The sequence below is a fragment of the Anopheles arabiensis genome, chromosome 2 (genome assembly GCF_016920715.1).
Source record: "Anopheles arabiensis isolate DONGOLA chromosome 2, AaraD3, whole genome shotgun sequence".
NCBI classification, from domain to species: Eukaryota; Metazoa; Arthropoda; class Insecta; order Diptera; family Culicidae; genus Anopheles; species Anopheles arabiensis.
In genome coordinates this window covers 37272647-37538044 of record NC_053517.1, presented here as the reverse complement: position 1 = coordinate 37538044, position 265398 = coordinate 37272647, and the positions used below count along the sequence as shown (strand labels likewise).

General features: G+C 43.3%; 4 protein-coding genes and 1 long non-coding RNA gene across 8 annotated transcripts in view; 3 read left to right on the top strand and 2 right to left on the bottom strand.

Moving 5' to 3' along the window:
- The first annotated feature begins 2923 nt into the window (after positions 1-2923).
- On the top strand, positions 2924-5232 carry LOC120896296 (luciferin 4-monooxygenase-like). Its single transcript, XM_040300300.1, has 3 exons — positions 2924-3364; positions 3458-3665; positions 3751-5232. The coding sequence occupies exons 1-3, from the start codon at positions 3236-3238 to the stop codon at positions 5046-5048; spliced, it is 1635 nt and encodes a 544-aa protein (XP_040156234.1). The 5' UTR covers positions 2924-3235; the 3' UTR covers positions 5049-5232.
- Positions 5233-60142: 54910 nt separating this feature from the next.
- Positions 60143-182151, bottom strand: LOC120898596. 4 transcript variants are annotated; one of them, XM_040304670.1, is made up of 17 exons: positions 173801-173863; positions 167885-168269; positions 160990-161322; positions 109199-109321; positions 93785-93955; positions 86971-87115; positions 86165-86292; positions 78942-79520; positions 69356-69596; positions 68892-69283; positions 68646-68812; positions 68204-68564; positions 68074-68138; positions 67766-67994; positions 67549-67676; positions 67369-67479; positions 60143-67232 (listed from the first exon to the last, which is right to left on the bottom strand). In XM_040304670.1, the coding sequence occupies exons 2-17, from the start codon at positions 168060-168062 to the stop codon at positions 66945-66947; spliced, it is 3639 nt and encodes a 1212-aa protein (XP_040160604.1). In that variant the 5' UTR covers positions 168063-168269; positions 173801-173863; the 3' UTR covers positions 60143-66944. The 4 variants fall into 4 exon arrangements, with proteins under 4 accessions (XP_040160604.1, XP_040160605.1, XP_040160607.1 ...); XM_040304671.1 differs by lacking the exon at positions 78942-79520 and adding an exon at positions 75953-76369; XM_040304673.1 differs by lacking the exon at positions 78942-79520.
- LOC120898597 lies at positions 161650-162030 on the top strand. Its single transcript, XR_005738677.1, has 2 exons — positions 161650-161856; positions 161914-162030. It is a non-coding gene; the product is annotated as an uncharacterized LOC120898597 (long non-coding RNA).
- Positions 182152-262056: 79905 nt separating the features above from the next.
- On the top strand, positions 262057-264212 carry LOC120894186 (CDP-diacylglycerol--inositol 3-phosphatidyltransferase). Its single transcript, XM_040296621.1, has 4 exons — positions 262057-262301; positions 262383-262517; positions 262778-262931; positions 263004-264212. Exons 1-4 carry the CDS (start codon positions 262244-262246, stop codon positions 263338-263340), a joined length of 684 nt encoding a protein of 227 aa, XP_040152555.1. The 5' UTR covers positions 262057-262243; the 3' UTR covers positions 263341-264212.
- Positions 264213-264268: 56 nt separating this feature from the next.
- LOC120894185 (T-complex protein 1 subunit zeta) overlaps positions 264269-265398 on the bottom strand; it is a 2252-nt gene continuing 1122 nt past the window's right edge. The window contains exon 2 of the mRNA XM_040296620.1: positions 264269-265398. This exon is cut by the window's right edge and continues 644 nt beyond it. Within this exon, the coding sequence (XP_040152554.1) occupies positions 264584-265398 (815 nt within the window). The 3' untranslated portion in view covers positions 264269-264583.

Sequence of the window (265398 nt, the reverse complement as noted above, 5' to 3'; positions counted from 1 at the left end):
ATTGAAATTATGGCATAGTCCTATCCTGACAGTCCAAATAAATCAGGTCCACCAAGATCAGTGGTGAATTTATTTAAGCTCATGCTAAGCTTCATACGTTTATTTCTGGGTTACGTGTTTGTTATGAAAATTGTTGTTATCATTTAGTTAGTTTCTTTTATCTTTTGTTGACAACGTTGATATCTCTTACTTTGTTTCTGCTTTGGATTGCATAATGTACAAACAGTTCCTGCTTTGAATCATACTGTACACATCTTGTAGCGTTTGTCGATGTTTAGTTTTCCTGCTGTGAAAGTGTTATTTCTTTTAAGATTGCGGTTTTGATGATTTGATTAAAGTACGTTTTTTTATTCATTCAGTTTTAAACATTTTTTATTCCACATTTTTGGCTGAGTCTAGGCTTGTCTGTACCATCAACGGCCTTGGCTATCAGTGACTCATTATCCATAGCATGTTATTAAGTCGTTCAATTTGACGACGGTACCATGCAACTAGCAAGCGTTGAGCATGATTCTTTAGCCAAAAAACACAAATTTCACAAATGAACACAAACAGTGCGGCTCCCCACTGTACAAGAAACAACTTAAAAATAGGCTCCATATTATCAATATTTAAAATTTGATGATCACGATCAATTGTTTGGTGGTAGAGCATATCTCGTTTGCGTTTGAAATACATTATTAGTTCATGTTTCCACTGTTGCTGCAAACCTGCCTCAAATGCCAACCGTCGGAATCTGGCAAACCGTTGTGCAAAGATCGATTTCTTTCGAAAATAGTAGAACGCTACACTTTGCCATAGAGTTTGCTTCAGAATGACGTGTCGAGGTCGTCCTGGATCAGTTATGTCAACGTTTGTAACGTCCATTGAAAGAAGCTCCAGTGAAAATAAGTTGCACAAGAAGGCTGTGTTTTCTTGATCGACATAATGAATTCCACTATTGAGTTCAATGCCTTCAAGATTCATATCGAAATGCTTTAAGTTCAGCATGTTCGCGTCGTAAAGTACCTTCATGTTTTGCTTTCGTACATCCTGGATTGTTTGCGGAATTGGTTTGGTTGGTCGGTTGATCATGCTGGAGATGACGATCGTTTCGTAAGCGCATTGGAGTTGAAAGAATAATACAATGATCGCTAAGGTGCATAGCTTTTCACAGCGTTCCGTCAATCGCAGGGTATGCTTTTCCCAACCGAAAACTGCAAGCAGAATAATATTATTCTGGAAAAGTGTTGGTGCGAAATGATGTACTACGTAATAAACCAGGTACAAAATGCCTATCAGTAGCCAGACGTTTGCATCAAAAGGTAGTATGAAGATTTCCACAATCGAAAGTGGGCGACCGTTGGGAATGAAGAGCCCGAACCGCTGCATTTCAATTGAATCGATCAGTTGATCGTTGAACTGGTGTGCGAAATATTGATTTATAAATATATCGGTGTTATTTTGTAAATCCAAACATTTGCTAAACGATACCGATGCATTACATGACGCTGGTTGGGTTTTAAAGCGAATTCCAAGCGCTTGAAAAAACAAGGCGAACAGCTTATTATCCACGCGAGCCATCATATCAGCCAATGGATAGGCGTAAGCATCTTGAAAATAAGTTCCAGATATTTCGTTAAGCTGTAGAAGACCCAATCGATCATACAAGACGATCTGGGGTGCAGGAAATCCCATCGTGCTATATGTTTGTAAGGGCATATAGTGAAAGGAATAGACGACATCTTCGTTTACCGCAATCATGATAAAGTTTACCACTGCGTAACCGGCAAAAGCCGCTGCTATTTGAGGCACTAATTTAACAGATGTTTGTTTAAATGTTAAAATCACAAAACATTCAACAGGTATGGCTTCCAACCAGTTTATAAGATGTTCATCATTCAGCTTCTGATTCAATGCGCCAGCGAAAATAGTCACCACGTTGGGCGATGGGTACGTTGCGTCGTAATTCTTGGTGTAATCGGCTTGTAAGGTTGTCACTTGCTCACCAACAGACAGCTCTTTGGATAGATCGCCGTAAAGCTGTTCGGATGAAGATTCTATGCTGAACAGAAGCAACCAGCAGATAAATGTCCCAGTGCGGCGTGCAGCGAGAGTGTGAGTAACATTTGCAACGAACTTTACCACTTCCCTGTCTCTGTAGTCAGCAAATACTTGATGGTACAGCAGGATACAAAACAGCGGTAGTAGTTTCATTTTGAAGTACTTATGCAGTATGAAAATATATTGTACGATATATGGGGTTAAATACGTACCTAATAACAATTGCTATTGATTTTTATGAGCAATAATAATGGAAACGGGACAAAATTGAGCAGCACGGATAAAAATCTTGAAATGTATCCATTACTAAAATGATCGGCCAGGGCATGAACTCCGTTCGTCGAAATCCGTTCGGCGCCCACTACACAATGAGCGTACAGCACATAAATTCGCGCCGCAAAACTTCGCGGATTTCGTCCCATACAAACGGGATCGAAAGGATTTCTCATTGAAAAATGAGTGACGTCACTCACTTATGATTGCAAATGAGTGGAGATTGGGCGGCGAACGGATTTCCGCGAACGGAGTCCATGCTCTGGCCGGATATGAGCATTATTGTGACGTGACCGTTAATAGTATCGTTTAGTTTTTAATTTATCTTTGAAGTATCTGAACTTTGATAAAAAGCTGATGGTTGCAAAATAGCAATTATTTTTCAGAGTTAATCATTATGTTGCATTTAACCAAAGCAATTTAGAATATTTGAAAATAATTTAAATTTTATTGTGTGTTTAACCATTATGTTTTATTATCAAGTGATTCCTTATTTTACTTAAATTTAATTCTAAATTTCAATTTACGAAAAATCCCATAGTGAAGAAGTTTCAACCCTCACCAATACTATTACATACTTGCTGGTCAGTTAGCTGACGCGTCTTAACCGCGGCGTGCGCAGGTGCTGCCGGCGTCATTCGTCACGCAACGTTCGCGCGTTCGAAACCGGTTCTCGACGCCACGCACCGCACATAGCAGCTGACGGTTGAGCGATTATTTGTTTTGCTCGTTTTTGCTGCCCTATCGCACCCCTCAGCTCACTCGTGGAACTTAACCGTGTGCCCCAGTCCAGTCCAAAGGGCGGCCAATCGATTTGGAGCTTTGGTGTATGTGTGTGTTTTGGTTTTTTTTTCGTGTGTTTTTGGTCACCTTCCGCATCGCGTGCACTGAGTGAAACGTTTGTGTTCCGATAGCGAAAATGCATACCAAAGAGGACGACCAGTTCGTGTTGTACGGTGGACCCGACCCAACTGACCTGGACCGCTATGGGTCGCTCGGAGAGGTGATAGTTGCAGAGTTGAAGCTGCGCCCGGCGAATATTGGTTTGGTATTGTCAACAACGTGTCAACACGTATACCATCGCGTGCTCTAATCTGGAATTTGCTTTTTTTTTTACTACCCCTTTGTGGCATCTACGTAGATAGATCCGGTTACGCTGGAAGAACTGAGCTACAGCCAAATCTTAGAGCGATCTGCGCGGCTTGCCATTGGACTTGCGAAGCTAGGCATCAAGCGGACGGACAATGTGGCCATCTTCAGCCAGAACAGCCTGGAGTATTGTATCACGATGTTTGGTAGCATATTCGTCGGTGCTCCGCTGGCACTGCTCAATCCGGCCTATGTCGAAGGTGAGAAGTCGCTAATATAAGGCACTGTTGCATTCGCTTATCGGCAGAGGGTTGAATCGATAAGAAAATTAACACTTTCTCGTAGGGGAGCTAAGACACGCGATAGGACTGGCGAACCCAAAGCTTATCTTCATATCGCCCGATGTGCTTCAAAAGCTGATGCACACGCTCCGTGGAATACAGGGCCCAAAGCCGCGCGTTGTGCTGTGTGGCGAACATCCGGACGCTAGACAATATCCGGAGCTGATCCCGTTCGCCAGTCTGCTCGACAATGGACCGTTGGATTTAAATGTCTACCGACCGGAGCCAGTCAACAAGGCCGGACAGGTGGCGCTAATCGTATTGTCGTCCGGAACAACAGGCCTACCTAAGGGAGTTGAACTGACGCATCAGAGCATCATTGCTACGATCGCACACTCGAAAGAGTCGGCTAAGCTGCTGGAGCTACCCGATCAGCTGGTGGCGCTAGCAGTGACTCCTCTGTTCCACGTCGTCGCCGGTGTCGGGCTGCTGAATATGGTTACCAACAATTGCCGGTGTGTGGTGATGCCACGGTTCGATCCACACCTGTTTCTTAGCTGTATTGAAAAGTATCGCGTAAATCTAATGACACTCGTACCTCCGCTGATGGTCTTTCTGGCCAAACATCCCATGGTGGACAACTACGATCTCTCCTCGCTGATGACGCTGTTCTGTGGGGCGGCTCCGTTGAGCAAAGAGATCGAGGATCAGGTGCGGGAGCGACTGGGTGTAGCTTTCATTCGGCAAGGGTACGGCATGAGCGAAACCACGCTCGGTGTGCTGATGCAGGACGGATTCGAGAACAAAGCGGGCAGCGTGGGAAAGGTGCGCATGGGCCAGTGGGTGAAGGTGATTGATCCGGAGACGGGCCGTGCGCTCGGACCGAACCAGCGGGGCGAGCTGTGCTTTAAGGGCTCATTGATCATGAAAGGATATGTGGGCAAGGAGCAGGCCATCGATGCTGACGGTTGGCTGCACACGGGCGACATTGCGTACTACGATGATGATCACGAGTTTTTCATCGTGGACCGGATCAAGGAGCTGATCAAGTACAAGGGCTTCCAGGTACCGCCGGCCGAGCTGGAAGCGATACTGCTCGAACATCCGAAGGTAAGTGATGCAGCTGTTATCGGCGTACCAGACGAGCGTGCTGGCGAGCTTCCACTAGCGTTCGTTGTGAAAGAGCATGGCGAGCAGCTGACGGAGCAGGAGGTGAAAGACTTTGTAGCGAGCAAGGTGTCGGAGCAGAAGCGCTTATACGGTGGCGTTCGGTTTATCGAGCAAATTCCAAAGACTGCGAGCGGTAAAATATTGCGCCGTGAGCTAAGGGACCTGGTTAAAAATACTAAATCAAAATTGTAAGCAGTGATTATTGACAGTCAGTCTAGTTGCGGTAGGAGAATTAACAAACAAACAAAGATTGGGTGGTGTATTAAGTTTTTGAAGAGTGTGAATACTTCATAACAATGTCAAGTATAACAATGAAGCTTTGAAAAATAAGAAATAAAGTAATAATCGGTGGTCTAATGGTGAATGGTAAATCCTGCACATGTTTCCGATAACGTGATAAAAACTTGTATTGTGCGGATCGACCCGTACCTACCGGATCAGAGCCATCCGCAAGTATGGCTGTAACTGTAACCTGTAAGGTGCAACTAGGTTCATTACGTGTAAGAAAACATAAGCGATTCCATCGCGTTAGTGCAGCATGTTCGAGTCGGACAAAAGTAGTTTCAAGACAACAATAACAAAAGTAATCTAAATATTCAGTTTATGTCTGTAAGGAACTACATTCGGAAAACACTTGGATATGTTGAAAAGCGATTTTATAGATTGCAAATGAAGCTTATTATGTTGAGTTGGTCAGTGAGACCCTGTAATGTTAAAGTGGCAATTTTAGAATATATGGAACGGATTGGCAGTCCCTTGGTACAGTCGTCAACTCTTACGACTAAATAATATGCCCGTCAAGGAATCAATCGTCAATTGTCATATACATTGTCCTCCCGTAGCAAGGATTAACTATCCTTATGAGTGGCACTGAATAAGTAGAAGAAGGAATGGATGAATTTTGAAAGTAGTTTGGTAATATAAAAAATGGGGAATTTTCTTTTGTGATGCATTTCAGTAATTTAAAAAAGTGGAAATTTTGTAGAACTCGTTTGTAATACGATCATATTTTTTTACAAACTTGTAGCTCCGCCCAACAAATCGTAACGCTTGAGGTCATTCTCTTCCATTGTGTCATTTTCGGAATTGATAGTTGAAGTCTCATGAGTAAATTGTGATGTATAGATGTGGGCCATTCAAGAGTCTACCAGTCCAAAACAAAACTTATTGACCTCGGTGAATAAAGCGCCGAGGCATTGGATCATATTTTATTGAGAAAAAGAGCAGACACACACTTGTTTGTTAAATTATGTCTGGTAGACATAAATACATTGGTAGAAAAGATGCCAAGGGACAAATGTTTAAAAGCTATTAGCTTGTGCAATTAATTCAGGACAAGGACTATCCTACAAACAGCCAAAACTACCCTTTCAGTGCAACAAATTGCATTTCCACGAATAATATCATCACGAACCATTCGTTTCGTTGCCGTACCCTTAGCAAATGATCAACATATTAAGCAAAATCGTGCTTAAATGGTACTTTTCCGTGCAGTATTTCTATCCTTTAAATCAAATAGCTCTGAGCTTGCGAAGATGTTTCAAAGTAAAAAAAAACCTTAGTGTCACTTCATTTGTTTCCCTTTCACCGTGGCATTCGGTGCATGTCACTGGACGGGTTCCGTGTGTTAAGATGTCCATTTTTACTCTTCCCACCCACCAAATGATGTTATCTTTAGGGTAAGTCTTGGCTCCCTGCAAAACATCACAGCCGGAAGCGCGAGAAATGCCGGAGATGGAAGCAATTAATATTTCTTCAACACTTTAATCTAACTCTGGCCGACCGAGGAACGATACGATCGCTCGCGCTTATTTACCGGACCGTAGTTGGGCGCGTATTCGCTGCAAATGTGCTCCATCCGTATCCGTTATGGGGGGATGGGGGGGGGAAGGGCTTTGCGGTGACTGCACTGAAGGGAGAGAAGGTAGCACGGCAAGGTTTGGCAATCGGCACGGCAAAATGCTAAACTGTCAGCTGCCAGCTGCTGGTCGAGTTTCGGTGAAAATGGTTTAGCGAAATAAACTTGCATTGCGCGCGCGGCACCGGAAAACGCACCGCGGGAAAGCGTACAACTTTTGGCCGAGCGTGGAAAGTTCCGACAATTTTCTGCGATTACTCTCCGCACAGGACACGACTCCCGGTGCGGTTAGCGGTGCGGGGATGGAGGCTTGAGGGGGGGGGGAGTGAACCAGAAAGCATTGACAAGTGCGGAACAGCTGGCCAAACGCGTACGGTTGGATGGAAAAACGGTTTTTGAAATTTGTTTAGTTGCGAGTTATGGAATGAATTTATTAATTACCAACCAACGCGACTGGGCAGCCTGGTTGAAAGCTCTCCTCACAACAACAACCACCTTCTACTACCACCTTCGGGTTTAGTTAGATGGGACGGAGTGTATAGCGTACACTTTATCTGGTATCTGATTTACAATTTCGGTTTTTCGAGCAAATCGTGCCGAAATTTCCTGCCCCACTGATCGCGATACCGATTTGTAGAGGGAAGCGGTACGTCTCTTGATGACTCGGTTTAGCTACAGTGTGCTGGCATGAGGGAGTAGAGTTGAGCATAACATTTCCGCAAACCGCGGTAAACTACGGGTGTGTGTGTGTGTTGTTGGCTACCAGAAGAGTTGGTGCAGGGAGCAAAGGTGTGGAATTGCCAAGTGGGCAACACGGATGCAGAGTATGATGAAAGTATAAGTTAGTTTTTGGTCCATCCGCAGACGGTTATCTAATGGTGCAAGAAATGTTGTGGACTCCGTAGAGCATCCGGACCACACTTAACTGTGTGCAAAGCCGTGTTGCACGGGTAGGGTACAAGACGGAGACAGCTAAAAAAGGAAACTCATTTGCACCACCTAACACCATTCTCTTCTGTTCCTACTGCCCGTGCAGATGGGAAGTGACGGAAACATCTGGTAAAATGACTTTTTAATTAAATGCCATTGGTCTTCAGGTTTTTACTTCGGCTCAAGCCATCCGTTGGAGGGAAGGAAGAGTAACTGAAGTAGCTGACAGATCAAAATGAAAAAATAACACAACTGATAGGGAATGAAAGTGATTTTTGTTTATATTTCTCTGTTAAGGTAATTGAAAGAACAGGTAATTTGCAAGAAACAAAACTAGATCCACGATGGTTAAAGTCACTCATATAAAGTTTCGAGTTTACTAAAGGCAAAACAAATTTAAGCATATACCCGTATGAAAATGTTTCACAAAATTATTATAAAACCAATATACAAATTCTGCTAAAATTCCTACGCTTTTTACTACGATATTCCTACGCTGCAAATTGACTCCTGGGTATGGTTTGGCGACCACCAGGTACTGGCACCCATAGTCTAACAGCCGCTCCACAGTATGCTTGCAAAACTCCACAACTCGGTTGCAACACTCCATTATATGATTGCAAACCTCTACAGAATGCTTGCACGATTCCATTACCTGTTTGAAACATTCTCTTAATCGATTGAACTGTTCTATTATATGACTCAAAACCCTGTATAGTTTGTGGACTTGAACTGGAACTGTATTGGTTCAGTCCCGGACTACCAAATCGGTATGAGTCCATTATTCATTACATGACAGGTATGGTTCAAGATCTGCTCCAAGTAGGTTCAGTTCCAATGTTTCAAGACCGATATGGGTTCATCGTCGGTTCCAGAATCCAGATATGGGATCATTATCAGTTCCAGAATAGGTATAGGTTTACTATCGGTTCCATTACCAGTATGAAATCATTATCAACTTCAGGACAGCAATGAGATTCCGTATCAGTTCCAGGACCGGTATGTATTCATGATAGGTTCTAGCACCGATATGGGTACATGATAGGTTTCAGGACTGATGTCTGATCATGCTCGATGACAGTACCGATATTAATTTATGATCGGTCCAAAGACTGCTGTGGGTTCATGAACGGTCCTAAGACCGATATAGGTTCATAATTCATTCATTCAGGGCCGGTATGTGATTGGTTTGGCATTTAGGTTGCGTAAGGTGTCGTTAACAGTTCCTGATATTAAATGGGTTTCGAGGCTAATCATATCGGCGTACTCTTGAGAAGAAAGAAGATCTTTGAAATTTCGTTGCACAGCCCTTTAACATGGTCTAATTAACTAAACTCTTTAAAAATCTTCGTTAAATTTGTTATTGTATACATAAAAATTAAAAAATATGGTTACAAAGTACTTGCATCGCTCTTGGTATAAGCTTGCTTCTACACCGTCTTACGGCAGTGACACTGTGTTTCAGTTGCTGTGCGCACGGGAACAAGAAACAAGCACATCGCGCTTTGATTGCCATTGCAAAAGATTGCGCGTAAAACGCAAATCGTTTGAAAACGAAAAGCTTTTAAATTTTATCACTTCGATCGGTTGTGTGCAGCATCGCGTTCGGTCACAAAACTTCCCAAAAACAAAGTTTGCGAACCGTGGATCAGTTTGTGTAACCACTGTTTTTAAAACTACCCAAGACAAGGTTCTGCTTGTGCCCCACCTCTCCACAAAATACATTGCAAGTGGAGTCTGGTTCGGGACAAGGCTCCCGTGTTTTAGCTACTCACACTGAAACCGTAGCAAAAATCATAAAAATGATAATAAAATAACGGCAATAACAGCCGAAGTGGCTTGGTTTGCCGTTAGCTTGCAGAATGCCTGTGACCCCACCATGCCAAAAGGTACTGTTTCGAGACACCGTCTTGTTTCCTTTACCTCCGCTGCTCAGCCGCTTTCCTCTGTTGCTCTGTTGAGACTATGAACAAAAGGATGTAGTGCATGTGCACCACCGGCAGCCCGAGCGTCAGTACCATTGTGTTGTCCATTTTATGGTTTCAGACGACAGAATGCGTTGGAGCGTCCAATATTACTGCCCCAATCCTGTCGCACGACAAAGTAGTAATCGTTTTCGGTTCTCAGGATGGAAATGAAATTTTCAAAATCATTCCAAACTTCGCAAGCCGTCCGGGGAGTGGGCCAACGGGATGAAAGGGCGTTTGAGAAAAATAAATATCTATCCATCTACCAAGCAATACACCATCAAATATCCATTCGCGTGGATGCCACTTACAGCGTGAGAGCAGGAGCAGCGGGTAAGGGGCATTTTATTTTTTTACAGACGGCATTAAACGCATTCCAACGATGCTGTTGTTGATTCTGTCTGTTTGCAGAACGGGACGGGGCTGTCATGCGACACAAACCGAAACGCGAGTGATGAGTTAAGAATGGTTTGTAAGATGGCAGCGAAAAAACAAAAACCATCGGCGACGCCTGTGCGACTGGTTTATGCTGCGAAATCATCCGGTTACGATGAGCACGATCAGTAAAATATGGCAGTTAAGATAAAGGCACTGAAAATGAGCACGATAAATGTGGCAACAATCGCACGCAGAAGTCGTGCGGGAAGGTTTGAGGGAAGGTGCGGGTTTTATAATAATAAAAAGCTTTTAACACATGAATGGTGATGAATTCAGAATGAAGTTTGTGTCGGTATTCTGTTTTTTTTTTGTTGGTAAACGTAATAAGTAATGCAAAATTAAGCAAACCATACCTTCAAAAAGATTGTCAGAAAAAGGTATCGGCTGGGAAAGCCAAACTTTTACAACAGCGACATATGGCATTACAACGGAATAAAATTTACATTCACTTGTTTACCTTCACGTTAGCCTTCCGGCAGAGCCTTATTCAATGCAGACTTCATCGGTATCAGCTGTTGCACCGTGCAAACCTGTTGGGAAACGGACATCCGGGAATATTTTTGCCATTTTTGTATTTTTACAGAATGATCTCCATGGATGAAGGTGTGTGTTGAACGTGATTTGGCAGTTATAAACTTAATTCAACATTTGTTGCAAATTTCTCATTGTATACATACATAAAAATGAACGAATTTCATATTAAACGAATTCCATTACTTTTAACTTTTAAACCATAATTTAAGTAATAATCAGGGAATTAGTTATAACGATTGCCAAGTAAAACGAGCCATAATGATTAATTGTAGTGTTTTATATATTTGAAAGAGAGTTGAATCACTATCTATTACCATAAAAAGCATGCATGCTAATCAACGGCAACTCAATTCGAATTTCTTGCCCTATTTCGTGAGTTTAACACAGTTTCCATAAACTTTTTCTGATTGTCCTTGTATGTTATGGTTTTTTCTCAGAAGAGTTTTACCTCCTATTTTGGATAATACCCAGAGTGCCTAATTTTGCAATCATTAATGGATATTAACAGCTTCAAATATCAATGACAACATGAACAGCAAAAACATGTTCTTGAAAAGAGTTGTTTTGGAAGCAAAGTTAAGTAAAATTATAAAATATGACCTATGTAAAATGATGAAACATAACTGATCTTTCAGAATGTTGATGCATTAAAAGTTAAAAAAGAGCTCCTTATTTAAATTAAATTGTTGCGATTTCTTAAACATAAGTACGAACAATAAGGTAAAACAATACGCTTTACAATACGCCTATAATGTATTCTTTTTTTAATCTTTTATGAGAGGTTTTCGATCCACCGTTAATTTTTAAACAAATAATTGTTTTATACAACAAATATTGTTTTAAGTGCTCCTTGAGAAACTTCTAAAATTATTTCAGGCAGGTATATGATAAAATCTATGAAGTCAGAACTAAAAGGATGTAAGTCAGTAACGTGACCTAAATATGATAATGAATATCTTTGGTTGCTAACTGGATGAGTTATAATGCTTTTTGAATTCATGGTTTATATTCACGAGGAATAGAATTTAACAACTTCAATCATATTTACAATTTCGATTTGTTTTTAAATAGTAGGAAGGCTGCAAATATTTGTAGCGATTTGTAATTTGCATGCTAGAGCAAATCAAAAGCACCAGCCGCACATCTCATTAAAAAAAAATATGCTCAGTCGTTATGAATACATATTTTATTCCACCCACGGGGAATAAATACTGCTGGAAACAGTAAAACGGTATGTGCTAGAGAAGGAAGTCAATCGATGATTATGTTTTGCCAGTAGTATTTTAATTGGATCGAGAAAGAATGTACTTCCGTACGCACTAGATAAAAGAATTTTTTGATTATGATTATGGTTCTTCCTCAAATGAAACGAACTTTTGAACAAGACCCGAGGGTGCATTGGGTGAATGATGGGAGAGAATATTGAGAAAGAATAAAGATAACATCAGTTATGCAATGGGCATATTTATATTAGATTGTTATCGGAGAGCAATACATTTAAACTATGACCTTTGAACTGGGTCAAGTAAATGCAACCAAAGGTAAACGGACTAAATGTCGTCTAATGACTGTTGAAAATTATTCAAGACATAACACCACGATCGGTGCTAATCAAGCAGCTTAATGTGCAGTAATATTTCAACAATCGGCTATCTGAAAGGTAAATGGAACGATGATACAACCCATGATATCCATCCGGCGGTTTTTTGCCATTAGTATGCGACTGGATTACAGGAATGTCTGTACCGGTTATGGGGCGAATGCATCGAATCGATTCATGCGACAAGTGGAAAGCGTTATGAAATATGCATGAGTCGTTTAGCATTACCCAAACCCAAAAAACGAGCATGAGGCTGCCCAGTTTTCTCTGTTTCGCTTGAAACGAGGAAGGCGCTTGATCTCCCTCAAATCATTGCCCGTTCCACGTGCTAAATCGTTCGCAAAAAGTTCATGAATCTCATCCAAGCGTACTGCCGACGTACGATTCAACAAGCTTTTAGCCCGTTGGCACTGTCGGCCGAGCATGGGCCGAAAGGCAAAGCCAAATAAATATAAATTTTCAATAAAACATATTGATTGTATTTCGGGAAAAAATCGTTCCAACCAAATGGCAAGATACAAAAGGTACAGGATGAAGAAAGCGATGGGAAAATGCTAACGCTGCGCTTCAGACTCAGGCGCACATGCAGCTCGGTGGCCAGTGTTGCGGAAGCACGTGGATGGAAAGATGGCTTGCCCACCTTCCCACCGCCTTGATACTCACTCACCGATGCGCCGCTTCCGGAGTGGATTGAGTTTGGAAATCAAATAGTAACCGATTTGCTGCGTTTACTTCATTTTATTCTCCATCTGGATCTATTTTCGATTTGGTTGCCAGTTTAATCATATATGTGTGTGTAAAAGAAAACACACATACACCTGCATGATCTGCGCTTTGAATCAAAGGCCGTGTTTTCTGAGACGACTGTCGACGATTGCAGGCTGGCCCAAAACATGGCGTACCAAACGAACAGGAAACCGGAAGTCCTGCAACGTTTTGATGGTGCCACTGGCCGCCCTCCTTTCCACACACCGGCATGTCGTAAGTTGGCTAAGCTCGGTTTTTATCTTCGCTTTGGCCCGGCAATGTCGAGTGTATTTATGTTTGAGCTACATTTTTACACAGATTTTATTTTATTTGTACGCCAGTTATTTTATGCTTCGCTTCCAGTCAATCGGCAAATTCCTGTAGCCCTCGGGGACAAACAAAATAAAAAAAATGCAAGCAAAAGCGATGAACGGTGGCGGGAGTTGTGTGACCTTAGCTTCATGATTCTTGTACACTTTTCTACGCTGTACAATCTCGTCGCAGTGTGGATCCGGTGTTCATTCAGCTGCTCGAAATATTGCAACGGTAAGCGATGCAACTCTTTCCGAGCACTCATGTGCTGGCTGTAGTAGATACGCCCGATGGCACCCGGCATAACGCGGCACGGGAGTACGGAACGCAGAAGGTTTACAGTTTATAGCGCTGTAAAGATCCGGTATCGGCACCGGTGGGCGCTTCCACCATCTCTCAGGTGGAGATATGACTCTATTTAAGCTTGCCTTTACGGTGCACTGTGCTGGTGGTGCTGGTTGTGGCAGTGTGTGGCAGTGGTATGGGTGAAGCCTTAGAAAATATCTGCACAGTTTGGTAGGAGAAATTAGTCCCGCGATGCCATTCCCGAGTGCCGGTTGGGTTTGGGAGTGGATAAATAAAAATATTTCCACCTGCCGCGGGATGGCATGTTCCCATACCAAGGTTGGGTTGTTTTTTAGCTGACGTCAGCAAAGAGAAACATGATTAAAGAACTCTGCAGGAAATGTGTTGGTGTGTGTGTGTGTGTGTTTGTTATGAGGATTTTTCGAGAACGACGTTTAAGAGCATTTTCCACATGTAGGTCAAGAAGCTTTGAGGTTGAATTAAGGGGTTAGGAATTTTTGAAAAAATACTTTTCTTCACATGTGCATTTTTGGGCCTTTGTTTTGATGTGTTTGGAGCACACGGTCTCTCTTCGATATGCGCATTGGAAGGAAAGGCCACGAAAGAATGAATAATAATCAAGGAATCAATGGGTTGTTCCCCAGAGTAGTCATTATACAAATTTGGATAATTTGTACGAAAATATCATGTTAGTTCAAAGAAAGTTGTCTATCTAATTATTTTTATTTTAAGGGAGGAAAATAAATCTGCCTAGTTTTGGGAAACATGGGAAGTAATTCAATGCTCTCCTATTCCGTTCAATTTTCATGACCATTATTATGGATCTCCTGCAAGATACTCGTGTAACTAATTGTTTGAAATTACTCATTTGAGCTCGTTGCTGTAACACGATACAGTTCTTAATTTTATACTAAAAATATCTCTTTTCTACAACAGTGCCTTTAATAAGATTAAGTGTTTCAAGCAGGATGTTGTTATTTACTTTATCCTTATATTACTTAAAACAACAAAACACACAAACTAAATTAGAGTTGTTATTTTGTTTTGAAAAAGGAACATATTAAATGTTTGAATTTACTTTTTGAATTGAAATACATATGAATACATTTTCCCTACATTTCCATATTGTGTTGGAGTGGTTTCAATTTTGAAACTCCCAATTACTGCACCGAAATTCATCCTCATGCACACTATCCAAGATTTCCAAAAATCAAGTCCTTACTCACAAATTGATCCCTTGCTAATTAGTAAGTGCTTGATCGCGCCACTTATCCTATTGCGGAGCGCAACCGAATCGACAAACACATCCACCGAACTCCATCGTACAAGCGGCGAAGATGGAGCCGGGTGGGCTTGTGAAACGAGCCAAAACATCTTCGTCCGGTCCCGGCTCCGATAGTCCGACCAGCCGCTCAATATTATTCATAACGCTTTTATTTAGTCGATGGTGGTAAAAAATTAATTGGATTATGGAAATTTCGCTCTCTATGATCGATTGAACGGTGCGCGGCTGTGGTGAATCGCCCAATGCCTCGTACGGCCCATCGACCGCATCGAAATGCGTGCGTGTTCTGCAGTACAACACTGCTGCTCCTGCTGGTGGTGGTAGTTTACCAGCGCGAAAAGCGAGGAAATTGTTTGTTTTGAAGTGTGAGAAAATTTTCAGAGAATGCGAACCGAGCTGTGGCCGCACAAAAAGCCGGGCGCTTAGCTTGGAACGGTATTGATGATGGCGATGATGTTGGCGTTCGATGCCGACGTTTCGATCGTTTCCATAGAAAGGCGTATCGATGGTGTCCGGTTTTGGGGCAATTTTTGCGCCTCTACCGGTATGAAGTGACCATTTATCATCGTTGAGCGTTTGTGCAACGTGGTCGGGACGTTGTGTGTTAGCGCTTTTGTTATTACTGTTTTGCAATCTTGCTCGACGAATCCGTTTGTTCTTGGTATCGCATCCTGGCCACACGCGGTTTGATTCTTCTGGCAAACGCGTGTTCGTTGATTTTTGTGTAATTATAATCCATTGCGGAACGCCAATAGCGTTACTAACGGCAACTGATTGCAGTTACTCTATCGCAGGCGCACGGTTTATTTACAAATGCGTCGTTAAATTGCAAACGATTGACGTGACGTTGGTGTAGTACCTAGCTCATATAACCGGCGGAAGGTAAGCAGGTCGTATTTTAAATCACACCGAAATGAAAAAAAGGGTAAATATGGGAAACGATTGTTGAGCTGGCAAGGGAAAAAATAAGCTTACATTTTGTGCGATGTATTAGTACAATAATATTGATAACTTTTTATGTTTCTGCAGTTTAAAAAAAAGTGTTTTGTACAAGTAAACCATGAATCGGATCTAGCCGCTGCTGTGCATATATTATTAATATGATCCTCTTGCACAGGGAACTGTAAAAATACAACCATAACTTGTACAATGTTTGCACGGGATACAAAATTCATCAGAATCGATCAATGTCCACGCTATCAGCCTACATCATTAATCAAAATTCTTTCAATTCATCTTTACTCAGTTTACCAACGCTTCAACGAGCGATCAAGTGTTATATTTGTAAAAAAAAACACTATCACATTGGCTATGTTGACGATGGTATGCAAAATTTGAAACTTTTGTGGCTAGTAGACTATCACAAAATGAAACAGCTATTTACTTTAACCTTTAAACACGTTTATTGGTATTCGGAATAGCAAACGTTTAAAAAAATATAATTTTCAGAACGTTTCACATATAACATTCACAAATATATTTTGTTTTAATTTGTAATCCCTTCGCTACTGCATTATTTCTGATTTTCAACTTGATTTACATAATCGCATATATGCCAAACATTGAGGATTGATTGCGCGAATACCTAATAGAGCCATCTTTTTTTGTCTTTACAACATTGTTTAGTTTCTACTTTTCGAAAAATATGTTCCCACTTATCTTAAGAAAAATATGAATAAAGCAAAAGCTTAGAGGCTGAACTAAATCAAGAACAATTAGCACCAATGTTCACCCAAACCGGATTATCGCAAGCTAATCCTTTCTCAACGTTAGACGACCAAATCGGATGTCCTTAAAGTGTCAAGCGTTCTTAGCGTTCCAGCAAACGATTAGAGTGAATCAGTAAACAAGAGGTACAATTGATGCCGGTGCCCTTTTAATGGCCTCCGGTAATTGACACAAAGCAGCGATCTCCGGATTCATTTCTTGCGGAGCTCACACCACACCACAGCACATTAGTGATGGCAGTAGAACGTATTTAATGAAACCAACAGAGTAGAACATTGGGTTCATTCCGCAAAATAGCGATGAAGACACACTGGACTGTACTGCTAGACGCAGGTAATGCTTGTCAAGGGATACAAAAGAGCAAGAGCCAGACGAAGTTGATGGTTTGACGCAACATCATGATCATCACCATCATCCCCCATCATAGAAGAGCAGACATAGAGGCAGCCGAACATGGAAGGAACGGTACAATCGGACCAATCGTTGGAAAATCTGCGATGTGTTAATCGGAATCGGGCCATCCGTAGTGGCAGTTCTTGATGTTGGTTGGCATGCGTTGTTACTGTTGTGATACTTGGAACAATTGTTGGTATCCTTTCGAGAGAGGTCAAAATCCTTTTTCCCTCCCCTCAAGGGTTTGAGATCCAATGACAAGACAGCTGTAGGTCGCTATTTGAGTGTCTACACTCTTGAAGCGCTGGTTTGTGGCATTCGAGAATGGTTTAATTGTCGTATAATTTGCCTTTTGCTCAGCACCACTTGCCATCATTGCCTTACGATCCAAACGGGCGCATGAAGCGTCTGCTCTGATTACACGAATAAAATGGCATACAATTATGACGGTTTATAGCTGGAAAATTGAGTGCGATCTCATGTGGAGCGTTCTCAGATAACGTAGCTGTTTTTGTGTGTGTATGCATATGTGTGTTTCCTTACCATGCATCTCATTCGCTGCAATGAAATGGAGAGGAAGGCAATTACTTCCGTCACCATTTGCACCATGATGCGTTCGTCGTGTGCGGTGTGACTTCCGGGCGCGTTGTCGCGACGGGTAATGCGTTTGCTGTAGCGTTTCCGGCTCAATTTCGCTACAGCCGCTACGGAAGGTGCAGCAGCATTTCGTGTATAATGCTTACGAATGGATGCATTCTACCGTGCGCAGGCTGGTGGATTTTCGTACTGCTCTGCTATGCAGCATTATACAGGCCAGTGTGGCACCGGTAGAGTAGCGAATGAATGGGAAGGATGGGGCAAAAAAGAAGAAAAAAAAAGGAATGACAACCCATGCAAAGGCAGAACAATTATTGCACCCGTTCATTGTCACCTACACGGTGTTGAGGTGTTTATTCGGTATGAATAATAATTTTCCTCACGGATCGCTTTCAAACGTTGAATTGCTGTGAGTATTCTGTTCCATCACCATCCTCTTTGCGTATGGTTGAATGCTGCATTTATGTATGGTTTATGCATGTGCAAATGATATGACCGTGAATCACCTCTGAAGATCGGTTGAATGGTGTTAGAGGTCAACCAGAAATAAGCTCGAATGAACGCGTTCATTTATGGTTGATGATGTTAGGTTTCATGAAAACAGTCACGTTTTATGGTCAATAAATTTGTTTTCATTTGACCTTTTCGCGGCTGAACATTTGCTATTTTATTTTGAATTTGAGCAATAAATAATTTGTTTGTACGTTTCTGTAGAATGTAGTATAATTAAATTGTACATTAGTAACAAAAAATGGGAATTATTTTTCAAGCAGTAAGAATTTTTTGAAATTGAAGGCAACTTGGAAAATAAGAAAATATGGTTTATTGTGATAACATAATTGTTTATCTAACAAATTGTACTCTATTTATAAAAATAATTACATAGACTGATTGTAATAGTGTACAATATTGACTATTTAGTTTGAGTAATGCAGCCAGGTCATTATTTCTGAATAAAAAAAATATCATCAAAATTAAGCATAGATGCAATTAAAACAATAATTAGTACAATTGTTTTTTTTAGCTAAAAGCGTAAATGATGTCTTACTATGTAATTATCAACATTGAAACATTATCTTATAGATTTAATTAATCCATTTACATATAAACGTTTTTCAAGGCTTCATCCATCAATTATGATAAATGATAAAGTTATAATATTTAGACTCACTTTCCTTCTTATGTAACAAAATGTAGTTTGTAATGTTGCGAGAAATTTTCCACAATAAATTACGTAAAAGAATCTTAGATTTAAATCAGCAACTTTCTAACTACATATTTTAAAAAAATCGGGTTAGTGCCGAGGCTATTCAAACTCATTAAAATTCATAAAAATAGTAACCTTGTATTAATTTGTATTACTAATTTGTAATACGTTAACGTAAGTTTTTACGTTTTATAAACATTGTATTTTGCGTTACGTTTCAAAAGATTCACTCCCCCGCCTTCCCTTCCCTAAGTAACAAATCGTAACGATTGTTGAAAATATCTCTCTCCACCTCCTCCCCTCCTCCGAGGTATGAACATTACGCAATTGGTGAATGATGCATACTTGTTATTAGTATTGTTACTCAAAACTATAAAGGAAACTCTACCCAAAAAGAAAAACACTCTAAACTGCTGTGAAGCTGCAACCACGATAAAATATGTGCAATGAATGTTAAACGATATCTTTTTACGTGAAAAAAGAAAACCAATACAGCATAAAGCACAAAAACCGTAAATCTATGATATATTTATGGACCGGTTTCGATACGTTTGCGATGTTATTGAAAAGCATCATCGTCATGAATCTTGATGGAATGTGAATTCTGTCACTACCACATGAACGTATCTCAAGGTAATAGAATAGGTGGATGGTGTCCAAAGATATGTGTTTGCTGCACCACTGTCATGCAAGAAGGCTGGAATAAGGACAAACTAAATTCAATTTATATTTCATATCTTCCGTTTTTAGCTTCATCCATTGCACGAATCCGTATAGAACTAAGCGCATAGTGTTGCTTATGTTTGAGGTAGTTTTACGGTGAAAAGATTTCCGTTTTTATATTTTCCGCTGCTTGTTGAGGGAAAGCGTGTGATTGCTGAACCATTCGGATTTGCAGAAGCAATGAACTGGTCAATCAAAATGGGATGCTTTCAAGTTAGTGCACTACCTACAAACTTTGATGTAATCGAATCGACAGAAAAAACTGATAAAGCCTTCTGTATCCGTTTTTGGGTTAAAATACGTGGATCAGCCGTCCCAAGCAGGAGAGAAGTAGAGAAAACATAGATTACAGCACCGCTCACTCCACCAGCGAAGAAAACGGCACACTCTGCCGTGAAGCGCATGGTGCGAGCGATTCATAATTTATTCATATTTCTTTAACGTTAAGAGCAATTTGGTGTGTGGCGAAGGTGTGGAGGTGCAAATGGAATAGCTTCCGACTCGTGGTATCGTACAGGGTTTTTTTTTGTTTTTGTGGTGTTTGTAAGTAAGTTTTTATCGTGTCTGTTCCTATTTTTTCCAATTTCAGCAAAAAAGTTTTGTGCTTTACTGCGGTCTGTCCGTGGTGCGGACGCAGCAGAAGTAGTTGGTGGAAAAATGTGATAAAACAACCACAAAATTGATGACGGTGTTTATGATGAAGCACTTTCTACTCGGGGTGGAACTTTTCACCTCTCGAGGTTTTCATTTTTTCCCACGTTCAGCCTAACGCGGCACACGGTCTGATGAAGTATTCAAATGCCAGGGAATAATATTCAAAGCGAATGTAGACGTTTGGAAACAATGTTCAAATGACGATGTAATGAATGAACAAGAAATGGGTAGTGAAGATGTGAGATATAGAGCTCAATGGAGTTTTGCTTGAAATATGGTAATGTCTTATAACACAAAATGTCTAAATTATTTCATATTGCAATATTGCAATTATGTTCTACGTTTTAGAGACTTAAAAAAAGAAAATTTTAAATGAATGTAAAAATGAATTCCTTTAAGATTCATGTTAAAAAAAATGACTGAAATCATTAGACCGTTCGTATCGCGAGGTTAATGGGCCTCCAACGAAGGCTCACCCGGGCTAAGTGTTGTAAAACGATACGGTAAAACCATCAGCACGCTTCTGTTCAAATCTGCAGCATCCTTCTCCGTTCGATGGCTTCATACAGCATTACCATTCGGGGCAAGGGGACGGTGAGCGGCGAACGTTTCGTATTTAATTACAATCTCGTCCAGACACTTGCGGACGTAACCGGTTTGGGGAGAATCTTCTCCGCTGACCTAAATCCTCGCAGGAACGCGATTAAGCGAGAGCAATCACTTTGACACGATTTTGTTATCGAATTATTTCGATTACAGCCAGCCAGATGGGCTACGGAAGGCAGATTGAATTGTGGCAGCGTATCGACTCGGCGATGGTACATCTGTGCGAGTCTTCTTAGCAAACGTTCCTGTCTCATTTTCACGTCCTCTCCAGCGAGGCAAGGAAAATGGATGGATTTAATTGGCAAACTTGGTAGTTTTATCGTGCGAGCGTGGTGTTAAATTGTGCAGCAGCCACTTTGTGCACGGGCTTCGGCTGCACATATTTAAGCTCGTGTCACTCTGGGGAGCAGTAATTGAAACGAGCTTGCAACCGAACGCAAATGTGCATTGTGCACGTGCGTCGTTGCACAACACAACGTACACTTACAGCCAATTGTTCCCTATGCGCCTCTGCAATACAGAACTGCGTTGGTAGAGAATCAATTCCGTTAATGAATAGTATTCGAGGAATAAACTCGAGCATGAACATGCATTAGGTTGGACTGTTGTGTGTTGCACGGTGTAAAATGATTTTGGGGGATTGTTTCACTCTGTTCAATACCATTAGGCACACTGCAGGATTTTATCACAGCTCTTCTGATGTTGGTACGGGAGGTTTTGAAAGACCAGCGGTGTAATAATGCGAATAATTGATGGGCTTTTGAAATGTAAGGACCAAATGGTTCGTTGAATTTTGGTTCAATGAGTGTAGGAAATGGTGGAGGAGTGAGATATAGAAATAGAGAAATTTTGAGAGGGAAGGAGAGAGAAAGAGAGAGATTGCTATAGTAATAATGAGCACGATTGTCATACGGCTCAAGCTGATTACTATCTGGTATATACTGAGAATGACATCCATGTTAAGAACTTATCAAACATTTGTGTAATCTGTAATGGCACGATCTTTTGTGTGATCTTTGACGATATTTTGTTCTGATAAAGTTATATAATTTTCTCCGTTGGGGCGTACCCGTGATACAGGCCTTAATTTGCACGACTGAATAACATGGCAGTTGTGGGTTCAAGTGTTGTATCGACCGTCTCCTCGCAACAAGGACTGACTATCCAGTTACGTGGTAAGCCTGTATTGCTCCTTAGAAAGTGTGCAACACACTGTAAGTTTGTTTTATATATTAAAGCATTATTACGTGTTTTATGAAGTTGTTGGTCGTTGCTTTTCCGGTCGTAAAAGCAACACAAAACTACATACCGTTTAATCCTGCCTTTCGTTCTCAACTCAATTCAAAGGTACAAATAAAGCAGCTGGTAGTTGCTAAAGAACACCAATCGAACTCAACCATCTTCATGGTCTCGTGTGTTCTTCGCCTAATTGTATAGGACACTGGATTTGTGCTTAGCACACAAATTGATCTGATGTTCCCGTTGTTACGAAGGATGTAGTTTCGAAAAGTTTCAACTGTGCTACGTACAAAGCACAAGCTTTGTAGTTTACCTTCCACCGAAATGGATCGTACGCTAGGTGATTGTTTTTAATTCAATAATCTCAGCTTCAGTTTCTGCCAGCAGCAGTCCTGTTTAGTTTGTAGGAAACCCGTAACTTTTATGGTGAGTAAATGTGACAAAGCTGGTGCGAGGAATAGTTTTAGAATATGGATGCGCTATGGAAACAGAAAGCACTTAACGAGGTTTCAAAAAGATTTAAACTTTTTTCTAAATTTGTAATATTGAAATCTTTCTTCTTCATATCTATTTCAAGGAAAGAAATGTGTGTTAAAGTAGTGGATAAATTAATCGTTACACGCATATTGTAGTACATTATTTAGATAACTTACGCAACTTACGAACCGATTATGATATTATGGTATATCAACCAGACATAAGGCTTGATACATACAGAAATTATCCGCAGTACCCGATACTCGATATACGCGAATTCGCAGTACGCAATTCCTCCTCATTAGTCGGCTTCATGTGTTTTTGCAAATATTTTAATATTTCGATATAATTAGTGCTCTTTTTGAAAAGCGTGCTTTTTAAAATAGTTGAATATCATGTTACATCGAATTTGTGCAAGAGATACCCGTTTTTCAACAAAAATATTTGATTAAAAAAAACGATTCGATATTATTCGACCCTTGAACGGTAATATATTCCTTTTTTCGATAGGATTCCGCTATACGCGTAAACTCGACATGTGCTATTGTGCTCTGTACCATACGATAGCGTACAACTGCAAATGCAAAATGCGAAATGTAAAATGCATTGAGAACAGGAATCTATCAATTGTGAATGATACAGAAGCCGTAATAACGTTTTAGTTATTTATTGGATATTCGTTACATGGTTTATAAAGATTTATTCAATCGTTCTATATAGAAACGTTCAGCTTTATGTATTGAATTTTCTTCTTTCCTTCCGTGAATGAAATAAACCTGCTAGAAGAAAATAAGAAGTGAATTATTAGCGACATCTGAACACTGATGTACAGCAATAGTCAACTTACCACTACGACATAAATCTATATTGTATAAAACAAAATAACATGAGAAGTTTATTTTTATTGCCTCACAAACAGCCGAAAGGATATCTGAAGGCTAACACGCATTAGACCAAAGAAATTTCAATGTGGGTTGCGGTTGAATAAAATCCACAGCAGTGGCTTATGTTTTATCTTTTCCTTGTAAGAAAAAAAAATCTCTTTTTTTCTTTTTTTAAAGCGATTCCTCATCCACGCTCAGTATCGCGTTATTGAAAGTGGGTTGCTCTTGTTTTTTTCTTACCGATCAGCATCACTATTGGACCAGCTCGATTTGGGGTTAGCTAGTCAGTAAGCCATCCAAGCATGATTGTTAAGAACGGGCGTGTTTCCTTTTTTTTTGGTCTTCACACTTTTATTTGCCACCTCACGCAGCTCCATGTGTATCAACGCATTTTATGAAACTGAAATTGATTTATGGGCTCAATAAAACCCACAATTCGCTGTGCAGGTCTAGTTTCGACCCAAAAAGGTTCTTTCAGGAAAATGGTACACACTACCATACAGCCACATGCACATACGCAAAGGGACAAACGATTCCTTTATCTAAAACAAAGATTCGAAGCAACGGTTTCTCGCAGGGGGTTTGTTTCACTATCCTGCCCTATGTTGCCCCCGATAAAGGTGCAGTACACGGGTTCGTTCAATTAGATAAAACAGAAATCATTATCATTCCGTCACTAAAGCCATCGCTTCGTTCTCGGGGCTACTCCGGATTCAGCCGGAAGCGATGGAAGATAATTAAATTCAGCTCGTTCGCAACGGACACTTCAAAGGACGTTCAGCGGACTGTTCAACGGAATGGTTCACAATAGTACGACTGCACTACACCGGTGCGTGGATGCGGAGTCAACCCGAAGTGTACGAGCGATTAGTGATCGTGAGTTATGAGTGTCAAGAGCAAAATGAAGCTGGGGTAAATTATGCTTAATCCACTTGTGAAAATAGTCTGCCCTAGGAGCGTTCCGTTTCAAGTGTCGTGGTTAGGATGGGGATGAGGGTTTTTTTTGTATTGCATCTTCGCTTTGCAAACGATAATTCCGGAATCATGAGCCGCTCACGAGCACATCCAACGTGCTAAACTGGGCGGTATGTGGAAAACCTTGCAACGGAAAGTACGCCCGATAAAGCGCACCACATCAAGCGCCTCAGATGACCAGCGACGCTTGGGGATGGACCACGTGTCCTTGCCTACTGATTGGCCGCGGAAGCTCAACAATGCAGGAGGGAAAAAAGGGAACACATAACACAGAACTCTTCAGAATGCGGCACTAGCAGTCGAGATGAAACATTATGATGAGGAATACGACCATCAACGCAACGAGAGAACGAAGCAAAAAAAAATATATGAAAGATATAAAAGGATCCGGATCCGGGATTAGAATAAATTCCATTCTAGGTATCACACACACACACACTCTCTCTTTCTCTCTCTATCTCTCTATTTCTCTCTCACACACACATACATACACACTTCACTCCCACCTCGGCGATTCCGTTTGGATGTGTATGATTCATGCTTTGCTTTTCCACTGTTTCCCGTTTGTTATACCCTTTTCCTGCATCGCAGACCCGGTTCCGCGTACCGTACCACGTAACGCCGCTAACGTACCAACGTTTGTGCTACACTTTGCTACATTGCCAGCAATGATTTCACACCCGTAAGGGGGCCAGTTCGCTGAGTGGCTCTAGTTTGGGAGGGGCACATGACGGGACGGGTAGTCCGTTATGAAGAGTGGAAAAATAATATCCTCAAGCGTTATTATTTAATCACGAAAAGCTTCGGAATGTTTCGAAAAGATATCTCATGTGGCATGCTTCGGATGTGTCGGAAAAAGCCCGTGCTTCACGGTAGTACACCCAAATCGTCCGGGAGGACCTGATTACCCGGGGCCAGACCACACTCGCACATACACACACACACACACACATGCATATACACAATAACAAGAGCGTGCTGGGTCTGAATGTCGGCCCGACTTTGCCTTCGTCTGCAGTGTGGTGAAGCATTTAATTTATATAAATATATATTCTCTGTCAGTGAATAATATCTTCCCTATCTCGCTGTACCGCTGTCCGGGGGCATACGGGAGCAGAGGAGTGTTGAGACAGAAGCGTTTGCGGCGCTTTGAAGTGCCCGGTAAAAATAGGTTAAACGTAGCTGCATCACATCGAAACGGGACATGCTGGTTTTTGCCGTGTTCTCTGCCCCTTTCGTACACCCGCAGACACCGTAAACGGCACAAACTTTACCCTCGCATCAAGCCATTAATCCAACGACGGCTGGTCACGTGCGGAACTAATGAAAGAAGAGATCATCGGTTGAACTTTTGGGCAAAGTTGTGACGCTCGGACGATGGTGCCAACAGTTTGGATCGCTGTGTATTTGCGCGATTTCCCGCAATGCCTTTGCCGTGAAGTTATGAAACCGGTGCGCAACGTCCGTTCCCTTTTCGTGGGAACATTTGGGTATACGCCGAGTGGGTAGGAATGCTAGTTTTCCGTGAGACTTTCCTGTTTCGCATCGTAACCGATGCACTCGTGCTTTAATATTGTGTGCTGGAAGTAGGAAACCCAAGAGAGTCCAAGTGTCCGATCGTATCCTCTAGACGCTTTTGTCAGAAGCAAGATAGCTACTCACAAAAAAAAACAATCTGAAAAAATGAAGCGAACTTTCGATAACAGTGTTAGCCGCTAGGGAAAAAAACGACCGATCGGACAATAAAACAAGCTAGGAAGTAAAAGGTAGCATTGGTGAGAGCCAAATCGTACGTGAAGGCAACTGCTTGCACCAAAGAAAATTGGTTTCCGTTCGTGGAAGAATCTTTGAATGCATTCGCGACAATCAAAGTCAATAGATAAAGGCGATGCGCGGTGTAGAAAACCTCTAACCACCGACCTGAAGTCACTGTAAGGAAAAGAAAAGCTATGGCACTAGAAAGATGTCAATGAGTTGGAAAAGTTTTGCTTGTAATGTGCCTTCACGACACCGACAAACGGGCCGGGTGGAGTTGTGGAGGTTGAAATTGAATTAATTCCATTTCGATGCGACGCGATTGGTGGAGGTGTTGGAAACAAAGTGATTAAGACAGTTGGTTGGTAAATGTAAAATCGTGAATGTATGGACCTAAGGCAACATGGAGCAATTTTATGAACCGTAAAGGGGAGATGTTGGGCATTTCGTGAGTGGAAAAGGAATGCAAATTACAATAGAATGCAAAGAGTGGTCTTGTGGAAGGTGCATAGAAAAAATAAAAACCTACTTTAAATACAACAACGTTACTGACCGTCTCTTGGTCAGGCCGGTTTGAACACTTTGGGTGATTTGAAGGCACAGTCGTCGAATCGTACGACTTAACAACATGCCCGTCATGGTTGCGTGCTCCGAATGGACCGATAAGATTAATACCAGTAAAACAACCAGTGTGAATGATTGGGTTCATTGCAAGATGTCGCTCCATAAAATAAAAGTCATAAAAGATATTAGTTGTTATTTAACGTATCTTTTTAATTTCTTTTATTTATTGAATTGTGTCATCCAGTTATCGATAAGGCCGGTGTACATTGTCCGTACTCGGTAGTGTAATTTCATTTTTCCCTAGCGCATCTGGCGATGGCTGATCGAAGCATTTTGCCTATTTGGAACCGTTTCAGAAAATATGTGATTTTTCCATGTTTTTTACTCAATTCGGACAAAATATACTTTATTTTGAGATCCAGTACGACCATTCCCTCGATGACCAAAAAAACGCTTCCACCAGCCGCCACCAGATGCACTAGGGAAACTCAAAATTACACTAGCGAGTACGGAAAATGTAATCCGACCTTAAGCCTACATAATATCTTTATGATTATAAAAATAAAATAAGTAGCGAGTTACAAAACCGACTGAAAACTGGCCGCAATTGCACTGTTCCAATAACAATATAATCATAGTTCACACACAATGAACGGTAATACGGTTTTTTTTTATAACTGGGTTGGTTATTTAGTATTTGAAAAGGTTATCGAGCCAAATAGGCTCAAAGTGTTCATAAAAAAACCAAAATAAAAAACTTTAAATTAAAGGTTGAATAATTTTGTTGTAATTTTCTACACTTTATTTTCCTATTTGAAAGTCATAACACCATATGTTTTAATTAATGAATTATTTATTTCCATGTGGAAAATAGAGTTCGTTTATTGTATTTAAGTTTAATGTGAAGAGTATTATACCACATATATTTGTTGTCATTTAAACCAAAAAAAAGTCATTTTTATTCAAATTAAATTTGTAGTAAACTACACGTACAACGATTTTGGTTGTTAATTGAAATCAATTATGTTTATTAAAACACACTGCTACTGATATCAATGCTACTTGAATAATTACTCAAATGCAGTTATGCAGGCAATATGCACGATCGTATCGTCATAATTGAAAAGTGCTTAATTATCTTTAAACAACGTCATTTGGCTTTACTTGAGCGTTGATTCACAAACGCTACCATACAAACTGCAATATTCAATGGTTCACTTCAGCATTCGTCTTCAGACTCTAGAAAGTATCACACTCACACAAAATAAACATAAATTTCCAAAGCATTCGGCAAGCTGGGGTTGACGGGACGTAGAATTGGCTTCTAAAGACTTCCGCAGAAAAAAAAGCGCAAACCCGCAAACAAAACACAGAAGAGAACTCCTTTGAGAAGGAGAACGGATTTTATTGGAACGATTTTCGTTTTTAATTAAATCGCATTATTTTATTGTTGCAAAACTGTGCTCGAACCGTTCGCGTGCTGGTGCTTCTACTTTTCCCCGGGTGATGAAACGCTGTGAGAAGGATGAATGGTGCGGTGCTCGGCGAAGTGGTGCAGAAGAAAGATGTCTGAACCGTAATCTTCTTTAATTAAATGAAATCTAATTTAACGATTCAAGCATCGCGAACGGCATCGGTTTGGTAAAATCAGGAAACGGAACAAGGGAACAAGACTCGCACCCGATAGAAACGATGGCTTCTAGCCGGAGAAGGTGACAAAGATGTTGTTCGTAAAATGTGCTACAGTACCGAACGCTTGTAGTATGTAGTGTGCCACCCAGCAGAGCCATTGGAATCGCTCTTCTGCTCTGTTGTGGTGGGCATTTTTATGTCCCGCCCGCGAGCATAATCGCATCGATTCGCCAAGGAAACACCTCAAGAGTGCGGAAACCTCACGAACATGGTGATAATTGAATGCTATAATTGTTTGGCACACTGTTTATCGCCTGCAGGAGGTGCCCGTATGATGGCGTGGCCCTCGCACAGCCTATTGAAGCTGCTTCATTGAAAGGCCATTTTCAGCGGTGCAGTAGAACGATACGGTAACGGAGGCGATTGTCTTCACCGTGCAGCGGGATGCCTTTCATTAGGTGAATCCGATAGATTAACTTATCGCACCAGGCGCATCGTTGGCGATGATCCGGGCGAACTGCCCTGGGTGGAGGTGCCTGATTGATGCACTACAGAACCACGGAGCCGCACCTGCGGGTGTTGTGTGACGGGAATACGCGTATCAGATGGTCACTCGCCGGGTGGGGTAGCGTTGGCGACGTTAGGCACCGCTCGGATTGCAAGGATAATGCTTATGGTTAGCCTTATCGACGGCAAACCCCGGCAACGGCAGTGTGGAAATGGCGGAAACAGTTTCAAATAAAATCGAGAAAGATAAATGATACCTCGTTTATCAACGGGGCCAGAGCGTGCGAGGATCGTGCTGACGATGGCTTCCCGTGGAATGTTGGCATCAACGAAATGTGCTCTGCTCGTTTCTCACTTCGTGCTGCAAGCATACTGAAACCGATTTTTTGTTTGCGATACCTCTCATTCTCGCTCTCTCTCCCCGTCTGAAGTTACTCTATTCGGAGAATAGTTTTTTTTCTGGCCGTGCCAGTGTTTCTGCTTGTATGTGTGCGAGTGTTTGACTGTTGGTATGGCTTATAGCAGCCAATTTTATGCTCACTTGTGCACAGCCAGTGCCGGCGGTATACTGGCAGAAGAAAACCAACTTCCGGAAGCAAGAATGTTGACCTGGGTACAAACCGCAGCACGGTGACGGAAACGACGACGAGGACGACGACTGGCCGCAGCCTGGACCGTCGTCCTCGCACGGCACTGGCAGTGCTGGCTGCCAACCGCAAGGAATAAGATTAATGAATGTTTAATGAATTGTTTTATTGCATGGTAATCGTGTGATAACGTCTTTCAATTGCCGGAAAGTATGAAAACGGAAACAAAAATAATAAAAAAAAACAACTACCATGTCGCTATTCGGTGTGTAGGTTTTAAAAGGAATGATTTGTATTTGCAATTATGTGTGTGTGAAAGTTAAACTGTAACATGGGGGGTTTCAGTAATTAGCTCTCCTGTTTATGTAGGAAAGACATCATTTCAATTGAGAGAAGCTTAATGAATAGTAGATTAAAAGAAAGATAATTGAAACAAAAATTGAGCATAACTAAAAATTATTCCTTACCCACCACAAGAGTAAGAGTGGTGAATGCGAGGAAAGCGATGCGTTTATCTATATTTTAATTTATGTTTTAACCAGTTTCAAAAACAGAGCCCGCTTCAACATGTAGGTACGATAAAAGCTCTCTAGAACAAACAACGGTAGTAAAAAAGTATAATATAAATGATCTGTCTTAATAACAATAGTTTATTAAAAAATGATATATTTTTACAAGCTATTATACTAAGATAGATTTGATTTCATGGCGTACAACTGTTTATTTTTAATGGATCATACCAACAGTTTAGAGTTTAGAAAGATTAATTAATATCTCACACATAATAGTTTTTTTTTAAATTAATAATTTTAAAATTTAAGTTAAGTTCATTTATTTTTATTTTTAATAATTCTTTCTTGCCGTAGAACATTATAGCTCAATAATCATTTTCTACATTAAGATACAAATTTATAAAAAAAATCTTTTAAATTGTATCTCAATTAGTTTTTTACATTATTTTAATTATTAAATTAAAACTAAATTTAAATAAAATTACATTATTGAAATTATTTCAGGTTTGAACATTTTTCTGAAACCCCCGCGGTGCTTCTGTATATGAAAATTAATAAATATACTCTTCGCATTCAGTTGGCACAACGAGAGATTTACTTCTTGTACCTTTGCTACCTTTGGAGTTCATATGCTCACGGTGCTTACACGCCGATAGATTTATCCATTGCAACCAACCAGAACGAACGATGACAGGCATATAAAACCCCGTAATAACTGCTCTTCGTTGAAGTATAGTGGTTTGCACTGAAGCTAGGATTACAATGACAACGTTTCGAAGCTGGATGAAGGGGCTCCATTATTTCGATGTATCGTCCGACCACACTGCTTTGGTATCCTGCTTTGCTGGGAAGCTACCTGAAGGTTATTTTCTACCGGGAACTTATTCGTTTCCATCACCACCATCATCATTGTCAGTGAGTCGTAGAATTTGTAGCTAGACAAAATAGCTAGAATGCCCGTTTATACGGTTCAATTGTTGCAAGTAGAATTATACAGCATGCGGTCAGAAACGATTAGATGAAATAGATAGTGAAGCGATTATAGTGAAGTGAACTGGTAGTAGAACGAAAGCTTTAATTATTCTGACCACAACAGGAAAGATAAGAAAGGCAGGTGCGTAGCCGATTGAATGATTTATCTGCTTTTATGGGATTACTATGGACGTAGGAGGAATGCTCTGTTGGTAGCAGTTCCACTTTGTGTTGAAATTTTGAGCTGAACAGTGTGACAATAAAGTATTTTTACAATGAAACTTTTGGTCACATCAAAACTACTTTTGTTTCTGATCATTATTTCTTCTGAAAAAACCTTTAGTGTAACAGGTACTTTAAGGAATTTCATCGAATGTGCTTCACATTGTTCGATTGCTACTGTGTATCTGGTTGGGCTAGAACATCGCACTGTATTGGGACCATTGCTTAGTTTATCAAACGTCCCAAGAGTTATCATTGATGCTGAACAAACCATTGGAGTCTTAGATGAATCGTGTTTGGTTGTATTCTATTTAGATATGCAAAATGAAGTAAATGCAAATACCAGAAAAAAAGGAAAAAATAAATAAATGCATTCAATCTCGCTTTTTTCTTTTCTAGAAAGCGGCAACAAACATTATTTCTTCGAAATTCAATGAGTTGGGCTCTAGACTACGCACGGCAAAAGTGTTAATTTTGGTGGGAAATCATTTTTTCGATCTATCTTCAACTATAAATAACCTAGATTTAACGTTTAGAAAAATAGGCATCTCTTATTGGGCAGTAACTACAGAACATAGAAGTCGTTCGCTTAAGTACACAATCCACCTAGCAGAGAAAACAACAATCGTCCAAAGTGTAATGGATTTTCAAACCGTTTACTCCCACCGCCGGTTAGAGGTTCTCGATCGTCTTAAAATCAACGCTCAGTGGATGGCCAATTTTCCTTACATCTACAAAGCAACCTTCAAAACATTGGATGGAATCGATAATCTGTTGTATTCGAGGCTTTTTGAGTATCTTCACGTTGATGCAACTATCATTGACGCTCGAAACCGCAGCCTGGACCCAAGTTATGCTGCTAAAGCGGTTGAAACAAATTTAGCATCAGGCAAGATGGATTTTACGATGACACGTAAACAAATTCGCAATGAAACACGTTTTCCTATGATCTTGCTACCGGAACTAGAGTATCTGAGTTTTGTAGTGCCGCGTGAAACTAGTGCCATTCATTTGGATAACTTATTTAGACCATTTTCACAAAGCCTTTGGGTAACAGTGGCATGCTCTGTGGTGTTGTTTCATACTATAAATGCTCTGAGCAGAAGTAATACAAGCCTAGGTAATCTGCTAAGACGCATGTTTAGACTCGAGCCTGCAGGGAGTTTTCTTCAAATGTCTTTTAATATAATAACATTCATTTTGGTAGAGAGCTATTTTGCGCAAATAACTTCGTATCTGTTAGTTAATCGCTTTCACAGAGACCCAGATACTGTAGACGAACTATTAGCTTCTAACATTTCAATTAGCATTACAGTGATTCAACGACGCTTTTTAAAATTGTTGGCAACCAAATTGGCTAACGCTGTCATACAACGTGCAACGATTGTTCCGTCTGTGATGAAATTATCCAAAGAGTATGCGTACATTGACACTCTGGCACGTGCATCGTACGTTATTAATTTACTGCATAAGCCTGATCCTGAATCGGGTCGTTTACCTTGCTTTGTTTTGCGCGAACCTCTGGGGACATTTCGTACATCGTACCTGTTTGCTCGCCATGCCATCGCTTTGAGGGACTATTTTGCGATTAATCTTGAATAGGTAAGAGCGTTTGGGTTTGCGAAGCTAGCTGATCGTAGGTACACGCAACTGGCCCAGAGTGTTGTTTTCCGTGCTGTAATTGTGGACGACCTGATAGGTTTTGAACATATGGTACCGTTTTGGATAGTTTTGTCCATGGGATGGGCTGTTGCCGGTGTAGTTTTCTTTCTTGAGTGTTTTGTGGTCTTTGTTTGGAACAGGATCGATACACTTGTATAAAAATGTATCTTTATGATACAATCGGCATTATAATGTTTTGCCTTTTAAAGTAAACAAATCAATATAGATCATATGACTGGAGTTAAATAATAGAGAGAGAGACAGATAGAGATAGAGACAAGGAGAGAGAGAGATAAAAAAAGAGAGAGATAGAGAGCAGAAAGCAAAAGAAAAGAATTAATTGAATAAAACGAAGCTGTGTGGTTCTGACACCTACTGAAAAACTATTATGGAAAGTGGTAAAGCACCTCCAATGGAGCAGACATCACTCAATCGGGTATTGAGTAACCTCTTTGGCAGGCAGAAATGAGCTCATTGTTTGCTTCAAGTAGCTTCATTTTTATCAGATTTATACTCCCTACTTGAAGGTGCACTCAACCAAAGAGGCAAATGCAGCCGGTCGGTCATAAAGTTGAGCTTTTATGCCTGCTTCCAGGCACTACTGGCATGACGCGGAGCGGCAGTATGGACCGCGTCTTTACGGAGCAAATGGATGGAACGGTTTCCAGTTTCGAGCTTGCACTTAGGTTGGTTGTTTTCGAAGAAAACATTAAATGTCATAACAGTTTTAATTTTAATTGCTTTTGGATGGCGATGATTCGAGCGCTACCTTAGTGCAGCGGCACGTTCGACACGCCACGATGCAGACGCTGTTGCAGGACCACAGCGACGTTACGGCAACGTACCACCACCAAACATACCGCATAAAAAGTGTGCGCTGATGAAAAGAAATAAGGGAAACTTTTCCACTTCGTTTCCAAACGGTTCGTTCGCTAAATCGACGTCATTAGTTGGTGGGTTTCTTGAAATTGCATCAAAACTGGAACGGGACAGAGAGAACACTCAGCTTGTTTCCACACACTGGAAGAACCTAACAGACTGGTTGACTTTGGCAGACCGTATTTGTCAATGCATACAATCCTGTTGCCTAAGATAATCACATCCAACATGGATCAATTGTTTGCACTCTGATAAGACATACTGAAAGCCTAGTTTTGTTGGCGTGTTAATGCGCAATCCATACGGGATTTAGATATAAGCCGTCGTAATGATTGCAGCGTAAACAGTCACGTGTGTTGGAAGGAAATGCTCATAAACACTGCTACTGCTGGTAGTAGAAGAGTCAGTTAGGTTTGGTAGCCAGATTGGACATAATCTTCTTATAGCCAATCGTCTAGACCTTTGTCGGAGGAATGGCTTTGGCTTTTCGTGCCCGCTATCACTAACACTGGGATCCGCGTGTAAACGATGGGATGAACTGTAGTTATAGCGACTTGTTGTGTGATTCAGTTTTTGTTGAAGAGTGTCGTAAGTCGTACAAGCAATTAGTTTACAGATTAACGTATGCAATGATGCTAGTTTATTATAATCTACTTACAAGACACAATCGTAAAAACAAGTCAGAAACAGCGTTTTTTGTTCATAGTGATGTTAATCAACAGTTAGGGGATCAGTTAATCAACAAAAAGGGAAAGTAATTTATTCTTAAGAAATAACCATTTTTTGTATCTGCAGAGATAACTTCAACTTCTGAGAGAGATTTTCGTGTCAATCATATTAAATAAACTATTTTTTTGTGAAACACTTAGTTGAAGAGTTCATTTTCCTGTAAATTATGTTTGGCTCTTTGATGCCTGAAATTTGTTTTGCTTGACATTTGAAGTTCAGTATAAATAGCATAGCTGGTAGCTCATTTACTGTCATGCCCCCAATCTATAATAATGCATACCTTACAAAGAACATTTCCTTACATCGACTAGACTTCGCTTCGTTTGGACTTCGAAAACTTCGCTTCTGTTATGGATTCGTTAGAAGAACGCAGGCACTTGAAAATGATTCCAATAGGGCAGTTAACGGGGTTGGATGCAAATTACCTAAAAAAACGCACTGCTGATAGACTCCTGCTCAACTCCGAACCATTCGATCACATACACACAAACTTCCAGTGAGTTAACCTATTTTTAGTCCTTCTTACGACAAGCGATTGTAGGCCCGTTGTTGGCGAAGGGGGAAGGTTTGCAACTACAACTCGCAGCTTCTTCGCTCACTCACTCACAAGAAGGAGAAGCGCGTTCAGCAGCATCATCACGCAAAGTCAATGATGACGTGCACATCAAAGGGAATAATTTAATGGGGTGGGAGAGTGAAAGGAATGCGCCTCGACTGCGGGTGGCCGACTGGCAGGAAACATTAGAGCGTACGTGGAGGAAATGTGGAAAAAGAAAGGCTACAACAAGAAAGGTATCTCGTTGGCGTAACGAATCCCATCAATGCATGAGGTTCATAAAACCGGTTTCGAGGGGAGGGGAAAGAAATAACAAAATCTCATAATGATGTTCAAATTAACTTTGCACGCGATTCACAGCACCGTTTGCGTTTGGATGGATGGTGGAGGCGCACGATCGAATGATGGAAGGAGAGGGAAATAACTGCAAGTGGCAATAAAAATTGTTACATTCGCTTCACTTAAAGCACCTTTAAGTGTCGCGTTTCGTGCAGGGTGGGATTTATGAAGTAAGTAAGTGAAATAGAATTGGCTGGAATGGAATTGCTGTGAGATAACAGCGATTCTACATTGACAAAAACAATTTTAGCTCACATTTCCTGTGAAAATATTGCTCTACCGACGTCTTTCTTCTTTCGGTATGAACAATTGTCTGTCTTTTTTTCGTATAAATTTACTCCTTACGTTGTCTCGTCGAGTGGTGGTCAGTTAAAGACAGATGGACAGGAAAGTATCGAAGCAGGGATTTATTTCTTACGTTGATAATCTTTTCGATTTTCCTCATGCTAGAGTGGTCAATTCATCCGTAACACCGTCGACCGACGTTCGCATCTATATTTTTGTTGAAAGGTTTCAAGAAGATCCTTCCGGTAAGATTAGGAAGAGATTTGGACAGGCACAGAATGTTGTATTTATGAAAGCTGTTCGTTTTCTCGCGCTCGGGCTTTTTGATCGATCAATGACGAAGAAAGACAGGAGAAAAAGTTAATAAACAAAACGATTGACGTGTTTTTTTGTGGAAGGCAACATAGGAACCCTTCTAGTAATCCTTTCCGATTGCCTTGGCGGTGAGGTAAAACTAGAACTCTCTCAGGATAGTCCAATCCCGAAAACAATCCACAACCATAATTTCCTGGAGGCTTTTAGTCGGCTTTGCAGCGAATGCTTTGGATGAAGTTAGATGCAATAATAAAATTGTTTGATTGTAAAATTGTTTACTGTTTTCTATTCTTTATTTCTGTTTTATTTTTAGTAGCTCATTGTTTTTCACACATAAAAACTCCAGAAAGGGTGCTTTAAAAGGCTTATTGGCATACAAACCTTCCGATGTTAAAAAATCATATCGGGCTTTGTACGGCGTTCGTGTGCCTTTCTTTTCCTTTCACTCTACATTCGACGAAGCACATAAGAGATTAATGATGTTGTGTGGCTTTGCTTGTTGTATGTTTTTCGCCTACCACAACCACAGTCGAACTGGTGTGTTGGCAGAACCTAGCAAGCATCGGTACCAGCGATCAGAAATAAAGGCAGCAAAATTTTACTTTTACCCTTTTGTAGGTGTGTGTGTGTGTTTTCATTTTTTGCTCTGCCAACCAGACCTCCCACCATATATAGATGCGTGGTTGGTAAACGAAAAACGGTACATAAATCTTGCATCCATCAAGCAAAAGGGGTAACAACAGCCACGGTACGGACCGAAGAGCAATAAGCTCAATCCCCTTTTTCCGTGTGCGATTAGGGATGTTTATCTTTTATATCCGCACGGTGGTCGCTGCGCTGTCGAAGGTTAGAAATTTTTGGATGCTGTACCGCACACGCTTTTAGCTCTTCTTCTTCCCTCCCCCTTCCCCAAAAAATGCCAAAAATGTGAGTTCACACCCATTGTCGTTTGCTTACAGAGCGCAGCAAGAAATCGCCATTGAAACGGCTGGATGCGTATGGCAAAGGCAATCCTTTTTTGTGCCGACAATCCACACAATCGGGACTGCCTCTCTTTTTTCCCCTATCGGTTTGGATAGTGTTTGAAGACAGTCGACAGACAGACCGGAAAAGTCAAGCATCGGTACAAAATATCGTTTAAAAATCCATTTATCTTTTTCGAAATTGATTTTATTTCAAAGCACTGTTTGTGGCGGAAGGGAACGTGCCAACGGCACTGATATGGTTCTGATTGGGAATAGCATGAAGAACGTTAGAAGTGAGCAAGAGAGGCAGAGAGAGAAAGCTAAATTTTTATGTGACAGTTTTCCCTGCGTAACATAAGGTACACTAACACGGTCATTGTGAATGCTGGAATGTTAATAAGGAGAAGAGACGGAAAAACCTGCTATATCCCAATATGAGAACCTTCTTTTGTCATTTATTATTTCACCATACTTATCATGCTCGTGCTGAAGGATGGAGTGGACGGTAGGAGTAGGAAGTTGCCCGCCTTTTGTCGCTTGTCAACGCACAAACATTGTGTTATGTTCGTTGGTTCGTCCGAATTTACGTCGGACGTCAACATATTGAGTGACATGAAATGTTGTTGCTAGGTTTGTTGAAGGACCTTCCTAAAGCGGCCGACGAAAGGAACAAGACTGGGAGAATATGAGAGCAGGGGAAAGGGCCGTAGGAAGCTTAGCGTGGCCTTCAAGTGGTGATGTTTCACTGTACGATCTTCGTTTGTCGTTTGATGCTGGCAAGATGAAATTACCCTCTGTTACGTGTATCACGGTATCATGTCTATCACGGTTGAGCGGATATACAGTGTTGATCAAAATTAATTATCCTGCAAGGGATCATCCGCCCGTGAGAACGCAGGCGACGATTTAGGTGAGAAATGGTGAATGATTTTTGTATCACAATTATAAAATACAATAAGTTATGTTTGCCTGGCGATTGTTAGACTCCGCTGCCGTTCAACATTTGACCCATTGAGCAACAATCCAAAACCACTTCACTGGATGACCATTCATTCGTTCTTTGCATCGGCTTCTTCAACCATCAGTCAAAACCTTGCGCGACTGAGCCGTAAACGATGATTCCTACTGGTTCTCGGGCGACACTGATCGGACCACGAGCACAACGCAACGGCGGGAAAGCTTGTCGAAAAGAAAAAAGGAATATATCAAAAAAGCTCACTTACCAGCTCCATGCTGCTCCGTGCGCAAACAGAACACGTGAGGCGGGGGAGCGTTTCTGCCCGTTCTTTGGCCTGTGAATCTGAATTTTAAATCACTCAACGAATGTCACCGAATCCCAAGCCCAGGACGATGCATTGTACACCCGAGGAGGGAAAAAGGTGCCGGTGGTTGAAAAAAAAAAATCGAATGAGATTGAGCAAAGAAAATGAGCGCAACATTTACATAAAATATATTATCCTTCCCTTTTGTTGTACTACTGCGTTGCCTGGTGCTTCTGCGGAGCGGTAACGGTACCCTATATGCGATGGTAGCTTGCTGTTTGGGAGGTGGACTTTTTTGTGCATGTTATTTTACGTTCGCTTTTTAGGTTGAAAAATGTTGATGACAGATTTTTGCTCTTTGGACTTCTTGCAGTGTCTAGGTTTTGTGAATGGTGAGCTAGTGGAGGTTAAGCGGAAAGGTGGCATGGCTAGAGAGGTTCAATCAGCGAGATAATGTTGGATAGGTGATATGAGTGAAGTAAGTTCAATATATTTTCCTGAACCAAGCACGTGTTGTTTTGTTAACAAAATGTATGATAGCCGATAAAAATTAAGTAATAATTTAGATTTGAAATATATTCATCATACCACTTGTCACTTTATTTGACCCAAATAAGTCGAAACATTGATGGAAAAATGCCGCCTTTGTGAGCGATGTTGAAACTTACACTCATGACAGATTAATGTATTGAGATGAAGTGTTGATATACTTTTGAATATATTGCGATACTTAAACCAATTTATTAGACACGCTTTGTTGTGTATCTGTATGAATTTTTATTTCAGCGATCGAAGCGGGGACGATCGAGGCGATTGTCGTAAATGACATAAAATAGTGGTTTCCTTGAATGTCATCATGTTGTCATGTTGTCATTACTGAGCAGGATACTCATGAAATAAATTAAAGCATTCGTTGTATCTAGGCAACTGCAAGATGCAAGATCCCTCTTTCGATCGAGGAAAGTGACTGATAATAATTTGTATTTGTAATTTGTATACACTGGTCATACCACTACCCGACAATAATGGGTCAAACTTGGGTCAAATTTGTTGATTATGGTTTTTGATCTTTTGTTTCAATCTGTTACAAGTTCTTTTACAAAACATTGAACGAGAACTGTCCTTTTTCCAAGATAACATTAATCTTCTAGTTAATAGATAAGCGTAACTATGCAAATAAAATGCGTTTGAGCAGGAATCACATTGTTTACAATGATATCCAATGATAGTTTGCTCTGTCTACTCGAACGAGTATTCCTTTAAACTATTCATTACCCCACACAACTAAGCTACCGTTTGGTTGTAAAACCACGCTGACGGGCAGTTCCAACCGAATTTCCTTTCGCTGACCGTCTAAGGTTTCATAGAATGATTCAATTGATCTTCCAAATTTTACAACTAAACCCACGTGACGTCCATGAAGCCGGTGAAATGCGGGCTTTGATGTGGTTTTACTTTATGTGCAACGGGCCGCTCCTTTGTTCTCCGGTGGTCGTCCCATTGTTTCAGCATCATGCTGAGTTGGCCGAAAGTGCAACTGGCACTTGTTTTGATGTATTCAGCTTATGCTCTTTGTCACTCGGTGCTCGGTTTGTGTACTTTGCCAGTCGGCCTCTGACTGCCGTAGGTAGAAAATCAATAATCAGCTTTTTGAAACCAATGCAAATGATTGGAACGATCGTCGCGCTTGATGAAATAAAGGCGAAATCATTGAATTTTATTGATCACATTTCGTTAACGTTCATCTCATTTTTCATGTATTCTCATGAAAAAGCTAGTGCGAAATTATTTATTTTTATTGTTCAAACACTACTTAGCAATCGTTTATTTTTTATATACTACTTTTACAAATCAATCGAAGTACATATAATTTTCTGAGTGCATTATAAAGCACAGAAAGAATGTTCGACAGCATGCTCAAATAGAAGAGCACTCCGTAAAACTGTATCGTAATAGTTGCCATACGCTCCATGTGTGTTAGAAAACATAGTAACAATTTCATTCAATAAAGCGAACCAACGATACCCTCAGCATCATCATTTGCTACGGCTTTAGAAATACAAATAAAACCAAACATTGAACCAAAGCATAGCAATTTGAATAACAAAAGGTAGCAAACATCAGGTCGTAAGTGAATAGAGCGGTCATTCTCCACTCCCACTTCCCCACCCGGTGGCATGCGCAAATGATTTTTGCCCTTTTTGTTTTTGTTCTGCTTTCGCGGCGGGTCGTACGGGCACAGGCCAAGATGTCCAAGGGAAAACATGAAAAATGACTACAAATTCGTCGTAATGGTATGCGATCTGATATGGCTGTTATGAGCCCGTGCCCAACATTGGCGAATACGTATGTGAGATGTTTTCCTTCGGTGACAATATCAGGCGTTACTGGCGAAAGCGTCTGTCGCCAGGGGCTGAGCTAGGGCACACAAAAACACCGAACCATGCAGACGGAAACGGAGCACAGTGTGTTTGTGCTGTTTGTCCCGCATTTCGTCCATATCTCGGGGCAATGCTGGAGGCAAATTTTTTGTTCTGCCAAAAGGGAAGAAAATTGAGCCATCATGTGTTAAATGGGCGCTTGGGTGTATACGGTGTGTGGGGATTTTACTGGCAGGGAAGCCAAAGCGTATGCTTTCGTCGTTTGCTCACGTTGCGTGTAGTTTGATGGGCGTAATGTGTACCACCAGAACAGGGTGGCTTCGCGATGGGAACTATCTTTTCATTAACATCAGTGCCACATGACGCTGATGATACACTCATCGTGGGTAAGGTGGAAGACATCTGCCAGGTCGGCGCTCATATCTGTTGCAAATTGCTCCCTGATTGCCGTGGCATATTTCCATTGGAAAGAAGTAAGAGCAAAACAAAGCGTTTCCCAGCTATGATGGGTTCCGGCGGGACGGGATGATGACGTACAGCGGTGTTTGCTTTTGCATTTGTAGGGAAATGGAATGATTGGAACAGTACAAAAAAACAGTTCGATATCAGTTGAGGTTCGTTTTCAAAACGAAGCGACACATATCGGTCGTGTATTGAGGACAAATAAATTGATTAAAGCTGCTGAGCAAACACTTGAGCAGGTAAGTTGAGGTCACATGAGTTGACTTGTTTATATTTTGGTAGTTTGTGTTTATCATGCTAACAGATTTCATTTGATTCTTTTTATAAAATGCCATTGATATTGTGAACGACAATAATGAAATGAAGATCGACACATCTCCATGGTTCTTAAAAAGCACTCTTAGCATTTAGGTGACTCATTTATGTGTTTCTGTTCATTTATTGGCGCATGTAAATTAATCTAAAAAAATATCTTGCTTCTAGAGCTTAGGTTAATCATGACTACACTGGCCAACAAGAGAACCCTTTACAAACCCTTATTGCGCAGGAGTTATCATTTTCTTTTTAACAACATGCTGTTTGTCTCTATAAAACGTTAATAAATCACTCAATTCATCAATCAAAGGAAGCAATAGAACTGGTCAAAATTATTGTTTTTTTTTTATTTGTTAAAACTTACCCATAAAGTTGCCCTTTAGGTCATTTAGATGGAGGTTTAGAGATTTACGGGATTATTCGAAGTCAATTTTAAAGTCAATTTTATGGATATTTTGGGATGATTGACCTCACTCATTTTTTGTTGCACCATTGGCAAAAGGCCGTATTTAATTACATCAGTAATTAAAAAATTTCCACCACATGGTCAGCAGCTTCATCAGTGTATTGGAGGAGTTTAAGATGTCGAACAAGTTGCGTCGAACAGGTTCACTCCATAGCGACAGCATCTTTGCTTGTCCCTTATTTTTTGTTTGCCTGTGAAAATGATAAGCGATAGTCACTTGAGCTTTATTTTGCAGTGATTTTTTTTTTGTTGAGTCCACACAAATAAGGCAGACATTGAACAAAATGCCAAAGTAATGGATGAAACTTAAGGAATTCACAAGGATATGGGAAGGATAAAAGGGCATCGTCTTGTTGGATTCAATTAAGTGGTTCGTCCGGCTCAAGAATGGATCGGACTAAGCTGTAGCAATTGTTCTAACCTTTAGCTGCCTGTTCTTTTTTATTTTTATTTTTGGTTTTGCCTCACATCCTTCAGATTTTGTGGAATTGGAAACCCTCGACAGGGAAAAGGAAGCAGCAGGAGTGAGTTTCCGGTTGCGCGTCAGTTTACGTTGTCCGAAAGGCGGAAAAGGCTAACGTTGGGATCTGTTTTCGATGCTGTTGTTGTTGCTGCTGCCGCAGCCAAGTAAAAGCCTTCGAGCGATTCCGTGGAAACCAAATCCCGTACACGACTTTTTGCGTGAGGAGTACGATAACAACACACACCGGAAGGCTCTGTGGACGGCAGGAAATGAAAACAAAAAATCGTACCAAACACTCGACAACAAATAGCGAAGAAAAGCTGGAAAAGCACCCGTACGGGAAGCCATGTAACCTAGAGGGGAACGGGAACGAAAATATACAATCAGCTAAAACGCCACGCCAAATTCCAATCTCGGCTCCGAGTGCTTTAATTTGGTGTTATTTTTGCTTGAATTTGGGTGCCATTGGGAAGTTGGGTGCCCAGCGAATGAGAAAGGGTGAGGGTGACCGGTGTGCGGCTGGTCATTCCCTCAATGCTAATGTCTTTCGATGGAACGAAGTATAAAGCACAAAAAAATTGAAAAACAAAACAAATTTGCTAACAAGGAAGTGCGATGCTAGGGAAACGAGGACGAGGGAGGATTGCAAATTTTCTAATGGTCTTTGGCATCAATTTAATTAAGTAAAAATGAAAACAATGGCATTTTGATTGAGTTCTAATGGAGAAGAGATGTGTTCGGGCAAAACTGTTTGCAATAGAGAATTTCATGCCCTAGATGAAGGAATGGATTTTCAAAGTGCTTTCTATGCATTGAACCATTTTGGAGTCACGCCTTATCGTTTAGAAAAAAATGTCGTTGTTCAAAAAATCAACCATAAGTATTTTCTTTTTTTTTTCATTGTATTGTTCAGCAGCGATGGCGCGATCGTCTTTTTAATTTATTTAAAGCACTTGATTTTTTATTCTAACAACACCGGTTAAGACGTGCTTTTTTATTTTATTGTTAGTTTTGTAGATTGTAAAATGAATGATCAAATGAAATTGTGAGTGATTTATTCACTATGATTTAGCTTAAAATGAGTATAATTTATGTTTTTTGTGTGTAACGGATGGAAATAATGCAAAACTAATTTAACCGAGGAAACGGCAAGTATAGGCTGTTTTTAATAGCACTGCCTGTCAGCGGAACAGTATTCATCATCCGGGTTATATTCATGTGACAGTTACGGTCCGCCATTATGGACATACAAAGTTGCATTTTAAATTGGTTTTTTTATTTTTTCTGTTTGAAATTGGTTATAATACTTTTATTACTTTGAAAAAAATAGGCCAATTAATTTTTAACTTTTCTGACCCCCAAAAAAACCATACTTCACGAACTAACCTGATCGCGCCTGCATCGATTCGGCGTTTGTTTGTTTGTGTATTCAGTATCATATCATAGTGAAATGGCTCTATCGACTCATCGCCTTTGTTGCATCGAGTCGATATCTATGGACCATCCCGAACACATAGGTATAGAGAGACTCTACGGGTCGCTCAACCTCGCTCTAGCGCTGGTCGGTCTGACCCTATGTTCCGCATGTTGGCTGTATTCAACACAGTTTAGGATTGCTTCGACTTCAACATCTCAACTCAGTGCTTCAAGGAACGTCTCCGGCTTCTACCGTGGCCACAGTGATATGCGATACAAATCTTGATTTTGCTATGTATTTTTTTGTGTACCCTACTCGCCTACTTTCGAACAATGCTATATCTCGTTGAAATAGCCTTTTTTATGCCAGAACAAAACTACAGCTCGCTGAACATGCCTATATAATCCTCGAACACCCTGTAAACTTTGAGGCATTCCTTTTCCAAATTTCTTTTTCTAACAAAAACATAGCACTGCAATTAAAAATTACAATTATTCCTATAAAGATTTAAATTGAAACAGAGAGAAGGAAAAAAGTGAACTTCAAAGCCAATTCCAAGTGTATGTCGAAAATTGTCGTTAAAAAATCAAACACATTCAAAACTGCATGGAACGCACTCGGATCGTTACTTTCGAATAGATACAGAAGTGTTGGACATATAAATGATAAAAATGTTCTTGAAAATGTGTCTACTTAATTTGAGAAACCCCTTATTATGACAAAACAAATCCATCATATTTCCATTAACCATTCTTAAATTGCCATTCATAGTCTCGTACAATCGCGCAAAAGCGATACATAAATCACAGACAAATTACATGCACCACTGATGGCACTGGTGCACATTATACTGATTGTAATTTTCTTCGCCGTCGGTCGCCAAAACGCTGGCAGTAGCTCACCTTCAGTGCGCTGATGTTTTAACGCATCAGAACACCATCAGTCGCGTACTCATCAGTTTCAATGGTTGTGAACACGTGTGCCTCTAAAAAAAGCTCTAGAAACAGTGAATGCACACGTGCCTCCTGCAATGCCGCATCAGCGAATGGATGCCAGCTCTTCGTAGCCGGTCAGCATGTCGTCAACGCAAGCATATGTCTTACCCGTCTAGGCGACATCAAGGAGACTCGAACAAAAAGTAGCGCAGAAAAACTGTGACACCGGTTCGCCAGTTCATTATTGGGCTTGTGGTTTTCATCAGACGCTTCGCATACCATCGCCATCTTCAGTGGGCGGACCACGGCACCTGCACAGCATCCTCTGCGGACGAGCCACACGCAAGAAAAAAAAAAATAAATAAATGCGTCCACCAACACCCAGACACAAACACACATGGGCTGCGTTGGCACATGCTTCAAAAAGCAAAGCTCATTCGTTTTCCCACATTACCCGCCATTATTCGCTTTCATCTTTCGCCTTCACACACTACGCGCTCTCGCGCGCTCGTTCTGCATTCGGTGCGGGATGATGGAGCCCATCGTCGTCGTCGTCGTCGTCGTCGACGGTACGGTGTCGTTCTGCGGAAAATAAATGGCATTATAAGTATGTAATTTAAAATGAAATAAAGTTTCATTCCCGACCCAGATCGCCAAGGAATGATTTTGAAGGGAAAGCAAGGGAAGGGAGAATGAGCGTCGGTAGAAGCTTTCTTTTACATTTTCCAAGAACGCACAGCCTCCGCTGAAAAAGAAAAAAAAACAGTCATATGCCAGTGTCGTGCCCTGGAAAAACTTGCCCCTAGAAGGCTCGGCTGGGCAAAAAAAGGCAAAGCCGAAACCAAAACTGTAGCTAAGTATGGTACGAGCACTGCAAAGGGCTGGGAATGTTTGGTGTAGCGTTGTACCCTTCTTCTTGTGCCTAATTTTCATCGGACTGATGAAGTTATTTCTCAACGCACGAACCACCCGGTTGTGGAGGTTACTGTTCCCGACTGCTTCTTGCCGGTGGCCGTAGGGACGGAATGGCTCGTACAACTACTGCCACTAACCATTATGCTCAAAATCGGAGCAAAGTTGTTGAAACATTCCAACTCGTTTCGTACAAGCAGGCAAATGAGGAAGTATGTAGCAGTACGAGCATCGTTACAGTTATTGTTTTGTACGGGTGCCAGTTGAACAGTACAGCACAAATCATTTGCACACTGTAGCGGGATCTGCCGTCCTGTTCGGGCAATTACTTGCCATCGAAGACATAACGCTTTTGCCAAAATGGCATACACAATGGAGTGGATTGCCTTGTAAAGAGGGTAAAAGATCATACATCATAGCGTTTTTTCCTTGTTAGTCGGTGTTGGTTTCATTTTCAAAGCAAATCTCCATCTTCGTTTAAAAATTTGCTTGCCTGATGAAATCGAAATCTTGTTATCATGCTGAACGTACACACCTTTGGCGCGTCTAATCCTCTCATGACACGCCTCCTTCTGTCCAGCATGGCCCGGTGTATTAATCAGCGTACAAGGCAAGATTTGGGCTTAATCCAGGGGACGACACAGAACACCACAAACCGACACCGGTGTAAGCGAGGTTGAAGCAACACCACGTAACTGAATCTCCATGTCATTAAGCCCAACCTGGGTCCCTAAAACAAACCCACAAGCGACTGTCTCACGGCGTCTTACGGTTTGCTGGGTGAAATGTGTAACACTGCATTAGCGGGAGGACGAATCCAAGAAGGCATAGGTAAAGTGACCCGAACGAGCAGCGTTTTGATGTGTGATGGAATGACGAGAGACAGATAGATAGAGAGAAAGAGAGAGACAGAGAGATATGGAGAGGAGAGCGAGAGCACCAAATTTAAATGCATTGAGACGTGGGAAGGATACGAGTTCAAATCGAGCATAATTTATGTAAATAGCACGAGATTAGTTGAAGACTTTTGATGGAGAGTAAGGATCCTTTGCAAGGACGTGCGTCTCGCCAGTCCACCAACGCCAAGGCGGGTATCTGGTGCTCAGGTATACTTATCCGACGTTCGGTGCTGGCGGTACGTTTAGAGGATATTACGCACCTTTGATATATCCGCCACCCGTACTGCCGTCACCACGATGTATCCTACCCGTCCTTGCCGTCCACAGGAAGCAGCTATCGTAATTTTTCACCTTACCGACTTTAAATCCACTTCGGGTGAAATGGTGCCGAAGGATCAAATCCCGCACACGTACGTTTTCGTGCCTTTGAGCGGATGGACACCGTTCGTGATGGCACGGGATCCGTGGGGGCAGGGCGAAGTACGTGGATTGCCACCCGCTCGGCATACCTGGCGAAGGATACGATGGTTGGGATTTAAATTTAAATTTTTCGCCTGATTTACGACACTTGCGAGTGGCTCAAGTTGCGCGGAATTCCGAGCGTTTGGAAACTTTTCCTATTTTCCACGGGCATCGGTGAAGACACAAGCTCGTTCACACACACACACACACAGTCACACATACGCATTAGCATTCGACTGGTTGGCAAATGGGAATGGATATTGATTCTGGAGAAATCGAACTCGTCGGATGGCGTCAAGCAGCCCTTCCGTGTCCGATGGATGAGCCCGGATGCACCCACTAGCCGATGCATTATTACTAGCTTTTACGGGTATTATTGACATTCGGGGCGTTTGATGGATGAATGGCACAGACGGTTCGGTGCAGCTCGGTTCTGGATGTTGCAGCTCGCAGAATTTGAAATCGAAACGAATGGGAACGAATGAGCGGGATCTTAGGCGTAATCTCCATCCATTTTCGAGCGGGTTGTCTTCCATTTTATCGGGAAAAGGCTATCCTGCTAACGATTCTTCACAGCTTCACTACCATTCCCCCCCCCCCCCCTCGTCATGCAGCCTCTAGCTCCGGTTCTTAGGGGCTGATTTACGGTCTGTAGGTAATGCTTTTTCACCCTATTCCTGTTCCAGATTGGTGTGAAAATGCTTCCCGCCCTGTGTTGAAGCCATGCCGGTTTGCGCTTTGCTCACTATCGGCCTGTTAAATTGCTCGTTACGAATTCTGTGGATGTGCAATGTGTGAATTTCAATTTAATCGAAAAATGGGAAGATTTATTTCGACACCAAAAGGCGATCCGGGGATGTCAATCCGTTTGATGTTGTCGGCGCTTCTTTCTACTGTCGTTTGTATAACCGTTGCTGGTGCATGCCAGCACCGGTCACGATTCTTTTCGTACAAACTCGCTCTTATCCCTGCGTACCGTTGCATAACATGAAGAAGAGGGTTTTTTGTATTAACGACATTCGGTGCAATGTTTTCATTCTTTCGCCATTATTTTCGACAATGAAAATGACGAAACGGGTTGGCTAACTATGGACGATGGGTTGATAAGCAGTCCAACTGCAGTTTATAATTAATTATTCAAGAGTTGCTCTTGGTATCAATGCATTACTATAATGAATATTTAAATAATTTTGGTTGTGCTTAAAAATAATTAAACAATTTTTACAGTTTTATAGCTTTGCATTTTTGCATCCCTTTTTGCGTTGGATTTTTCATAATAGCTTAACTCGGTATTTTTTCACCTCTTTTTACTTTTCCGTAGATAGTTGTGAATGGATGTCTGCTAGTTGTCCATTAACCAAGTGATGGATGTTTAAAGAAAACGACTTGATTTCTTTTCTAATCTGAGCCATACCTTTTACGGACCAATTGTTTCCCTCGCCTTTAGTGTGCCCTTTACACATCACCACGAACACTGATTAGTGACAGCTACGGCGAGGAGGCTGCAGTGAAAGTTACTCACTGCTCTCACGGTTCGACGCTTGCGACAAACAAAAAACTGCGACACCAAGGACCGATGTTCTTTAATTACTTGTGAAAAGTAATTAAGATAAATACAGCTGCACCTGAAGCGTCCTCCGAAGGCGCCATCTTCACTTCATCGCGAAAGTTTTGCGTCAGCGGCTGCTGCGGCAGGGGCACGACAACCGGTGGCAAGGCACTATAAAGTGCCACACCGTGTCATACTTACAAAAGTGACAGTATGTGTGTGTGTGTGTGTGTATGCGCGCCTTCTCCATTAGCGAGCAGCGAACGCACGTGCGGATGGTATGACGGAGCGGTGGCGGACCCGCTTCACCTTAAAGGGTACTTAGTGTTGTCAAACAGTTTTAAAAACTTTCTCCACTAACCGTTCAGCTCCGGCGTGCTTGCATTGGTCGCGTGTTGACTTTAGTTCGCTGCTGCCAGCCAATTAATATGAGTGCCACTCGTCCACTGGCGGTGGCGATGGTGTGGTGTGCATTACATTGTGCGTGGTGTGGTAGCAATTAGCATGCCCGATCCGGTGCGGGGCTCCCGTTCGGCCCGGGGGTTTGGGGCACGTGGCAAGATGCCTTCATTAGTTTCGATTCGTGTTTGTTTTCGATGCATTCTGATTTCTAAACCGCTCCGATCCGATGGTAGCTGATAAAGCATGCCAGGTTTCATGTGTATCCTCGCCGATCTGTTCATCAGCTAGGGCGGAATTGTTTGCACTGCATCAGCTTCCGCGCGGCGCAGTTTTCTGTATGTAATTGTATCCACTTATTAGCGAGCGCTACTGATCGATCGCGCACATTGATTAGCTGCACCGTTGTTGTTCCCGTGCGATTTCATTTAGTGATTTAGTACGGCGGTGCTACACGCGAAGCAGCCACCTCATGAAGTCTCCGTATGGGTGTGTTTACCCGAGCGGTAGTTAAAACAGATAATTTATGCTGTTCATTAAATCAAACTTTTGTACTCCTGCGGCCCAAATCTCCCAGCCGACCCGCGTTCAGAGGCTCGCTATCATTTTACGAACATCCAAATTTGTGCAAAAATTGGTGAAGCGAAACCATACAGCAAACGGTTCGGCCACCTCGTTTGTCTAAAGGAGTGAGTGTGCCGTGTGTTGCCGGCGCATTTGACACCGGCTTCCGGCTTTGCGAAATGTGTGTGTGTGTGCGTATGTGTGGGGTGATTTGAATGGTCTGTTTTTCTTTCGTTACGTCCGTGCCGCCGAACCAAAATCCTGATTCGGCAGTCCATTTCCGATGCAGGCCCGCGGCACGGCAAACAATGCCAACATGTGGCACCCAAAAACAATAGCGCGAGCATATTCGGCACGGCTCAGTTGGTCGGCTGGTCGGCAAATGAAATAGTACCGTTTAGTGGGGCCGATTTGCGGAAGTTGATTGTAGGTTTTAGAACGCTGCATCTAGGAGAGGGATACGGTGTTGGTGGGGTAGTGCTCTCGAAGGGATACTTTCATAAATTAATGCAACTCGCTGTGGGTCAAGCGGACTGGGAACTGGGTAGTCATCAGGCTTCATTTAGGGGAAGATAGGTAAAGACGGACACGTTAAGGGAAATGGTAAAAATCTTGGGATATATAAGTTCAACGACCATGAAAATGTGCATACATTATCTTACACTCATGTTTTATCAGAAAATGTGTTGAGACTTTTAAGTTTCCATCGATTTTTGCGTTTTTTCATGAATGAAAAACATGATTTTTTTCGTGCGGTTTTTAAATGTTCGGGTAAGACGGACACCTGATATGGGAAAGATGGACACCATCAAGGGTAAGATGGACACCTGTAGAAAAGGTTAGAAAATGAAGAGTTTTACAGCATTTTAACAAATTCTATCGCTTTCCACGTCCTGGTACGTTTATAAACCAATTCTTGGTCTATTGCAACGGCGATTCATTCAGCCATGAATTTAGGAATTGTAAACGGCGCTTGTAATATATCGTAGAATGCAGGATCTAAAGCATTATTGAAATATCGCGCACTTACAGCTGACGTTGCTCCAGCTTACAGAACAACTGCCTAGAACTTCCTTTAAGGAAATTACTCCGCGAAAAGACCATGACCCCAGTAATTTTTGAGGGACTTGTTAATAGTTTAATCAATTTTCCATGTCCATAATCCATGTCGCAATTCAACATTTGATATTTGTAATCCCACAGAATTTCTCATTTATTCCTGAACGATGTCGTATCGATGCCTCATCTTTTTATTGCTTAAAGTTGTCCAAGTCGTGACAAGATATTGGATTTCTTGAAGCGCCTCTTCAGCGTCAAGCGAGTAATAGCATAATGAATGGCTACTATTTTGACCGTTGTTTCATTTCTCGTTAATTTCAATACTTTATCTAGTTGCTGATTGGTGTATAGCTTTGGAATACCTTTATTTAAGGTATTTGAAGAAATCTATTCATCACCAATTGATATAAGAAGTAAAATAAATCAATAAATTCGGTGTCCATCTTTCCCTACAACAAAGTGTCCGTCTTTCCCGCTTTGGTGCCAGGATGTTTAAACCACCAGAAAACCATATTTTGCATTGGTTTCATTCTCGTTCTTTCGCCAGTTTTTTCATTAATGATCACGACAACTCATTCATGAAATAAAACTTCCGGAAATATAAACGATACAAGTTGTAGAGCTTAAGATCCGTAGTAGTCATATTAGATCCACAAGGGTGCACACGATTGAAAATTTATTTTGTTCGTGGATTTAACCAATTTTGCATATATTATGTAAAAAATGTTCTCAAACATGTTGTTAAACTTTAAGTTAGGATACTGCATTGTTGATTTTTGCAAAAATTACCTTTTTCATGCATTTATGAAAAGTGTCCATCTTACCCGCAGTGTCCGTCTTTACCTACCTTCCCCTACTGTTTGCTATAGAAATTTGCGGCTATCATTCTTTTCGGTATGCATTTTAACGCGGAAAATTAAGATAATTGTTTGGAAAAGCGTATTCGAAACCGCGAGTGAGGGATTGTTTTACAAAATTCATTGCCTAAATAGAGCTCATTGTATTTCGAAATTGAACAACCTTTTGGTATTATTACTAGGGTATGTACTGTTCAGTATAAAGCTTACAAAATTGTACTTCACCACAAGTGTATATTTAATTATTTTTTTATTTATTTATTCACCATACAAAAGTAACAAGCAATAGTAAAAGTAACATTAACGCATAAATGTAGCATTTATATCTATAAAGCTGGTGCCGTGGTACCGTCGTCAACTCTAACGACTTAATAATGCCCACCATGGGTTCAAGTCCCATATCCCATATCCCTATATGCAGGACTAACTGTTTGCTATGGGTAATCAATAAGTCATTGAAAGTCAAGCTCTTTTGTGGTATAGCAAGGGCTTGACCCATAACGGATGTTCTTATTTTCAGTGAAATGTATGTACTACAACGATTGACAAGTATGGAAGGTAATGAGAGCATTTGTTGGTTAACTAGATTATATAGTTAAAAATAGTTTTTGCAAAATTAGTTTTTGCTAAAATTAGTTGCTCGTTTTTTATGACACAAATATCGCCACACCAATTTGTTACATCTAAAACAACATCTGCTATGTTAAATTATAGAATTATAGATGTTTGACTAAACTTACGATCAATGATACGATATAAATGATGGAAAACCGTTCATTCGGTGCGTCATTAGTGAGGTGGTCCACCATTTCCAACACATGCCCCACAACGGTAGACCCTTTCCCTCAGTGCCTTGCAACCACAGTGACTGACAGTTGTGCGACGAGCCAGTATGGTTACGGTTTTGGAATAATTTAATTGATCGTAATCAGAACAGTACAAGCCACCTGATTCCCATGTGCCCTGGCGTCTACCCGCTGCACGCCTGGCCGAAACCGTCTCCTGTCAAGCCATGCACCATCAATCTCATGCTTCGTGCGTCATGTTTACGAGCTGCAAGTACGCCCGGCCGATGTACTTTTATCAACCCATTTCATGTCCCGCGCAGGAGTTCATTGCGGTTCCATTGACGCGATGGTAGCGATGGTGCACTTTTGAGCCGGGATCCGGAAGCCTCATTGGAACCAGCGCCGAGCACCGGGAGCTTACGGTCTGCTGGCATCCCCGGGCAGCGCTCGATTTGTATACGGGGCGGTGTGATTTAGCGTGAATTTAATTAAATTATTCAAAACTGTTTACAAAAGGCACTTCCCAGTGCCAGTACCTCCTTACCCCTTGTTGGCATGCACTCACGCTGGAACTGTTTTGCAAGTTGTGCCAAGTGTCTATTGTGAAGAGTTTTGAACGGGCGGCAGCAAAATGGTGCCTTCGTTGGGCGCTAACGCTGCCACCCTGTACTGGCTCAATATTTCATTTAATTTTGCTACTGTTCTCTTTGAATTTCTCCGCCACTCTTGTTCTTCTTTGCTCGCTATTCCCTTCCTTTTTACCCTTGCTTTTCCTTTTCCGGTGCTGCTGTGGTGCCCCGACCGAATGCTCCGGAGCCATATTCTGCGGTTTGACATCCGATTTTGATGGGGCATGTGTGTGACATTTTATTATATCGATGATTGTAATGAAGTTTCTAATTAAGTTTTATTGATTTACGACGCACAAGCGGGGAAAGGTTTGTTGTTTGTGTGTGTGGGTGTGTGCACACTGTTATCGGGCTGGTACAATGTGCGGGATGCTCTTGATTGCAGCTACTTCACGGCACAACATGCTTTAATACGAAATTAGGCAATGGGTAGGTATGACACGGCAATAACCTCTGTGCAGATTTACAACAGGTAAACATTAATGCGAGAAGTGGGTATGGGTGGATGGGAGTTTAATTTAATAGTGTCATAGATTAAAATAATTCATTACAAAACAGATACCTCACCTTCCGGCCATCGGTGTAACCGTACCGCTTTATGGTGGTTTGGTTTGTACGGCTGATTGTCATTTGTTTGTTGAAAACTGTTGATTGCGGGTTGACATTCGTGCTTCGGTAGGCTAGTGGGTGCAATCGAGCATGCAACTAGAAAAAAAGACTCTGTCCTGTAAAACAAAATTGCTCGTATATGTGAGGTAACGGCTGTTCAGCATCTAAAAAAATACATGTGATAAAGAATGTTGATGCATTGTGCATTACAATTGTGTTTAATTGCTTTGAGTTTGTTTAAATATCAAGTTTTATCCAGTAATACTTGGAGAATCTAAAATAATTGATTCCCATTCCGAAAGGTACATATCCGATAAAAGATATTATCAATTTTTGAGGGATTTTTAGTAAACCAATAAGTAAAGCTACAACGGAGCTGGTTTCAAAATTTGGGGGATTTAAATGTCACCCGTATGCATGCATGGTTAGAAAGAACTGTAAAGTTTTCAGCAAAGAGATTTTTTTTTCTTTGGCACAACAACCGCTGTCGGTCAAAGCCTGCCTGTACCCACTTAGTGAAGTGAGCTTGGCTTTCAGTGACTTATTGTTACCATAACAGGATAGTCAGTCCTACGTATTGGGGCACGGTTTATTCGGGACTTGAACCCATGACGGGCGTACGAGTTGACGACTGTACCACCAGACCGGCCCAAAGAGCAAAGAGGTATTTTATTAAAAATTCTATGCTTATCAAGACGATATTTAGCAACCAACATTGTTGGCAACAGCAATCTTGCATGTTATTTCCTCTATTTGTCTATGTCTTATATGTTGTACATCGCTTGTATGTTTGTGATGGATGAATGTATGCATGAATGTAAGAATGAATGAGTGCAATGTGTATGGCTGAGTAATCGGCATTGACGGCAGGCAGAAGATCTTTGCTTGAACGATGTTCTTGCAAGGATTTACTAGATAACTGGAACAATACAGACCCCCGCCATGTCACTCGGACCACTGAAGGAAAGGACTGCAACGACACATACCCTCGCAATGTCATTTAGGCCACTAAACGGGAATATACTCGGACCGGTTCTGATGGAAGGATCTGACAAAATGCCTGGAATCCAAACGATACAGACCCCCGCAATGGTATTTGGAACACTGAACTGGAATAGAGAACCTCGAAACCCGAATGATGTAGATTGCTTCGCCACGCTCATAGGACCGCAAAATCATAGACTGGATTGATTTGTTATTTGTTATTTGTTATTTATTAATTAAAATTCAACGGACCGCAAATGGCCCACTTGAAGCGAATTCATTTACATTCATTAATTATAACGTAGTCACATTTCGGACATTCATTTGTCACGCTTAGTCTTAAGTAACATAATTAACATGTAAAAGGTCGCACGACACGAATACTATTTAACAATGCGGTGCGCGACATGTCAGGTTGATGACGCTCACAAATGACATTAAACTCACGGCACATACGAATAAACGGATCAGAGGAGCCAAAGCGGCGTTCCTCCACGTCAAGTAGCGATCTAGCTCGGAGCGATCTCGGCAGGACATACATGTTGAGCCTCGAAAGAAGCGCGGGCGAGTCGATCCGATTGTCAAGAAGTCCCGCGACAAACAGCCTCTTTTGATTAAAACCAAATTGTCCGAATACACCCGGGATAAGGTGCCCTTCCATGGCTCAGAGAAGGAAATGTCTCCCAGCCAGTATGGATTGAAGCGACATGAAATATATTTGTATACTCTACTTTTAAGCAATACGGCCTTTTTGGGCCGTTACTCCTGAATAAGAAAAAGACGATATTTATTTTGGTTCCCAATACTCTTCATTAAATTGATGTTAGTAAACTGAACTATCTTAAAAGCACAATATGCTTTATTATAACACCTTTGATACTATATAATATTTCGTGAAAGAAGTTTAACTACATTTTAATACTGTTTTTGAAAACATTTTTCCTTTTTATAATCGTCTTTTTTGTGTTTTTTTTAATGTATACAATCCTCCTCTTTTCCTCCTTGTATATATCCTCCTGGGAAACGAACTTATTGAATTTATACATTTACAATTGCATTAACAATGCATTTATAGATTTATAAGAGTCTGTATTGGCACTGACATAATAAGAACCCATTGGCGCTGACATACTCAGAATGCATTTATGGAAAAAAATATTAATGGCATCCTCATTCTTGACGCAATGGATGTTAAAAAATAGATAAAGTGTAATGCTTATATCATTCATTGACCGGTAGAGTGCAAAATAGTATTTACATTTCTATCGGATAGTTACGTACGCTTTTTGCTAAAAAAATCCAACGAAATATACAATTTCATATACGACTATCAATATGGTACATAATTTGTTATGAATGATGAACCATGTATTAAACAACAAACATGTCTGTTTACCCCATAGAATGACGTTTTATCTCGCCGTTTGTAATGTTGAGTGCTTTAATAATATTGTATCAAAATGAAAGTGCATTCAGTTCTGCAAAAAAAGGGTTACGTAAAGGGTCAAGGGTAAAACATAACAAAAACATAACAAGCCTTGTGGTTAGTCACTAGTGCCTACATTTCTCAGATTACCTTTTCACTTGTACGAGCGTGTGCAACTCCCTAGTAGACGAAAATTCCATTAACGGTGACAGCGTTAACGCTGAGCAAGGCAGTTATCATCCGTTGGGTTGTTTCCACCGCTCCTGCATGCTTTTCCTTGGATGTTTGCCGACAGCTCGAAAAGGGACGATAAAGGATAAACTTTGCACCTTTCCAGCGCTGCGAGTGGATGAAGCAAAGGGTGTTGGCAGGGAAAAACTTTGATGTGAAAATTAATTACATCATATCACGTATTTTTGAGGTATCAGGCCAGTAAGACGGTTCGGTGGCTGCCGAGTCATGTACCGTTTTTTACCTTCTTCTTCCACGCGCCAGAAGGCATCTTAATCATGTACCTTGCAAGGTAGATCTGCCGCCAGCTCATGCCGTACCGAACGGGTCCGCACGTCTGCATCCTAGAACCAGAGCAGAAGTGGCAGACACAATTAAGAACCGGCACCAGAGGTCCGTTCTCTCGGTGAAGGTTTCTTGGTTTATGTTATTCTTGTGTGTTTGCTGAGGGGCTCCAGCTCTGCGCGCCTTAGCTGGACTTTGCGGATAAGGTTTAATTAGATTTTGAAGCTCATATCGTCATCATCACCATCGCAGTCCGGACGCATCCAGTATGGCACTGTGAAACCGGTGGTGTAAATGTGACATGGGTGGAGTGCGGTGCAGTTAGTAACGGTTCAAGGCGCACTTTCGACGATAAAACAACATCTTTCAATCGACGGTAACACAAGATGCACATAATCATGCCGTTCTTTCGTGTCTTACCCTGAGCTGCAGTCGAAGCAGTAGCGGCAGCATCAGCAGCAGCAGCAGCAACACCAGCAGCTCAATCAATTTAGTTAGCACTCGCTAATAAACTGAGAACGCCAAACGAAGCGTTAGATTAATGTTTTTAATTACAAAGCAATTAGACGGAGAAAGCTTGGTCGCAGCACACCTTGCGCCTCTGGAAAGGTAACGAGCAGGTTATTTATAATTGGTTAATACTGTTTGTCAACCATCAAGCTCTGTCACCTAGGGGAGATCGCTTTAAGAACTTTCTAGGAATGATTCAGTGTATCTTTACTAAAATGAAAGAAATTAGAAACATCTTTCATGGCTTAAGCTGTACATAACACAGAATGGAAAACAAAATACTAAATACTCTTTGCACACATAATGAGCTTAATTAAAATAATGATAATCAATTCATTAAAATATTTTCAATTCATATTCCTAATTGTGTCAATAACATTCTTATTTGAGTCAGAACAGTTGTTCATTCAACATACAATGTAAATAATGTATCTTAGGAGATAAAGTAAAATGTCTGGATTATTGACGGTGTTTGAATACAGCCAAGAACTAATGTATGGAATCTTTCAGAATTTCCTATCCTTAAAACACGGATTTTAAAGTTTAAAAGTGACGCCGGGGGCTGTAAATGTTGTCTAAACAATCTCTTCCGTCCTATGTAAATAAGTCCATCTTTCTTATTCGTTTCGATGTCCGTTATGATGTGCGTCATCCAAAACTTTGGCTTCATTTACATGATAAATTGCGCCAAATATCTCATAATGGCAATGTGCTTAACTTCAAATCAATAACAATGCCAAAACGGTAGGTTTTTGTAGCAAGCCACGCCAGCACCGTCGTTACCGGCTGCTGGCTTGCATCATCACCGTCTTAGTGGAGAGAGCATCGCAAAAGTTTGCTGGTTGGACCCACCCACGTGCCTCAATTAATCATTGATAAGCAAAATAAATCTGTTCGGACACACGGCCGTCTTGTGCGCCTGCGGTTGGCAGGGCTGGCGGTAGTGGCTACGGACCTGCCGCCCAAACCTTCCGGGAAAATCCGGGACAATCCGATTGGGTAGCGGCTGGTTCCCGCAATCCCCGCGCTCTCACACGCACGGGGATGAAGTGTAACATGATTAATTTGCACCATCTTCGAGACGAAACAAACCGACCGTTTACCGACCAAGTGGCGACGAAAGTTTCCACCGCAAGATTATCAGCGGTAACCGAAGCGAACGGAAATGATCCAATCAGATCATTGCTGTCCGGGTATGGGGAATACGGGCTGGGGGAGGGAGGCAGATTGGCTCGATGAAATGGTTCGATAGTGAATAGCTGCGGTACTGCTGGTACCGAACAACCGTAACAAAAGCTGCTGCATCTGGGGTTTGTTTGAACGGTTTTCGGACAACAAAAAACAATAACTAATTCCGTGTCTGGAACACAGAGCGCTGTGTCGCTGCGTAGTGATGCAGTTCTTGCGTCGTCCGTTCGAGGAAAGCTCATTAGTATTCCTTCGTTTGACAGTCCTGAGAAATTACTTCCAAGATTTACAGCTCCCGATTGGTGGTGGAAAGAGAATCTACTATTCGCCTGTCAGCCGTGTGACTTTTCACTCTCCACACCACCCTGAAGCCGTTCGCAGGAAAAGTCAACCGAAGATCAAACGGGGTAAGGCAAACAATCATCACCGCACAGTCGGGCCAGACCGTGTCGACGGATAGTTGAAGGGTTTTCTGTAGAAAATGCTTCATCCCGTTTTTCGACTGCGTGAATGTGTGGGACAGGAAATTTCATCGAAGCGCTTTCGTCACTGTCGCACGGTGAATGTAGATGTTTGAATTCACGGAGAATGCACTTTTTTTCCCTTTCCACCTTGTTTGCCAGTCAATCCCATTCGTTCAACCGGCAACCGACGACGCTGTGGTTCGTTTGTATTTTTATGCAAATTATTTGATTTATGAGCTTTTCATTAATCACAAAATATCTACCATAACCCTTTTCGCTTCAAACATCACCGCCCTAAAGGAAGCATATCTTTGGCCGAAGGGAATTGATGATGATGATTTCCATGGGATGTGTTCTTCAGTTGCTCGGTTTAGTGCACAGAACTGACAACTAGGATGGAGCAGCGGTATAAAGGATAAAGGAGGATCGATTTTGCCATTGTTCAATTGGAGAAAAATGAATCCATTTCTCTTCTTTCTGTACCGTATCGCTTTGCGCACATGCCGTCGATAGCACAGTAAATGAATTGTTTTCAACCGCACGGGCGTTTCAGAGTATTCAAATGTATTTAAAGCTTTAAATGCTTTGAAACAGGTAAGATGAAACGCTTAGCATTTGAGTTGTTTGGTAATCATTTACTTTTGAATCAATATCTCCTTGTTTATAAGCATGTTGAATGGATTGATGAAGCAAACGTGTTCCGCTAAATATGGCCTGTGAAACCTAATTTTTATCGCTTATTATACATACAACAAAACCTAGATAACAGAGATTTTATTAATTTCAAAATACGTAACATCCAAGGGTACCTAGTTAAAAAAAATCATGTAATATAGAAAACATGCAAAAGGAGAATATGATAATAGGAAAAGGAGAATATGACAATGATAGTCATGGTTTCGAGTTTTGTATATATATAAAGCATTTCATACTTTTACTAAATTCATTCATTTTGGGCAGTCAGCACGTATTAAAAATGCCGTTTTAATATCTAAATCAATATGTATTTTAACAAAAAAAAACCCAGAAAATATCTTGCCAGCTCAACCTCCAAAGCAAGTGAATGTATCAAATGAGATGGGATGAGCTTTTTGAAAACAAATTTACCTCTAAATGATAAAAAAAGGAAGAAACACTGGTTGTGATAACATCAATTAGTTTATAACGAGGTTGTATTTTCGATAGACTCGCTTGGCTTGTAACCCTCTAACATTTAACGGTCGTGTCATTTAACTATTTGTTTGTATATTAATAATGGTTTAGTCATCCACAATTCATGAAAAGCTTCATGAAATTTGAAACAGATTTTGGGAGTTTTAACCATTTGCTTAGCACTTTTCGTTAGCACTAGCTAACACAGTATATTACTGTGTAATGTCGATTCGTTAGTGTTCTTCATACACTTCAAAAATAAAAAGGTCTTAAAATTTCATACAATTTTAAATAATATCTGGTAATTTTCTCCACAGTAATGAAGCAGCAGTATCGACCGTAGTTTCCAAGTGTAAAAACACAGGTAAAGGTAAAATAATCATTCTTATTGTCCACTGATATTGGTTTACAACAATCATAAGCGGAAGGATTTAGCAGCATTGCCACGTTGAGCGAACAGCGATCCGTATACGGGCGAACGTCTGTAAACCAAACAAACTTACCATCGGTTTGAACGATCGGATGATAGCGTAACGAGCTTACCTTTCGAAAAGCAAGTTGAGGTGAGATTATGTTGCCACCCGTCTCACTTCCGCTGCAAACAAGAAACACCTTTATTCTTTCCACGCGCTACACATTTCGAAGCTTATACGCTTATAGGGACCTGAATCCTGCAATTAATCCGGTACAGTTTTGTCTTTAGATTGTTTTATTCTCCACACACCACGCTTTCCAGTCCTTACAGGGAGCTTACATTGAACTAGTTTCTTTTGTTAGCTTTTTTTAAGTATCCGTTTTCCCCCCACTGTTTTTCGTTGCCTCGCACGCCATATCTCGAGCCTATGAACTGATGTTTGGTGAAATATTGGTTTGTTAGGGGCTTTCTTCATTTTCTTTTCAACTGCTATCTTTACACGCTTTGCTTCTATTGTTTTCTTTTCGGATCAGTAATGTTTTTGTTTTCCAGTATGTTGGACATTGCTCTTGAATTTGTTTCAATCCTTTGAACCTATTATAACCCACGGATGATTTTAACAATTTGAACATAAAAGCGTGTTTTTCTTATGAAAAGGATGCAGAAGGGCGTTGATGCTGATAAAGTTGTTTGGAGGAAACCTTGTAAAACAGTATTGTATTGTTACTGTTCTTTCCTAGTGGTAAAGGAGTTATCATTGGTTTGGTGCCACTATTCGTACTTGCGATTCGTTCGCGAAGAAACACAACATGTTCATGTGATGATATTCGTGTAATTGTTCAACTTTTGCGGTTTTCGATTCTCTCGGCAAATTGGCTGGGCGGGTTTCGTAAAGTCGTTTAAAGATTACTGTATGCATTCAACGTACATAAACAATGGTCATTCAATTCAGTTTTTGTTTTTCTTATTTGGTTTTTCTCGGGCCTTGCACGTCTTTCCTATCCTGTGAATGAGCATTGGTCTAGAATGTGACGGATTTTCTATTTAAAATTTGCTAAAATTTAACCTAAACAAGCGCCCATAAAGCGTGCATGATAAAAATAGGACTGAAAACAGCAACAATCATTCACCCCAACAATAACCGGTCCGTAACAAATAAAGCACTGCCATTAGGAAGGGAGCTGCTTCTTTTGATAAAAACTGTTCTTGTTATAGAAACTGTTTTCTAGATTTGCTTTTATGAATCTCCAGTGCAACTGGCTCAGTGTATTTTCGTATGATCTGTGTGTGTGTATGTGTGGTTCAACGACTGGTAAGGATGATTGGTGTGTCATATTCGATTACAGTGCTCCCCGTTCTAGTTGTTTTATTTGTGAAGGTATGAACGTGGTATGTTTGTGTGGGTGATTTGTTGCGAATGTTTTGTAAGTGAAAATGTGAACTGTATGATATGTGAGTTTGTTTTTCTTAGTGGTATGCATTAATTTTCTCTTTGCGTATTCTTCTATTCAAACAAAACACTCATCGTTTTCAGTTGTTTTCCTTTACGCTTACGCGGTTCGAACCTTCAGCCATGCCTTCATAACCGGATCGTCCAGGAATCATAACCAACGGCTCTTAAACCTAAAATGTTCACTCAAAACGCAAGCTTCCAAAGTGTCTAAAATGTTAAAAGAACATGCACATATATTTACCTTCGTACATTCGCGCGACGCTCGCTCGCTGCCAAGAGCGTGGCGTATGGCTCTCAGAGCTTTCCCGCACCGTTGGTTGATTATGTGTTTATGTGTATAATGTATATTTATAATTTTTAATATGTATATCTTCATGTATAATATGTATATATGTACACACAACATTATACGCGATCACGAGGGCAAACCTCGGAGGCCTATTCCTCCACTTCCGTTGTTTGGATGGTACTACATTTTGGGTTGTTTTAGTTTAGCGCATAGATACCGCGGCATGACTGTTTGTTTGTTTTTGTGTGTCTTTTATTGCTAACATCGTCACCTAGGGTAAGTGATATTGTTCAGAAATATTTGTTTGTTTGTTTGTTTTTTTGTTTGTATGTTTTCGCCATCTCGCGACACTCTCTCGCTGCGTATGTTCTAGGTTTTGTTAATGATTTTCTGGTTTACTTCACTAGTTTGGATTTTCCGCTTTCAGGGTTCCACTTGCCTAACAGACAGATAGCTCACAGCTTCTTCGAGTACTGATACAGATACTATTTATCTCTACTGTGCAATCCTTCGCTACAGCTGAAGGTGCTCTGCGATTGGAGGGACCCTAAGATCCCTGCTGTAATCTTGTGCACGTACCTCACGCTGGCCACACCACGTGACCATGACCATGCTTTGCACCTACCATCGCACATGTTTATTTTTAAACATTTGGTTTTGTCTATAGTTTAACGTCACATTGTTTTACAAAGTTGCATTTTACAGTAAAGCGGCAAACATTGGTTTTATTAATCTTATACTTTCTTATTTAGTCAATTCATATTGTTCTAGTGTTTCGCTTTTTGTGTGTGTATGAGTGTGTTTCAATGTGATGAGTAGTGTTTGAAAGTGGATTTTTTAAATTTACTTTTTGAGTGCACTTTTCTCAAAATAACCGATGTGTGTTTTGTGTGTGAGTGAGTGTGAGAGTATTTTGATTTCTTCACAGTGTGTACGATGTTGCAGTGTGTACCAAATTCGAATGTGTGTGTCTGTGTGTATGCTCGTGTTCAGAGTGTTACTGAGTGTTTGTGTGTTCGAATTGTTATTTTGTTTTGTTAAGGAAGACATTTTTACAAACATACGACTGTAAGATCATACATTTGTTTCATTTCACGCACTGCCGATATCATTAGTGCAAGAGTTGAATAGTTTTAATTTCTCAATTTCATACCAACGCGCTTCACGCTCGTTCGCTACCATTATTATACCAGCTAAATTACGTTGCCCTTACCTACCCCAACACACGCAACCACTAACTTCCTCGCACGCATTCGAGCACACTTTTCCACACACATTTGTTCGCTTTCATACACTTTCCTCACACATACACACACACGCAGTCAAAGCACATGAATGGGTCCTGATAAGCGTTTTGTTGCAGTGTCGCAGAGAAAGTAAGGATTAAGCTTCCGTACACAAAGGATCGACAAAAGCAAAAACTAGAGCGCACGGGTGGAAAATGAAATGGCCAGTCGCCTGTTGCTCTACCTTATCCGCTACCTACGAAACACTGGTTGGACATGGCTTTATTTTTTGTCACTACTGCTACAAAACGGGAGCTAATGTGTACACCTTATGCTATACATATTTCTGCTGGATTCTATAAATCCTTCTGGCTTTTGCTAACGATATGTGTAAACATTGCATTTGGTTCATTCTTTTTAGCATTTTTGTTTTGTTATTTTTCGATAAATTACCTCGTTTTTCCTATAAACGAAAAGATAACAAGCAATATGAAGGAAGATATCTTGCTTTTGTAAGTGAACCATAGAAAAAAAACAAACATTTTGTGAAAAAAGAATGTGAAATTAAAGCGAACCTGAGAAAAAAAGACGAAACCAGATCGTTAGAGGACAAATGGGCAGATTTCAATGTGGTGCATACAGTGGACGACGCCTTCTGCGTAAGCCTATCATATGAATTAATTCTTGCTTAAAACAAACTAAAGAAAAACAGTGTATACTAAACAAAACACAGTAACAATCTTACGCTCTGCATTATTAATGACCCTACAGGGGATCGTTAAAAATTCACGTGGACCGAAAACGATGTCAAAAATACCGCCCTACCATTTGCTGGTAGCGTTCGCAGCATACGTTACAGTTCAACTCGTCCTCTGTGAACCCAAATCTTCGACAGAGAGTAAGAAAAAAGGTCATCGACGAACGGTGTTGATCTTGTTACCGTGTCTTTAAAACCCGATCCACGGCAAGGGTCGAGCTAAGAACAACAAAGCACGCAAGTTAAATGTCAGAGCATCGCTTGCTATAATACTACCGCTGCTGTCAGTGTACATACACACACATTCAACAAGCTTTCCCGGGAGATCGGTACCTTACACAGACGTGTAACAGTGATACCCCACTCGAATCCAATTCGGTGTCAGTACGGGACTGGAGCGGAGAAAGCATCCAATCCAATCACCCACCAAGCCGCCCAGACAGCGTGTCGAACAAGGGACTATAAAATCCGTTTTTGAAGCACATATGTGAGTGTGTGTGTGTGTGTTTGTCGATTTTTTTCGATCCCTCTCATGTAAAGATCATGGTTGGTCGAGCATTGGAAGTGGCAGACTAAGCACGGTGTCGAAGTGCAAATCGAACGAAATGCTCCATATTCATCGGTTGGATGGAAACGACGAGCACTCCAGAACACTCTGCTCGGCAAGTTTACACATTTTTTGTTGGATCAGTTTTTAAATGTGGCAAACCTAGCTCACGGTGCATGGTCCTATGAGCTCCACAAAGGGGTAGAGTAGGCTAGAACAGAACCACACTCGCACAAGCCAGCGTTGGTACGCCCCCATCGAAAATCCTTCCTCAAACCCATTCGCGTTGGTGCACGTTGTTACATTCCCAACAACGGTTGGGTGTGCCGAACCGCTCCAGCAGCCGCGTATGAATAATGGCCATTATCAACGGATGTCCAATTCTCAAATTATCGATTCTTTTCGGTGAGTTTGGGTGATTTATTTTCTGCCCCGTCCGCACCGTGTGCTGCGGAGTGGCCACTGTTTACTGCGGCCAGTGGTAAAAGGTTAGAGAGCCTGATAGGATTGAAGCAAAGCTGTTCTTGTTTCTTTTTTGTAGTTCCCTTCCGCTGTTTCTGACCGTGCTTGTAACCACAGAAGCACACACAAACACACACACACACATTGTACAACCTGGCACTGATAGTGTGTTCTTTGGGAGGATGAGCTGTTGTTTTAGTTTGTACCGTGCGCTTCTTTTCATCTTTACATTAGACTGACGCAGACTGAACCATAGAAGCGTGGCGATGATATGGACCATTTCGCCATCCCGCCTCGTTCACCCTCTGTGTGTTGGCCCACATTTTCGACTGATGAATTCCTTTTTTTTGCTACCCCGTTGTTCTGAAATAAAACGCAACATTCGAGGAAATGGTTTAGGCAGAGCTGAATGGGATCGAAAAAAAGGCTTTCCCTGCTGAAACAGGATGACAATAAATGGCGTAGCGCCACTGATGAATCCCACCGGGCCCGACACGCTCGCTTGCTCGCTCGCTAGCGTGCGGGCGCATTGGACAGAGCGCAATGTGCTTGCCATTGCTACACTATCGCTCATTCCGGTGGCGTGAGTTTGGATGCAGGGAGGTCTCACGGGTAAATGATTCGATGAATGCAGAGCGATTTGCTTCCCGGTTTTGTGTGCTGCCGGTTTCGCGTGTTCGCCCAGTAGCACAGGACAATTCTATGCCCGCTTAGTTTTGGGCAGGTTTGTGCATCGGGGTTGAGGGATAGATATGTTTGTTGAGAATGCACCGGCCGACGGTGCCAGATTTAATGCTGAGGTTGAAATGTATTTTGCGAAGAGTAATTTTAGCAAGCAATGGCAATGCAAGGATGGTAAAAAAGCGTCACAAGTATTAAAGTACCAGAATATGCAGCTTCTAATAAAACCGTACAAAAAAATTCGCGAAATTCATTTTACCTTTGGTTGGATTACGACGCGTTTGGGTGAAATGAAAGTGCTGTAAAGTATTTGTAGGGTGCGTTAATAGATTAAAGGCTTCCATGTAAATCAAATTATACAAAAATGGTTGACTGTTCAATGTTTGTATATTATAGAATGATGAAACAAGGAGTGTTTATTAAGTGAAAAAAACCATAAAATATGTAAAAAAGTATCCACACATATCTTTTCAACAAAGCAAACGGATCGTAGTTTGAATCATCATGTTTTGAAAAATTGGAAGTATTTCTTTGTTTCGCATAATTAAATAAAGAAAACTCCAACATAAAACCGATCATTTCCTACCTTCAAATCACTGGTCTTCCCACACAACTTATATTTCTTCAATAAAGCACAAATATACAAGCACACACACACACTTACATACACACATGAGCTAACGACGATCGAAATGTACTAATCAGCTTCCAGTGCTAGTTTGTGCTTCAGTTTCACTGGTGAAAGGAATTTTCCAACCAAAATTAAAGCACTTTAAGCTCGTCCATTCAGCCACCCGATAGTAGTGCACCCGTTCACGCTCACCAAACAACGTACCAATGCACACAGCGGATCACTCTCGATCGCACCAGCTACTGGGCTGGTTGCTTATTTTTTTCATGCTCACACACACACACACATACACACACTAACCCGAGTTTGTATGACTAGTAGATTGAAAGGTTTCAATCTCACGCCATTTTGCTTTCACACTCTGCACAGTAGAACTCGGTCGGTACGAAAGAACTGAGCAAGGAATCATCTACAACAATAGCACGATCACGTCAGTCGGTGTCAGTATGGTGACACTGGTGTGTGGTAGAGCGAAGTAGTAGGTAGTACTTCTTTGGGGGTTTCTTCTTTATTTCTTCTAGAAGATAATGATAACCATAAAAACGAGATAGCAACGTGGGATGAGGGTGATAAGAGTATGTGTAGTTTGTTAACAGTAGTAGCAGTATAGTATTAGTGGTAGTAGTAATAGTGGTAATAGTAATCGAAGCCATAGTGAAAGCATGAGTATTAGCACCTTCGGGAGCGTGTGTTGGTGAGGGTGTGTGGGTGTGTGTTGAATGGCATTGATAATGAGGTTGAGTAAAACGATGTCCGTTCAATCACGCATCATCCGATCGGATGGGCGCTGTAACTTAAAATCGTACACTAAATAACCGTCATGGGGCGAAAGTATCCTACTATATTACAACTAACACAGTCCTACTAGCTTTTCGCGTACTTGCGCACGGTTGTCGTACTCGGACCCCATTGCGTTTCACACCGTCAATATGAGGACAGTGGACAAAGGGATGGGAGGTTTTGTGCATGTGCCCTACGCTTCCTTCCTTCCTACACTTTAGATCGGTATTGTCGATCGTCACGTAACTGATGGAGATGCTGCTATCCTTCGTTGATGGTTCCGCTGATTCCACCGGACGAAGGGTGGCAGTAGCGTACCGCAGACGGTAAACAGCACCGTCACTAGGGCCGCGATCAAGCTAACCACCGGCGGGGGTGTGGTGTTTCGCCGGGCGTAACTGACCTCGGGCCACACGATCTGTACCTCCGCCATCTTGAAGATGCTGAGCAAACGATGGGCGGACAGCTCGACGTACTGTGTGTTGATCTGGTGGCTGATCGTTTCCAGTATCCTGGTGCACTGGTCCTGGGTAAGGTGGTGGCAGAATGCGAGAGAGAGAGAGAGAGAGAAAGAGAGAGAGAGAGAGAGAGAGAACGAGCAAACAAACACTCAGTTAGCAACTGTGAGCGATTGAATGTGTACGTGTGGTGCATCCGTTTACCTTCTCCATCTTCAACAACTGCATCGGTGTGAGCTTGGGATCGAGCGGTAGCCTGATCGAAAGAATGATGTTCTCTTCGGTGATGTTGAACAGTGTTAATGTACAGTGGGTCTGGAAAGGTCGGACAGAAAAGTCGATCATCAGTAGATGAATTATATGCCGTTTCGCGTAATTGCTTACCGAATTATCGATATGCTGCAGGACGTATTGCTGTAGGGCACGTACGGCGTCCTGTACTCCTAAGTTAGTGTGCGGTCTTAACAGTGCTTCGTCGGTTGAACTATAACCTAGTAAGAGAAATATGCCACCTGAAATGTGAGGAAGGAAATTTAGTTATACTCCAAAACTACTGCTTTCGACGCTACTACTGCGATCACGCTTGTAAATAGAGACTCACCCGGAAGCTGGTACTCTCCCGGAGGTGGCCTCATGCAGATGAACCGTCCCGAATAGCAGAGGCATCGGCCACGGAACGCTTGGTATGCTGGAGCGGCATGGCTGTAGTACGCAAGGGCCGTCCGACAGGGAGCTAGTGGAACGCACAGCGCATGACAGGTTAGGGCGAGCGAGTCACCGCCGCCGCACGTACAAAGCTCGCTACATTCGGCATCATCGAGAATGTAGAGCTGTTGAAGGTGGAAAGAAAGTTGGGTAAGATCATGCACATAGCCTTTCACCCAAAACCGTGTATCGACGTTTACTTACCCGACGACTTTTCCCTTCCGCGATCAGTTGATCGGGCTGATGAGATCTTTGCACCACGCAGTATCCTGCAAATGAACGGGATAAAAGAGGTTAGTATCGATAGCGATGCTACTGGACTGCGGGAACGTACTGATTGGAACCGGCGTTGTTGTCGGTTCGGTTGTGGTTGTTGTAACGGTAGTGGGTGGAAAGGTTTCCAGCTCCTGCACCTCCGTACTGGCCACGTGAAGCACCTGTTCGTCGGGCCGCTGATAGATGCCCTTGTCGTAGCGTCCCACCATATCATCATCCTCACTGTCGCTATCCACCGGCTGGTGTCGTGTGCCTGTTGATCGATCGTACTCGTCCGGCTGTGGCGGTGAATGTCCCCGATCGAGATCCGTTCGCTCGATTAGCCCATTTTGGTTATGTACCAACGTTTCCGGACGCGTGTCAGGTGTTTCGACGTAGTTCGTCTCGATCGTGTGCATTTCCGTAGGCTTTGGTCGATACTGTGCGCAAAATTTTACATCAAATGCAGGTGTCAGAGAAAAGGTTGTATAAAGGACAGATGGGCAGAGATTTCTGCTTACCACTGGCTTTGGTTTGGTTGGAGGGAGCGTTGGTGGATGGGTGATACGGGTGCTTCGCATGGTGGTAGTTGTAGTCATGGTTGTGGTGGTAGTTGCCATTGTCGTCGTAGTGGTCAGCAACCCAAGCTCGGCCAGCCGCTTCAGGTGAAAATCTTTCTGCGACTCGACTGTAAGCAGTCAAAGACAGCCGTGTTGGGACGAGGTTTTAAGGACCATCTCTCCCACCCAACTCTCGCCAGTACTCACCGACACAGGGGTTGAGCCAGAGCAGTCGCTGCCAGCCTAGACAGTCGTACAGCTGCTGCATGTCCGAGCCCTGGCAGGCGCAGGTCGTCCTGAGCGGTGTGCCCAGAATGCCAAGCATAGCCTGCCTGCAAGCGCTTGTCTTTCCGGCACACTTCTTGGTCACACTGTCCACCGCACAGGACTGCTCGAACACCTCCAGCCGGGCGCGGCAGTCTTCATCCTCGCGGCATAGCTCCGCGACCGCGTGGCACGCTGGCGGCGCATTGTACGCGATGCCGTTACCGGTCGATGAAGACTGCTGCTGGCTGAGGCTTTCCGGTGGTCGCTGGGCGCACACGGGATGCAGCTTTTCCTGCGCGATCATGCAGCTGTCGTGCCGGTTGGGCGTTTTTCTGCCGACGGACGGTAAAGGGGCGTAAGTTTTTGCAATGAGTGCAGTGAGCGTGACCGATGCGAAGGCTTACCTGCACAGGCAGAAGGCAATGTCGAGGCTGAGATCGTCGTGGATGCTTTTGTAGAAGCTTTGCAGCGACTCCATGCAGGCATTCCGATTGCACCGATGCTGATCGCAGTGCATCAGCACCGTCTTCAGGGCGGACGAGCAGACCTGATCGTCGCGACACGAGTCGAGCGCCAGATGGCAGGTACTTTGGAAGTGAATAAAACTCATTTCCGCCTCCTTTTCCTCTATGTCGTCCGATCCGACTATTTTGTGATGGGGGGAGGGAAAGCAGGCAATAGCGTGAGTCGCATGGATCATGTTTACATTCGAAATCAGAGCGAAACAGAGAGAGAGAGAGAGATAGAAAGTGCCGTTGCTAAAACGTAATCATCTGCACCGGAAGTATGCGGTAGTAAAACAGTCGTCGCCCGAGCTGAAGGTCCTCGGGAATGTGTATTATTTCGTCTTTACGTGAGTCGGTTGTGTATGTTTCGTTTTCATAAATGTTACACCACCAGCGAACACAGTAGTAGTGTAGTAGAAATCACAAACATATACATATTGATTTATATGCATGTAGAAGTTATAGAAAGAATATAATACGAAATATTTGAAGAAAAAATGTAATTAATCAAAAAACAGACAAAAGAACAAGGTGTCGGTGGTACCTGTTTTGTATCGACAATTCAGGAACAGTAGCTTGAGAGAAGTGGTCAGAAAATGGCAACGAACATGAAGGAAAAGTACGAGATATTGATAGTCCAAAATGTGAAAATGGAAAAGAGATAGAGAGGCAAATAATTGTAAAGAAGGGTAACGATACAATTTGCAAACGTATGAAGAGAAGATTCGAGCTGCTGGTTCTGACCGATGGACGATTGTGATGAGTGTATTGGTACGGAAACGTACGAAGATGAAGAGCTAGTGAAGGCAACGAGAACGAGATCGAGGATATGTGTGGAAGGTGAGTGGAACATTTCTTTACAACACCGTTGAAAGCTTTCGCAATGCCATCGTCGGTTGAATCGATGAACCGGGAACCGTTTGTCGGAAGATAAGCGTTGCTAATGACGCCGTTGCTAGTGTAATCTAAACAAACAAATCAACTAACAACAGTAAAGAACTATATAGTGACAAACGAGAAGTAGTAAAACGTAAAGTAAGGCAAGGCAAAATGCAGTAATACTATTCTAGCGTAGAAGCATATGCTAATGTGCAGAAAATTTGTAAATGATGAAGCGCATGAATGATCTTGATTGGTGATGGCACGATTGATCGTTTAAATGGTACGATTGTTAACTGGTTGAATGTTTTGTTTTAAATTTCAGATTGTTACACGGGATTAGATTTGATCAAATGTGTAAAACATCACTTTTATGATCGAAATAGATTTGTTGTTTTGCTATTGACGACGACTTACAATAATCTTTATCCAGTAACATAAAACAGAGTGTTACCCTCCTCCAAACCGTAAAGAGCCAAAGTCGGCCAACATTGTCGCCGATTAATCTCAGCACAAATCGCTTTAATTAACAATGTCGTTCGAGCTTTAACATTCAAAGCGCGTCGCTAGTCTGGGTCGCTTGAAAGAAGTCGAAGCAACATTATACAGCGACAAATCCCACCCGACCGTCTTTCCCTTTGTTTTTTTTGTTGCTCTCCTTTCAAATGCCTGTCCGCCTCCCGCACGGTACAAGTGCGGTGTTAGAGTGGAAAAATATTAATAAATAAAACATAAATTTGAAATTTAGCATCAAATCGTTTGACGAGGAATGCTGGGATGCCGTCTCAAGGCGCAGCTGGAGCGAGGCTATTAAAGCTACTAATAGGGAAGGTCGGCAAGCTGTGAGCAGTGCGGACGGTGCCGGTCGTACGCTAGCGGGCTTGTAGCGATAATGGCCCTCTGCTGGAAGCGAGCTGCGTGAGGGTGTGGAGCGAACGAGCTTCAACGAACAGCCGGAACAGCGCAGCTGACGTTTCCGTGAACGACGACGGATGACGATAATTTTGCAGTCGTCTATGAGCGCAGCCACTCGATGAAAATGATTTCCTTCACCCCCACTTCCCTACAGGTCCCTGGCAGGAACCATCCACTAAGTTTATCCTCCCTCCCCCCCCTTCCATAGTTGTTTCCATCCATCTCTCTTTCTTCCTTGAAACTCAATGATGTTTCGGCAAGATTCGTAGGATTTGAATTTGGGAAGGAAGATTATGAGCAAGTTGGCGTTTAGCGTGTGTATTCGGGATGCCTTCTTCGTGTTGTGGTGGGAACAGGAAGTTAACAAGGGTCAGGAATATGTGTTAGTGCGTGTGTGTGTGTTGTTGTTGGTGTTGTTGTTGCAAGTGTACGGGGAAGAGAGAAAGTGAAACGGCAAGAGAGAAAGCAAAGAGCAGGACAGCATTGATAAAAAAAAAATGTGACGAGTGCTTGGACGTACGATCATTTTTGTATGGTAGGTGGCTAGAAACGGACGAACAAGAAATCATAAAAAATGTAAAGACATCATCCTCGTTTGCTGCAACGGTCAGGCGAAACGCAAACTAAAGTAAGAAAAAAGAAAAAAACACTCGGTCGACAAATTTAATGAGGAGAAAATTAAAAACTCAATAAATAAATTTGCATTTAAATCTGCGACCGCAGCACCATCCACCGTACATTACCGTGGACTAGGGGCCAGCTGTTGGCAGTAGAAGTTAGAAGCACTTGAAATGCATAGGATGTGAGAGTGATTTTAGCTTGCGATGCTTTGGGGCGGGTATTTTCTTTTCATTCTCGCTAATGCCTTTTCAAAGGTAATTAAATTAAGAGGCAAAAAACAAGCAATTATGAGTCGTTTCAAGTGATTCTTCTGGTGCTTGGTGTTGAACCATTGAATAGATTTAAATTTGGTTTGCAAATGTATGCAAGCTGGAGGGTGAAAATCGAATCCACTCGCTAAGTGATGTCAATGCGTGGGTGTATTCACACTTGATTTTAATTGGAAAGGTGTTTTTTTGTATTATCTGAGTTGAAGGTTTTTCCCATTTAACTTTTAAGTGCTGTTTTGTTCAAATTTTCTTGCTGCACACATCGTACGATTATTCCTGGTAAAAATTGTACCCAATGAATACGCTAGATTTTCCTCATGCTTTTAACATATTTTATATAATGGTTGTGGCTCATCACAAAATCATAAACCATGTGGTAAAGGACAAAAAATTAACGGAAACACGGTTCGTTGTAGCCCTACTTTTTGGCTTTGGAATCGTCCAGCTAGCTTGCCCAGTGCTGGAAATCAATAAAAACGAAAGAAATAAAATTATCGTAAATCATGGGCTGAGCCAACTGGGCCGCTGAGCGTCGTTGGGCATACAGTACCGCGATTGCAATAAAAACATTACCGGAAGGCAAATTTTCTTTACCTAAACCGCAAAAAAAAAACAAAAAAAAAATACAAAAGGAAGGAAAGTATACCACATCCTGGAGTTAGATTTACAGCACACGACTCCGTGTAGCTTTGCTGCGACGCAAGCGTTATGTCAGCGGCGGCCTCTCGCTGGAGTCTGGGTAGGGTAAAAACATCAACCGGAAACTAAAGCCAAACTATGGTTGGTGAAGGTTGTTTTCTGTTTGTGTGTGAGTGTGTGTAAGCGAGTCGGTGTTTGAAGGAAGCTAAACGGTTGTTTTTATGAGCATATTTTAAGAATGATGTCTTCTGTGGTCGGTCCGGTATCAAGCAGTAGTTTTTTGCGAGTGTGTTCACTTACAAAAAAACACACACACACACACAGTTGCACACATATTATGTAAACTGTACAAAAATACATCGTAGAAAGGAAAAAAAGTTTCTTTGTGTAAACTGTGTGATTTTACGAAAGGTGGGGTGGAAGAATTTTACCGACAGTACATTGTTTCTGTATCCATAAACAACTCATTTAAATGCAAAACGTTCGTCAAACCATATGTTACATCTAAAACCAGTTTCCTTCCAAATATTGTATGAAGTGAACGGCAGAATCTTGTATATGTTACAGTTATTATTGGTTTCTTTCCTTAAGCTATCACGAATCAACCATCCTGTTCCTCACTGTATGGTGTTGTTCTAATTACAATCATTACTTTTCAGAGAATCAAAATGTTATGACAAATTGACAAAGTGTTTGGGCTGCTGAATATATACAGTGCCTTACACGGAGCTCTTTTTTCAAAAGACAGTTGATTCGAAATGTGACTTTAACTTATGGGTAAATAATAATAATCATAAGAATTAACCAGATAAAGTCACCATACATTTGAAAATACATTTTCACAATAACACAATGGTTTTGGTAGAATATCCTCCTATGTATTTACGTTGAATCAATGTATGTCTGGAATGTGCTGTAGCTTTATATTCAATTCTTATTTAATCCATTTGATCTTCCGCCATTAAACGTATATTAGTCAAAGCGCTTTAGCTCTGTCAATTGATCATATTACATACTGACGTTTCATCATTTGCATGTGCACAGGCTTAAGGCTTCTATGTAGCTTCTAGAATTACGCAAAATAATATGCTTGCTGTGGTTTTTAACGTGGAAATCACAAAAAAAAACAAAAATCAAATGCAACCCACGTGACTGTAGAAATCAAACGTTACAAACGCAAAAATACGGAAAATTTTAACAAAATAGATATCAATCTCATCATTTTGCGGTTTTCAAAAACAAGATCAACGTAAAACGACATATACAACTAAATCACACAAACCAGATACCAAAAGTACAGAAACTGAAAAGCACATACTGAAATTGTAATTGTTGCTGTGTTATTTTACTGCGGGGATGCACAAGTACAAGAGGGTGTGTTGTGTGGGTTTTTATTTTGGGAAAATGAAACCATGACTTCAAAACTGTAAATCAAAAGAAAAACAGTCAGGGGAAATGAAAAGGCAAACCATAAACTACCCGACAGAACTTACCTTCCCGACACCGACAAAATTATGATTCGAGTGTGTTGTAATGAGAAATGGACACAATGTCTGAAGTTGTGTGCGAAGAAGGGAGGGTCGAATGATGGTGACGGTTGGAGGTGTGCTCAAGAAAGCGTGTGGCCAACGAAGGTCGCTCGCTGATAGACGCTGCCCTGGTGGTATGCCGCTGAATTTCGACTACAAGTTCGCCCACGGACGACGACGCTAACGATCACTTCGGGTTGCTTCTGGTCGGCTTCGTGTGGTACGTATGTGCGCGTATCGGTGTTTATGTGAAATGGTTTACTTCTCCACACTGGTGTGACGCTTTTTCACTGTATTATTTACGCAGCCACGGCAGACACACTCACGGGTACATAGTACAACGGTTGATGGCTCTCGGTTGAAAAATGAAACACTTCCCACGGCAAGGATCTTCGCATGCTGTGATTGGTTAACGCCATAATACCATGCACGGGAACGCTGAATCAACAGATCATCGTCGGATTAATGGTGCTGATAGCTGAAAACACTTGCACAACGCAGCAAAACTTCACACCCAGCGCATCCAGCAACGTAACGCTTCGGGTAAATTCTGTCATTTGCTTTACGCGCCTATCGCAGATAAAAGGGGAGAAGGCAGAGAACACATGAACAAACAATAACAACATCAGCAACTGGTGAGGCGTAAATCGAACGATGGATCATTCCAATGGCACACGGGGGCCGTTTCGGGGTGTACGAAGATGGTGGTGGATCCAATAAAAACATCAACACGGTACGTTATTGCAACGAAGCCTGTACAAGCAATGGGAGATGATGAATAAAACAAAGTACGGCCGCAACGGATCGAAGATTGTGGCGATTGATGCAATTAGAAATTAATTCACTTCATTTTGCAAAGGTGTATCAAAACGTTGCCTGTGAAAGCAATCTTTAACGCTTATTCAAATCCATGAAACATAAGTTTTAAAGACATTAATCATAATAGATGGAGTTGAGTTTATGCTCGAAGAAATTTTCATGTAATTATAACTCCATACAGAGAGCAATGCTGGTTCGATGAAGAAAATAATTTCCGCAAATATTGATATTTTTGCTTCTTTTTTCTACGTATAATTAGATCTTATTTTAACAATTGTTATATGCTGCTGGCTGCATGATTGTAATCAAATCTTTTAAATCGTTTTATTGTGAGAATATGCAAAAAACACCAACTAAATCCAGGGATGAAGACACACATATTTATATTATTTGATATCGAAAGAAGTGTTCACTTTCAGATAAAAAAAACCCATTAACCATTTTTTCTCCATGGAGGATATCACATCAACAAAGACGTTGGAAAACATGAAATGAAAAGGAAGAAGGATAACGTAAAGTGGTAGTTTCAACAATACACTCATCAAAAATCGTCAGAATCGTACAACCATCATCGAAGAAACACAGAAAGGTATGTGACAACAAACAACACAACAGGAAGACAAAACGTTGAAGACACTCAGGAATCGTGCGCCGAAATCGAACACTGCTGCACAGCTGGCGGCGAACTTCTCAGATGCAGGCTCACGCGCTTGGTAGAATAGGTGCAAGATAGGAGAGAAAGGGGAAGAAGGCTGGGAAACAAATAGAGACGCAGCCGGACATCCTGTGCCGCTGCAGGGCGCTGTCCGCTGTTGGGTACCTACATTGTTTGTCGATCGTATGCTCGTAGCTCGAGCCGTCGAGCTCGATGGCCGCATCTCCATTGCCACCGTTCAAACTGATCAGAATATTGTCGACCGGAGCGGACCCAGCCGACGCTGCCAGGTAGCCCCCGGATCCGAGGCCCCCGATGCTGCCACCGACACCACCACCACCAGTTGCGTACTCGTACTCGAACCCACCGTACGAGTGCTGGTGCTGGTGTTGGTGGCTGCCAAAGTGGCCACCGGCTCCGCCGTGCTGGTGCAGATGGTGGTAGCCGCTGATGTTGTACGGATAGAGTGCCGTCTTGTAGTGCTGCGGGTAGTAGGAATGCGATGGCGCAACCAGCGGCGTCTCGATCAGGGCCATATTCTGGTCCAGCAGACGGTGATAATTATCGTCCACACCCATTGCCCGCACTGCAACGACGGAGAATGAGGGTGGAGGAATATCGATGTAGCAGTGAAAGAGAGAAAGAGAGAGAGATAGAGAAAGAGAGATAGATAGATAGAGAGAAAGAGATATATAGAGTGATGTGAGATGTGTGTGTGTGTGGGGGGGTCACACCAAGGGAGCGTGTGTGAAGTATCTTCAATGGTTTTTTTTTAATTTGTTGCGTGAGTGGATGAGTGGTTGCAATCATCCGTGTGTGTGTGTGTGTGAGTGCCTGTTAATATATTTGTTTCGAGTGTGTGTGAGAGTGTATGCAAAGGACAAACAATACGAGCTGGTGGTTGGTTTTGTGGGTGTGTGTTGGTGAGTATTTGTGTAATGAGCAGGGTCGGGATGCTGCTGGAGTTGGGAAATACTTGGAAGAGGCGGTACATAACCAATGCTTCATTTGGTATAGCGCTTAATTCATGAGTTCGGTTTAAGTAACCGACTGCGGTCGATGAACATCAACAAACTGTGCCAGTTGTCGAACCTCGAGCCAGTGTGGAACATGAGGTTCGCTTTTTTTGCTTAGTTAATAAACATTATACGATCGGTCATCCGCTGTAGGCGAACCGGTGCAGTTGAAGGGTTTCAACTCATACAGAGTGAATCTGAAACAACAACAAAAAATCCACGCTGTACGGTTGCTGCAATTTGCTCCCTTCGTTTTAATTGTTTCTGATGCACTTTTCCGTTCGACAGAGATAGCGCGTTCCATTTCGTTCGTACGCTCACCAGCGACAAGCCATAAAACCTACGTCTGACGTGTGGCTTTTTGGGTTTAATATGTGGGCCTGTTCGTTTGCTTTTCTGTTTTGTCAATGAACCCCAGCAGGGTGGTTTGATTTACGAACCAAAAGTCAACTTTCAGCCTTTGACCAGCACCGACTGCACGAGTGAACTACGAAGCAATTTATTTGGAAATGATGTTGCATTTAATTGCTCTACCGTATACAGTGACAAAATTTTCTCGTTTTTTTTTTGCTATTCTGTTAAACCAATCATTGGCGAGTGTTTGGGAATTTGTTCCCCAATTGAATGGATGAGATAAAAAATAAATTAATGCAATGCTACATTACGCCGAAACCTCTTTGTTGAATTTGTTGTTTGTATTTCAATTTATTAATTAAATTTGCCTTCGAGCCTACCATTGGTTTTCCATCCACTTAACATTCGCGTTTCAATACGGATCCATTAAATAGTTGCACTTTAAGATCCAATCAGTGCAACGATAGCGTTGCATGGAAACCCATCCCACAGTCAGCCAGTAACCCATCTAAGCAATTTAATGACGATAGCTAAACCTGTTGCACATTGGAGCATGTTTGATGTACAACTTGTAATCATATCATTAACTGATGAAAGCCCCTTTGCGATAACAAGCGTCGAAATGGGTGTCAGCAAGCGATAATAGCTCAGAAATTTATTCGGGACACAAATAATGAAATTAAATTGATAACATCTTGACTGACGAGTGCTAAATTGATTTATTCACACACGTTAGTTTGTAATTCGTCTGTATTATCTTCCAACGTAAAAATAATGGAGACGCCCAGTAGTTTACAATGAGCATAGATTTTTTATTTTTATGTTTTGATTATCGATCACATCATTGCGTCACTCGATTCAAATAGATTTGTTGTTGTTTTGCAGCCTACACCACAACCTACATATAATTTATTTATATTTGAGCTTTTGGTGTGTTCAGATAATATGACCTCGTCCGATCTGTTGGACTGTAGAGTACACACAGTACAAAGATCTACAATGTCCCTTTATGTTCATTAGAACTGAACAAACGGAATTGATTGAAATTTTTTCTTTATGTTTCGATTTTTGTTACTACCCTGTGAAAAGAATGATGAAGTATTAAGATGAGATAATTGGATGGGTTTATCATTATGGGTGGCAGAATGATATCGTGAATGTGTTTACCATAGACCAATACCGTGCGCGTGGAGTGCTTGCGTGCGTTTCTTCGTCACAGTGCAGGTGCGTAAGTTTTGGCGTACGATTGTGTGGTAGTGCGTCATAGGAGTGCTTGCAAAATAGTCATAACAGTGAGTACATTTCGAAGTGCGTCAAACAGTTTAGCTTCGGTGCAGGTGATTACAGAAGTGCTGTTGTTGGCAAGAGGATAATTTTCGGACTTTTGGCACAAGTGTTCGATATTGCACGGTGTCTAAGAGTATTGGCTGAACCGAAATCATTTCATGTTTTGACAAACGCACAAGAAGGAATAGAATAATACAAGTGATAGAAAGTGAAGAACTATACTTGAGCCTTTCTTGTGTTGAAGCAAACGAAAGTGATTGGCTTGATTGCAAACGAAAGAGTACGGGTCACAATATCGACTTGAGCTGTAAGTATTTTTAAAGCACTCTTTTAAGCACACCTCTCAGCGTCAATCGAACACTTGTCCAAACATTTTACCCCCCCGCGCAAGGCAACGTCGCATTTTCTTTCGCGCTCCCTCCTAAGCTGTTTGGTGGAAGAAATGCAACAGTGAGATAGAGATATGGATGAAAACAGAGACAATGATAACGAGTTTCTCACCAGTCTCCGGCTGCTGCTGGAGGTCAGATGGGACCGACATGCTGTCCCATCGTCCCGTACCAACGTGACCGGCAGTGTCGGCGGTACCGTTCTCGCCACCGTGCCAGTACGGGTGCTGATGCGGCTGCTGCTGGTGCTGGTGCTGATCGGGCCAGGGCGGTGCGATCGGTGCATTATTACCGCTACTGTGAGTGGGACTTTGGTGCTTGGTGTGGTGCATGCTGGTGTCAAAATTGTGCTCGTATCTAGTGCGATAGCTGTGCTCGGTTCCCGAGTGCTGCCGTGGGTGGCCAGGGGAGGAGGATGAGGAGGAGGAGGAGGAGGAGGATTGATCTGTGTCCGGGCTGGAGCCGTTGGTCGTGCCCGTGCCCGGCCCATCGGGAAGGTTAATGTAGTCGACGGTGGCGTGGTAAATGGCGGACCCGAATGCCGACGGTGGATACTTCTTGGAGGGAAACAGAAAGTACGGATACGTGCTGGTGGGTGGCGGATCTTCAATGATATCGGAGGGAAAGAAGTTCGGATAGATGGAGTTGGTGGCAGTGCCGGAAGATATGTCTAGTGCGGAGGGAAGCACATCTGCAAGAGAATTGAACGGGTGCGGGAAAAGAATACAGTACACAAAACGGATGATTTATGGTAGCTCGTTTCGCTGGGAAGAGTCACTGTTTGGTCGGGGACTGGATTTCTTTTTTCCATTAAAGAGTAAACTAGATTTGTGAAACAGTGGCAAAGTTCTTGGTTGGAGATGTAATGTAGTTAGTGTGGCTTGAATTGAAGAAATCAAAAACAAATGTTGGAGCACAACCTTTTACAAACATTTCAATTTTACTTAAAGTTCCGTAAGTCAAACACTTGCAATTTTTTTATCTAGACTTTCGTGATAAAACGTTAAAGAATGTACAAGTTATATCAGGTAGAGAAAAAGCTCTTGTTATTTATCTAGCACATTTAATTTCCGGATTTTTGCACATCGTCACACCTCGGTCTTTGTACATCACATGGATGCATTGGGATGTTTATCAGCTGTTCTCATAACTCCTTACACATCCTGCTCTTCACCCGTGCAATCTCGCAGGGGAAGGAAGCGAACTTCCTTTCCCGGTGCAAGTGTGCAGCTGTTTAAGCATTAAATATCAAAACTCCGATCGTTCCACTCGTACGCTTCTCTTGCAGCTTGATGCACTTGCTTGAGTGTTGTGGTAGTTTGTGCAAGCGATATGCGCGCGGGAAGAATGAAAAAGAATCCTCCACTTTACACTTCGCGCGCTCGGTCCCGTGAGCTCGTTTCACAAAGGAAACTCAACACTGCATTCAACATACACCACAATAAAGTGAAAAAAAAGCAGAACAACCCCTCGTCAACGTTGCAGGAGCCAGCCGCAGAAACTGCGGGAACTACAAATTGCTTTAATAGATCACGTCATTTTGTATGTGCTTTGCCTGCAAGGTAGCGCCACAGACAGCATCAAACACACTGCAGACACTGTCCTTCCGCTTTGCTTACCTCGTTTGGAAGGTTTGCTTTAGCTGACGCTGAGCTACGTTCGGCGTGTTTTGCAACTGGCATAACTTTCTGCTTTTTCTGCGCGTTTACTTGATCTTGCTTGCTTCACGTCCGAAAGTTGCTGTAAATTTCTCGGACTCCCGGCAAAAACAACCCCCGAACGTAATGTGAGATTCTTCTTTATTTGTTCATTTCCGGACCGGGCGTGCACCCCTCAGGCCGTCATCAAATTCATTGCGCTTCATTCACGGATGGGTAAATGGTAACAAACGGCGCAGCAAAGGATTACGGATCGGGCATTCGGCGCTACGCCAGCGCCTACCTTTCCCTTCTCCACTCACCCTTTTTTGTTGGCGTGGGAGTGATTTCTTGCCCTTCCCAGCGGCAACTAGGGGTTCTTTTTTTCTGGGCTGGTGGGGTAGAAAAGTTTTCCTTCCATTTAGTACGAGGTTTTTCTTGCACCATGCTTTGGGGTGCAGAAGTTTGTTACCGCTCCGAACGGAATGATGGCACGAAGAGTAAGCTTTTTACATCAAATTATGTTGCTGCGCGGGACGTACGTTTGCCCTTCCTACCTTGCAATGTGTATCAGTTAAGTTTGCCCAGTTACAGCTCTTTTGAGGGAGATTGGTTTTAATTGGAATGTAAGCGGCAAAAGTTAGTGTCTGCCGTTCGATGAACGTGTCGTTGGAAGAGGGTTGGTTGGGATGGTGGTATACTAAGCTTCGATGGATACGTTGGTGGTGGTTTTTCATGTTAGATTGTTTGCGCTAAGATATTATCATGATATTCTTGAAAATAAAGGGCTGACTTAATATTCGAAACCATACCTCGTTATTTTGAACAAATATTTTTGAACCAAACCTCTTTTTTTTCTTGAATCAAATATGAATCAAATTAAGCCATATTTTTGAGCATTCCATACTCTTTTTGGGTTTTTTTTTCGAAAGCTGAACAGAAGAGCTGTTGCAAACTAGATTTTTCATTGTATTTGGCTCGTTCAACCCTCCCAATTGTTCGACTACTTTTCGTCGTGGTACATCGTTCTAGTTGCATTTGATGTTACGCTTTGATCTTGAATCGCATTGTCACGATGGTTCTCGTTAGCTGGTGTGCATTGGAGTGCATTCAAGATTCAACTGGTTGTTAAATGTTTGCCGAACCGTGGCAAAGGAAACAAATAATTGTACCTTCTTTTTATTTGGTGAAATTCATTAATAGAAAGAAGGATTTTAAATTTGTATTAAACAAACAATATTACGCCTTCAACAGTGATTTATCATAAAATGCATCATAAAATTCATTCAAAGGTTGACTCAATGTATCTTCAATGCGTTGCAATTATGTTGAACAAGTAAGGTTCTTTCAGGTGCTGATTTTGTTTTGTGCCATCTCACATTCTATGATGACACTGTTCAACACCTTCCCATTGAACATTCATTGAGTTGTCAGTTTCGTGCTGGGCACATAACATGACTGTACTGGACTGTATTCCCATCTCCACAGACTCGCACTGCAGATGAATGGTGTTTCACGCTGTGCCACGGTGATTAGTCATGTTCCCTGCAAGAGTTTCGCTTCGAACGCCAGCTTGTGCGCACACCTTCTCGACCACTTTCGTGTCGCCCTGTGTGCACTGGCTGTGGCTGTGCGCGCTGACGTGCATTCAGTCGTCCTGAGCGAGTGTGAAGTGTACGCGTTGCAACGATGTCACGACTCACAGACAGACCACAAAGAAGTACACCACTTTGTCTCCTGTCTAATAAGTCTCGGAGCTGCCGGTGGGCCTCCGAAGGGGGGACAGCACTTGACGCGATCGTATCTTGTTTACTTTGCGCCTTTGTAGCCATTATTGTCGACTCCTGGCTTGACGTTCCCTTCGTTAGGTCGGCGTAACAACCCGCGGCACGTTCTGGGACGCTTCATTGCATCGATGCGAATCGAGGACAGGGTCTGAAGTTTTCCCAACACTCACCGTCACCTGAAGATGGGGAACAATCAGATGGCGTGTGGAGGCCATCCCTAGAGTAATGGCACGTTCCGGACATTTTGGGGACCGAGTGTCGCACCAGGGCAGGGGCAGTAGTGCCGCTTATTTCGTGCGTGTCCGCCTCCACTTTGCAGTGTTTTAAGAGGATTTGTCACATACACACATACCCTAGCAGTATACAACTCTTCTGCCGGCCATTTGTAAACGCCTCCAACCCATGCGTCTCCATCCATGCGTGACTTATTGCCGCATCTTTGCCGTGTTACGGTCGAGTGGAATTTTGCGCTGAATGTGAGGGAAAGCCCAGGAAGCAGCGGACAAGCTGAAATCACACACCGTTGCACGTGCGGCGACCGCGCGGGGTTTAAAATTTTCATTACTTTACCAGGGACCTGCGATCGTCTCGTGTATGAGAGGGACAGAGAGAGCAAAAATAAGGTATACAAAGGGGAAAAAAATACGAAACCACGCATGGAGGGGAATGTTACCCTTTTACGGGTGAGCCTCCCGTGACCCGTTAAATCTTGTTTTTATGTACTACACCCGTACTACCAGGAACTCAATTATCCTTCCCACGCGGGTTTCTCTGCGTGTGCAGCGAAACAGCACCGGAAGCGCAAATGGAAGGAAGCTTGATGGTTTACACCATCGGTAGGGTTTTAGGCAGCCGGTGCTGCTGCTGTTGGTGCCACGATTTGCTACCCGTAAGGACAAAAGGTGCGTTCGCTTATTTGGTGGAGTATTTTCCTCTTTGTGCCGTACTTGAAATCGGGCACAAGCGCGTTTGCACGCATTACACGTCCCGGGGCATTCCATTGTAATTGATTCACCCGGTTCCTCGGACGGTGGGTGAACGGGTGTGCCGTGGGATGGAGTATACGCTTGCAGTATACAAGAATGTAGACAAAAAAACAACAGCCATGCCCACACGCTCACTATATTTGCAGCGGACAACAGCAGTCAGTCGGGGCAGGAACATCTTTTGATGGTGGTACGTGTGGTTTGTAATCGGAAGGCCTTCCACAGGATAGGATCCCGCGGGGAATTTTCTTTTTGTTGTTGTGGCGATGGAATCCTTCATGCGCAGCTCACCTTTGGTGGGCGTTTGGTAGCGTCGTTCGCAGCGTAAAATTGGAACTGCCTATATCTTCCAGAGCGATGGATGGTGAGAAGTCGCTTGGCAACAGAGGGAACGCTCAGTATAATCTAAGCAAGAATCCGTTGCTGAGGGATTATGCAGGGATTTTCACCCCTCATAATGTTTGCTAGACTTGTTTCAATGTTTTTTTTTATGGTTAAATTCTTGTTCAAAATAACGTTAGTTTAAGATAGAAGTTGTTATTTCATTTCTCATGACATCTCTTGTACAAAGGTAAATGAGGCAGACCCCACGAACTGCTCAGAAAGAAACGCGTTGAAATCAAAAGCCCATAGAGATGGTTTCATACCGGAAAAAAGTTGCTGCACTCTATTGAATGCAACTAATCAAAGAAGAAGGTACAGCGGTAAGTCCATTCGCCGCTGGTCGCATGCATGAGTACTGCTGCTTGGAAGATTTTTAATTAGATCGCGTGTACAAGTGCTCATATTCCGTGCAAAACCCCGGACGTAAATGGAGATGTGGACGACATCGCTGCGAGCAGTAGCGGGGGGGATTGCAATTCATTCCTAAATCTTGAGCTTCCTCACTTGCTCCCGTTTGCTCGCTTCTTCTAGGCGCGCGATAAAAAGTTCCGGTGTTGATGATGTTGATAAGGGTGTGCTTCACATCGTTACTCCTTTTTTGTATGTTTTCTTTCTTGCTGGTTTCTGTTTTTGCGAATTCCCCGCTAACCTTCGTTTCGTCAGGCTTGTTAATGTACTTGCTGTTTACAAAAAAAAAGGAACAATGTCGGATTCACAGTCATAAGCGAATGTTTCTGAATGAATATAATAAAGCTTTAAAGATTTTTCCTTTAAACAAGGATGCATGAACGCACAGCTGATGTTAATGGTATTTGCCGGAGTGTATGACTTATGGTACTTTGGTTAAACTGTATCCCAACATTTGTTTGGTTTATTTACTTCTTATGCCACACTATCAGAAATCGGCTGATTGAGTTGTTTGTTTTTTAGTTTTAAGCTAGTTTTGTTTGTTATTTGTTATAATTGAAGAAAAGGGAAGAAGCTGCAATCACTTTTTTTTATCCTTCATGTCGAGTAGACTGTTTAAGATTTTGGATTTTTTGGAACTGCATATTTGAAGGTTGAGCATAATTAATTATGATTCAAATGAAAATTGCATTGTTAAGACATGACGCAAATAGCGGAAAGAAGGGGACAGATGATGATTTATGGTTGATTTTCTGTGATTTAAAATAATGGTAAAATATTGGGAAAGATTTTGTTTGGACGTGCACACTATTTCTTAAATTTTAAACCAAAATAGTGCCAAGCATAATTGACTCCTGTGCATCACTATCACGTTATACAGATATTAGTTAAAAGGATGGCTTAAAGGTATGGTGCATTGGTTTGGTGCTGGAACGTAAAATTTGTCGTGAAAGATTAAGTAATAAAAGTATTAAACACACTACTCAAACAAACAATACGCGCGAATAGCACACACCAGATGTCGAAGAATGGCTAACTCTTTCGCAAATATGGATTTAACAAAATGGTTCCGTACGAGATAAACGGAAGGTCGTTGGGAAGTTTAAAGCCAGCTTTGCAGAATGTTACGGCATGGCTAAGCTATTTCTCATCTTTTTCAAATGTTTTATAGCGGGAAAGGAAGCAGTCAAAAAGGAAAAAAACAAACATGAACAAACGAGGCCAAAGAGTTCGAGACCGTACCCGTAACAGGGATCGATGTTTGTGCCAAGAAGTGTTAAAGAAATCTCGTAAATATTGGCACAGAAAGTTGGCATGAACAGAAAAAAAAGACAGGAAACAGGAAACAAACAAAAAATATATCAGAACAATAAAACAAACCAGCTTGGCAGGCGGTACGGAACGCATGTACTACACGTTCGGATCAGCGAAAGCGCGCTGAAAATGGTGCAGCCGAACGGGATAGAGAAAGAAAGGAAAGTTTGTTCTACGGGTTGTACAGATGAAGAATTTCTTCCGAACGGATGCGTTTCTTTTTCACACGTCTAGCGGAAAGATGTGTGAAAAGATGGTAATGGTGAGAGTGAAGGAAGGACCAAAAAAACACACACACACAAACAATTGGAAACAAAAACAAAACTGTAAACTGTGAAGTGAGCAAAGCCCGGAAAAGCCCGGAGAGCAATAAACGGTAGAACAAAAACCAATAGTAAACGGTAAAACGGAGAGACAAATCATCTCGAACGGTTCGAAGTCGCAAAGTTAAGAGTAAAGTTTTCCATCAAAGCTGACGGCTGCTAGTGAGCGTGGCGCGTGTGTGGCGAAAGGGGAGTCCAGACGAAAGGAAAGGAGGGAGGGATTTTCAAAAGGACGCTTGAAAGGAACAAATGCAACTGCTTGAACAGCGAGGGGCATCAATGACGGGAAGAGGAGAACTTTATTGAGGTGTGCGTCTGCTTGTAATCGCCAACGTTCCACTCTCTTTACCACACGCGCGTCGCAACCGTACAGCTTGGATGGTGGGCCATGGCAGCAATGCGCGAACCGATCGAAACGAGCAGGTAGCAGTAGCAGTGGTAGTAGAGGTAGTTGAAGAAGAAGACGACTGTGGCGTAGTGATGGGGAGCAACTTACCGACGCAAGGATTATGGTTAACAACGCTAAATATTTTATCACATCTGCGCTTCATGTGATTATTCGGGCAGATGCAGCCGAACATCGGCGATAATCGCAGATTAGTCCACGCCTCGTAGCACAAATCCCTGTTGAATATAGTACACACGGGGTATAATTAAGAAACACGGTTCAGTGGAGCGCCTGCACGGGTGCGTATATGTAATCCATCTGCGGTTCCTGCCCACGGCATCGGAAGCTTCGTGTTGCTTTGTTTGTGATTTTTTGTTGTTGTTTCGCGGTGGCATCGTACTGCGCCACATTATGTTTTGGCAAGATTTCGGTTAGATTGCTTCTAGTCGCAACACCCAGTGTCGGTGTCGAGGGAAGCATCTTTAACCCCGCCGAGGGCTGGTACATTTTGAAAATGGCGTTTGGAGAAACATTGTGATAATGTATTTAATGGTTGTGGTTGCGGCCATGGGAAAAGGACGAATAATATTGAATCATTTTAACAGCAATTATGTCAGCCAAAGAACATTTTTCAGCATAAATGTTTGTTCAAGAAAACAATCTATTTCAATTCTCAAATTGTATATCAAATCTTGTACGTACAACAAAAATGCAATTGATTGAAAATTCACAAAGAAGTACACAAATGAAGAAACACGAAAGAAGCAATTAAATTAGACTATAGCTTTGCTGCTGCCAATGTTTCTCCAACGCCAGACCAATATTGAACCAACCCCAATCACATAAAGCATGAAGCTGGCACGGACGCGTGTGGGTATGTGTTCGTCTTCCTGCATCCACATCAATTCCCATACCTATCTTCCATGCGGCACTTGTTTTCCCGCACTTTACAGTGTAGCTTAAAATCTTCGAATAATTTTATACACTTTCGCTCCTGCTGACAGACGGATAGTGCATGATTGCACGTTGGTAATGCATCCACCGGGTAAGGATCTTTTTCTGCAATGGAGTGAAGAAGAGAAAAAAGAAAAGAGAGAGAGAGAGAGAGAGAGAGAGAGAAAGAGAGAGACCGAAGATGAAAGAATGTTAAATTAACAGCAAATACATTTTATTAGTATTGTTTTAATGCCACGTACAAATATTTAGTACAAAATTTATTAAACAAATTTCAATACTTTTTCAGAGAAGCTTGTTAAATAATTTTGTTTTCATAAAAAAACATTTTGAAATCAAAATATTTCAAGATTTTCACGGAAACTATCAGCTTTATACGGTATAGAAAATGGTGTACTGTTTATTTATCCTCGAGATAGCACACATGACTCCATCACAAAACCAAAACCAGCCAGCACCACCGATCACGATCGCTACGACCTATCTAGTTTGTTCGCTACTGAGAGCCACTGGTTTCCACAATGGAGAGAACACACAGCAAGAAACTAGAAGAACCCCTTCCCGTACGAACTGATGCTATTGAATGCTGATTTGCATAATGTTTGCCACCCGAGGGGTTGCTCAAGCGGTGCGCTTCAAAGCGTACGACTAACACATGTTTTCGGTTTACCATGCAGCTCCGTGCCGCCATAGTAGGAGCACACGAGTATGTGCATTTTACGACCCCGCACAATCGATCTACCTCGGGGAGCTGGTAGCACTCCGGGGTGAGTGAACCTGGAGCCGGGTGCAACTGTCCCGTCTGCTTGAAGTGCACCGGACGAGAGGTCGGAGATGTGGAGACGCTCGTTTGAGAACTTGTATAGATGGATATTAAAGATGTTTAGCAAGTATGGAGACGGTGCTGGTTCAAGGCACAAGTGCCAATCTCTTTTGGCAAAGCGTGCTGCCAGTCCTCGGATCCCACGTTCGGGCTCGGGGCCCTCAATAGCTATCTATTTGAGGTAAGCTTGTGAGGCCAAGGGGTGTTCGGCATGTGCTGTTCCGATGCTCCAGATGCATGACACGGTTTTACGATGAATCGAATCACTTGAAGCAACAAACAGTTTCCAGTTTTTCTTCGTACTCTTAGCTTGGCCCAACAATGCAGTGAAGTGTGGTCAGATAAGGGTTAAATAAATATGACCTCCACTGCTGCAGTGAGCCATCGAGAATCGATCCAAACATGGTAAAAATACAATGTGCTTGACTTATTTTATTGGACAAGATATTGCGTTATGGTTGGGAACAATTTGAATCTTATTTTGCAAATGCATCGCACTGAATTCTTCGAAGAGTTTATAAATGCAATAAAATGCAAGAAATTCTTGGAGAAATTGAAAAATTTGTTCGCACAAATTCCGTCCCCCGCCTGACAAAACCATCCTTTCCTCTGTATTGCAATGCAACCGTGCAAGCAAAAGCCACAACAAAATTGCAAAACATGATCAAAAACCGACAACCGGATGGTATATGTTTCACTCACTTTTGCCCCAGTTCACCCCTCTGTTTCTCTCTCTTCCAAACCACATTGCTCGATTATTTTCAAACAATAAAATCTTTCCCGATATCGCGCCATCCTTCAATTGCAAACGGAAAGTACTGTGCGGTGGCATTGTCGTGTGGAGACTTGCGTCGTTTTTTTTTTTTGTTAACTCCCTTCCGCATTTTCGCCAACGGAAATAGGTGCCCAGGTTTCCCAGGAAGGAATCGAATGCTGCACTTCCGCGACACTTGAGGCACAGCACATTTTCCCTACCTTCCTAGTAGTGCCGGCAGGGTTGTGCGAACACAAAAGAACCACTGCACCGCTTACCATTGCAGCAGCGTTTGAGCCGCTTACCTGGGCAAATGCAATGGTGCATGGTGTGTTTCTTCGTGTGTATATGTGTGTGTGTGTGTTTGCATTCTTCTATATAGCTTTCATTGTTCTCTCTTTCGAGCAAGCGCCACCAAACAGGCGAGGCAGCTGTTATTTGCAATAAATTTCTGCTTGAAGTAATTTACTATGCAATCTGTTCACTAGTCGCCGTCATCCGGTACGGTTGTGATGTGTTCTAGTGGTAGGTTATGTTTTTTTTGTATGTGTGTTTGTTCTCTATTTCCACCCTTCTTGCATACTCAAAATAAGAAGCGGCTATGGTTTTTTTACGCCGAATGGGTGGTGCATTCTTCGTAGGCATCTCCAGGCAAGTCAAGCGGGTTTTGGTTGCTATTGTTGTTTCTCGTTGCCTTCTTTACGAGCGTCTCATGTGGTCAGGCACGAGGCACAGGAAACACAAGACAAACCGCTCAGCACAAAACGGTCATCAAACGGAAGATTGCATTGCAACACCGGGAAACATCGGAAGCTATGAGCTTGGCTAGTTCTGAACGGGATGCAGGGACCTAGAACAAAGCCCGATCGCTCAAAGAGGCTCGATTTCGCTTGATAATAGCAATCGCTTCGAGACACTTCCAGCGGATGGATAGGCCACCGATAAGGCAGTTTGTGTGCCCGCTTCACCAGGGATGAACGATAATACAGAAACATAAAAGTAATCACATAACGAAAGGAAAATCTTCTTAAGCTCGATTAAACAAGCGCACTGTAGCCGTTGCTTGAAGTACGGGGGTGAACGGGTCTTTCCCTTTGAAAGAGCCAGCACAGAAAGGCAGTAAAATAACAATAAGTGCCCCATAATCAGGCGGCAAAGGCGAACAATACGGACAGGGCTCGGCTCGCCTTTATATGTGTGCCGACTTCCGCATGCACCGATTTGAAACAAAAGCTTCACGCAATTCAGTCACGGATCGTCTTTCGGATGACGGGTTTTGTCATTCAGTCCCAGTGCACGGAGTGGAAGGATGTTTTTAGATGACATCGTGCTCAAAGGTACCATGGATGTAGCGGCACAATGATTCTCCCGTTCGGATACGTGCATTCTTGTTTGTATCGATTGGAGGTATCAGGTTGAAAAGGATTTTTTAAAAATAAATATAAGTTACCCAAACAAAATTTGTCCCATTTAAATAAGTTGTAAAACACAACCCATCGGAATTAAATGTCGCAATTAAATATTCTTCACAAGTTGAACGAAAATGGTTCTTTAAAAATAAACGAGTTTGATCTGTCCCACATTCTCCCTACAGCAGTGCACTGCTGTAATGATCCACCATAAAAATTGCACTCTCCCGTTGGGGGTTTTAACCAACCCCGCCGAGCTGGGAGTGCCATCACTGCACCGCCGAAGCACGATTGAAGCGCAAGCAATAAAAGCTTTTGCGCTTCTTCGCCTTAACAAACGCCGCGTACGTGCCAACGAAACTGTCCTGCTCGGCGCTTCGGTACGTTCCACTAGTGGCCCGGCCCGGAGAGTGTGTGCTTGTGTGAATGTGCCGGAATGGAAAAGTTAAACGCGTGACCAGCGCAAATGCGGAAGTGTATCGAATCTCGACACGTAGCCGGGTGACACTAATGTAGCCGTGCGCACACATGCGAACCGGCGAACCGTTTGTTAATAAACCGTACCCATTGACACACATTGTAGAGAAAGTGGGGGGGTTTTCTTTAAAGTGCTTGCGAACATTTTTTCCTTTGATTTTTTTTTCTACTCCCATGCCCATTGGATGACATGTTTCATTAATTATTTCCTACGAACATAAAGAACATAGAACGTAACTGATTTTTTTTTCGTTGCACTTAAAGAAAAAAAAGAGAGGAGCTTTTTTTCCTCTTCTCATAAGCCCGAGGTCGCAAAGGAACGTGATTTGAATTTCCTCTGCCAGTCAATAGAAGATTGTGCTCGAAGACTCACGCCATGCAGTGTAGGCGAGTTGAGCGGTGCACGGGAGTGCAATAAATTGAGGGGAAAACATTATGCTTCGGGTAAAGTTGGGGCTTGCGGTACACAACACACATGCGCTACTAGAGGAAGCTTTCGGTTTTCTTAAAATTGAACAGGCCTCCGCTCCAATGGAGGACGCAACACAATAACATTAAACGGTGGTTAGGACAGGAGGTTTGGTTAAGCAAGAAGCATGGAGTAGAAAAGGTTCGTCTGCAAAACTGTTTGCGCTAATGGGGCATCAATACACAATCAATAGGATTTGGGAACGCTATCTTAGTTCATTGCTATAGAATGTCCTTATATTAAAGGACGAGTCAGAGTGTGCTGCTTTCTAATTTATTCAATTGGTTGTTGATCCAAATTCTCCTAAGTTGCATTAAAACCATCTAACTTAATTGATTATTATGTCTGTTAAGTTTGTTCTTCAAAGAGGCTATTTCGAAACCAACGTGTCACGGTCAAATCTCAAAGCAGCTTCCTGTGTTCACATCACCCTATAATCCCCTAAGTTTACGTCAAACCCTTGCCCCAGCAATAGTGATGCAAGGGCGGACGGATTTTTCATCAAATGAAGTTGTCATGCGAGAATGCCATTGCACCGAATGGTTGTCTTCACGGAAGTTGCATTTTCTTACCACTTTTCCCTTCCATCTTGAGCAAAATGCAGAACGACAGCCAGCGAAAGTTATGAAATTTTGAACCTTTCTTCGTGGCACTTTTTAAGACTTTCCCCCGCTGTCCAGGTCATCGTTGGTTCAGTGTTCGTTTTTGGATAAAAATTGCACCAACCATCCAACCACCCTGTTGATCTCTGAGCTACGGTACGCTTGTAACTGTTGTGTGTGTGTAACTTTGGTAGAGCGATGGGTATCGTTGTAGATGATTTGAACGACCTTCAGTCCCAAGGTGATGCAGCAGAGGAGCTGAACATTTTGGAACACCGTACACCGGTAAATGGATTCGAATTGGGAGATGAATGTAAGACTGTTTCGCGTACCTGCCCGGCCCTTCCCGCTCACATTCTAACCCGTCTTGAGCTACTTCGGCGGTTCCTTTGCCACCCGGTTTTGTTTCGTTACGTACAAACTTCCTTTCGGCACAACGACCACTCTTTTCTGCTTTATGTGTGTGTAGTAGACCACCGTCAAAGCCATAATACGCTGTCATGTTCAGTCAGCTCGTCAGTCACCCTCGAGGACGGAAAACCGAAAGCGTACGAAAGAGTTTCCTGTCCCTCCGTGAGAAAACGAGAGGGAGAGAGAGAGAGAGAGAGAGAGAGAGAGAGAGAGATAAAAAAAGGATAAGAGCTTGAGCCAACGGCAGCGGTGTGGTGAACTTTTGTGTGCTCATAAATAAATTTTGCTGCTGGAGATCCATATTTCGTGCTCGCTGCTACTGCTGCTGCGGCAAACTGGGTGAACGGAAGAGGGAATGATTGGGAAGACAACCTCCGGAGGGTGAGGAAATTATATGTTACCTGAACATCCGGAGCTTGGGATTCGGTTGTTTCTTTCTTGCTTGCTGAACCAGGCGGCGAGCAATGGCAGCGTTGGAAAAGCTTTCCGTACCGGTGGTTCCCGCACTGGAAGGATTATTTTTTGCTCGGATAAATATTTTTAAAGCTCATTCGCCCCATCCTGCCCATCCTGCTCTTGCTCATCCAGCGGCATCGTAATTACATCGTTCTTGTGAAGCAATTCTATCCAGCCAAAGCTAAGTGAATATTTGTAGACAAAATATTTACCGGAGCCGGTGAGAAGAGACTTGGCTGGCAATCGAGGCACTACGGGGCGGCCGGGTGGTTTCACCACCCACGCCCTTCTCATCCTCACTCTTTTCTCTTGCTTTCTCTCTCTCTCCCTCTGAAAACATACCAACACTAACTGACGTAGCAGGGTTTGTTTTATTTTGTACGGTATTATGCAACAAATCAGAGAAAATAATGCACGAAAAGGAAAACATACCTCACATTCCATGTCTGCACACGCAGCTTGAACGAGTATTGTGGTCTGGGACATGCAAGCGGCACATAATTGTTAAAAAAACTCCAGAGCATCATCAAAAGGTTCCTGTCAATTCAACTTTCGGGCACAAATTTGGTGTATTTCGTTAATTATAATTTAAACAAAATATGTTTTATCTTATCCAAGAATCCAACAAACATCAACATTTGGATACATTGCACCGGAATATGATCTGCACTTAGAAACATCGAGTAAGTGCCAAGCATCAGACAGCTAATTAGGAGCTTTGAAAGTAAGCGACAACTGTCGGCAAACTATTCCATTGCCATTCCATGGACTCTGTTCGTAGCCGCCAGCGCACTACGGAGTGGCTCTCTTTGAAGATTGCGCTGAACGGCGGGCCACGGGTCGTTGATTTTCTTGCTATATTTTGAATGCAACCACGCGTACCCGACTACCGAGCTTGATGCTTCGAGCAACATTTCATTCCCGTAATGAGCTAGTTGTTTGTAGCGCCCGATAAGTAAGTAAGTAAGTAATGGGCTAGTTGTTCCAGTTCCTGTCACATCGGCGTAATGAATTTTATAGTTGAAATAACAACAAAGAAGTTATCGTGAGCATAAGTACGTTGACTCTATTGACATGCTTCCCAGCAGCAATGCTGTACAAAAGGGCTGTGCGTATTGCTGGTGTTTGTCACGGTTAATTTTTTTGATTTAGATTTTGTTATCATCTCTTCGATTAAATTAAGAGAATTTGTTGTCATTAACAACACAGCTACAATGCATCAGATTTAAATACAATCTGCCTTAAGCTTACAGACTAACAGACAAAAACCAAAGTTACCTTACAACAACACAACCTGGCAAAACCTGATGCTGAAAAATGAAAAGAACAAACGGAGGGAAGCACAGTTTTCCATGCGAAGCCGCTTAGCTTACCTTTCTTCGAGACGAAACCGCAGGGATGATCGAACAGGAAGTCCCGAAAATAATTACAGTCCGGATCGATGCCCGGCTCCTTGCACAGGCAGGTGGGCCGGAAAAAGGGAAACGCCTGCAGCGTCCGGAGGGCGGCCTGACATTTCGTTACGGTAACGGTGCTGCAGGCAACTGTAAAGAGAAAGGAAAGTGAAAACCTGGGGGTTAAATAAAAGCGAACGCGGCGCGTAAAGGAAACGCGCGGTAAAAGGTGAAGAATTTCTTGGTTGTTTAATGATTTTCCCACGTCTTAAGCAGTCGTTAGTAAATTTTTGAGCCCTTTATTTTGTTTGCTCCCTTTTTGTTTTTGGGAGGCGTTGTTTGGGCGAATGAAAACAAAAAACCGAAAAATGGTTCGCCGAAAAGGTGTGCTGGCTGGGGAGGCAACATTTAGGTCGGGATGGATTAAATGAATCCTTGCGTGATCATGTGAACGTTTTAGATGGATTTTTTTGTTGTTGCTGCTGCCCTTCTTTTTCAAAACACATCAAAATCACTCCCTTTCGCTGCCCGCTCAGGTCGGTGCTCGAAATTCTCTTTTCTGAACATATTTTCCAAGACAGTCCTTTTCATTGACCCGTGGCTAGTTTTGCAAGGGAGTTTTTTTTTCTCGGGATTGCGGTTATTGTGTGTGTTTTTTTCCTGCATCCATTTTCAATTTTTCTTATTTTTCCGGTTACCAGTTTTTCCCCCCTCTCAAACCGAAACCCAAAAGTGTCAATGAATTTTTATGAGAGAACCTTTAGCAAAAATCGAGAAAACCGGTACCGTACGGTCGGTTTCGGGATCGGATTGCTGTGGTTTACCGGAACCATGACGCAGGTGGTAGAAAATGAAAATTTAATTCCTATTAAAAGCACTGTTCCTATCCACTGTTAACCAGCTGCTAGATATTTCGGAAAATGGGGTTTAGGGATGGTTGTGGGAGGAATGCAGGAAGAAGGCGCTGAGTAGCATGCCTTACTTTTGCTATGCGGCTCAAAAGTGGTTAGTAAATTGTGCGATATTGTAGCTCATTCCGGTAGCTTTAATATGCTTTACAAAACAAAACACTCAATGCATTTGGTATTCAATCTCCTTACTTTACCAACCCTGGCGGGGTTCGCTACTGAAGGCAATGGTGCGCAAGCTTTAATACCGTCGGAGCATCGCTCAACTCTCGATGGTTCAATAAAATATTTTGAATAATTTATAAACCTCCGCCAGCATGCACTAGTGCTCAGCATCTCAGCGTCTCCGTTTCCTCGAATAAAACACATTCGCAGCGTCCATAGACCATCTATCTTTCATAGTTTTTTTTTTTGCTCCACCTTACCCGGCACCCTCATCTCGTCGCACCAATTTATGTCGCACTGCTACGAGTTGAAGCATAAAATTGGGCATGGTTCCGGTCGCGAATCGTGCCGGATGGCTCCGCCGCTTTTATGCTCCTTGGGTGCTTCACGGTCACGCGAAAGCGAAACCTGCGAGTAGCCTGCGAGCTTCGTAAGTTTTTGCATCCTTTCCGGTTTGGGAACAAAAACGCGGGCACAGGAAGGAACATAGTTACTTATCATTGCCGTGGGAACCGTCCGTTTCGATTGGCTGATGTCTTTGAGGGAGAATCAAAATTCGTTCGGTGGAAACGGTGAAAAAATATCAATCACATAATGGGTTGAAGGGAATGTTAAGCCAACAACACAACAAAAAAGCAGCAGTCTTGTTGCAGCTTGTTGGAAATGATGCATATTCAAACAGAAAATGTCGATTAAATTGCAGTTCCATGCCTTTTAGGTGCAATAATTTGAATTGAATTTGGGTTTTCGGGCTCAATGTATATGAATTTTAATGCTTCCATGATTCATAATTCATTCTTTCCCTTCAATGGATTTATTTCGCCACCAATGAACAACTCTACCTCTCATGCTCGGCCATAGAACACACAAAAACTATCTCCAAGTTATTTAGACCATTCTGTACCAAGATTCTGTACCTTAGTAAACTCAACAGGCGCATCATTTGCAATTTAAAATGCAGCACAGTATTTTTCGTAGAAATAAATACTAAGGCTGACGCCAAACGTACCCATTTCATTTGTCACACTCATAGGGTAAAAAAGAATTCAGCGAAACAAAACACACCGAGTCACTTAATCAAATCCGTTCCCTTTCTTTACCCCCTCTACCCCACAACCCGATGGCAGAATGAAAAATGATATTTGTATCCTTTTTTCGAGCTGAAGAAGAAACAAAATCATATTGCTCCCCATAAGTTTGACTCGTGCCCCATCAACGTAAAATTACGGGCGTGCAAAATTAAGGATCACAATCACCGGTGACCGAATGGGAACGGCCACCCCGGACGGCCACCCAAAATCGGAGGCCAGTGTTGTGCTCAATGTGTTTCAGCACCATTCAGTTCATACCAGTGCTACACTGCTGAGGAGGGTGGGGTCGAAACGGGCAACTAGCACCGGCTTCATGACCCCGCGGAGTGGTGGAGCTATCTACATAACAAAATAAAAACGAAATAAAATAAAATAAAATAACCGAGCGCTGACCTTCAACTGGTGCTAAATCGACGCGCAAGAGGTACGGTTCGAAACAGTTCGGGGCCCCAAACATACCCGGGACCCCAAAGACCACATGATGGAACCATTTTTTACATCGAATATACTGCGCGTGCTTAGGAGTTTGTCAGTGTATGTGTATGTGTGTGTGATTGCCATGTCTTGATTTTCCCACCGCAGGCGGGAAGGCAATTATCGGCCGATAATAAATTATTTACAAGCCATATTTATGAGCTGCGAGGGTGGGTGCCGGTGGCCATCGTGCTGAGGTACTTCTAGATAGCGGTTAAGAACTCCAACAACCTAGTATGTGTGTGTGTTTGTGTGTATGAAGTGAGTAAGGTTCACAGTGTTTCCTCAGCAGTGTTGTAAAAGGAGCATTTCAACACAGCGTTCTTTAATTTTGTTTAATTGGTGTGTTTTTCAAGTATTATACAAGCTTACATAAAACAACTAGTTAACCTCTTAACATTGAAAGGAAGAGAACTTGCACCTTCCTGTCAGCTTGTTTTGATGATCGACATAATGCACAGTACGTAACGTAATGTGAGTTAAAGTTTGCTTGACTCCAGCTCTACTGTAATTTGCTTTTTCCCCCTCAACAACTCAACAAAACATTTCATATCCCACGGATTCGTTTCCACCACAAATGACGAGGTGTAGCATATCTTATTACGACGTTTTACTTAAGTTACCACCGCCTACCACCTCCGATTCACTGGATGAAAAGAATGAAGAATGGAACGCACACAGAAAGTATGCTCCACCTGTATGAGAAAAAAACTACCAATACTACTACTACTACTTCTCATGTTGTTGCCACCACTACTACTACTGCTACACAGTCCTTCACCCGCGATGGTGGATTCATAAAAGAACATTAACTTTGTCAAAGAAGCAACAACGAAGAGTAAGGGTGAGTGAAAACGAAGTAAGCCAACAGCGAAAAAAAAGGAGCTGTAATTATACTTTCACGATTTCGTCGATTTTCTTTCCATTCCGTGACGTTTCAAGGTAAGAATCGACCGTCGCAGCCGGCCTCAAATCCAGCTTACAACGAACCGTCTTGGTAGCGCCATCCGTGGATTCTTTACGTTTTCTTTTTTTTGTTTTGTTTTTTGCAGTGTGCCACCGCACGCCGCTTTTGGGCTATCGGATTGCGAAATCTACAACTGGAACCTGTACTACTAGCTCCCCGCTGTTGCCGGTGTGGTCGTGCTGATTCTTCGGTCCATGTTTCCGTGAAGCAATGTTTGGCACCGATGCGAGACTTTGCTGCCAAATCCCCTGCCGTACTACGCAGCGAGCCATTGATTCTCTTTTGATTTAGCTTCGTGTTTTGTTTTTTTTGCTCACGGTTTTTGCCATTTGTTGTGCTGGTGGAAACCTCGCCCATGGTGTTGGAGGTGTGCTGGCGGAGGTCGGACGATCAACCATAACGATAGCTGTGGTAATTTGCATGGATTTTGGATGGATCACCGTGGTTCACCATCACAAACGCGTGTAGCACGGGTACATTCCATTCCACACCAACACCAGCATTGGCGGTATCGATTGCCTAGAACCTAGGAAGCGGCTGAAAGGGTGGTACTGAGGAGGTTACGAATAGCCCGTAAAGCTAACATCCACCTTAAGCAAAACGTGGAAAATTCAAGTACAGTTTTGTGTTCAATTGAGACAATCAATTGTTATTTTCGTAAAATTGAGAGATTTTTTCTACCAAATGAGGATAATGCCAGTTTTGATTTAGTTTATTAGGTAACACTTGACCACTAGATAAATCGATTCTTTTACAGGTATTCTTACCTTGAACCAAATAATACAATGTTCCTACAAATAGCTTACATGTTAACGTGATGTTTGTAACCAAATGTAAGATGGTTCGTTCCCATAATTTATTGGTATTTTCCGATTGGATATCAATACAATTGCACCAACAAATTCATGAACCCTAAATTAATAGGATTGCCTTACACAAAGGCGAACAACTGAGCGTAAAGCTTCCCCTTAATCCGTACGGCATAATCACTGACCAGCCTAATCGCTATCATTAATTTCAACCTAGGTGCTTGTGAATTAACCCTTTTCAAATCCAAACACCCGGCCCCACGCTGAATTGAAGGGGAAAGGTTAAAGAGGCAATTTCTACCTTGAGTAATCCGATTGCCGTTATTGACTCACATTAAGTACTTCCACCGAAAAATTACCCCCTTAAAAACACGCTCCCTAAACTTGCCTCTTTCTCCTTGGAGTATATATGCGTGTGTGTGTGTGTGCTTGTTTTCAGTGGATATAACGGTGGCTGATGGCGAAGATTCATTTGTCGAGATTTACGTCAAACGCGTTTAATGGATAAGGATAATGACAGACTGGGTATAGTAAATTTGAGAGAGTTGAAGATTTTTGATATATGAGTATTGAGATTAATGAATTCTGCTCGTTGACACAGGGTTTGATAAAGAAATTTTCTTTTAGATTCATGTCGAATATCAGTTAAAAAATTTTTCTCCGAAATAGATTCGATTGAATCAATGAACATTACAGTCTACGAACGATGCAAACTCGAAATAAGTTAAAACAGAAAAAAATGTTTGATGATTTGCCGTCGTCCAAGTAACTTAATAATAATAATAAATTTAAACTCTGTTCGTTGTTCCTATCGGGTCCTGTGGAATAGGAATAGGAACGTTATTAGGGCCAGATCCAAAAGCTTTAATGTTAATGATTGCTTACGGGGCCTTAGTATAATGAGACGCAGCACTGGCATAGCTTTGAGGTTAGTACCATGATAACAAAACGTTATATTGAAACCCGCAGAATTGAGTAACGTTACCGTGTAGTTGGTATTAATTTACTTGTTACGAAGGATGCAGATTGTTAATGTTGGTAATCTATTTTTAATTAGGGCGTTTTTTATTATGTTTGACTTTCAGATACATAGATAGTAATCATCACATTATTAAACCATTAGATTTATTTACAATTACGATTAATGAATACTATCAGGGTTAGATAAGTGGTACAAATGTCAATATAGAATTGTGAAGCCTTTAAAAATTAATAATCCACAGATCGGTTTTAATAATTGATTTCTACAAAGTCTTGATTCCTACAAGAATTATGCACAACTCGTTAAGCCCACAAAGTGTGTTATTGTTTAGTATTTTAATATTTCAACATTATCATATCAAAACAATTTTAAAAAAATGGAATAAAGTGAAAGCATTTTGTCTGCATCTGCATTTTCAGCCTTTTGCGTAATGTGTCTCATGCTTTTAATGCTTTTTATTGTTACTTCTATGTAAACTATATTTTTTTCCTTTTCTACAAACCTACGCCATCGCCTGGAACACGGAAAATGAATGCAAATAAAGATGTTTAAAACAGAGCACGCACCGGGTAGAACGAAAACAGATATCACCCAGACAGTTGGGACAGCTGCTGAGACATCAAAAAACAGGTGCGTCTTGTTCGTGCTGGCCCATCGTTGTCTTGTTACCTTAGCGATCACGCCCAAAGTGCCCGTGTCTAGCGTTTAAGCGCGAGTTCTGTCCATCCGTTTGTGAGACATCTTGCTTTTTACCTTCCGTCCAATTTACTCGCTAAAACGCTTTAAGAACAATGACTTTCAGCGAGCATAAAAAAAATCCAGCCTCCGTACGACAGATGCGTTTAAAACAGGGACGCTGCTCGGAAAGAGATCGTGCCAATGACAAATTGCTATTTACTACCTTTTGCCAGCGCCCTTCTGCTGTGTGCCTCCGGGTTCCGACCACCTCCCAGCAGTCCAACCACCAAATGGGACACTTTTCTTGGAAGGAAACAGGACACGCGGACGATTATGCGCTCGTGCCTCGCTTACCCCCTGCGAATGCATTAGTCGCTGCCAGTTGCTTCAGAGCGTTAAATCGGACGTCTTCACCGTCTTCCCGCCCTGTCCAGCGAACGCGCGCGAAGATGGACGCCCAGATGGACGATAATGAATTACGGGAACCAAACGGGGCTCGACGGGAAACAATAATGAATTTATTTTTGCTCAATTTCGTCCACAGCTAAATGAGTTCTTCCACTTAATTTTCTCGCTTCGCTGATGTGTTTCGGTTTTTAACACCACGCTTATTGCGCATTGAGCTTTTCACTTTCCGCCGTAGCCTGTGTGTGTGTGTGTGCGTTGTTTTTTTTTACTGTTTTTGTTTTATACAGTTGCCAATTACCCACGACCGTTCAACGGGCGCGGGCAGTGCGATGAAAGGTAGCTTTGCGGAGGGTGAAAAATAATGGCGCATTTGAGGGTGGTGAGTAGTAAGAAAGGAAACAAAAAGCATGCCCGAAACAAAGAATTACACCGACAGGACCATCACCAATTTCGATCGCTTCCGAGATTCCCAAGATGGTAAAAGGTGGATCGAAATCGTGCGCAGGACGGATGGCTGAATGGCGTGATTTGATGGTCTCGGTAGAAGATATTTCTTCTCGCAGTGTGGGGTTTTTTTTTTCGCTGACTCATTTAACACCCCTGCATCCCGTTCGCCCGCGCATCTCTGCAAAAGTCTAATGATGTGTAATTCATTGCTCGGAAACCATGGCACTTAAAATGAAATCGTCGACGTTCGTTAGGACGCTTCGTGGGATGGTACCGGTGGAGACAAAACCGCAATGAACGAAAACCGTACGACCAACGACCGAAACCCATCGGGCAGCCGCTCCGAACAAAGCGAGGCCGGCGAATCGAAGAGATAAATGAAGCGCGGTGGAAAAGTGAAAATTTTCACCATCGCTCTCCATCGGTCGGTGTCCGTCTGTGGCCGCCGGGGGAACGGATCTTAATTTCCCTAATTGAGAAAGTCAATTTGGTAAGCATGGTTGGTGAGTGTTTCTGGGGTTGCACTGCGGTTACGGTACAGTGCGATATAGACAGGGCAAAAAGAAGAACATTTTCTCTCCTATTTGTTTGGCGTTCTATTTCAACAATGTACTTCTGTTTGCTTTTCGTGATTATTGAAAGCGACTTCCATCGAGATGAGAAAATTGTTTTAAAAAAATGCATTCCTTTTAGTATAGCCATATAGCCAGTATAGCTTGTTGGAATTTCAAACATAGAAAAGGCAAATAAAAACCGCACCGTTCCAAACCTGAAACGCACGTACACACAAGCGTTCGACATTGAAATGCGTAAAATGAACTTCCTTCCTATTGCTTAGGAACATAAACTTTGCATTGCGCTTTGTGATTATAAATTATCTTTCATTGTCGTTGAAAAAGAACCGAAATTGCTAGCTTTCGTGTGAGTGGGTTAAATATTTGCTCATTGAATTAACGTTACAACACGATACCACTACGGGAACGCAACACACACGGGACACGTGCCATCACGATCTCTTGTTTTGAGCCGTATTTGCTGCTCTGCTTCTCCTGCTTTCCCCAGCATGGCGACGGCTCATCAATCACTCGGGACAGAAATTCGGTCGGTATTTCGGGCGAACGAAACGTTTAGCCCCGGCTCAATCTTGCCCGTGACATGACAGGACACCAAAAGTGTCAAGTGTCAGGTTTATCAGCTCCTGCGGGAGCTCATTTCCTCCTCGAAATGGGGAATAAATGGGCGAACGAGGGAAAGAAAAAAAACACACACACACACTATTCCTCAAGAAAGTCACATGCCGAGAGTGGCCTGGATAATGATGGTACAATATGGCAGCTCAAGAGGTGAGAATAGAAGGGGGAAACAATCCTCCCTTCCGAAACTCACCCTAATGAGCCAAAGCATTCGCTTCTAATGATCGCTTGCCCGAAACGGCAGCCCTCTGGAGCGTGGAAGCTGAGTCTTCGCCCAGGAATGCAAAGGACGCTAACGCGCGAACAAACCGAACGCGAAAAAGCTAAGCGAATCTGATTTATCGACCATTTTCGGGGGAGGGGGAAAGCAAAAAAAAACAAGCATAATGTAGCCTGCTATCGATACATGCCGAACCAATCAACCTCCTCGACTCGTGGCGTAAACTACCGGAAAAGCGAAGAGATTATGAGCTTTGAGACGGTCGAGCCGATGTACGAAGAAGACCTAATTCCGACGGCACTTACCGATAAAGCTGGCAATGGTGATGACCTTCCGCTTCGATTCGTAACAGCTTGCAGTACAACTTTGGTACAGTCAATCAAGAGCCGAGACTGACAATTACTGAACTTATCGATCTGTTTATCAGCCCTGTGCAATCAATGTGAAGTGATGCTTTCTTCCATGACATATTGCCCATGGTGCAGGGAGTTTTTTTTTCCATTTGAATCAGGGGTATTACCGAAACATCAAAGACTTTTACCTCACTCATATAATTGCGGAACGCTTTGGGGAAGTCCATCAGGCGTATGACAATCACCATAGCACCAGTCACAGACTACATGCTGAAAGAGAATGTCATCGCGGATGTTTTTCTCAGGTGCGATGACATGCTGATTCGTTCTGGATGCTTTTTAGGTACAGTTTTATTACGTTTGATCGTCAACCATCTTATTGTTCGTATGTAAAAGACCTCTTGCGTTTATAAGATTTAAAAAAAAGGAATCTTTGCCACCTATCGAGCCCTGAGCACGGATTGACTCCATCAAAAGGCTTAGGCCCTTTACTGGAATATATATACCCATTCTGAACGGAATGGTCCTTCATAGGCGTTGTTACCACAATTTCTGACACCCAACCGGGTTTCACTGACTGACTGCTGCCGAGGAGAAGCGATGAAAATAACCGGCTCAAAACGTTTATTGACATTTTAGCGTGGAGACGTTAACAACAGTAAGAAAAAGGGATTGTCATCGGCCATTGCACTTACCCTGATCCATGTCCCTGTCTGTCGTTGAGACGGGTGAACGTGTATTAATAAAATTGTCACTGTCACGACTGTCGCAATCAATTTTATCTTACCTAGTTTCGGGGCTTGAGCGCGCGTGTGTGTGTCTGTGAGTATGTGTGGGTTTAGTATGATTACAGTCACTGGCAGTGAGAAGAAGTTGACGTCGGTTGCTGAAACGTACAGGCAGTTTGATGCTTCCCCAAATTAGGACGATGTGCAGTCGATTAGTTTTGTTCGTCTCATCTTCCGCATAGTTGAGGGAATGGTCAAGGTTGCGCCTGCTGATGCGCTGGAGCACATCGCTAGACAGCAAGCTTTTGTACTTGAGATACGGATTGTTTAATGGAAAATAATTCCGAAGCTGAAGTAACGCTAAATTTTATAACTAAAACCACTAAATGGGTCCAAAAGTTAAGAAAACTGGTAAATGTTAAAGACGCTTTTTCTAGTTTCAAACAGATTCGATGAATAATGCTCTCAAATATAAACTATAATTTACTTCCCGTACCACTCGTCCTGCGGGAAGACCTGCTGATCGGAACGATTCACTCAAGAAAAATGTATTGGAAATGATTCCTGCGCTGCAGTGGTCCAATTTGGGGCCAAACACATTCCCATTTCTCCAGCAAGCCGCCTTCACATCCCGCTCGGAACGTATTCATTTCGAGTCGGTTGATATGCAAATTTATGCTCGTAAAAGTTTTGCGATTGTAGCAAATAAATGTCCGCCCGTTGGGCCAGTGCTAGGGAAGATGAGCTAGATGTGTTCCGAACGCGCTCGTTTGCATTTTCGTTGTATTTTACTTCCGATATCAAAATCGAACAGCCAAAAGGCACACCGAGCATACTAACACAACTGTAGCTGCACGAGCCGGAAGAAAACGGGAAGCGATGGGGCGGGAACTAAACCCGAAAGCAAACATGCTAGCGATGCAGTTTTCGGCGGCGAAATACATTGATACACTGCCGGCTGGATGTCAATTCGGGGTGGATCGGCACACACATAGAGACCAATCAAACACTGGTCCGCATTTCCAATTCCCACATCCATTGGCTTCCCTGGGTGCTTGGTAAGACGAAGAATCACTTCCCCATCCTCGCTACGATTGGCAGCAGTTACAAGTGTGCACAAGGTGCCCCGGAACAAACGGACTTAATACTGCAGTCCGACGACGGCCAGTGCTTACGTAAGCGGCCCCGTAAGGAAAAGTGGAAAAGTTCATCACTGCCACACGTTTTGGGAGTAACGGTCGAAACGGTTTCTGGGCAGAAGTTGGTTGGCGTTCAATGCGAAAGGAACAACGCGGCAGTGGCAGTGTGTACTGTTGCGCCGAGTAACACTACAAGAAGGGTCTTGGCTGCCGGGAAGCAAATAGAGCGCATAGTTTATGGCGATCGATTGAGTTGAAGTAAAATCGATACCGGCGCCAGGTAGCTCTACTTGAAGGTGTCTCTTTTGCTGCATTTCTTTGCTTCCGGTGCAGTGCTCTGACCGTGATGAGCAGTACAACGGCAGTACCGGGCGAGTTGGTAAGGAGAAAAGAAAGTTAGACAGTTGAAGACAGTTTGATTTGCAAATGTAAAGAGCTCACCTTTGCTGTGCTGTAGACTACGGGAGGTAAGAGTGCGATGGAATGGATGATTTACGAACTGTAGCTTTAAAATCAGATTGCATTCAAACGTTAATATTCTGATTCTGAGGATGCATTGAGGTTCAGTTACTTTGTTTCACATTGTTCAAGATATTCTCCTGAATTCAATATACAATTCAGTTGCTCTGAATAAAAGTAAACGCACACACCGAGAATACAAGGCGTACCGAGAATAAAATGAATCTTATTGAATTAACAATATCCAATTCCAACTCCTAAAAGGCCTTGCAAAACAACTTCTATGCAACTAATCTCCACTAAATGATGTTCCTAAGCTCTAGGTTTAGCAAATCTAAAGTAATGTTTGCATTTTGCATAATGGCTTTCAAAAACAACAAAATATGCTGATACGGTAAATAAGGTCCCGACTATAATGCAAACTTTAACGAAAGTAATAGGGTAGAACAGTAAACATCTCTATTACAAGAACGGAATACATGCATTGAAAAATAAAACTACATCCGATTCACAAGCCATGAAAAGAGCTTTTGGCAAACCCTTCACAAAGAACGATACATACACACACTAACATGGGAAAAACCTAAACATATTTCAACAGGTTGCATTATAAAAGAGCATGTCGTCATCATCCAACTCATCTGCCAATCTGCCATCGAGATTGGGCAGCGTCCCACACAAAAGAACCGGCTTACATGGAATTTTGGATGCATTCTAAACAGTCAAGCTTGTCTAACCCTGTACAGTCGGCCCCTTTCCCTACAGCACTCCTACGATTCTACCGGAAAATGTCGAAATTTCATCATCCGAAGATTACATCCCAAAATCTGTTCCATCAGCTTCGCCCTTTCCTTTTACTCCCTGAGAGTAGGAGCACTGGGAGTGGGTTTCGTTTTGTTGCCTTTATTTGATAGCATTTTTCTTCACAATATGACGATGATGATGATGATCATGATTCATTTGCATACTATTCGGAAAATCTACTTGGAGGGATAAGAGTGGAAAGGGGAAATGACAAAACAGCACAAGATCGATGTTGGCATACATTGTACATTTTTGAGATCCTGAGTCAGATAATCGAAATGCAGTGAGCAGATCAGTGAAGGCCATCTCAATATCCAACACACACGAACACACAATGGACTAGTAGTGGTACCTCATTAAAATAAAATATACAATAAGGTATTCACTTGCTAAGGCTGACTTACCAAGCAATCGATTCTTGGTATTACTCTCATCTATCTGCTCAAAGTACACGAGAGTACTTAGGGAGTAACTTACCGTAACCCGTCATCTTCATTCATGACTCTATTGAACGTGGAATTCGTCCACGTCATCCACAAGCTCGTGTTTGCATTTCGGATCGCATTTCCAATCAGGACACAGGCACATACGACGTTTCTAACACCATTCTGCTCCCATTTGCTTTTACGAAAGTCAGATTTGACCGCTCGGCCCACTACATTCTCGCTCTAAAGCAGTGCTGATGTTGGTATTTCCGGTCTTTATCGAAAAAGTTGTCCCATCGCAGACGCAGGGGAAGCGTCTGGCGTGGTGTCGCAACACAACCGAAATACGGCAGAAATTTGGACACACCGTGAAAGCAGATACATGCGTCCGGAGAAGGACCCCCGCACGAAAAATGTGACCACCCGAACATGGTGGAAGAGGTTGCGAAGGCGTTGCATAAATTTGCATACACTTACCACACTCGGGCACCACCGTGCGAGCTGGTACGAGTCAAGCCTGCAGCTGCCTTTGCACCACCAGTGGGACAGAAACCGTGGGAAAGCTCTTTTTTGTGTATACTGCCGGGGAGGAATGAGTTGATCAGAATCTTGTGCCATCGGTAGGGCCATGGGAAGGAAGCGTCAGCCAAGCTCTCGACGCTGGTGGGAGCACTTGAACTTGATACAGGTTTGCTCTTTATGGGACACGGGAAGCAACATCATGAGCAAAAGCGGTACCACTTCCCAGCCAATGACGGGTGAGCGGTCTGCCTGAACGTCGACATGCAAAAGGCTTATCTCTGTGTCCCTGTCGTTCCAGATACACCCGGTGCTGTTGTTACGCGCGCCCGAACGAGATTCTTAAGCATTGAATAGCTCGGTTTAACCACCATGCAAGATTGTTCCACCGAAGTCACACAGACACACAGCTGCGTTCACGTGTGAGCACAAAAGAAATCGACACGGCGGAAGGGATGGAGGACGTCTTTAGATGGGGGAAAGAATATTAATGACTTTTAAGAACGCAACCGGCTGACGCTAGTCTACAAAGCCTTCCCTTAAATGGATAAACATTAAAGCTGGCAGAAATAGGAGCGAAGGGAGAGTGTGGCCACTTGAGCGATCGTTTTGACTTTAGCTGCAGCCGTTCAGTTGCAACATCCGGTGCAGCAGAGGGCTCGCTCAAAACGTGTGCCGATAAAGAGAGGGGTTGTTTAAAACGAAAGCCCTTCAGTTTTCAGCTCTAATTAGTGTCATCCTATTCTAGAGGCTTTACAGGACGGATTGTTGCATTTAAAAATCACATTTTTGTTCAAATAATGATTTCCCGCTGGCGAGGCCTCAAATCGTGCTTTAGCTTACCTTTAAAAATTGCGTTAAAAAGAATAAATAGGTACAGATTTTGCAACGGCACACATTACTTCTTGCGAGAATCACACAACCTAGGACGCTTTCTTTTCCATTCGTGCCGCCTTCACAAGTCAACCCAGTGCAGTTGCGTTGTGCAGCATGCGCGTGGTTCGTGAAAACCTACACCACATCACCATGTAGCAGGAATTTCCACGAATTTGCATCGTTAACATTGGCGTGTGCAGGAGCAGAAGCAGTATCAAACCCTGGCATCCCTTGCGCTATTGTGTTTCGCAAGGTGCTAGCGCGTACACACGCAAACTCAACTTCACCGCCACGCGCGCAACCGTGCAGACTTTGTGGCGGCTCCTTTAATTAAACTCCCGTTCAGGCTCGGGTGCATCTGGCAGGTGCAGCAGCAGCAGCAGCAGTGGTAACGGCAAACAAAAAATGTATTCCTTTTACCCAACAGCAACGACGACTCGCTCTCCGCAGCTACTCTTTAGTGAAATCGCACAACTGCACACAAAAACACACATACCAACATGGAAGGAGCGAGAAAGAGAGCCAGTATATCAACGACCTTCCGACCGCGATAAGAACTGTGGAGACGTGCATTCAAGTGGTTAGAAAATAAGGGCTGCCACGACTCGTTAGGCAGCCTTTCAGCGTTTCCCCGTGTGTGTGTGTGTGTGTTGGGTGTGTGTATGTGTACTATTTCTTCTTCCCCTTTCGCCATTGACACAACTGGTAGCAGAGCACAGCTTGCACCCTATCATTACGTACGACAAATAGACAGAAGCGTGCAATGACAACTGCCAAGCAGCACAATCTTCGACATGAAGCTTTCGTTGCACCGGAACCGAGTTGCGTGTTCACCTGTTTGGTAGCAGCGAAAAACGTGTGAACGTTTCATTTTGGCACAGACTTTGACGCACTCCCGCTGTGAGAAAGCCTATTTGCTGAGGTTCTTTAAAAAAATGCACGAGCGTATGCAATAAAATAATGAAATAATTGTGGCGATTCTTTACCGATAATGATCCAGCATTCACTGTATGAATATTTCTAGGCATTGACTGCCAGAAAAAAAAAACAAGAAACAAAAGGCGAATGAAATATGCAAGAGATGACATGTTCCAGCAATCAGCACAATGTTCAGATGGAGTATCGCAGGTAACATTGTGATAGTCGTATACGATCACTCCACCTATCTTGTAATATCCTTTCGATTTTTAAAACAGACATAGGCATCGAATTAATCATTGGTTTTTGGATTCGAACAGTTCGGTAAGTGCTAAGCACATGATGAAGCAACAATTAAGGAAGCTCAAGAGAAAGATGACCGTGTTTTGATATCGTGGTATTAAAACAACTGACTGCATGGTGAAAGCGTTAGTTTGATAAGATGATTTTGGTTTTCCAAAAGCATCAATAGCAGCTACTTAAGTCTGCCTATAAAAGTCGCGAAAGAACGTGAAATATGCCATGTAAGAAAAGAAGGGGGTTTGAATTGGGTTAGCAATCACTATTGGTTGATTCATGTTAATAGCTGCTTACACAGAACTATGTGATTTTTTCTTATTGAACTTATTTCTAAACATAATAACAATAGGTGAACAAATTTTCATAGCACAGTTGTTTTTTTAATCCAAAGATTATTGCGTTCCGTAAACGTTACAATGTAGATTATTTGAAAAAGGTTTATTAAATACTTATCTGCTCACTTCAAACATGATTCACAAGCATTTGCCAACGCTTGAAGCACCTACGTTAACGTGCAACTCGTTACTTACCCGGTACTGGGCCACAGACGCGCGGTATAATCTCGAGAATCGCTGAACATGACGGGTCCTCGAAGCACAGCTGTCGTGCTAATATACAATTTAAAATAGCTATTGCAGTCTTAATATTCGATCCTGTGGGAGAGAAAAAGAAAAGACAAACATATTAAAAGGAGTTAGTGAGAAAGTTTTGTTGCGCGAAACGAATTTTTGAACACTCTCCGTCAGCCATATTGCAAATGCTTGTTTTTTTTTTGCACCGTGTCGGTTGTTAAACAAATTAATAGCTCTATGAGCGGTAATTACGAGCGAAAAAAGAAAATCCTTCCCTAAATCCTCTGCCCTTTTGCTTTGGGAGTTTGTTCATGAATGTAACTCAGCTACACCGATGTCCGTTGCATTAGACGCTGGTTACGTTGCTGGCAAGGATCGTGAAGTTTCAAAACGCCGTAACGGGCCAGGATTAGCATCTAGCGTGGAGAGGCTTTAGGCGCGAATTCTCTACACTATTTTCTACGCTTCTAGAGCATTTTGCACTGAGTGAAGCCCATCAACGGTAACTTAAACACACACACACACACGGTCATCATGTTTGCCCATGTTCCACCGGCGACTAACCGTTATTGCGTGCGATATACTATGTGTACAAGCGCCCCGGTGGAACGCGGGGTAGTGCGTGGACGAAGCACATTACCCTTCAGCTGCCCGCCGGTGTCGTGCCATTCGGGTCCACCAGCTCTCCACAACTCCGGACGAAAGTGCTTGAGTCTGAGCTGAGCTCTGGCAGTAATCAATTCACGCCTTCGTGCAAACGCGGTCACCACCGGAAAGACCGTGGTTGGCTGTTGATTGGCGGTGCTAAAATTAATACACCCATCGGCGAGGGGGTTGTAATTCTTTTAGGTAAGGCGCCGGAGGGTGTGATGGTCCACCGGCAGCAACGTGCACGTTTCGAGCGTTTGTTATTTTTTAGCGTGATATTTTGCGTTATCGGACTTCGAGAGGGCGCACGGGGCGAAGTCTTTCATTTCGGGGCGCTACTACACGCTTGTGCTGTACCGTATTTACATGTCACTGAAGCCGAGTGGTTCTCTGTTGGAGGAGATTAAATAATAATCCGGCTGGACGGAGTGCCCAACCGTAATAAGGTGTAAGTTGGGTAGCGATTTTTTTTATGTTAAAAGGCTTATTCTAAATCTTGTCCAATTTTATATGGAAGATGTTAGTTGTCAACATTGTGCTTGAAAAATGTTTATTTTGTTATACTTAAACTGTCACTTATAAGATTATATAAATAAAGTTTCATTATAATAATCTAATTCAAAGGATTATCAATTTGATGGGCTAGTCGGTTGTTATATTTAGAGCCATTTAACAAGTAAAGTTAGTACCTGGAGCCATTTATTGAACTTTTTACAATCTTTTTGTGTTGTACTTTTTCCAAACCGAAGGCACATCGTTGTTGCCTGTATTTTATTTTTTTTCAATCTTTGTTGTTGATATGGAGTAGTATATAGGGTCTAAATTCACTGATGTTGCCCTTGACATAACAGCAATTGGAAGCACAAGTGAAGGAGTAATGAAAGGTTATATTACATCAAACTTAACTCAAACTCAAACTTATGTTGAAACTTAACAACCCCATTAGTACTTTTTCTTGCTTTTCGGATTGCATAATGATTTATACAACAACAAAAAAACCTCCTTTGAAATTATTGAAAACAACAAATTTACCCGTAGAAATGAAATTTCTTTCAGGTTACATTCGCGCCAACCTAAACGGGAGCGAGTTACACTTTGGCTCGCTTCATCAAGTCAATAATAAATTTAACGATCATAACAATGCCACTTTATGACTGTGTGACCCCGACCTAACCCCCTCCCTACGTCAGCAAAAAAGGCTACATTTTACGACTGTTACGAAAGCGACGGATCGATTGCCTTCCTTACAAAGCACACCACCACCAGCGCCACAAAGTAACCGCAAAGGTGAACGTAAAGTTTAAGGCGAACAAAAACCCCTCCATTCCCAGAACATGACGAAATAGAAGGCAAAGAACGGAAACATACGGTCTGTGTGTATGTGTGTGCGTCTCAGGGCGAATGTGGTGCGTTTGGTCGTGAAGGTAAAGATGAAATCACCGCGATAAGACGTAATCAAAGCAGCGCGTAGAAACCAATTGGTACCCTTTTTTCCCGCCATTTTCATTGCGTTGCGTAAATTGGCACATGGTCCCAATCTCTCCAGGGCAGTCGTAGGCATAGCAGCAAAGCAAAGGTGTTTCATATCGGTGTACCTATTTGTTGCGGGTGCGTGACTAGGCCGTGCGTGTGCTACTACTTCTTCTCACCTCATCACCTTCGATTATGCAAGCCATTCAGGGTAGGAAGGGAAGGTTTTTTCCCCTCGATTTTGTTATTGTCCTTCCCATCCCTGTTTTAATGACTTCCTTTACGCGTGGTACATGCGAATCGTTCACCTTCCGGCACCGTTGGCATCAGCGTGCATAGTAGTTTTGCGAGTTGACTAATTGATTCGGGACCTGCCCGACCCGGCATGGAGCCGAGCACATTCTACACATTCCCACCACATTTAGTACCACATTTCGTGTTTCTTCTACGTTTCAGCCCACCCGACCCACCCATTCAGTCCCGGGAGAGACTTTACAGTCATCTCGGTTGGCTAAAAAGCGCTTGCTAAATGACTTCCCAGGGCGTGGGGAGCGACTGGATTATCGACCGTACCGAATTACAACCAAAACAACAAGGACGAGCTGCAAACTTGCCGAGCACGCTTCCTTTTTGCAAACCAATGCTCCGGGAGGTTTTACATCAGTAGTCTGCGCCGGTGTCGTCCCAAAGGCTTACTTGCACTGTGAGGCTACATTGTTATCCCATTTGAACTGCTTCATTACATTCGCTCCGCCCTCGTCCTCCCCCGACCACGAACACCAAGCCAGACGGGGCGACCGCGAACGAACACAGGCAACCTTACATCCGGTCGTGCTGGGTATGTGTGTGTCTATACGTACATTCGTTTGGGAGTGTGTGTGTGGTTGGTGGAAGTATGTCAGCATTTCTGACAACAGTTCACGAGCTTTCGGAGCATCCCAGCTTGGCTCCAACCAGGAGAATCATGTTTTCCCCGTAGAGCACACCGTAGAGGGCAAAACTTTTCCTTACTTCCTACATGCAAAACGTCGCAACCGGAGCTGAGCGAGCGGGCTTCCCCGATGCTCCCGTCTCACCTCGTCGGCATTTCCCTACTATTCCAACCGGGGTTTTCGTTGGTTGCCGGGGAGATAAGGGAGGGAGGGTAGGAGTACGAGTAAAACGGCATAAAATACACAACCTTCGACGCACGGGGAAAGAGGTAGCTCAAGAGCCGGCGAGGAACGGCAGGGCTCATTCAAGCGTGTAATAAACATTTTATCACCTCATTAGAAATTGGTGTGCAATGGTTTTGCTGTTTCCGGGACTGGCTCCGTAAGACTGTGTTGTGAAACTTTGGTCCCAGGCTCCCTACACTCGACCACTCATGCAGTGGGCGATGCTCGACTCGAACAGTGCCAAGTAGTGACCGGTAGTAGATGCTTTTGCTAAAAAATATGTCCACCTCTGTGGTTCTATGTCTTACTTCTAGCGCAGTCGTTTGGTGAATTTCAGAAGCATCCGAACAGACTGTCCAATACAGAACCGACAGTGGGTGGCCTGTCTAGCTGTCTAGCAGGAAGCGAAACAATCCGTTTGTTTGTAACAATGAATAGCGAAGCGGGGTTTTGTTGGGACACCTTGAACACCACGTACTGGCAACAAGGCAACAAGCAGTTAAACTAGCAGTAAGTGTGTGTGTGTGTGTGTATGTGAGTTAGAGAGAAAGAGAAAGGGCCTAAGAGATCACCTACTACCAATGCTGTAGCCGGAGCGTTTTTGGGTTGGCCTCTGGGTTCAATCGTGAAAATCGTGACCGGAAAGAGAGCAAACGTAACACAAATCCACCACCATGGATGCGTAGTAAGCGGATCTTGCGGGGATGAGCTCGCTCTAATCTTTACGATTATGGAATTTGCTGTTTGTTATGGACAGGTGCGTCGCCTACAACCTGTACCAGGTTTATGATTGTGTGTTTATGTTGCAGTGAAATAATTAATGCTTGTCATAAAGTCGTATTAAAGAGAAAGAGACAGAATTTGAACGATTGAGCAATTTCGCTTCCACTTGTTTTCGTTCTTTAATTTAGTTGTAGAAAAAAGAGTGTACAATTTTTAAAAACAAATCATTCTATTGGAGCAAATCAGGATCTATTCCCTTTTCTTTTACATGTTGGTTTTAAAAAGATACTATTGGTGCATCCTACAGCTTCATCTCTATGCTTCTCCAACGCACCGTAGACACGGCACTAACGAAAGAAGGGCATCGTAGCCCTATGCCCTATCATTCGAATCACAGCTATCAATGGTGTACTATACAAACGCCATTCACAACAACTGTGGCGATGATTTCTTTCGACCATTTTACAGAAATCCCTGCTATTGCACGCAAAATATCGTTCTAATTGTAACGTTTGTGGCCATTTCGTTGGCATAAAATCAAATAATTTCATCAAATTATGTCAGCCTTATGCGTATCATACCACGCCAGACAACACACTTAACATCGTATCCAGTAGTTAACAACGCCCAAAACGCCGGTAAATCAAATTACATGCTTTAACACTTTTGCTCTTTGGGATTGCAAATAGTATGAATTGCATTTTCGTCCATCCGTGCATGAATTGTACGACAACGCATACAGCGCAGGTGGTATGTTTTTAGCAACGCATCAACACGTTCAAATAACACAGCACTGTTGTTTAAACGGCATGCTGCATTATACGCTGTTGGTCGTATTATACGCTAAAAGTATCGGCACTCCTTCACCAACACACAGGCACACAGAAACTGCAATAAAATTCAACTATCTGAAAAGAGCGGAAGCATGGGGAGACTTGCGACTAACAAAACACTGTACCGGAAAGCCAAGAAGCGTGTTGTGTTTCATCCCGTGCACCAACACAATCCACTATCTATCTCTACAAAGAAGCTTAAAACCAACACCCCAGGTGTCGTGAGTGTCGTGCTGAATAGCAAAAAAAAGGGATGTCACCAAATAGCTAAAAACATCATAAAGTGAAAAGGTTAAGTATGTTTTCGCTTTCTTTTGTTTTCTACGAACTAACCTCCCCCTTTTTGGTACTCATTATGTGCTGCTTTCAAAAACACCTAGCATTGACGTCGTTGCACATTCTACGCTTTTGTTGTTGTTGTTGTTGTTACTGCTGTTTCTTTCTAGCGACCCTTCGACACTTGCATTCAGGCCGTTGTCTTTTGTAGAATATGATGCACTGCTCTGGTGAATCCTTTCATGAAGCATTCATGACATGAGTAAATAATCCGTGCTGGTTTTTACTTTTCATTTTTTCATCCATGTTTGAACTTGCAAGTAGTTTTATGAGCTGCTTTCAGCTAGTTCAAGTAGTTTTATGAGCGTAGCTTGGAGAAGCTACGTGAATGTTGCCTCATTATACGTTTATCCGAGCCTTGATTTCATTAGCTGGTTATATTTGTTTCCTGTTCATTTCCGGAGAATTAAGCCTTTAATTGTGAGCAACAACATCCTTGGTCAAATTTAATTGTTCTAGTAAAATGTTTGAAAAAATAATGCTCAAAATTTAAACAAAAAAAAAACGGGTGCTTATACTCTGATCAGCTGGCGTTTAACTCAAATCTTGTCTCGATCTATCGTTATGAAGGATCACTCGTTAATGAGCTCACTGATTTTCAAGTCTTTAATTGCTGATTGCTTTCCGAACTACTTAAAACCTTTGCTCATGGGCTGCTTACCTGATATTCATGTTTTTTTTCTGTTTGCTTACCCATGATTTGCACCGACCCCTACCGGTAAGTATTGACCACAAAAGTCAATTAGGTGAAAGCAATCCGTAGCCGAGTAACACCCGCCGTGGCCGTTGTTTGTTGTTCTTCTAAGCCGTTCCTTACTTTTCACTGCTAAACCCAAACAACAAAATCAACATGCTTGCTCGCTCTGCCAGGTTTGGTGGTCTGTTGGGAAAGAGCGTGAAAGCATGTTGATTTTGCTGCTTGGGAAGCGCCGAACCAATCGCACTCCCTGCGGAACTGTGGTAGCGGTATGAGGCATACGGTAAATTAAACAAACGAGCCCATTCTATCCCCCCCCCCTCTCCATCGAAAAGCCTGAGCCGGAGTAACCAACCCGTGCAACCCGTGTTTCGATTTCATCTTCGAGACCCAATACAAAAGAAACCTTTTTGATTTCCTTAAAATGCGCAATAGCGGTTCCGACTCAATTGGCCGCCTAGACGGTGGGTCGCTTTAACTCGTACCTTCACTCGCAACCCTTTTACCGGCAACTGCCAGCCCAGGCACACCAGCGACAGAAAGGGCAAGGGTACAGGGGTCAGTCTGTGACGATCGTTAAATAAGAATTTAAATAAAGCTTGCCCGAATGAGTGTGCCCCTCCGCTTCCTTCCCACCTAGCCATTTCTTTTGGGGTTTTGTTTGCTCGTGCCATCCCGTCGAGGGTTGGATGTTTTGTGTGTGTTTCGCCTTTTATTTTACAATTCCTGCCACTTTCTACCGCAGCGCTGGGTTGAGGTTTCGAGGGAGAGAGGGGAAATTTAAGAGGCACGAAACGGACGCCTCATCCCGTCTGCGTTCCAGCGCTCGCAGTTTATGTTGGTTTAATTTGATGGGATGGTATTTTCTTAAGTGGAAGAACGCTTCCATCTTCTGAACTCTGAAGCGATGCTGCGCCGAGGGTGAAAGCGCTGTCCTCTGCGGAATTGCACAAACGGTAGGAGGAGCGTAGAGCAAATACGGTGAAAAAACATCGTACTTTATGCACACGCACACACACACACACTTTCACTCAACAACCAAGAAGCGTGTACACGGATTTGCCTGGAGACGCGATGGTAACAAATACGGTAAGCAACGGATTGAGCTGATGAAGACGATGAGGACGACCAGGACAACAATGGTAGTTTGCAGGGACGCACCGTGTATCACACGGGTACATTCCGGCTCAGTGCTCACCCAAGGTCAGGAAATTCTCCCCTCCCCCTTCCCTCTCACCCCCTTATTTCATCACCACTCCATGTGAAGTCGCTGTCGAAGGGAGCGCAGCGAAGAAAACGCTCCACGGGTGTGCAGTGACGGTGGCTTTCAGTTAATCAAAGAAATTGAGGTCGACTTTTTCCAGAAGTTGGAGTGTTTGATGGTCTTGTGAATTTTAAATGCCAGCACACGCGTTTCATTGTTTCCCCTTTGCGGAGTCGTCGATGGCAACGATGCCAGCCAGCAAAAGAGCAGCAGTGTGTGCAGGTAGTGGGAGTGTAGAGTGTGCGTGTGAGGGTGGTGAGAAAAATGTAACCCGGAACATGGATGCTTGCTCCCAAGGTTTGGCAAAGCGGGGCGGGAAAAGAGTGTATAAAGTTTATTTGCCTGTTGGGAGCTGAAGAAAGGCAGGGCAGGTACGGAAACTTTACGAGAGTAAGTTAGAAAAGGTTGCTGCGCAACCAGTCTCTGGCTTGATTCGCCAGTTAAAAATACGAAGCGTTTCCGATGCAAAAAGGAGAACAACGTAGAGGTGAAGAGTTTGAGCGACAACAAACCGCACCGAAAGTTGAACACGCCGAATTTGATTACGAAATCATAGCCATACCGAACGGCCAAACGAAAGCAGTAACGAAGTGCCGGGCTTTGCATTGATTTTTGACTGTAACGCAAATATACAACTTCAAGTAAAGTTGCCTTCAGACCGTCATTGACCGGTTGGTAAATTGATTTTTTCTTCAAAATTTAAAACGAAAGCTTTGGGAAAAAGAGAAAACTAACCGGAACGTGTGGGAAATGGGAGGAAATGGTCGGTGCCCTTGTTCTCAGCCCAATTCCTACGGTGCTGTGGTGTGCGGCAGAAGAGCAGCAGCAGCAAACATGATTTATCCATTTGAGCGCAATAAAATATGGAATAAAACGTTCCCTCGGTCCATCGTGTGTTAGCATGGTTGCAGAAAAGTGCCCATTTGTAGTGTGGTATGGAGCGAATGAAATGGCCGTTGAAAAGTGACCTTGACAGATAAAATGAGTGTCGGTGAAGCGAGGCATTTTCATTTGTAAATTTCATATGGATAGTTTGCTTAAACCTAAAAATGCAAAATAAAAAAATCATTTACAGCGAGCTCTTTTTTTACAGAAAAAAAGAATTTGGTATAGTGTTTTTTATAACAAAAAGTTTCTTTTGACTTAACAAACTACTCAAATCTCGGCGGGTAATACATCTGAATCGTTCTCTTGTGAATAAATACCGAATCTGATCATTAGCTATGCTATACTGCTGAGAGGACGAGCAACGGCTTTCTTAGAATGATTGGTTGTTTTTTTGCGTGGGACCTGTTCAAAATTTGAAGTAGAATCACAAAATCTGCTCTACTACGATTGTATGCTTGCCTTTCTACGAAATGCACTTAAATCATATCCACGGATTCTATAACTAGCCTCATTAGACATCGTTTCGTAGGTTACGGTCTTATTGAACAGAAGGCAATGGGAATCAATAGGCACTAATTAGGCTAATTAAAGCTACTTCTTGGAACTTTTATTCGGTTTGCAAACGTCTTATGGGTCTTATAATTTTATTTCAAGTTTACCGAAAGCTTAAGACATCTTGCCTTGAAGCTTACTGTTCTTATCTCACAGAATAATTTAAATAGTTGTGCTTACTCTTGTAGTTTACATTGAAATATTTATTAAAACACTTTTAAAGAACTAATATTGTCGAGCTGGAGTTTTTAACTACTTCAAATTTTGGATTTTTCAATCAACCAGGTGTAGCATATCTGCTATACAGAACTTATTATAATACACACTATCAGCTATAGACACATTGTAACACACTTCGGAAAGCCAAATCACACCATTGCAACACATTCATTATAACACATCAGCAAATCAATCCACACCATAGCAACACATCCAGATCATACCGTTCATAGAAAAAACAATTGAGACACATTTATCGAAAACAACCGAAACGCGCAACATAAGCAATTCAAGCGTTACTGCGGCAAAGTGGACAAACAGAGAACGCATAGCAACTTATTGCTAAAAAGCGCAGTGTAGGCAAAGATCGACCAACGCACCCGTTCCTTGGCTAGAACAGTTGAAACTTTCCAGTACCTTTGTAAAAACACTAAAAGCGCAACATAGGCACAAATTGATAGACACCTCACTCCAATACAATGTATGAATTGTACTTCATATCAATAACCTTTAATTAGGACAAAAACACATTCCAAAACCAAATGCACGAAGCCCATTGAGTATAAATAAAACCAATTCCGACCATGGCAAGTCAGATTCGTTCGGACTGTCAGGATAGGACTATGCCCATCCAACATCTATCGACTTCTCATTTAAAGAGTTTAGTTATGTCCCCCTACCCAAGGTAAGGCCTCTAAACTCCAACGTTTCCAGTAAGGGAAACCTCTTAAAGGTTTCTATGATCGCCTGGACGATCAAGTGTCGAAAAGTCCGCTTCGAACAAAGTGTTATTCAACCTCGATACTTGTCAGCGAAACACTGACCTACCACGATGGTACGCGTTGATCAGTTGTACCGTTGTACGCTCATCAGATTACATGGCGACCGCATCAAAAACCGAACATACTATATGGCGATCATAGCTATCTCCAAACCTACTACATGGCGACCGTGACCATAATCTACAATCGACGGGCAGAAGTTTAAGTGAAATCAAGTAAAATGTGATGCACACAACTATAACATATAGCAGTGTCATGTTAACGCACCTGAAAGTATTTCGACCATGTGCGGCATTCGACGGAAAGTGAAAAAGTGTCAAATGTGCAAATTTATATAGAACATTCTACACCGCAGCTGGCACAAGTGACCCATATATTAAAAAAAAACAATAACGATGAATGAGCGACGAGAAGCAAGCACAGTATGGTGTATAAAATGACAATTCATCGAAAATATAAGTGATGAACCGTTTGAAAAAATAATGTATGCGGTAAACAACAATTATGCGTTATGATGCAAAAAAAAGGTTGGTGACAACCTACCTCAACGTGCAGAAATGCAACAAGTTATAAATAAACACTTCAGTGATCGGTTTGCAAAGTAGAGCAAACTTGAAGTGAGACAGAACGCATAAATCCCAACGTAAGCGGAAATAACAAATAACGATGGCACCATCATACAAACACAGTGCAGTGAAACCATTAGCGATACGTATGTAAAAGTGATGTTCATCTGAAATGTGATAGAATGAACGGCGAGACTACGGTCCACGAGATGTAACCAGCGTAAATGAATTGAACAACCGTTCCCAACGTGGAAGACGAAAAGACAAGGCGAGCTCACTGCCCAATATGGATTGGCAGGCGCGAATGGACAAAGGGTCCCAACCCCGACAAGACATCGAGTGACGACTGAAACACCAAGCACCGATTAAACACCAAGCACCAGTAACGAGCATCATCATGAGCAGCAACAACAAAAATACATATTATGTATATAAACAAGGTACCGTAAATTAAAATTTTACTGATGAGATTGTAGAAATGTGCAAAATAGCAACAAAAAAAACAGGCTAGGAATTTATTAAAATTGTCTACAAACTATGGCAATATTAACAGTAACGAAACTGAACGATGCAAAACTATTAGAGAAAACAGAAAATTATGATAATAATTTATGATCAGGTGAAACAGCTAAAATGTAGGCTCTGCGCATTTACAGCATTAAGGGATAATACTAAGGAAATTTACGACATTATCAGAGAACCAATTTGAAATAACAATGGAAACGAATCCTGACAAAATGGCAGAAATTATAGAATTGATTAAAATCACCACTTCTCTCATATCAAAGTATGACGGTAATGATACAGATTTGAAAAGTGTGGTATCAAATTTAAACGTACTAAAGAAAATAGTAAATCCGGGAAAAAAAGAAACAATAATAGAACTGATATTAGGACGTCTTACAGGAAAAGCGCGAATTGTCGTAGGGAAACCCCATCCTCAATCGAAGAAATAGTTAGCAAATTACAAGACAGGTGCAGCATAAAGGTAACACCAGAGATCATAGTATCGAAAATGGACAATACTAAACAGACGGGAACGATAGAAGATTTTGGAACTATTATTGAAAAACTAACGTATCAACTTGAAGAAGCATACATTGCAGAAGAGATAGCACCTGAAGTAGCCAGAAAAAAAGCAACTAAATCAGGAATCAGTGCATTGAGTTATGGACTCAAAGATTTCGAGACCAGAATTATAATGAGATCGAGTAAATTCGAAACCTTGCATGAAGCGATAGAGCGAGCAGTAGAGTTGGAGCTAGAAGACATAATGAAAAAGGGAAAGAATGATCATATAAAGATCCTATATTCAAACGCTACCAGGAACAATAGAGGGCATGGAACAAACTACCAAGAAAGGAACAATTTCAGCGAATTCCCAAATAATAATAGATTTCAGACACAAAACCCACCCAGGTTCCCACCCGTAAGATATGGACAGAACAACCATAGAAGCAACAATAGGGATTTTCAAAATAAAGATACCCTAATTAATTATCAAATTTACCCAAATTTTAATCAATCGATAACAACTCAAACACCATCCGACAACTACAGTTATAGTAATAATAGCAATTACAGTTTCTATAAACGCCACTATCAGTTAAACAATTGTATTAGTAACAATCAAGTTAACCAAGGTTATAATAATCGCGAGAACAACTATAACAACAGTAGGCAGAACAAAATCCAATGCTTTTATATAAGAACAGAACAAAACAATCATACACAATTCAATAATAATATTAAACAACATAAAAGTCGTACTTGCAATCAAAATACAAATACTAATCAAATGAACGATCGAACTCAAAAGATTTTAAAAATATGCAAAGCAAAACGAACTATAATAACAGAAAACTTAAAGATAAATCAGAAAGAAGAAATGCATTAAATAATGAAGCAATTAATGATATGAAAGGGTCAAGAGACTCTGAAAGAATATTTAAGGAGAATAATAACTCAACAAAAGAATGTGAAAATGATACTAAACATGATTATAAACATGAAAACAAACAACATATACAAATGATTACAACAAGTAATGACAATGAGAAAAATATTGTTGAGGAACAAGTAACAGATAGTTTATTATTGCTAGACAACATGGAAATAAATGAGGAGATTCCTTGTAATGAAAATCATGCAACCGAGCTACAACATATAAAGAGAAGAAAAAGTAGCATCAAATCAAAGAAGAAGTATATAAATGAATCTAATAATGAATTATATTGCCAGGATAAAAAGGCTAGAAAAATGAATTATTCCACATTATGTGAAGAAAATGTAAAAGAACCAAGAAGAACTATTGCTTACGAAAAGTATCTAAAAGAGCTCCTTGTAAAATTTCATAATGTTATCTCCATGCTAAAAGTCATAATATCTATAAAAGCAGAAAACTCTAGATGTGAACCTAACAAAGGAATCATAGGAAAATCTAAATATTTTAGAAGAAAATTAAATATTCCCAATTCTTTACCTCTAGATAATAGATCTATTTACATAAAATATTACCCACCTTAAGCGATAAGAAATGATTTTATTAGTTAACCAAGAAAAAAGCATAGCAAATACTCAGCTAAATTAAATGAAAAGAATAACTTCAATCATTTTAATTCATTACGTTATTCTATTAAAGGGGGGAGGTGTAGCATATCTGCTATACAGAACTTATTATAATACACACTATCAGCTATAGACACATTGTAACACACTTCGGAAAGCCAAATCACACCATTGCAACACATTCATTATAACACATCAGCAAATCAATCCACACCATAGCAACACATCCAGATCATACCGTTCATAGAAAAAACAATTGAGACACATTTATCGAAAACAACCGAAACGCGCAACATAAGCAATTCAAGCGTTACTGCGGCAAAGTGGACAAACAGAGAACGCATAGCAACTTATTGCTAAAAAAGCGCAGTGTAGGCAAAGATCGACCAACGCACCCGTTCCTTGGCTAGAACAGTTGAAACTTTCCAGTACCTTTGTAAAAACACTAAAAAGCGCAACATAGGCACAAATTGATAGACACCTCACTCCAATACAATGTATGAATTGTACTTCATATCAATAACCTTTAATTAGGACAAAAACACATTCCAAAACCAAATGCACGAAGCCCATTGAGTATAAATAAAACCAATTCCGACCATGGCAAGTCAGATTCGTTCGGACTGTCAGGATAGGACTATGCCCATCCAACATCTATCGACTTCTCATTTAAAGAGTTTAGTTATGTCCCCCTACCCAAGGTAAGGCCTCTAAACTCCAACGTTTCCAGTAAGGGAAACCTCTTAAAGGTTTCTATGAACGCCTGGACGATCAAGTGTCGAAAAGTCCGCTTCGAACAAAGTGTTATTCAACCTCGATACTTGTCAGCGAAACACTGACCTACCACGATGGTACGCGTTGATCAGTTGTACCGTTGTACGCTCATCAGATTACATGGCGACCGCATCAAAAACCGAACATACTATATGGCGATCATAGCTATCTCCAAACCTACTACACAGGGACTATTTGCCGTAATAATATAGTACATCTCCAAGGCTGTGTGCCGATTTTGGTTTGAAAACCGTCATGATTCCTAATATTAAATTCAATGAAGCTTAGCACAACAGCTTACTGACAGGTAACGTATTATCATGTCAGTTCAATTTCAAAAATGTATGCTAGACTAACTAGAAGGATGCTTTTATCTTGTCCCACTTTAAAGCTTCTACTGTTTGATATCCTTGTTCTGTTCGATTAAATGGCATGACCCAAAACACTTTCACTTTAATCTAATCATCATCCTTTCTACAATTCTCACACCTGTCCCTAACAAGAATCAAAGGTAGGAAATGAACCATGCTCGATGAAGATTGCAAACAATTTCTCTAATTGCACATCCAAATGAATGCGTCGTAACCTTCGCTGTGCTGTGGAGCTCGAGTCACCTTCTCGGACACACAGGACATATTTGTACGTTTGATCGGATGTGAGCAAACTAATCATCAACCCAAAACAAGATGAAACCATCCAGCACCATCCCGTAACCTCAAGCCAACATCAAAAGGCCAACTTGAGTGGTAGGGTGTAGAAGGCACTGTAACGCCAAAGAATCAACTCCCGGCACAAGTTTTCCTCACTTTTTCTATGACACCATCCAACCAGCTCTTCCGTTCGAAACAGTCTCTTTTGCGCAAAAACCACCCCTGTGAGGGGTAGGAGGAAAATGTGCACAACATTTATAACTGGTAAAGATCGAAAAGTGAATGAGAAGTTTCCAGCACCCCGTGCACATCCATTTCCCCCGATGGTCTGCCCCATCGATCTGGATCGACCATTCTTGGCGCCCAAGGTTCGAAGTGAAATTGAGCAGAGAAAAACAAAACCCGGTAAGGCCTGGGCTGGGAGGTAGGACCGTAGACCGTAGCAGCTGGCGGCAAAAAGAAGCACCAACCCCTCCCTTCCCATTTTCACTTTTTGTCCCTTTTGCCATGAAGCGGCCCAGTCACCAGTTTCGTTTCTCGTTTTCCCCAAAGATATGAGCAATTATTAACTTTTGTTTTTGCCTCCATCCCCGTCGGTCCTTTGTGCGGGTGGAATGAGACAAATGCAAACGGATGGAAAGGGTGGCCCTGTATCGGGAAATGCCATCATGGGGCTTCGGTTGAGTGGCACGCTCTGGGACTGGGGCTGGTGTGAGCATGAGATGAGTTTTGGGAAAAGATTCCCCACGCGCCTTCCGTCTGCCCGTCTGCCGTAGCATTCCTTTGCCACAATTCGCACAGCGGTCGACCAGCGATGATGACGATGATGGTGAACACGATGATGACGATGATGATGATGATGATGACGATGTTGTCCTTTCCCGCCCGACCAATGTTGTGACCCCTTCGTACCATCCCAGTAGAAGTACTTTCTGGTTTTTGAGAGCGTCGAAACTTCTTCGCACTACGGCCGGGGTTGGGCCCGGCATGCTGACGATTTTGTTAGAGTTTCTACTAAAAACCCTACCCAAACCCGCGTCCCGCGTCAGCCATTCAGTCCAACGCAGTGCTATACTCTCCACTCTTTCCCCACCTTTAGGTTAACTAGGCCTTCAACTGCTTCCGATGTCGATGCCTAGGAGAAAGCGGGAGAGCCCGATTTGGTTTTGGGTGAACGAATTTCGCCTTCCGATGAGACACGTTGCCCCAGGAAGCTCATCTTGGATAATAGAAAAGTTTTCAAATGTTCTCTAGACGTGGGTACGCTGCACGCGGCTGGCGAGAGGGTGGCGGATGAAACACCCCTGAGGGACTTTCCGGGGCCCAGCTTCTGCTAGGTGCCAAAGTGTGTTTGTGTATGTGCTTGGGGAGCAGCAGGAAGTTTGCTGTGGCTTTTTGTTATTGTAAGCACTAAATGATAATTGCTGATGTGTTTTCGCTGCCAGTCGGAAGTTATCTGTTGGAGAAAGGCTTCCGCTACCTTTCTGTTTCTATGCGTACCAGTGGCTCGGGGAAGAAACGGTACCGGAAGTTGAAACGGGGTCGGAAAACACTGGTTGTGGGTGTCATGATTTTTGCTACGTGCCTCTTATACGGTGCGACTCGCTGGCTGGAACACGAGCCGTCCTGGTGGTGATGCGGTGTAAAATGTGACCACAGCGGGAGTCCGTGTAATAGTGGCGAACGGGAGCACAGGATCATAAAACCAATTATGTCACAGTGATGGCTTGCAAACCCCTTTTTTCCTTTGCTATCATTGTTGCTCTTAGCTTTGCACTTTAGCTGCAAAACGGAAGGACTCGTTTTTAACGTAGTTAAAATTTCTCATTTTCTCCATTGTGGCCTTGTGGAGCGTAAAAACTGGCCATTCGGAGTCCATCTTGGAGGCGTAAACAGCGTGGACAAATTAACGACAACATCTACGGCACAATTAAGTGCCAGTGGGCAAACCGGGGATTATGTTTCTGAGCAGCTCCCACTCCTTATGGTCTTGATTGGATGTCCGAAAATATTCGTCCGAAGGGTCTGCTATGCCCACGCCTGCGACATCCACCAGAAATGTTCTTATTCCAACCGTTTTCGCAAAGGTACATCCAGAAGCTGCGAATCGGTCTCTAATTAATGATTTAATGAGTCGAATGGCTGTTGAGCAAAGTAAACCCGGAACTGATTTCGAATGTTGCCAGTTTTATTTAGCAATTGTTTTTTCAGGTGAAAGGAAACGGTGCAAAATAAACACAGAATATGAAACTGAAATGGTACAGTGAACCGTACGTTTCATGGCAAACGTTGGCTGCTGGTATGAAGCCAGTGGAGAGCAAATACGATACAAAAAGAAACAAATTCAATGGATACTGTAACTGGAAGGTATACAATCTTCACTTTACTTACACAAAACGAAAAGGGAAATAATAATACAAAGCGACCATTGCGGGCGCATGTAAACAAATGGATTGCAGTGTAATATTTCGCGAAAAATTCATAAAAGGAACAAAATGAAGGTTAAATTTACCGCGGTTCTAAACACAAAGGGGAGTAAAATTTTAATCAGTTCATGAGTAATCTGTAGCCAAGTGAGCGGTGAACAAAAGCTATTGTATTTTTCCAGGTGATACGTTTGGTAACCGAAAGATATATTTTATACCACGCAGTTCATGTAACAAAGGTAACCAAATTGCCTCGTGAAAATATACCAAAAATCAGTTCACATCTAACGCATTTGACGAGAAAATTATCCTGCAGATTTACCTGCCCGACGATAGTGTACTGTATTTATTGTGACTCGTTAAATTAAATAAATATATCGCATCCACTGATCAACTTGAAAACATTGTGCCAGATCGCTTAAACCCTGAATTAACACTGTGATACTTCAAGCCTCTTTCAGGTGCGATTGAATCGTCACCTTTTGATAGCCGGGCCCAAATTGCTCCCATGACCGGCGCATCTTTCCATCAACCACGGTCAATGCATTTTGATTGCAATTCACAGATCCAAATTGCCGATTGCAGGTTTGCAATTTCGTGCACGTGTATAATTTCCACAAAAGTATCATCCACTGGCGCACGGCAGTGCGTTTTCTGGGCGTTTTCGGTTTGCGGTATGGTTGCAGCACAGCAGATGAATCGGACGAGTAAAGTGCATCGCTACGATTGTGGCTTGTTGGCATCAATGGATGCTCCCAGGTTTTTCCCGGTACTGTCCACCAGCTGAACAGTTTGCTGCAGTGAATTGCCCTTCCCGTGAAATCGGCCCTGCCCTCGTGGTGTGTACATTTATTGCGTTTCGGTCGTGGAAAAGCTCAGCCATAGACGGCAATTCAAACGGCGTTCGTTGGAACCACTGTCGCACGGAAATTCACAACCAAGCTGCACGCATTTGTTCTTCACAGTTCAAGCTGAGCAGCTATTATTACTTTTACATCGGGTAGGTATGCGCGCAGTACAGCACATAGTCACGTTTGCGGCCACTGTGCCGCCCTCCTGCATCGAGCTGAACTTTTGTGTTGTTATCGATGCAGTTTCTGACGAAAATTCCCCAAACACACGCTTGCTTCTTCTGTGCGGGTAAAACCTCTTCTGTAATCTGCACAAAACTCTCCTGCAATCTGTCACCACCGTAACCGCACGGTTGGTCTCTCTCGCACGCTTTCACCGGCACCCAGTGCATACGATTTTTATCAGCACCATCATCAACATCATCAGTGGGCAGCGTTGGGTACGGTGCATTGTGCAGCCATGGTTTTGCTTTCCATCACAAAGCAATCCACCTGTGCACGGATTAGGCGTGCAGGGAAAGTCGTTGCGTCGAACGAGGCAGCAGCATCATTCTCGTCAACAACCACCGGGCGGCTCCATTTATCTTTCCACCCAGCGCAGTCACTCGTTCTAGCGCACGCTATTACAGCTTCCATGCCGGTGAAACAATCGAAAATCTCCCCATACACACATGCACACACACGAACTCTCCACAATGGTTGGATGAGTGCAAAAAACCACATCCTCGAAAGGGCTACGATCGACAGGATTTCGATCGTTCAGAAGCGCATGGCAGGACGAGCATGGCGTTTTCGGTGAATAAAAGGAGTAAGGAGCGCCGTGGAATATCCCGTACCGAAAACCACGAAAATATGCGGCTTAGTTTCACTTCTTCCGGTGTATTTTGATCGGGTTGAGTTTAACCCTGCTTTTGTTGTTTTTTTTTCGCCATCCCGTTCACTTTGTAACGGTCGTGCATCGTACACAGGTTGCCGGAATCGACATGTGACCATCGCATACCTTCGCCACCACTGGAAGTGCAATCTGGACGGCTGTGCGAGTGACCCGCAGTCCCGGATACCACGCCAAAGTGCTGTTTATGTTTCGGGTTCAATCTGTGACACGTACGGCCCGACCACTAGCCTTGCTTTGCAGCACACTGGATTGAAAGGCTGGACCACCGTGGGACGGCTACGTTCGAAAGCGTTTTATCACTCTACAACTGGTGGTTTTACATCGCCATTGATATGCAAATGCAGTGAAGCTCAGCTACACGGTTGCTAACAGGGTAGAGAATTGCTTCTTACCTTCTGACACGGGATGGTCTGCAAATGTGCTGATAAGGCTCGAGGGCGCCAGAGGCTTTTGTTTATTTGCAGACTGCATCCATCAAAATGAACCATAGCCGTGAAGTGTTGGCTTGGAAATGGTTGTGTTGTTGAAAAATCAAGCGAAATGATGCATGTTTTTCAGTGAATGCATATATGCTTTTGTTTGCAATATAGACGTGAAGTGAAAAATAATTTGAATTAAATGCGTTAAAGCCCATCGATCCACTCCATCCTAAAACATCATAACATTCAGTTAACGTCACGAAACTTTTCTGCCCCTCGAAAATGGATTGATTTCAACGCGTCCATCCTCTTTTCAGTCTTGGTGAATTGTTACGACATACAGTTATGTTTGAATGTTGAACTTTACAGGCATATTTTCCATTCTGACGGGTGCATTTACCATCACCCGTCCTTCATCAAAAGTGCTCGAGCAACAGCTTCAACAGCACTGCCAAAAGACCACTAAAGTTCAAGCACATAAACTTCGGCAACGAGCCATTTGAAAACTTTTCCACAGATCAAAAACTTCTTTTGCATGAAACTCTGCTAGCAAATATCGAAAGAAAGAGTGAGAAGGAGAAATAATCATATAAGCAGAGACAGAGTGAGAGAGAGAGAGAGAGAGAGAGAGAGAGTGAGAGGAAGAATGAGTGAGAAAAGAGCGCCAACATTTAGTGTCGTGTGCTGTGCCGTGCTCAATGTTAACTGATTGATCACATCCATACTTTGAAGGTTGTGATTCAGATGTTGGGGCTCCTTTATCTGGCAAAACTTTGTGCCCTCGTCATGTGTAGAGCATCCATTACGGGATGCATATGTAAAACACCACATACACAGCTTGAATTGATGATAAATTTCTTGCACTGAAAGATATCTCAGCACATTACTGCCTGTCACAGCGCGCATGAACGAGGAATTACTCTTCGCAGCCATTTGTACGAAGTAGCGAAAAGATGCGCTTAAATTGCTCTCTTCACCGACCCAATCAGGATTTTCTTAAACCTTTTCACTTTCTTTTTTGGGCTTTTATCAACTCAAAAATCCTTCCATTGCTTAAAAAAAACATTCCACCCAGTTGTCATTGCAAAAACCATCTCTACTGGAACCGGTTATCGAATTTAGCTCCGGTGACGGATTTTGGTTGCGAAATCATCGAAAACTGGGTCACAGACGTGCTCATCAAACATACTCGGCTCGTACCCGTTCCCGCAACGGTGCCGATCTGTGGTCGAAGAAATTAAGTTTCATTTCTGCCCAAGTTGTCGTGCTCGTCTGGTCATATTTCGTCTGGGCGCACTCGCTTTGCATTCGGTGCACAGCTTGCAGCGGCGAATCGAAATGCACTATAAATAGAGCGGCATCACAGCAAGTTGAATAGTGAATGATGTATAAGAAAAAGAGCATGAAGAAGAAGAAAAACAGTTTCGCTCAATTGATTTAGGTCAGCTTAGATGCAGCGAAGACACTATTGATCATGCTCTGATGAGGGAAGATTTTAATGAGATGGAATGTGAAGATTCTAAACCAGGGGTCTCAAACTACGGCCCGCGGGCCGCATGCATGCGGCCCTCAAGAGCTTATAATGCGGCCCACGATAACTTTGCCAGAGTTAATATAAATATTACGTTATTATGACTGTTTCAAATAAAAATGTATTTTTTACTTTTCGTAGACAAAAATCAAGCTTTATTAACACGAAACTGTACAAGTATCGTTAGTATTTTTTTGTAAAAACGAGATTTAAACGTTCACTCATCAGTTAAAGCTAGCGTCAAATGGCCCTCAACATAGTTATTTTTGAAGCAATGCGGCCCGCGAGCTGAAAAGTTTGGAGGCCCCTGATCTAAACGGAGGGCAAATAATGGAAGTAATTAATTGAAAATGAAAGCTTTACGTAAATTTCACCATTGCGCAAAATGGTGTACATAGTTACGAAAGTGATAAAAATAGACTGAAACCTTTACAAAACTCGAATCTTCTGCACACTGCACACTGCTCCGCTCTCTATGCACAAGTGTGTTGTGATAAAATGTCTAATTTATGATGCTGTTTCGAACGGTTGAAAATTGAATTATTGCAAACATGTTTATGAACATTGCAAACGACCCCAAAATCCCAAAGTAAGAAAAAAGAAACACATTATTGCTCAGCAGCAGTTAATCGTTTGTCGTTTGCTGAAAACACAGGGAGAGAAAAGAAGAAAAAAAAAACTATGTTTGTCAGCACCGAATGGTAACGGTAAGTTGCAATGTTTTTTCACCAAACTCCAAAACATCAAAAGTCGATTCGGACGGTTGAACGAATTGAGGTACCATAAGTTGTATGCATGCGGCAAAGTGAATTGACCGGCAAATAAACCAAAACAAGACACTTCATCCTCTCCAGCACGCCCACCACCATCGTACGACAAAGGGAAACGAACCATCGATCGCGAAAGCAACAAACGGTGCGATTTTCGGTCGGTCGGACGGTCGCTCGGTCGATTTTCGCTTCCATTTTTCGCTCGCTTTATGATTCATTAAAATTCGATGAAAAACTGTTCTATTTGATTGGGTCGTAAACATTTGTTGGCAAAAGTTGATGTGATGGCAGCGGGCGTGTAGCGGGAGGATGATGGGAATTTGTTTGGGGTTTCTTTTATTTTCCAGCCGCACATGGCGACAATGGAGAAAAAAGTTGACATTGTCTCACCGCGTCTCAAGTGCGATCGTTGTACCCACTTAAGTGTTATTGCATTCTGTTGTTTAAGTTGAGCGTTTCACAATCACTTAACTTTTAATAAATCGACTTGTAAGTGTGTGTGTGTTCTTATCTTTTTGTTTTTTATTCACTCCTGCTCATAGCGCGTGACGCGCAAATCATACCGAAATGGATGTTTAACGCTGTCTATCTAGTTTGCTCCAATGACAAATGGGGGCAGCGATTTAACGAGAAAATTGATGGAACCCTTTCCAATTTGTGTCCTTGATACGAACTGTGTGCAAAGCACGTTAGCTTGCACCTTTGTCGACGGAACACTAGAGCGCCTCGATCGAAAGCATAAATTGGATCACTATCGATACCAATCACGTTCGGTAATTTCTCGATTTATCACGTAACCACTTTTATGACACTTTTCCCCCGTTTTACCAGTCCGCTCCCTCGGAATTCTATTCCATCGGTACCAATGCCAGCCGCGGGGCGAGAAGTTCATTAATTTCGGCTTGGAACGCACTTTTGCAATTCCCCGGGTTAAACCCCCGACGGTCTAACCTCGTTAGTTCACTCATCTGCAAACGCAGGAGCGCTTCATTATCACGGGACAAGCGGGGAAGCGGATGCGGGCTGCACGCTGGACGAATGTGGCAGCGAACCGGTACCGAAGCAAATGTAGCGCCCTCGTTTGGAGCAATAAAATCTCAACCCGGCATCTCACGGCATCACGGTGGGGCGGGACGGTTCCCGGCCTCAACTAACTCCCGTCCCTCACGGAAGCGTTTTTCCAACCTTCACACAAATACACCGTTGGCTGACCAAAAACGCGGGGAGGTGTTAAAATTTATTGCCAGCTTCCCATCTACCATTGACCGCCATTAGTTGGTTTTTGCCCGGCACCGGTGGACTACCGGCTGGCAAAGTTCAAGCGTGAGGTGTGTTCGTTTGGTAGAATGTCGATACAGTCGGCCATTATTTCTTGCTACCTTAAATCCACGAACCACAGCAACTATGCCATGGACCTATGTGAATTCGGTAGAGGAAGGAGGATACAGTTGAAATCAAAGACGAACGGGATGGTATCGAGAAGCAGTCGGGATGATATAGTGATCATGCTTATCGTTATCGGGCGTTTCTTGTACTCTTCCGTCTTCAGTCGTTTAGTAGCACGCGCATCTTGCCATCCATCGCCAAACGTGGTATTTTAGTTACGTAGTAGCTTACGATGGTGGGCAAGCGCCGTTTGCTAGTGGTCGCTAGTCGTCAAGACGATTAGTACCCGCTCATCCTCATCCGCAGCGCACACCGCTGGCCCGAAAACCGTAAAGATGGTCAATATTAGCCTTTCCGTTGCATAGTGTCTCCCTACTGCATATTGCCCCAGCGATGGCAAAAGGGCTGGCAAAGGTTAATAGTCGGGTCGTCGGGACTGACTGATTTGTGTCTGACTCATCAGGAATAAACTTCTTGTAGGCACGTAGGTGTGGTTTCGGATGGGAGAGAGTGAGGATGGTAGAGAAGCTGTACAGAAAGTGTTCAGCACACGGGTGATGTTTGCGCGACTAATATGGTTCATGTTTGCCAACGGTCAACCGCCGTCGTCGGTGCTGTACACGCTTACAGGCGGTGTTTGTCTTTCGCAAACTGTGCGAGTTACGGACCGCGAATGTTATTTCTGCGCGTGGTACACAATGGAGTGTCGCCGCAGCAGGACGTGCTGCAGCAGGATGGTTGCGACATGTCTTCATAGAGCTTGTCGATATTGGATTGGGGATTGTAACAGAAGATGTTTCGATTTTAGTGAGATAGTTAAAAGCAGAAATGTGACTAAATGGTATAACATGAATATATGAATATCTTAAAGAATAACAAATGGAATTAAGGTCTTAAAAATTAAATCAATAAACAGAAGAAATCAGTTCACCATTCTTTCGATTCAGATCAGATTCAAAACCATGCTCCTTACGAAACAATTCCACTCTCATCCGTTGAATAAAATAACAAAAGTACACAACATCAATACACGGCTCGCTCCATCGGCAATGAAGATATTATATGCTTATCCTATCAATATAAATGTATCCACTTAACAAAAGTGTATCGATCACCGGCACACTGGCAATGCAATAAATACTCAACAAACCGTGCAAGTTCAGCCGCTTGGTCGGAAAGAAACGCACGGAGCAATAAAAATCATAAAACAAGAAACAACTACGCTTCCGAATGCGATTTGCTAAAGGAACCGGAAGCAGCCGGTTACGCTATCGGTTCCGTGAACTTTGTTTTTTTTTTTTGGCAACGTGCCTTCCGGTGACAATAATTTGCTGAATTATTGGACCACAAAACCCATTTAGGGCAGTGTCGTGTACCGCAGTGCACGAATCGCTTCCCGTGCGATGTGCCAGAACTGGGGCCAGAAGGTTTAAGGCCGACCGGCTGGGCGGATGTATAAGGCAGCCGAACTTGGTGCTACTCGGTATTTGCACCAAGATGAAAGATAACTCTTCCACCGCTTTCGCCATGGGAAATCTCGATAAAAGTGGCGCAGAGAAAGAGGAAGCTAATTAACTACCAGCGAGATGTTTTTCGCTGAGCATAAAGTGAGTAATCAGGGAGCATTATCATTAAGGTTACCACTTTTTACACTTCCTAGGTGATGGCACACACACACTCCGCTTACGTGGTATGTGTATCACGTAAGTAAAAAAAACACACACACAGCGAAGGGTGCAGTTACCAACACAAACGAACCGTTTTCCAGTGTAAACCCACCGCAGTAGCTTTCCGAGGAAAAAGCGGCAACGCTTTGTGGCTCGGTACGAGGAAGAGGGAAAATTGAATCAAATTAATTAATTTTGAAATTTATGTGCTCGTGTAGCTTCACCAAAACGGGACAAGGAAAAATACACCCGCACTCACACACTTCCATGCACGGATCCGTAACATCCGCACAAGGGCATTCGGATCGTTCTTGATGTCTGTACAGCGCACGCTGTAGCCCACCCGGCACTTCTCACCCACCGTGGATTATGCTCACTTCAGCCGGTTGACTCACAAACCTGACACGGGAAAAGGCAGCGGTTTGCATCAGCTGAGTACTGCGTTCTCGGGGTTTGCCATGGATATCCCCAGTTCTTGGCGAGGTAGGTGACATCCGGGAGGTGTCTTCAAAAGGATTCTCGGCCCATCTTATTGCATACACATGTGCGCGATCCGTTCATCTCCGTGTTGCTACGGGGTCCTTCCATTGACCTTCTTTCCCTGTCTCTCTTACTCTCTCTATTTACCTCTCCCTCTCTCTTTATCTCTCTTTGGCACTCTACATGAAGCTGCACCCGATCCTTGGAACACTTGCTCTGGATTAACTTTTATCGCACATACAACACACCCCTCATGTAGAAAGCATTTCCCTGCCCTCCCATCCATACCGCGCGTTGAATCAATTACGATAAATTACGTTACACTCATTTTCGTTCCGTGTCGTTTGTTCTTTCCCCGGCATCTATCTCTCTCCATTCCATACTTGTTTTTCGGGCAAGCTTCAACATTTGCAGCCGTTAAAACCCTCGCGCCTCGCGCTCTGGCTCGTTATAAGTCGCAGCGGATAGGGATTCTAGCGAATAACAGCTTAAAACTGTGCACAAATATCCCTAGTGAGAATATCAGACACATAACCATTTGTAGGCGTAGATGAAGGAACAGTAGTACGTGTGAGGAAGAGAAGGTGCCATCATTTTTATGGAAGTGAGCTCAAACAGAATCAGCTAAATTATGCCTTTATGTCGTACCGATGTAAACATACATTATTTTAGTATTGAGAGTAAAATTTACAGTGCAAAAATTGAGAGAGAGAGAGATAGAGAGAGAGAGAGAGAGAAAGAAAGAGAGAGTACCATAATACTCATTACCGCGGTCCAAATAAAGTTTTTTCTCTAATTTTATAGTTTTTAAGCACAATCACTTATTGTTTTATTCTAATCGAACCAAGCTGCAACAAAACAATCGTTTATATCTGAATTTTAATAAAAATGATTGATTTTTCCTGTTCAACTTTACTGTTCCTTATACATTTAGCAACGCAATATTTTTATTAATATGCTTTATTTTTTTTAAACTACTGGGCGTCTCCATTTGTCAAACAAAAAGCTAACAACCAAAAGTTCATCAAACATTTCTATTCTAAAAAGCATCAATGTGCAAAAAAAATTAGCAATTCGCATTCAAAACTTTTGCTCCATCGATCAATAAACGCAATAGTATTCGTAAGTCGCTTTACTTCCACAGCAGCGATGGAACATTTGCTTTGTTTCTTCCTTAAACTATACCTCCTACACTTTATTCAACCCGCACCATTGTCGTTGGAGGACGATCCAATGGGCGTTTGTGTTAGTGCCGGACAACACCATGTTTCGTTTCCCCTTGCGACATAAAACATTTATTGCACCAGACATTCTGTCTGTCAGTTGTTCAATTTTTAATCAGCTTACGTACTTCTGCCGGCACTAGAAAAGTTCTCGTGTCGCCAAAGTGTTTCCCGTTCTGTTTATGAAAACGAGGAACGAATGTGTACCAGTATTATGGACATGAAATGAAGTATTATGGACTGAGCTGTGCGATATAGGCGACCATTCGAGTCAGTCCATTGCATTGGAAATCAATTCTTACCACATTATACCTTATACTATGGCTGGACGCATCACTTCCACGTCAATCAGGTCGCTCGATCGCCAGCCCGGCAGCGATAAGGGCAATGGAAAGCGTGAATCATCAGCAGCAGTAGGATTATGTTTGGAAACTTCAAAATTCCCCTTTTCGGCTACTTCGTTGCTATGTACGAAAATAAATCAATGTTCAATTTAAAAGCGGACACTAATTCGTCACCCCTTTTTTTCCCCCCTACGGTTGTGCCCCTTGGTTCGTTACAAAATAAATGCAAAACGTTTAATTTCTGATCGGTTGAACCTGACCATTTAAAAAAGTTTTGCTTTTCGCTCACAAAACAACATTTGCGCCACATTGCGTGCAATCACAATAATAGGTGTTTGATTGTTGTGATATTGTGAAATATTTCAGCCTTGACATTCGGCTGATAGGATTTCCCTGATCAGAGGATCACAAAGAACACGTTTGATTGGCAGCTTGAATTACTCGAGCAACGTGGCCGACCGTGTGCCCCCCATCCAACAGCACCAGTATCGTGCACAACTGGCAAAGGCTGATGTAGTTTAATTATTTATAATAGCGCTGCTAGTACGGTGCGGAGATACATCAGCCATGAATGGGCTGGAGCATTTTCTAACAAACATCGAGCCCCTTAGAAACAAAAGTGCCGGTGATTGTGGTGTGCAAAGTTCTGGGAAGTGGGGACCATTAGCAGTGGGCCAATATAGCGCTGGTCAGGGGCGGTCGTAAAGGTGCTCGTAATGGTAAGATAAACAGCACTCGGAAGAGAAATAAATTTTCATCCACCGCGCGAAGGGTGCGAAGGGAGTGAAAAGCACGACTAAGGGAAGATTTCGCGCCGAATTGGGTAGATTTCGTGTCGCACCGGTAGAAGAGCATTCTCGAGTCCAGCCCTCCAAAAATGACGTATTTGTAAGTGTTTGTTTATTTTTATTTTTTCGATTTTGCAAGCACAGTTGTATTTTCTCAAACTCCATCAACCAACTAAGAAAGGTTAGCATTGTTTTATTTTTGACTTTTGTTAAGTTACCACTTTGATTCACGTTCGATCTACAAAACGAACCACTCTTCTGGGTCTAGCTCATTCGAGCACGATTGCTGCAGGCAACTGAAGCGTGCCAACGCAAAACCAATCCATTCCCAGGCGTGGTTTGATGCGCCAACAAACCCTAAGCAAAGAATCGCCGAACCCCGGCGGCTAAACTCGTGTTTGCAACATTCTTATCACAACATCAGAACCATCCAGATCGAAAAAAGGGTTCTTAGCAGTAGTACCAGTAGTGTCAGTAGCAGTGGCAGCATCAGCCCCGAACATATTACAGCCTACGGTGGGAACCCTTTCGCAGCCCGGAGGGCTTAGCCTTTTGAGCGTTGGCAAAACGAAACGAATCTCTTGGCAGGATCAAATCTCGTAACATTCGCTTACCTTCGAGCCTGAGGCATCGAGGCAACGATCTGTGTAAGCTTCCCAACGGTAAGCCACGGTTTTACTGGGAAAAATCCCAATCCACTGTCGGTCGTTCACTTCAGATACTTATTTTGGGGATCAATATGCTTACCAGTTCCACACCTACCCACCCGCCCAACCAGACCTTTCGGGCGGCACAGCGCTCTTAAGACCGGAAGCCTGAATATGCATCTGAAGCTTAGGAGCGGAAGGGTGAAAAAAGCGTTTCCACCTGACGGCGAGTGGCAATCGAATTTCGAAACAAGCCATCGGGAATCAATCCAACCCAACCGATCACTCAGAGCGGCGGTAAGCTTACGAGTGTTTGCAGCGTAATCTTTTCGCTTTGATCTGTTTCTGCCCGTCTGCACACACAACACAGCAACCGCTCTTTTCTTTCTCAGGAACAATACGGCAACGATTTCTCGATTTATCCTTTTTCCCGTTTATTTCGTTGCGTCCCTGAAGCACGATCCTCAAGTGTGCGATGCCCAAGAGCGGTTCTGCTGTAGTGGTTCTGTGAAGCGTTTGAAGCTTACTGAAGAACAAATTCCCAGCAGGAGCTCTCTCGTTCGAGTGTCCTGACCGTTATCTTGACATTCCGAAACGATTATCACAAAACATTGGCATTATTTGCCTGTTGCATGGGGACTACAGTTGGTACGGTACAGAAGCACGAACTTAAAGTAGACGTTTCGCAAGGATTTATGGTAAAATTGGTTTCCGTTTAAAGTTTCCTTCTGGCAAAGGTTGATGAGCCTTGGTGGAAGTTCTTTGGAAAATTCCACCACTGCTTAAGAAGCGTTGCCGCCCTGCCCCATCATTTTGCCAACTCATTCATCCATAATGCCGTAGTGTAGTCGACGTATTAAATACATTAATTGAGTTATGAGTAAATTAACGGATTCCATTCCAGCTAAGTCATTACGACGCCCCTCCAGCGTCCCCCACCAACTATGGGCAGGGAAAGCTGTGTAATGCACCCGGTCGGAGTGGAGAGAGAGAGATAGAGATAGTCGTGATTCATTACCACTCACCTGCCAACCCAGTCGCCCGTTGTCAAGGTAAGAAGAAGGAGTAGGTAATCAGCATTCGCTCATGTTAAATTTACCATGAAATGCTGTACCGTATTGGCCTTTCGCTGGCATGTGCCGGTGTGGGTTGGCATTGCGATGGTGATGTTTCCCTGATAAAGGGTTTTTGGGTAGACGTTGACCTTCTGAAAATCACTTTCATCATTTTGAAACAAAGTCTTGTTCGTGTGCCTGCGCGGTGAGCGGGTAAATTATGATAAGAATAAAATGAAACGGCGGCAGGCTGATATGCTCGGCCAGCGACATAACAACGAACTAACATATCAAAATGCACGTTTAATAGAGTTCTTAACGGTCAAAGAGAATGTGTTTCTAAAGTGTAGCTTTTTTATTGTAACATAAGCTATGATTTTCAACGAGTTTACTACGGAAATCAGTTACTCGGCCATTTGTTGCACGCCATTACGGAAATTACACAGTAATTAATGAGTGCAGATACAATGGCTATCTAGGAACAAAGTTTAATACTGCATACAGTTTGGTTTATGGTTCGTGAAACTTTTCCATAACGATAAGCTTTTAGCTACAGTTCGAGGCAGACTCATAATGAACTGCAAATCCATCGCAGGTTCGTCAGTGAAAAACAAGGATTAAAATATTTATTCTAGTGAGCAAGGAAATCGAAAAGTAAGTTCAAATTAGAGCCACGCGAAACTATTTTTAAGTCCATCATTGTTTGGTTGGAATGTAATTGGAATGCAATTTATGTATGTGATTTATGTATAATCAAACAGTAAGTAAATAATAAGCTATTAGCACAAGTGCTCATGTTATTTTGCTGAAGAAGACATACGATCAAACAAACAATACCTTTATCGAGTCCAATTTTACATTACTACTTTTCCAATACTATTTTCATTTCCGACAACTGTGAGCAAAATTACAGCAAATCACATTTGATCCGATTAACGGAACTTTGCCGTGAGCTGATGGTTTCGTAATACGAATGGAACACGATGCAACACGGTGCATTCTGTGCAATATTGTTTTCGCACTACTAGGGCCGGAACGCAAAGCGCCGCGCGTAATCATAGCAGAGGATAAAAAAGAAGCATTCATAAAAGCATCTGCAGCGTCAGAACTGGCGAACATTGGGCCAACCCCGATAGCGGTAATGAGTTCCGGCGAGGCCGTTTTGGTGTGCGATGGCACACAATGCGCTCTCACGGTGCGAACAATAATAAATTCCATTCTAAAGTTTATCTCCTGTTTTTGTTCGGCGTGTGCACAGACTGTGTTGCACTTAGGGGGGATGTTATTTCTTCTCATTCTCAAAAGCTTGACTGTTTGCTTGCTGCTGCTGCTGCTGCTGCTCGCATTCGCACAAGAGCTGCCGGATCGGAACTTTTCCACTTTGCGCGTTCTACCGGCTTGCCACTCCGGTCCGGGTCGTAAGTCACGGCTCTACCCGGAAACAACAAACACCTCTGACTTTTCCAAACGGCACTTTTTCGTTGTGCAATGGCTTCCATAAAGCGACTTCCTTGCCAATCCTAAGCTACCCCAAGTGACCCGAGCAATCGGGGTAGGTGGCTTTTGCTGTGCGACACACCGTTCCCTTAAGGGTCTTGTACGGGCTTGCTTTTCCCCCTTTCGGTCATCTCTGCTCCGGTTCACGCAGCCCGACAATGGCTGAGCGTTCGAAGAAAGTGCGCTCAAGTGGGGAAAGATTGCAGCCATTATTATCCTCCCATTCAATTTCCCCGGCGAAGCGCAACCCAAGAACACCCGAAGCTAGGCGCTTCTCCTGCACCTAGCAAACAAGAAGGCTGGAAGAAAGTAAAAGGAGTAGCCTTTTTATTTTCCTTCCATTGCTGCTTTGCAGCTACCTTTAAGAAGATGCACCGGAGGCTTGCGTACGGAAAAAAGCGGAACCGAAAAACAAGACCACTCACAGATCTCCCCAAAGGGTAGACCAGAACACTGCAAAATATTTTTCCAACGTTCGGTCGGTTTTCTTTGCTCCAGTATGGATACAAATCATGCTCTACTGCTGTTGCAGTTACTAATACTACTACTACTACTACTACTGTTACTAGTACTACTGCTATTACTCTTAGGCAAACAATGGTGTAAAGACGCTAAGATGGCGGGAGAAAAGTAGCTAAAACGGAAAGGAAAACATCCTTATCCTCTTTTGCGACCAGCACATTAATGTCACAAAGAAGCTTGACCGAGAGAAATGGTCTCGATTGGATTGGGGTTACGTTCTGCGCAATCGATTCTTGCGTTAGGCGAACGAGAAGAGAGAGGACGCTCCATCTCCAGCGATACCGTGCTGAGGGGAAATATTCCAACGAGCTTTCTGTTTGGCTCAAGAAGTACAACCATTTCCTCCGAAACGATTGTCTCCACATGGACACAGCTGCACGGAATGGTAGGAAAACGATGATCTATATTGGTAGCAGTAAAATGTTGGAAGAATTCTGCACACACATAAACACCGGGAACTACATACATTTTATTTGAGAACTGGTGATCAATTTAATTTCAGTTTTCTTAAAATGAAAACAATATATTTTGATAATTGATTTTAGCTTTCGTTAAATGCATTTTTTAAATACTTTTCATTGTTTTAACCGATACCTTTGGATTGTTTTATTTTTTAGAAAAGCCGTATCTGAACATTAAACAGGATTCATCGAAAAAAATACCAGTTGTATGAAAGTTATTAGCTTAGAATTGAAAATAATCACAAATTCTACCACCGAAATAATTAGAGGAAACGAGAAATACGATCAGTTAAAATCTTCATTCTTATTTATTTTTGATATTTTACAAAATAAAAATATTGTTTTAAATCAATAAAATTGCTAATAACATTTATAATTTATGAATTACTTTAACACTATTGTGCAAGTACCTCAAACGTATTTCTGTTGAATTTTCGAACAGTTAATCAATTCCTCGAAGCACAGCAATTCAAACCGTGAACATGGCTGTCACACTTACCTACAAAGAAAATGAAAAGAACAAAATTAATCAAATGTGTTTAAAGCATAATCGTACATTTTTCGTGTTAACCTCAATATTTTCCCAATTTCCCGTGATTATATTGCGAACCGTTCTCCATCCCCCCGGCGCTGACAGTGTATCAATGCTAATAACGGAAAGGGTCAGATTTTTCAGTCACAATCCCGAACAAGTGTACCTTTAATTGCATGAAAAAAAAATCCCCCTCGCAAGCACTTTACCATCATCAGGAAATGCGTGTGAAACGAATAAATAAAAATAAAGAGGAACAAATATTGCACCCCACCACTGTCCACATTGCACCTTCGGAATGCGGCCGGACAAAAATAATTCACAGCATTGCATTGGCGGAGCGCAACTATTTCCTTTGCTGTGCAACGCGATGTCATCGATCCATGGATGTGTAGCAGAAGGGAAGGGAAGGACTTGGAACAGACCGCCCGTTCTCGGTGTACGGTGGTGCACATTAATCACCGATACCTTGGTACAATTTATGCACACGGTCGAAGCATTGATTCGAACCTTGAAAGCAAACCATAAAGCATGGAACGGGGGGGCGCACCGGGACGAAAGCGGACCACCGGGAGGCGGATGGTACAGAATTTATGTTGATAGAGTTACAGTTATCAATTGATTCAATTAATACTGTATCGATACAGCCCGCCCCACACCTGTCCAGCCTGTCGCCGATCGTTGCTGGATTATGTTTGCTTACCGGCGGTATGTCGTTCGGTCGAAGCAGAATGTGCCGCGGGCAGCGGGCAGGCAGTGCACATCGTCATACCATTTAACAACTTTTCCCGCAACCAGCCCATCTGGCCACCTTCCCGCGCGCCCAGGTTTGCGGCAGGTCCAAATGTGAAGCATTTTTATTGCCCTATCGACACCACCGTGGTCGTGGCACCGTGGTGCAGTTAGTCGATACAACTGTGATACATAACGTATGACCACGATAAGTCCTTCCGCAAGCAGGATTTGTAGCCGTAATCGAATCGGGAATGATATAATCAGCCGATTATGAGCTGCAATTCAAACACTTGCATTCATGACCATTTGCACACCGCACGTTGCTTTCCCTCCAGCGCCCAGGTCTGTACATTTCTCGCTCTCTATCTCTCTCTCTCTTTGTAAGCTTACCCATCGAGCGATCGATCGAATTGATTGATTGATGGACTGATTGATGGTCCGATGGCTTGATGTCTGATGCCGATGGTACGGCGTCCTGCAACACAGACGCCCGACCAGATCATCTGAATTTTACGATTTTACGGCCGGTGATTTGATTTCCAAATCAGCCACCTGAGGCCGTGCCGTTCCGATGCGTCTATGAGGCACGCTTTGCTTTCTCTTCCTCGCACCTTCTCGCTCACAGTTTCTATATATATACACACACATATATCATCCAAGAATAGGCTTGGAATGGAAATAAGCATGCGGTAGTTGTCTGTGGCCTCACAATTGATTTCCCCCGAGGGAGGAAAGCAGTCTTACATTATTGACGAAAATTCCGTTTCACCTAGCGGACGCACACGTTGAAAGCATCATATTTGTAGGCACCTGTATGTTTCACCCATCCGCAACGGCTGTTAATAAATAATAGCCGATGATTGAAAAGGAAAACATTCGCACCAGTCTGCAGCCGGGTAAAGCCGGGCAACACGGCACGCGCACAACGGTTAATACCTTCTAAAATTCTAACCAAACAGAAGCGTCCCGGTGCGCACCCTTCGTCCCGCAGTCATCGTCTCTCCCGCAACAAACGCTTCCATCCGACAATAAGGGGTAATAAATTTTCGATCCAGTCGGCTTTGGCAATCGGCGTGTACTGGTGGCATGTTTTAAGCCACCGATTGGAAACGCGCGGGACAAAGGGAGCAACGCTCGTCCGGATTCACCTGTTTGTAGAATCGGATTGATCTTTAGCGAGAAAAGGAAGCCAACGAAGAACCTCATTGTGACATAAAAGGAAGCAGGTGGTGAATAAAAATCCTCGCCCGTGCTCCCGAGCGATTCCCGAGGCGTGAAATGGATGCTTCCGATCGACGTGGAAGGGAAGAGAAGGGAGGACTCTCCAGCCTGCTCAATTCATTCCACGAACCTTTTTCGGGCAGCGTGTGCCGTGTGCCGGATCGTCCTGGACGTAGACGGGGGTAGATTCCTGGAAGTCGGCGTATCACCATTGCTGTAAAGCCTATCCGATGCCTTGCCGCTGTTTCGATCGAAGGGCGAATTGGCAGGCAGCATCACATCGTTTGAATTTTGCACTCCAAAGCCTTAACATCCGACCGTTTTGTGGATCTGGGTGTGTGTGCTTGTTTAGCCAGGAACGTCTTCGTAACACCTAGCACGCTCGAACGAGATGCCAGCCGGAAACAATGACAGCCGTAGTCTGTGAAGCTTGTCAGATACGGCAAGCAAGGGGCGACCTCAGCTTCCCGGACGAGGGCGATGCGGAGATGCCACGGCGGAGTACCGCCGGAAGTGAGTTAACAAATTTGTGTCAAACTTGATTCGGAGCGATGGTTCGCTTCCATGGCACCGCGATTGACGACCGCGTCGATTGGCCCTTTTGTGTGTGTCTGTGTTGTATGTGGTGCGAGGAAAGGCTGGCAGCCGTCTGGAAATTCAAAACCACCTGGGTTGGGAGGGATGGAAAGCGTGAAAGATTTCTTTTATGGTGTGCTTTTGTGTGCTTAAGCATTGTCCCGGGGTAGGGCGTGAGTATCTAGCATTCCTTCGCCACGTATCAGGCCTGTTATTTTGCAGCTTCCTGTTCAATGGCTTAACAGCTTGAAGCACAGAAAAGCTGCAAAAAGGTAAACAATCTTTGCAGAGGTGACGGGGGCAGACTTTGGCAAGCGTGCGATGGCGGTTCTTGGGAAAACCTCCCACTCCGCACGGCTGGCAATCGGAAGTATGCCATCGTAACACACCGATTGGAGCATGAAAATAAGCGCTTTTCGGCAGAAAACGCAAACGATTTCTCTAATCTGATCGAGGAAGCTTCCTACAGACAGAAAATATAGACACCAAACACGCTAAGATGGGGGGGAAGACCGCGAGTGTAGACGAAGACGAAAGAGAGAGAGAGAGAGAGAGAGAGAGAGAGAGAGAAGAAAGAAATGCACTAGAAACGAATTCTTCTGAAGGCAAATTAACGAATCAAAACCATGAATAGAATTCTAAAGACGTTTCGAAGGCCAATATCGTAGATATCAGAAGCGTCGGGACCTTGGATCGAGAAAAGAGAAGGATGGCGAGGAAAAGATGTTATCTTTTCGATGTAAACGAGTGGAAATTGAGTTTTCCACGCGGTCCGATCCACCCAATGCTTTGGCTGACATTTGGCTTGCGGTTTTTCGGTGTTCGATCCACTTCTTTCACTGTTTGCTTGTATTTGATCTCCTTTGCTCGCTCGCGCGCGCTCTCTGCTTTGACGATTGACATCACCTCGTTGAAGTTTCTGTTCGCAGTTCACCGATTGCCTTCTGCTGATTAGGTATTCATGACGGCGACCAGCCGCCACTCGTCGAAACGTATCCATTTCATCTGGTAACGCGTTGAAGCAGCCTCCTCAGCGCACAATCGCACCAAGGCGTCTTGGCGAATTCACGGAAACCATCAACGTGACCATCCTTTTCGCTGCCTCCCATCCTTCACTCGTTCGTCTCAGGCTTCGCGCTCGCGAGGGGATGTACAAATGATTGATCTGTCTCTCGGTTGGTAGGCCCGTGGCCCGTGGGAACCGAGCGACATGGTGCTGTTAGCCGTTCCGCTTGACCGATAGCGTGCTTTCAACGTGCAACACGTGCTGATCGCGAGCTTTTAATAACCATCGCTAAGATGGCTAAATCGTTAAGCTTAAAAGGGGGCTAACGGTAGGCGGGGATGAGAGTTTTAGATGGGCATTTATTAAATGATCGTTAATCTGATGGTGACTATTCATCATTTGTACCTTCATGAAAAGGTACGGGTAGATGAAATCTGTTGAGTAATGACATCCGATTGCTTTTTACATTTTTCACTTTGCATGATAGATAATAATTCCAATGATTGCGCTGCTCAGAGGTCACAAATATCGTTGAATTTAAATATTTATTACATTATTCAAATTCAAAACTCAAATTCCAGTGGGTTTTCAAAATTGTGTACTTCACATGTAATCAAAAAAGCTCACAATAGATGTTCAACATAAAAATCAGTTCACTTCACAATCACACCATTGGACTAGAATGTTCTTTTAAAAATAAAAAAGTCTTGAGAATTGCAATACATGCTCGTCTTGCGCCCTCCTGCTATTTAGTAATTAAACAATTCCATCGCGCGCTAACACATTTCCCGGTGGTGCTTTGATCAATTTCATTAGCTTTCTAAGGGCGACACTACGCTGGCAGCGAATTGTTTCTTATTCATGAACAAACTGGATGTTAATTATGTTACCGGCGCGGTCTTTTGTGATTCTAATTCACGCTCACGCTCGGAGTGTCCGTTCATCCGCTACTGCTCCTCCAATCCGCCCAACCAATTTGCCGCGCCCGGACAAAACGTGTTGCATCGTTCCCGTCGAACTGTGTGCTGTTGTGCGCGATTGAATTGTCAGAAAAGGAAAACAAGTTCGGCACACGCCGCCCGAATTGTAACGATCTTCATCGAAAGCCGCAAAAGCGCTGACATGTGCCAATCCGCTCGCCCCGAAAGCGGATTGCAATTCTGCTCCTAAACCTGTAACACCGCCTCGTGTACAGTCCGCCGAACCGTGGTCGAATGTATGGCTATTTCCGCACATAACTTACACCGTGCGTCCTTCACACGGTTTGGACGGGACGGGTTGCTCAGCCCACTCTCCAGAATCCCAGAGTTCATTTTCCGAAGCCCGAACCGGATCCTAGACGAACGGTTCTCCTTCCTTTGCCCATTCATCTCAAGCACCGTTTCGCTCATTAAAGCGTAATGAAGGAAGAGTTGGCCCTGGTCTCACCCCTTCCCTGGAATCTGGGACCCAAAATGAAGCAGAAGAAGAAGAAGAAGAAGAAAAAACACGAAAGACTACCAACTGGGTCGGCCCGGTAGCGCCGTAATTCTCGGAAATTGATTTTCTTCGTTTGCCCCGGCTCGGAACTGATGACAATCCTTTGGGGGAATGCGGGCAGGCTGGGAACTATGGCCAAAGCAGTGGGAAAGCCGGAGCCATGATGGTGGTTCGAGCCTCGGTAATGATTTTTTCTTCTTCCTCTCCGGCACTCCAGGTCGGCACCGCGTCCACGGTCCCTTCCCGGAAACTCAAGGATTGAATGTGTACAGCACAGCATTATGAATAATTGAATACGGAACGTTTCCAACCGTCGTTCAAGCCGGAGGGTGGGTGGTTGAAGAGAAAGCCGAAGCAAAAGAACGATAGAGCAGGACGCACACTGGACGCGGTTGGTTCTGGTTGATGTGTCCTCGTTTGTGGGTAAGGCTCCCACACCAACAACAACAACAACAACAAAAATGAATCCTCCCCACTGCGTGCGTAGGAAGCGTGCTGAAGATCGTACGCCCTACACCCATCCCGGTCCGTTGGCGTAGTATCAGGGCGCTCGGTTTTATTGCACCCGGCAACGGGCTGGGCAGGGTTTCGGCCCACAATCGCATGACCTTGTTCATTCGAAGCACAGTGTGTTTATTTTTATTAGGTTAGGCTCTTAGGAAAAGGTTAGGAAAGATACTTTCAAATAAACTTCCCTCGTCCGCAACGCACACCGGCCGCGCAACTGAGCCCCGGTCCCGGTGCGCTGCGATGAGAAGAAATGGCCACCGGGCTTGGACTCGGGGTTTGCTTTACAGCCCCCCTCGTGTTTGTTTGGTCGAAAGGGCTCGAGCGCCGGGCGAACCGGAAAACTACGAGCCCAAGAACAACACACCAACACGGTTATGAGCAAATTTGATTAAAGATCTACCGCTGTCGTACCTGTTGCCCTGGATGGGAAGGAAAATATTTACTCAAACTCATGCTTCGGTAATAAATTCAGATCGAATGCATCGCATCTGGTTGAGTATGGGTCATATGGAATGTTTACGAACAGTGAAGATTGTGAAAAGCACGGTTTGATATGTGATGTTTAAAGTTAGTCATAAAACAACAACATAAAAGCCATATTTAATACACGGGTGCCCAGTAATATAGCCATATGGGCCTAAGGGGTGCAGAATGAACATCTTGTTATTCTCCTTATAAGTGTACGAACAAATTAGTCCTTAACTGACAAAGTCCTTAACTGTTCCAAACCAACTGTGGCGTCCACTTTGTCATGTAAAGTTGCAAACACTAACGATTTAAACAATTAAAAGGATACATTTGGAGACTAGACAGATGAACAATTATTTGTGGTTTACAAAAAATTTGTTTGAATATCATAATTATTACTGATGATAATACCATTATCAAAAATTTACTTCAGCAAAGTGTATTGCATTTTTGCACGAAATAATAACGACTCATCTGATTTACCCTTTAATTTTCTTCTTTCAAAACGTTAAGCAACCATCTATCATATTATTTACCTTATTCTACCCTTTTATATGTGTTATTTTATACTTTTTTCGCTTGTTTATTAATATAAGCAATTTTTTCCATTGCAAACAATGTGTATACATAATTATCAAAACAATAATTGGAAACAATATCGAGTTTTTGTTTCTTTTAGCTGTTCTTTTAATGACTTTAAAGTGACACTAAATTAATTGCTTGAATTAAAAACATTTTCTTCAGCAGCTTGCATCTACTTTTTAGAACCAAAATAGAAACGTTTAATCTCGTTTCGGCTTTAATAAACCAGCACCAGTGGGGTCCATTTTTCCTTTAAGAAATCAAAACAATTCTCTCGCCCGTCCAAGTGGCATCTTGACCCGGTTCTTCCAACACTGCTGCTTCATTAGGCAATTAATGCGAAAAACTTGTGCTGCTAATCACTTCCCGAACGCAACGGCCGACCTAACCCATGCCCTCCGGACCTTTTACGCCGTCATCGTAATTTTGACAAACGCTCGCCAAAAGGGATGGCCATCCGGCTTTCACGCGACGCCCCAGCTGACCACTAATGAAGGGAAAAGGGCAGTTTCCAGCAGCCGGGACGAAAGGGTTTCCGACGAATGGCGACCCAAACATTGCGTTCCGCGCTCTTTCCACGCCAGTAATTAGGTGCGTTTCTCTGCGAAACGCACCGGCAACGCACCAAAACGCACGTTGCCACCATTCGCACTACATTAGCCGCACGAGGTGGTAAGTTCTGATGGTCGCCGTTGAGGTTGGAAGGTCCAACGGATGTACGCTCTGCTCGCTTCAAAGTTCCCGAGCCCGACGAGTTGAAACGGCTAAACATTGTTTCCCATTTTGCTCTGAAAAGGAAGACCCAGAACGGCTCACCACACGGCAGCAGATGAGGCCACGTAAGTATATTGTAGAAGAGGGAGGCACAGTCCTGTCCGTGCCTCAGCTGTCGCGGTAAAGATGAAAGAGAAAGTTTTCCATCACAGTTGCTCAACCTAGGAGATTGTGTTTTTTTTCCGTTGCTCTTCTCCACCCGGAGACGTCCTTTGAACGCCCAGCTAGTAAGGAGATGGTCCCCGAGCCTGTATCAGCGCCAACGCGCTTTAAGGTCGGTTGCAGAGGAGGCTTCCTTTTCGGAATGGGAAGCAATACCGTGCATATTTTCGCAAAATATCTCTCCAATCGGTGAAGATGCTTCCGCGGTTTTCGGCTTTCAAGCGCTGCGGACAGAGCTGGAACGTTGCGCGTTCCGAGGATGTGCTAAACCTTGCCCCATCGGCAGCCAGGTGGCGAAAGACAACGCCTGACAGTGGAGCCTACATACCGTTAGCGGGATTTTGGAAAGGAAAATCATGTTCACACTACTACAGGAATGTGTGCGTGTGACTGTGTGTGTTTGTGAGAACGAAATTGTTTGCCCGGTGGTGGCGCTGGTACTATAGCAGCGTGGAAACAGCGGTTATGTACACCGAAGACAACAAAACACCGGACGTTGGCAAAGAAACGGAAAAGTTGTGCTTCTCGGTACTTTGGCTGCGTGAAATTGGCCCACGGTTGCGTGCATGCTAACGAACGTAACTAATTCACTCTCATACATACCGGAACTCCGGTCACACTAACACGAGGATACATCGGTGCCACGGTGCTCAGGTTGCGCGTACGAGCCCGGGTCCGGTTTCGGACGGAAAATAAACACAAAACTTTAGCTGAAAGGCACACGGCCAACGCAACACGGTACCGAAACAGGGCGTAGAATGAAATGGAAGAAACTGGAAGTGCAGCAATGCGAAGAACTTCCAGCAGTTTCTAACGTTTGAATTTTTGTTGGTGGGGTGTTGGGGTTCTTATTAAAGGGCAAGTCTAAGTGTTTTTTTTTTACTAGACTCAGTGTAGACTCTACTTTGCGTCATTGTATTAGTGACAAGATAAGCTTTATAAACTGCTGCTAAAGTTTGCAAGAGCAAATAGCATTATGAACAGGTTTTGATAATCTTTCCATCGAATAGAATTGAATACAATAATAAATCGAAGAATTAATGATGCGTGGACGAAATAATTCATGATAACAATGAGAATAACAGAAATGTGAAGCATGCAAGAACAGTTTGAACACAGCTTGAACACACAAAAGAAAAAAGTAAACAAACTCAAGAAACAGGAATGTCACCATGTATTACTTTCAGCAGCATTTTGCTTAGACAAACTTATAACTAAACATATTTTTCTTCTTTTTTCATGAATATTCTTGCCATTTCAATTTTCTTGATAAGAAAATTGAATAATTGATGATAATAAAAGTAAGAAAATACAACGAACTAATCACAACATATATTATCCCTTGGCCTACATTTCCAGCTTAAGCACATGAAATGAACAGAAACTCCAGTGGTTTATGAAACACTATCTACAAAGCTTTCCCCACATATTCTACCCATTAACAATCGATGAGCTAAATAGCAACCCCCATCGAAATCGAAAGTTTTATCCCTGTCCATTAGCACTTAATTATTGCATAATCAGACGCCCCCTTTCCCAGCGCTGCTGTAATTAAATTGTCTCATGCGGTGTGGCAGCGCCGTTTACACGAAGGCAACACCTTTTACTCCCATCAAATCCTCGACGGTAGCAGGTGCGTAGATGTCGACACGCATTTACGTCTAACGATCTTGCTTGTCCCTCGCAACCGGGTTCGAGCGGTTGCGTTGCCCCCGAAAAACGAGCCACCAACGTGAAAGACAGAGCAGCCGCAAAGCCGACCTGAGCCGAGAGAGTGTCAGTCAGACAGTGCATACGATATACAGGCAGGAGGCAAGAAATTACCTTCGACACGCAATCGAACTTCACCGTCCCTCGCACGTGTCCCTGGTGGAGGATCCCGAGGTTCCGGCGGCTATCCAAAACCATGCGACCACCTTTCCCTCTCGCACCAAAGCAGCTGTTTGTTAAAGCGGATGTAACCTAGCATTCCGTCGCAAGCACGAATGTCACCCGACATCGACATCGAGTTCGAGGGTACGGCAGCTAAATGGCAGCTTCAAACTCCACTTCCGAAACCCCACACAATCGAAGCTAGTGTCAAGTTTGCCGGGACGAGAAAAGTGAATAGCTCATATACGGGCGGCACCCGAAATGATACGGACAGCTCGGTCGATTATTACTGCTGGCAGCCGGCTAATGTTCAACAAAGTGCTGAAAATTATTGTTTCGTCAAGTGGCCTCAAGCATTCGAGACCGGTAGCGTTCGATAACAGACATTCGAAGCCGGAAGCCCGGAAGGATGGTGGTAATTACAAGCGCATTAGCGTTCGCCTCGTGTGTTGGTACACCGTGGTGGGTTTCGTGTTGCACTCCGTGGTCGTTTCCCGAGGCACGGCATGCATGTTTTATGTTTTGTTTGTTTGTTTTTTTCTGCTGCTTTTCTACACTTCTCATTTCCAATCCCTTTCGGTCGGTGTGATGGCGCTTTCCCGGGACAATTGCCCGACAAGTGATTAATAGGATAATGCTACGCCATGTACTAGTAGCACTTGTTTCTTTTTGTAGTGCATGAAGATGTTCTCTTTGCATTTAAACATCGAATAATACAACCGATTACACTCGAAACAAGCGTGAATTATGATAAGTGATTTCTGCGGGCACTAGGTGTGCCCTGCGGCCTTGTAATGGTAATGAGCAACGGCTAAATATAGACTACACTATTAATCTTTTCACAACAACAACGCAAAACTCGCATATCAGCAATCGCTGCTGACGAACACTTTACACCACTCAGGCCTTGGCAGTTAAAGACCCACGGCCAAATGCCGATACCGTGCGGAAATAATCGCGCGAAAAGCATTCCCGCCGGCATGACAACACACAAACGCATGCCCAATCGACACCAGTTTGGCGTCGGTCGCACCAAACTTTCCATCTAATCAGTTCCATCCGCGGGCGAGTAACATCCGCAAAGGGACGATGACAAAACAAAGTTGCCGTCAGGCCATTCTCCCTCCCTCCTCGCTCCTTGGTCAAATAATGGGCGAAAAAGGGAAGGAAAAAGGCAAAACGCCAATACCGGCTCTGTCCGGGGAAGGCCTGGAAAGCTTCCGGATTGGTATATTTTTCCTACGGCCATGCCCTTTCCCAACGATGGCCCCGGACCCGACAGCACCAGCAGCAGCAGCAGCATTTTTTCAAACCCCAAAACTCGCTATCTGCATCACGCGGAGACAAATGGCGAACAGGAAAACATAAATCGTGGCACTCTGCCATGCCCTTCCCTCGCGTTGTCCCTGCGGGATGGGTTTCCGCTACGTGCCACAGGCCGGAAACGGTGCGACCCGTTCGCAATCGTCATCTCGCCCCGGCTCGGGTAGGCAGGTTCAGGTGTATGTTTTGCGGGAGAGCGACAGTGAAATGCAAAAGCTTCGAGACCTTTGCTCGGCGTTTCTCAGTGTGTGGCTTGTGAGTATGCGTTTTATTTTTGTGTTCGTTTTTTTCTTTGGTCCATTCTCGGTCTTTCTGTTTTCTTCTTCTATCTGGTTGATTTAACTTTACCAGCAGGAGCTCTTTCTGTGGGGTGCAAACTTTACGTACGTCGATGTTGCCGCCCTCCCAATACCTACTTCTACACCTGCGGGGTTTATTTTTGTTCCACCGTAGCAGCGTGAAACGGTTTGTATACCGTTTCCCAGAACACTTTTGCCATCAGTGAGATGGCGCAGGCACGCTCTCCAGCGTTAACATCGATTCGACTGATCAAGAATATTTGCGAAAGGTTTAGCCTGTCTCGTTCTATTTCCTTACGCTCCACTATCGGTTGAAACGTTTATCTGCACGCACTCATACACGTCTCCACAGACGAAACTACGAAGAGACGACAAGAATAAAACCATGTCCTCCTGTTTTATTTGCTCACGATAAAACTGGCCCTCGTCCTCATTCTTATCCTTCTTTGCCGCCCGGCAGTTCTCTGCTCCTACCGCTCGTGGCGGCCCGGTTTCCAAGTAGGCTTATAACCAATGGACGTGTTTATCCGCTTTGCCAAGGTACTACAGCGTTTCCGGCTCGACTCAAGAGCTCCTGCGGGAGCGGAAGTTAAGTGATATTCCGGTATTGATTTTACTCCTACCCCTTTCTCGGGGAAGGAAAGAACGGGAGCGGATGTGTGAGTGTGTGTTTGTGTTCTTGGAGGCGAAAGTTAAGAAACGGACCGAAAAGGTAAGATGAAACCGCAAGATCGAACCCCGATGGCTTACCGGTTAATGGTGGCATGCATTAAGATACGCGTGGCAGGTCACATTTGTCGTCGGGATGCTTGAAGGCTGCTTCAATCGTAGGGTGGGATGGACGAGCAGCCTTTTATCTTGTTGCTTTGAATTGTTGTCAAAGGCTTTAACCAGAATAACACAGAACAGCAATCGATTATGTTAAACATTGAAAGATGTTGGTTTTCGTTTGCGAAATGTTTGCCTTGTGTTTTTCCTTTGAGTCGAGCGTTACTCTTTATTTTTTTAAATTGGAAACGTTTTTAACTTCTTTTGAAACAGCATCTTTCACGACTTTAGATATGGAAATTTCATAAATCTCTATACGGGCTGACGAACCAACCCAACCATCGTTCGCTAGATTTCGTGTCCTGCTCCAAGGTTTCGTTAATTTTCTATTGGTTACTCGCCTTCTCTCACAACCTTTGTGTACTGTCCCGTCCCGTCCAAAATCTCTCATCTATCAGGAAGAGCATTATCAAATAATTCATAAAGCATGTCGAGCGGAACAGTACTCCACCTGCTGAGGCTTGCGCAAAGTCCCACGTCCCGTCACGGGTAACGTTTCTCAGAACAGGGGGAAAACCGGGCAAAACCATCATTCACGAGACCGGCGGAAATGGAAACCTTTTTCCATCAAACCGAAACCAAATTCGGCAAAACCGCAGCGCACCGTGTTCGTTTCTCTTCTGCACCACCGTGAAGTGGTGAAGGCGGCCAAAGCCAAGACACGACCCGGGCCCAACGTAGTCGCTCGCTTTTGGAAGGGAAAGGCACTCGCAAATCGGTCGTACCGTCCCGTTGGCCTACTTTGCTTCGTTTGACGACCCCCGTGCTTCAGCTGTTCGAGCGGAGTTGGCTTACCTTGAGCTTATTAGTTAATTTAGGCCACCAGGTGGAAGAGAAAATAGCCCCCGAAGCTAAAAGGGATGAGTGGAATTGGCTTTGGGCCGTGGCCACGTTGGGGTGGTTTCGATTGATTAAAGTAAATTCAGTTTTCGCTTTGCATGTGACCGTTTGTATTGAACGGGAAGGGGAGCTGTCCCCTTTCCAGCGGCAATCCTGTCCTAATCATGGTAATTTTCTGTTCAGGTTTTCGGTCGGTTGATAGCATCGGCATCATAATTAAATCATCCATTAGCAATGCACTAGTTTTGTGTTTTAGAGATTGTACAATCTTTTGAAGGCTAAAGGAGCAACGCGGGGTAAGAATATGGTGAAAATATAATCCTTAAATGGTTTAAATAAATCTTACATTAAGTATGTTTCTCATTATGATACACAATTTCTTCAATATTTTTAAATTAGCGAAACAATTATCATCCTTAATTATTTTCTGATAGTAATATCCCTCAACGACACACTTAGCTTGTACCGGGTCATGTGTGTGATTGAATCATGCTATGACTCTGCTAACATAGGAGTAAACACAATCGGTTGTATGCAATCCAATTTGCATCCATCATCCTCTTTCAGCCTCCGCAACACTACTCTCGATTAGTCAGAAACTCGAACAAAATCCTTCTTCCCCTGAGTGCTCGTACCACCCGCAAACGTAATGAAAATATAAAGAGAGATTTAATACACCCCTCAAACAGCCTGTTGATGGACAACGATGCGCTTCATGAGCTCGGTACAAACGGAACGTTGCAGAACGATCATCATCAACATCATCATCATCACCACCACTCCAGGAGTGCGAGCGAGAGAGAGACAAGAGAAAGATTTGGTCCTGCGTCTGCCAAATGTCCAAACTGGCCATGCTCAAGAGTGCGCTATTGCTGACGCCCCGGTCAGCCCCACAAAAGCATACAACCAAAATATTTCAAAGCCCCGACCATGCAGCTATGTGGGAACGAAATGCGAAATAGAATCACTTGCACCGAAGGCGTGTGGCGTGGCAATGGAACATAACTGTCGCGCTGGATGGTGGTGGTGCTGGTGGGAAGCATGGTGGAAGAATTATGTGTATTCAATTAAGTCTCGACCGCGGGTCATTTCGGTCAACGGCTCAAAGGAATGTCATCGTACACACACACACACACGGCACACGGACACGGCACTGGGCAACGTTCGTTTCGTTCGTGCCTCATGCTTTGGTGATGATTGAAGCTGACGAATTGGACGGGGACCTCGGGTGGTTACTCGTTTTGCTCGTGCAACCAACATTGCAGAGCAAACGGTTGAGGTTCGGTGGTGCGTGTTGCTACGATGACCGAGGTAACCGAGATGTTCATTTGTCGTGTATGACGGCGGTATAATTGCTTGGTCACTAGGAAAATGTGCCATTGTGTATTACTGTGCACTGTGTCGCAGTCGAGCACCGGCTGGAAGCACTGTATGAAGTTGTTCATTTAGGCACCACTTGAACCTTGTTTGACGAATCGATGGTACGGAACGAACGAAGGAAGGGAAGACGGGACGAATGAGTGTTTCGTACAATTGGTGTCCTTATTTTATTCGATTTTTCGTTGCTGGTGGATATTGCTGATGAATCACGATCTAACAAGAACATAAAAATTAGATTATACTAGTATTTCTCTTTTCAAACTCTACAATTTACTACACAATTTGTAGACAAAGCATTTAATGTATCATAGCTTTCAATAACAGTTTCAGTAACTTATAGAATCTAATATTTAACAGAAATCTCACGGTAAAAGTTCCCAGAAAGGACACAATCACTCCGTCTACGCGAAAGTTTGTTCAAAATTCCGAGATTATTCACCCTTCCACACACACACACGCGCAGGATAAGTTCATCCTGGCCGGCAGGCCGTACCCGATGCTGGTGTCACTTTGCATCGAGCAATTTCAACTTTATCGAGCTCTTTAGTTGATTAAACATTTGCCTCCACCAAACCCGGGTAACCCGTTCGCCTCATACCGTGCCGAGCGTGCGGAGAGTTTCCGAGTTTCCCCGTGGGAAGGAAGTAAAAAGCCCCTCAAATGCAATCACCCGTCACCGTAGTGCTTTAATTGATTCTTTAATCTGCAAAGTTGATAATTGAAAACGAAATCCCGCTTCCAAAGGCACCCGTGGTGGTGACGCGCGTCGCGATCGCTGCACAAACTTGTATTGTTTCTCTTTTTTTGGTTTTGTTTCGTACTCTCTTCTACGCTCTGTCAGTGTCACCCTTTTCTGCCCTCACTGGGGAACACACACTTCCGAGCGAAAACGATCAACTTTTTATTCGTTCCACCGGCATCGCTTCGATTTTTCCATCCAAAAAGTGTCCGTTTCAGAAGTATATTTTTTCAATGCTTAAGTTTCATTCACCGTATCACAAACTTTGCCGTAGCGAGTGCTATTGTTCCAGCCGGACGGGATCTCTTCAGTAGCGACGAAAGTGGCATCGATGCGGATGCGAATCTTAGCATTGCAGACAAACCAAAACCTCCACAACAATTGCGCGGTCGATTCGGCGGCCCTTTCGTAACCACACAAAAAGGGTCCGATTGCGTTACGAAGCGATCGGGTGGTCAATATACATAATTAGTCCATTTCCGCCTGTATCCAACAATGGTACGAAGGAGAGGTCTGCATCCTCCAACCGCACGGCATAGAAGGGAGCTCCGAGTAATGGAAACTAATTTCGCCATTTTTCCCATTTTTATCACCTTCCACTCGTGCGCTCGCGTTAAAGTTAGTCCGAGGGAGAAAAATCCCACCAAACGCCAAAATCAAAGTGCGTTCAAAGTGTTTCCAGCAATTTTGGAGCAATATTTTCCGGTTTCCCTTCCTGCTTTGCTGCTCACAAACCTGCCCTCACTGCCCCCTCCCCGCACGGAGTGTGTTTTTCACACATCGCACCGAACGGCGGGGCGCGTATTTTTCCATCCCATTGATGCCTCAATCTGCCATTAAAATTATCATAAATTCTGGCAGGATTTTCCAAATGCTTTTACCGCGTCCGGACGTTGTCTCCTTCTTCCTCGCCTTGCGTCGCACGATTACTGTCCACTTCACCTGGTAAAATGCCAGACACGCGCACGCTTGTAGGAGGTAAGCCTGGTGGTGGAATGCGAAAACAGTATCCACACTCCCAGGGCACACATTCCCGCCTGGCACGCTTTCCGTGGGAAGGTGAAACGAGAGGGGTGTATGGATAAGTACTCGACGACAAACGGTTGACACTGAGTTTTTACCCATCTGCGGGAGGCTTTTGTGCAGGACCGCGCTACGAAAACCCAAACGACAATGATGATGATGATGATGATGATTTTGAGGACACGCTTTTCCCCCGGGGGCCCTCACTGATTGCCCTAATGACATTACGCTTTTTCCTTTTGTTTCGATATTTCCTACCCACCCAAAAGTTCGATTTCCGGCCGGTCGGTTCAATGGTCACGCAGTAGTCGTTTTTGTTTGCACGCCCTCCCACCGCACACCGCATCCGCCGCATGGTTTGTGGCTTGCGGTTCCGGAGTGCTCCTATTTTGGCGTTCTTTTCCTGGGAGACTTTGCACTTCTTTGTGCGTGGTGAACTATAAGTTTGTCCTCTTGCCGGTCTTACCACAAAACGGCAGATAAGTTCTCCGTTCCCTGGGCAACGATCGTAACGGTACGATTGAAGCTTGAATTCGCTTCAAGATTGGGTGGAAAGGAGGCAGCTGCTTCTGTTTTTGTATCAGCGTTGTTGTTGTTTTTTATGACAACAGGCACAAGAGGGGAAGCAAAGTAAAGCGAATTGTCGTAAATATTTGACATTTTTCCTCACCCGACGGCTTTGTTTGAGCTGGAGACGCTGGTCTGGTGAAAGTTAACTGTGTGGAATATGTAAGTGTTCGAGCCCCTGCGAAGAAATGGAAAAGTGAAAGTTGCATCTGTCTGCTTCGTTCGTTTGACCAAGCGTAAGGAAATCAATTGTAGCTCGTTTGATAGCTTAGTAGGGAAGAGACGAGTGTGGATTGGAGAGTGGGTCGATTTATGTTGTCGTGGGAAGAGCTTTTATCAGAAGCTTTCTGTTTGCTCACATAAGTCACGCAGTGCTATAGAGCTGTTAAAGATATCGGTTGCAAGCAAGCAAAAATTCCTTTTTATTTGATCTGTATGTAAAAACTTTCTCCACTCACAATTATGCATCTAAATAATGGAAAAGCAATAATCTGACAAAAATTAGAATGAGTGACTAAAACCAATAAATTTTTTTTTATTTAATGTAACTGATAAATTAGCTTAATGATTATATGAAACAAATTCAAAAAGCCTATGAAGTTTTTATCGTTAAAAGTTTTATTAAAATAAAAAACCAAATAAAACTGCATTTTTTCTCTCCTTAGTGAAGCAAGGTTTAGATATTATTTAGAGAAACATGACAACATGCAACGTATTGGCATTATTTGGTCCAATACAACGAGAACAATAAGAAGAAACATGCTTCCAGCTGGATCTTAACCCTTCGCCCATTCCCTCCTTTTGCTTGAATCAGCGCAGCCGTATGTTGTACTCTTTCGTCAAAAGCATAATGCATGCATCGATGCGTTCCTATTTAAAGAGCTCGCAATCAATCTAACCATTGTCCTTTGGTAAGCGTGTTGTGTAACGTATGAAGCAATTTCACACTTCAGCTAGTATGATTTGCGTGTCAACAATTGTACCAAATGTGCAGCAGACCGATAAATTTACTCAGCAGGAGAAATAAATAAATCATGCAGCGCATATGTTTCGATACTTTTGCCGCAACCGAGAACGACTTTTGTGCAGGTTTAATGGGTTTCACGTAATAGATACGGCTATTCACTCTTACCAAATAAGTTTACACCATATTTCGTACTTTTGCGATTTCTTGTTGGCATTTGGTGACTTACTTTTGTTAAGACATGTATTAACAATCTAGTTCAAACAAAAAGGTCTACAATTACACTCTACAAAGACATTAAATTAAATCAGTTTTAAACAATATCATTAAGTCTGCTCTTCATTTCTAGTTAAGAAGAGACTCATTAATTTGACTATAAACGAGCTCAATGTTTTTTTTTTTTTTGCAATACAAAATCATTGAAAACAACTAAACTTTGGGAATAATAGAAAAACCTAGTTCTATCATTTTCATTCCGTTATCCATTTTAAGATGTAATAATCTTGTGACCCTCCTCTGCTTAAGACATATTTTCCCGATTTGCAACAACCTAAAACAACTGTTCTGTAACGGTTCATTGTGGTTCTAATGGAGTAATCTTTTTGCTTTGTAACTGACCATGGTTTGTCTGCAAAAATTCAAAGCATACACCTTTCCACTGCCGCTTCACACTCGTTCTCGGCCTGGCAAACAGATACCAGACCAGCCTGACCGACCTCATCGCCGTGAGTGAGAGGAAAACTTTGATCTCAGCTCCATTTTCCGTTGTTCCATGCTGGACCTTACATAAAATAAACCCGTCCAGAACAGAAACCGCCACCAGCACCGGGCGAGAACATCAGGTGTAGTAAGAGCGAGGGCAAAAAAAAAGGTTAGCCATTCGAACGCAACCTTTCCAGGAGCATAACCCGACCTTTTTATATGACGAAGCATCGTAAGGCTACACTTTTGCCGGCTGGTGGTCGCTCTTTGCACATATATTCACACTCGATAAAGCCGACTAAAAATGTGGGGTTTTCCAAGGCCGTCCTTTTACCACCTGTAAATGGATCCCGGGTCTGATATCCCGCTTCTCATTGGAGGCTTTCCCGTGCTAGCCCACAAACTTGCAAACTTTTCCACGGGCGACAGAGGAGGGCAGGGAGCGACAAAAGACAAAACAACACCGCATAAACCTTCGCCGCTACCCGAGAAGCATCATCCGAAGGTGTCCAACTATGAGAAACCCGTGTGAGGGGTGAAAAGTGAGCAAATAACCGAAACGAATGACCCATAAACATTCGAACGGTATAATTCATAAAAATAATCGTTCGCAACACCCTATTTTGCTCGGCGTCCTCTCTTTGGCTTTTTCAAAGGTGGCAAGGTGAGAAAATGCACGTATTAAAAATAGATGAAATATGATACCCAGTTCCGGGTCCTTTTTGCCCCGACGCTCCTGCCAGCATAACAAATGTGCGTGCGTGGTGGGATACGGGCTGGTCAAGTTTACAAGGTGGGTAACAAATGTTGGCGAGGGTCTCGTGAAAAAAACATAGTTCCGAATTGGTTTATTATTTGATTTAGCTTAAATTTCATTTCCCCGCTGAAAACCATCAATTGAAGTAGAATGTAATTTAACAATTGAAAAGCACGGAACTGGTAACCGGTAACTGTTGTAGATTGTATATTAAATTAAGTAATAAAAGTGTGTAGCGAACCTTACTAAGTAATTTGTTTAGTTGTTTAGTATTGAATTTTTCTAAATTTACACCACGTTTTCATGAATGATCATAAGCTGTTAAGACAGGAGGAATGGTGTCGGCGATGATGATAAAAATTACAAGAATATTAGGGAGCGTTAAGTACACATTTAAGCACTTAACTTGATTACGCATCCCCTTTATTCGATTTAACAATCAAATAATATTGTATAATATCAAACTGAAGTTTCAATATTTTGACATGAAAGATTAAACTGTTTTTTCTTCAATAAAAAAATCAACATTGAAACACTACTTTAAAGTTTGTTAAATAAGTAAACTAGCTTTCTATTGTAATTAAATTATTAGGAAAGTAAAAGCTACAATTAAAATAGTTTTTAACGATTGATTGCATCAAATATATGAATCAAATCGTTTGTACAGAAAATATCGACAACTTTGAACAATAACTCATGCTGCTAACGGGAATAATTGTAAATGTGATAAGCCAAATATTATTAAAATGTTCAACATCAGATGTTTGCCACGACAAACTTAAGACGTTTTTGTCGTATTGTTACCATAGCTATTCTTTTTAAGTCAGTTAAATGATAAGGATTCCATGACAATACTTTTTAGTATAATATTATTGTTTGGTATCAAGCACTCTTCTAGAAAATATAAATCTCCTAAGAAAGCTGACCCCTGTTTTTTCCATTCCTTCAATCTGCATCTTTTTTTAAATTTTAACGACTCTTGAAAAGGGTTCAGAAGACTATTATATGTTTTATTAAGAAAGGATATAATAGACTTTTCAATAGACATTCAAACCATACAATAAATATGTATTGATAATTTTAATGTTAACCGTTTTAATGTGAAACGTTATACATGCTCTTCAATGACATCAAGAGTAAATTTAATCTCAACAATGAAATGTTCACAGTCAACATTCATCGTTTTGTTATTGGTCTTCATTTTAGAAAGTTTTGCTTTAAACCTTATGTGTATATAGCACCAACAATTTGCTCAAATTTTCTACAAACTCCCCTTTGGAAAGTCGCGCTGCGTTTGCTTCTCTTTCCCATTTAAACTCACCCGAATAGCCGATATGCATCGGCCGAGAGGATGACAGTTGACTACCGGATCCCGTGCCGATCAGGCCACCTCCCAGCTCGTTCCCGACCGCCGTCGAGCCGCCGGCCCCGGTGCCACCACCGATCAAGCCGCCGCCCCCGATCCCGCTCTGGCCGGTCTGGAACGAGGAGGAGGTGGAAATGGTCGTCGTCGGGTAGGCCGGCCCTGGTACCGGGTCTGGGTCGGGCATCGGTGGATACACTGGATCGCAGCATTCTCGCTCCGGGAACTCGCTCCCACTAACACCGGTCGTACTCGGCCCGTGGCGCACCTCGAGCGCCGGTCCCAGCAGTGTGAAACGACTAACTACTTTCTTTTTAAAATTAAACCAATTATTAAATTACTTTTATTTGGTATTACGCCAAACCAACTAAAACTTTATTGCACAAGCCAAAACCACCACCAAACCACCTGATAACCGTTACCAAAGTGCCGCGTCTTTTTTCGCCATCGCGCCGCAAAACCGCTCGATCATCGTACCGCTTCGTCCGATCGCTCGCTCTCTCGGTTTTTGGTTCGCTCGTTCTCCTCTCGCAACTATCCGCAATATTTATTCTCACGGCCGCCCCTTTAGCCGCAGCTACACGTAGCTTTATCGAAAACGGATCGTAGCGGGCAAGGTCGCTACATGTCATTACACTTTTTTTTTCGAAAGCAAGAAAATTTGCATATGTGCCTTCTATTTCAAGCCTGCTGCCTGCATATTATCAATTCGTTCAATTATCCTACCACTTCCGTCGCATAAACGTGTACCGTGCACCAGCAATCGCTTTGTCTCTTATAAAGGATCTCTTGCTTCTTGGCTTATTAGCATCTCTCGCAACCTAAGTATACGGATCGAACAACCTGCTTCGCTGTGCTTATTGTTTCGTCTTATTGTTTTAGGTGCTGTCTAATAATTTGCCGTGTGCTCGTTCAATCCTCTGCTAAGAGCAACCTCTGGGGGAGCATTTGATCAACTCTGTCCTATCAACTTCATCCGCTCAACCGCACCAGATCAACCTTTTAATTGAACATCGAATATTATGCCGCTATGCCATCAATTCGCTTGCTTGCTTTTCGCTTCCATCCGTGCGTGTAGCGTTCTACCCGTGCGTGTAAAGTGTATGTGTGTGTGTACAGTGGTGACGTGTGATGTGTGCCTCAAAGTGTTAGCCTGCTTAACGTTTTTTTTTTTTTTTTTTTTTTTTTTTTTTTTTTTTTTTTTTTTTTTTTTTTTTTTTTTTTTTTGAAATCCTTATTCACTAATTTTACAAATTTTTCTTATGGATATGCATAAAAATTAATATAATAAGCTTATAAATCGATAACATCCTAATTTTAAACCCGTTCAGCTAAATTTGCATTATTATAAAAATGTTGATGCATATCCATTTACATTATTTTTCTTACCCTAATTTTTACTTTTGCTTAAAGAAGCCCTAGCTATGCCCTATTCTCAATCTGCTCCGTTTCCCTAATCTGCCTAATCTAAACTTAACCCTAGTGCAGGGCATTTCCTCCTTTTGCACGTGCCTTATCCCGGGCAGACTCGGTATTTTTTCATCTATTCTATTTTTTATATTTTTTTTTATTCATTAAACCTCTTCAACCTGTTGTTGTGGACCTTCTCTAGCCTTTTCCCATTTCTTATTACACATGTCTGATCGCTTGGTATTTCCACCACCTCATACGGTCCTCTCCAAATACCTTGCAACTTTTGCCCTACACCCGTTTGATTGTTCCGGACCAGCACCATTTCCCCCCACATGGGTTGCCACTCATTAGCGTTCTGGTCGTACTTTTCTTTTCTTTTGTGTTTCGATTGTATAAGATTTTCCCTAGCAATCAAGTGCATCTCTTTTAGTTTTGTTTGCATTTCTTCACAAAAATCAGAGTACAATCTTTTCCTCTCGTTTTGATTATAAATTGATGTGGGCAATCTAGCTTTCCTCCCGAAAACCAACTCATACGGAGTGTACCCTGTCGAAGTGTTTATACACGTATTGTATTCCATAGCGAAATATGGTAATACTTTATCCCAAGATTTATAATTTTTCCCGACAAATTGTCTTAAATATATTTTTAATTCTCTATTGGCTCTTTCAACTATATTTCCTTGAGGGTGGTATGCAGAAGTATTGATTTTTTTAATTTTTAGTAGTTTACATACATCTTTCATGACCTGGCTCATAAAATTTGTGCCCTGGTCTGTTACTAATTCTATAGGAACCCCTACAAGGCAAATAACCTCCTCTACAAAGGCTTTGGCTACTGTTGTTGCCTCTTGATTTCCCATGGGTGTTACAATAAGATATCTGGAGAGATCATCTTGGATAACCAATCCATATTTGTTTCCTTTCTCCGATTCTGGTAAAATCACAATATCCATGTATACTTTTTCAAAAGGATATTTTGAGGTGGTTGTGATTTGCATAGGAATTTTGTTGCATCTTCCTATCTTATTGAGCTGGCACGATTTACAACTTCTTACGTACCCTTCGATATCCTTGTCCATCCCCTTCCAAAAGAATAAGTCCTTAATCCTTCTTTTCATTCTTCTGGTTCCTAAGTGGCCTCCTAATGGAGCATCGTGAAACTCCTGAAGAACGGTGTTAATTTCAGATCTTTCTATTTCCACTTTATCAGCACCTGGTGTGTAATTTTGAAATTTTAATTTTGCTTTTTCTTTTAAATTGTTCAATTTGTCCCTCCTCTGTTTTTCTTGTTCGCTTGTTTCCCTTTCTAAATCCATTTTCATTAAATCTTCCCAGTGATTTGCCTGTTTAGTATCCATCATAGTTTGCCCACTGTTACTTTCCTCTACTTCGTTATTTGAAATAAGGGTTTTCTTGATTTGTTGGCGTGTGATGACTGCTACCGTTTTAATTTGTCCATCTTCTTGTATTTCCCTCAGTTTAATTTGAGGAAGCCTTGATAAAAAAATCGGCAACCACATTCTCCTTCCCTTTTCTATACCTTATTTCACATTCTAATCCCTGGAGCCTTAATCGCAATCGTGATAAAATTGGAGAATTTTCTTTGAGTCTCCATATTGACACTAGTGGTCTATGATCAGTGTATATGATAAACTTCTGTCCATAGACATAATGTTTAAAGTGCTCTACGGCCCACACGATCGCCAAGAGCTCCTTCTCGATTGGGTGGTATCGTTTCTCTGCTCCCACAAGAGTTTTGCTAGCATAAGAAATTGGCCTTTCAATGGTTTTCTCATTTGAAAGGACTGCTCCGAGAGCGTAATCACTAGCATCAGTGGTGATTACAAAAACATCATTATAGTTAGGACGTAATAATAAAGGCTCAGAAGTAAGAAGTTGTTTTAATTTTTCAAATGCTTGCTGACAGCCTTCATTCCAAACAAAATTTGTATTTTTCTTTAATAATTCATGCAATGGTTTGCGAATATTGGAAACGTTTGGAAGAAATTTCCCATAAAAATTAATGGTTCCCAAAAACGAACGTAGCTCCTTGAGAGTTTTTGGTATTGGCATATTTAAGATAGATTTAACATTAGCTAATGTAGGTTTAATCCCTTCCTCATTTATAGTGTGGCCCAAATAGTTTATTTGTTTATGAAGAATTTTACATTTTGATGGTTCAATCTTGAGGTTGTGCTGTTTTAATCCGTTTAGAACTTTCTCCAAATTGAGATTATGTTCCTCTTCTGATTCCCCAAACACTACAATATCGTCCAAGTACACGAATGCCTTAACGGGTTGTATAGCGTAAAGAACAGTGTTCATAAGTTTCTGAAAAGTTGAAGGACTATTTTTCAAACCCATTGGCATTCTTAAAAACTCATAATGTCCTTTGGACGTTGAAAATGCTGTTTTCGCAGCGTCTTTACGTGCTATCGGTATTTGGAAAAACCCGGATTTTAGATCAATTGTGGAAAAATATTTACTTTGGCCAATGTTATCCATTATATCATCTATCCGAGGAATTGGATAAATGAAAGGCTTTGTAATTAAATTAAGAGCTCGAAAATCAACAACAATCCGGTATTTTCGTTCCCCATCAACATCAGATTTTTTCGGTATGCACATCACGGGAGCATTCCAAGGGCTCTTACTAGGTCTTATAATTTGTTGCTTTAACATTTCCTCTATATGTAACTCCATAATCGTATTTAATGCTGCCGGAAATCTATATTGGCGTTTGTAAATGGGAATATTAGAGTTTGTTTCTATTTCATGTGAAGCTGCATCTGTATATGTTAAATTATCCCCTGGCAAATAAAATATATTTTTAAAATCATTAATGATATTTTTATATCTTTCGCTGTAGTCTGTTCTAAATGATCAAGACTAATTTTTCTCAACAATTCCACATATCTTTCAGAACCTATCAGTTGTATTTCCTTACTTGTTTCAACTACATCACAATCTATTTCTTGTTTCTCAATATGTGGAAGTAGTTCGAAATCTTCTGGTGGGGAAGCTAAATCGCATTCAATGCTATCAATAGGTAATTTTTCAATATTACTTTCATTGACCTCTCCGTTAACTGGACTTTTTAAGGATATGCTTTGAAAGTATTTATCGACTTTTAATGTGTATTGCTTTAGAAATTCTGCCCCCAAAATTCCTGGGACATTAAGTGTTTTAATTATATAAAATTTTATTGGGTATGTTGACCTACCAATATGTAAGTTAATTAGAATTGAACCTACTGTGTCGGATACTATTCCATCAAAACTAGCAAATTTTATATTATCATTATAATCTATTGAAGATGCCCCAAGCTCTTTTGCCAATTCCAAACTTAGAAAGTTAAAACAGGCTCCAGTATCAATTAAATAATAAATTTCTTTTGCTCCCATACATTTCGATAAAATTTTGGCCATTAATTTACCGTCTTTAATATAATCGATATTAAGCAATTCACTCTCTTCTACAAAATCGCTACATAAACCGTTATCAGATTTATTCTGATGTTCTTGACATGAACCGAAGAAGAATATATTATTTTGGCTTGTAGGAACACTAGTGTTTTTATTAAGATTGACTAGTGTTCCTTGTTTTAGTTTTTTTATTCACAGTCGGATTATCGGATTGTTGGTGATTGTGTGAGCTGTTAGAGTTATTATAGAGGTTGTTTTGAGAAGGCCCTTGTGTAAAATTATTTTGAGGTATTGTGTTTTGTGTGTTATTGTTTCTATATGGTGTAAAGTATCTTCTCGGGCGTGAATAATTGTTATTAAAATTAGGAGGATTAGTATTATATGTTGTACTGTTGTGTTGGGGTATCCCAAAATTATTAAAATGTGAATGGTTTAAGCTACTGTTACCATTATCGCAGCGTTTTCTACTATCAGTGCTACAATCTACATTAGGAGCAGTTTGGTTATTTGGATAGGTGTAATTATAGCTGTTTTGGCACGGGTTCATGGAACTCTCATTGCTGTAAGTTTCGAAAAATTGCGTGCGGTTTAATCTTTCCTCGATCTTTCGGATATGTTCGATTTGCACTACCTCTTCCTGGAGATATTCCAAAAGTTCATCAAAACTGAGATGCTTATTGGTTCTCGCAAGAGTTTTTAATTCCGGGTTCTTTAAACCAGCCAAGAAATGTATTTTTAAGTTTTTAAGTGCGTATGAATCTTCCGTATTTGCTCTATCGTTATTAATAATATGTTCTTTAAGTTTCATCACTCTTTCTTTGTATTTGGAAAAAGGTTCATTGACCTCTTGTTGCAGCGTCTCGACTTGTTGGAAAATGGCTTCCAAGCTAAACTTTTCTCCAAACACTTTTATCAGATTCATTTTAACACTGTTCCACGAATCATCCAAAATTCGATTAAAAGAACCCGCAGCCTCTCCCTTCAATTTGAACATTACCGTTCGTATAAGGTCTTCTTCTGATTCCCCTTCAGGAATTTGTTTCGCAAAATACTCTATTTGATATAGAAAACCGTCCAGATCTTTTGCTGTTCCGTGATATTCCGGAATGTAAAGCATTGCTTTCTCTATCGGAAATTCGTACGCCATACTTGAAATTGTACCGTTTAACGCTCTCTCGATTTCGACACTTTGGTTAAGAAGCTCTGCTTTGAGGATCTGGAGGCGTTTTTTATAACTATATTCCTGATTCATACAGGATTCGCTAACAGTTGTGGAGTTTAAGTTGTGTGTAGGTTGGAATGCACAAATATTAGTTAAGCTACCTGTATTAATTTGAATTGCTCTATTTCTAAGTGCTAACACCCTATTGTTCATCACCTTACGCCCGAAAATAAAATGAAGGATTTGGGAATAAATTACAAAGAGAAAGATCGTACAAACTATCTTAACTATTTATGTATTTTTTTTCTAATTATATTTAAAACGAATTAATAAAAGATTCAAAAGAACTTATGTGTAGTATTATTCACTATAATTTAATATCACTCACTATAACGCTGCTATTTTCCGCCACCACTTACCCAAAAAAATTTCACCAGCTACTCCCGTTTTTGCACACCAGTCAGAAATGTTACCTGCGCTAAAAATTTTGCGCTTTTCCGCTGTCACCACATGAAACGACTAACTACTTTCTTTTAAAATTAAACCAATTATTAAATTACTTTTATTTGGTATTACGCCAAACCAACTAAAACTTTATTGCACAAGCCAAAACCACCACCAAACCACCTGATAACCGTTACCAAAGTGCCGCGTCTTTTTTTCGCCATCGCGCCGCAAAACCGCTCGATCATCGTACCGCTTCGTCCGATCGCTCGCTCTCTCGGTTTTTTGGTTCGCTCGTTCTCCTCTCGCAACTATCCGCAATATTTATTCTCACGGCCGCCCCTTTAGCCGCAGCTACACGTAGCTTTATCGAAAACGGATCGTAGCGGGCAAGGTCGCTACAAGTGCAACGAGCAGCACTGCTGCCCCTAGCGACATCCGTGGCCCGTGACCAGCTCTTGTCCTTGCGGGACGCCGCCCTGTGCTGTGCTCATACTCCGCCTCGACCGTACCGTCACGCTTCTGGTCCGTTGCCGCGGATGCCGCTGGCCGCTGCTGCCGGTTGACGTTACATTTGGATCTCATTTTCCGCGCAGCTTCTTCACTCGACGCTTGCACATTCTACCACAGCAAACTGAAATGAGCTTTGCACACACACACACACATACACTTCTTGAGCTAGGCGTTGGGATTTATCTTTCCTCTTTCACAAACACTACCCACTGTTGCTCTTCACACGGCTACGCTCTATACAACCACAAACGAAACGCTCACACTTTGCTATCGCGTACACTGTAAAACGCAGACAAACGGTGACGATTGGGCCTTCCCCGCTAATGGTGGGGGCACAACGGCGTGGAAATCTAGCCAACCGGACCCACACTCCGGTGCTTCGGGGCGAGGTCAGAGGCTCGCAGGTCGATAGGATAAAAATAAAAGCTCGGCTCGGCCAGCCCATTACCATTACGGGAGGGGTGAAAGTTAATTAATAGAACGGGCGGACCGAAGAACGCGTATGTTCGGCCATTCGTCCACGCGCCGAAACCTTCGAAAACCTTCCTTCGGAAGAAACTCAGCGGGAAAGCAATAACCTTTCTTTGGAACGGTTCCAACCACTGGTGCAAGGCGGGGGTTTGCTGCTGAACAGAACGACCGCCTCAAGGTTAACCCAAAAGCTCCCGAAACGTGAAGCAGCATAACGTTGGGAGCAGTATGGCAGCGCATTAAAAATAATATTCCACCGCCCGTGCTGACAGTTTTGCTGCTCTTACTTCCTCCCTTTCCTCCCTTTCCATCAATTCCAAATTTGTACGCTGCTACGTCATTCGCAGGACCCCGGGTGTTTGGGGATCAACCCTTGTGCTCATTACACTTAACAAACACATGCACCCCAGATCGTGCGCTGGTGTGATCGGAGCCGAGCACAGCCGTGTGGCCGGCGGGTGGTAACACTAATGGTAGCGCGAACGGAAGAACCGACCGTATAACTTTTACGTTGATTGCAGCTGGACTTCCTCCCACACCTTTCGTTGGAAGGTCACCGCACGGCCCAGCCCCGCCACGGACCAACTGCCGCTGGTTGCTGAAACCGAAGAGAATGGCACCAAATTGCCCCATGACTGGCAGGATGGGGTCAGATCTGCAGAAATGATAGTTTGTATTTTTGTTTCATTTTTTAACTGTTGTGTTTGGTTCCCCCAACCAACTGGCCGGAGGCAGCATACACACACACAGCAGTAGCAGCTTCTGTGCCATTTCTAAACGCTTCAAGCACACTTCAATAAACCGCCGACTAAATTGGTTTGCGAATATGAAAAACAGCTCGTCAGAAGTTGACACACACCGAGGAAGAAAAGGGAGGGTGCGAAAGAAGGAAAGCAACAACCAAAAAAAACACACCTCTCTGACAGCTCCAGGTCAGTCGGCCAGATGGGCGGTAGGTGGGCTGAAAAGCTACCTAATTTCCCAACACAACCGGCACCACCGCGCGCTCACTATCTCTCTCTCTCTTCCTCTTTCTCTCTGTCGCTCGTCTGCAGTAGGCTGTTTTTATTTCGTCACTATGGCCAACCGCCCCCGGCTTGCCGTTGAATGATAAACGCATTTAATGGAGTGAAACTTTAATGAAGCACGGACAATCTTTCCAGCCGGCAAGAGGGGAAAGGCAGTGAGCTTGCGGACGAAAAAAAACCCAAACAAACAAAAATCACACATCCAAACGCTACCTATCGCACATCACCCGACCGAAAAACCCCCCTCGACTTGGGCGCCTGTGCACATTGGCTGACAATACCGCAGACACTACCGAAACCGACACCGGGTGGAGGGCTGTGCAACGATGTACGTGAGGCACATTGTGCGTCAATGCAATATGCTTTGGGTTGGGCCCGTCCACCCATCCGTCCACCCGGTGGCCCGGGCTGACCTGCATTTCGGTACGGGCGAGGGGAACTCACCTAGGCACCTAGGGGGGGTTTTCTGAGGCCGGCAAATTGGCCACATTTTGTGGAAGCACACCACACTGCGGGGAATATCAAAATCAACCTCAACCCAGCCTAGGCAGCCAGCGCGCACAATGAGCACGGCAACTGGCGCGGGGCTGGATGGCCAGAGTGGTTCGCAATTTTGTGGGTAGTTTGTTTTTATGTGCTGATGGGAAAGCCTCGATAGGTAATGGCAGCGCACTGGGTGCTTGCAACTATACCGCCGGTATCACACGCACATAAAAAGAGATACAAAGAGGGATATAGAAAGAGAGCGAGAGAGAAGGGGGAGGGGGAGGACAGTGTGTGAATGTATGCGTGTGTCTTTTTATAGTTCAGGTCCCGAACATAACATAAATCTACAAAAGCGTTGGAAAATGTGTGTGAAAATCGTTGCACATCCTCTCGGTGGACAAATGGAAATGAAATATGGTCACACATTGCCATCGATAAGCTTGCCAGGAAATGCACTTAAGCGCACACACATACACACACACTCCGGCACCATACGCTTAAAACACTGGAGACCGTAGCTTTTACTTGCTTTTGGGGCAAATGCACGAATTTGCTTATAGAAAGCTTCATTAGAATGACCTTCATTTTGTCCTTCCATTTAAAAAGCTCTCTTCTAAAAACCACTCCAAAAATATTTCGCAACTTTTTGTTTCTACAGGAAAATACACTCTAAAACGTTTCGTTTCAGCGCACTGTGTCGATTAGCTGTGTTTTTCTTCTGTTCGCCACGGAATTGTTTATTAGATTTTCTTCCTGAAAAATCTGAACCTCTCGCCGTTTTTCTACTCCACTAACACTACGCTACATTAGCGCGCTAGACTTTATTATTCCCCGTGGACGGTGATGGCTCTAGTCTAGCACAAAACCAAAAAAAAAAACGATTGATGCATTCGTATTCGTTCTGCTAGCTACTTGCACTGATCTCACCAGCATTGGCAGCAGATTGTTCCGCTGACGGACTGGTAGACAGTGTTGCACTGCACGCCTCGGACTGTCATTAGAAATCCCTTCAGATCTTTTGCTCCGTGTGCTCCGTGGCCGTATACACAGCTCGATTAAAACGATAGTTGCGCTCCGTTGCACACACTGCCCCAGTCGCACTTGCTCGCTGCTGACAAAAACGCCTCTTCCGATGGCACTGCATTACCCGGGGTGATGTTTTTTTTGTTGCTTCCCTTGCTTCTTCACTAAAATACCGATACAAACACTACGCCTGGGCCAACGTTGCAAAGGACGAACTTTCGCGTTCGCCGATCCGGTACCGGTTTAATCGACTCTGCCATCAGCAGCAACCCAACCGGGGAACCGGGACTGAATGACAAGGGGCTGGTGAGCGAATGTAATTTTCACGCCATGCCACGAGACTAGCGCCCGAAGGAAAATGTCGCTCCGGGGCAATGCAGCTATGCTGCGTGCAGAAGAAGCAGCGCCACTAATTCGACGATTGACTCGATTGATCTTCGATTCGCGCCGAGCTCGTGTGCGGACCGATACCGTGCGCTGGGACGTAAATCAAAAATGAGTTAACCATCAATCCGCCAGGCGATACATCGTCCGCGAGCTTTGTGGGATGAAGTGTGCACACACACACACACACAAAAAAGCCGTACAACACGTTGTTTGATCGTTGATGCCATCGGTCCAGTCCCGTTGACACTCAATTAGTTTCCCGTTGAACGTTGGAACGAGCAAAAGCAGCAAACACACAAAACACCGCCCCACCCAAAAAAAAAAAAAAAAAAAGCACAAACTCTGGCGACGCTGATTTAATGGCGCGCTTTCGAAGTTTTTCTTTCCGTAAAACAAAATGCGATTTGGCGTGTCGCTTGGCCTCAACATTGCTACACGGCAGTGGGGCAGAAGTTTTGCCCTCTCAAAAACTTTGCTCTATTTTTTAACTTAATTTTCATGATTTTACCGCTTGTTGCAAATCCAACGGCAAACCCGAAGGGAGGGCAAAAACAGCTACCAGACCAGAAATCGAGAAAACTAGCGAGCTGCTTTAAATACGCCGCCAGCAGCATAGCAACGCAGCCCTGCTGTGTTTACTGTGGCTTCAATGCCGCACGAGCGTCAACGGTCCGCGGAGGGCTGGATCGTGGTTCGGCAGGCCCCGAAAAGTTCAAATTAGAATAATAAACTAATTATCTTCGACGAGCACGAAACGGCCGCCTTCGGTGCCGTAGGGCACGGCCGACACGCCAACCGCCTGGCGGTAGTACGTACACGTTGGAAAAAGGTGACGGTTCGTCCTTGGCGGAAGCACCCGTGCACGGAGCGCGCCAAGTGTCAAAGCAACGACGCGCGCCAAGAGGTGTTACGGAGCCAAAGCAGCGTCGGGTGGCATTTCGCACTTCCTCTCGCTCCCTCTTCCTTGCTCCCTTTCTCTATTTCCACGTGGATCTTCGCCCGTAATGTCATTCGCGCCGATCGCCCTCCATCGATCTAATCTCGTTCCGATGCAATCCTTCAAGAATGCAATTAAAATTCCTCCCCACTGCTGCACGACCATCCAAAGGGCGAAAGTGCGTGGAGTAATTTATTCTTCACACTCTGGCATTTTCTCACTAACACACGCACACACACACACACATAGATACCCGCACATTGCGCCCACACACACACACGCATACCATTCAGGTGCATGAAATTGCATTTACTGCAAAGGCGAAGGAAGGACAACTCAATCATCATGGCGTCCCCACTGGGAAGGGAAAGCGGTTGCATCAAACGATTCGACGAAGGTGTCACTCAGAAGGTGCGAATCGAAGATGGTTTTCGATCGTGAAATACCTTGTCGTGTGTGTGTGTGCGTGCGTGTTCGTTGCCCACTCTGCCGACCCGACTCGTGTTGGTCGTTGGACTGTAGGGAAGGGTGAGTTTTGCGTGCGAAAAGGCACATCCACAGGGTGCCACGCAGAGGGTCTCCCACTCGGCACGCTAAAATGTTCTCGAACACACACCAAATTGAGCGAAGCATAGTCGTGCATGTGTGTGTGTGTCATTGTGTGAGTCATACGTGTTTCTTTTTTTTGTGTTTTGTAAGCCGAGGGCTTGGCTTCAGACCTTCGTGAGTCCTACTTATTTGCCAGCTACGGGAGCAGTAAAGGGAGCAGACTGAGCGTGTTCTGGTGGAAAGAGAAATATTTCGACACTGAGGGTAGTAAAATCGTTGCTACTACTGACAAGTAAACTGCTTTACATTGAACTATTTTGTCGCAAAATCCATGTTTTTGGGTGTGCAGCGAAGCCTTTAGATGTCAACAAACGGTGTTTGCGTTACCTTCTGTTGCTTATTATATTGTATTTTGGGGGAAAAACATATTTGGAAAAATAAGAATCCTCCCAATGTCCATTTCCCAATTCACTGCACTGTCTTTCGTTCCTGCATAACGATGTCGAAAATCACAACAACCCATTAAGCGAGCCTCTCGATTTGTGTGTGCATCACCAGCAATAACCACCCAGGCAACCTCAACCGTTCCACATTTTGCTTCATTGCGGTTCGGATTAATAGTAATTATCTCGCTGCCCGCACGTACGAAACATCACTTGGCAACGAAACGCAATTCCACCAAATGCGAGATTGCCCTTGCCACAAACACACTGCACTTGCACTTTGACCCATGCCCGCGTCACCCTTTCTTCTCTATTTCTTCTCCGAAACGAATTGTGTGGACTGCACCACTCGACCCAATGCACCGCCTGACGGGGGGTGCAGCCAATTGCAGGTGGATGCACCAGGGCAAAGGAGCACACACTGAAAGTGGACCAGGGCACCGTTGACCGTAGGCCGAAGCAATGATTGCAAAACTGGCCACTCACACGCTACAGCGCCAGTACGGACGGGCGACTTTTTTGGCTCACGTCCTTTGGAACGGTCCTTTCGCAACTGACTGCAAACCGACGGCCGCTCGTTCGCGTGGTACGTGGACCCTTTTTCCTTCGGGTTGATACTCGTCAGCAACCCTCCTTCTTCCTCTTCCCACCCTACGCACACAACCACACATACACACACACACACACCCGTACTGTCGGCACCTGATCGCACCAAAACAAACGTTCGGCTATTCGGGTGCTGTGGTTTTGCCTTGGCTGTGCTTCGGCTGTGGTTCCGCACAGTAGGGGAAAAATAAGCCGTCCCAGCAAGGCTGTAGAAGGTTGCAGCGCGAAACCAAAACAAGTCCCGAACGAAGCCGAAGCGGTTGCCACGAAGTCGGAGAGCTTTTCCATACGCTTTCAACACAGCAGCAGCGGCGGCTGGCAGCTGGAGCTTGCATTTCCCCGCTTTTCGCTTGGGGGAGGCGATGAAAGCTTTGCACCGTGAAAGTGCAAGCGAGACGGACGGATTTTTCATCAGGCAAAACGGGACAAACCGAGCATGGTGCGAGCTCGTGCTGTACTAAAACGGTCACGACAATTACACTGCTAAATATTGTTGAATGGAATTGCTGGCGTCCCGACGTGATGGTGAAGGTTAGCGGGCAGGAACGAGGCAGGAAAATTTGATAAAGATTCGAGGTCTGCGTGGCCCAGGCATCGAGCCCGCTGTGACACGGCATGGTATGGAAATGGTGGAGGTGCGATAAGACAAAACTTGACCCCATCCATCATACCTGAAAGGTTGACTGGCTAAGTGTGGAGTGTTTTGGTTCGAATAGAACGCCTAATTGAGATGAAGAATGAAAGTTTAACCGCTATTAATATCTTCCCAGTTCGAGAACGGTACATTTACGGAAAGTGCATTTGGAATGGATTTCTTGACCAACGTGCTTGTAGATAGCATCTTTTGCTTCCCTTTATTGAGTTCTTCCAATGGTGTTCTGTCTAAGTTCTTCTTGTCTGGAACATTCTGTGAGTGTTGGTCAAGATTTTTACTGTGGACATGCCTCCGAACAATGTCTTAATACAGGGTGATTGATGGAAATGTTATGAAAACAGCCTACTTTATAATTATTTTGTAAAACACTGAATCATACATAAGATAGAGTGCAACAGCTCATACAAAGCAGATTAGCAGAAGATACAGATAAAGAAGTTCTCTCCCTCGAGTTACAACTAATGAGAATTCGTACTGAAAGATTATTTTCCAATTTGTTCGGTCGGTTTATCCGGCATCATTTATATGTCTGGCAAGTAGTTCAGTAGTAATAATTAATCGATAATAAATTGTTAAGAAATGTTAGTCACTCACAATGTTGCTACAGTACAACGATGCTCTCAAACATGTACGAATTAGTTACTTTTGCACATTCACCGAATCATAAAGCTTCATTAGACAAGTTAGACAGAGCTAATTCGGGCGTGGACAAGAATTCCTTGGCCAGTGGTTTCTTCAATCACTGCTCCCAAGAGCCCTTGAAGCACGGCAAGTCGCAACCGTCGCGACCAATATCTCACCACTTCCCCGGCTACCCGCAAGCTATTCATATCACTCTCCATTAGCTCCTGCCCCGTACCAAGGCAAAGCAACCTCGAGACGGTATCGCGGTGCCATTACACACTGCACCGCGAGTTGCAGGTTGCGTGTGGAGTGAAAATTTATGCATTCGCGTTGCTCTTCCACCGCCATTCCGCACCGTCGCTCCAGCAAGAAAGAATGGCATTAGCTCAGCAGCAAGAGAAAGACAGAAGCGGACGCACGGAGTGATCGGCAGCGAAGAATGGAATGCACGGTGGTACGGGCGTACGCCTGACGGATGGTTGATGGTGCCCAAATGTTTCATGCCCTTTTGCTCGGTCTGTTTACTTGCTTTCAGCGGTTCTTTTTCTTACCTCGCACTCCGCCTTTTTGTGTGTTTGTGGGTGTGCTTCCTAACCTGCCCCAAACCATGGTCATTCGGCGAGAGTGATGTAACTGTACGGCGTTAGAAGAGCGAAGGCCAATGTTTGGCTCGTGATGGTAAACAAGACTCTTGTCTAAGAAATTCTTTTCTACTCGCTTAGCACACACACACATACACTACTGCAGCGAGTGCGCGTGGATTATTTGAAACAGAGGGCAAGATGTTAGATGTCGCGTGCATTTTTTTGCTGTCGTTCCCTTAGGACAAGCTAAGAAAAAATAAGCCATGTCCAAGACATGCAGAACTTTGGCGTACGGTACAGCTAGCCGGTACAGCAACTAGAGCAATGCAAGCGATCTCGGGAGGAGAAGTAACACGGTGCAGCGTAAAAATACATAAACACATGAACGCTGGTGTAAGTTTCAGCGTGCTCGCTGGCGCACCAAAACAAACCGGGACCGAAAAGTAGGGTGACACTGAAACTTACCATAAATCTTACCCCAGTTGGCCAACACACTTTGCGGGCGAGCGGGAGATGGCCGAAGCTATTTGTGGCACATACAGCCAGCGCTCTTATCGCGCGACACGAGGAATTGTGTCGTTCGCGTTTCAACGGCTTTGACCCAATCCAAACAAACGCAAACTATTGCCATCGCGGCTGGGGGCTTTGTTGCGAGTGGGACGCAACAGTGAGGAGGCACAAAGTTTGTAAGCTGAAGACTTTTAAACCCCATCTTGATGGGATTTTTATGCATGTTGGAGGCGATCGTGCAAAGGAACGAGCCAACACATTGAAAAATGTTGCTCGAGAAATGCTTCCTGTGAGAAATGCTTAAAAACTTCCTCTATGTACGCGATGGTGCCAACGAGCATTGATGATTAAGCAACGAGATGATACTGCAATTTCAACGAAGGAAAGGAATGCTTCAGCTCAAATCTTTTCACCTGATTAAATGGCATATCACGCCAGCCAGGCCAGCCGCTAAGCCGCGATTAGCAGCATGAGGACGAGCTTGAGTCTCGCCCTTTCCACAGAATATTGCTACTCGAGCGAAACGGTCGCCACTGTTTCCATTTCTAATCTAGTGATTGCAGCTAAACCTTTTCACTTGAACCAACCATTGCTTAGCGGGCGGGTATGTCTGTTTGGCTACCAGATAAAGCGTACCTTTGCCACAATGCGCGGTTCTGGTTCGTCAAACGTCCCGACACAAGGATAATGATAATTCCCAGCTTAGCCCAGCTACCTGTTCGTGGCACGGAAAGAAAAGCAGCGAGTCGTGAGCAGATCATGTTGCGAAAAAATAAAGTGCCCTGTCATGTCCACGGCGGCAACGGTTTACAACTGTGGCCAATTAACGCGGCCGCTTTTAAAGCGTACGAAAAGTAAAAGGTACAATACAACAAAAGCGCCGAAAAAACAACAAACAAACTCATACGCAAACACACGAATGTTTTGCGTTGCGAACCGCATAAAGACTGCTTGACCAGCGACCCGACCAGCGCACTGATGAAGTGCCCGTAATCCGTTGTGCTAGTACGGGAGTGACAGGTCGGTTCCAGGAATTTTCAGCTGCCGCTTTGCTACAAATCCCGCGGGGCAATCGTAAAGTTGACTTTATCCACGCTAAGCTCGCCGAGATCGTGAAGTCTATGGCTAAGAGCATTTCCCCGTCCGGGCGGTGTCTGTGTCACACGATTGTCAGTGGAGCTTTGGTGTCCATCAGCAGGTTTGGATGACGGATTATGATTATATCGTTGCCGGGGCAGTTTTGTAATTTTCTTGGAAGCAAGTCTACTTTTCGGCATTCAAACTCTATAGCAATGCTGTGAAATTGAAATTGTCATTTTGAGTATTTGAGATATTGAAATATTTGGAATTAACATTTGCAAATGATTGGTTTTATTGCAAACTTGCACACCATAATTTGCCTGACACGATCGCTCTTGGATTTCACAGTATTTGAATAAATTATCAGACTGTTTTTCCACGTCTTGCGTGCACTATTTTGCTCGGCCAGCAAGCTCTTCCCAAACAATGACTACTTCCGGCCAGGACAATCGTTTGAGCTATTTCTGGAGCGTCTTTAAATAATGGATCATCTATCGATTGGATGGCCCACGCCGATGAGTACTAGACCATGGTCCTGCCAGCGTTGCCACGCGACTACGCGCAAGGACATCGAACCATACGACGGAAACCCGGCGGGCCGGTGCCATCCGCAACCGATCGATGCTCATTTCGCTGCACTAATTCGAGCTAATCCTGATCCCGATGCCATTCTAGCTCTTCTGGATGCTTTTGTAAAAGCAGCACAAAGGTCGAACGGTGCAGTATAGAAGCAAACACACAAACACAAAAAGATACCCTTTATTTTGAATGGCATCGCTGCTCAGATGAGATCATACTCCCTCACTAGTTGAAGTGAAAGAGAGACGCAACAAATGCACACAATCGAGGCTAGCTTGCACTACGTAAAGAGGCCAGGGAAGGGCACGGAGCTCGACTCAAATCTCGCTCCAGAAGGACACTCGCCACACACATTATATGCTGATTATCAATCAATTGAGACGAAAATAATGAAATCGTTCCACATTGATGAACGCTAATGGTTTCAAACATGGACAGCGAGAGCGATAGAGATACAGAGAGAAAAAGGGAAGTGATATAGAAAGGGAGTATAAAAGTATCCTTAATGTCTCTTTTAACAATATCATACAGCATTAAATCTCCAATACATGCTGTGGTAGAAAATCAGCAAATGTAAAAAAGAAACATGACAAAGAAACACTTAAACAGGCCCACTAAATACAAGTACAAGTGCTTGGCGATACTTTCATGGGGGGTTTCTGTTACAGTAAAACTATCGGTCACTTGCAATCGTGTGCAGTACGGCAAAGAAAACACGACAAAAGTAGCACAGTGCCAGCTCCCGTGGAAACTTTGCAACAAAAGCCATGTTTGACCCATTCAAATACATGATTTAGCTGAGGCCGCTTGGTCGTCCTGTCGTGTTGTAGCCGTAAAATGTAGCCCAACCCGAAAAAAGGATGCAGAAATATGGAACCCCTTTTCCGGTAGGTAGCACTGCTCGGGCTGTGGTGACTGTGACTGTGCATGCAAATATGCAGCACCATTAAAAATCGTTGATCAGGGGTAAGTAAATCATTGTCCGGCGTTTTTCGTCCCAGCTCGCCAGCGTGCCTCCCAGCGCGGCCCGAGGTAAAAAGAAAAATAAATGTATGTGTGTTTGTGGGGCCGTGTGTGCACACGGTGCACAAAAGGCTAATTATAATTTAATCGCACACATTTACATTTGCAACCACTCGACCGTTGTGGGGTTGCTTTTTCGTGCCGTCTCGTGGCCTTTGGCACCGAACGTTCTAAGGATTTGTTTCCTCGAATGAAGGAACAGTCGTGGTGGCAGTGAACCACCGGAAACAACCTGTAATGTCACCATTGTACATCCAGGAGACTGGGATAGTGGACACGATGCGTTAAAGGTGAACAATTATTCATACTTTTCACACAGTGCCCGACAGCCGTTGGTTGGTGAAAAGCTGTAGACAAACAATAAGTAATAGACGGGGCAGTTGTGCTTTCGTAGCTTAACTGCATTTGTGCACCATCACATACGTTTACCAACTTAAGGGGGGAGGAATAGAAATGGGAAACCAGGTTGCTTTGTTTGTGAATTAAGGGCAGTAAATCTTTTACCTGATTTCGATTTAATTTCACTTTGTAAACTCTGACGCCAAATACAAGAGATAAATAGCAATATTTATTCATTTTCTTTTGAAACTGATGAAAAGAGGGTTCATTTATTTTAGGGTAGTCTTAAAAGGTTCACATATAACTTGAAAAACCAACACGTCGTACAAAACACCATGCGTCTCCATCACAATGCTAAATGTCAAACATTTACAACAAATGAATGCACACTAAATGAGGCTTTATATACAACCCTCAACTGCCTTGTTTTTTAAGTATGCGCTATGATAAATATAAAAAATCGGTACAAACAATGATAACAATAAGAACAGCTAAAAATAATAGATTACCATAGGAAGCGGCCCATGTCCTGAGCAAAATCTAGTACACACCCAGCCACAGCGTAATGTTAGTTAATGCTTGAATAAGAATTCTTTGGATATCTGCTTCTCAAGGTAGCCTCATATAACACGAAACGTACTATTTAATTGTTTCTACAACCTCATATTATAACAGTTTGAACAAAACGCTTGGAATCATCAAAAACCCAATTCTTCGCACAACGCACATGCAAACACTCTCAAAGCTTCTCCGTTGCATTCCAAGCTGCCACCGTTGCTGAAAGCATACATTTCTATTTCAATATTTGAATAAATGTATGAATGGTGAAATCTTCACCTCAGAAAGCTTCTCAGAGTGTGCTACTGTTTTTCATGAATCGAAACGTCGACCAAGCTCGGACATATTGTTCGCAATATAACATATTTTTCGCATGCGCAGTACAGATGGAACTTCTACGAACAGTGAGCTTTTCTTGTATGAAAAAACTTGCACACAAAGACAATACGTAGCATGAAACATAAATTGTTTTAAATAACCTCTGAAAGCTTTTCACAAACAAAAGCATTCAATTTAGCTTTATAGTAAAGCTTTACGCTCAAGAGTGTGAGCTTTGCTTTATGGAGATTTCATGTTTGCAGGATTGCTACAGCTAGTAAATAAAAACCTGCAGACGAAAGCTGACGCTCAAGGTCACGTAAACACTTTCTCACTAGAACCAAACAGAAATGGGCTTCCTTGCGTTTGTTTTGCCGCGCTTAAGCTGTCACCCTACTTTAACATTTACAACTGTTGATGGGAACGCTTCCGTCAAGTCGACCGTTACATGCTTGAATCACATTCTCTTTCAACTACCCCTTCAGTTAAAAATCGTGTAGAAAATGTTACGCATCCTTTAAAAACATGGGACTCTAGGGGAGAAACACAAAGTTAAAGTTTAGATTGTTTACTTACCGAGAATGGAAACGATGAGGAAAATTCTCAGCAGTGTCACTAACATGATGATATGTTTTCGTTACTGTTTGTGCGCCGTGCTGGTGTGCCGGCGTCGTGAAAGGCGTTATCCTTGGAGATGGAGTGTTTTTGTTGTTGTTGTTTTTGTTTTTGTATCTGGTTATCGTCCTCCGTCCGTGTTTATATGGCGCGTATATTGTGGCTCTTCGTCTGCAGTAACCGTCTGGCTGTCGGCCGTGTCGGTGAAGCGTAAATGAGAGAGGGCCGACTGAATGTGAAATTAATTTCTCCCACCCCGTCTCCACTACCGTCCGCCGTCACTCGCACTGGAAACCCCCTGTAATGAAAATAAAGCGAAACGGCTGGGCGAATGAATAAAATGGCTATAAAAATATATCATCATTTAGCACGGTGAGTATATTGCACCCGTAAGCACGCATGACACACATACACACTCAAGCGTCGCGGTAAGGCTCATCATGAGCTTTAGGACGGTGGTAGATTAAAAGAGTACCTTACCTCAAGGGTCGTTAAGTGGGACCGGTTAGGAACGGTAAACGAGACCACTACCACTTGAATGCGATTGACTCAAAATGTCACCCTAAGCTCGAAGCATGTGATTCTCTTTGGCCTGGGCTCAGACGGGCGAAGGGGAACTTTGTTCACGTCCGAGACTCTGTTATGATCGACCTGAGAGTTGAGGTACTACATTTCCTCCAGCTTTGCCCGGTGCTGTCAGATAAACTGCCGAGACAAATAGACACCTAATGCAATCCGGCTCATACGGTTCCCCAGTGCACTGTACTGTGAGTATGATGGGCTTAAGCCTGGGGTTCAGCAAAGCTTCCTTGACCCCGTCATTGGCTGGCAAACACCCTAACCCGAACGAGGTTGCTACAGAATCTGCATCATGAAATTTACGTTACGCTAACGATACCGCTACTAATGGGATCAAATTAATTAGTAAAACTTTTCGTGTGAAATAGCACACTTGCTGCTCGTAATGCGAGTTCTAAAGATAAGAGTAGATTATTCAAGCATAGGAAACTCGCAACAGGTTATTCTGTTTTGTTATTTGTGCTTTGACGTATCTGTATTTTGAAACTTTGCATAATTTTTGTTAAACGATAGATAAAAGAGATTAAAAAGCTTACAAAATGCTTGATGTTCAACGGTACATAATTCATATTACGATTGTCAGCATGAATTCACAAATTGTCATTAAATGATCGTTGTGTTTTGTCGAATGATGCGGCAAATAGTTTAGTATGTGTTCTATATTTGCTACGTTAATTCTTTTTCACATCATTTTTTCTTTAAAAAAACATTCGATTGAATACATTAGTAATTGATTGAAACAAATGCAGAGACAAACATTGAAGAATTTAATTAACTTAATGTATAAATAGCTCAAATAGGAAAAATCAAAACTCTGGGCTGCCTTATTTTCAAAGCGATAATTATGTCTATAAGCATTGCTATATGGTCATTGCAATTGTAAAAGTGAACTGTCATACGTATGCATTCCACATTTATGTTTTAGAACAACTACTTGTTCCAAATGGTGAATTTGTTTTCTTTCTCCTAATGAAGCCCCATTTTCCTTATCTGTATAGTGTTGAGTAAGTGCATCAACAACTGCTACTTTCATGACAAAACATACGAAAGTATCGATTCGTTCTCATTCACATGCGATACTTATGCTTGTAGCAACCTTACAAACAGGTTGAAGCAGATTCACACGCGCATGAAGCGAACATTCGTATCAAACCACAGTTCGATTATTCGAGCTATTCCATGTTCTATCCAACTGTTTACGATACGTTGAACATTTTCGGGTTAGGGTTTGTGGTTTTTATTTCCACTTGCTCATGCCCTTGCCATGGTTGCTCGATTTGCAAATCATGCTCAAGCACGAATGTTACCGGTTCCCGGTACGTGCTTCAGCTGCACGGAAATTGGCTAATCATCGAGGGTATTCAAACAAATTCACCTCAGCGCATGGTTCCTAATGAGGGTGAATTAGTAGCATATGTGAATTGTTCTGGTGAAGAATTTTGTAGATAAGGGCGGGAGCTTAAATTCTATTAGAAGTGTTCTTTGCAATACTTTTCATCACTTGCGTTGTTGGAATTTGTTTTTCATTTGCTCAATACACTACGATAAGTTCCAACAACGACTATTGTTGTTTGGATGTCCGGTTCTATTCTATGTGATATGTGAAATGGTGCGTTAAGATGGAAACGTCAAATTACGATGGAAACCTTTTTGTTGGAAACAAATTCCTGTAAGCTAATTGCTCCAAAAGCCCAACAAAAAAGAGCTCTTCAGTATTATCCTCTTTTCCAAAATCATGTTTTTGTTTACAACAGCATATCTTAACATTTGTCCTATGAAATCACTCCTCTATCCTCTCCGCAGCTCGATTTTAAAAGGCTTCATTATCGGCTCAGCCAGCTAGGCTGGAAGTTAATCAAGAATTCGCAATCAACTCGTACTAACTCCAAAACTCCCCTGTTCCCATTGCACTAACGAACAGCACCTGCATGCATTTCGGAACGAAACATTCTCATCATAGGTGTGTTCGAGTTGACATACAAACAACCCTTTCCGACGACCTCGGTACGTCTCATTAAGTTTATTTCTACGGCGGCCCTTTACATCTGGAAGCAAAGTGCGGAGGGAAGGTTTTTGCTGTAGGTTTGCTCTACTCATCAATTATTTATCAAAATGGCTTTGCTGTGTGAATGTATGGGATGCGTAAACATGCTTTTTGTTACAGTATAGTTCTTCCGGAAGAAGACGTACAGAAGGTCTGTGGATGGTGTTGACCATTAATTACACACCTGCACTGTGTGATTTTGTTTGAGAAGGAAATTGAGCAGAATGATTTTGTTGTTGTTTCCGCCGTTTTTTTGTAATGAAAATATAAAATTAATAAAGTAACACACATTTTCTAGCTTTAATAACTGGAATGTAATGGAAAAGTACACAGTAGTACATTTATTACTTGTCTCACATAAGGACAAATGTAGGATTAGTATTCTAATAATTGTAATTGAGATTTTCAAGCTTAATCTCCAATACTTCTGAATAAAATTTACAATATTTTTGTTACAACATTTTACATTTATTGTGGATGTTGAAACGTAGTGCTTTCTTCATTTTATCTATTAAGCTTTTCTCAAAGATTTTTTTATAGCTGTTAGTAAAAATATTTAATTATACTGAAGTAAAAATACACAAGCATTTTGTTGTAAAAATCAAGTTTTGAAAATACGTTTTTTTTAATTTAACTGTTGATTTAGCTTTAATCTTACCACGTTCACCCGATAACCTGCATAAAACCAGAAAGATTAGAACCATGTTGAGTTAAATAATTCTCTCGAAATATACCAAAATCAAAACCCATCATTTGCTAAGTTTCTACTGTGAATGTTCCAATGTTTTCCCTTGGAGTGTCTCCTCTTGGCCCATTGTCCAACCCGTCCGGCACGTACGATATTGTCGATAAATTTTCACGTCTCGTACGCAACAAACACGAGCACACCCGTAAACGGTAGTTAATCTGCTTAAGAGGTATAAAATTTTATTTTTCCCTCCAAAAACCAGCTTAACCACAATCCTTGCCAGACAGCCTCTGCGCTGGCACTGGGGTGGCACAAACGTCACGCGGTTGCACGGCGTGAGTGTCGCCTGCAAGTGCGTGTGACAACATTTTGTGGACCCTTCGTTCTTCATTCCACCTTCGACCCGTTGTGGTTTGTGTGTTACGAAACGGCACTTCATCATCTTTGTAGCCCATTCGTCGAGGTCGAGGTGTGCAGGTTATGATAATACATATTTAATCATGTAATTAATTTTTGTATTCATAGCCCCTTTGCAAATAGAAGCGGCTTCCAGGTGTGGAAGTAGCACGGGTGCTTGTGAATGTACCAAAACACACAAGCTATACACATTTTTTTGGGGTGTGAATGTGCTCGGTGTGAGCGGTGCCGTTGCTTCCTCCGTACCAATGTGATCCTTCCGTCGAAGGTTATCAACCATTGTTTCAACACGTAGTGGCCTCGCTTTCGATGAAGCGCTCCTAGCACAGGTATGATGAGTACACCTAACCACTTTTACCGATGGGGGTTTTACCGGTCATTTATACAATGCAACGTGTGGCTAAAACAAAGCGAACTTTGCTACCTTTGCTTGTACAAATCGTCCTAGTTCAACAGTGCGTTGACGTCTTCGGGACCGTCCGATGTGGCGTAAATCCTGCTGAAATATTCAAAACAGTTTTATAACAAATAAATCCCCCCTTTTTATAACCGCGGTGCTCATAAATCTAAATAATTGATGTTCTCGCTGGCTCGCACTCTCTTGCTCTGGCTTCACCGCCGCGGTGCTCTGTTTGTTGCCACCTCGCGCACCTGTACCAACGCATTGTCCACGCTTGACTTGGTCAAGGAATGATAAAAGTAGCACCACCAGTAACCTGGAACCGTCTAGCGGATGGGGGTTTGGCCCCGTTGTTGACACTCATTTTTCGCAAAAGACCCCGTTTTGCTCATTGTCACTATAACGCACCGGACGGAAATCAGGAAAGGATGATGTTGGCGACGGTTCCGGTCCTGGTCCCGGTCCGATGGTTTACTATATTTTTTTTTTTTTTTGGTACAGCGTCCTTACATCCTTTCGGAGGTCGCTATTTTACTTTTCACCCGTCCAGCGCTCTTGAATGGGAGTCCCTTTTTGCGATTCCATTTAACGATCCGAACACCACCGAGTGAACTCTATTGTTTGGGTTGCTGACCGCAAAGAAACAACCAAATGGACAACCGCCCCGATGCTTCCGTGCGCTCAGCGCGATCCCGGCCAGGCGAATGGTGGGGGTTTCCCTTTTATGCGCCCTACGTCAGGAATTCGCAAAACAAAAAAACACACGGTACCAGGGTCAGGTGCACGTACACGATTGGAAAAGGTTACCGGTGCCCATTGCGACACCGGAATGGAGCAGGGCTTAATGTTTCCACATTCCGTGGGTTTGAAGTTGTGCAGTGCTGCGTGTTTTGTGCAGAATGCCCATTTAAGCTCGGCACTCCAGGACACGCTGATGATGTTGTGTGTATGAGTGTATTTTTTTGTTTGTTTGGTTATTGTTTATTTTGCTCAGCACGCAACAGTTAGCAGCAATAATGAACATTGCTTCCATTTCACTTAATGAACCCATTGTTATTGATAAGTTTTAATTGGAGAAACATAAATCCAAAACAGCCATCAAATGGGCGGCATAACTGAAGGGACACTACTGTTACAATATGATAAAAGTGAAAAGTGGATATGGAAAAGAGAAAAATCATTATCATTGATATACATTGATATACAAATCAGGCTGATCAAAAAAGGCAACGCATAAACAAACTGGATTTTACATTGTTTTCAAGGATTGTGTATTGATCTAAGAATATTTTTTTTTTAAAATAAGCATTATATCTGGTCGTGGGAAGAAGCTATATAATTCCAAATCAAATTATTTTCATAGAGCTTAAAATGATATGTGTGTAATTTTAATGTTTCTTTTTAGAACTGTGTACTGTGGGTCATGAGGGCACGAAGCGTAATTTAAGGTATATAATGAAGATTAAATAGAATAGTATCCCCTTATTTGTTTCAAAAGAACAGCACCATCAACAACGATACACGAGAAAATAAAAATCTTTCCGCATCAACGCATAAAATCGTTGCATGTGTACACGATTGAATTTCGAAGCGATACGCCTCATTAAACGTTCGCCCATTTGCTGGTTGTTGGACAAACTTTTTAACTGCCGTCGGTCGTTAAGTTTTTATGGCCCGCGGACTCGCAGGCTCTACTTCATTACATTTCATTAAGCGTTCCTCAACAGACCGTTTCCGGTGGTCGGTTTGCATTTTTGTTCCTTCACGTGTTTTCCCGCACGTTGGTAGTGGTTGCTCTCGTTTAGAACGCGTCCTATTCGTTGCCCTTGCAGTAGGGGCTGGAAATGATTAGTTTAAACGACATTTCCGGCATCAGTTTTTGTTCTGCTGTAACGTCACCATTGTCAGACGCTGCAAAGCAGCACTCAATCGACTAGCGATCGTGCATTGAAATCGGTCTCGAATGACGCAACATGACCCCCATCCGGGGATTGTTTGCACTGAAACGTTTACTTTACCCCGTCTCGTGGGGATGCGAACTCCAATCAGCAAAAGCAAACAAATATAGAAGTAATCGATAAATATGGTTATTTTTTTACTTCGCTCTTGTTTGACACTGGCTTGTGTTTGTGTTTTCCCGTACCAGGCACGAGAAGTTTACCAAACGATCTTGTTTCTTTTTTTCATGATTCGACGCTCAAGACGACGGCCATAACTCGTTCCTTCCGGTTTCTGGCGCAGTGCAAGGTGAATCGTAACAATTTTAATGAAACGTAAATAAGCCACTCAATACAGGCAAGCAAAAGGGCATCGAAAGAGCAGCAAAATGAGAAAAAAGAGCCACACTAGGACAACGACAACGTCGATTGCTTGTTAATGTGCTCTGGCACGGATCGGCAGGCATGGGTCAGTCCATCAATATTGCTTCCACAGTTCGTGTGCACAGGTGCGCGTTCTTGATACGACATCGACAAAGCAAACAACCAACGACGAATAGAGACGTCAAATTGAATATAAAAATGTTAATTCGTCTCGACGGGGCCAACCCTTGGGCCACGATGTACGCGGTGCCGTGCGGTGAGTGTGCTTGCAGGAAGGTCGTTTGCTTTTCTACCATCCTTTCCCAACCAGCCAGCCGGGTCCTTGCGGAGGGCACTAAATCAACGGGTGGCGACGACGATCAATCAAATAATAAATTTTCTTCCCACCTTGCTGTAACCATGGTCCTGTGGCCGCTGTTTTGTTGCCGGAAGTGCTGGACGACCTGCTGCAAGCACTGGCCATGCCCCGCATCAATTTAACGTTATCAGCAGCATTAAAATCCAGCAGGTAGTGGAGGACCGCCAAGAACGAAAGGAACGTTTACTACGCTTGGAGAAGTGTGAAGTGACTTAAATTTAGATCATCATATTGACATGACGTTGCGCTGGTTTCTATTGAATGTAAGAAGTACGAGGGTAAGTGTGATTTATACAAGTAATGCCTTGTGGGTTTGTTAGACGTACACAACGGTAGAAGGTTTTATAAACAAAATTTACTAATTAAATCAACTTTAATTTGATCAACTGGGAGATTATGTTTATTTCGATTGTTTAACTTCCAATCCAAAGCCATAATTATACTGAAATTTATATGATTATGTTATAAAAGCTGTTACCAGAGCAGTAAAAGCGTATATCAACTAGTTATTTGAGATGCATCAGGACAAAAGGGTTATAAGAAATATAGAATACAGCATTACCTCATGAATGATTCTAATGACAAATAACAACTATGATTTATCAATTGCCTACCACAACACATGGCAAAATAAAAACCGAAAGGTTTAGAAAACGTAACACGTACCTACACGTAACACGTTTTAACGTACGTAACAAAATTGCATATTAAAATCTAGATCCTAGCTAGACATGGATTCAAAACACAATTGAGGCTCAATTTGGTTCGGTCTATTCAACCAACTGACTTTTCGTTGAGGTAATCTGGTAAAGATTGATCTATACTCAGACTATGAAACAATTCAGCAGTCTTTTCTATGTACTTACCGACGTCTATAAGTCCTTCGGCGATCGCCGTTACACCAAAAATAATAATAATAACAAGATGCTAAGCTCATCAATGTGAATATTCTGATCAATTCCAGAACGAAGCGCCTATCTTCATTATCAGCAACAATATCATATTTTAACTCTACTTGTAAGAAAATGACGCTCTAATAATCCCATAAATTTATTTATTTTGTTAAAATTTTGCAATGTATTTTCAATTGTTCAGTTACTGCAATTTTTGCCATTTATTGCCAATGTTTGCTATAAACATTCAACTTTGTAATCTGAGCGTCAAAAATGAGTTCGTCAATAAAAAATCATTTTCCGATATCAATTCATTCGAATTGTTTGCACGATTTTAATTATGGTGTCCACAGTTTCATTACAAGAAAAATTATTGAAGTTCCAATAAATCTATAAAGGTGGCAATAAAGTGAATTTCGTAAAAATCAGCAGCGGTTGTAAAATAAAGTAAATCTGACACCAATTTACAAACATCTCAATCAAATTGAGAACATTTCAATGAAACAGCATCCTGCTTCACCAAGCCACGGGGAAAAGGTTGGTTGTGGAAAGGTTCAGGGATTAATATCATTATTTTGCCACCCAATTTTTTAACCACCTCTCGTTGAATCAGAACCACTCTACCGATGGTCATACCTTTCCCACGAAGTAAATGAAGTGACGAACGCAAAGCTTGCACATTTATTTTGCAAGACCATTCTTGCCGAAAAGGAAACCAACCGACGAACTGGTGTTGCCATTAATCAAGAGGAAAAATATGACCCTAAACAGAAACGACACTCAGAAGGATTTGTTTACCTGAATGTTGAAGTCAGCACACAGCTTTTGTTTTAAAAACAAAACCCGCTTGTGGATGATTTTTCCACCATTTTGTTTTATGTTTTATGCCAAGCATCTGCCCTTGCAACAAATGTTCGTACTTTTCACCTTCGCCAAATTGTTCCCACAGTTACACCGTGAACAACAACGCTCGTCATGGTTTGCCGGGCGCCATTACTGGGTTTTTTTTCTTTGGATTCTTTTACTCTGTCAGTCTTCATTTTCAAACACATTAACTTGCACCAGCCCTAGCCAGGAACGTGACTCTGAATGGAAGACAAAAAGAAAGTAAGCACAAATAGGGAGACGAAATCGAAAGTAAGGTAAAACCTTACCATTACCGGGTTTGGGTGTAGTTTGGCAGTGGAGACACTTTTGAGGTGACTTTTGGATTAGCTGGTCTTTCGTTTTGGATATCTGCCTTCCCACGATATCCCCCGAAGGAGAGAACACCAAACAAAAAAAAAATAATGAACCGAAGACAAACAAAACAGCCTTGTCACTGGCAGGACGAAGTTTGCACATTTTTGTTGTTGTGCATGCTTTCGGGTTTTTTTTTTGTTCTATGTTCCAAGAATTCTTTAATATCTCAGTTGAGAAAAGGAGATGCAAAAATAACGCAGGGAAGTCTCACACGCTCCCCTCTGAAAACTTGTGTCCTCGGGCTCCGGCCTTCCGAAAAGACACCGGTAATGAGATTAAGGTAGTTTTGCTCCTCCGAAATTGTCTGCGTGGCTTCCATTTCGCACCCCAGCTTTCGGGCGTCATTAGCTTATTTACAAACCTCGGTCATGGCTTTCCCCACGCTTTTTCGGCCCGTGGTGCGGGTTTTATTAGATTTTTCGGTTCCCTCCAACCCCTGCTCTGCTCGTTGGTTCATACCTGCCTCGACACGGTCCAAATTATGCCTAGGAAGTGAAGAAATTTAAGTTAATTTATAACTTCACTCCTGTGGTACCACAAAACCGGCCACAACTTTCGGAAGGACGGTACATGGTAACCCATATAGTCCCGGGCCCCAAAACGGAACAAACGGCCATTTTATTAACTCACTTATGGGTAACCACAAAATATGCTTTTCTTTATTTTTTTTTCTTCTCTTGAACAAAGGTGCAAAGGCTCGTGTAATTGATTTTAAAGCCAGCGCCATGATGTGGGTTACCTCACAAAACAATGCATATTATTTTTGGCGCTCCAACTCAAAAAGGGAAAATGTTGCTCAATGTCATGACCTTTCAACCGCACTCGTCCATCTCGGTAGCAAAGTTTTGTGCTTGCTTCGTTCTCCACTCTGTGATTGATGACCGTATCTTCCCCGCTCGGGCGTGAATCCACACCATGGCTTGGGTCCTTTACAGTGGCGTGGCAAGGTCACTTAGACAATACAGCCGGCGCCGGGATTCACTTAACAAATTTATAAGATCAAAAGTGAATCGCATTAAGTACCGCTCCAGTGAAGCGAATCGTACCTCAAACTGCCAGGCCTCAAACTGGACTCCGCTTACCTCGTCGCGGGGAGCTTGAGCATCAAATCTTTTATCTGCTAACCCTCAGCGCACCGCACATACACACACCGCAAATCCCACAATACCGGTGCGACCGCAGAAAGAGCGATGAATTTAATCAGGAAATGGGAAATTAGCTGCTAGGTTTTATTTACCCCAGGTTACGGCTGCCGAGCTTTCGATTTCCTTCGGCCTAGGTGGCTGAGATTCATTTAGAGATGTGCCCGCTTCCTCCGTCCCTTGCCTGCTTGCTCGTTCTACATTTGCTCAGTTTGCATGCCGTGCTGCCAAACCATGCGTTTATGAGGGCCTGTTTTGTTGCCAGATTTTTGCCTTACAATCGACATCAGTCGTGCCGGTCGGGCATCAGTGCCGGGGACGGTTGATGTCTGAGAAGCTGAACGCTTTTAATTAGCAAACACAGCAGAACGCAAAAGCAGGGCGAAAGGTTGGCCAGCTTGCCACACTGTTTGATCAAATTGATTGGGCTCGCAAAGAAATGGAATATCTCGTTTAATTGCCAGCCACCAGTATCAGTCGCTGTATCAGATTTTACTGACAGCAGGAGCGGAGACGGAGCAGCCCCGGTATCTCGGAGCCGTTTAATTAGTTCACGCAATTGGATACGCAAATCTGACAGGAAATGAGCCAATAAACTTCCTGTATTAAGTGCCCAAGCACATCATCAGCTAATCCAGTGGCCAATTGTTGGTGACTCTGGGGAGGAGGAGGTGTAATTCGCCCCATTAACAGCTCTGTTTGTGGTCCCTGTCATGAAATCGAGAGTTTTTCTTTCGTTTTCCACCCATTTATCTTTCTTTTAATAGATTTTCTAGCAAAACTCTAATCACTTACAACTTCATTGTGTATTGGACATATATTGTTCAGTTTCAATTTCGGTACACTGCTATGATTTTATAGCTGTCAGGTTTTTCCCCCTGCTTCTGACTGACATTTTCTAAACCCGAACCCGAAAACATATCTTACTAGCGTGAAATTGCGAAACAAAAATAGCAGGATAAAACAGCGAACACTTCACGCCCCATCCGTGGTTGTTAAAGCTCCCAAGGGAGCACGATCAATTTGAAGTACCGTGCGCCTACATCCGAACAGCTTCACCACGACCTTAACTTCGAGACCGAATCGATAGCAAGCGCCTGAAGCGGCCAGCTACTAGCGCTCGTAACCCATATGCTGTCGGGGGCCAATTTTTCAAGCGTTCTCAAACCCATCAGCACCCGTTACGCTTCCATCAATCCATCCCGGGAACGGGGGAAACGGTACCGGCGCCGGTCGTATGACCTCCGTGTCCGACTAGGAACGAAGGAAATGTTCCACACTGTGCTAACCTTCCACCACATACGGAGAGAGAGAGATACATGGGGCATTATATCTTTTACCTTTCTTTACACGCGTTTTTACACGCGCTCGCTTCGCCCCGGAAATGTAATCATCACGTTCGATCGATACGCTACTCGAGCATGGGAATGGGAGCCTCACTCTCAGCTTTTTCGGCGCTTCCCAGCTTCATTAATGTTTAAAGCGGTGAACAACTATTTGACAGTCATCAATTGGCCGGATCGATGCAGGCACGGGCGATGGACGACGGAAAAACGGTGTCAAGCTATGGCAGGGCAGGAAATTCGATAGTGGAAGGTTCGTTAGAGATGAAAGCACATTACTTACGCTTTGGTAGGTTTATATTCCCTGCCTGTCTGCCTGCACGGTTGCGGGCTCCCTACTCCCAGGGAAAAAGCAAAACAATGGCACAGGGACGGAGATTTCAAACCAGAACAGACGGAAAGCGGCTTGCGTTGTATGCGGTTGGCTCGTGGAAGCACCAATAAGGGCACGACCCGTTTCAAAGCAAATGCCCGAGATCGATCGATTATTAATCGATCGCAAACTGAAGCGAAATAGGTTGAGCGCTATTGAGCTGGATCCCTTTTTAACCGTGTACCGAATCGAATGTGCCCTCGTGCTTCGTTGGGCTTTGCTTTGGGCGTATGTGTTTTAATGGTACATTCGCTACACGCCGTCTGATGAGTGTGTACCCATCGTTTGCGCTCCCGCTGCAGATGCTTGAAGCAATTTTAATTAGCCGTTCCGTTAAGAGGCTTTCCGCTCAAATAAGTAAAGTAACCGCTTCACCAAACCTACTACAGTTCAGATCAGATAGTGGGAGCGATAAATGAGGGCTTTCGTTTTTCATCTTTTTCAATGGGTAGTTAAAACTATAGTGCTTACCTTTGCCGAAAGAACTTTTTGAAGTACCGTTCTTCAGCAGAGGCAGGCATCATCGACGTGCCTTTTGATACTGTTTGCATCAATCAGCGTAAATGTTGGCAATTAGATGAAAATGATATGCTAATGCAATGTAAAGAATTTGCTTCATAGCTGGAGGGCGTGTCAAAACAAAACGCTTCCTACTTCATCAAATTGCTCATGGGAGGCGCAATGAAAAGTTGGCTCTTGATGACTATCAAACTATTGAAGTACTTTGTTAAGTGAAACTACCAATCTAACGAGAACAATATTGCATTACAAGCGATATCATGAGTATTTCTGATACTTTTTTTTTAACATTGGCCGGTGTGAAATCAAGACATTACAGGGTTTCGAATCATATAAGGGAATTGTTGACGGCGGAACTCGGCCTTCAGTGTCCTGAATTCCAACCGAAAACAAATGTATATAAAAGATGGGTTTCTGCCCGAAAGGAGTTACCATAATAAATTGTACATTAAAATTTCGGCTAGTGTTCGCGGTTCGTGGGAACCTATGCTTCGAAAGTGGCACAATTCATTCAATAACTTTTCGGATGAGGTAGGTACCCGGAAGAGGGACCCGGATGAGACCTAAAGCAAAAACCTAGGAAAGGCCAAGACGTTTAAAAAAATCGAGACGTTTTCCGTTCAGTTTCTAAATTAGATCTAACATTTATTTGACAAAATTGGTTCTTATATACTAACATTTTTGATGGTGTTGAACGTGTCCGTACACGTTGTTTAATTGTATTGGTGCCAGTGTGCTTTATGTTTTCGTATGGTGTTTTGTTTATACTTCAGTTCCACGCATTCTAGATTGATCCTAAACTAACTTGAAACTTTATGACCTCCTCGTTTTGAGTTGATAACTGAAACAATTCGTTACATGCACATATGCATGTTTTCGTCCTTCATGCATTTTTCTCCTAATTTCTGTCTGCATACACCAGCTCTAAAATATTTTTATTTTCAACGTGTAGGGGTTGTTCGAGTGGCTTATGCTTACCAATGAGCTCAAGAAACGGGCCGTTCCCAAATTGTATGTTTATTTAGGCCAGCGATCTCGTTCTCATACGATAAGTTACAATAGCTTCGAATTTTTACCCATGCTTAGCCGTTGCAAATGAAATATTGCGTTGCAATTTAAATCTCCTCAACTCAGCCGTTGCAATTTAAAAATCGCCTCAAACCTACCCGTTGCTACCGCAACAGGAATAGTTCAACCACTTAGGGAATGTTGCAAATCGGTAGGGGAATGTTGCAAGCAAGCTGTGGATGTTTGCAATCACTTAGGGGAATTTTGCAATCGATTAGGGGAATGTTGCAAGCGTACTGTGGAGCTGTCATCAGACTGTGGGTGCCGCTGTAAATACCTTAAAATATTTTCGTCAATCTTACTAAGTTATCATGTTTAATTATGACTCCGCAGCAGGATTTATTTAGCTTATCATGCGTACAACAGAATCCCACACGAAAACAACTCCAAACGATGTTTAAAAAAAAAACATCATCGGTATCAATTCGTAGCTTTTTACACCGGCACCCACAGTCTGATGACAGCTCCACTGTACGCTTGCAACATTCCCCTAATCGATTACAAAACTCCCCTAAGTGATTGCAAACATCCACAGCTTGCTTGCAACATTCCCCCACCGATTTGCAACATTCCCCTAAGTGGTTGAACTGTTCCCTTATATGATTCGAAACCCTGTAATGAGTTAACATTGAGCATTCCCTTTATTTTGATTTGAGCAACTGAAAGTTGGGAAACTTCTTATTCTAGAGCACAACAACTGTGGTCGGTCAAGGCCTACCTGTACCCACTAGTGGGCTTGGATTTCAGTTACTTATTGCTCTACCCTTACCAGGATTGTCAGTCCAACGTATGAGGACACGGTCCATTTATGGGCTTGAACCCATGACGGGCATGTTGTTAAGTGCATATGAACGCGCTACTTGCATATGAACGCGAGCAGTTTTACTGCCAATTGCTGCCAAGAGGAGTTTGTGACCAACTATTATGCGACCATGCATTCTATGATCCTAGAGCAAAACCAAATTGTTCATCGGTGTAATTTATGATTCAACCTAGTTTCGTAAGCAAAGTTTTCTTAAAGTACAGTCATTGGTATCCAATATGTTGGAATGCATCTATAAATTTGCTCTTGAAACCTGAATTGGCCAAAGAATATTTCTTTGCGACAACTTGTCATTTAAAACATCAAAGAATGTATTTTCACAAATGAGAGAAAACATCTTTCATATGTGATTTAACATACGATAATTCTCCTCTCTTCGTAGTACAGTCGTCAACTCGTACGACTTAACAACATGCCCATCATGGGTTCAATCCCCAAATAGACCGTGCCGCCATACGTAGGATTTGACTATCCTGCTATGGGGGGAAATAAAGTAGTCACTGAAAGCCAAGCCCACAAGTGGTACAGGCAGGCCTTGACCGACAACGGTTGTTGAGCCAAAGAAGAAGAAGCATTCTCCTCTAAGATACAACAAGCAGACCATTTATATTACAGATTATTCAAGGCATATTCTTACAATATCACAACGTGGAACGATTTGAGTCCAACCGTGCTTTTAATAATGTACTCAATTTTGTAACAAAAGTGCACTTTAAGCAAATCTGACCTCCCACGCTATCAAAAACGTCCCACAAGCATTTTCGCTTACTCCTCCACCAGCCTAATGGAACCTCCCGTTCAGCGAATGAACGACCCGGACACGCATTTGTCCCCTTAATTTCCACCCACAGACAGCAGCGTCAAATTGACAGGTCGTGAGCGAGCGCGCTACATGGCACGTTGCACCGTGAGCAAAATAATGTCGTAATTATCCTTAATTTTTAATCACCATATTACCGTGTCGGACTACGAAAACATGTCGGCTACCGTACGAAATGTCGGTACACATGCTGGCATTGCATTGCCGTTCCTGCCGCCGACGCAGTCTGTTTGCATCACGCCGCTTGCCACTGATCGACGAACTGGGAATAATTGATCCTTGCTAAAATATTCATCTGTTTTCCAGCTCCAATGAGGGACCTGCGGCTGACGGGCGGCTGACGGCCATTAGCCTAACCACTCGGCACTCAATTTTCTTCACGCCGTCGAATGATTTCCACCCACCGCGCGCGCGTGACCGCTCCGACACGTGCGACTGTCGATGTTTTTCACCTGTCATAGCCAAGTATGAATTAACGAACTCGCTGGCCGCGAAGAGCGCAAAAGCTGTGTGGTGCACGGCCTGGTGCCTGACTATATGGGCCGGCATGCAGGTTAATGGGCACATGAGTCAGCACCCAACGGCAATGGCGAGTCGTACGTCGTGCCGATTTCCAAGCTCCAGCTGGCATCGAGACAAAACGAATGCTTTTTCCATAAATTATGTAAATTAAATAAATGTGACACACATTTGCTTCCCGTCGCAGTTGCGTAACAATACCTGCGGGTGGGTGGGAGGCAGAGAAGAATTTTCACGGAAAACTCCAAAAGGCGTTGCTAATGAACGTCATTCGTTCTGCTCGTAGTTTTATGTCGTTGGAAATTATTGATGAATTAGAATGTTTTTCTTGCCAGAATTCTGCTCGTAGATGGTCGTAGCAGAGGAATGCAATCAACTCAATTTATTTTCCACGTTAACAAATGTTTGTAAATTGGACTTCAAAATTTTTATCCAAGAAATCAAATCCAAGAATCAGAGTTTAAGCTTTACAGAAAAACTAGTAATGTTTAATAACATTTTTAATATCATAAGCTTTCATTATACACATTTATAAACATTTTATAAGTATTTGCCTTATACACTGTCAAACGCCTGATGAACGTTATTATTTAAACTGTTATTTTTGTACTTTTATAACATCTTCACTTAAGTTTTCCACACAGCTGTATGTCATTTATCAATATCATGTAACAATTACCCGACTATTATGATCGTCCTGACATCTGCCATTTTTTGCAAACATTCGATTCGTGCAACGACTCCTAACGTCCTTACATCATGGGTCAGAGCGGTCTGAGAAATTGCTACTCTTTCCACAATTGTCATCATCAATCTGATCAGTGCTTTCAGTGCTGGAGTCGTACCATCACCGGACACTCACTACATCATCATCATCATCATCACCACCATCTGCTGGACAATGATTGATTGTATTCAGCTAGACAGGGCTTACGTGAGCGGTCGTAATGTGTCAGAACGGATGTAAAGCACACTACTCGCCACACAACGTCAGTTTGATTTTTGACGCGTCGATGTCGAGTGATACACTGGCATTGCGAGCAAACGTAAAACGGAATCGCTTTCCTTGGACACGGGCCAATAAACAAGTAAACAGCCTCACAGTATCTGCTCATCTCGTGCAAAAGCTCATTTATAACCAGAAGAGATCACTATTAATTTTATGATACTCGTTCGCAAAACACGAGCATGCCGGAGCACTGTGGTGAAACAAATGCTCAACCATGCCGTTCCATTCCCGCCTTGAACACGTTCTGTTTACGGTACGATTCCACTACGCACCAGTGGAATAAACAACATCGAACCAACATCTTCGGCACGGTACGGTTGCTATACTGCACCAGCCATGTCTACTGTGCCATCTTGTCATCTTTCTCACCAAACGGTAAACAACATTTGTCATTTCCATTCCGATACGATGGAACCATTCGACAAACCGGCCAGTTCTAACTCCAGTGACAATTTCCTTTCGTCCACCACCAGTCTAGCACACGATGATGATCAACTTTTGCGCGCTGCTCATGTTGCTCATCCTGCATTTGCCGTTCCTATAACTTTGACATTAATAAACAATTAATGAATGCTCGACAGGCGACGCTGCCGTCGTAGAAAATTTCAAACGAAACCCGCACACCCACCGTTTCTGTTTAATTGGGCCTACTCGTCATTCCCTGCGCGTAATTAATTGTTAGCTGTTTTTCAAATCCGAAAAATTTTAACCGTTCTTGTGCCTGCGGAAAACTAGAGAATGGATTGAGTTGAAGGAGAGAGAGAGAGAGAGAGAGAGAGAGAGAGAGAGAGAGAGAGAGAGAGAGAGAGATAGAAAGAAACAGAGAGGTCCACCGAGCACATCGAATTGTACTTTTTGTTAGAAAGCACCGTCTCTACAGACCGCTCAATGTTTGCGTTGATTCTAACGGTAGAGATTGAACGAGCATTTTACACCGGCCCTGCCAATTGGTAAGCAAACATCAGTCCTTTGCGAACTTTTCAAGCTTTTGGTGGGTTTGATTTTTGTTATTCTGTTAAAACTCTCAAGGGACACGCCTGGGCAAATGGATTGCACAAACAGCTTGGCAAGAGTTGATGGGGCCCGTTTTCATTAGCAGTGGTCCGGATTGGATTTGCTTGGTCCGTATCTTTAGGCAACCAGTTTGGCAACTAGACCGAAAACAAGAACAACGACCAAATAGCGTAATTGATGTTGATTTGGCGCGGGAAACGGAATGGTGAGTAATTTAATAATTCCATAATGAAGGTGAAGGTCATCGAAACGAACTGCCCAATTTGGTGATCTTCAGGTTTAAAATTGGCATCGGTACATCTGCTATGTTTGGAAGTTATTTACATATTTCATTGCAACAGATTTAAATATTTTTAGTTCGCTTTTTAATTCTTGTAATTCTTGTTTTTTACTTCGTTAGAAATAACAAATAAATAAATTGCAAATCAAGCAATTATTTATAACAAATAATTACGAAATACAAATCAATTGTACGTTTAATTTGTAATTATTAATTATTGGTTTTGCATAATTGCTCCAACGAGTATTGAATAGTTACTGATAAACTACCCGCTGGAGTTTCCTTACATATCATTAGTTAAAGTTAAAAATAATCAACAAATAATATCATTTAAGTTCGAACAAAATGCGCCAGGAATGCGGTAGGATTTTCATACGGTAAATCCGACCAGCGCCTCTAAATACCCAGCTAATAAATAAAATTTGATAGGGAAAGTTCTCTCGATGATGATGACGTTTGGCTCAGTAACGTGAAGTAGGGCGATAATATGCAACTGGTATAAACAACACTAGTTAAACCTTCTTTGAGCTTCTGTCAATGCGAGTCATGTACATGTACAAAAGAAACCCAAGGACGGCCCAAGCAGGTGTGGACAAGCTTGTTTCATTCGCAGATTTTGTAAAGTGTATGTGGATGTAAATACTGTGTAATTAAATTTATCCAACAATCAAATTAAGATTCATTTGCTAACTATGTCGCTGCTTCCAATAATTTCAGCATTAACATATTTTTTGTGTTTCGTAACTGTAAATCACGCGTTTGAAAAAAACTGCACCTTGCTCCACATATTGCACAACGTAGATCTTAATGATGCCAGTTTTGAGTTGCTCGCATCTTCAACAAGTTTCATTCAACCATCCCTAACAACAACAACAACAACAACAACAACAAATACCAAATATTATTCAAAGTTCAGCAGCTCGCTTCCTATCTTGATATACATCACTGCATTGCTCTTAAATAAAGTAAGCTTCTCGTTGCAAAAACCGAATGCAAAGCACTCAACGGAGTGAAACGTAGGCAAAAAGAAAAACACAACCCACAATGCAGGGCCATCTCACGGTAGGGCGCGATAACGTGTGATGACCAGTGTTGGAGAAGAGCGAGGACTGAACCGAACAACAACAAAAAAACGACAACCTCAACTGTCCTCCGCACTCAGCAGCATTTGCCATCTTCAACTAGCTAACAAGCTACTCTTCAAGCTGCGTTGCTGCGACGAAAATTGTGCGGAATCCGTATCCCGGACGTACGTATGTTTCAACACTGCAGTGGTTTCGCAGCTTTGCTTGAATTTTTCATCGACCCGCGACGCTACCGCATCAAGCTGCCAGCTCAGGCTCGTGCCGAGCGTCAGCTAACGAACCACTCATTCTTCAGTGCAGGGCAGATTCCAGCTCCTAGCGGTGTGCGTGTGTGTGTGTGTGTGTGTGTGAGAGTACTTTTCTCGAGATCGTTATGCGTTCTGTTTGACTTGTTGCCTGGGCTGCGGTGACCCAAATAAAGGTATGTGCCACTGGCCGTGCGAGGTTCGGCAAAAATAGCATCAAAGCGTGGGGAAGGATAGTGCGTTTCGCTTGTGTGTCGGACATGCAGTTTTATGATCTGGTCTCGGAAAACTCGTCCGCCATCTGAAATTCGACCCTTCGGGGCGGGTAAGCCAACTGTAATCGGCTTATTCGTTTTTGTCGGCGGTAGCGTACAAGCGCACCGACGTATTCGGCATTCGATTTGGTTGATTTGCCGGCCGAGTCGTGTGCTGCGAACCGGCGCTGCCATCAAAACGTCATGCGGTTGTATGAGTTAGGGTACGCATGGGCAATTACGTTCCGAGCAGCTACTTTCCGAGCAAAATTGACCTCAAATTAGAAATCAACATGAAAAACGATTTTTTAGAAACAGTTTTAACATTTATCAAACCAGTAGATTTGGTTCACGTCAAGTAACATACTAATTTCATCCTCATCTGGACTACAAACCATTTTATCGATTGCTGAAAGGAATAACTTCTCTTTTTCTATTAGCAGCAATTTTCCAACCCATCAGCATAACCCTTTACCTGCAAAATCAAAATCAAAGAAAAACCTTGATCCCTATCGGTTCACTTTAACTACATTTCCTGTCGCACTGGTGAGGATTGTCGAAAAACACCGACTTCCTGGGACGATATAGATCGCGAATAAATTATTTCGTTCGTTTCTGCGTTTTTTTTTCTCTTGTTGTTGCTTCCCCAGTACGTTAATCTACCACCCATACCGACGAAAGCTTTAACGCTGCAAGTCTACCTCCATGCGTCATCAGTTTCCGGTAAGTTCGAGCCGCAGCCAACCATTTCACCAAACGTGTACAAAGAAAAGCACGCTTTGCAGGGGCAAGAAAGTTAAACATACCCCCGCGTGGTACGCGTGGAGGGGTAAAAGCTACGAGCGACAAGCATTAGGCCACCATTATCAACCATCAACGGATGAGGTGAAAAGAGAGCTGTGATACAGTGAGAGCGAGAGGGAGCGAGAAAGATTTGGAACAGATAATACTGACTGGCGGATGGAAAGCAAACACAAAACAACGCCGACCGACAAACTTCAGACGCAGACCTGTGAAAATGGAAAAGTTGCTAATTAATCATACGAGTTTCGGGGATTCTCCGAATGTCGCCAGCGCAAAGGTGCAAGGCCGCAGCCGGGCGCCAGGACCGATACAGTTTCGTTTTTAATGCGCCAAGAAACAACATCACCGCACGAGTCAGCGCGAGGTTGGAAAGGAACATTTAAATAATAAACAGAAACTAAGCCGCACGCATACCCTCTCCGGTGTCACAGACCCACAAAAAAAACAGGGCACACCAAAACAGCTGTCTCATCCTCGCTTGTTCCCCTGCTCACTGCTATCACCCGTTTTCCACCCCTGGCTAGCAGGGAAAACAATTTTGATGGCGTGATAAAATGTTATAAAAGCGTTATTTAGCGGTCGGGCAACTTTCTACTACCCATCGCGGTCGAGACGCAAGGGTGCGGTCTGAAGATGGAACTAATCGAATGTCCTCGAGGGCGCGAGGTGGAAATACTGCAAACGATACTTGTGTGCGTGCGTTTGTCTGTGTGTGTGTGTGCACCGACTTCTTCCGACCTTTTCGATAACATCCCATTGCACTTTCACCTCGACGACCCGTCGACGACCGCCGACCCGAACACTTTGCACCGAGCACTACTTTTATCCCTACGTAATCGAGGTCATGCGGTGAGGTGTTTGCTGGTAAAACTGAGCGTAGATGACGTGTGCGAGGTTGTGTCTTCTGCTTTCTATTTGTAGCAGTGGTCGGCACTCCATCGTACCGGAAGTTTCCAGTTCCCTCAGATCATACTTCATCATTAGCGGAGCTCGTGTGCTTCTCACCATTTGGCCGATTTGTCGGCCGAAAAGGCAGCGACCTTTGCTGTGCGACTGCTTAGCACCCTTCCCTTCCCACGGCGAAACCTTCACAAGAAGCTAAATTTAGTTCCCGTCCGGAATCGAATCGCACGAAAGTGAATCGGCAACGCACAAACGTTCAACCGGAAGCGTAGCCCACTGCCGTTGCCCTCCTCACCGCTGGCAGTGAAAGCTTTACGTTTCAACCTTCTACTACTGCTACTACTACCACCACTATAGTCTCATACTTGGGCTCTGGGACAGTAGAGATACGATCGTCTAGCTAACAATAAGCAGGACGTTGCGAGGAAACGACAAAAACGCTAAGTAAAGTCGAAAAAGATGGACCCAAATGAGAATGAATTAGTGAGCGACTATACGAGGTAGTCGTGAGGCGGAAATGTTGTAATGCTTCAGTTGAACAGCTCGGAAGAGCATGTGGTATTAGTGCTTACATGGAATAAAGTGGCAATGGTTGATTGCTGGTAAGCGTAAAGCTAGTAAGTAAATTTAATGTATAGAAGTCTAAGAACTACATGCATCGTAATTCTTTCAAAATCTGTTTTCAGGAATAAAATAGGTTCTTAAATCGTCATCTTCTACTTCTATTTGGCGTAACGTCCTACGCGGACATGCCGGCCTATACAGGCTTTCGAGACTTAATTCATTACCACGTAGCCGGATAGTCAATCCTTGCTACGGGGAGTCGGTCCATTCTAGGATTGAACCCATGAACCCATGACGGGCGTGTTATTGAGTCGATCGAGTTGACGACAGTACCACGGGACCGCTCGATTAAATCGTCTTACAGTTGTCATAAATTTGAGAATGTATGAAGTTTTATAAACAAACATGACGGGAAAACGTTAACAGAAAACAAAACTCAGGATAGAAAAATGTAGTATCAGATTTCTGAGCAGATTTTTCCCTTCAATTAATCCAGAGTTATTTGAGCTTCCTAAACACTATACTAATTCCTGGATACCATGCTGTACCTTTGTTTTTGTTACACAAACCAACACATTCGAATACTTCCCCAGTATTAAGCTTTTTCTAAACATCCCTTCAGTCTGGTTTTAGCATCATTCACTTTATAAACGTACCCCGAAAAATAACGCACTGTGTTTCATTCTATTGAACTGTTTATTGCCGTTTGGTTATCGTGAGTTAAGCGTTATCTTTTTTATGGTACCGATTTTTATTAACAGCTAATGACAAAGCAATGAATTCGATGCAAAGCACCCTTTGGACAGATAAACCCGAACCACTTAACACATGAATCGTTTCCCTGGCCACACTTGTTCGAGAGGGGGGGAGGGGGAGAGGGCTTTGTGTTTGCCGACACAATAGCATTTACCATTGGGCAACCCTGCCAACCCCCAACCTCCACCGATACACGCTTCTCCATGTACCGGATGCAATCAAAACGACGGAAAACAGGGTGGCATTAAACACACCGGCGCTCCAAATCCCCTGCAACTAAACCGCACACCCCCGGACACTATTGCGTTGGCCGTAGTTAATAAACAATAGCAAATCGACCACAAAACACCGACACCCGGCCACACACTCTACCGATGCTCCGTACCTTCGAAGCTCATATTTCATAGAGCCTCCTGGCCGTGCACTGTGTGCTGTTTGCGTGGCCAGCCGGTGTGCGGTAATCGGCAGTGAATGAGGATAATGTACGACCGAGGGCTCACATCAGATGGCACCGGGCCACGCGGGCAGATTTGGCGCACATCTAGACGGCCATTGTCAAAGCATGCGGCAATAAGCACGCTTCTCGATTGATATATAAACCTATAATTATTCGATAATAGCCCACATTTAGCACCCACCTGCCGCGCCACCACGATGGAGCAGAGCGAGGCTGTTCCGTAGACGATGCCATCGAACCACGGATTGAATAGGCTGGAAAAACGTTCCATTTCCGGACGCGTCAGAACGAGCGTGTTCCGCTCTTGCTCTCCTTTCACTGGTAGACAGGGTGAAAGCTACGCAGCGAGAGAGAGAGAGGAGAGGTCGTTATGCTTTAATTAAGAGATTCTCCAACCCTCCCTGGTGGGCCGGAATATTGAATATTATGCTCTGCGAATGTGGCACTACCGGTAGCTGCGAACGACGTAAAATCACGGTCCACAACGAAACGGTCCTGTGCCCGGCACTAGGCACTCCAAACGGCCACGGAGCTAGGAGTTATAGTTGCACCCATAAATCGACGAACCATTTCCACGCTTCGCTCCGTTCCTCCCATTCCGGGAGTTCGGCCAAACGATGGAAAGCAATGTCTCGCAAAGTACAAATCGTACAACTCACAGAAGCAGCGTAAGAAACCAACGCGCGAGAGATGAAAATAAGAAGCACCAAATGGCCAAGAATCTGAAATTCGACATCTATCTTAATAAAAAGATTATTACGAGCTTCGGCGGAGCGAACCGCCTGCCCCGGGCAGCGCCTACTTTGCGTCCAAGATTCGCTTGGCTTGAGCAAACTAACGAACGGAAACCGCGCGAAGGTGATCGCGATGGATTCAACTCGCTCCCTCAGGGAAGCAACGCAAAGGAACACCATTCATTTCCGCGCGTTTTTGGTTTCTTTTGTGTGTGTGTTTTTGCTTCCCGAACGGCGGTAAAGGGCCATAAATTGTTTTAACAAACCGGTGCTGGGCCACGTGGACGGTACATCCATTTTTGGCCGAGCTTGCCTCCCGTTTGGCCGTTGCTTTTGATATTCTTTTTTAGGGTATGGCTAAATTTATTTACCGTTGGGCAAAGGTGGGAACCAAATTCTCCGAGCACCGACGGATCATTTTCTCGGTGGTGCCCGCGGCAGCAAACATGGATTGTCTTTTGCAGGGTGACCATGGTAAGGTGCGAGAGAAGCGCGGACAGTGTTCGCAGAATACAGCAAATTTTTATGTTCAACCAAATACGCATTTGCTGGATTCGCGTTATCGTCTGGCCGTGATTGATCTCGGTCTGCTTAAATTACAGCACCATGATAAAGCTGGCGCGTGGTATGGGTAACATCTTCTCGATAAAATGTCTTTGCTCGCAGGTAGTGAAGGATGCAGTGAAAAGGGACAGGGAAGTTGTGTAGTGCCATTGCGAACGGGAAAGCTGTAACGAGTTAGTCCACAAATAAACCGGATGCCATGTATAACCGCCAATCATACTGAATGTTTGAAAATAGCATAGAAAGTTATACGCAGAAAATAGCTCTGCTTAAATCTTTTTCTAGACATCTTTTTTATGTTATTTTACAAATTTTGGTTTTTATGAACCAAATTTATTTTGGTACCGGTCGAATATTTGAAAAATATTTCACTGACTTGCAAACAATTTATGACGCTCTGTTCTTTTTTGAAATCTCTGTTCAACCGACTTGTGTAATTAAATTAGATTGACACAACAAACAAAGGTGGATGTTAAATGTTTGAGAGTAAAATCTACAATGTAAAATCTACAAACTACAATGTCAAACCAAGGAATTTGGCCTGCTTATTAAACTTTTATAAACCATTCCTTATATTATTATCAGCAAATCAGAGCTAAGATTCAAAAATCAGCACTGCCAACGGCATGGAATTGAAGTAAAGCAAGCAAACCTTCCACCTTAACGATTGAAATGGACCCGAGTGGAATCCTTCGGAGATTTTTAGTCTTGAATGATTAGAAGGGCAATGGAGAGATAGCTTAAAAACATCAAATATTTCTTTTTACACAAGTACGCAGTACAAAATAAATACAATAAGTACAATTGAAATTTGAATGTTTCAGTCATTGAATCAGTTTAACATGCCTAACCATAAAACACTTTTTCTATATGGTCCATCTAATTAACAGTTTCTTCATTTTAGTGCAACAACTGATATCGGTCTAGGCTTGCCTTTTTTTCACCGATCCTCTATGCCTTAATACACTATTCTGTTATCTGGTCCGCTTCCTACTCAAATACTGTTCGATGATCTAGCCGCCGTCGGCTAGGGTCCATATCGACCGTATTGAGAGAGGACACAGGTCCTTTACAAGGTTTGCTGCTCGCAAAGTCCATCGGGTTAGATCCTATGCTCTTCCTTCTTACGACGAATGCTATCGTCTGTTCAGTCTGTTATCCCTAGAATCTCGCCAATCCATTGTCCAATCTTGCTTCACAGCCTCACTTCTTCCCCTCTGTGTTCATAGCCTCACAATTCCCCGATGTGTTGATGCACCATCGCTACCCTCGTCCATCCCCTCATATGGTATCCATCTCGTATCCTAGTTACTCATCCTCCACTACTTGTTCCTTCTCGTCGCACAGCAATTGGACGCAGCTCTGTTACGCGCTATGCATATGTTTAACTCCACATCCACCTTATTGGATTTCTCCTTATCTTTCTTTCTTTCGCGTCTACTATCCACTCCCTAAACACCCTTCCCCATATCGTGCTGCTTGCGATTAGAGGTACATCAGATTAAATATATTAGTGAGGTTTAGTACGTTAGACCATTTTCCCGGCTCATGGCAAACTTTAAAAAATATTGAAATTTGAAATATGACAATATAATGGTGATGGATATCAGTGACTTATCGATTATTTTGAGTATAGCTATTATACACTGAAAGTCAGTCCAACGTAATGGGACACGCTTCCCATTCATGGGACTTGAACTTATGACGGACATGCTGTTAAGTCGTTCGAGTTGACAACTGTACCACGAAGATGGCCCTTGAGTTGAATAAAGTAACAACCCATTGTTTCATTATTAAGCATATTCCTGTTTGAGCTACGTTTAGCTATTACAAGGAATGAAAATCACACCGCAGATTTCAAACTGTCAAAATGTATTTTGTTTTACTAAATACATATGAAATCAATTGAATTTTATTATTTTATTATAAATGCGGCCTGTTCCTTGTCAAATATCTTTTGCAAAGCGAAAACGTATTAAAGTATCAAAAAGTACTTTGGCAAACTTTCTACAAGCTCAACTTAGATTAAATATCAATCTCAACCTATAAATGTTTTTGTAACCAATTTTGAACAAGAAAACACAATATTCGTGTAAAAACAAACACCATCGAGCTCAAAATTTAAATCACACACATTAAACTGCGTACTCCCGAGCAGTAGACAATGAAGCACTTTAAGCTTTAAGCTTTTTTTGAGCGATGTCTTTATATAACATCGTTCCTGTCCCCGCTAAGAAACAAGCAAAACATAACCGCACAACAGCAAGAGAAGGGAAAAAACTTAAATCACAAAGCAAACAACACCATCAACACCAAGCGAGCGAAAACACCTTCAACTTTCTGCACTGAGCGCGAAAAGTGTTGCTGTGGCTCAGTGTGTATGTGTGTGTATGTGTGCCTTTTTAGCAGATTCGTTCGTCTTCTAAACACGCATCCGCCTGCCCTTGAGCTTGTCGTTTCTTGCCCGGATGCCCGGAAACGTTAGCGAACTTTTTTTAAAGTTTACAGCCCATTCTCCGGGCTCGAAACTCGACGGTGCAGATCGGGCATCATACCCACCACCCATCCCTCCCCGGGTGAGAAAAGTTTGCCTTTACGCACGCTCCAATCTCGGCACTCGGTCGCTGGAAAGGAATATTTTTACCTGCATAGGTTCTGCACAAAAACAAACTGACAAACGCACACAGGTACACACACACACTGGAACGCTTATTTAAGTAAGCATTTTGCAAGGAACAACATCACAGCGAGCTGCCACAACTCGACGCAAAGCTCCTGCCAGCTGTCCAACACCGCAGTCATCACGCGAAAGCAACGCCTACTGCCGAGCAGACGTTTCAATAAATAATTCTTTCCTCTGTTCGTTCCACCATCCCCTACAGCGGGTGTGCGGTGCGTGCTGAAGTGAAGGTTGAATGGAAATCTGTAAAATTCTCAATCTAAAGTATCGCCCATCTGATAGCGATGACGAGTTGCCGTTCCTTCAACGCCGGGCTCGAAAGTGCTCAGAGCACGGGCGAAAAAGACTCTCAAGAGGCCGTCGAGAATACGGCCTGATTTGCGTTCAAATTGAATCAAAATCACTTTCAGACGTTCGGTTGACTTTTTTACACATTTCTTGCCGGTGTTCTCCCCGTCCACTTCCCTTCCACAGCTTGTTGTGCAGCGGTTTTGCTCAAATCTCCCGAGGCTGTATACAGTACACCGATCACAAGTACGCACGATTTCCCTGCCTAAGCGTGTGTGTGTGAGGAGAAGGAAGCATTGCTACATGAGAGCATCCGGACCTGTGACAATTCAATTGATCCTGACAAGCTACAAACACACGCACTGGCTACGCACTCATCCATCTCGAATCGGTTGAGATTGGGGCTTTGTTTGACATGCTCCAAACAGGCAGAAGACGTAGCAGGAAAAGAAATCGAAATTGACACTCGTTTCGATGCAATATCACGTACCGGGAAGGCCCATTCAGGATGTTTACCGTCATGCGTCGATTCGACGGGAAAATGGCAAGAAAGTAAGCCTCACGCAAATAGAGCTCTGGATACTCAACATCCAGCATAATCTAATCATACACCGTAAAAGCATACAAACATCGGACATGCAGCACATGGCGGGTGGAAGTAGTTTCACTCGGCCAAGTGGCCACAGTTGCTGCTGCTGCTTCCTTTCAGTGATGAGTCTTTATTTGTTCAAGAAGCCATTCTGCCGGTCTGCGGTACGGCTGTGCCAACGCAAGGTGGAGCGAGCGAGAGGGAGAGAGAAAGATAATAGCTCACCAACCACCAACCGCCCCACTGGCCCAACGAGTAAATGTTGTTCTTTAGTGTGTTTTTTTTATATGTAAGACGTTCTCGGGCATTGAGGATTTTCGACGGAAAAGTCCTATCGTAAAGAAAGTTTCTATTGTTATGCGAAAAGATTAAAAGCTTTAGAGAGAAACTTTTCATTTCACTTTTCATGCTGTACAGTGAATGTAAAAAGAAGTTACCGTGAAGCTAAGGCGTTCTCTTTATTTGGAGAAAATGTTGCCCAAGGATGGTGCATTGTTGCGCAACTTTCTGCCATAATTAACACGCACCGAAAACAAGCTTTTTGAATTTGAAACCAGCATGTTATTGAAAATGTTTTAAATATCTCCCTCCCCTGCAACTACCCTTGCAACTCACCTTTTGCGTCCTTTCTTGTTTGACGTTCGCGGTCGTCTTCCCGGGGCTTACAGTGCTTCGCCACCTATCAGATCAGCGTTACAGAGCCAATTTCCACAAAAGACGATCGATTGAGCAGCAAAATCAAAAGTATCGCACTCGACGGGCTACATTCACCTTGAAGTTGGCTATCCTCACTTGGCACCACTCTTCATATAGCTGCAGCTTTACAAAAGCTTCTGGCCTCACACACGAGCTCCTACACACACAAAAACACATATACACACACACGAAACACTCACTACAAAACAATCACAATGTAGGCTCCAAAACCTGTACCACTCCGCCGTACAAGTGCGTCGTACTTCAGCCGTCATTCACGAGCGCCCTCAGCGCATTGATCTTTGAAGGGGCTGCTTCGGTCTAACACAGTGCCCCTTACGGATACACTTTGCGTCGGTGGGCACCGTGAAGTTTACCTTTGTTTTAACATCACTCTCAAAAAGGGGCTGCCTTCCTTTGGCTGGCTGTTTCCGGCTATGGTGCGTCGTATCTAACTGCGTAGAGGAAGGTATCCGGACGACTCGCTTGTCTCCGTTGATGCAAACACACGGATGCAATACTTGTGCCCGCGTACGGCGCCTTTACCCGGACTTTACACGGAACCACTTAAACCTTATACACCCGACACGCGGATCACGATATGTTGCTACGTAATGATATGATTTGATGCAGGATGCGTCGCTTCACAGCAATTGATATGTTTCGGTTACGTCACTAGCTTTTGCTCAGACTTTTGTGTTGTGTTGGGGTTTGGTTACATTGATGCGATCTGCCGTCTACATGCTACATTCCAGTTCCGCGGATGTGCCTAAAACGGTTGCTGTTTGTGCGTGTGTTTCCCGGTGTGGCGCAGGGAACGCACCCTGCCGCAGCTCATTAACACCTCGACGACACCACGACACCACCGGGCGCACGAGGTCGTCCTTTGAGGCTCCGGTTGCTGGTGGCATGAATTTTAAATTAATTCCCATCGGATACGGGAGCGCACAGGAAGCCCGGGGAGGCGATGCTGCTGCCTAAGAGTCGTTTAAAAACCCCACGGTAACACTGGTTTTGTCACTTCCTTTGCCGACGTACAGTAATGCGAGCGGTATAATAGCTGTACGAAATACTCTAAAACTTCACGTACAGACACGAGTGTACCGGAAATAAAAGGAAACTTTCGCGACCCGAAAAACGAACTAAGCCTATCGCGCCCGACCGCACACTACGAAACGATTTGTCGCAATTTTCCACCACTCACGCCTATTTGGACGCACGCATCGCGGACAGGCGGGAGTGTGTGTTTTACTTTGGAACACTTTGCAACGGAACACCGAATAACGAAACACTCGAAATCGCAATCGCAACACGCACACGTGGACGCAACGGTGTGCAATTTTCACTGCAACAACTGTGGCATTATTTATACCAACAAAACACCGCACAAACTGCGCCCTTGTCTTGGATAAAGCGGCTATTAATTTGGCTTTTATTTAAAATGTTTGAAAACTGTACATGCCCGCGGGAGCTGTATAAAAAGTAGTAAAATAATTACTTTAAAACACGCCATACCAACGCTTTACGCATCATATCCCACACTCATACGCACTGCACGAGATGATAGCCAAACAGCTTGCCCATAATTTAGCTAACTTTCAACACTCGGGAAAATTCAGAAAATTGCTTCTAATAATCACATTCAATTTTCACTTTCCTTCACGCCAACACTAAACAACGAACCATTCGATGCATTCGAGCGAGTTATCCTTGGCAAAGCGCTTGATGCTGCAAAGCTGCATCACAACAAAACGTACCGAAGGTGCAGTCACTATCCCTCCAGCTTCGGTAGCGTCCCTGCAAACGCAGGGTGCAGATGGGCAGGAGGATGGGCGTTGAACATTGACTTTCCGATTACGTTTCCGGCAGCAGCTGCCAAATGATGGCCGGCCCGGTGAGCAATTTGCCACACTGTATTATTAAACGGTGTCCATTTGCTGACGCTCTGTAGCCTGCTGATGGTGAAAGCCTGCGTGCGTGCGTGCGTATATTTAAAAAAATGCAAACTTTAAAATTCGAACCTTGATCGCACTGTTCCACGATCCGACCGCGTAAGTGCGTTGTTAGTGCCACGCTGGCAGAACGAAGCGAGAGCGCGCGCGAACGAAGCGACTTTCGAAACGTGCAGCGAACCACAGAACCACAGAACGCCAGATTTCTTGTGCACGACCGACCGAATCTCACGACAAACTGCCGCAGCTGTGCCGAAGCTCGATGGCACGGGTTCCAGGGTTCCGTCGGCGGGAAAGCTGGCCACAAATCGAGCAACGATCACAAACGACTGTCGCTCAACGCCGGTACTCACTGCCACTGGTTGGGGAAGAACCGCTCGTCGAACTGCCATTGCGCAGGTGCAGCTGCGGAGGACGAAAACATATGGCCCAGTTCACTCTCCTGCACTGCTGAGCGCTCAATCGGGTGAACTCAGGCCAAAGCCCGCTCCAACCAACCAAGCAGTGCAGCCCAGCCCAGCCGGGGGAACGCCGCCAGGGCGATGTTGTTCGAAAATGAATCACACCAAGCGTGTCAACACGTGGCGCATTTAACACCATTCGGAAGTAGCCGTCGGCAAAGCGATGGGTCGGCTGGTGATGCGGGAGTGTAGACACCGGGAGGATGCACAAAACCGAACGAAAGGAAAAACATACTGTCAAAATGTTACTTACCCGCGCGTCGATGGTCGGTTTGGTCACTGGATGGAACCGGCGGGACGGAGAGCGCTTCGCATGTTCGGATGAGTGTGCGAACCGTGCTTGCGTTATCCTTTGCCTAGCATCCGACCGGTCCGGGGTCCGTCGTTGGCATTGCCTCACCCGGATGCGGTCCCGCATGTGCACGTTGCCGTATGTATGTATGTGTGTGTGTGTGCCTTCGCTGCCTGCATTGCAGGTGTGTCTCGGTGAAGTTTTAATTGCATCCTGCTACTTCAGGCATTCAGGATAACGTGCCATCGCATTTCTAAGCGCTGCGCTGCGTTTCCCCGGCGCTGAGACCAGCTCGCCGGGACCCCCGGGATGCCGAGATGCAAGGTCAATGCAAATTGGTGAATATGAAGGAAAGGTGCAATTCCCATGATGTATTTTGAATATGGCGAGGGCGTTACTTAGAGGAAATGTTTAGTACTGGTAAAAATTGGCAGTTGCTATGTCCGTGAGGTTGATAACGGAATTCGTGCAACGGAATGCAAAGTTACTCATGAAAATGTTTTGTTAGAGTAAAAATAAATTGCGTGTACAAAAGCACAAATACTACTTAAGAGCAAATATACAAACACTGTTCCTGTTGAGTCAGTGGCTAAATGAGTCAAATAGGCTAAAAATTGAAGAAGGCCAAACCATGTAAAGTATTAAACATCTTTTACGTTCTATTCATTTATATCTTAGTTACGTGATGTCATTTGTGAGTTTGATTAAATATTCAAACTGTGCCGTAGTACAACATGCATTTGGCACATAACTTTACGTGTTTTAAAAACATTAAGATGTAAGAGATTATTTTCTCACATTGCACACTTTCTCAAAAGCTCACTGTTCAAATGCGAAATATATACGTATTACATCCTCTCTAGAAACTCTACAAACGCTCAGCAATACGAAACACATGTTAACGAGCCATTTTCAAACATTTCAGTACCTAGAATTGTAGAACAGTTTAATTAAACTAAAAGCATTGCACTAACCCTTTTACTCCCGAGGCTATATCATATTGCTACACTGCATTGTACCTGTCTGTTTGCCACTGTATTAATTTCCTAAAAATACTGCAACATGTTTAACCGATCGAAATCGGTTACAGGATAGCCAGAACCTAACAGTTAAATGTCATCACCGTTTCCTAGAGCAAACTGATTGAAACTAGTGCTCGAGCGCATTGAAACAAATCCAATTACATTTGTCAAAACTTTATCATCCCGCCACAGCATCCAGCACTGCTGGCACTCACATACACCATTTCCCAGTGCACTGTACACCAGCGTACAAAGTGCAATAAAAACAAACCCATCACAGCAGGTCTGCCAATGTAAGCGTAAAATCGAGCAGAACCACCACTGCTGGCAACAGCCAGCATGAAGCCACAGCGTTCGTCAACAGTCGCGCACCGAATGTCAAACCGTCAAAACTTTTCTCAGCCTTTCCCGCGCGGTGCATAATTCAACAAAACTCTCACCACACGCCAACGCCGGGAATGCACTTTCGAACGTTTCGGCACAATACTGCAACAGCGCATCGATGCAGCGTGGTGCAGTTCATCCTCCCTGGATCGCACCGTGAAATATTTATGCATTTGGTTGGATTTTCTTGAAACTTTCCCACCAAGAGGCAGGAAGTTGCCGTAAGCTTCTGTTCGATCGCGTTGGCTTCGACGCGAGCCTGTGGTCGAAGGTGCCGAAAATCGGAAAATTCACCCGTGCAGGTTCGCTTTGCAAACGGAGGCGGTTGCTTAGCTTCGTTTAATGTATTCATCAAATTTTAATTCGACTGCAGCTGCCAGTCTAGGGCTTTTGGGTGCCAGCGATCGAAAGTAGCTCCTTGACACGGGAACACACTGTGAAAGGAAGGACTGAAATGGCGGAAGTTGAAACAGGAAGTTTCCGGGGGTAATCCCTGCACGCCAGTCAACAGAACTTTATTACGCTCCATAAACCACTGGGAAATGGTTCGTTCTTTTCTTGGGAATATACATTGAAAGTGGTTCAGTTCAGGGAATGAATGGAGAAAAATATGCCGGCCCGTTTTCTGCTCCTGATTCTGGAGGATCTACTGCCTGAGGTTCAAGCATCCATTGTCGGAAAGATGCTCCTTATTAGGGTCTTTATGCAACGTTCAGGATAAACTCGTACGTTGCAGAAGGGCACCGAGCATCGTGTTGCTCGCAAAGTCACGAAATAGTCGTTAAAATTGATTGCCATTTATTTTCCAATAGCATTGAGCACTTATTAGCATCGGTACGAATGCACACATGATCGCATATGGGGAAAACCAGGCAACAGCGATTGCCAAAGCACCTACTAACATATTTTACCTCCGGTCGGATTAGTTAAAGTATCCTCAGTTCCACTACAAACTATGCGACGCACAATACGATCGAGCACGCTGTATGTGTTTTGCGTTTTTGCAAACACACCTAACCAACCTTTATCATTAGTCGGTATGAATCTGGCAAGTGTTTCACTGTTATTGTTATTCTTACCGACCGCTTTCCAGGCGGGCAGCCAACGATTGTAACCCCCCAACTGCTGTGTCGTGATCATGGCCAACAGAAAGCCGATTCCGACAGCTAGCTGAATGGATACAACTTTTCAATGACTTTGTACAGCAACCGTTGCGTTGCCTCCCGATAAGTGTACTTTGGCTAGCTTTGGAAGCTTCACTACGCCAAAGATGCGGCTACGGACCGCAGAGGAGCAAACGAATGAAATGAAGCCACGGCATAATCGGCAAACCTACCGCGGCCCCCGAAGGTCGAAACTTACTGGTAGTGGTGGTATCCAACCCAATCAGTAGACCGGAAAACGGGTGCACAACTTCAGCGCAGGATGGATGGCCAGCAGTTAGCACGGGGACTGCAGTGCTAGTTGCAAAGTTTTATGCATAATCGGATTAAAGTTTACTTCGCGCTTCAGCCTGCCTCTTTGCGCTTTGCTGTGTCTTGCGGTTCCGCGTTTTGGGAACAGTTTGAGTTGTCCGTGCACCGCACAGCCGCCTTCTGTATCTGACGGATTGTAATTGTTGTTTGTCTGTGTTGCACCTTCAAAGAGATGCAAACTAGTGATGAGTGGGACGACCCAAACCTACCGGGTCGGAATCATCCAAACGCAACCCTGAGCGCTCCGTTACGACGTAAGTTTTGGTTCCAGTAGGTACGGTAGGTTCAGTAGGTTCAGCAAAGCATTTGCAATTCCGACCAGTGGGTGCAACGAGTTCAATACCTTTGGTGGGTACATACGATTTTGGCAGTTGTGTAGGAGTTCGATTGGTTCATTCGAGTTCGGTGGGTTCATTCATGTTCAGTAGGCTTACCCGATTGAACTTACGTGAATTCATTGTACTCACGGTTTGATTCCAGCCTAGCTGCAACCGACTCCACATCGCCCTCGTTAGTAAAGACCCAACACTAGTACAAACCCAGCAATATCTGCAAACGATGTGTTTGCTTGCTTTGGCTCGTAGCGTGGTTGGTTGTGGGCAAATGTTTGATGAGATTTGCATGACAGAAGTGAAAATATTCAAACCATATTAACTATGCATTATGCCTCATATGAGCTTAATACACATTAAATAGGGGTTTTGGTCTAGATGACAGTTTCAGGGAAATTTTAATGTGCTTTTGAATAAATATTTCTTCTGCCATTTCTTACAAAACAAACGTTTTGTGTAAACATGTCGATAAATTCCACAGTCTGGATAACAGACATCAAATGAAAATTGTTTATTAAATCTAGCCACTCAACAACTCTAAATGATGGAATTTCAATACAGCCATGAAAGTAATGTTCAACGTCAATGGTTGTTCATAGTCTTTAGAGCTCATTAAAATTTAAATTCATTTCAGCTAACTAATCATATCGCACGAAACCGGCACGAACCAGAGCTATCTAACATTCCTCGGTATGTTCGATGCTCTTCAATCATCATTTGCGGTTGTCAGTGTGAACATCAACCAGCTCGTACGGCTACACCTTAAATCCCTAAGCAGACACCCACACGCCACACGACGAATGACAACCCTAGTTAATGATGGATAAACAACGATTTCTGATATTAATGACGCTGAGTTCGTCCGGACAACGTTCGTTTGCTGGTGCGAGCATGTTTCCGACAAGCTCACTCCATCGACACACTCTTTGATGTGCAGTCTGAAAACGTCGATGATGTTCGCACCGGAACCCATTTCCTACAGTTCTCATGACAGCAGAACGTTCAAGGACCTGGTTGTTTATGAGAGCTTGAACCTCTAGTGTGTCCACACTCTATCTTTTCATCTCGAGCTACGTTCCCTGCTGGCTGCACTATTTGTTCACACTGAGCCGTACTGGGGAAAGCGGTCGGCGTAATTCTACCGACAAAACACAAACGAGCGATTTCGTCGGGAAAGCGATCGTTATCACATCAATGCAATAGCTGGAGTAGTACTACACACAAACCTAAGCTGAAAGAGAAGAAGAAAGGTGTTTATAAAACTGTAGCAAACGTGTTGTTGAAACAGCCAAGAGCTGATTTTTTGCATTGAGGTCTGCAAGCGTTTTCTAGCGAATTTTTCAACAGTTTAAAGTATGATGGGTTTGTGATCCTTAATGGTTGTACTGATTTTGGGAGCGTGAAAGAAGAGCCCGCTAAATGGCTTTTCACACCCTCTCAAGCACAAACGGACCCAATAGTGGATGGGTTTATAGCGCTAATTATGTCCCGAAAATTGTACCATCACAATACACAACTCTGCGTTTGTCCGGCAATTTAGGATAATTATAACACTTCCAGGAAAAAGGGATCGTATAAAAACGATTTTAAAAGAAAATGTTCAACGTCAGCTGTGCTAACCCCATTACAATATTTGCAAAGTTTCAAGCAAAGAATAAAAGAAAATTATAAAGGCCTTCGTTTTAAACACGACCACTTGAGCATTTGAACTTAGTCAAGCTTTTTCAACAACTTTCAACACTTAAAGTGATTCTTTGCCAACACATCACACCTTTTAAATCATTTTTACCTACAGCAAGGCGTACCGCAATCTTCAATCTGTCCCAGCTTCTCTGAAACGTAAGTTGATGTCCTTGAAGGTCGTTTTTCCATGGAGCAGCCTTTGCACAAAACTCTCCACTGGTGGTTCGAAATGGGATAATTAACGTTACTTGATTATGATAATTTTATTACCTTTTCCTAGCCACCCTCATGATCACCCGCATCCACGATTGCGCTGGTCCTGATTGTTTCCCATTGGCAGTGGGCTTCACGCCTACCCCCGGAATTTGCTCGCGCGGGAAGAGATTACATTTGGTCTTCCCCTTCCTCCCTTCGTACCCCTGGGTCATCGCATTCGCAACTGCGTTCGCTATCCCTTGTGTCAACCGCACCTGCCCAGCCCAACCAACTTTCAAAAGAGCAATAAAAATTTGTCTTACATCTAGTCCAACCCGCACGACGACGACGACGACGACGACGACGACGACGGTGACAACGTACCAGCTGAGTCCGTAAACGTGTTGTTTGTCCCATTCTAAGACTGTTATTTGGGGCCTGTAACAGCCGGTGATTGGGAAAATATCTCGCCTATCTGCGTCCCGGGGCGTGACACTGTTGACGATCTGTTACCACGTGCATCCCGTGCAGGAGAAAGGTGAAGCGTGATGGACGGTACTCTAATGCTGCAGTATCATTAGAATTAATAATTCAACAGATGTTAATTGAGTTTCACGAGGTTTACGAGGATAGCACCTGGAGTGCAAGAGCGTGCTTATGTACTGCCCGTGCTCTTTGGGGCGGCCAACGGTTGCCCTAAGTATTAACGATAACCATCACCGATCGAAAGTATCCACAAATTCTACGGCCAATCGGTTAGCTAAGATGCAGCATCCCGGTAGAAAGCGTGAAGAAAATGTCAATGGCTCGGCGAGCAACTCTTCGCAGTGCTGTGGGAAGGTGCCTTACGAGCCGTAAGCGCCCGAGGACATCTAATGAATAATTATGATCTTGTAACCCACTTCCTTTCGTTCCTTTCATAACAAAGTCCAACCACACCCATACACACACGCTCCTGTTTAATGCTCTCTTTATCACTCACATGATGCTCGGAGCAGGAATCGGAAAGTAAGTAGTAGGATGGTTTTGTTTCACTGTTCCGACGTGTTCTGAGTTGGCAAAGTTGTTGAAAGTTGAACAGGAAAAAGCACTTCCGGTTGTCTGCTGCTCCGTTTCGTGCTGCTCCCCTCCCTGCCTGACGTTCTGCTGCACCACCCATTATCGCGATCACCACATTTCAGATGCATTCCGCGCTAGTCAACCAAGGTGAGAAAGGTAAGTGATAGGCTAAGAAATCATCGAGCAACGCTGCTGCTAGTGTAAAGTGTACCGTACGAAAACTTTGTCCAAACCGAAAAGACCATTTCGGCTGCGGAAGGGGATGGGAGCTGAGGTAGCGGGTTTGCATCACTTTTTGGCTCTTCAAAAAGCCACAGACGAGATTGTGAAAGTTGATCAATAAGCTAGTTTGCAAAATTAATTAAAACGACGAGGTTTGAGCTAAGGCTGTTACTCGATAGCTAAACGCTCCCTTTATCATAACTCTTGGGCTTGGTAGTGTGGGAAATTGAGTTAAAATTTAAAGACTTGTTTAAAATGGCTTGGCACACTGAAGAACAGGAAACGTAGACGCACTTTTTGTGTATATATTTTGTTGCATGGCTCTTATTTTTATGTCATCGGCTTGAAAGCAATCTTTTGATACATAATCATATTTTTTACAGACAAATTAATATAAAATCCTTTCATCATCTTCTCATAGTATGCTTCAAATTGAGGATTTGGGGCGCTTTTGAAGTTGATAACGTCAAATTATTGCAATTATATATTTAACATTATGGATTTATTCTGCACATCTAACTCCAGTGTTCGATACAGTTGTCAAAACTGCCAGTTATTGATACATGCGCGATAAGGACCGAGTCTCTAATACTTAAATGTCTATGTAGACTTTGGAGTAAAAGGGAACATAAAATTTTAAAAATTATTTTGGCAACAAAGGACAACAAAGTTAACAAAGTGTGAAATTTAGCGAGAAGTGAAATGCATGTCAAATTATAATAGCGGTTCAAAATTAACGTTTCGATCGGGGAAATAACTTTACTTTTACCGTTTCACTTTCTGAATATTCTAACTTTTCGGAAAACATATATTATCGTGAAAATGACAATGTGTAAAAACCATGTGTTTTTAACATTATTCTACATATTTTCACACATTTTATGCACAAAAACGGAAAGAAGAAGACTTAAGCTTTAAAATTATGGATCGTTTGACCAATAACTCGTTTTATTCACTGAGTAACTAGTATTTGAAAATGTGTCAAAATAGGTAAAATAATAAAGAAAACATAGGAAAACCTTCACCTCCATAGGGCTGTCAAAATTCAACTTAGATAGGATAAAATAAACATTGGATCAGTCCAAGTACGTACTGGGAGTCAAATTAAATTTCGTGAGTGATAAAATATGCAGCACACATTGCACAATGACTTGTAAAACCCTGTAACAAGATTTGATTAATTCTTAATATAAAGTTTTGTTTGAACATTTAACTAATTATTCATTATTTATTCATTATTATTTATAAACAAAAATTAAATAAATGATTACATAGGTTTTTGGTACTACCCTCTGCATTAAAGAGGCTATGGATTTTCGGCTTTGAACAAGTGTATTGGTAGCATTATTGAACAAGTGTATTGGTAGCATTATAATAAGTTGAGCAGTAATTAATTAATTAGGTAATTATTTGAATTGAGTATCAGTGCAATCAGTTTATGCAGGTAAGTAGTGTAGTGTAGGTAAGGTATGAGGTGCAAAGATAGATTAAAAACGAAACAAGAACTATTATATAAAACATGCATAAAATCCAGTTTCTTCTTATGCACGTTTCAGCTATACACGGCCAACTTTAAAGAAACTGTTCACACTCCGATCACACGGAAATGTCAGGTGATAGAATAGTTCCTGCTAAACTCTAATTGAGACCTCTGGTACACCTATACACACACACACACACACACACACACACACACACACACGCCGTGTGTTCACACCACGCGTGGGAGAATAAGCACCACCCCAACTCAGGGCACAGATGCGACCCGCGTTTTCATACCGGCAAGCATAATCGCTAGGTCCGATGACGCTCATTAACCCATGTCTAGCTGGTGGAAGTGCAAACATGCAATTTTCCGACTGTTTCGTTGCACCTTTACCGACCCATTCGTAGGCTGTCGAGAGGACGCGTGTAATAACTTATTTCTCATTAGTGTGACATTTCTTTACACGAGAGCTCCTCAACCATAATGCTAATTATGTACTCCTCTACGTGCCTGTGGTGCATTAGGGTTGTGTTAATGTTTTTCCCCATTCCCAGTCGTCCCGACTAGCGCGCCCGGGAACACCCGGGAAAGAACGACCAACATAAACAAATGACCTTTTCACACGGTATCCATCGCGTGAGACTGGCGCGAGTTGTGCAGTCTGCAGCCGTCGAAGTGCATCAATTAGTAACGAAATGCAAGCCCCATTGTAGGTTAATTTGCCCTTTGGTTCAGTTTTGCTTGCCAAGCCAGTATGAAAGGATACGTGTATGTCTCTTTTATTCTTGTTTGCTTTGCTGTTCACGATACTTTACAGCATTATTGCCTTGCTATTCGTTTAATGTTTAATAAACGGAGCAACTGTTTTCCTGGTTTGTTTCTCACCTTCTATATTTAAAATAAAAGTTTTACATTCCTTGTATCGCTTTAACACCTTAACACCATTTGGCTGTTGTTTTCGAACAATCCGAAAATAACCTTGTACTAAGCTTTCCCACGTTCGCCGCTATAGTTCAATTCATGGGGCAAAAAGCATCAGTGGCCCGTCGTCTGTGCCCTAAGTGCTTCCAAGTGTAGCAATTTCCGGCAAATTTGATTTACTTCTAACGCTCGGCGAATGATGTGACGGCTGAGTGATTCGCCGCACAATAGCTCGAAGCCACCGTCCCAACGACCGGCAGGCCTTTTAAAACGGTGCCGTCACTCATGGCCAAAACTTCCCGCACTAGGCTCGCCAACCATGCCACGCTTACTCTCACCGCTGGGGAAACAGCCCTCAGTAACACCACATGCCATGGGTTTGATACATTTCTATTCTTACCTTTCGAGATAGCAGCGCAGCGACCTAGAAATGCCCCGGCGCTGCCATAACGCAAGCATTCTTTTCACTGGCACGGAAATGAAAGTAGTTTTCCCACCTGAACCCAAACACACACACACACACTTACACTCACACAAAAACAGTCACTAAAGCACACGTACGTTCGTGTTCGTCTGCCTACCACGGCTCGACATCTACCGGCGCAACTGTCAATGATTTATTTACCGTTCCATCTCCGTTTTCAATTTGCGAATCGAAAATGATGCCCGTCGGTAGAAGTGTGGCAGCTTGCCTGCCAGTGGTGCCGATATTTGCATCCATCCCTGGTAACAAATTGGCGAAGGCAAGCAGGAAAGAATAAAGCAAGCAACGAGCTATCACAGACGAGATGCAAACAGTGCTCCTCCAGTTCGAGCGAACATCGTATTGAAGATTGACACATACATTGGAAAGCTTCACATTATGCTCAATTCGACAAACACGCTTTCACCAAACGAAATAAAAGATTTTTCTCTTTTTCATGCATGTGTGTATACGTGTGTCCGCCGAATGTCGATCCCGAACAAACCCCTGTTGGCGAGGAAGGGCCACACTGCACGTAAAATCAATAATCAATGTTTGATTTAACTTTTCACCGTAACCGACCGGGGAGTCCCTACGATCGATAACCCTTGTCCCAAAAAGTCCCTTCCCAAAGATGGTACCAGCTCGAATCGATGCCTGTCGACCGTAAAACATTTATCCATTACTCAATTGTCCCAGTGAGCTAAAACTGACCAAAACACCCACAACCGATCGTACCCTCAATTCCATTGAGACGGTGCCAACAAATGGCAGTTTCTGCTTCTTTCGTTCATTTCACCTGGCGCAACCTTTTCCACCGCCGGAGACAGTCGCTGGAAGCGTGCTAAAATATGCAACCAGAGCGGTGGTTAAATTATAAATCGAAACAGACACTCTGGGGTGAGCGAGCGAGGGCATATTTGTCGCGCAGTTTATCCGGCAAAAGCGCATGAAACCCCATTCCTCGCTACAGCCACCCTTGCCCTAGCGGTGGCTGACAATCTATTGATCGGATAAGCGAGTGGCGGCGAATTTTCATCTCTAGCGCTAGCAGATTGAAAATCAACGACCAATTGAAAAACGATACGCGGCAATCAACATGCATATAAAGTTGGAGCCACCCCGGAGGCAGCCGTTTATCATAAATCCTCCGCATTTTGCCGCAGCATAGCTGATGGCTGGCTTTTTGGCGATTATCATCGATCGATGGTGACCATAGCAAGCTGCACACACGTACATTCTATGGGAAATGTGAATTTTCAATTTATTTTTATTATTACAATGTTACATCACACTACTCACTCACATACACAGACACACACCAGACCAGTCCTTTGCACTGGCCGGGGTTGGTTCAGTCACAGGCGCTTGATGCTTGCTCGCTACGAGGATAAAAGCCGGGATAAAAGCCACTTCGCGAACCACTTTGCAAAGCGGTCTTGTACGGTGCACATAAATTAACATGAATCAAGCATATTTTTCGCCCACACCAGCACAACACTCGTACACTGCCGCTGCTGCTGTTGCCTATCTCTTCTCTTGCTTGCCGGATTGCTTGCCGGTGTAAGAGCACCTCTAGATAATGCATAAATATGTTGGTAATTTTTCAAAGATTATCTCGTAAATTGTGCGTTTTCTCCAACAAACAACAGATCATAAAACTTTTGCAAAGCAGGATGCGCAAACTTTCCAAAACACACCCGAGCGCAGAGCGGTAGGGCGTGTGTGGTGAGCGAAGGTTGGTTGGTTTGTTTCCCGGTCCTAGCATCCGGGCTTACACTTTGGCATATTATCGTTTCACGAAGGAAAAGCAGACAGTGAGTGGTGCTTTAAGCATGCGACAAATGCATAATGTACGGTGATGATTGTGAAGCGACACCGAGCAAAGCGCTTTGCACGTGTTGAGGACTAGTTTTTTTATTGCTGTTGTTGAGGTTGGTATGATAACCATTTTGCAATAAAATAAATCTCTTTTCTTACCAACAGAAGGAGAATGAAACAAATACAGAATGTTAAAAATTACATTCCTAGGAATTGTGCAACATTATTTTGAAAATGGCCAAAACCCGCTAGTGTGGATTTTGAGCGGTTTTTACCAATAAATTACACATGGTTAGCAGATATTATTTTCCATGCACAATAATTTCATGATGATCAAAAATGGACATTGGATTTCGGTTTTCAATTCCATTTGAATGGTTTTTTTGTGACCACACACATTATGCTGTTTATCTGCACAAATTTGCATCTTTACAACTTTGGTGCGTAAATGAATATCACGTGAAATATGCTTCTAGAAACTTTGCTCTCTACGTTTCATTCATATGATAATGATGCAACACTAAAGATTATTTAAGTAAGGACATAGTGTTCACTCCTAGAGCGTGGCCTAAGCATGTACATACTAGTGTTAGTGATAGGATTAGGATGAAATAGGATAATGTAAGAATAATTATAAAATAAAGTTTAGCCTAAGCCCATAAGCCGTCTCAGCAACATCATTTATTTGAGCTAGTGAACAAATAGCTCGGATGTATTGATCAATTTATTTCTCATAGGTTCTTCATGTGCCAAAAACATAACAAAACAAAATAAATTAAATAGTTAATATAGTATCGGCAAAAGATGTTAGATAAAAAGCTCACGTATATTATGCGACAAAATGGGGGTTACAATCATGAACACTTTTCCATGGAGTACAATCCATAACACCAGGAAATAAACGGATGACTTTAAAAATAATAATTTATCAAACGAAAAGACTTGTAGGAGTTGTACTTCAGCACCAAATTAATACCTAAACCGCCTTATGCTATTAGGAAATTAAACATTTTTTATTTTATACAAGCGAATTTCTACTCGTTCTGCCTGTAATTTAGCACCTTAAACCTAAAGTTACTGGTTTCCAAAGAAAAAAAGCATATCGCTAAAGTTCCGGCATCAGTTTGACCTTTTTGTGTCGCTATAAATCTTGCTGGACGCCATCCTCCTTAGCTATCTCATCTATGCTGAATGTCATACCAAACACATCGTACCAATCATATTTCATACGCAGCATCATACCAATTCTTATCTTTCAGTAGGTGCAGTTGTTACGCTCGAACGCAATTCGTTTTGATTTATAGGATTCATAGAAGAAAAAATGGTATTTGTGCAATCGATCTCTGTGTTTTGCGGTTTGCTTAATGAAAGAGGAATAAAAACTAGCTATGTCTATATATTTTCTACGCCAAAGGCTATAGCCATCATTTGAATGGCAGTAAAAACAATATCACTAATCGACATCTGCTTCCTGTCTTTAAAATTTTTAAGTTTATGTTGGTTTTGAGGACTGATGTTTAATTAAATGATTCTTTTACACATATAATACATATGTTTTTAATTCAAATTGTTTACATACGTTGAATCTGTAAAAAATATATTTTACTAAACATTAAAGGTAATAAACAATAAGTATGTAATTTTTTTTTAACTACGAGCGACCAATGCACAACAAAACTTTATTTCGAAATCCCACGAACTGTTTTAATCTGATGACTTTTCCTTGTAAAAGATTGTGGCGAGACTATTTTCATACGCGACGGTCACTTGGTTACACAATACTGTGTCCACGTGCATAACATCATCCTTATCATCCGCTGGCCTGCAACATTATGTCGCACCACAGAACAAAACCGTTTCTACGAATGGAAACAAAACAAAGCATTTAGAATAAGGTTTGCGTGACATGTTTGTTTTTCCCGATGCTGCTGTTGCCCCCGCTGTTATTTTTGCACCTAAATTCGTTTAGCATTTTATTTTTCATCACACCAATGCTTCTCCTTGCATGAATTGCTTAGCAACGGTTTACAAGTCTTCACCATCCCAGCAGCAAGCAGAAAATGCTATACAAAACATGTCCCGCATGCACACCGTCATCGTGTGGACTTGCACCACCATCACCAAACCGTGCAGAACGAAGGGACCGGTAGTGTGGTTGTACCGCTGGTGCAAAACAATGCTGCGCCATAATCCCATCCTTTCTCCGTTCTTGGGCAAAGCGCGGATGTTTGTACGGCAAAGTCGGACGGCTTAACACGGTTTCACACCTTTGATCCATGTTTCAATTTTTCCCCCCGTTCGTTACATTGTTCGCCCTCATTATCCGCCGGTTCCGTCGTGCCGTGCCATCTCGTGAATTGTTTTCAGTAATACCCACACCACCCACCCGCATAACCGTAGACCGTTTGGACGTGGCGGTTAACTTAAATTGAAAAAGTTAAAAACTGTTTAACATATTACGCACGTTCCACAATCGACGTCCGCGCGTAGGTTGCGCCACCTACGTACGCTTTCCGCGGTGTTTGCGGTTGTCGCGCAGTTTGTAAGTTCCAACTCTCCCACCACACGTCCGCGATGGTTTGCGGCTTGCGCTGGTGGATGTTGTGCAATCATCGTCGTGTCATCGTGTTTATCTTAAGTGTACGACACTACACGCCGTATCATTGCTTGTGTCGTTGCCATTTTTTAGCGGTAATGGAAACTCTACGCCACCGTCGCCTTTGCTACGGTGCCATTCTATTGGCGCACCTGACGGGCCACTATCTTTCGGCTACACGCGAAACGACGGGTGCGCCGTATCGAGCACTCATAGGTTGTGCTGCCGCGCACAGCGAAAGCAATGTGTTGGCTGTAGTGAGCCATACGGGGCATGAAACTTGCTCCGCGTCCCCCCAAATGGAGAGTGAAATGGAAAAGCGCGAAAAATAGATCCCGGGAATCATTAGCAGCGGGGAGGCATTCGCAACAGCCCAACGCAAGCTAAGGGCAGGATGGCTTCCCTATGGCCAAACAACCATCGACCTCACCGCAAGCTAGCAAATGTTCCAGCTATCCGCTATTTACCACTACCAAACCGGTACCACTGTCTGTCTGTCTGTCTGTCTGTACATGTGGGCCCTGTGAAGTGTTTGGAAGAAGCTCCGAGCAAATTTATGCAAATTGAACCGAAATAAGATTTATTTATAAGATGTTACCACTCCACCTCACGACTCACGCTCGACGATGGCGCGGTAGTGGAACAGGGGGCGGACACACCCGGATCAAAAGACTAGCTTTTCCCGGTCTTCTCGCCGTTCTGCAGCCATCCATCCACATCAAACAAACCCACTGGAAGCCGGATGACGGATAAAGTGTTTGCTTTTGAGCTTGCAATGTTTCCACCGCACACGTTCCCGCACACCGGCAATGCCGACGCTCCATTTGCCAGCAAAAGCACGCGAAAGAGCTTTCACGAACGAGTGCCGCCCTTCGTCGGCTGCTGCTTTGTGATTGCCCGATGCTATGGCTTCCTTTGCTGTTTAAAATCCAAAATCGTCTGTCTCCGAACGGCAATCACAAGCCCGAGTACTCATCAGCACACTTTCCGTGGCATCATTTGAATCCATATTCACTCACTTTCATTCTTACAGTCACACACACACACATACACAAGGCCTAATACGAGACAGTTCGCGAAAGGATAAAACATCCATGAATATTCATCACCAATAATCTGAATCATTTGCATGTTTTTTGCCCTCCGTTTGTATGTGCGTGTGAAAGATGGGAACGTTCCTCAAAAGCTAACATTTACTGAGCATGCACCAACGGCATGGGAAACTAGAAAGCAGCTCCCTATTCCCTAGAACGGTCTAGGAAAGAGAGACCACCGAAAACATCGCCCGCCAAAGTGTCACCTCATTCCGGCCGCCCAGTTGGAAAACAAGATAAGCTTAATAACTGCAAATGACTTTACGTTGCCAACGCTCGTAGGGCTTTTGGCTTCGTCCTTCGGCCAGCAAGCAAGCAAACCAACGACACCAGTAGAAGATGCATACTTTCAGGCGTGATAGTCTGAAGTATGAGCTGCTCAAGACGCTTTTTACGGCTAATTTAGCTTGAAAATGGTCCCATCTGGCTGGACGGTAAGTAGGCAACCACTGGAAAGACAAAACTATTATACTATGCATAGTTTTTGCTCTCTGCTCGCCCGTCCCTTTATTTTGTACGGTGGTCCATCCCCTTCCAAAAAATGATGGTGTATGCGTGTGTGTGTGTGTGTTAGTTCCATTGAAACCATTTAACGTTTTGCACATCGTGTAAAAACACTTACCCCGGGAGCGTGTATTGTACGTGCATCGAAACGGGGAACTGGCACGAGATGCATTCCAGTGCTAGGATGAGAAGATTTACCGTCCACCATCGACGCTGCAGTAAATCCCGGCGAATGGTGAGCAAAAACAAAAAATCTTCCGCCCTGCTGGCCAGATGAAGCTGTCAGACATTTCACTCAACCTTTCCTTTTCTAAGTGTCCATTACTCAGCGGCTTCCTTCCGAGTATGTGTCTTTTCTGCTTGCTCTCTCTCTCTTTCTCTCTCTCTCTCTCTCTCTCTCTCTCTCTCTCTCGCTCCATCTCCTATTTCCGAAACATTGGGTCAAATCGTGGGGAAAATATTCATACCTCTACACCGATCCCCAGCCCTCGTTCTCACCAACCCCTGAAACGACCTTCGCTTTGCAACACTTGCAAGCCCTTGCACGAAACCGTTACACACGAGAATGCAACGCAAATCCCTTGCCGATTTATGCCGTGTCGGGTTTGGGATGGGAAACCTCGGGGAAAGCTTTATGCTTCCCAATGTTAACCTCCGCCTCACCCACCGTTTCGGGTTTCAGGCCGATTCGCAAGATACCGAAACCCGTTCGAAAGGAAAGGATTTGCTGCAACAATCGAAGCAGTAAAGCAGGATGGGAAGATGGAACAATAAAAAAGCAGCTGCCCTTACACCGGGCACCGTCCGAAGGAAATATACTGTACCCGTGGGAGAAGAAACTACCACTGCAACTATGATGATGTTTTCTAGCGTGCTAGGTGTTTTTGCCGCCATTCGGTGTGTGCTTCAATGTGTGTAGGCACGTGAGCTTGGCGGTGTACAGCGGCGGTGCTCCAAAATGCTAGGCAAAGAAAATCGCACGGCTCTGGACGGTTTGTTGCGTCCTGCAGCGGGGATGAAGAAAATTATACTGCACTTTTGTGCCCTTGGGGATTTACGTTTTGTTGTTGTTGTTGTTGTGTGTTTAGTTGCTTCCTGGTTTTTAGGCTTTGCTTTGTTACTTCCACGAACAATTCCTTCGGGAAGGGAGTTCTGTCATATTCACGCGATTTTCAGCACATTCAGGAGCCCGGCCCATGAGAGAGTTATGAAACGTTGCATCTGTTTACCTTTTTTGAGTAATATTTTTTCTGCAATAAATTACTTAAGAAGTTAACTAAATTTTACAGCAACTCAAGTTTCATTTATACCTTATAGTTATGCCTTCAAGAATGTTACGTAAATAGGGAAATAATACGGTATAATGGATTATTTAGTGCTCACATACATGACGATTTCTTACCTACATTTGTATTTATTTTATTTAGTTTATTATTACGGCCCAAACGTATAGTCTTGCCTGTTTATTTCATTCCGCTTTTTGTCGAAAAATGGTGCATTGTATGCAAAAAAAATCAGAGTTTTGATTTTATATACCAGTAGCAAGATTATAGCATTCCTCAACAATAACGCAACATTACTCACAACAATATTTTATAAATAACGTTATATTTACTACACATAAATTATGACGCTGGTTCATAATTAATATCATCGGGGAATGAAAACCAAAACACAATATTACAGTTACTCTTCATCACAAAATCGACTTTACTGTGGTTGCCGCTAAACTTTGAATCTAACTCACCTATTTTTGTCTTGAAGGTACCAATTTTTGACAGCGTGTCACAATTTTTGCCAAGAAGGCATACATTTTTGACAGTGCGCATCATTTTTTTGTCTCTAAGGCATCGAGTTTTGACTGTGAGTCTCGCTTTTTTACAAAATTTTACGTAATTTCTGAAACTTTATGTTCTGAAATGTTTGAAATTAAGTTAAGTAGTGAATAATATCATTGATAGATTTTAAAATATAACAATTGTTTTGCTAACATTGGATGTTTTATTGGAGTGAGCAAGTTGGCATATATTTTCAGGTGTGAACAAAAGCTTTAGAATTTCTAAAATTTTATATTTTTTTCGCAAAAAACAATCAAAGTACATGGTTTTTTATGTTTATGTGATTAAAAAATTACTATTGCCAAAAATCTGCTCAAATACCTTGTAAAATTGTGAGGATTCCTACAACAGTAAAAAAATGATGACAGTACGTTAGAGTCACACAATGATGCGCACTGTCAAAAATTGATGCCGTAGAAGCAAAAATTGATGCGCTCTGTCAATAATAGATGTCTTAGAGCCAAAATTAGGTCGCAACGACTGTATAGCAGCGAATATAGACGACGTGCCACACTAAAAAAAACTGGTTCATCGTAACAGTCTAGTATGAAAAAGCTTTGTTTCATGGAATGGGATAAGAATTATTCAAAAATATTCTTCACAAAACTATTTCTCCCAACCTGCCCAATGCCATAGACATTTTCCCTCTTGACAAATAAAATAACTGCCGTAAACCCATCTGTAATAATCTAACTCCCTAGGTTTCTACAACTAAAATTAACTACAAAACAACTACAAAACTACAACTTTATTTACATACCTTTAGTATATCATATTTCAATCATATTTTAAATATGAACCTAATCTGATATACATGCTACCAGCAACCAATTCATGTTTTGTAATGAATTCTTCAAGTTCAACTTCAACCCTCATACAACACTCATAACACAGCAGCTTGTTACTATTGAGTGCGAGGATCGTGTCTTTTTTAAGCCGTATTTTCTTCGCTAGCACAAACACTTACCATCATGCAGCTCGTACGGAATTCGTTATGCCCTTCTTTCCTTCAGGCTATCACTGCCATACACAACCGATGCATGAGCCGTTGGTGCTAAGGGTTTCGGGCATACTGGATGCCAGACACGCCACCCGAGTATAGGTAACGGGCTGACCCCGTTGCCCGTTGATTGAGGCTTGCGTGAATCTGTCTCTAACGACTGTTTACCTATTTGCCCACTCCACGCGGTGTGTTACGGAAGCACCGGAAGCATTGCCGAGGCCGAGTTCCGCTTGCGCTGGGATCAGAAAGCGCCAGAAGTGACCAACTCACCAGGCCACCATCTGCCACCGCCGTCCGTTTACTGTTAGTGCCTTCCGGAGTTACGGGAAGGATGATGATGATTTTGTTTTTCTGCGTCTCCTTTTGCGCTTCGTTCGGAGTCCCTTCGCGTTGTTTCCAGCAAATGGTATAAGGGAAGCAGGAGCATTGCTACACAGACACTGCGACCACAGCAAAAACCCGGGAACGAACCACTCATCGGAACCAAAAACAAAAAAGCACAGCGCCTGAAAAACAGGGAAATTTTGATGCTTTGCCCTGTGCCGTGGTTCATCATGTCTGCCGTATGGTTGTGTTCCCGTGGCTTTCGCCCCGAGCCACACAGCCGTCCGCCACACTCACTCTCGCTCACTCTACTGACTCGGCACACCTCGCGGTAAGCAATTACTGCATTGCAGACAATTTTCCCATGCCTTAACATCACAGGAGTTGCCGGCATTCCTCGGCAGCCCCAGCTCGTCAGTGGAGGATTTTGTGTACCGCGCATCGCATGTTGTTTCGCTCCGGCATCTTTTTATTTCCCTGTCCCGTGGTGGTCATGTCGTGTCGCCGTGTGTGACGAGCTGCCGCTGCCAAGTTCCTTCCCAAGCTAAGGGTGCTATTTTGCATGGCCCTTTTTTTCTTTCTACCTTTTTGCTTTTGTTGATGTTGTGTTCTTGTACGAGAGAGTATGTATTTTATTTCCCGTTTCCCTTACGCCTCTCAACGCGCATTCCAGCTGGATGTCTTTCGGTTGCCCATCCGATCGGGTTCGGGTGGTTTTCTGGTACGATGGGCATTAGCCAAAAACCTCAACGACGTCCATTGCGTACTTTTAGCAAACGTGCGGTCGACAGCCGCACCGCTTCAGCCCGCCCGCATGTCGAATCGCGCCAACGCGACCAACAACAGGAGCAAGCATTGTCACAGCCACCGGTGCACCGGTGCCATGGTTGGCGCACGCATGTTGGACCCGTGATCGCTCACCGTGTGAATGACACATGAATAATGAAGTTGTCAGCTTCACGTCCCACTGCCCGAGAGTGTATTCCCGTGCGATCCGAAGCGGTCGGCCAGATCGGGCCCCGAAATTGGTTACATGAAGGCGAACGGTGAACAAGCCGGCTGATGTCGATGCTTCAGCCCTGTGTCGAACATTGTTGCCAGTGTCATTCACCGTAACCACCGTTCGGTTCTGTCAGTTGTATTGAATGCGGAACAGGCCTTTTTTGTTTTGCGATAGGCCGTGGAATAGGTTGCCGCAAATAATATAAAACGGAAGCAAGCTGGGGAAAGAAATGAAACGCTCGACACGCAGGTGAAGGACAGGGCTCTTGATAAAGCATGTTACGGTGGGCGATGGAAACAAGCCACCAACAAGTCTGCCGTCGGATCGAACATATAAAGTGAAAGGAAAATTCACTCAGTGCAATGACTATTTTTATGTGCTCACTCTTATGAAAAGCTGTAATTTCTTATTATCATCACACCTCATTAAAATCCACCAGCATTCCGCTTTCATCGCATACCAGCCACTGTAATGCATTTTCATTTTAACTATTAATTAAAACCTTCTCACTCACTCGCCCTCTTGGCTATCCCAAATAGCAAACTATGGCACAACGAGAAACCTCGAACCGAAGTAATCTGAAACCGAAACGTAAGCGGAAAGATCGATTGCTATAATTATAGCCGAGTGCGCGTTTAATCCTCATCCCAGCCAACCGTCGACGAAGACGACGTCGTGCCAAAACCGTCCTCTCCGTCCTGCGTTCGTACCAAAACGGCAAAGTTTTCCGACCTACTGTTCCATTACACCAGCTTCATGCGAAATCGAAACCGTATTAAGCGAGACATGATCCCGTAGCTACAGCTTGGTGGATGCGAAGAAGCGATGGAGCGAAGGAAATGGGACAGACAACGGACACGAAAGTTCTTCCGACGTTGCGGATGATGATCATCGTATAATTACCATAATTTATTAATTGCTTAATTACTTTTCATTCGGTTCGTTTGCCAGCTCGATTCCAAATGAGGCGAGTCGACATGAATAAGTGAATTAAGACAAAAAACACACATCACTATGAAAGGCGTCTCGAACGAATCGGTCGCGTCAATCGAATGCTTTCTTATCGAACAGCGAACCATAGTATTGATAAACCTGCGACACTGGTACGCTGGTATTGCTCGATCAAGGCGGCAGATGATACTTTATGGGTCATTATGTGTATGACAAACGCAGCTCCGAACCTGCTACGGTGCGACTGTTTCGCGCAAAGCCAAGAAAGCACCCGACCTTCTGCAATGCAGATAAGCGCACTAGAGCGCGCACGTGACCGACTCTTAACATACAACATTCCGGTGGCCATTATGGGCCAACACAATGCGCTACTACGCGGTGACCATGCGATGGGATGCGATGAATAAAATATTTGCATTTTAACCGCAGGTTCGAGGTTCGCAGGGTGCAACTGAAACACGGAGTGAGCACACACACACACTCACACACACACACACACACACACACACACACATTTATTGGTGGATTTATTTCAGTGTGGTCGCGCATTTAAAATGCGTCACTTTGCATGTTTGTAAGAGATTTGAAGGTTCGAGGTGTTGCTCGGCGGCAACACTTTATCCCTGCATTGTAAAAAGGAATTAAAAAAAATGAATTTTATGATTTCAACATCAAATAAATGCTACTTTACTGCAGCAAATACACCGAAATCAGAGCAAATATAGAATCCATTCGTAAATGTAAACAGAACCCAGCGCACCTCCATTCTAGCACGGCAGGAATTGTATTGATTTTCTGTCCGATTTTCGGAATGGAATGGAAGATTCATCTACGGTTTACTTGAATGAACGACGTTCACTCACATCCAACGTGCTCGGACCACAGAGGCCTACCGATTGATGAAGACCACTTGCGACTACGCATCCTTCACCGCACCATTCCCCCGCAATCGAACTAATATAATTCAATTGGAAATTGTTCAAATTCCTCAGAATGTGGATGTCCTTCGTGCAGGTTTCAAGACGTTCCTCAACCGCGCCTCGAGCCCTGCGGAAGCGACCAATGGATGGGCAATTTCACGGAAACCCTTCTCATAAGTTTGCCGGAAACTTGAAATTCAATAATCCCTTGATCAAATTCAATCACTTTCCCTGTACGCTCTGCGCTGTCTGCGCGTGAACGGAAGTTCAACACGTATTGGGCGCTTCCTTGTCCGTAAATAATTGAGCACTGATTTGGGCAATTTTTTAATAGAAAATGCATAATATAAATCAATCATGATTTCTTCAAATGATGAGAATGGTGAGAATGTTTTACACATACGCAATTAGTAAAATACCAGCAAATAACAGTATCCTTAAACCTTTTATAATATGCTGGAACTAATATAAATTACGGACTATCATTCATAATGCCTCAAGCTCTACCCCGCAAACAACTTCTTTTCAAAACAAACGAGCATTAAACGAACTGCTGTCCGGATACTAGCGACAAACTCTTTGCGAAGAAAATCGATGAAAGTACTATCCAGCAAAGTACAACAAGTAAGCACATCACTTCCGGCCGGATTCATTGATTCCGATGCTTCCCTTCGCTTCTAGAACAAATTTCTTCCCTCCCCGTCGCGCATACCAAACAAACATAACCAAAGCTCGGAAGGCAAAAGAAAACTTTGTCATTCTTCTGTTTTAAAAGTTTTCCACCGCGGAAGTTTCATTTTATGCTTGGCAGAAACATATACCCGCCGCCACAGCCACAGTCAAAACGCGGGTAGCAAATAGGAACGAAGCAATGATTAGAGCACCAACTTTTCCTGCTTGCTCGTGCTTTGGATCTGTGTTTTATTTTTATTGTTGTCTTCGCTTCGGCTCAAAAAGGAAACGACAAAGAAAAATACATTTGAACGAACTTTCTGTTTTGACACAAACCATCGAGTAACTGCAAGTAGCAGTGTTAAATTATTTCAATCGTTCAATAATAGACCACCGGTGGCATCACAATCACGCACACACACACACCCTACCGGTACCGAAAATTGTCTTTTTGGTGAGTGAAAATTTGAAACAAATTGTCCACTCAATTTACCCGATGGAAGTTGCTTTATTAACTATGCATAACCGATGGCACTGCCCGCAGATACAAACACACACACACAGAAACGCCATGGCAAGAACACCAAGAAACGGAAACGAGAGAGCGAGTCGCGCTGACCCAAAACACTTACCCGGTAGCGTGGCTATTAACTTGATTGGGCCCGGCCCCAGTACACCGGGACATCGGAAAAACGGTAAAATAAAATAAAAAGCAATTGCCCTACTCATGAGCCGGGCCGCGTCACGGGCTGCTCAAAGCCCTTCGCCCTGCCCGGTCACTCAATTATTCAGCGTGCTTGTTCCGAGAGTTGCAATTATTGTTTGCTCCTGCCGCACGGGCATCCTGCCTTGCTGTGTACGGGGCCAGGGCGGAGCGAGCCGAATAATAGATCACAAACAAGCTTGCTCGAGCGGGCAGGCTCAAAAGCAGGTCAGCCAAAAATACAACGTCCCTTTGGATCGCTGAGCAGCTTTGGATGCTGCTGCGGAACGGATGTGCGGAAACCCGGGATGAAATTCAATCCCAAATCGGTGCAAGAGATGGTGCAAGCTGCAACTGCAGACATTATTGCACCCGATATAGCCACCATCGCTAACAAGGTACGCTATGCCCCTGTCCAACTTCGCGCTCCGAGCAGCGAACTGATTATATTCCATCAGTAGCACTCAAAAGGCTGCTCGACCTGCCATTCTCTATTGTGCGAACCTTTCGCACTGGGTAATTTATTATGATAAAGGAAACGATCGATAAACAAAACACATCCCCTTGATTATCATGGTAAATGGGCGTTTAATTGAATTTCTGGGCTGGCAGCTTTGTATCGAACAGCTGGTAGCTTATTAAAACACCGCATGAAAGCTTGTTAACAGCAAGTACAACACTTATTAAGTTTTTTTTTTTTTAATTATAATTCGCATGTTTCGCCTTGCACATTTTCCCCATTTTTGTTTTCGCATAATGAAATTTTTCACGCTACAATGAGATTGTGGGCGTGAATTGCTGCTGCACAGAGCAGCAGCAGCAGTAGCAGCAACGGCTGACAGGTGTGCGCCGATGGTAAGCGGAAAGCTCGTTCCGGTTTGCAGAGCTTTCACCGGAAAACGGGCAATAACATGCAAAGCAGCAGAGCCTTATGAATGGTTCCATCGAGGAGAAAGCAGAACAGAACAATACAGCACGCACTCTCTGTGCTTACAGCTATGATTTATGATTACAGGAAAGTGTAGCGTGCAGTAGTTACAGCTCGCTCATTTACATCTACGATGGTTTGTAGTACAACACTATAAAACCGGCTGTATAATTGAAGCTGTTGACATTACTGCTCTTTTACTAATACCTAGCAAACGCTTATTGCAGCACGTTTAGCTCTACCAGAATCTCTCTTTTCAAACAGTTCATCAGAATTGAATCCAGCATGCTTGCTTGCAAGGAACAAAGGCAATGGAATTCTTTTCCAATTTAATAAGCCCTCAGCCCTGATGCTTCCTTTGTTGCCTGCGTTTTGGTTAGCCTTTTTACCACGAACAATCGTTGACGTTGCTGGCCATCCCGAGAGCACAGCCGGCTTGAAAGTTCGTTTGAACAATCCCTTTTACTCGATTGCATTCGCCTGAGCGGCAAAATAAATCTAAGCAGAGCCAATACTGAACTGAAGTACAATCTAGGGATGCTGATAGCTACGACAAGCAACTCGACCCAGAACTCGTTGATAAATCTTCCATACCATCCACAAAAGACGAAACCAATGATTCCGAAAGCTAAACGATGCCATTGTGTTACGGGAATCTCGAAGCTAAGCACAGCACAGTTGATTATAGACACACGAGCGAATGTTTGTGACGGACGCATTGTGGTTGGGAGTCAATTGGTTGTGCAGCCAGTGTGCAGGGCTGGAAAGTACAGTTTGCTGCTTGAGCGAACATTGACAAAGAGCTAGAACGGCATCACTGAATCACTTTCTACCAGTGTAGCATCTTAATTGCGATTATTTGATGAAACAACCATTGACTCTAGATGATTCTACTATGATACCCCAACCTACACTGGAAAGGCGCTTTGCTAGGTCCGTTTGCTAAATCGTCCGTTGCATTTGCATGCATTATCTGCACTCTATTTGCGCACGAGTTTTTGAGCCAATATAATTACGCAACACGGCAAAAGGCACACGAAGGCCATGGTTGAAGCTCCTGCTAGGCACACGTTCCGATCAAACGAACATCTTAAACGGCACTGATAGCCTTTTATTGACATCGACTGTAATCAAATGATTCCCATCTGCAGGTCTACCGAGCTTGCTGAATCATATTAATAACCCGACCGACGGCTGTTCACTTTCCGGCGCTTCCAACTCACTCAACACGAGCCTTCGATTTACATCGGCTTGAAAGGTATTTGTCCCGTGCCTTTAATCCACACCACTTGAAACCGATCCCCCGAGCCCATCGAACCAAATTTGCCAACAAAAGTCCACGATGGACTTTCGCACGATCCGTATCCGCTTACGAGATAAGCAAAGGCCAAGCAAACCCTTTCCCATCTCCACGCTACCACCAGATTGTGTAAGATATTTATGAAAACTTTCTTCCCATGCGCTGACTCCTCTCACACTGACCCCACAGCGGCGTGCATGGTGGATCTTCTATTCGTTCCGTTTCTCACATCGCATTCCGGTATCGATAAATCACTCGGCGGCAGCGGCCAGGTTCATTCGGCTCCCGCTGGGCACGGTGTGGCTGCCCACAAGTCATAAATTTCACTTTATTACAAGGTCCGGGACCAAAATCACCCAGTTCAATGGACGGCATCTTACACCAGCTGGAGAGAAACCGTGGACAACGGCCTGCAGCGGGTGAACGATGACGGTGGCGGTGGTAGATTTGTTCCTCTTTTTATCGTTTTCCATCAACTGCCCAGCACCTGCGGTTGCTTTTTCGGCAAAGCAACGCAATCAAAATGCATTGTAGCACACGGTGGCGTGTTCTGTGTGTTATTACATAAAACGCTTCCATAGCCGTGATTGGCGAAAGTGCACGTGCAACACTTTTTAAATCATAAAAGGTGGTTTTTGTTGCTGTACGTTATACCACACCTGCTCCTGGTTGGATAAAACCATTGTTAAAAATAGTGATTGTGTAAAAGCAAGAGTCTAATTAGGCAACAAGTATTATTAAACTCTTTAACGCCAACTTTTGCTGCTACGAACTTTTGAGGTTATTTTCCATAGTTTCTTGATTTTCAAAATAGTTTCAAATCGATTCTACGATTCATTGTTTAAGAACCACTGATAAATCCTAAACAGAGTTTCAAGACTGTGTAAAACTGATTAGAAAACTCTAAAACACATGATAGTTTTAGCAAATGAATCAAAAGACATTTTTAATAGTGTCTATTATTTATTTAACTACATTATCTTCTGGAGGAATTATATATTCTTTCCTCTGTGAATGTAGTAAGATGTATAATGATAGCCTGAATGTACACGCCTGACTGATTATAGTTTTGTAATCCAAAAGTTAAATACAAAAAAGACTAAAACAAGGAACCAACCGGAAATGTAACCGCTTTAAGTTCAACATGTTATAGTGTCAAGAGAAACAATAAAACTGACGGTTAAAGCTTTTGAAACATATGCCAATCGCTTCGAATGGATCGAGTTTTGTTTCGGCCAAGTTGTTCAACTCGAAAAACCTTGGTATTTATTTAATGCATGTGTCTATTGTTTACATGAGTGGCCTAACACCCTGAGCGGCACCAACACCACCACATTTCACCCGAACTACCTATCTCTCCGCATGAATTTCCAAGGAAACCGCAAAGGTAGCTTTCGGGCAAATGGATACAACTTTTCTGCCCGCTTTCTTCCAACTAGCACACCTGGCCAGAACAACCAGCCTTTTTTTGGGCGTACCGATACAATTTGATTTCAAAATTGTATCGTCCCGGTGTCTCCGTGTGCCCCAATAGCCTGGTATAGGCCAACCCGCCGCACAACCGCCGGGGCGTACAATTCAGCTGGGCTTTCGGGAGGATTTCCCGCTAGTGCCACCGAAAGGGCAACGCTTTCGTTCCAGTCTTGTTTTTTAAAGTGCTCCAGTCGTGTCTAAAGTTCTGCAACATTATGTCCCTCTCTCGCTCGCACACAGTGGCAGTGGAGAGTGTGAAGCGGGAGCCAAAAGCCAAACAGACAAACACACGCCCGTTTTGTACCACCCCGTGACCGTGTGACGGGACTGAACGAAACTGCATGAATTTTAGATGAGGGCAATTTACAGTGCCTAGTTTTTTATTCATACGGTTGCTTTTCCAAAGACCATCCGAACCGATCCAGCGTGAACCGGCGTGAACCGAGCGGCCAGAACTTTCCCAAACCGGTAGCACGGGCAGTTGGCACGAAGGTGGGTTGATCGTGCGGGGTGGTAGAGAGTGCAGGGAGGGCAGAAAAAATCTCCTTCGCAACCGATATTGACTTGAACCGGACCGGAGACCGCACGACCGGAAAGTGTACATGAAAAATGAACTGACTCGCACGAAGTGATACCGTCGCCTCGCACCATGGAACCGGCCCGCCAAGGTGAGGTGCCGTATCGACGCTTCTTGCGCTCCTGCCGCTCCCTCATCACCGTGGTGCGGGGCTGCTTAGTCCTTGACAATTTGACTTTCCGACCGGATCAGACCGGGGGATCAAATAATGGGGAAGATTTCAACCGGAGTGCGTTCCATACCCATTCGGAATGCTTTCCGTGTTTATGGGCAGGGGGCACTCGTATCGACAGATTCCACGGCAAATCCACGGCTCCCCGATCTTGGTCCGCGTGCCTTGGGATGTGTGTGTGTTTATGCGTGTGTTTGAAAAGCATTGCGTGTGGCACCTTTACGAGCGGCTCTTACACGAACCACCATAAAAGCGCACCGTATAGGCTTAGAACGTCGTGCGTAAAAACCGGAAGCTCCAAAAGCTTGCCCCCGAATGGGGAGGAAAAAACCACAACCATTCTCATAAAGTGGCAAAAGTTATGCACATCGCATTGGTCCGGCTTACCTGCTGCTGCACGGCTGCCATGCCGGGTCGGGTGATAACGGATAACGAGTTGTGGAAGGAATGTGGGCTCGAGGCGGACGTGCAATTACTCCTGCACACGTACTATATACACCTTATTGCGCATTGGAACATTCCTGACCGTACGCTTTTGACAAGTGCGATTGTTAGAAAATTGCATGCAAAGTTGTTTTTTTAGTACTTCACAGTTGATCATACAAATAGTTTTATTGCAAAAAACCCGGCTTCTGTCTTGAAATGCTTTCCTTCTATTTTTATAAACTTGACAATGTAAAAATCATGAACAAGAAGACTTAAACCTACGTCCGTGGAATATTGTTGTATTGCATTGAATTGTCGGTACTCAACTGACAGATATTTGAAGCTAAATTTGATTTTGACATTCCGTTTACTCAATTTTTCCATCGCAAAATGAAAAAAATGTTCTAAGTGGCTTTTAATCTGTCTTTCAAGCACTATTCCTATACCGCATTAACCTAACAATTAATATTATTATGAAAATTATTTCAAACTCTTCAACGGATCCCTCTTCTTGTCTATTTAACTAGAAACAACTTATTATAACTTATAACTTACTAATAAGCCATAATGTTTTCAGATGGAATTAGACTAATACTTTAAAATTCCTCCCCTTAGTGTGTTTCAAGTTTCAGTGTGTTTCCTAAACTTTCAATAGATTTTCAGGTACAGTCTTGTTGGAGAAGTATCATGGAACTTCATTGTAATTCGATTAAATTGCTTGATACGGTATGCATGCTTCTGATTGTATTTATTATCATCCTTCTGCTATGTTTTCATTTTATCTCGCTACACCGAGCATCTTAATGGAAATGCAAAAAAAGAAAAAGAAAAACAACTACCGAATGCACAAAGCACACTCTGCAGACAAGTACGGTTACGGGTTCCATCTGCAAGGACACTGCAGTAGAAGCGATCGTATTAGCAAGAAACAATGCAAGAAACGCTCGAGCCGCAACCCAAAAGCAGGTTGCGAAGATAATCAAAATATTACAGTTTTGAGCATTTTAACCCGAAACCACTTTTGCAGCGCACAAAACGAGGCCATGATCCAACGAGAGCTGCCATTCCCGTTGGTTGGCGCGTTTGTTTCTCCGATCCGAACCCGAAAGGAAACCACCGCTTAATCACCATTTGAAGCTGGTGTGCTGATTATGCATTCGAAGTGTTGTGCAATCTGATTCTGTTTCTGTTTGCACTGTGCGGCGTCGCTGGTGCATTCTTACCTTTTTCTTGGTCGATTACAGAGTCAACATATTCGTGGTAGAAAATATGGTAAACACCAAAGGCGAGATTCAAGCTGGAGGAGCAGAAATATACAAATTGAGTTGTGCTTGCATTCATTTGCATCAATCTCCGCAATCTCGAAAGTTGCTATGAGACAACAGTGGAGCATGTTAATTATACCCAGTTTCAATATCTTCAAGAGCCTTAATTTATTGCAATATGAATTGGGAAACTTACTCTTAAAGTTTCTTATATATTCCAACCTGTTTATGGAACACATTATCATAAAATCATTTACCATAACACTTTTTTCAATTCAAAGTACTGTTGAAACTTTGCAAGCGTTAAGCTGTACATTGTTGGCGGTTTTAAACAGTTTTGATAGCGATCATTTCTGCTAATGACGGTAGGATATCAACCGATAGACAAATTAATTATCGGCACAACAACTTTCACTGCTCTAACGACCTTCGGCAAATCAATCATTTGCTGATCCACCATTATTCCTTCGCACACAGTTCGCAGAAGGATGCCGTAGGTCTAGTACGGAGGGTGATAATATTTTAAAATATGTTAATCATACACCTTTCCACAGCAACGACAGTCAATCTTTACTGACACTTTGCTTAACTTATTTCAAGTTTTTCATGCTCCGCTGTCTAATGATAGCTTAGCTAGGCTCGCAACAGTGCGTACATACACGTAATACTTTTCCCATAACACGTTTACTTCAAGTTAGTGATACGCTCTTCCTATCATACATACACACACCATTACTACGTTCCGTGAATGATGAACCGTCGCATTGCCTAGTTATGATTTTCTCTCTGACTGATTGATTTTGATTGATTGGATATAAATTTCGAGCCAAACTCGTTGTCATGGAAGAATGTGCGAGCACGCAGCAATAGCTGCGCAACGTTTCGGTCAGCCTTTGCCCGGAACAAATTGCTATTCTGCCGAAGACGAATCTTCCTCCCACCATGCCCGCATCCGGCGGCGGCAATGGAAAATTTATTGCAGGAAATTAGATAAAAGCTTACTTTTTTCCACGATTCTTGGCCACCGGCAGGGGCGGGCAGCTGTAGTATGAGCAGCGCCCAGAAGCTTGTTCACCCTTCTAATAATCAGCTTTCACTCTCGGGCAGGACGTGACGGAAAACTTTTATTTTCAGCATCAGCGTCACGATTCGAAAGTACGACTACGAAAGTACGGCACGGGGCAGCAAATTTGGCAGTATCATGCAGGGCGTCTTCAGCGTTCTCCGGCCCTCCATCCTCCCGTCATACGCCATGCATGACTTTTCGAGATGATTATTGAATTCTTCGATTTTGCTTCAGCAAAACTTTGCCCAGTGACAGACGATCCGAGCTACTGCCAGAATCAGGGTGTGGGTGTGCGATGGTGACTCAAGAAGCTGACGAAATCGTTTGGAAGTTAAATTGAAAAAGTTGCCACGGGCAATCCAAGTTCATCGAATGTGATGGACGGATGGCCTTGATTGCTGCTTGAAAGATTGGAAAAGACTCGGCAGTCGGTGCTACGTTCCTAGGTTGTTCCTTCACGTGTGACACATTTGCGAGGATGCAAAAGTGCTCACCTAGGGGAGCGTACCTGACTATCGATATTTTCGGCATTGGAATGAAACTTGAAAGATTAAGTGGCTGAGTGTGTGCGGCAGAGTAGTACGCAGAACGTATCGGAAGAATTGTGTAAACGACTGACATAGGTCGTTTGCTCCCTTCGTGATAGGATTTAGATCGTGTTTTTCTGTTTTACAATTCGTGAAACATAACAAAATCATGAAGCTCAACACGCATATCTAGAAAAATAATTGTGAAGAACTACTCTAACTGTATTTGCAGGGTATCGCTGGCCAAGAAGTCAATTCCAATTACTTTACAATACATAAGATGGCACACAACAGTCCTACAGTTTATTGCAACAGATGAAGAGTCTGTTTTTGTATTTTTAGAAATACTTGCACACATATATTACATACATATCTTGTAGGTAAGCATGTGGGTAAGTAAAAATTATAAAAATATTCACTTGAGCCGTAAGACACTCTACTGTATGTGATTTTGTTTACTAAGAACGACTAATTTGTGGTTTTGATTTTCTCGTCATTAATACCATAATACAATATGTTACAAAATATGTTTCATCCCATATTTTTATTTCACAAAGATTCCGCTGTTCAAACATATTTCTAAGTATCATAACAGCTTACCAACATCATGTAGTCATGAATATGTTTTCCCAAGGAAGGTCACTGCAGCAACCTAGTGAAAAGGTACACATTTAACGCACCTATATACAACCGATCGACACACATCACACTAGTTCTATATAAAAAAAACCTTTTTCCGCCTACTGACCTATCGGGCACTGTGCATCATACGAGTAAACTACCGGGCATCTCCATCTACACGTTCGAGCCACTCTGCCCAGCCACCAGGCGCCTCCATCGAAAGGGTCAACATGTGTGAGCAGCGGGGTAAATATATTCAAAATTCCTGCTCTATTTTTGAACCTTGTAGCATGCCATGGTTCAGAGGACAGATACGCACATATACACACATCCTAACAGCACGGCGGGAGAAAGACCATGCGGTGGGAAGCGTTTACCCAACGAAATTGGAGCATGTTGATGCAGAACGTGTTATTGGCTTCCATATTTTCTGCACACACGAGGCCACAGCTTCTGGCTTGTACATGCACGAACGATTTGCTAATTTGTTTTCCATCGAACGAAAAGTGATGTTTTGCTGAACCTAGCCATGAAGTGTTAAGTATTTTTAGAGCCATAGCTGTAGGACATGTTGCAGCACATAAAGCGTACAGAGAACAGACAACGTCCAAGTCAATAACAGATAAGCTGTATCTAAAATATGCGCTGTGAAGCATGTGTTAACAAAACAAAAGTGTGAAAGCTTTGTGTCAGTGGACTGACGCACGTATCAATTGACTAAAAGCTTCAATTAGAACTTATGAACTTGTAGCAATATCCTATGTTTATAAGGATTTTATTAATTAACTGAAATGGTTTATGAAGAGTATTTTACAACTTAAAAATGATATGATGTACTATATGTAACATAGTCTGTTCTCGAAAGGACCTTTCATTCCCATTACACAACAGTAAAGTACAAATTTGCTTCCCCGTCAATAAAGCCACATAATGAGTTTATCATCCTGCTAACGGAACTTTAAATCTCTTCCCTCCAATCGCTGGCATTTCCCACAATCACCACACAAAGCGCATCGCCTATGCACCGCAATCAATCAGCACTCATCGAGTGGCTAAGCGCTTTCAAGCGAAGCTTTCACATAGATAAACCCACAAGAGACCAGATGGGCGAGCAAACCGAACCTTCAATTGATTTGTTTCGATTTGTCCCAAACCGACAATGTAAAAGCGTAAATCCATGGTTTATCACAGCCCTAATCCACCGAGCTGTAGCACCACGCTACCCGACCCGACCGGTTGCGTTCGCCTGTTGTCCATCATCAGCACGACCACTGCAACTCCCTGACCTGCTCACGCAGAAAGCGAAAACGTGCCATACTGGTGAATGGTACCGTTTCACCATGCCGCTTTTTGACAGCGGGCACCTCATTGGCTAAAATCCCGAAATCTCCCCCCGCTTTCAGTGACAGGACAAACCTGTGGGCCGTGGTCGAACGGCACACCCTCCGACCGGGCGAGTCGGTGGGGGTTGGCTGTGCGGTGGACGTGTGTTGGGCAGGGCTAAATAAATAGAGCGAAAGCAGCCCTCGCTCGACACGGTACGGCACAAATCACCGCTCATCAATCACGATGCATGAGGGGGGAAAATTCGGAAAAATCCGTTCCATTCCGTGTGCATGATTTACCGCCGTTTCGGCAAGCGTTAGGAGGTGGTACCATTTTTTGCTTTCGTGCACTTGCCTCGCTCTTCCAACGCTATCCCCATCGCTCCTACCTGCTGGGAGAAAGCTGTATCCGGCTTTCCGCCCAAAAATCTGGGGCCCATACTGTTTCCCTTTGCAACCGGACCACTGTACACGCCCGCCAGTTGTTTGTTTCGGTTCGGTGTGTATCTTTCTTTTTTGCTTTGTTTCGTGTCGGTGGCTCGTGTGTTCACTGCCCCGTGTTCGTACCGCTTGAAGGATGATTTAATAACCGAACGCAAACAGATTAACCAAACTACTTCAACCGGAACAGTGCCTGATGGGGAAAAGCGTTTTTTTGTTGCTCTATCTCTCTTTAGCCACCGCCACCATTGCGTGAAAACCTCTTACCAGGCTAACCGACTGCACACCGGATTATCGACACCCGCAGCTTTTCTCCCGCGCCAGCGATCTCCCGCTGAGCGTGGGGATTGATTGTGCCATGGATTCACCGAAATGGGCTCCTCCTCACCTTGGCGTCGACGTTTCGTCACAATCCATTAACGATCCCGTGTTGTTTACCTTCTGTTTCCTCCGGCTCTCGGCAAATAGGGCCTTAAAAACAAGAAAGATGTCACACCGTGTGCCGCAAGCGGGAGTTAAGGAGGGAAAGCCATTGGACACGCGACGCCACGTTTCCATGCGTCCGCCAAGACAAAGTGAAGAGCCGCATTGCGCACCCGCCATACCGAGCTCGGTACACGACAGCAGCCAATAAAATCGTACCTTTCTGGCCCACTTCCACCATTAAATATGATTTCATGTGTAGCTGCATTTTGGCCCGGTCCGCTGGAACACGACTGATTGGATATTATTGTATTGGATTATTGCAAACAACCGTTCGCTTAAATCGTTTCCAGCCAGCCCATAAGCAATCGGCCAAATTGCACCTTCCGGGATAGTCCAATAGGGCACGTACAACGGGGCGGCCAGCTCGAAATGCCTTCAAATGATAACATTATTGGGGGCCATTGTTATTGGCCAGCTGAGTGGAGAGTTTGTGCTCGCATGGGGACGGCGAAGCCTCGGTCTGGACGCTTCTCAAGAGTTTCCCCGGACAGAATTGCCTTTCTTCATCCAGCGTATGCGGGGGCCATTGGTTGTGCCTTTGCTTTGCCTTTTTATACCAGGTTTTTTTCCATTTCGTTTCGATTTTTATACCATCCCTCCACAACAGTGTGAAGTGGTCCGACGGCAGTGATCACGTTCGCGTTCGCCTGCCACTATTTTTCCGCCACTTTAGAAGGTAATCTACTCCGAGCACGCCATCGCGCATCGAAATCGAAACTAAACTTCCACAAGACGAGCACCCTGAGCGGCCCTCATGCCCACAAAAGGAAGAAAAAACCCCTCCCGCTCCGAGTGTAGTGAAACGTTCTTCAATTTGTACGGGCACGAGGAAGCAAGAAAAAGGCAAAACAAGCGACAAACTCACAAGCCCGTACCGTACTAAGCACCTGAAAACGGGATGCGACTGCTAACCAAACAAAACACTCGCGTACACACCCATACACACACTGCACAACAACGCGGGCTGTCTTATCATCCGGCGGTGAATGTGCTTATGAGCGTCCGGGTAAGATCGCATCGTCTTTTGATGCCAGCAGAATAATAACAAGCCGGATAATTAACCGGGAAACAATCACGAAACGTAATCTAACCCACCCACACGTCCTGCGCCGGTGTGAGGCAGAGCATGGGGCGCGAGGGAAAGGAGGAGTGCCTGTGCCATCGCACACCCCGTAGAAGCAAACAAACGTAAGAAAAACATTTTCTTTTCCCACGCGAGACAACCGGCACGAGCAAAAACATACAATTCTTCGTGTAGGTGTGTGTAGTTCGTTCGCTGTAGAACATTGTAGGGATTGAAAGGGATGCCGCTCCATTCGTTTCTAGCCAGCTAACACTGTTCCAAAACAACCTTGTTGTTTATCAATAATTTCGACGTAATTTTATTTCGTTTCAATTACTGCCTGCTTTTTAACGCTTCAGCTTCTTTGCTTCAACGTACGAAGGCGTGAGGGGAGTGTGCACTGGTTTTGTGCCGGAAAAATATAAAGCATGTGTGTGTGTGTTTGTGTCTATGTCGGTGAAAGTTCTCGACATCGGTTGGAGTTTAAATGGCCGGTTCCGCTATCTGATGCAACCATTAGGTGAGTAAATGCCCCCGTGGGAGGTAGCTAATAGCAATGCCTTATTATGTTTGCTGCTCGAAAAGCCACACAGGAAGCTGGCTGATGTTTGAGCGGTTGTGCTTTTTACGCCCTCGTTTAGCTCGTACTAAGCGGCGAGTGGGAAGATTTTCAAGATGTAGATGTTTGAGAAAGTTTGACAGATTAATGGCAGTCGTAGAATAAAAGTTGGCTTGATTGTTTGTGTTTGTGTGAGCTGCTTGTATGTAGGTAGATTGTATGAAAATTATCTCCGAAAAGATCTGTTTGTCTAAAAACCTACACCGTCTTGCGTATGATGTAACTTTCAGTGGCTAGTAGATGAAAAGGAAACCAGTCCCGTTTTACAGTCATACACGACGGATTTCTCATATGGAACAGATACTCAGCAAGGCCCAGTTCATCTTAATACGTTTGACAGTTCTTTTTCAAGAACGTTTGCTCATCATCACTGATCAATTACATTTTTTATTGTTTTGTTTATTTATTTTATTTTCATTTATTTATCCTCCATAAATATGGCAACTGTATTCCAAAAAGAAATGAGTTAACGACTTGCCTATAATTTTGTACTATTTGAATTCCATCGATAAAGTCATGTTTATCACTAGATCCAATACGCTCCAATTCGACACAAAACCCATGAAAGCACTATTAGATAGGTTCAAACAATTATCTTATGAGCGGTTGGAGTTTAATCCACCTATTATGTTCTTAAATTCATTGAAGGGAAAATAAACACCTTAGTCCCTCACATTCGTTCTTATTCAGGGTTTACTGCACAAAAGGCCTTTTGAGTATTATGGTAAACAGCCGAGAACATCCTCGCCGGTTTGTTTGAACCGGTTTGGTTGTATTTTCCCTTTGAGTACACAATTATCAACTACCAACTGCTTCTCAAACATAACCACCCAGCATGTTCACATCGTAATTAAGCTTACATTACCTTAAGATTACACAAATTACAAACTATTATTGCATAAAATGTCGCATTCATTCAAATGAAACATCTTAATATGACTGATGTTGCTCGTATTCTTCATGACAGCACAAATACACAGTATGTTTCATTTATTTCCTACATTGAAAAGAATTTAAAAATGCATCATTTAAAAGAATTCTCATTGTGGGAAAAAGCATCTCACATACACACACGCTCTCCTCGCCGGCATGTGTTTGTCTCTGTTCGCACCAACGCTTTCCAGCGCTACATGATTGACTACTTGCTGTCTTGCCATGTTTCGGTTTGCAAGAACGTCACCAGAGATTATCTAGGACAGCATTTAGCTGGTGGGTGCAAGGAGAAGAAGCACTCGCCAACAAAAGCTCCCATCACACGCGGAGCAAAGATGGCGAGCATGAGTAATGCCTGCGGCGCCGCACTCCAGACTCCCGTATGCCGATTGCTGCTTGCTGCCATCCTACTCATCCCCGACTGACCACCACGTCACGTGCCGAACCGACCGACCGAGGACACTGCTGTAGCTCGGTGAACGAACCTACGTACCAACACACGCGTGGATTGCATCGTCCCACCGTACGTACGTCGAGGACGCTCTCAGAGATTTATTACAATCACTCGCAGTTCCCGTAGTTGCTGGTGGGTTTGCTTCTTTTCTTCGCCGGGATGGTGCTCCGTCGGTCGCCGCTTTGCAAGACGCAAGACTAAACTGTTTCACTGCATCCCTGGAATACTGATAACTTGCCATATGTAAATGAACGTTTAGTCGCACCGTCTGTGGCGAGCCGGAGGAAAGGCACAGGCAATCCAGTGTGACAATAAATTTTTGGTACGTTTCTTTCCATCGCTCCACTCGGTGCGTGGAGAGCGAAAAGGGGAGGGAAAATGCAAGGAAAAGGAACCAAACGAAGCAAGGAAATAAAACTACCTTGCTTCACCAATGTGATAACTATACAATTTTATGCGAAGAAACTCTCACCACCACCGTCTTCGTCCGGGCCATGCAACGCTCCACCTTTCAACAAATTTCCGCATGGCAGGGAATGGAAACATACTCTGGACCACTTCAACATACGACCGGCTGTTGCCGGAGTGCCGTGCTGTTTTCATACGGTTGTTGCTTTTCTTTTCGTTTGTGATTTTATGCAAACTTTTGCGAGTCGAGAGGAACGCAAGCTTTGTAAGATTTCAAGACGCCACCAGGGGGAAAACATCAACCACCGGCCACAATCTGTGTGCACAGTAACACTGTTTACTTTGTTTTTATCTAGCAGATAACGATATAAAAACAGTTCAATTAGTAAAATTTGCTTATGCGACCGTTTGACACACTTTTAGTAGCATACCAAAGAGCTGAGAACATGAGCTAGTAAATGAGAAAAATGGACACTGTTAATAAAGTATTCTGAAGGAATACATATAAAACTCATCTTAATATGAAATTAATTATTATCTCCATGAAAGATTTCATTTTACGATTGTGTTAATAAATGGGAAAAAGGTGAAAAATGTTTAAAATACGTTTCGCCTGGAAGCCTTCATGTACCAATTTAATGTGTATTGTATTATCTGTATTGAATTTTTGTGTAAGTAGAATATAAAAAAATCATATGTGAAACTGAGTTTCATTACATATTTCATTTGAAATATGTTTAATATTGTTTATATTTTCTTAAAATATTTTAGCCTAAAATTTTTAGTAAATAACATCTCGTGGGTTTGAATAATCTATGGAAATAAAATAAAAAATACGACAAAAATGTAAACCAACTCTAATACAATCTGCAAGCACACCATAACACTATCCAATGCCGGTGTGCTTGTTCATCAAACGGTTCACTTTAATTTACAAAGTTACTATCTCCATGACAAATATGGTTCCACTCCACTCCTACGGGGGAACCAGTTTTGTCAAATGATTCAATAATATTTTCACTCAACAACGTTCACCCCCGTCCACACTGTGGCCACTACCAACCAGCTAGCCCTGTCGCCCGGCCCGACACACTCCCATTAGTATTCAGGCAGGACCGGTCGGTTCTAAATTTCAATTCAATTCAACCGATCGTCCCATGGCACTGTTGACTGCTACCTCAACCTCACACACACACACGCACACATACATGCACACAGCAAAAGAATCCATCGAGCTTCTTTCATCTCATCTTCGATCAACCGTGTGCCGAACCCGATACGGCCATCGATACGGTTTGCGGAATTAAATTACATAATCCCATCATCCGGCCATCGGCGGAATGATACATCCGTCAATTTGCATCTATTTTCACCCGGGCCCCAGGCCCCCGCACGGCACCATCGCAAACACGGGCCGGGCCTGACTCATCGCCATTCGATTCGACTTTTTGCAAAGCACGTTACCACTCAACGATATTACGACATTATACCGGGCGGGTACCCACCCCTTCTCGCACTGCACAAAATCGACTGCTGAATGGGCCCGAGAGTGTGTTTTAAAAACACTTAACCAACAACGGCAAAGGAAATGCTAAAACGTCCTTTGCTTTGCAACGTGTTTTGCTTGGAAATGGTTGAATGCGGTAGCCGGGGAAAAAAAGAAGCGAAATCAATGCGCCAACCATTAGGAATATGTAGGTACGTGTTGCAGTACTGTCTGTGCGAAAGGATATCCATGGTGTGTTGTCAACTCTTTACATCCCGCTTGAGTGTACGATGTGATTGAAGGCTTATTGTGTCCGAAAATGAAGGAACACACACACATACAATTAACCCGGCGTTGCGTTGACAAACGACACCAAATTCTTAGCAATTCACTTCATGTGGGACGTAATGTGCCGTCATACACCGGATGGCATTACAGCACGGTGGAGGGAATTGACTCCCATGCACTAATTGAATCACCGAACCTTCAAGTCGTGGCAGCAGTGCCTACATTCGGTGACAGTCAGACCTACCCACGATACTAACTTGCTTTAGCCATACTAACAAAAGAAGCAAAAGTAGCACAAAAACCCACATCCAATCGACTACGAAGCAGCACAAGACTTCCTACGGCAGGTTGAATTAAAGCAAAGCAACAATGAGACAACAACTCACCACGGTGGCTTGCCTTCGCTTTTATCCACCCGGATAATGGTGCCCGGTAGAGGGATACCGGTTTGTAGTTCTTCATGCACAACTGGCCAATAATTTTGCCAACCCTATCTCGACAGCGGCAGAAGAACGGTAAGCGAACTGCTGCTGATCTCACTCCGTCCAACGCAAGGCTAAAGGCGGGCATACATATAATTGCAACAACGAACGAAACTACACAACAACACCAGCGGCAACCATGTACCGCTTGAGTGAGGATTCATTTTCGCTACAACAAACTTCTTCTATCTTAGTCGCATGCACAAACCTACACTCACACACACACCATAACCCGGCTCGTGGTTAGACAAGGACCTTTCCCACCAGGTCGACGTCAACGGCAACGGCACAAATTACGCTTCATATCGATTCCTCGTGCAGCTTCCTAATCTTCCTTCCCACTCTCCAAGCGGGGAAGTTTTCGGTATTTAGTTTCACCACGGAACCTCGGATTCTGCAGATGGATGAGCCTGGCTCTAGAAGAATATCGATTTTTTCTCACTAGACTTCACTAGAGAGACCCGGCCAGGTCCATCGTCGTCGCTTTTCCCCGGCCCGGTGAGTTGCAGTTCTGTGCTTCAGCAGTAAAAGCATTCCAAAAATAACCTACAGCACTACGTGTACCGCCGCACTGTAGCAAGCACCGTCTTGCTGACATAGCATCCCACAGCGGTTTGCTTTGCGTCTTTCGTCACACAAACACCGGGCGTCGGTCGGACGGTAACGTTCAAGAGAAAATGCAACAACCCACCAACGCTCTACCCCGTCTACCCACCCAGCTAGCCAGCCACCAAAGCTCATCCGTAGCGACTTAGCTAAGCTTCAAACATGGCTTAGAATACAAAATGTTTCAATCGCTTTCGGTACAACCGTAGGTGGCGTCCGTTGCGTCCTGCTGTACGCCACCGGGATGGGCATGGTCGAGTCGTCGTCGTCGAGGTTGCACCGGTTTCAGTGCACTGTTGCCAGTTACTCTGAGGTGAGGTGCATTACCCCGGTTGTATCAGTGGCAGTTGAGTTTCGTACACTCAAAGGGACGAGACGGGATTCTTCAGGAAGCTGAACGTGTTGCAACCAATACCAGTACTGTCACAGTCCACCGTACAGTGCTTGCTGCACGTTGGAAAAAGTGGTAGAACTGCAAAAAATAAAATTGTTATTTTACGATTTAGTTTGTAGTCTTAATAATGCAATACAGAATATTAATTAGAGACACTTTTAACAATTTGCGGAAAGCGTAATATTATATTATGTTTTGTGTTGATTTTTAACATTTTACCACGTTTACAACTGTTTACTTTTTATCGCACACTGCATCTACACTTTTTTATGAATGAATAATATTATTTTTACAATGTAAAATTTACAAAAAATACATTTTTAGCCATAGTGAGTATATGAGGTCCAGATTCAGGTCCTGAAAATCCATCAATCTCAACGTGTGAAACGTGTGAAACCTCGACTGGACCCGAAATCGTGCACATTTACGGCCATTTAGGAATGCTGTAAAAATTGGGCCATTTGTAAAACAATTCTACATTGTTATATCACAAAAGGCTTTTAGCACCATTCTCAACAATTCCCAGTAGAAAATTGGTTACAGCGCAACAAACAGGGCCATCGTGAAGAACGAGGATTCACACTTGCAGCAACTTACGAAATAATTCGTATTTCCTGTCCAGAAGAATATGTTGCCGTGCAATTTGACTGGGAACTCAAAAATACATCGATTGACAATAAAAACATAACAATCCGCCAATTCCTTTGATGAGCATAGTTTAAGTTCTAATGTCACTTTACTTTTTGGACACAGCAGTAAGGCCTTTTAACTTCCGGAGTCTAAAATCACTATCAACTCTCTTTAGAACATCCTCGTTCAATTCCATCGGTTTTACCATAAACCACAAATTGCGTACCGCACTGTAGTGATGCATCAAGCTGGCTGCCCAGACACTGTAAGAACATGTTGCCCGATGGTAAGTAAAAGCACGACATGACGGTAAGGTCCCTTTCGCATGGCATGCAAGTGCATCCAATATGTGTGCGTTGCGCCCGCTTTACAACGACGTCGCAAAATCAGCCAACATGACCGTAATCCAATCAGGCACAGGGAATTACGGTACAATTTCTTTCGGTAAAATTACTTTTCAATTTGCTGCGCGCCGTCGCGACGAGCAATCGAGCTTTGCGGCAGAGCGCAGTGGAGACGCTGGTACATCGAAATCCCGGCGCGTGCGAGATGTGCTTAGGATTTGTAATCGAAACCGCTTGATGCGTGTGGGCTTAGCGTGGAATGTATTTATTATAACGCTCGGGAGATGAAAATGCACCGACAAAATGCATCACAACAAGGAGAGATAAAATAGAGGAGAGAGAGAGAGAGAGAGAGAGAGAGAGAGAGAGAATAAAGTGTAGTGAGAAAGAAACTCAACACAAAACTGCAACAAGCTTCAATTTCTTTTGCTCAAACCATTTTGTTCTTTGCTTTAATCCTACTGGTACGATAAAAAATAACAGTTTAATGTACTGGCCACTTGTTTTGCCTCAAACATCTCTCCCTGGCCCTCCTGGCTCCTCCCCTTTCTCTCCACAGATATTTTGCAATAGCTAGAGTTGCTTGTTTGTGCTATCTAGTGTTTGCCAACTATTTGCTCAGCGTTCCTGCGTCTTAAGGGCGCATAAGCTTCCCCTGATACTCTCATCCTTCGCACACCGGTCCAAGTGCTGGTTCTTCAAAACGATTGCACGTTAAAACCATGCACCGCCTCACTGCACCGTTCTGCAGTCGCACCGTTCTCTTGGCAGGGCAAACCTGGCCAACGCTCATTAAATTATCCATAAATGCTGTGCTTGGAAAGGGATTAAGCGCGCAATCCGTTTCGTAATCAAATTGCAAACGATCGTCCAACCGGGTTCGGTGCTGTGGCCGGACACTCTAAAGCACAAACCGGGTGGTAGGGCGGATTTTAAAGGCGGAACATTACAAAAAAGAACTAAAGCATAATGCCATCTTAATCGAGTTATAATCATACGGGGCTATAAAACCGGAACCATTACATCGGACCATCGGTTGATGGTTTCCCGAACCGCTCCCCTCCTCCGTATCATGATAAAGACACACACACACTCAAAATAGTACAAATGGTCTTACAATAAAGAGGGCTGCATGTGTGTAGTGAGCTCACGCCGGTGGAAAACGGGGTCGGAGCGTTCGGTTTTATGGTTAGTTATGGGTCTAAAACCATAAAGTGCCATTAACGGTGGCAATGAGGGCCCGCCGTCCCGCCGACTACTGCTGGGTAATAATTCTTCCATCGACATTTCCCTCCTACGGCTCCAGTTTGGCTCGCTATCCCCTTGCCCCTTTGGTAAAACGATTGTCAAACCAAACGGGACGCGCAAACTGCACGGTGCACTCGCTGGAGCACCCGAGTTTTCTTTGAAGGTCAGTCACGAGTGCCCTACAGGGTAAGAGGGTTGAAAGTGTGACACTGTGCTGGTGGAAGCGAACGAAGAGAGAGAGAAAAAACCCCGGCTACTGGAAAACATCTAAAGTAAGCATAAAATAAAATTACACCACCAAAGGAAGGATCTTAATGGGATTTAAGTTCCTAGTAAGAACAGCATCGTCAGCAGGGAAAGTTTTACAAGAACGAAAAAAAAACGAAGAAAATTACTAGTAAGAGCAATGCGATTGCCACTGGTTACGGTAAAATTAAACATTGTTCACTGGTAAATGGTTGGAAAACGTTACATTGAAATAATATTTCCCAACCGCACGATGAACGACACATCCGCGGGGCCTTTCAGTAAACCTGTTTACACAAATGCTTTCATTACGCTAATGAAACATTTTTGAATATGATGAAAACACTCATCATTATGTGCTGCCAACGAACCGAGCCCGAACTCCATTGATGGTAAAGGAAAATGGCAGATTCTGCTCCACTTTTTAAACTCAATGCACTAGCGGAAGAAATTAAAATTGCCAACTGCATACCATTGCACGGTTGCTGGTATAACGCTGCTGCTGCTGATGTTGCTACTCCCGCTACTATTGCACTGTGCAAATGTTTACCGTGTATGCACCCATTGACGATATGCACACTGTCCTTGGCCTCACATCGCCGGTGAAGGAATACAGCGCGACAGTCAGGCAAGACTGCATCGCGGCTTAGAAACGCATCCGCAGGGCTTTCGGTGACGAAGAACGTCACCCCGGGTTTGGGTTGGCCTCGCTACGCTGCGTGGATAATCTTTGTACGTATGGAAAGCTCGACGTATGCATAATTAATGCTCGGCGTACCAAACGGGCGAAAGTTTAATTCGCACAAGTTGCAACCGTACTGCAGTTGCGATGTTGCCCGCAAAAACACGATGCACACGATGGTTTTTGGTTGCCGAAGCCATGCCCCGTGAGCAGTGGTGCGGAATGTTTAGCATTGGTGGCGGTTCCGCAGTAGAGTAAGTAACTGCAATCAGCTGCCGTGATCGTATTAGCAACGATAAGGAATCTCTCTACTTTGTATGCCTTACTATACACGTAGAGAACAAACGGAATAAGGTCTTTTTTATCTATCAAATCGTTATTTGCCTTTGCTTTTAATCAATTAAAACTGTATAATCACATCAATAATCACATCTGCAATCAATAATAAATAAGGTTGGGCTTGTGAATGCCTGGGCAATTAGGAGTTCAGTAGAGACTAAAAAAAATGCAATTAAGAATGTTTGACAGTTTATTGCCATCAGAGAGCCGACTCAGGTTCACGAATCGAAAGCAATCTCTCCGGCATTAGCAAATAATTGATTACTAATTGACCGAGAAATGGCCAGTCTTCTTGATGCGTCCTTACTGAGGCTCTCTATTCTTAACAAACGAAATTAACCAAATTAGAGCACATCAAGTCGTTTCATTCGGTTTATTCATACTTACTATTTGCATTGCGGATTAAACTAATATGATTTTACGGCCGAACGAAGGGATTAAGAGTTCTGAGTATAGAGCCACTACAGCCGTACAGGTATTGAAACACAATGCCTTGGTCGTATTTTTACTGAAATTCATTCACATTCTCAATAATTCCTTTCTCGATTCGTGATTCTACTTCTTTGTCGATCGAGCCCTGCCCTTATTTAAGTACCCATAGCACGGTGGTGAGTCGCTTCCTATTGGGGGCACGGTTTATACAGGGTTTGCGAGTTGACGACTGTATCGCGGCCCTTTGCAATTCACTACAATTAAAATAAGTTGTTTTTATGTCCATGCTGTAAGGCTACTCAAAATTGGCGGTGATGTTCAATTCCTCAATTCATCTTAATTCGTTTCCGAGTGATTCGTTTCTTTCATTTCGATAATTTCAAATACTTACAAATACTTACTTATTAGTCGTCAAATACACTATCGAACTTGTTTGTTTTTTCGCTCTCTTCTAAGCTTTGCTATTCATTTATGGCGATGCTTTCTTACTATCGCATGTTATTAAAAACAATTCGAAATTATATTTTTACGAATCATTTTGTGAATCGTTGTTCTTGATTCTAAATCCGTATCTTCAAGATTCCATAATCAATTGGGTATTTGATTTGCGGTGCATCTTGGCATACTCCTTTAAAACTTAATTCTAATATCACAAGAGCTTCTGCTTCCGTTCTATGTGGCTATGACTTAGCATTAAGAAACCGAGAGCTTTACACGGGTAAGGAAACTAAATTTACAGCCAAATTGTAAAGCTTTGCCACGATAAAAGAGAAATAATTTAACATTTATGACATACGCTGCTACTGATTTACTTCTACTGTGGCGTTCAAACCCATCTCAATCTGGTACCACGATCACCAATCCTTAACACTATAGGAACTGGTAAGTCTCACCCTTCACGAAATCCTTATGTTCTTAGACCAATCACGAACCCTACACCATGTCCTGGAACTGATTCTGAATCCATACCGATTCTGGACCTAACGCTGGACCTATACTGCTCTTGAAACTTTCCATGAATCTGTATTGATTCTGAATATTATTACTAACCATACTTTTTCGTACCTAGAAGTGATTCTGCACTGATGCGGTCTTGGAACCAATCTCAAACCCAAACCGGTCCTTAAACTGGATACTGAACCCTTTACTGGCATATTGATCTCTTTGTAAAAATTGCTCATCGCCCATTGATGGACGGTAGGGACCATTTAATGTCCCGCCACAATGACAAGAACTTTATTTTACTTAATGATAATATGGAAATTCCACTGAGCATCATACGTCATCGTGTGCGACAAAAGCCTTTGCACTGAATTAACGTTTTGAAATAAATAAGAATAAGAAAACTTGGTTCCCAGGAGATGCATCAATTTATTCGTTAAACACTGTTCAATCGCATGTAATAAGATTAATTATCCTGTGTGCGTGTGTTTTACGGCATACCTTACTCCCTTTCAAACAATTATGAAGTGTTCGATGAGATCATTTATATAAATGTAGAAAGGGAAAAAAACTCCTTAACACATTTCCTGCATGTGGTGAGTACCACTGAATTGTTTATTTTCATGGTTGATTTATCTTGGGTAGCTCTCATCTTTCAATCGATACCACACACACACACCCTTCCCAAGCCGTACCCTGTTGTTCGTGAGCTTGTTCAAATAGCACACAGCTTCACCATCGTTCATACCCATCTCGCTTCGCCATTGCACAATGTATGAAAATTGCATTTTCAAATTTATGAAAACCTTGGCGTCTCTGGGACCGCTCCCCATGGCATCTATGTGTCTTTGGAGTAGGTAAAGCAACACACAAAAAACGAGCACGGCCTAAGCATAAGTGGACCTAATTCGTTTTCTCGGGGAGCCATCTTGACCTCACTGTCTAACCGGACAGGCTGACCGGTACAGTCGCTTCGTGAGCTGCCGCACACCGAAATCGGTCCATCTTCTCCGAACCAAGCCCAACCAGAAGCGGGTGAGCAAGTGCACGAGCTTGATGGTGGTGGTGGTGGTCGGCACCGCACACTAGATTGATCATCCGTTCGATGTAAATGAGGGCTAGATTTCTCGCCTGACCGACGGATCTTGCGGCTCTGGCACTGGTCGTAGCATCCCGCACGCGGAGCAAGCGGGGATTGAAGCGGAGAGGGATTTAACCGGGAAGCACCAATGTGCTGCATTGCGGATTTTAAAATTTCTTCCCGTTGCTTCCCTTGCTCCAACCGGGGTTGGTTTTGCTTCCGGCAGCACCACAACCACCACCACCACCACCACCACCGAGAGTTGTGCTGTTTTGTCGATGTAATATACAAAATGGGGAAGGACGTCACCACAAAAAAGGGTCAAAATGGGTGCCAGAAATGGAGAGAAGGAGGGTGGAGGAGGGGGACAAATTTTCGTGACTAGATTTTGTGCTGCTTTTTAGCGGTTCTATTTCAAACAGTCGGACGGCATGGTCACGCAATGCTGACAATAACACCGAAGCGAAAAGCCCTGTCCCCTTGCACCGGTGACACAGCAGCCAGAGGGCCTCCCGAAATCCTGTCCACAGCTCCAACCGCGAGCACTAACCTTGAAATGCTCGGTGGACGGTTTTTTTTTTTGGGGGGGGGGTTGTGGACCCCTCCCCGGTGCTCCGGTATGCCATTCAGGTGCAACGTGTTTGTCGTGCTAATCTGTCCCTGCTGCTGGTGGGGAGAAGCAAAAACAACAACAAGATATATTCATCATCACCCAGCACGAACCAGCACCAGTAGCGTGCCGGTGACACATACACACACACACACACATCCAGCTGGCCTGGCCAGCCGTATCTTACCACAAACGGAATCGACGAAACCGACGGCGCGAGTTCTCATGCTGCTTCTCCTCCTTAAACCGGAACTCACGCGAATTCTGTTGCGTCGGCGCATACAGCCGGGCCTGGGGTACTCGGGGCTGGCCACTCGGGGCTCGCCTGCGGTTCGTGGGCTTCTCATGCATGGGGAAACGATGCCCTTTTGCGTGCGTTGCTGCTATAACACTACGCGCGTACTTGTGCTGCGTTTAGCCAGAAGTGCTCTTGCAGTGGGGCTCAGGCGACCGGAAATCATTGCGCCAGGTCAGGGAAACTCAACGTTGATATTCCTCTTTTCGACCACCGTCACCACCACCCATGCGATGTTACTTGCGGGGGATTTGGTTTTGCTCTCGATCTATAACTGGTATTCGCGCTATTCCTATGATAGTGAGCTAGGAGCTGTTCGTGCTCTATGGGCTCACGGGTGGCTCACTGGGTACATTTCAACGATTTATGCAAAACAAACCCGGCCTTTGCCTTTCGCCTTCTCAAATGTGCGTACCGGTTGTGTGAAATTGTTATATTTTTATTCGAACCATACATACAATCACCGGTATTTCTGATGCCGAACAATTGCATATCCACATACCGGCACACACACGGCAGACAAGCGTGACGATGTTGTTGGAAGGCAAAAGTCCCACATCGATAAATCGTTCGCTTTCCCCCCCCCTCTGCCCCTGCACACATGTCTATCTATTCTTTCAATCTTATCCATCCACAGGGAGGGAGCTGTGGTTCGCTTTCCACGAACCATCAATGATTTTAGCTGGAAATTGGTTCGCATACACAAAAGGTAAGGCATGTGTGTGTGTGTGGGAGCCAAAGTTGTGAAAATAGAAATCAAATGTGTACCGATTAGAGCGGTTGTGGGGAGAAGGGCGAAACTGGAGGTGTGCATGTACGTTTGCCGAAGAATCGATAAGAAAGTGATAAATAATACAGGACTATTTCGCATTTTTGTGTTTTTATTCCCCCTGCTCAAAAGGCGATGCGAGACGCTTTGAAAAGGTTTCGGTTGGTACAGTGTGAACGAAACCCGTATTGAGTCGGTTCATCTCTCGGTGTGTTGATCTCGCTGGGGAAATCGATGATTGCGCCACTTTCACGCCACTTTCGCCCATCGGTAGGGAAAGCGGAAACAAATTCCTTTGCAAATTATAGCTGTTTTTTGTTCTCAAGAACCATGCCATCCCCAGTGTGGTGGAAACCCCGAGTGGGGTAAATGCTGCGGTTAATGAAATGTAAACACAAGCATTTCGTGGTATCCCACCGAACCACCGTGGGTATCGAGGTTCGATCGGTGCATTGATTTGTTTTTTGTTTTTTTTAATTGATTGTACATGACTTCGGCGGCGATGAGTGCTTTCGGGCTGGTGCACATCGAGTGGCAGGCAAGAGGCCACTCCCGGACATCGTTTGTTGTTTTACAGAAGGAATAAAAACTGTTACACAGCTGGTAGCAATGGCATGGCACGAAGAGAGTCATTCCCGTTTCCCGGACCATTAATCAATTGCTGCTCGGTTCGGTTCCGATTCGCTACGCGCGTCGTCTATTCCCGGTTTCATGGTCGGTCGTCACCGAACCGTGTCCTGTTGAGCGCGTGTGTTGGGTTTAATACGCTAATTGAAAGTTTAATGGTTTACTCACCCGGGGTGCAGGAGGAGGGATGGAAGCCATTACTGGAAAGCATGCTGAATAGGAAAAGGATATTTAAATTGATTTTACGAAGTGGGAGCATTTTCGCCTAATTATCCACACTTTGAATCGGTGGTTTTCAGTTGCTGCTTTCGCTTGAATTTCATTATGAATTTATTACTGCAGGAATATTTTGTAGGTTTCATGGAATGCCAGCGAAGTTTCATAAAATATATGAATTCAAGGATTTTGAGTTTCCATTCACCTGTATTCCCCATCCAAACTCCAAAATGAGTTAAATTGTAAATAGAAAGATTTCCATCGATAATCTAATGGCACACGTGTCTGCTCCTTTCCACTCGAATTTGCCGTTAAATATTGATTAACTCATTTACTCTTAGGCCCGTGTCTGTGCTCCATCGGATGCGATTTTATCGGAAGGCCTGTCAAAATTTTATATGGAATTTGACAGATAACGTCGGACGTGCGATTTCGTCGTACGACGGAATCAAAATTTTTTGATTTCGTCGGACGCCGCATCCGATTTTATCTGTCAAACTAAGTGTGTGGTGTTTTGTAGGAACAATCTCAACTTAATTTTTCATGATCGTTATATTATTCAAATCATCCAATTAATCGCAATATTATACGAAAAAGCGTTTGACAGCACGTGCGATAAAATCGCATGCGATGGAGCACAGACACGGGCCTTATTAGGATGTATGCACTAGTGATGTGTTTTTTGCCGAGAACCCACGACTCCGGCTATTGTTAGTCCGATTCGAACTCCGGCAAAATCCGTCCGGAGTCTGAGTCGTCGGGAGTCACCAGGAGTCGTTCAAAATCGTCAAGAGTCATCCGGATTCGCTCGAAATCGTAAAGAGTCGTCCGGAGTCGTTAAGCGTCGTCCGGAATCGCCTGGAGTCGTTCGGAGTTGGAGTCGTTTGGAGTTAAAGTCGATCGGAGTCGTCAGGAATCGGCCGGTATCGATCAGAGTCGACCAGGATCGGCATCGGTCGAAGTCAAATGGAGCCTTCCGGTTCAATGTGCTTGTAATCAGGTATTTAATTTTGTTGTGTTATCTTTTTGTCTTTGACTTTGCGCGTGCACTTCGTATATAGGGCTTTATTTCGAAAGCCGACTTCGGACGACTCCGATTCCAACCGATGACAGACGACACCGGACGACTCCGACGATTCCAAACGATTTCAAACGCCTCCCAATGACTCCGGTCGACTCCGGACAGCTCCGGAAAATTCGAACGACTCAAAACGAATCCGACTCCGAAAAACTCCAGACAACTCCGGACAATTCCGAACGAGTACGTATAATGCTAAGCGGAATTACGCAAGGTTCACCCACCAGCGTTGCAAAATTCTAACGAAATAGTTGTTAGTTTGTTTCTGCAACACACATTCAACTGAAGTTGTCAATGTTTTAGTAGAACATTACTATCCGTTTGTCATTTCGTTTTCTTTACGGTCGTTTTTCGGTTTCCGCGCTCGCTTAAGACTGTGTTACGACCTAAGAGCTTGTTAAGACGAAATGCATACTAACTCCTTTTGTCTCCTGGGCGACGAACAACATCGTGCACAGTGGGATTCTAGCCGCCTACTGGCCATAACGTCCGAACATCAGTTCAGCTGTCAACAGAAAGTCACAAACATAAACATCGCACAATTCGCATCATCTTTTCCTCCCACAGCCGTACGCGAGTGCAGGTGGAAAATCTATCGCGCAGTTTTCATTGCGTGCGCGCCCCGTTGTTTGTGTAGGAAAAAAACGGAACAAACTTTTGCATTCATTTATCGGTCGTGTCTCGGTTGCGAATCCTCGTCACCTTTTGCACCATGGAGGTCAAACAGCAGGAGCAGGAAAATATCTATCTGTTCGTGCCGAACATAATCGGTAAGGGGGTGGAAAATGTGTGATAAACTGTTTTGCGTCATCATCATTTGTGTTGCGATTTGTTTGTTTGTTTTGGCACAGGTTACGCACGGATCGTGCTGGCAATCGTTTCCTTCTACTACATGCCCACGGACTATGTAATTGCCAGCTGGTGCTACATCATCAGCGTACTGCTCGATGCACTCGACGGTCATGCGGCGCGGCATTTCAACCAGTGTAAGTATTCACGCCGTGCCATTCCACTGTGCCCCCCGGATTGGGTGGAAGAAAATCGATGCTCGATTGGGCCTGTTTTGTCCATCGCCATCATACCAGCACGGAGTATGCGTGCGAATTAAATGGTATTGCATAACGATTGGTGCGATTGGGCCGAATTATCTCCCCAGGGGATATCGGTAACGCGTGGCACGGTTTGATAGCGATAATTGTAATGCGCTTCCTACCTCTCTATCCCTCTCTATCTCTCATACTTTTAGCCACAAAGTTCGGCGCCATGCTGGATCAGCTTACCGACCGATGCGGCACATGCGGTCTGCTTGTAACGCTAAGCTACTTCTACCCGAAGTACATGTTCTGGTTCCAGCTTTCCATGGCGATCGATGTCGCGTGCCACTGGTTCTATCTGCACACGTAAGCGAAAATGCAATAACCGAAAAAAAACAGCTGTGACTAATGATAATCAACCACCGCCTCTCCCACCAGGACCGTGCTCCAGGGCAAGACGTCGCACAAGTTTATCGACATGTCCGGTAATCCGATTATGCGTGTCTACTACACCAACCGTACCGTGCTGGGCTTCATGTGTCTGTTCAACGAGCTGTTCTATGCGGCGCTGTACCTGCTGCACTTCACGCCCGGACCGCTGCTGCTGGGCTTCTCCACGTTTAAACTGCTCGCCATCGTCTCGTTCCCGGTGGCCGTCGTCAAGACGGGCATCTCGGTGATTCACGGGTTCGTTGCCAGCTGCAACATTGGCGTAATTGACGTCGCGGAACGGGCGGCACAGCGCGAACGGGAAGCGAACAAGAAACCGCAATAAAGGGGGTGATGGTATCCTCCAAATGCGCTAAAGAATACGGGCTGTCCCCCCTCTTTCTTGGAAGACGATGCGGAAATATTTTCCCAACTTCAAAAGTGAATGCAACGCTTGCCCCTCTCCCGGCGGACCCCGAGGTCGGGTTTTTCTAAGCGCTTTCACGTAAATCACTATGCCAAAGGACAACAACAAATGGAGAACAAACAAACAAAACAAGCATGATAATGTGTTTTAAAAACGAGTCTATTTAAGTGTTGTTAACTAATAATGTAGCTGAAATTGTGTAAAACCCCTCCACCATCTACTGTCCCGGTGTGTTCGGTAGTCGAACGAGAGAGGGATCAAACATTATGCACCTGACCATTATGCAATGTGCTGCAAACAAATAAGAAGACGAAACAAAACACATACAAACGATGCACAGCATGTGAGAATGAGTTGAATATTGTTGGAATGCAAGAAACCCCACGAGAAGAAAGGCAACCGATAATTAGTACTGCACATTCCACAGAAGCCTCCCGAGTCATAGAAAATGCTCTCCATATTTTGCTATCAGACTTACTCTCTTATCCAGATGTGTTGTGCAAGTGCACTACAAAGCTCCGGAAGGAAGCACGTTTAGTCAGTCGAGTCAATCGTGTAGTTATTTGTTGCTTAACGTGTAGCAAGAAGATATCATCAAGATCATTGTCATTTACAGGTATTGTATCGTCATTCGAAAAGAAGGAGCTGATGTGGCTATAAAACAATTTAGGTTTAGTAAATGTATCCCAAATTGTGTAGAGAAGTAGTGATTCGAAAACATGTCATCGATGTGATTTGTAACTCCCTGACTTTCTCATGTGTCTAATAAATAAATAGCCTCTCTCTGTAAATTGTGGAAAAGCGGATACATTCTTCGAAAGAAAACTCCTGCAACAGTCTCTGTATGTAGTAGAAATAATTAAGCTGGTGCGTTTATTACTTGTGTTGTGGGGGTGTTATTGTTCTGCGAATACATTGGTCGCATCGCTGATGCTGTGTTAGTGGTGAGTGGGATTCGAAGTTCAACTGAACCGATTTCACCCTTGCGACGCTTAGAAATTAATGTAAGATGAAAGTGTAAATGAAACGTTAAAGACGCAATGCGCGAAGGCTTAAACGATGCAATACAATACGCTGCTCGCGAATCCAAATGCGATCTCCCTCCCTCTCTCTCTCTCTTTCTTGCTCTTCCTTTCTCTTTGCGGTGCATCACTCCCAACATTTAACCTTTCAGGCTACTCATGCCGGCACGCATAATCTCGTCCACAAGCAGTATGTTAACGGCAATGATGGTGGAGGAGTTGAGAATTTGCTTCTTCACGATGTAGTTGTCGAAAATGCCCAGATCGACCGGTTTCATCGGCTCGCCGGTGGACAGATCCAGCCCGATCGGTTCCTCGTTCAGCAGACCCTCCTCCTGCAGCCGCACGATCGTGTCCTGGGCGTCGTACCCACTGTTCACGGCCAAAATCTTCGGCACCACCAGCATGGCGTCCGCGTACGCCTGAATCGCGAGGCGCGTCTTTCCCTTCACCGTCTTGGCGTACTCGCGCAGCTTGTTGTGCACGCGCACCTCGAACGCACCCGCTCCCGGCACCAGCTTCTTGTCCTCGACCGCATTGTTGATCGAGCGCAGCCCATCGCGGATCGCGTCCTTGATCTGGGCCAGCGTGTGCTTGTTCGGGCCCTTCATCAGAATCGTCACCGACAGTGGGTTCTTGCAGTCCTCCACGAACGTGTACTTGTTCTCGCCCAGCACGTGCTCGTACACCTGCCCGGCAAAGCCGAGGCACGATTCGTCCATGTTGTCGAACGAGTTCATCGCCATACCGCCACAGGCCAGCGCCAGACGCTCCATGTTGCGGCGCTTGGCACGGCGCAGCGCCACGATGCCCTCCTTCGCCAGCATGTCCAGCGACATCGGATCGATGCCCTTCTGGTTGATCACGACGAACGTTTTGTCCGTACCGTCGCACACCTTGCGCTTCAGCTCGATCACCTTCTTCACCCGATCCTCGATGAACTCGCGCTCGGCCA

Excerpts from the sequence above, each read along its gene's own strand:
- LOC120896296 (XM_040300300.1), top strand. The coding sequence starts at position 3,236 with ATGCATACCAAAGAGGACGACCAGTTCGTGTTGTACGGTGGACCCGAC. Across the intron at positions 3,365-3,457 it reads GCCCGGCGAATATTGGTTTG|ATAGATCCGGTTACGCTGGA; the intron begins GTATTGTCAACA and ends GCATCTACGTAG. Across the intron at positions 3,666-3,750 it reads CAATCCGGCCTATGTCGAAG|GGGAGCTAAGACACGCGATA; the intron begins GTGAGAAGTCGC and ends ACTTTCTCGTAG.
- LOC120898596 (XM_040304670.1), bottom strand. The coding sequence starts at position 168,062 with ATGAGATCCAAATGTAACGTCAACCGGCAGCAGCGGCCAGCGGCATCC. Across the intron at positions 69,597-78,941 it reads CCAGCAGCAGCCGGAGACTG|TCGGATCGGACGACATAGAG; the intron begins GTGAGAAACTCG and ends ATCACAAAATAG. Across the intron at positions 69,284-69,355 it reads ATTGCCTTCTGCCTGTGCAG|AAAAACGCCCAACCGGCACG; the intron begins GTAAGCCTTCGC and ends GTCCGTCGGCAG.
- LOC120894186 (XM_040296621.1), top strand. The coding sequence starts at position 262,244 with ATGGAGGTCAAACAGCAGGAGCAGGAAAATATCTATCTGTTCGTGCCG. Across the intron at positions 262,302-262,382 it reads GTTCGTGCCGAACATAATCG|GTTACGCACGGATCGTGCTG; the intron begins GTAAGGGGGTGG and ends GTTTTGGCACAG. Across the intron at positions 262,518-262,777 it reads GGCGCGGCATTTCAACCAGT|CCACAAAGTTCGGCGCCATG; the intron begins GTAAGTATTCAC and ends TCATACTTTTAG.